General features: G+C 35.3%; 3 protein-coding genes across 17 annotated transcripts; 2 read left to right on the top strand and 1 right to left on the bottom strand.

Moving 5' to 3' along the window:
* Positions 1-20,120: 20,120 nt before the first annotated feature.
* Positions 20,121-140,900, bottom strand: LOC126967536 (protein fem-1 homolog CG6966). Of its 7 annotated transcripts, none has more exons than XM_050812054.1 (11): positions 60,098-60,170; positions 50,737-50,964; positions 39,600-39,759; positions 36,739-36,939; positions 35,382-35,600; positions 34,275-34,467; positions 32,164-32,330; positions 28,630-28,848; positions 27,201-27,466; positions 24,597-24,809; positions 20,121-22,638 (listed from the first exon to the last, which is right to left on the bottom strand). In XM_050812054.1, the coding sequence occupies exons 2-11, from the start codon at positions 50,860-50,862 to the stop codon at positions 22,390-22,392; spliced, it is 2,013 nt and encodes a 670-aa protein (XP_050668011.1). In that variant the 5' UTR covers positions 50,863-50,964; positions 60,098-60,170; the 3' UTR covers positions 20,121-22,389. The 7 variants fall into 7 exon arrangements, with proteins under 7 accessions (XP_050668011.1, XP_050668010.1, XP_050668014.1 ...); XM_050812053.1 differs by having other exon boundaries at positions 59,983-60,161; XM_050812057.1 differs by lacking the exon at positions 60,098-60,170 and adding an exon at positions 60,043-60,060.
* Positions 140,901-145,503: 4,603 nt separating this feature from the next.
* LOC126967533 (protein groucho-like) lies at positions 145,504-181,889 on the top strand. 9 transcript variants are annotated; one of them, XM_050812049.1, is made up of 18 exons: positions 145,504-145,882; positions 145,999-146,096; positions 146,973-147,036; positions 147,112-147,156; positions 147,453-147,557; positions 148,445-148,477; positions 152,920-153,036; positions 157,154-157,279; positions 159,898-160,014; positions 163,614-163,667; positions 165,814-165,942; positions 168,738-168,892; positions 170,554-170,815; positions 173,796-173,975; positions 175,116-175,194; positions 177,870-178,034; positions 179,018-179,217; positions 180,547-181,889. In XM_050812049.1, exons 1-18 carry the CDS (start codon positions 145,841-145,843, stop codon positions 180,652-180,654), a joined length of 2,079 nt encoding a protein of 692 aa, XP_050668006.1. In that variant the 5' UTR covers positions 145,504-145,840; the 3' UTR covers positions 180,655-181,889. The 9 variants fall into 9 exon arrangements, with proteins under 9 accessions (XP_050668006.1, XP_050668004.1, XP_050668001.1 ...); XM_050812047.1 differs by having other exon boundaries at positions 152,914-153,036; XM_050812044.1 differs by having other exon boundaries at positions 147,453-147,590.
* Positions 181,890-194,723: 12,834 nt separating this feature from the next.
* LOC126967535 (mucin-2-like) lies at positions 194,724-224,195 on the top strand. The gene is made up of 2 exons (XM_050812052.1): positions 194,724-195,137; positions 222,030-224,195. The coding sequence occupies exons 1-2, from the start codon at positions 194,802-194,804 to the stop codon at positions 223,716-223,718; spliced, it is 2,025 nt and encodes a 674-aa protein (XP_050668009.1). The 5' UTR covers positions 194,724-194,801; the 3' UTR covers positions 223,719-224,195.
* Positions 224,196-227,127: the final 2,932 nt, after the last annotated feature.

The following is a 227,127-nucleotide window of genomic DNA, read 5'->3' as shown; positions in this document are numbered from 1 at the left end:
TATAATAAATAGAAGTAAATACCTAAATGAATAAATGTAAGGAAATAAAGCTCTAAATAAAATAAATAATAAAATTCAAACTCAAAACAAAAATAGATCATTGCTCCTTTCACTTTTTCTTACTATAGCTAGAATAACCTCTAAATAGCACCCATTACATTGGATAATACTAAAATAAAATTCAAACATATAATATATTTTTATATATATAAGTTCGGATGGATAAAAGGAGACACAAACCGTTCCTTCTGTACAATCTTGTGCCCCAATGTGAAAACATAAATTTACTCAAAACCACTTTACAATATGATGTTATCAATATAAAAACTCTTTGGATATATTGATGATCTTTCTGCCAATAAACTTGGTTCTGCCCCTAAATGTAGCATATTGCAATCATCAGTCGTTAAACCCATCTTTACCACGTTTTTTCATTTGGACCACCGTTTTTGGGATCGAGAATATTATATTATTCTTCATACAACAACAATAGAGTATATGTATGTAATTATACAACTTTATTTTTTAAGCAGAAAACGAATGTTATTCGAAAGATTATTATCAAACAAATTACTTCAGTGTCAAAAGTCAAAAAACATCTTAAAACAATACCTAACAACGAGAACTGGATTGTTCTGGTTGGTATATCATAATCAATTTAAAAGTAGAAAATATAAGAAAAATAATGATCATTAAATATGTCAGCTATGATATAGTATAAGATAGCCATCTCAATAAAGAACACAAGTCTATGAAATCAAAATATCAAAAATGTCATCGCGATAACGAGCTGGTGTTGATGAATGTTCCGACCGTCTGTTAAGGATTTAGCCCTCAATTATAGCATTAAACTATGAAGGGTTGAGCTCCCCTGCATCTACATCTAGTGATGTTGTCTATATCGATGTTATTAATAAATCTCTGACAAATTTAGTGGGTAAAGGCAACAATAATTAGAACAATTCCTTATTTTGATTTAATGCCGTTTAAACAGCTATTGAATAAAATATTAGGCGTTGTGTCTAACGATCTGTCAAAAGTCTGTATGAATTATAATTATAAAAGAATTGAACCTTTGAAATAGTAAGAGGAAATTGTTGGTTAATTATTAATATAGCCACTCAAAATGGGAATTCAAAGAATATAATTGGAATGAAAAGTATCGATACTGTAAGGCCAGCACTTCAAAATGTTTAAAGTGATATTATAGTGTTGTCACGGTGCACGCGCCTTTTCAATGTGTCGATATTGTGCGGTGACCCCTCTTCTCAGTTGATAGAATACTTGTTTACGATAAACGAAGTACTTGTAACATTACTTATATTTACGGTGTATTCACAAATCGTTTTGTGATTTTATAAGATTTCTTTCTTAGTAGTGGGCGCCTGCGACTTCCTTCCTGTAGATTTTCGAGGGCAAAATCGGAGGTATTTGGCAGGTTTATTAATTCAATTAAAGTAACTTTTTAGTTTTGCGATCCAATTCTTCAAGTGAAACAAGAAGATTGCTACAATAATTCAGTGAAAACTATACTTAAATCGGCTTAGCTTTGTCTGAGAATAATACAAAGCAAGCCAATAAAGAGACAATAATTCTAAAATCATGTTTTGACCTTGGTTTTATAAACATTCATACATTTATATCAACACAATGTATATGTGAGTACTTTTTTTTTGGAAGGTCACCTATCGTTTAGTGATCACCACCGGCCTTTTACAGTGTACGCGCTTTTTTTGAATTTGAATTGTATAACTATAAATTCATTTAAATTGTTTACATTTACAACTCTGCGATATTGAATTCAAACATATTTGATAAATATTTATGTCTTTATGTTCCATTTGTATAGCAAAAAATGATATGTGGTAAATTATCTAAATTTATTTGAGCAGAAGCTATATAACCAGAGTTGGGATTGGTTTGATTGGTTCATCCCTAAGGCAGGTATTGCTTTGACAGAACAGCAATTCTTATCTGACGATACAAGCATTAATTATTTTAGTGTATCTTTTATATTTCCACTTCCATAACTACATTAAATAAAGCATAAAAATAAACACGTGGCCCATTTAATCCTCACTTTAAAACCTTTACCACTAATTAATCAAACAGTTTACTTACAACAAAACAGTCCCTATTGCTAACAGAATAAGAGCTCAAATTGGTCATACCGATGTGTATTTTTACAATATTTTCCTTCACAATGAACGCAATTTGTACTTTCATGATCGTTTTTATGAGTAACCAATTATTTGAGGATTGATCCTTCTGCTTACATTTCACTCAATGCACGAATGTTACATTTTAATTGGCCGCGTGATGGGTATCGCATCGCTTTGAATCGTTTGAGCGGATGTTTTTTATATACTATTTAATGGTAGATATTCTATGTAAAGATGGGTGCTTTAATTTGGAATTCGGTCATACGTAAATTCTTTTTTTTTTCAATAGTCTTCAGACTACGACATGTCTAGACATATTAATAGATTTGCCCTTCTTTATGTTTTGAAATATATTTCAAAGTCGCAAGCAAATGTGAAATATTTTAAAATGTGCACGTTTGAAAGAATTAATATTCAACCAAAGATAACTTTTGTTTAGTGACAGTAGAACTCTGTGTTTATCCAGGGCAGTATTCCCAGAATACCTTTTTCTGTACTGCCATCTATCCCTGCCACAAAACAGAAAATGCATTGTATATCGGTTGGAAGATTTTTCGCCCGATTACCTAAAAAATCCCGATTTTAAGGTTATCTGGTAGATGTAACTTAATTCTAGCTATAAATTAATCTGTCTAGCTTATACAAAAATAAATTTCCAAATCTGTCAGATCCAGATATTGGCGTGTTCAAACAAACTAATAAATATAACTCTCCAGCTTAATCTTTGATTAAGGATTGGTCTCCGCTGTGCTCCAACTCAATACCGCACTACCTAAGAACAATAGCTTTTTGCTGCGGTATCTAGTTGGAGCGCAGCGGACACCAATCCTTAATCTGAGAATATTAGTAATAACTTCAATTTATAATAATAATTGTAGTAAAGCTTATCTTTATTTTTTTCATTTAGGTTAGCAATGCTTTTCGGATCACTGTGGAAAAAAAAGTTCTTCCTAAGTCCCCTCACTTCAACCACTTAATCTTATCAACACTTCCTTAGTAATCCTCTGCGTCTTTTCTTGGAATCAGGTGGAACAGCTCTTCGGAACACTCCCCGTGATTGATGCGGTAAGAAACACAATGAAGCGACGTCTCTACGCACCGCAAAGTGATCCAGCCGTACACAGAGCATTCGACCGACGGGGTCCCCGACAATTCGAGATGCTCTGCGTTGCAATTTTGCTTAAATACTGGTTTTGTGGATGTCCATGGGCGGTTGCTAACAACTTCCCATCACGTGAAATCCTTTCCCACCCCATCCTTGTATTCCCCCACTTTTATAAAAAAAATAACGGTTAGGGAATAATTTCGCACGAATTGCTTTATTTCGCAGTATAAAATACTAGCATTTATATAGTTAAAAAAAATATTGATTTATTACGCTATTATCCCAAAAATGACAAGTTTCATAAAAAAATTAACACTTCAGAACTATTACAATTATTTTACATTAAAAAGTATATCTCTTAGAAAAATCAACTTTCATCCATAATTTCAACGACTTTCTTACGAATTTTCGATTAGGTCACGTGTCCTGACGCGAGCATAAGATTTTATACTCAAACAAAAAAATTCGGTAGAACGTGTGAAGACATAGTCGGTCATTAGAACATAGTCAGTGATATCCCCATATCAAATAAGCGATCAACGCGTGTCAAGTAGTGACGTAATTATAATATGATGTGTACTTACTTGAGGGGATTGGCACTTGTTTGAATGATCTACACTAATTGCTACGAAAACTTTCAAACAAAGGCTTCCATTAATTCAATGATTGTTAATGACTGGGTGTTACAGATATTCATGTCTTGGAAGGTTTGTTTCCGAAGCGTTTGTGTCAAATTCATCAAACACAATTAGTGAGGAATCACTTTTGTGAAAATGAATGCCTTTAATATCTTTTCATTTCAAGAAAAAAAAAAAGAAATGTGGCGTTACGTTGCGGAAATCCATTGCTGTTTTAAATGTAGTAAACAATGAATGGTGATCTGTAGTTTTAATTCCGCTTAATTTAACACACTTCGCCTCGTTTTTCCCGTCCAGACGAGGCATGTTCAGGCGCTGTTGACTCGACAATCGATAAACCTCCATATTTTAATGAAACTTAGCATTTTAAGTTATATTATGACATAATTTATTTCGTTGTTGTAAACACAGTTCTGCACACAAGGAAGAATAACGAAATAATTTGTAAATATAAATGTTTGAAACCATACGAATTTCATTATTAACTTGAATTAAGTTATTAAGACGAAAGTATTTTTTTTTAACTATTAAGATCAATTTGTTATTTTGAAGTGGTCTCCTTCACTTCTGGGATTAAATATAGATTTGTACCTATTGTATAATTTAATTGTACCAAAATTTGGGGTCATGTAAATTTCCTAATATGGAATTATCGTGCTTAAGCAGGTTATCAATTGTAATGTAGATCTTGTAGATGGCGCCACAGTACGAGAGTTGAACAAACATACCAAGATTTACGGACTCATGCGTCACTCGGACGGTTGGCTTAGTTAGTAAGAGCGCGGTGGCGTATCTTAAGAGGCATGGATTCATAGATATTTGGATAAATTTGAATACAAATTAAGTTGGTATATTAAGATCTATGAACAAGTTTCTTTATCTGCACTAATAATATAAGAGGCAGAGTAGATCACCTACCACCAAATAACCCCATGACCAACCAATAATGAATGCTGCCATGAAAATCGCACACAAAATAAATTCAGTATTAATTGACACTTAAAAGGTATATTGTGTTCAACAAGGAATACATTTAATGCAAATAAACAACATATTTAGTCTGTGCGCTGTGTCCCGGGGGACGGACAGACAGACATAACTAAAAGTGCAAAGGCTCTACAACGACCGAGCCTCTAGTTAATTGAATATATTACCGCTACTCGGGTTACTCGATGTAATGTCGAGTGAAAAATTATGATAAATAAGATATTTTATCTTTTCATTCTTATATTATATTAGTGGGAAGCTCCTTTGCACAGGATGCCGGCTAGATTTTGGGTACCACAACGGCACCTATTTCTGCCGTGAAGCAGTAATGTGTATACATTTTTGGCTTTCGGTCTGAAGGGCGAAGTAGTGTTTTTCAAGAATCCTGAACGGCATTGCATTGTAATGGGCAGGGTCTTCTCGTCCCTTATTTTCATAAAAAAAATATATTCTCCGTAGCGATGGTAAAATGAGTACAAAATATAAAAGTTTGTAATAATTTTATACTTATTAATTTTTTGGTGGCTACATTGTATTTTTCCTGTTTTGTAACAAAAAATATAAATATATTGAATTTTGACAGAAACAAAAACGAATCGAAAATAGCTGGAAACAACATTTTACTAATATTTTTCCTTTTTGTAAATGTCATATTTTTAATATCGTCAAAACCAGACACAAATAGTTACAGCCAAAGAGATTTTATTACAATTTTACACATACATTTTATGCCTACATGGGTAAGGACTTTCCCCCAACCTATTATTAAAAAGCTTTTTCGTGTTATTACGTTTATTATTTTAAAATATTTAATATTATCTTAATTTCTGTTGACCATACTGCATTTCAGTCCACGTGTTCACTGTTTTTTAAAGAGAAAACTTCTTATATACATTATATCTAATAAACTTCTGAATATTTTATTTGTGAGTATTGAATTAGACAGATATATTCCGCTTGCCTATGCAATGTTCCGTAATAATTAGTATTTCGTATTATTAACCTCGCTTTCATGAAATTGTCATTTCCGTCGTGTCGCAAATTGTTTTTTTGTGTTGAGCTATTTAGTTTTCATGTTCATCAAATCACTACTTCTAGTATGTACCAAATACAAATACTCGTAGATAAGAAATAATAATACTTAATATTTTTTTTACAAAAACATACAATATTAGTGTTGGTCTCCTTTTAAGCATGAGTTGCCTGTAGTAGTAGTTGCATGAGCTCCGCTCTTCCATAGCAAAAAAATATGATCTAATACTAATCAAGTTTACCTTATCATAAATATCATAAGCTTATAGAAATAAAAATACTTACAATAAAAAATTATAAAAGTTGATTTATATGTTTCGTAACTTTGTGTGCAGTCTGTGTATGTGTATATTAGTAAACTTTAAGTTTTACTTAGGTACTATAAGTAGGTTTTCTATATCATCATAATTATAAGACTTTATCCACTCAATTATTACTTTCTTGTATTCACAGTACGTTTTTTTTTTATATATTGTTGAGTTTATTTATTTTATTATATAGTAAAGCCGCACGTTTTTCCTACTGTATACTTGCAAACGTTGTTTTGATGTGAATTACTTGAGCAACAGTGTTGTTTCACTCTCTTATTTATAAATATACAGGTATGTATGCTTCTTAAGTAGCGCGGGTCATAGTAACAATTACATAATAAAGGAAAGTCGAGGTCAATAGTAGTGGTTATAGAACCGGCAACGGCGCGGAAAGTTAAAACGAGAAGCCTTCCACCCCCTCCCCTCCCAACCCGTCCCACCCCCAGACAATACCCGCTGAAAATGTGCCGGAATTAATTAACAAATATACCGCCCCGTTCCCCACTACGAAATCCATTTTAAGTCTACCAATGCAATTTGTATGTTATAATTATATAGGTGTGTTCTAGTTGGTATAGTTTTAGGGTGAAACAATCTGTAACTTTGTGTTTTGTCTAAGTCAACAAAGAATATGAGAGTTGCTTATGATAATATGTGATCACATCATTTCAGCCGGAAGACGTCCACTGCTGGACAAAAGCCTCCCCCAAAGATCGCCATGACGATCGGTCCTGCGCTGCCCTCATCCAACGTATTCCGGCGATCTTGAACAGATCGTCGGTCCATCTTGTGGGGGGGCCTACCAACACTACGCCTTCCGGTACGTGGTCGTATTTAAGTATTATTACGCTGCTTATTGTGGGATACATTTCGCCGTAAATATAAAATAATTTATAAATAATTGATATGAAGTTTAAAACAAAACTATTATTTTTTAAATTATATATGATTTATTACTCAGAAATTCCGAAAGAAGACTTTTTCTCTGCCGGCACTCACGTGGAGAACGCCGGCAAGTGACCACCGCCCCCACTGCATCACCTCTTCCCCCTTGCGGTGCTTATTTGTCATGAACATGTTCTACTTATACATTTTTACGTACATTGCTCTTACCTGTAATCTTAACTTATCTTCAAGGACCTCAAGATGTACTAAACTTGCAGGAAAATAATGTTTACGTAATTATTGCTACGGAGACCGTACACGCTGCAAATACAGAAGAGATCCACAATAGAGCTCCGGTATATTTGGAACCTTATCGACAATAAGCGGCTTAAGAAGTGGGTAATGCCATTAATCGGCTCACCGGATTCCTGAACGACTTGCAAGTAATTACAAGCCCGATTTGGTTTATCTGTTCTGAATATATTTTAAGTATACGATTGATTTTTATTGGGTTCTATTGGTACATACGTGTATTGTTAAACAAATTAACTAAGTGATTTGTAACAATTTATGATTCTGGTATTCTATATTGTCAGAAAACATTCAAGATTATGTAAATGGAGCTTTTCGCTAAGTTTTACGAATTACATTATATTATTATAGAAACTTTAGAATAAGACTTTTTTAATTTTGTCTTAGATTAAGGATTGGTCTCCGCTGCGTTACAACTAGATACCGCAGGCGTAGTCGCAAGAAGGTCAGTCGCTGTCGCGTAGAAATAATACTGGGATGTGATCCCATATCATTAGTAATTATTTTGTATTTTATGAATTTAAATGTTAAATTACACAAAGGGTTTGTTACAAAATTTGAAAGAATGTTCTTAGATAGTGCGGTATCTAGTTAAGTGTTAAGTTATCTTATTTTATACACCCTTGTGAATCATTAAAGCGATCTAAATAGATACATATTGTTGGGATGATTTTAAAAATGAGTTCAAATTCGTTTTCTGCAATACAGGAAACCTCAGTAATAATATCCATCATCAAGTAGCGTTCCAATCGGCGCAGAGGGCAACGCTTGTAACCAAAAGCCCGACTCATTTTGGACCAAAAAATGAGTACGCCTTGTAAGATATAAGATGAAATATACTGGAAAACACAATATTTTCACGTTGTTTTACATCCATCGTTCCGATTAATACTAAATTACTACTTACAGGCTGGTGATAAGTCACCTGTGAGACGACATGTTTAGCGTTGCTATATTTCTTCTTGTTCCTTATTTTATATAGTGGTACATATAGTCATATAGTGGTATATAATATAACGTCATTTTGGTGGTCAAATACTAATAGTACCTGAGATACTACTAGCAATACTTATATTATATACCTAGTCTTAAGCCATAAATACTGAAACAGGGAAAAAATTGCAAATAACATTTATTACTTTAACAGTGTGTTCGTTTAATACATAAATATAAAACAATTTAAAATATAAAAAGCTTACTCGAAGCTTTGACCACCTGTTTCGTACGAACACTACGCGGACGGCCAGAACTTTTTCTGTCACAAACAGAAGAAGTCTCATTGTACCTATTAATAGCCCGCTACACAAATATTTTACTAATACCAAGCGTATGGACAGTTTTAAAAATTGCATTTGGCTCTATACCTACTTTGTGTAATGCAATCACAGCGATTCGGTACTCTTTATCACCCCACTCCACCTAGCAAAATATTGTACAATATAATGGTGCCAAAATGAGAAAACACAATGGACAAATAAATAAAAATGACAGATTCCAAATTCAAATGTCTTTTTTTTTTATTGGAACCGTATTTATGCCCAGACTAAGACTACTCCAGAATTGCACTCAATTTAAAACGTTGTACAACACAATTGAAACCCCAGCCAACCCTACACGTTATTAATAACGGCATATTACAATTCAATTTGTACGAACCTCGGGGCGTTCATAATCCTGAACGTAATCCGCAACAGATAAACTGAACACAATTATAATAAAAGCAGACATGAAACTCGCAAATCCGACCATCGTTGTCAAACTCTTCGTCAGCCCGTTCGCAATATTGAGCCATCTTTCTAGACTTACATTTAGACATTATATACTTACACTTAGATATTATATTTTACGGCTTAGCCTTTTTTTATGGAAAAGGAGGACAAACGAGCGTAAGAGTCACCTGGTGTTAAGTGATCAACACCAGAGGTATCACAGGAGCGTTGCTTGTCGTATCGTCACGGGAACACCGCACAAGGAAGCTCATTTCGCACTGTGGAGGAACGCCATACATCCAGATGGTGGGGATGATATTCTTATTTGTAGCGTCTCGAAAGGTGGAATTCGGTGGCAGGAATCAGGTGATACAGCTCTTCGGGACTCTGCCCGTGATAAATGCGGTAGTAGACACACAATGAAGCGACGTCTACGCATCGCCAGGTCATCGAGCTGTCCACGAGCTCTGGGTCCCCGACAATTCAAGTTTGTACATACTGTAACTATATCAAATGGAAGATGGCTAAAGTACCTACCCGTACTAATTTCAACGAGAATGTATCTTTTTTTAACTGCAATGTAATATTATTTTGAATCATTGAAATTGAATTTAAATAAATATGTAATGATGGTTAGTTTCAATGGTGATGGTGTGTTTGGATATGTTTTTTTTATGCTTGTAAAAGTTATTATTTTTTTGTGAGCAAAAAACCAAAAGTATACGGAAAAAGAAAATTGTCAGTCAGTACTTAAAGAAATACTATAAATGTATCAGATAACACGGTATTCGTACTCAAGATGAATGCTTAGTATATAGATGATGATGAGTTGAGTTTGTGACCAGTGTTGGCTAAAAATCGAAAATCCCAAGCAAATCAGATTATAAATGCATGTTATGCCATGCCGGTTTTGGTTGAGTCGGGCCGTATATAAAGAACAACGGCAAAATAATGGTTTCGAAGGAACGAGAATAATTTCCAAGGTTCCTTCTTAGGATTACTTGTGAAATCCAAGATGGCTGCAGACTCATCATAGTAGAATAAGAATATCATCCCCACCATCTGGATGTATGGCGTTCCTCCACAGTGCGAAATGAGCTTCCTTGTGCGGTGTTCCCGTGACGATACGACAAGCAACGCTCCTGTGATACCTCTGGTGTTGATCACTTAACACCAGGTGACCCTTACGCTCATTTGTCCTCCTTTTCCATAAAAAAAGGCTAAGCCGTAAAATAAAATATCTAAGTGTAAGTATATAATGTCTAAATGTAAGTCTAGAAAGATGGCTCAATATTGCGAACGGGCTGACGAAGAGTTTGACAACGATGGTCGGATTTGCGAGGTTCATGTCTGCTTTTAATATAATTGTGTTCAGTTTATCTGTTGCGGATTACGTTCAGGATTATGAACGCCCCGAGGTTCGTACAAATTGAATTGTAATATGCCGTTATTAATAACGTGTAGGGTTGGCTGGGGTTTCAATTGTGTTGTACAACGTTTTAAATTAAGTGCAATTCTGGAGTATACGTCTTAGTCTGGCCATAAATACGGTTACAATAAAAAAAAATTACATTTGAATTTGGAATCTGTCATTTTTATATAATTGTCCATTGTGTTTTCTCATTTTGGCACCATTATATTGTACAATATTTTGCTAGGTGGAGTGGGGTGATAAAGAGTACCGAATCGCTGTGATTGCATTACACAAAGTAGGTATAGAGCCAAATGCAATTTTTAAAACTGTCCATACGCTTGGTATTAGTAAAATATTTGTGTAGCGGGCTATTAATAGGTACAATGAGACTTCTTCTGTTTGTGACAGAAAAAGTTCTGGCCGTCCGCGTAGTGTTCGTACGAAAAAGGTGGTCAAAGCTTCGAGTAAGCTTTTTATATTTTAAATTGTTTTATATTTATGTATTAAACGAACACACTGTTAAAGTAATAAATGTTATTTGCAATTTTTTCCCTGTTTCAGTATTTATGGCTTAAGACTAGGTATATAATATAAGTATTGCTAGTAGTATCTCAGGTACTATTAGTATTTGACCACCAAAATGACGTTATATTATATACCACTATATAACTATATGTACCACTATATAAAATAAGGAACAAGAAGAAATATAGCAACGCTAAACATGTCGTCTCACAGGTGACTTATCACCAGCCTGTAAGTAGTAATTTAGTATTAATCGGAACGATGGATGTAAAACAACGTGAAAATATTGTGTTTTCCAGTATATTTCATCTTATATCTTACAAGGCGTACTCATTTTTTGGTCCAAAATGAGTCGGGCTTTTGGTTACAAGCGTTGCCCTCTGCGCCGATTGGAACGCTACTTGACAATATGATATTGTCATATAGGTAAAAATGAACCACATTAATGCCGATGTGGTTCAACAGATCGACAGATCGTATCAGTCGTCACGCAGAAGTCACAAGGGCTTTTGGTTACAAGCGTTGCCCTCTGCGCCGATTGGAACGCTACTTGACAATATGATATTGTCATATAGGTAAAAATGAACCACATTAATGCCGATGTGGTTCAACAGATCGACAGATCGTATCAGTCGTCACGCAGAAGTCATCCGCATACTAGCTGTTTTAGACTCAAATGGTATTACCCGCCGCTATGACAAGCGTCCTGATCGAATGACCCTGGTGACTTCGGCACGGGGAGAGCGCTGGTGTGGGATGCAACTTGCGTCGACACTCTGGCTCCTTCTCACGTCCCAGCTTCGTCAGTTGGTGCTTGGGCTGATGCTTCGACTACCGAAGACAGCAAGCGTCGCAAATATATCGGTCTCAGTGAGTCTTACATCTTTGTGCCGTTTGGTGTTGAGACACATGGCTCATGGGACCCAGAGGCGCGGAGAATGTACTAAGTACTATCTTCGCACCTCAATAGGGCTACTGGAAACCCTAGCGCTGGCAGCTATTTCGCTCAACGGATCAGCCTTGCTATCCAACGCGGAAAATAATAGTTTTAATTTAATGTAATCATATTATTTTAAATATAGTTGTAAGATTTGCTTTATTTCAATGAATTTAGAATATATCTTATAATGACTGATATATCTTTCATATTAATTGATTATTATTAATGATTCTTTCAGGTCCATGATTATAATAATTCATTAGTTTATTAGCATTTTATTTCTAGATATATTTTAAATTTATAATCAAATTAAAATTTAAAATTTATAATCTTCATATATCACTATAATTTAAGTAGAAATAGAAATATATTTATTTACGGGAGTGACAGTAACATAACATATTGCAACAACACTTGGTAAAGGTCATGACTACATCAGTTCGTACAGGGGCTTTGACATGGGGAGTAGAACTGATAATAAACTCCCAGTCCATCTTTTAAATCATATAACAACTTAGCCTTCTTAATATAATACTATACAATTATCGTTGAACTGCGCAGAACTAAACAAGAACCATGCATCATTATCCTCTATATATTGGACTAGACTATACCTTTGTAAGTAAGTATACAATAACTACATTGTATAGACATAATATACTTGACGAGCATTTAATAAATTTCTATTTTCTAGATTCTTTCGGCGCCATACATCTATGTTTAACGTACCTATTCGACAAAAATTGGGGAATTATAAATCAACTGCCAATATCACAATGCCAAAATATATTCTGATATTTTACGATAACACCTTATTTATAACCCTGATTTGTTACAAACTATTAAAGCAATTATAACGTATTGTTTAACAATAATATCGTAATCCTGTTAACCCTTACAATTCACAATCCTCGACGGAACCCGCTGAGCCATGGATTTTTTCCGCAAGTTTTAAGTCTCCCCTGAATTCCGCGAATCAGCTATATTTGTACAATAACTGCCCGTTTGGGAGCGCTCCCTACAAAACTCTTTGTTTAACGACGTTTTTCTATTGCTATAGACGCGTGCCGGGTTTCAATGGGGCCGTATTGCCCGCTGATAGCCTGGACGCAGTTTGGACGAATATGGCGTAGCATCCTATTTAGGGTTACCGTGTCTCTTTCATGGTAGATTACTTTCGTTGAAAGGAGTTTGTTTCATTCATTGGTGATTTAAAATGTCGTAAATTTCTCCTGTATGAGCTGTACGTACGTATCTTTGATTGTTTCTAAAAATATTCGTACATTTGAAAGTTGAATAAAATCTCGGATTTGGGAACTCCAAAAGAAATAAAAGAGAGGAACCCTTCTATAAGGTGTCCGCGTATTTTTTGAAGAAACTTTACGTTACTGAGACAATTTATTAGTATGCTAATTCATTATAATATAAACACTAATATTTCTCTGGTCTTCTCCACTGATTTATATGCTTTAGTACGGATTCGTGTATTGCTAAGTTAACACATCTTTTTCATAATAAAGTGTATTTTGTGGAATAGAAGACCAAACCAGTGTTCTGGTCCTCAGATTGTGTATGATCACCACCGTCACTCTCAGGCAGTACTGTAGGAACCACTGAAGCGTTGCCGGTCTTTTAGATAGGTGTACGCACTTCCTTTGAAGGTACCGAATGTCGTATCGTCCTAGAAACACCGGTAAGTAAGTTTTCTACTTAAGGTAAGAAGTAATAATAGAGAATAGCAAAGTGTTGGAGAGCAACATTAACTACGATGTTTACCTATTTTTTTATATTATTGCATTAATTACGTATAGATCTCAATTTTTTATTTATTTAAAAACAACCGATATTATATGAAAATACTGGTGAAAGAGTTATGAAAATCAAGGTCAAGTGAATTTTGAGTTTGATAATAGAAACAAAAATATAAAATTTGATAGTAAAATTTTGATAGGAGTAAAGTAAATTATATATAAGTATCTACATAAAAAGTTTCTTCGAGCTATAAGAATCATTTTAGATGTAACTCAAGCTTTTCGAATTTAGAACTCGTTTAAAGCCTTGCAACGTAGACAGCCCCGGATTCTTGCCGCCATAACAGCCGTCCTGAACATCGCCATCCATCGGGTCTTTGCTACCGTCAATCTGCAGACTATCCCTGTCACTAAAAGATGACAAGAGGCCTAATGGTTATTTGGAGTTGTTGGGGTGTTTCGTGCTGGATACAACTTTTACACAGCGCCCTCTCTCCCCGAAAGTTGAATGCATGTCAGAAGCAAAAGGTAAAGCTGAAAACTTAAGGCAATATGTAATATGTATAGGAAAATGTTGAACTTGATGATGGGTTCATAATTATTGGGTTGGAGACGATGGAACACGAAGCCCCATTATAGTTATCCGGATGACCCGACAACTGATCTGAAGGTGTCCATCTTCTTAGGTATCTTACCTGCAGACTGCGACCTGAATACGGTTTACTATTTATAATATAATACGAATTAAATTTGTGCCAAAATTTATAAGCGATGCTGGACACGAACCCGCGACCTCTCAGGTTCCGTCCGAGCGCTCTTTTCAAATTCCAACTGAACCAACTGTTCGACTACGCATGGATCATAAATTTTGGTATATCTTATTCAACGCTCAGGTTGTGGCTTCATCTGCAGGATCTACTTTACATATTTTGATAACCTGCTCAACCCCAATATTCACATATTAGGGAAATTGACTTGAGATGTCACTGTTCCAAATTTAAACAATATTTTATTTTTTTAAAGTGACAATCTTCACGTCTGGGATTTACAAATTAAATTTGTCACCAAAATTTATGAACGATGCGGGACTCGAGCCCGCGACCTCTCGGGTTCCGTCCGAGCGCATTTTCCAACTTAGCCAACGTAATATTAATAGTAAATTTTGGAATAATATCTTGTTTAACTCTCAGGTAATCTCAGAAGTGAGGGTTATTACGCACACAATATACTCATGCCTTGTTGTTTGATTGTACAGATCGAATTTGATAAAGATTTCGTCTAGTAAAACAAAATATCAATATCAAACAATTAGTTAAACACAAAAGATCAACCAACACAATACATTTATATTACTCAGCAAATCGCCAACAGGTACAAAGCCAGAGTAATTTGTCAAAATTACCGGCGACGCGGAATAACAGGCCGTCGGAATACCAGCTCTTGTTAGCGGACGCCGCCTCATACATTTTTATGAGTTTTTATTTTATCCACCCATGTATTGCGGTACGTTTACAAAACTTGTTATGTTTTGTGTCAGTTAGGATTCTTTATAGAAGGCAAAGGCAATGGTTACCTAATATTGGCATACGATCATCACTCGTATATCTGTAGTATACTTAACTATCTAGGTATGCATGTTTTTGCAAAACCTTCTTTTTATGGGAGCGAGCTGACGGGTTTGTTTTTTATGAAAATACGGAACGAGACGTTCAGCTGATGCAATTGATACGCCCTGCCCATAACAATGCAGTTCCGATCAGGATTCTTGAAAAGCCAAAAAATTCTGACCGGCACTACAATTCTTCAGTCACCTTGAGACGTAAGATGTTAAGTCTCATTTGCCTAGTAATTTCACTAGCTACGGCGCCCTTCAAACTAAAACACAGTAATGTTTACACATTACTGCTTCACGGCAGATATAGGCGCCATTGTGGTAACTACCCATCCGTACGTACGTACTAATTACAGGCAACATTCATATTTTATAAGGACACCTTATTGTTCAACGCTCAGGTTGTGGCTTCATCTGCAGGATCTACTTTACATTTGATAACCTGCTCAACCCCAATAACCACATATTAGGGAAATTTACTTGTGATTTCACTCTTCCAAATTTAAACAATATTTTATTTTTTTAAAGTAACAACCCTCACGTCTGGAATTAACAAATAAAATTTGTCACCAAAATTTATGAACGATGCGGGACTCGAACCCGCGACCTCTCAGGTTTCGTCCGAGCGCTCTTTCCAACTGAGCCAACGTAACATTAATAGTAAATTTTGATATAATATCTTGTTTAACTCTCAGGTAATCTCAGAAGTGAGGGTTATTACGCACATAATATACTCACGCCTTGTAGTTTGATTGTACAGATCGAATTTGATAAGATTTCGTCTAGTAAAACAAAATATCAATATCAAACAATTAGTTAAACACAAAAGATCAACCAACACAAAACATTTAACTATATCACTCAGCAAAGCGCCAACATGTACAAAGCCAGAGTAATTTGTCAAAATTACCGGTTACTATATTATTGTGAATTAATATATTGAATTTTTTATATATTGAAATTGAATTAAAATATTGCAGTACTAATTACAGGCAATATTCATATTTTATAAGGTGTCCACAAGCAATAAATCAGATATCAATAGACTTGCCTGATTTAGATATATTCAATACGTCACCAAACGCGTTAAGAGGTACATTGACGAGGCGTTGGATGAGTGTGTGTTCTCTTGATTGCTGAATGCCTGAATACTATAATATCCATTCAGTTTGTCTTCGTGTATTTATATCTATATACTTTTATTGTATTACTTCTTGATCTTTTTTTTGTATTTTTGTTCATTATTTGTAACACGCTTATAGTCTCTTATATGCGAAAACTGTAAATGGTTAATAGATGTATACTTTTTTTTAACCTATTTATGTCATGTAATACTGTTTGTTTTCCTAATAAAATAAAATAAATAAAATAGTAGATTATACCTATAGAGGATAATGATGATGGTTCTTATCTGGTTCTACTCAGGCCACCTAATATTGTGTAAGTAATAATTAATATTATTTTAAGTAGGCTAAGTTGTTATATGAATTAAAAGATGGGCTTCTTGTCAGATCTTCTCCCCATGTCAAAGCCCCTTTACGAACTGATGTGGCCTTATAACGTTTACTAAATGTTGTTGAAATATGCTATTGTCACTCCCTATGGTAAATAAATATATTTCTGTTTCTAATAAACAGATTGCCCAATGAATTGAATGATTTACCTTTCAAAGTTTTTAAAAGAAGTCTGCATCAGTGGTTAATAAATAAGTGCTTCTATAGTTTAAATGAACTTTTCAATACAAAATGAATTAGTCTATTTGATAATAATATATGTAAATTAATATACTTTTATGACATTGAATTTGTTAGCATTATACATAGGTACTAAATGTATTATTAAATTATTTACGTCTCATATTGTAATATCTTTAAATTTTAATTTTATAAATATTAATGATAGCATTGTGAAATCCGACATGTTTTGGTATAACAGTAGTGTTTAGAAAATTTTGTAACATATTTTGCATGTCGATTGCCGAAACATATTGGATTATCAATAAAATTATGTTAACATCTTAAGTACAATTTTTCCTGCAAATAAAATTTCATTTCTCAAATACTGACTCAACTTTAAATGTTATACAGAGCAGCGATGGAGTGCGATAAAGGAGACCGATCATACCGATTTATTGAATTGCATATCGGTACTCAAATTTAGACTTTTCACGTACACGAAAGAACAAGTTTGATACTTAGTGAAATGTATTATGATATCTATTAGTTGTTTTTTACTTTAATATGCTTACCAGCTGTGCAGTAAGTGCTGTGGTAAACATAATATTATAGCAACTTGTTATGACAAAACTTCTCTCAATTGTCTCAATGACAAAGTCGTATTGTAGTTATTTAGCGGCGGAATAAAGGAGTTTACGTGGGTAAACTGTGGCACAGAGACAAACAGTGGTGTTTGTCTCTGTGACACACTGACCCAAGAAAAAAAAATTCTAATGTTTTATATTATTATGCTGTTAAGATATGTATCTAATAATTAACTGCTTCTATAATATTTATATACTTAACGTATTATTTATGCAAATGCTGTTTGATACGCAACATTATTAGTTTAGTTTTCTAGCGCGTAAATAAATAAAATTGATGGTTTTCCGACTCGGGTGACATACAACTGGCTTGTGAAAAAAAAATAGATTTTATGGATATTGAAATCATTAGAATCGCATGTTCATTCGGATTCAAAGTGTGGTATCAAAACTCCTTGCCTTTGTACTTTTATTCTTTCGTTTATATTTCACAACATTATGATTACAGATCCGATTTATATTAGCACATTATGAGGTGGTAATCTGGGAAACTCAAACGAATTTAAAGTTCAGTTGGATAGTTTAATAACAGAATAAATCCGTAATTTGTATTTCATCAATTCGCCAGCTGTCGAATTATTCTTATTTAGAATATGAAAATTCATTTCGTTTGCATTTATGTTTATTGCAGCCAACATATTCCAATAAATGGACGGCTTCAGATATATAATTGTTAGATGTATAATAGATGACATACCTATATAAACTAACGAATCTTTTTTACCATATCGCTAGATCAGATTTTGTTATCCTCGATTTGTTAATATTAATCTTGTACCTATTTATTATGTAATTAGCCAGTATATTAGTAAATATCTGCGAACACTTTAATAATAATAATAATAAAATAGCCTTTTATGTAAATATTTTCCTAACTATTATTGTATTTAACTGCAAGTTTTCCAATTACCCTTTCCGCATCGGCCGTGCCCGCGGGCACTGGTAATTCAAAAAACAATGAGAGCGGCTGTGCCGCGGGGCACTTTTTTACCTCATCCAGTTTTCACCCTTATTAGGTGTACAAGATGGTTTATTTGCCTACGCAGTTATGAACGAGTGAATTCCCAAACACATTTCGATCCGTTACGATTCAAGGCCACCAATATTCGACGTCATAGCTTTACGGACAAAGCACTTATGTGTCCACTTGTTCCCGGCCGGCGCAGCGAGCGGTCGTTATCAAAACTTTACACGAAGATCGTTCTTTGTGGAGATTTAAGCTTTATTTTATAATTAACATATACTATTCATTACAAAAACATAAAAGGAAATAAATAAAACAAGTAATTAACAATAATAACAATATTTATTTTAAAATATACCTATTTTTACACTTTTTTTCGAATGAAAATATACCTATTTTTACACTTTTTTTCGAATGAAAAGTCTGTGTGAAATAAAAAAGAAAGACAATATGAATAATTTATACATGGTCTTATAGCTTGTTTCAATAGCTTTCAGTGACAGTCACTCAAATCACCCTAGTTATAAGCATTTTATAACTACACGTAAAATAATACACACGGGGAAAATGCCGGAAGCTTACCGATCTACAGTGTACAGCGAGATCCGGAAAGGTTACAATAAAAATAAAATACATTAGGCACTATCTATTCTTTGTTATTAGACATTTTATTCTTTGTTAGTTGATGCCTATAATCACTGACGCTGTCAGTCGAAAATCTGACAATAGAATCATCGCACTACAAAACATACAACGGATTTGGTTGTTTCGTATTTCTATAATCATGAGGTCTAATGCCTTTTTCGTTTCAAAAGAGGTCAGCATTGTCAATCCTCAACTGAATCTACTATATTTTGTAAACATACTAACTTATGCTTGCTTTTAACAATTCAGAACAACGCCCCTTCTTAACATAATTTCTGGCATTGCCAAAATTGCCTATTTCGTCGACTCTGGTGTCCCGGTGAAATAAAATAGCCCTAAGAGATAGCATCGGGCAAAAATATGTAGCTTTCAGGACCCCGGTGTCTCTGGCTGGGCTGTTTATGGATTTTTCACCAGTGGTAGGCTAGATTATGGGTACCACAATGGTGCCTATTTCTGCCGTGAAGCAGTAATGTGTAAACATTGCTGTATTTCGGTCTGAAGGTCGCCGTTAAATTACTGGGCAAATGAAACTTAACATCTTATGTCTCAAGGTGACGAGCGCAATTGTAGTGCTTTCAGAATTTATGGGTTTTTCAAGAATCCTGAGCGGTACTGCATTGTAATGGGCAAGGCGTATCAATTGCCATCAGCTGAACGTCTTGATAGTCTGGTCCCTTATTTTCATTAAAAAAAAATCTCGGCTAGCTTAGATAGAAGCATATTGTGATATACCTGATAGAAGACTGGGATGGAGCTCCGGACTACCACTCTTCAAATTACGACATTGGAAAACAATAAAACCACAAACATTTTAAAGCATTTTATTAATTTCGTTATGAACTAGTACGTACTCACGTAGTTACAATCACTATAACTATACACGATATAATACGGGCGAGTAGTGTGTCGGAACTTCACAATAAATCTATGTCACCGTTCAATTCAGTACTAAATTTTATTTATCACTCTGTAAACTATACAATTTCATCACGACTAAATTCCTAATAATCTACCTACTTACATAGCTAACATTTCGCGTACTACAAATTGAAATAAGAAACATTCTGAATTAATTAAATCGGTTTGGTGTGAAACACGGCGCGGTTCGGATGTTTTTGTTTTAGCAATAAAAAAAAACAACTTTTCTACTAGAAAGGAGAAATAATAGTAGACAAAATCAGCAGATTTATTAAAAAAAAAAAAACTAAACATGCAAAATTGCACCTCATAGGCTTATCATATCGCAGAGGAAATTTAAAAACTGTAAAACGTAAACTGATAATTATTTTAAAGTGATAACCTTCACTTCTGGGATTAATTACACAAACAAAATTAGTAACCAAAATTTATGAACGATGCGGGATTAGAACCCACCACCTCTCGTGTTCCGTCCAAGTGCTCTTCCACTGAGCCAACCTTTCGAGTGACGTATCGTTCATAAATCTTGGCATGTTTGTTCAACTCTCAATGATAATTAGTTAATTATCTAAATGCAATTTTTTTTTCTTAGAAGCACAAAATAATGAATAAATTTGAAGGAGAAGGTAGTAAGAAGAGGAGAAGATAAGCTATGATATTAAAAGCCATATTTAATATGCACAGGAAGAAGAAATAAGTACCCCTACATGCAGTGATAAGACAGAGATGTAAAGTAATGTTGGTAATATCATAATCTACAAGATCCGTAAACTTAAACCCCCTTATTCATAATGGTCTGCTAACTTAAAACAGCCGCTAAGGAGTGTTTTTTCTCATTCTGACTTAGGTCAATAGAAGAAGACAGAGCGAGAATTAGGAATGCTTTAAGTTAGCAGACTATTATGAATAAGGGGGAAAATTTATATGATGATGAGTTTGATAACATCCTACACTAGGAATTGTCTTAAGCATGAGTTGAATCTTACTCAAGAAGATTGTCTATATTTTTCTAAAACGTGACTCAATGATACACAGACCAGTGGACATCAGTTGATTTTTTTTCCTGCCAACTATTGCCATAAACAGTACAGTAATTTTAACTTTAGTGCCTTGTGAGGCGTGACATTGTCAAATATTGATGTAGTAATTTATAAATAAGCTATATCGATTTAACACATTCAAAAGAAGCTTAATATTTCAATAAGTAATTTATTTCACCAATCACACTGGACAGAAAAAATATAACTTTCATATTTTATTTATCATTTATATTCGTCTAGTATCTGTTATATATTATAACAGCTGATTGTATATAAAATATGAAATAAAAATCATGATTATATTGATTGAAATGTTTTGAAAGTTATTGTGAAAGGTGAAATAATAATCTCTGTACAGCGAAACAACATCAAAATGGCATTAGAATTTATTTAACTATTTTTAATACGACAACATTAAAGTTACTTAAGAAAAATGAGGACTAGTAATGCATCGATAAAGTAACTTACCGTCAGGTCATATCAGACATTGCTAAAGCAAAAAGTATCAAATAACAATTATGAGACAAAGAATTGTAGAAAACAAAATCAATCAGAATATACAATAGATTAGATGATTTTACACAAAATAATAAAATATGAAACATTTTTAAAATCAATTTAAATATTTAAGTATCAGGCTATGATCTCTTACTTACAAATCAGATATATTAAAGAAAATTTCAATGTCGGCGGCACGTACAAATTCTTTTATACAAGTGCTTACATTTTAGCATAACCATGGCAACACTGGCACTAGTTAAAATGCAAAAACATACATAGATAAAAATAAAACTACGTCTAAAATAGAAAAAAAAAATAATCATAAGTTTGTGTTTGGTTACGCATGTCCACTTCAAAACACAGACTAAATACTTATTCTATCTCACACATGACGATCGTATATACCTATGGATATACATATCTGTGGAAATGTCAATGTCATCTTATGTCGTGTCAAAATGAGCTTTAGCACACAATCCGTGGCACAGCCTTTAAAAAAATATTGGCAATAATACATAATTTGTTGATCCATGAATGTCTAGACTTTCCACACATAAAATCACAGGATTTGGGCTGTGTTGTGGTTGCGATACAACATATATAAGCCACTATAGACTAATGAGTTATGATCGTAGAGTGTAAGCACTGTGGTACGACGTGTCTGTAGGGCAGGCGGTAGTTCTTCACTGTTCTGGCAGCGAGACATTTGAGCGTTGTGTATTGTAAGGGATTCACTATGGCGGCGAGGTTTTGTTGCGTCGACTTGAGGATCTCTTGCGGCGTTTGGCCCTCGTAGTTAACGGTGTCTATGTGCGCGCCGTGAGATAGGAGCTCCCGTACCACCTCCGCAGGACACGGGTTCAACTGTTTATTAAAAAAAAATTTAAAGAAATCAAATTTACATGAGTCTATCTTTCACTCGTCATCGTAATCGATCTATTTGCTGCAAATGAGCCCACGACTTTATTAAAAACAACTTACAAATGCTAACATAATTTGATTTTTGATTAAACAAGATATTTTTTTATTTAAAAGATGTACTACGTATCATGCAATTCACCTCATCCTAGTCTTAATATTTTATATTAATCTTCACCTTGATATCGTAACGTGATCTAGCAAAAAAACCTTCAAAAACAGCATGAATCGTTTCATATTGAGGGTTCTGTACTCAAGGAGTTGCCTTCACTTCCCCGGGGCATAAAAAGAAAAGCAAAGTCCCAGGCCCAATGGTGTCGTAAGAGGCTAAGGGTATTTACCAGGGGAGACTCCTTTGTACAGGATGCCGGCTACATTATTCAACGTCTCAGGGTGACAGGGTTCTTCAAGAATCCTATGCGGCACTGCATAGTAATAGGCAGGGCGTATCAATTACCACCAGCTGAACGTCCTGCTCGTCTTGTCCCTTTTTGTCATAAAAAGAAACTCAACGGAAACCCTTTTACTGACGGACGGGCGTCCCTTAAACCGCTATGGCTAGGCAACACAATTTGACATCTGGTATGCTGCTATATAAACAAAAATAAATAAAATGATGGCGAATTGCAAAAGCCCTGCAATTAAAAACAAAAAACTAAGTATTTATAAAAATACGTAAGGGTAAACATGTAATAGTTCAAGAAATATGGACTCTAGGGGACATACAATAAGGTGCATTTCAGATAGCATAGCGCTATAAACCTACATTTTTATTCACCTAGAAGTTGCCTATTTTTCTATCGCGTGACTCTTCTGATAGGGTTTTCTTCTTTACCTAAAACTGTACCTACCTAGTATAAGGTCATCTTATAAAAATAACTCACTTTTTTCTATAATATAAATAGGTATGTATCTAATTGTAATTGTAAATCAATATTTTCGTTGTGGAACCTACATTAGTTGCAGATAGTAACGTATGCCTTGGAACACCACGACATAGTCGAAATAGCATTTCAAATAGGTAGATACATAAAAGCTTGAATGGAACAATGACGCGAGCTAGACTTGCACACGTCTTCTTAGGTATTATATTAAAATTAATAAACAACTTTTCTGTGGTCAGCTTTTGGTCTTATTACGAAAAACGAAACACAACCATTGAACCTACTTAGGTAATAAATAGGTCATCATATGCTAGTATCATGAATGCTAATTTCATAATAATAAAACAATCACTTTAAATGAGTTTGTTTCAGTGTCTTTAGGAAGTTTAGGTACTTAAATTTGGATCGCAATGATCTTTAATTTGCCTTGTTTTTTTTTTGTTACTTTCTGTTTCTTATAATTTTTCTGTCAATTTTCAGGACAATCAGTGCGCGAAATTTAAGTGGAAAATGACTTAGGTAAGAAATTATAATTTAGTCAAATCATAATTTTGCACGGTGGCCATCTTGGATTTCAAAAATGATCCCAAATTCTTTCTTTGCACCCTCGAGTACGATATCCATATTGTTGAAATCATAATTTTGCACCGCGGCCATCTTGGATTTCAAAAATTATCCCAATTTCGTTCTCTGCACCCCAGAAAACCTTGGATATAGCTGGGAACGGCGTCTCCATCGTCTCGCTTTTTCGTTTCATAGAGTTTCAAAAAGCAACGATTCTAAAGAACTTCTTAATTTACATTTTAAAAATTGAAATGACTGATTTGGGGAAATGTCTATTCACTTACAACATTATTTGGCTGTTTGTGTGCGTGTTGGCGAGTGTAAGTACGTGACTCTCACGCACACATTAATTATAATGTTACTTTTATATTGACAGTAACTATGAATGAAACTATCGTTCTGAGCGTTATTATTCTATGGATATATATATATATATATATATATATATGTATATACCTTGCACACGAGGTGTAGCGGCGTGTTCCCGTCCGCGTCGCGCGCGTCCACGGCCGCTCCCAGCCGCAGCATGAGCGTCACGAGCGCGGGGCAGCACGCGCCCGCTCCGCTCGCTCCCAGCCACGCGCCGGCGCCCGCGCCCGAGCCGCTCGCGCGCGCGCGGCACACCTCCGACGAGCACGCCACGTGCAGCGCCGAGCGACCTTGACGCACCTGGCACACACATACACATTATAAAACAAACAATTCTGTTGTGTACATTTGAAAAATTATTTCACTGTTGGGAAGTTACACTATCCCCAGGTGACATTGGACCGCGTACTGGCAGTCCTCCGGGGAAAACAAGTTGTCATCGGGGCCGATACCAATACCCACTCGCCGCTCTGGCACAGTCGCCGTGAGCACTTCGAGGGAAGAGGCGCAGAGACAACCAGGAGGAGGATAGCGATGGAGAGCTTTATACTCTCAAGGGGGCTTCTCGTGCACAATAGGTGGGGGAACCGGATACCTTCAAAACGATTAACGGTTCCGCCAACATTGACGTTACACTGTCGACAAGAGGAGTCCCAATACTACAGTGGAAGGTCAGGGAAGAAGAGAGCACAAGCGACCATCAGCTCATAACGTTCTCCATCGCAAAGGACGACCCATCAGCCGCACGGCACCAGGGAGAGCTAGGGCCAGGGAGAGAGCCAACGAGGTACCGGGATCGAAGTGTAGACTGGGATCGGTTTTGTACAACACTCTCGTGGCGTGTAGGTAGGCTGGACTACCGAAAGCCAACACAAGAACTGTGCAAGCAGTTTGTCTCGACGCTCGATCGTACAGCTGGAGAGTGTTTAGGTGTAGATAAGGGGAAAAATCGGGTGCGGGGTCACAAATGGTGGTCAAGAAAACTTGATCATCTTCGTAGGGAGCACAACCGGTTGCGTCGGGAATCGTCTCTCGGCACGCGGGCGGTTTGGCAGAAGAAATCTGCAGAGGCCGCTTCCATCGAGCACGTGCGATATATAGGAAGTCTATGCTGAAAGCGGAGATCAACCACTTCTCGAAATTTGCCTACAGTGGGAATCACGATCCGTGGGGTATGGCGTACCGGGCCGGTACCGGCAGGGTGCGCCCGCCCGCGAACGTCATTAATGGATTGAAGCTTGCGCAAGGCTACGCTGTTGACATCCGCAGCGCTATGGGAGGGATACTGGCAGTGATATGTCCCGACGACGACCGGGCGGCTGATTCCGACTATCATGCACAGGTGCGCCTGGCGGCAGGCTGTGTGCCCAGTGGTAGAACGGTGGGCCCTCCCACAAAGGAACATACTGTAATGTACGGTAAGCATATAGAAGAGGGCGTGTTTCCCGATGTATGGAAGGAAGGCCGTTTGATATTACTGTACTGCCAAAGGGTGATGGGAGGCGACTGACCCAAAGGCGTATAGACCTATCACCCTCTTGTCAGTACTGGGTAAGGTGCTTGAGCAGTTGATTTGCGAATGTACTCTGGGTCTGTACAGTCGCATATCAACGAGACAACATGGTTTTATGAAAGGGAGGTCTACGATAACGGCCCTGAACGCTATTCAAGTAACAGTGAACACCAGCACACACAAGTACGTACACGCGATCACGTTGGACATATCGGGGGCTTTTGACAACGCGTGGTGGCCAATGGTACTGCTTAAGTATAAGCAGGGAGGCTGCCCACCCAACATCTACCGTTGTCAAAAGGGGACGGCACATGTCCATGTGGCGCGACGGACGAGATTCACGACCACGTGCTGTGGGATTGTAGCTTGTACGAGGAAGCTAGAGGCGAAATGCTGGACCATCTAACGAGGACAAAACCAGGACCAGTTTATTACGGTTGGTACCGTGTCAGGAGAGTATGGAGGGGTAAACCAAGACGGTGACGAAGACAGAGAAAGGAAGACCAAGAGAAGAAGAGGAGATTAGGAAGAAGGAGAGCCCGGCGACGAAGAAGCCGTATCTGTGGTCGGCCGCCCCCAGAAAGGGGGAGAGGGCCATCTAGGGACGCATAAAAAAAATGAGAACTTGTAGGGAGTCAAGAAAATGTGCCGGACCTCAAATCCGGTAAATCTACCGCTGTTTCGGTCGGTACCTAGGTCTTGATGACCGAAAGGTCGGTAAGACCATGGGAAGGAGGTGAGTTACTATCCCCAGGTGACATAGGCTATATTATTTAAAAAAAAAAATAAGAATCCTTCCTAAAACTCCAATAATGTAACCCAAGATGTAGAAAAATTACCTAAAATATTATTTACATCGCGTGCACTTCGAAAAGTATTTATGATTGAATATAATAATGTACTACGACTTTGCAGAACACATCATAATTTACAAAAAGTATCGATAGTCAAAGTTCCCGTCCGATTGTAGATAATGTTGAGACCCAGCCATGTGACGTCATAATAACGCGTAAAATTCTAATGCACGTGTCACACATTTAGTAATAAAATATTATTTGAAAATCAACAAAATATATTTTAATTTGTGTAAATACCAAAATCTATTATTTATGTCGTGTTTAAAGAACCTGCGTTGGATTGAGCTACTGTAAAATATTCAAAAAGCTCTGCACCCTTACCTTAATATCTAACTTGACAAGTGAATAGACTGATTTGTGTATGTTCTTAGAAACATCGTCATTGCATTCGGGCTCTTCCAGTAGCTTGGCCATCAGGGCTGCCAGGTGCAAAGCAATAATCAGCACTCGTTGTAGCGTCGTTAGGGTTGCCTCTCTATCCACGTTCACTTTGCAATCCAATATCTGCATGCCCCGTTCCACTTCGGACAGTGCTTTTTTAAACACCGGTTCTATGTCTTCGAAAGTCACGGGAGGTACAATTCGTCCTGTTAATAAGAGTTGGTATTAAATATCAAGAGAAAGAAATGTCGTCGTGTTATTTGATAGACAAGCTTATAAGAAAGTTATTATTAAAATATAGTAAGAACTTTTTTTGTGGGAAAAGTGCTTCTACTGAGAGGAAAAAAAACGAGAATCCATTAAGTTATGTTTAGTAAAATAAGTGTAGTAAGTTTTAATTTATGAAACATAACACAAAATATAATATATAATAATATATTAATACTTTTACTTTTCAATTTTAAATTAAATTAACCCAATTTAAACATGGTGTCACGAAAAAGACACCCACTCAGATAATATTTAGAAACGAGATTAGGGTAACCCGAACACTGATTTTCAGTGGGTAACCAAGGTTATTTACCAACCATATGTTATGTTATTCTACGCCAACTGCGCTTTCATGTTTATTTTGGGTTTCAACTTTTGTTCGTCTTGCTTCAAACGCTGTGCCAAAAGACGCATGCATTCTGTCTTTATGTCCAACCTCGATAAGTCGAGACGGATGCGGAAGTTGGAACTGTCAGTGTGGAACATTTACAAGCTTTTCGATAAAATTCAAAGTACTTTTCAGCCAACTGTACGGATGTTATTAAAAGTGTAATCTCGCAAATTCCAAGTAGTAAGTGTCATTATCAATAGTCGACAGTGACGTCAAGTCCAGCCATAAACTTCATAAAACAATAATGAAAAGTACCCCTAGTATACTGATGTCAGGTAGACGATCGTGTCTCATATCTTTAAACAAGCAATTCTTGGATGAGACGGCTCCAACGATTTAAATGAAATTTAGTATACAGGTAGTTTCGGGGGCTATAAATCGATCTAGCTAGGTTCCAATTTTAAAAAAAATGTAGTTTTATCCGTGTTTAAATGAGAAACAGCTTCAATAACATTAGAATGCAACGGTAAATTTCGCCACTATTTACAAGATTATATATAATAGCTCAGATGGGACATTGCATCATCGAATCCAGATGTCCTATGAGTGTTTTTTTGTTCAAGTTTTGTACATTCTTAAAAATCTGAGCACGGCTCGGTCGTCCAGAGTCCAGACATTGAAATATTAACGTAACAAGTTTCCCTCGCCGTTCCAACGCGCGGTGATAGTACAAGCCGCCATTTTGAATTAGTTTTTGTAATGGCGTACCTCTGAGCGGCGGCCTGGCCCGCTCGGCCAGCATGTAGGAGAACAGCTCCGCGAAGCTGTAGAGGCTGGACTGAGTGAGCGGCGACAGCGGCGGCAGCACGGCGCGCTGCATGTCGAGCGCGTGGTGCCACAGCTGGCGGCAGCGCGGGAAGCGGCCCGCGTCCGCGTACACGGCGCCGCGGTAGCGCACGTAGTACGACGTGTCGGGGTGCGCCGGCCCTGGGACGTGACACTTATTGAAACTCAAAAACTACCACCCATTACAAAAATAATGCCGCAGACCTGAGAAGAACGGGCGCAACAAACTCGGCAGGCTCTTTTTATTTCATCAAAAAATATGTTTACAAATTAATATTGTACAATTAGACTTATAATTTAACAGCCTGAGGGCGGTCATTTTTAACAAATGACATCATGTATAGTTAAAATTAATATCAAGAATGGGTCCCATACAGGTTAAATATAAGAAAATATTTATTTATGCAACTGTTGTGTACCTTTGGATACGTTGATACCTAATTATTAACAATTGTATACAATACTTTATCTACACCCATAACATGAATCCTCTATAAAAGATTCTGAAACAGTTAGATTGCTGCTAACATTAAAAAAGCCAGCCCTAGTAACCATTACATCATCCAAAAGAGTGTTGTAATGTTGTTCTGAATTTCATTACAACACTCGATTAGATGATGTAATGCTTATTAGGACATTGGGTGTTTTAATGTTGGCAATAAGCTAACTGTTTTAGAATCTTTAATAGAGGATTTAAAGAATGGGTGTAGATAAAATTATAGACACAACTTATACATAGTTATCACAATATTGACAAGTATCTGAAAAGAGTACAATATTTTTCTTATATGTATCTTTAATTTACCAATAATTGAAAGATGAAGTGAAATGATTTATTTGTATGAATCGTGGTAACATAGTTGTTAACAATTAATTAGTGTACAGCACAATTCGCCAATATATCGGCATACAAATATTTGATTGTCAATATTGGAATATCATATTTAATTTATACTTATACGTTCTTAATGCACATTACATAGCTTTAATTCAATGATATAATATAAAATAAACATTAGTTTGTAGGTACCTCTCAAAAATTACATTTGAATACTATTATTTTTGGCTAAAGAATTCTTTTAAACTATAAAAGCATTTATCTATTAGCCATAATTTTAATTTTTTATGCATTAATGTTTTAGGCATCTCTCTAATATTCTTTGGAAGGTGGTTAAATACCCTAATACACACAACATTTGCGTTATTTTGATGAAGCGCTGTTCTACAGTATGGCATCAGAAGGCGAGTTGGATCTCTTAATCCTAATATGAAATAATGAACATACAAATTTCTAATATATATAGACCAGTAAGCGTTAACAGACGGTGCTTTTTGAATAATGATCTACACGATTCTAGAGGACTGACATTGCATAAAGCTCTTATACATTTTTTTTGTGCCCGAAAAACATTTGAAATATTAGTGGAGTTTCCCCATAGTATTAACCCGTACCGTAAAACTGACGCAATATAACCGTGGTATGCAGTAAGTGCAGCATTAAAGGATACAGTTTGTCTGAGCCTTCTTAAAGCGAAAACGAACCTACATATTTTGCCTGCCACTGTATCACATTGAGCTTTCCAGTTACAATTGCAATCTAATATAAGGCCTAAAAATTTTATTGTGTTTTCATTAATCGTTTGGTCACTGTGTGTTATATTTAGAGATTTATGTATTGTTTTATAATTAGAAAATTGTATATTTTTAGTTTTTGTCAATATAGTTTCTAAATTTTTATTAATAGTCATATTATAATTATTTATCGCTTTATGCTCGTCAGGAATAATTATGGATATGTCATCTGCAAATAATACACAGTTATAGTCAACCACATCGGGTAAACATATCAACTTCTAAAAGATATAAGTGATATTGTACAAGTTAATAGCTCTTCTAAAATAAGTATTATTTGCATAGTTGGTATGACACATATTATACAATAATGCTGAGCTTGTATCAAAACACATATGCATCTGTTATTCTCATTTTTATATAACCGAATTAAACATTTAATATTAAGTTATCCAAAACGGCAAATATATTATCGTACCACAAAAATACATTAGAAAACAAAATTTTATAAACGATGCGGGCCTGGAACCCACGATCCCTCAAGTTCCGTTTGCTCTTCCAACTGACCCAGCCGTTCGAGTGACGTATCGTCATAAAATCTTGTATGCTTTGTTCAACTTTCAAGTTGTGGCTTCATCTACACTCTACAGGATCTACTTTTGAGGAGGTTATCAACTGTTCTCAGTTATCAACCTGAGTGCGAGTGGCACGGAACGCGAGAGGTCGTGGGTTCGAATCCCGCATCATTTATAAAATTTTGTTTTCAAATTTTATTTGTGTATTTAATCCCAGGTGTGATTGTTATCACTTTAAAAAAACATAACAAATTGTTTATATCGACATTGTTCCAACGACAGCACCGATTCACACAATCGAGCACTTTCAAAAGTACTGCTTTCGCGTGATACGTGCAATCGATACCAACTCAGTGGCAGAAAATTCAAGTGATTTTTCTTTTAGTTGGTATTGATCAAATTTCCTTTTAATTTTCCTGCACTGCTTTAATTGACTTTTTAGTATGAATATTAGGTGGACAATCAGATCTTTTTCTGTCACAAACAAAGGTTTTATAGAACCTATCAAAAGCTCGGAACACAAACATTGGACAAATACGAAACGGATGAAGAACTTCATTATTTACATTTGGCTCCATATATTAAAACTTGCAATATATTTTCTAATAAGTCTTACACTTATAATCAGAAATTCGAGAAAATAAAATATTATGAATATTATTTCCAATAAGGATTTTCCAAAGAGGGTAAGAATGACTATAGCATAAGTCACCTGACTCCAATGGCTACGTTTTCTTTTTTTTTTATGAAAATACGGGACGAGACAAGCAGGATTCAGCTGATGGAAATTGATACGCCCTGCCCAATACAATGCAGTGCCGCTGAGGATTCTTGAAAAACCCCAAAAAATCTGAGCGGAAAATTTATTGAATTAGGCGTTAATTTGCGGAAATCCATAATTATACCAATGATTTAAGTTTTCTTTAGTGTTAATTCCGACAATATTTGTTTTTAAAAAAACTCGTCACGTGTTTCGACTCTTCACGAGGCATTCTCAGGACGTGTTGTCTCGCCAAAATCTGTCTCGTGCCAGATTTTGGCGGAATTAACATTAAAGAAAACTTAAATCATTTGTATAATTCTGAGAGGCACTACAACTGCGCTCGTCGCCTCGAGACATGAGATGTTAAGTCTCATTTGCCCAGTAATTTCACTAGCTACGGCACCCTTCAAACCGAAATGCTTACACATTGCTGCTTCACGGCAGAAATAGGTGCCGTTGTGGTAATCATAATCTAGGCGGAAAAGGAGCCTCCCACTGGTTCTTTTTGCAATTCTGTCACATCACATAAAAACAAATAGAACAAACCTAATATTCTCTCTCTAATGACTAGGGCTTGCATTCTCATTGCGTCAGGGTCTGCCAGCAACTCCTCCAGTTGCTGCAGGTTGCTGGGTTCTACTGCGAAGTCGTAAGCCTCTATTCGTGGCATGTCTTTTGGTTTTGGTATCGGCTCACCGCCATCTGTCGGGAATCTGGAAAAAGTAATACTATAATCAATCCCACGTAGAATGGTATTCATAAAAAAATTATTTGTACCATAATTTATTTTTTTATTTATTAATTTAAAGTAGTTTCTCATACTTTTGCAAAACATGTTGCATGTTTTTATGAATCCATAAACGCGTCACAGTGAAACGTGTCCGTGTTTAAGTAGTTAACAATAAATAATAAACCGATTTGGATGAAATTGACCACACTTTTGGGTTTTGGGGTTGAAAAGCCAAATTAGCCAGGATTCATCTCTGGGAAAACGTGACCCAGGTCTTTTTATTTTATTTGTGTTCACCCGCGCCTTGGCGTGCGTGGAATGCCACTATGGATTAGCATAGCGTTCTATTATATAACAGGTATCTATTATGGAATGGAATAACATAAAATGAGTTATGTTACAAAACCTTTAACATGACATCTCTTTCAGATATAGAAATAGCGAACCGTCACGGCCATAACTGCCTCATAATCGCCTGCTACATTCAAGACAAGAATAGGTTCATATTATAAATGTTAGTGAAACATTCTTAAACTATTTTAGTGAATTATTTATGGATCGCAAAATGGTTTAAAGCGTTGGAGGCCTAATCGCTCATAAATTTTGGTAGTACTGTTTTGCGTTTCTTGATACTTTTGTGTTTGTAAGTGCTCCACTACTTCGATCCGATCCGATAAATCCGATAATAATGAACGGAAAATTAAAACAGTCCGACACAGAATATTAATTATTGTAAGTTATGGAGGAACAAATACTCTCTAAATAACAAAACCTCTTTTTTTACTCAGGATTTTTAGTTGAAGAAGCTGCAATGTCCTAATTGCAGAGACTTTTGTCTCGCGCGCGATATCACGATAGAAATACTACTAATAATAATAACAGCACGCAATTCAATTTTAACCATTTTAGACAACACACGCCGACTAACTGAACCTTAAATCATTTATACGTTTAAATATACATTCCACCTTCGCACGACACGCCACAAATTAGGATATCATCCCCACCATCTGGATGTGTGGCGGTTCTCCACAGTGCGGTTTTCAAGGAGCTTTCTTCCTCGTACTACAAAGCTGTGGAATGAGCTTCCTTGTGCGGTGTTTCCGGGACGATACGACATGGGTACCTTCAAAAAAAGCGCGTACACCTTCCTTAAAGGCTGGCAACGCTCTTGTGATTCCTCTGGTGTTGCAAGAGAATGTGGGCGGCGGTGATCACTTAAGACCAGGTGACCCGTACGCTCGTTTGCCCTCCTATTCCATAAAAAAAAGAAGATAGACTGTGCCAGTTGTGAAAACGTCCATAATAATGACGTCGCGATGGACCGATCAAATTAAGTCTGTTGTAGGGTACCAGGCTATCGGCCAGCAGGGAAAAGTGGCGAATGCTCGTGAGGCGAATCATATCTGCCTTAAGGCGACACTAAACGCCAGCGACCTTGAGCGATATGAGTTCACGGCTGCCGGCCCGCCATCTATGTAACAAAGTCAATATTTTCAAATTCTTGGGTGGAAAACAGTTTATATGCTTACAATCCTCGTTATTCACTACTAATCTGAATAAATGAACCTACACAAAAAAGCACAAGCTATAAGAATAACTTTTCTGCGAGAAGTACCAAAAAAAATGCGTCACGCCATGGCAAAAATCTTGTATAACTTCAAAGAAAAGTGGTAGTTCCAAACTAAGTTACTAAGTTAACTATAAACAATAGCAAGCATAAGCAACCTACAAATAAGACTTAAGGATATGTGTAACAGGATTAAATATTGTTCATAGCTCGAAATGCTATACTTTCACCACAAAACTTGTCTAAAAACACCATGTTTGCGTGTTTTCTGCTTACTCTTCGCCTTAAAAGATGTTACTTCGCGATGACCATTCTGCCAAGAGTGTCACGAAGAAGAAGAATCCATTGACAAATCACCTGTCCTCCATTGCTCGTTTCCACAAGGCCAGTGCTCCGACCATGTCGCGTCGCTTGTCCACGTAGGTTGCGCCGAGCAGCTCCAGAGCGTCAATCCGCTGCTGCCGCGACACCAGTCCGTTCTGCGCGCTGATGAGGTGCTGCACGATGTGAGTGTTGCCCGTCACCGATGCGGCCAGCAGGGGGGTCATACCTGGGACACGACGCACTTGATTGTTAGGCTGACATCTATTGAGAGAACTGTACTCATGTAAAACTTAACTGAGTGTAGCTTAAACTTTGTTAACCTATTTCTGCCGTGAAGCAGTAACTAGTGAAATTACTTAATGAGACTTGACATCTTATGTCACAAGGTGACTGGTGCAGTTGTAGTGCCGCTCAGAATTTTTGGGTATTTCAAGAATCCTGAGGCACTGCATTGTAATGGGCAGGGCGTATCAATTACCATCAGCTGAACGTCCTGCTCGTCTCGACCCTAATTTTCATAAAAAAAAACACCTTTTTGTCTTAGCTTAATCTCAGCATAATTTTAGATGGCAAATGACAATAAAATCGTAATCGAAGATTACGCTAAGCTAATACTCAGCTAACTTTTAGGTAAGTCTGAGCAAAGTCTAAGTACGTTCTAAATATTAGCGTTATATTAGCGTTATCAGCGTTAGAGTGTTGGAGATACTACTGCAACACCTAGCTTCCCGACAAAACTCGGTGTCTGTTGCTTTTCCCGTGGCTATGGAGAATAGCACGAAATGCGTCAAATTACTTCAAACTTTTTGAGCATAATATATTTTTATTTTTGCAATAAACTCGAGCGGGTAATTTTGAAGTTGCGGTAGCTTTTGGTTCCACATTATTAACTTATTGCACATGGCACGAAATCGTAGTCGAGTAGTTCAGTTTAACCCTAAGAAGACACAAGTTAAGAGTTAAATATTAAGTTACCCTTTGTCGTATCCCCTACACTCGCTCGATCCACAACTACCACAGCTTATAAATTATGAAGTAAATTGGAATTCCTAACTTCTTCACAAGTAAAGAAAATTTCGTTAAAAGATTATTTTATAGAGAAATGTTCAGGTCAAGGTAGTATGGCCTTAATAAGCTTACCATAAGAGTCAACATCCATTGTGGCTCCGTGCACCAGTAGCATTTTCAGTATGTGTAGAGAACCGCTTTCAGCACAGTCGTGCAGCGCCGTGTTCCCTTTGACACTCTTTCTGTTCACATCGGCGTTCAGCGATAGTAGATACTTGGCGATTCTGATGTGACCCTTGTAGCAGGCGATCATGAGGCAGGTATGGCCGTGACGGTTCGCTATTTCAATATCTGGAAGAGATCGTCGACTAAATAAAAATTGCTGCACTAAATCATGCTAAAGATTTTGAAACAAAACTCACATTTTGTTATTCCATTCTGTTTGACATACCTTATGTAAATTAAGTATTATACCATGGATCCATAGTGGAGTTCCACGTACGCCAAGGCGCGGGTGAACACAAATAAAATAATAGGACCTAGGTTACTCACCCACCTCTGCTCAGTGTTTAAACTCAGAAAAAAGCGTTTTCCCAGAGATGAAATCTGACTAATTTAGCTTTTCACCCCCAAAACCCCCAAAAAGTGTGGTAAATTTCATTCCAATCGGTTTCCGATTTCAATAGAAGACAGAAATATATAGGTAAGTAGTACATAATATTGATGCAAAAGTTACGTCAAATTGGTGTAAAGGAATCTCTGGACTTATGACTCATACACTAAATTCGATTATGATATAACTTACTGCTAAATAAACAACGTGTTTGCAAGCTTATTCACTCTAGTTTATTGTTTACTACTTAAACACGGGCATGCTTCACTGTGACCATTTATAGATTCATAAAAACATGCAACATGAATACAATGTTTTGCAAAAGTTTGAGAACTATTGGTAAAGATTTTTTGGATGTTTCCTATTTTGGACTGGGCGCAATTTTCTATTCTTTTTTCTTGTAATTTTTTTATGGCAAATTATAGTGCAGACACAACGACCCTAGACAACAGACGTATTGTCACCTGAGAAGCTAATCTAATGACAGTTGTCACTTACGCCGTCTATAACAAAATTGTCACCGAGCAACACAGTTCGCACACAAATTGATACTTCATCAGTGATCAACGACCAAATCGCCTCGCATTAAGTTCTCGGTGTAAGCCACGCATAAATCCTTTTCCTACACACGCCGAGATTAAGTAACACGCACCTTAGCACCAGGAGTTCCTAGAGGTTTAGCGGGGGCCCCCGGCTGCAGACCATCGCACCTTGGAATCTCAGGTACGTCGGCCTATTATTTAGCCATAACTGATTTGCAATTTTAATAATGTTTTCCTACGCACGCGCTAATACAGGAACAAACGAATTAATATCTACTTATTAACTATTTAATACTTGTTAACGCTTAAAAGTGTCAATTTAATTGTAGCTTACCGGCGCCGTTCTCCACAAGGAACTTGACAATGTCGTAGTGGCCATCGAAGCAGGCGGCCCTCAGCGGAGTGCTGTGTGTCCGAGTGGTGGAGTTGACATTGGCACCAGCTCGCACCAGCAGCCTCACCAGCGGCAGGTGCCCCGCGGCGGCCGCGCACCAAAGCGGCGGAGCGCCCTCTATCGTCTCACCGTCGAATGTCACTGAAATTGCATCACAAGACCACATATTACAAATGAAGGATATATATTTTGGTATACAGTATTATTTCTTGGAAACAATACAGACACATCACAAGTTACAATAAAAGTAATCAGTAAGATCAATTACAATATAGATTTTTTTCAAGATACTTTAACAGAAACGACATTACTGGGCTTTATTTATAACAGATCAACATAAGGATGAAGATGACATGAGATGATATATTTTTAGCTGATAGTTAAATGCTGCAGTAAGAAAACAGGAACCTACAGGTACAGCAACCTACAAGGTAAGACCGGTATGACCTAAATTCTGCCACCGAAATTCACCTTCGCACCACACGCCACAAACTTAGAGAGTATTTGCATAATCTGGTCTGGCGCATGCCAGTATCAGCTCAATCCATTTACACCGCGTGCAACGCAAACCTGCTCGAATCGTAGGGGATCTAGTGCTTTTTGACCGGCGTCTCACCTGGCGTTCCGTCGAGATGTCGCATTATGAGTCTTCTACTACCCCATCTATCAAGACGAAGAAATATATAATAATACTAGCTGACCCGACAGACGTTGTTCTGTATATAATAAATAAAATAATGTTTTTATATGAATTTGTCAATAATATATCATAACATCAAAAATTACTTCGTAAAATATGTACCCTGCTGTCGTAATGAAATTGTTTCACAGCAGAACTGTCAAACCATGCGTCAATAAATTCTCTCATAGAAATGATGTATGGACACATCAAAGGAAAAATAAATTTGTTGTTTTTATTTAATTTAGCAGCATTTTCCTATTTATTCACCTTTTAAATCTTCTCTTGACTTCCACAAATAATTCAAGACCAAAATTAGCCAAATCGGTCAAGCCGTTCTCGAGTTTTAGCGAGACTAACGAACAGCAATTCATTTTTATATATATAGATTAACGCAAACTCGAATTCACTGAATAATTGTGTTGGCTTTTAAATGAACAAAAACTACCGAATACCAAAGGAGATGAATTTTAAAGTATTCAAATAGCAAAAAATCTTTATGGACCATAGAACTATTTCCTACAAAGCTCTTCAGTATATCCAAAAGTAGAAAATGAAGCTTATATTTCGGATACAGAACAGATGACACTAAAAAGAAAACAAACCCAGAAAGATTTGCTGAACAACATAGCTACATGGTCCTCGGATAACCATCTTATAATAACATTATTGTCATAACCATTCCAACGGGCTCACGTTTGTTTGGTTTTCAAATTTAGGTACGAAATGGGATTTGGCTCGCACTGGTTGGTTTCTAGGCTGCTTTTTGGCATATGTTTAAAAAGGGCACTTCTCAAGAGTAATTTAGTGCCTTATACATGTAGTTTGACGACTTTGAGGCCCACTTGTTTGTAGATGATACCAGTCGGCAATAGAGTTTTATTTTCAGCACTGGAGTTTTATAAACATTAACGTGGTTTTTTTACTCCACGGCCCGACAGTTAAACGACGGTTCTTTTTCCTATCAGATATATCTAGATGCGAATTAGAGCTAAGAAAGAAGAAATCATTGCCCCACTTTTGTCGATGTAATTAATGTTAATTATAATAACTTTGACAGTTCGCTGATCCGTAAATTGAGATCAAGCAACACTTTGTTGCACGCAACTCGTGTGTGCTGAGAATAGAAACTGACAGTCCGAATAATAATCTAAAGTTGACTGACTGAATACTGGGTTAAATAATAATACTGTTCAATGTAAAATTTCAGTCCCATTCAAAAACCTGTTCTACAACTAATGTTGTATATAACAAAATAATCATTTCTGTTCTGATTTTATTAATTTAGTACTAAAGGTAAGTTACGTAAAAGTATATATAATAAATTAAACTTTCCGTAAAACTGGTTACTAGTACTGTGCCATGTTCATGACGGCGTAACATACTGGGTAGGATTCCTTCGAATCATCGTTTTGACATGGACTTTAAAATAGTAACTAATGTAAAAGCAGTGAATTTAGGGAAACATACCAATAAATGTTTACAAATAACTCCAAGCCAGCAGCCGCTTCGGGATCTCTAGAACACTCTAGACAAATAACACCACATACCTAAGTTTAAGGCGCTTATGAGAGGGCATAACAAAAAACAAGACCCTCCTAAGATATATGAATATATTGTACGTTAAGAAAAAGACATAAACTCCTTGAACCCTTGGGGTTAGAGATCGAGGTCCTATCTGGTTTAGGAGTCATTAGACCCCCAGGAGTTAATAAGTGTTTTCGGTGGAGGTAGCCTTTTGGTAATATCGTAGTAGTTGTATATAATATATAGTTATAACAGATAAAATTGCTGAAATATGTCTCCTTCAAAAAATATTCTAAGCCTAAATTTACCAATAATGACAATTTAATAATGAAAGGATAACGATAAAGATGATAATATTATAAAAGACGGCAATCAAAAAGTTTACGGACTACAATGAATCATGGGATATCCGGCCCCTCGATTCCTCGATTTCAATAGTATGTACAGCAAAGTGGCCCCAGGAAAAGGAGGACAAACGAGCATGCTCTTTTGCTCACCAGAAGAACATTGCCGGCCTTTCAGCGAACACACTTTAGTAAAGGTAACCATGTAATATTGACCTGAACACACTGAAAGCTCTGCTGATAAAATTTACCTGATCCCGGCTGCTCGATGTCCGCCTTGCACCTCTCTATCAGATACTCGGCCACGTCGTAGTGCCCGTTCCTGCACGCGATCACCAGGGGTGTCGCCCCGCTCACTTTGGCCGTCACCACCATATTCAGCTCCTCTGAGCGCCAACTGAGCAGGTACACCTGAAAAAAAACACAACCCTATTAGATATCGATACCAATAAATTGTTTCATTGGACGGGTACACATATTTGGACAGTCGAACGCCGAAACTCAATACGATCAAAACGAGGTTCCACCAGTCAGAGATTAATGGGATCGGGGTTAGAATTTGTAGGCATAGGCGGAAGCTTCCCTAACTAGTTATCTTAATAATAATAACGATTTTAGAGTATAATAATAATAATATTGACACACTTTTGTGCAAATTATCTAAATATCATATTACATATAAACATCTTCTGAGCTATATAAATGCACTATTCGAATAAGTAAATCTGGGTAAACTTCGTTCGATTTTTAAATTTATTACTTTTGAAGTAGCCTACTTTAAGGTTTGCCTTTAAGTAGCACCATGACTTAGAACACGTCATTCAGAGAAAGAAAATTATATTTTCTTCCCACCTCGATGAAAAACGTCTTCGTCCCTGGTACGAGGGACAAAAGTGGCACATCCTCTCCCGGCAAGACGACTTTTGTACCACGTACCAGGGACTAAAAGCGAGCTTTTCATCCAAGTGGGGGAAAAAATCGTATACGCACCACGTGAGATAAGTAGGACATTGCCACCCGCGATGGTCAATATTCCGCGGGTGAGAACGACCTAATAACGCGAAAATGCGATTGTTCACACATAGATTAGAGTCTACATGGCGATCTATGACTATGAGTACTTATAAGTATAAATTGTGATCTTATGTACAAATACTATGAAACGGCATAGATGTCAACTGCGGCATGAAGTGCATCACAAGTGGCGTGTTCCAGTTTGCAGGGCACACCGCAATTACCGGGGCTTTATTTTCCTTGACCCAGTACCGTGATGCACAAGATGCTCACAAGAGTCCTCCTTCCGAGAACGAAAGGAAACACAATGACTAATGGCACTTAGCATCGGACGTCTCAAGGTGAGAAATACTGTTGTATAGATTCTTGTTTTGTTTCGCGAGAAAGATATCAACATTTGGTCGTAAGTGATATAGCGGTACTAAAAATTTAAGTAGTGATTTAGTATTCATCGGAACGGCACACATAAAACAACCATAAACATGGAATATCTTAATATATCTAACTGCGAAAACTTCTAGAACCTTAAACTATATAACTATACAAATAATGAAATACATAGCGATCATTTTCCACACTATTTGCACACCATTGCTATACAAGCATGTCAATATCCGCAGCGTTGCAATCGTACGTAACAATTTTATGTAAGTATGTGTAGGCGACCGTCATCTCGCAAGGAATTAGCGATTTAAAATTCTTTTTTGGATGGATTGGACCTTTTGTTTGGATTTGTGTTTTAGTTATAGTTTTTTCATTTCACTTAGCAACAATGACTTGAAAAACGCTAATCTATACAGACAGGAATTATTAATATTTAAAATACGATGTTGAGATTTGGTCGCTCATACATTAAGAAGTTAATGCAACAAAAACGCATTATGAAAATTAAGTAGCTGACATAAACCATATTGTACTGATCAACTTCCACTTTACAGAGTTTGTTTATATGTTTTTGTTATTTTAACAGTCAAAGAAAAAAAACTTATTACTTACCGTAGTTCATAGTTATTGAACCTATTTTTAATTTAATTGTAATATTAATTTGACCCAATTTAATTGTACAATTACAAATAGTATAATAATTGTTGTTTATTTATTCTTAGACTTTCAGAACTTGTCTTCAAACCTGCTAATAAATAATAAATGTTTCTGAATTTCCTCCAAGATAAGCATAAAATATAAATCAGCTACCAGGCAAACATAACATTAAAACAGCCGCGCCGGTCACAACAACATTATCTAACAGCAGTGCATCGTCCAACACATCGATATCAAAAGAGAAATCAGTGACCCGCAGTGGAGCGGTCGACGGTCGTGTAGCAAGCGATGTGGCAACCGAGTACCGACTGCGTTGCGACACGCCGTTCTACGTTCTCGGTGTTCGCTTGCGCCGGTCGACAGCTGAGCCCTAACAATGTTCGCTGTAATCGGTTTGTGCTCATTACTATTAGACGTACCGTTAGTGAGATTATTATTAACGATAGCTTCCATTACGTGCATTTCTATGGTTAAACTAGTAACATTGTATGTATTTCTAAAGCATTGTTAGAGTTCCGTACCCGAAGGATAGAGAACGGCAACCCTATTACTAATAGCCTTAGCACATGATCGGATTCAGTACGGCCGAACCATCGGACACAGTCTGGTAGCGGACAATATTCGATGGTTTGACGCATTCTCCATCGCACAAAATTATTATTATTATTTTTACCGTCCCGAGTGTATCGAGAGCAACGCCGGACCAATTGGTGCGAGGCGCCCACCGGACCGTCCGATGGTCCAGCCATACCAAATCCGACCATGTATTTCGGCTTCAATGTCCGTCCGTCTATTCATCTGTGTGTCCCTGGGCTGTGTCTATCTCTTAAACTACAATAGTCAGAAAGCTGAAATTTGACAGAGCGTGTTTACCAATTGGTTACTATTGCCGCTAAAACAATGGAAGCCAAAATGACAAATACCAAATTTACGAATTCTTACATATTGCTATAGCATCCTGTTGTTTCTGTTACATTAGTATTTAAAAAAAGTGTGCGTGTACTTATGTATGCACGCAAGAAGTTATACTTCTTTGGCCTAACGAAGCAAAAATCATTAAAATGATTTATTCCTCGGGCTATTCTACGTTTTGGGAACGAACGGCTGTATGGGCTTGAACCCTTTGCCTGTCCCTTTGACGCAAAAGTCAGAAAATTTTAGGAACCAACTTCAACATGTTACTATTGTGTTATAGTGATTCGCGCGCATCTTAAAATTTCACTCTCATAATTTTTTCATACCGCCTAAAGAAGTATAACTTGAAAAGTAAATTTTGTTACATTTTCAACGACGCGCACTTGACCGCTTTCATTTCGATGACACTTACAACAGGAGAAAGGACGAGAAGAGCGTCAGTGACTAAACTGCGTAAACTATTGTTGATCTTAAAGATTTAATAAACATACCGTCTCTGGAGAGTGAGATCGTTCACCTCATACTAAAGTAGAGATCACGATTTAGTGCAAGATATTTTTTTATTTAATCGACAAGACAGCATGCTGTAATTAATCCTCGGCGACCGCAATTTTGCAATAGTGAAGAACACAGAAACGTTTCCAGAATTTCGGCTTAAGGCCGCTATCCCAAGAAGTCGCCAAAATAGCGTACAATTGAAACCATTTGTTGACGGTTTATGTAAAGCTTATATTTTTCCAAAAAAATAATTTTACATCAACAGAATAGCAGAAGAAAATTCATTTTTTTCTTTACATTCCTATTTTTTATAGACAGCGCGAAAAATATCACCAAACTACCCCTAACTAAAATAAATAAATAAATAAATAAATAAACTTTTACAGTTGGAGCCATTCTAATCATTCAATCTTGATAAAAATTGTACGAAAATTTATTAATTGTACACCAATACTATTTTATTTAACATGACATAGTTTTGTTAGTATTGTTAAAAAAATGTATTTTGTTTGTAATAAATTAAAAATGCTTCTAATTCTAAATTAAAACTTCGGCGATGTTGTGCGAGAGAGGTAAATTAGCTCCGGTCATTTCCTCAAGGTCATCGGCTTGGTCCAAAGCCTTAAAGCGGAACTGCAGCCAGAGATACAACGGGTTGCCCGAGCTAGAACGCGCAGGGAGGGCTTCTTCGACTATGGTAGAGTCAATTAGGGGGGAATTTGAATAGTTATCAGGCGGCACCGGGGGAATACTAAAGTTATCTGTTAGAAGTGAAGAAGATACCAAAGTGTGCTATATATTGGCTCAAATACTTGTTAGCGGAACCGATGCATATTTTTTGAATAATAATACAAGGTGACCCAACAAACGTTGTATTGCCTAGAATAGAATAATATTAAAATCGCAATACAAAAATAGGTGATGATCGTAGACGGGTATGTATTTTTAATGCTGAATTATAATAAAATAAAAATAAATGTCAAAAAAATAAATATTTTGGGGTCACCCTTATCAATTATGTACGAAAAATAGATGATGGCCGATTCTCAGGCCTACCCGATATGCATACAAATCGGTTCAGCCGTTCCGGGGTTTGGTAATAAACAACGGGACGCGAGAATTATATATATTAGAAGTTATAGCAGTGATAAGTACAATACACTTATAAAAAGACCGATGGTTATTTTTTTTAATAGTATGAGTTAGTTTCAATGTTAAAAAGTATCATATCAAGCCTAGTATAATCTCTGTTACACTTTCACAGATAGTTAATCTTCAGTGAAAGTGATTTTATAAAAAGCGAACAAAACTCGACCTTGGCAGTGAACATAGAATTCATTTGAATTAGAAATAGTCAGAAAAATTTGTCCCAACAGTCATTTAAAATACTCACGCTTAACAATTGGGTTAGTAAATTGTTGTAATGGTCTCCCTGCCTCTGGTCATGCCGTATATTTTTTTTATGGAAAAGAAAGACTAACGAGCGAACGGGTCTCGTACCTGGTGTAAAGTGATCACCGCCTCTCACATTCTCTTGCAACATCGGAGGAATCACACGAGCGTTGCGGGCCTTTAAGGAAGGTGCCAATGACGTATCGTTTCGGAAAAATAATAATACATATCAGTTACTTACCGATCGTTTTGAAATTTAAACACAACACTGTATTCATATATGCGCATATTTAAAATAATTGAAATATCTATAGATATTATACTTACCTACTTATATATAAAAATAGATATTTGGTTATAGATAGAATAAAATGTTGTCGTTTCTCTCCAAACCCGATCATATTATGATACTTATCTTAATCAATAAACATGTATGAAGATTTTTGTATTATGAGATAAAATAAAATAAAATATTTTCATGGTAAATTCGTTTTCTTTCTCTTGCATTTTGTATGATCTTAAGAGATCGGTCAGTACGGTCTTTGAACCGTCCACCTAGCTTTGCCCGACACCCAAAACCCTTCATCCCAGTAAATTCACATTAAACACAAACGGCTGAGATCTTTAAAGTTGTAAGAAATTCAGCTCTACATAAAATCTTGTATCAATGGTACGGAACTCTTTATGTGCAATTCCTACATGTACTTGACCAGTATTTCTTATAGAAGTACGGAATCCTAAAACGAATGGGAAGAAAAAATCGGATCTAAGGGTCTCCAAATAGACAAGTCACAGTTTTTTTTTACAGCGTCATATATTAACGATCACTTTTTAAGCCGTTCCTTAAAAGTAATCCTGAAATTCATTTACTGTCATCATTGTACGAGTATAGTGAATAATTAGTGTAAAAAACATCTGCCTCTAATTATGCCATTGCCACAAAACTTTCTATAGTAATTTAGTGCCTACTGTAAAGCAATATTTCAAAATTTAACAGTAAAAATGTTACTATAACTCAACATACCGCAAACAGAGAGCCGAATTCCTCCGGAACTGAAACGATACTACTGGAGAAGCAACCAATCGGTAGCCTCATTAAATAACCTCCCTTGTCCGCAGGAGCGTGTACATTTCACAATCAACAATTGTGTCCAGAAATACGCACTGGCATGAGACAATCACATTGTTTCCGAAATAGTGTCAACGGTTCAATGTCGGCCGAAGATTGCATTAAGTAAACACACGGATCGAACAAAGCAATCATTATTAGTCATTCACACAAACAACCCACTAATGCGTGTACCTTACTTGTTAACAATCAACTTAATAGCCATTGATGCGTATATACATACCATGGTTACGACAAACATGACGTTTCATCTAATGTATTCAATATCATTACTTCGAGGTTTGGGTGATGCTTAATGTTCGGTGACGTCAAGAGATTAGGAATTTCCACGAGAAGTATGGGTGGAATTTTATTAATTCCTAGAGTATATGCTTGTTGCTAAATGCGCTGTTTACTAACGAGGTCGAATTATGTAAATGGCCGTCAAGTTGCAGCTATCTAGTCCTCTGCAACCTTCTAGGATTAAGTTCCAATTACTGACTCAAAAATAAATAAATAAAAGGCATTTATTTCAGGTACAATAAGACTCATAGTTACAAAAAAATTTAGACACTAAAGGGGTGCCAAATTAAAAGTAAAATTAAAGTAACTACAACTATATCACATATTTGTGCAGTCATTTTTTGTTCTTGTCTATGTGAAAAGAGATCCAGCGCTTAAACACTGGATTCCTGATGTCGTCGGAGACAGCCACGAGTATTTTGTTGAATAAATAAAATAAGTAGCACTCAATTTATGACTCCTTTCTACAAGAATGTGCTTGAAGTTACATTATTCTTGGGTAATTAGCAATAATCTACTCAAACTGCTAAAACTCATAGCACGATTGGGCGAACTCTACAGATTTTTTTTAACTAAATCTACATAAACTTCTTTACCGGAAAACAAAAAGCTAGTCCAATATAAATATATATAATTGACAGATATAAAATAAAGCGATATATAATAAATTACACACTGGACATACCACAACCCGTTTTAATAGTGATGTATCTTTACACACAACACACAGCAAAATTGCATATAACTTTATTTGTCCTACCAATATTCCACAAAACCTGAATACTCTACGATTTCTTTTATTTATTATTGTTTCTAGACTATATGTATAAATTAAACATGTTTAAGTTGCTATTCTACTATTTCAACAGGGATTTCTAAATATAGGTAAATATTTTGCAAGTGCTTGTGGGCGATTTTATTGGCTTTTAGGATCATTGACAGCCAGATACGGTCAATTGACCTTCTGATATATAAAATAGAAACGAATAGACAAAGAAACATACTAAAAAAGCATGGACCATGACTGCGGATTAATTAAGAAATATTAAGCTAATAAAAAAAATCGACTTCAAAAACTCCAAAGTATAAAATACATTATTAGAGATTTAATTTAATACACCTCTTATGGAAATCTTATACCTTTAATTTGACCTTTAACCTCAAAGTCACGCGTGGCGAGTGTAGGTACCTACCTGCTATTACATTTGGCTTGGCACCGACTTCAAACCTATTAATAGGTAGGACATACAAATAATAGTATTTTATTGTAATAAAGGTACAAGATTTCGGTTTTTTAAGTAGTTATGGGTAGGCCTACGAAAGGTTCCGCGTGCCTTATACGGTATAGATCCCCTATTTCTCGCTTTTATGAGACACTGAAATACCTAAGACCAACTTTTCGGCAAACGGGTTGAAACTAATAATATATAATCAAACTAAATGAAAACTCCATCATCCACGTAAACAAAAATATTCATAAAATGACAACTACTGGGACAAACTATGTCAAATTTTTATGGGACCAAATGGCATACATTCTGCATCAATTTAAAGAAGAATCCCGAAAATCGGATCATAAATCTCTCGTAATCCTCATCCTTTCGAAGTCGGTTAAAAATAAGGTAACTTATTAAAAATGCTATTTTTCAATGTTACGTGAACACCTGGGAGATAACACGACTGACTGCAGTTATGTACATTTATATCATTATTTATATAACATTATCGTAATAATAGACAACAATGAAGAGTCACTCCGAAGATACGGCCATGCAAAACAGGTTTATATCATACAAAGATAAAAAGGATTAAGAAAGGTGTTTGTTTTAGGAGATGTGCAACGAAGCACACATTCATACTAATATATAATACTAAATATTTAATCAAGCAAAATCAATCCTAAAGGTGACCTACGCTTCTCCAATCCACTTGGACCCAATGGTTTTCAAGTGACTCTTCAGGTTGTAGTTTTAGGTTCAGAGATAAAGAATGAGAAAAAACACAAAGTCAAAAAAAGACATAGAGGAAATGTTAGTAACCAAATTAAACAATAATGTATTCAGCTTTGAATGCAATGGTAAGAGATAAACGCTGAATCATTAAAATTTTGTATTTTAAAAGGACACCATTGTTACATTAATCCAGCCGGTAATATACACGATCCATAAAAATACGGTGTACTAAAACATTAATAATCAATAAATTATGAGAAGAATAACTTCAATTAAATCAACGGTAAATAGGTACATTATCAATAAAAACATTTGCAAAAAAAAAAATATTTCTTTTGCTGCGTTCCGCTTGCAATGATAAAAATCTGAGGTTAACTGTGCCAACGAACTATCGTATGCATAACATTTTATGTAATAAAAACGAGGATTAATATCGGATAGTGGGTCATATTTTGCATAACGCGCAAGCCTTATACTTTAAGGTCAAAACCGAAAATAATAATGTCCTTGTCTACATCTTCACTCATTATAATGAATATCGCCAATTAAAAATAGATCAAGACTTATTATTATACGATTTGGTCCTTTTTGAGATACGTCTATTTGAGTAGATTATTCGTACGATTTATTGTTGAACATTATCTGGGAGCTTGTTGTAAAATCATATACAACGCCCCCACAAAAGACTTACTAACTCGACTTAGTCGAAGTAGTAGGCATTATAAGTTTATGTTTGTTTCTGGTGTCAACATTATGGCTCTGACAGTTTCTAGCAAATTCGCTTATGTGCCTATGTACACACATAGCATTATCAAGAATATATTGAGAGGCAACAGTCAAGATGTTTATTTCTTTAAATTTTTCTCTCAATCATTCTTTAGGTCCTAGGTTATAAATAGCGCGAATAACCCTCTTCTGCAGCACAAAGATGGTATTGATATCGGCAGCATTGTCCCATAGCAATATACCAAAAGACATAATACTGTAAACTACTCGAGCCGTATCTAAGTCGCTCGGTTAATCTATATATATAAAAATGAATTGCTGTTCGTTAGTCTCGCTTAAACTCGAGAACGGCTGGACCGATTTGGAAAATTTAGGTCTTGAATTATTTGTGGAAGTCCAGAGAAGGTTTAAAAGGTGAATAAATAGGAAAATGCTCGGAATCAAATAAAAACAACAAATTTGTTTTTCCTTTGATGTGTCCATACATAATTTCTATGAGAGAATTTATTGACGCACGCTTTGACAGTTCTGCTGTGAAACAATTTCATTACGACAGCAGGGTGCATATTTTACGAAGTAATTCTTGATGTTATGATATATTATTACAAATTGATATATATTATTAAAAATTGATGACAAATTCATAAGAAACATTACTTTATTTATTATATACAGAACAACGTCTGTCGGGTCAGCTAGTTGTCTAATATTTTTAACCGCGTATGCTGCAGAACTAAGTCTATTAGCCAATCCTTCAATATTGCCCCATTGTAATTTGGAATCAATTGATTTGATTGAAAATAAACGTTAAAATTGTGCTTTATTATCCTGAAATAATGATAATACTGATTTAATGCGACGAAGTCGCGGACAGAAGCTAGTCATATAGACCTTGAGAAAATCTCCTTATTGGACATGAAATTGTTTCCCGATCCATCGACTAGTTTGGATTTAAACAAAACAAAAACTGACGAAACATCTAACCTTGTCGATTTCGTGAATTCCTGTATTGACAATATATTTAGGGCCACAATCAATGTTATGACGTATTTAATATTATTTTTATGCATTATGCAATGCAATAAAACTGATTAAGCTTATGTTTTATTTGATCGCGTAAACAAATACGACCATATTATTTGCTGTTGATTTTAGAATTCAATGTTCATAATAATTATATGCTGCTTACGTTTTCTAGGATCCTACATTGTAAAAAGGGTAACAGATCAAGAAATAGTCGGATCTGTTACTCTTAATATAGTTACTAGTAATTACCTACCTAATTACATAATAATACAATATATCTAATATATAAAATTCTCGTGTCATGGTGTAAAACTTTGAACTCCTCTGAAACGGCTTGACCGATTCTCATGAAATATTGAGTGCATATTGGGTAGGTCTGAGAATAGGACAAGATCTATTTTTAATCCCCCTTAATGTTAAGGGTGGTCCACATGATTTTTTTTATTAATTTTTTTGACATTATTTTTTTTAATTTTTTGATTATGAGTCAACATTATAAAATACATACAACTTCAAATTTTCACCCATCTACGATCAACAGTTACTTTTGTATCGCGATTTTAATATCGGCAATACAACGTTTGCTGGGTCAGCTAGTATATATATAAAAATCTCCTTTCACAATGTTAGTTGCCATATTTTTCCGAAACGGCTTGATCGATTTTTATTCAATTCTATATGTATATTTGGTAGGTCTGAGACTCGGTCGTAATCTATTTTTCATAGCCTTAAGTGATAAGGGAATCTTAAAATTTTCTCATTAATTTATACAGCAAAACAACGTTTTCGGGGCAGCTTGTTAATCACCTTGCCTCAAACTAGGCATATTCTGTACTGTGGTTGTAATGATACGATATATTATTACAATATACATTTAAATTACATTATTAAATAACATTTAAATTAATTTTAAACTAAAAGTAGGTATTTTACTAGAATTGTATTTTAATTACACAACGCATCACCAGTTGGAAAATTTCTCTAAGAGTCACAAGAGCTGGAAAGACACATTGCGGTTACTCTTTTCAAATGTTCAAACCGTTCAAAATGTAATCGACATAAGAAAAGTTATTTTGATTCTAAGCGTAAAAAATTAGGGATTGATTGAGATTGAGGGCATTTCAAATCGGTTTTTTTGTAATTTTTTTCTAGTACTTGTAGGCTTTAATTTATGAAAAAAAAAAAAGATTAATTTCAAAAAGTATAGGCTCTTGTGAAAAACTCAGAGAACCGGTATAGGCAACCGGCAAAACCAAGCAATTAAGATAGTCTTAAGAATATAACTGGCGAGGTGAACATTTGATACGCGCTCTGTTGCACTCCCACTGGTAGATTCCGTAAAATATCCACTATCAGGTAAGTTGGCCTCCCCCCATTTTTATGAGGGATTAACGAACGTAGATAAGCGGTTACCTTCCTGATCCGTCTCAGCAGTCGTCTCTGGCGCCGCAGCAAGGTTTTTCCGCATCGCCGCAATCGCTCCATCCACTTGTAATTCATCGGCACGAGGTCCATCAGATCCCAAACACACTTTGGCATGTTCACAGCGCAGCGACAGAATGCATAATATCACTCGAGTCCGATAAAGTCTCGTCCACAGTATTCCACTCAAATTATTATAAAATCAAAGTCACCGCAACGCTATCGTCAATTATTAAAGATTAATTTGATTTAAAAGCAAGCAAGTTCAATGCAATTAAAACATAAAAAGGAACGCCCCACTCAAATGCAAAACCAATGCAACTACTACCAATACTGAACTGCGTAGAACCACAACAACATCGACACTATTTGAAAGACCGCTATCGTCAATTAATTAAAGATTAGTTTGATGTATACAGGAAGTTCAATTCAAATAACACAAAAAAGAAACGCCCCACTCAAATGCAAAACCAATGCAACTACTACCAATACTGAACTGCGTAGAACCACAACAACATCGACACTATTTGAAAGACCGCTATCGTCAATTAATTAAAGATTAGTTTGATGTATATAGGAAGTTCAATTCAAATAACACAAAAAAGAAACGCCCCACTCAAATGCAAAACCAATGCAACTACTACCAATACTGAACTGCGTAGAACCACAACAACATCGACACTATTTGAAAGACCGCTATCGTCAATTAATTAAAGATTAGTTTGATGTATATAGGAAGTTCAATTCAAATAACACAAAAAAGAAACGCCCCACTCAAATGCAAAACCAATGCAACTACTACCAATACTGAACTGCGTAGAACCACAACAACATCGACACTATTTGAAAGACCGCTATCGTCAATTAATTAAAGATTAGTTTGATGTATATAGGAAGTTCAATTCAAATAACACAAAAAAGAAACGCCCCACTCAAATGCAAAACCAATGCAACTACTACCAATACTGAACTGCGTAGAACCACAACAACATCGACACTATTTGAAAGACCGCTATCGTCAATTAATTAAAGATTAGTTTGATGTATATAGGAAGTTCAATTCAAATAACACAAAAAAGAAACGCCCCACTCAAATGCAAAACCAATGCAACTACTACCAATACTGAACTGCGTAGAACCACAACAACATCGACACTATTTGAAAGACCGCTATCGTCAATTAATTTAAGATTAGTTTGATGTATACAGGAAGTTCAATTCAAATAACACAAAAAAGAAACGCCCCACTCAAATGTCAAAACCAATGCAACTACTACCAATACTGAACTGCGTAGAACCACAACAACATCGACACTATTTGAAAGACCGCTATCGTCAATTAATTTAAGATTAGTTTGATGTATACAGGAAGTTCAATTCAAATAACACAAAAAAGAAACGCCCCACTCAAATGTCAAAACCAATGCAACTACTACCAATCAACAACATCGACACTATTTGAAAGAGAGAAATATGTTCATTTATGACGTCATAAGTACAGTACAACTAAATATAAAAGACTTAAAAAATTAAACGAAAACAAAATTGAGAAATATTCTTAGATCATTTAGACGTCTACATAGACTATGACAGCTGTGAAAACGTCGAAACAAAATTGACTTTAGAACCAACCTCTAATTAGAGCATTTCACGCACACTAATCCCGAGTGTAAGACGTAGCTTGTCTCGCATCGAATTGTCACTTCAGGTTAATAATTGTCACAGAACATAGACTGGGTTAGATATTAAAAAAAAAACACACGCCTAAACACGAGTGCGCTCTATAAGTACGTTTCTAAGAATGTGTAACATAATAACATCACAATTCGCACCGTATTCTAAACTCTGAGTACTCGGTTCTGAGCGATTGTTTAGTCCCAAACGCAAACAATAGTGTTAAGTACACAACACTTCGCGACAACGCTAATAAAATAAACAAACAGTTAATTATTGCTAGACCTTAGACAGGGCGTACAATTTAAACTGTCATTGTTCGAAGTACCTAAGTGTTAACTGTGAATATACCGTTTGCGGCAACGGGTGCCGAAAGCGAATTGTATTTAGAACGTGATATAATAATATGGCAATGGTCACGTACACTCCAGGGAAATAGATTCCAAAAGAGATAATAAATGTTATGTATTTGAGTTTAACCGTGTTGAATTTGATGTAAAATTCGATCTCTGTGCCTTATCAAATACCTAATCAAATCAAGTTGCTTTATTTAGTCAAAAATGACACATGTGAATTTCAGAAGTTATATATTTTCAAGGTTGAGATTTAATAAGAAGAAAATACTCAAACGTCACGACTTACTGGAATCAGTTACAAAATCAATTTTTTTTTAATCCAGACATCAAGAACCCGGATATTTATAACTACTTGCCACAAAAATACTCATTAAACAACTACTTATTTGCTCAAGTTGCGTGGATATAAACCGAGAATCCAAATAGAATTATGTATATTACAACACAAATATGGCATCAGCACAGTACACTACAGTCGTACAAATATTTTCTGCTGTATTTTGATACACTTGCGTAATCAACGCTTATCTCATATTTTCAAAGTATACGTTCAGGCATAAATGAGTCTGTAGGTAAATGCAGTAGAATATCTGTAATATTTTGCACAACTTTTCATTAGACGTCGTACGGTCTGCGGACGAATTCGTCGTACTTAATAAAAATTGGTAAAAACTGTTTGTTTTTGCACCGATTGCACTAAGGCAAACAGTAAATTATAATACATACTGTTATCACAATCAAATCGCCGTAAAACAACACAAGTGTTGTTCTGTATTGTCAGCTTTTCGTAGACAAAGTCGAAGGGAAATTTGATACGAAATATAAATATCATTGACAACTCAATAATGACCTCCTCTATCGTATCATTGTTTAATTTACTCCGATCTTGAGATAGATAAGTTACTGCCGTTATTTATACAACCATCAAAGACAATGCCACAGTTTTCTTCCTTATTTTATTCTAATTGAGGAAAATAACTAATTACTGAACAAACTACTAAGCCTAACCAGTGATTGGGAAGTATTTCGATACCAGAAGTGCTTTCTTTGAATAGCAATTAAAATGACAGAAACATAATCAAAACTTTCCAAATAAACGACTGTATTTCAACCGTTCAAATCGATCAAAAATGTCAGTCCAGACTTATCAGCACAATTTTCAGGTTAATCACGTTGATAATTGATATAACCATTGTTTATACGAGATTACTTTTTCATGGTGCAATATATTGCATAGTTAATGAATGTATATCATATTTCACTATCTTAAATGACAGCTACAATTCGACCGGCATTTTTGCATGAATTCAAATTCAAAATAGGATTTAAAATTACATATTGAAAAAACTACGAACCACCTATTTGAAACCTCAGTAAATAATAAATCCGAGAAGAATCGAATGGGCGCAAGAAACTCAGCGGTTTTTTTTGCATGAAAATATCGTTAAAGTATATGTAAGTAATATGGTACAAAAAAATACTCCAATCCCAATCTGTATCGTAACATAAGACATGAATTCGGATATCATCTAAACATGGTATTAAGAGAAACCAAGGTCTCTTACGAAATTTGCACAGTTTTATATGAAGTACCTAGGTACTTCATCGAAGGACGAGAAGTTTAGCTTTACTTAATTTTTAATATAGTCATCTACATTCTACAACATCGTCGTTTTGTCGTTGAAACTTTTTTGTTTACGTTTCAATGCAAATGTTAAATTGTTAGATTGTAATGAATTGGCGGTTTCAGAAATTCTTTCACTATCCGAGTCAACTTTACCCTAATACCAATACTCCGTTTGACACCGTCCAACTGTCACTTCACCCGTGTAAAATCAAACGATTTGAATGTTGAATTGTTCTACTGAAAGTCTACATTTTTTTAATCTGAAAAGTAAGTCTGAGTTGACCCTTCTGGCTGTCCACATCACAAAAAGTAGCCCGATAATATGATTAAAATTCTGGTGTAGAATGGCAAGTAGAGTGTGGCCTTAATAGTAACTACTATAATACTATGTGCAACACTCATGTATATTTAACTACTTTTATAATAACAAAAATTAAAATAATTTTATTAACGGCTTTATAAATTAACTGCTATTATATTAATAGCTTTCTATCACTTAAAGTATAAACAAAAGATTGTAACTAAATAATGCTCACTACATTGATAGACCAAATGCACCATCTGATTTATACTCTTTCTTTGTTTTAGGGATCTTTTGCGTATCGTACTCAAATGCCATTCGTATCTGTGTCATCGCATTAGCATCACCGACAGTGGTAGACGGAGTATAAGTGCCAGTGGAGCGCGACGTACTCATTAACTGGCTACTCAGCTAGAGGTCCCGGGTTCGAATCCCAGTAGGTGCAATCATTTATATGATGAATATAGATGTTTGTTTCCCAGTCATAGATGTTTATATGTATTTATGTATGTTTAAGTATGTATATTGTATGAAATATATCGTTGTGTTGAACCCACAGTACAGGCTATGCCTAGTTTGGGGCCAAAAAAAAAATAAGTTTTGTCATTGTTATTTTTTTTTATCAACGATGGAGAAACATACGCAAAAAGAGCAACCTCTTTACTCAGCCGGACTTTTAAGGTGGCAGTATGCTCTATGCTTGGTTAAAAAAAAACTACAATCAGTTAGTAATAATTACATAGTACAATTAATGAGTTGAAGCTATATTATTATTTATTGAAGTAGGCGTTACTTTGCGGAAATCCATAATTATACAAATGATTTGAGTTTTGTTTAGTGTTAATTCCGCCAATATTTGTCTATAAACAATGACACGTGTTTCGCCTCTACACGAGGCATCCTCAGGACGTGTTGTCTCGCCAAAATCTGGCACCGAGTGCGGAATTAACGCTAAACAAAACTCAAATCATTTGTATATTTATTATTTTCCCAATCAATTGTAGAAATAAAACTGGAACTGAAGCGGGGATGTCGTTCGTTCATTGTTCTTTTAATAATAATTGATAAGAGATAAACAGTGCGAAATAAACACATAAGTACATGATGGAAGTTGCATGACTTTATGTATGTAATAAAATAAATAATAGTGTTATTAGCATCGACCTACTAATATGATAAAACATTCGTGTAAACATTATAAAAATACGTACGTCATATTCTACGTGTGCGGTTGTACGGAAAATGTCGAGACGTGGTTTTTCAATTAAATCTGTCTGTGATACTATGTCGTTTGAGGTCACGCGTTTCAATGACTTCAGTTTTCACAAAGTAGATGTAATAATTGATTATCTAAAGCATTTCCTTGTAATTTTATAGTAAAGTGGCATTGTATCTTTGATAAATAAATAAATAAATAAATGTGAAAACTGCCGCTCATGATGTCATAACTAAGTAACGATGCATTTAACGATATTTTTAAGGTTAAAACTTTAGGCGCTCTAAGTACTTTATTTTGTGGTCAATGAATGACACCCTTTTACCAGTGGGAGGCTCCTTTGCACAGGATGCCGGCTAGATTATGGGTACCACAACGGCGCCTATTTCTACCGTGAAGCAGTAATTTGTAAGCATTCAGTAATGCTTAAAAATTGTATCGGTCTGAAAGGCGCCGCAGCTAATGAAATTACTGGGCAAATGAGACTTAACATCATATGTCTCAAGGTGACGAGCGCAATTGTAGTGTCGCTGAGAATTTTTGGGTTTTTCAATAATCCTGAGCGGCACTGCATTGTAATGAGCACGGCGTATCAATTACCATCAGCTGAAGGTCCTGCTCGTCGCGTCCCTAACTGTAAAAAAAAACCCTTGTTACCCGTACGCTCGATTGTCCTCCTCTTTAAGAAATATGCTACAGAAATTCAAGCGAACAAACGGTAAGTGATCAGCCACCCTCGCAACACCAGCGACATCACAAGAGCGTTGCCGGTCTGTAAGATGGGTGTGGACTCTTTATCTGGGTACCCGTGTCGTATCGACCCGGACTGATTCCTTAAAGACCGCTCTGCAGAAGATGCAACACATCCAGATGATATGCTATTTAAGTTCATAGCGTATGGTCTGGCCAGGTCAAATTGTTCAGGAGTCAATCGTTATTATAAATGGGGCATAAGAGTTAATTTTTGACTAATGGTCGAAATAATTGAATTGAAGTTATTTTATCTTCTATATTATAATCTGCTACAGGTGCTATTAAGTAAGCGGTCTTTGTCAAAGAAGCTTTAGTAAATTTCTAAAAATTTGTTGCTCAATGAGTTCTAGTATACTGTCTGGCATTTTACTGTTAAATTTAATACATTTGAATGAGCCTTTAGTCCTATTTAACCGTACAGTTTATTCTTTTTTCTTGAATTAAAATAATTCAAATCACATTTTTTCGTGAATTGACTAATCTTTTTTTTTATTTTTGGGTTAGGATGATCATCAAGTCAATTATTTTGCTGAAGCGACACGCAAGTAAACATTCGTAATACTCTCTCGTATAGTTTCATCCCATCATAACGGACTATCGGTAGATGATAAGGTCACGACAATTGCGGTCACTCACTCCGGAAGTTGACACGATACCTTAACTATCTCTTATAAGCCTTAATGACGTATATTACGGCGGTACATTACAAGACCGCAGCCTATTGATAACTATTGCACAATGCACCTAATAGACACGTCATTAAAAAAAGTGTGTGTGTACTTATGTATGCACGCAGGAAGTTATACTACTTTGGCCTAACAAAGCAGAAATCCATAAAATTATTTCTTTCTCGAGCTATTTATTCTACGTTTGTAGAAAGAATAATATTGTAAAAATCTTGCAACGATGGCTTTGACAATTAATTATTAAATAACGAATAGGTACGGCTGTACGGGCTTGAAACCTTTGCCTATCCTAATAATAAACGAAGAAACCAAAAAAAAAATAACGAATGTCGCAAACGTCAGAAAATTTTAGGAACCAACTTCACCATGTCACTTTTGTGTTACAGTGATGCACGAGCATCTTAAAATTTCACTCTCATCATTTTTTCAAAGCGCACCCTAAAGAAGTATAACTTCAAAAAAGCCGTCTAATAGAAGATCATCTCGCCGATACAGAGAAGAATCTCTGACGGAGATACTGCAAGATAGAGAAGGTAAGTAAATCGATTAATGTTACTCTAACAGATTTTGATTCACAATAGTGAGCCACGTTTTGCATTAGTTTCTTACCCCTTTATTCATAATAGTCTGCTAACTTAAAGCATTGCTAATTCGCACTCTGTCTTCGTCTATTGACCTATGAACAGAATGAGAAAAAACACTCCTTAGCGGCTGTTTAAAGTTAGCGGACCATTATGAATAAGGGGGTTAGTATTTTGAATATTAAACCAATAAGTAGCTAACAACAAGATCTGGTCAAGATTGCCGGAACGTTGGATGTTTGCAGCGCAGGACCGATCGTCGTGAAAATCTTCGGGGGAGGCCTTTGTCCAGCAGTGGACGTCTTCCGACTGATGATGAGGATGATGATGCAGTAGCTAACTAACTAACTAACTCACACGTGGAAAATTCAAAAAATTGGTCACGAATTATCGGCGAGTCCGTTCTGTGCGCCAATATATTCAAGGTTGCTCTAATTGCCCGTCGAAGAGCTTTTTTATATTGTGAACATATTTATTGAAATCACGGGTTATAAATATCAGTTTAAGCTTACCTGTTCCACATAACTAACAGCACAATAAATACGATGTTTTCCTTATTTATTGCGAGTCTACCTTCCAAATATGCCGTTTCTTTTTCTCTATCTCTAATAATAGTTGCCAATCAACAGGTCTCGTTTTATGATATATCCTTACTGACTATTTTATTCAAAATACTGCTGCCCGCAAGGTCGTGCATGTGGAGGCTATAAAACAGTAAAAACACTGTGCCTGCATCTATGTATCTATGACTTTATAAATTTTTTGGCTTTGTTATTGTGCGTAGAACACGGAGCAAGTATTATTAAGAAAATGTTCATTGTGCAATTTTTATTTAGACTTTACCGCAAAAAGTTTTTAGCGTTTAATTAGTAAACAATGCAATGATTAATGTTGAAGTTTTTACGCTATTGTTTTAAATAAGGTATCCCAAGTATAGAATGCTGTCGGAAATAACTTTATTACTTACTTCCCGCACTTTTAACTGGTAGTGGCATAGAAACTATTAATCAAGTGTTGTTATGGATATCCATATCCGTGACCGAAACTATCGGATATCCGAAATAAAAAATAATCCGTAACCGTAACCGAATCCGAAATAAAAGTTTTGGATAGTTTCGGATAGGGCGGTGTCTAACTACACTGTATATACTACACTCGTACGAATTAACTGTGCACTCCGCTGGAATTCGACACCTCTCCCGTTACAGTTCCTTAAAAAATTAATATCCGTAACCGAAACTATCGGATAATCCGAAATAATTTAATATCCATAACCGTAACCGAAACCGATATTATATTTTACCAATATCCATATCCATATCCGGATCCGAAATTATATATCCATAACAACACTGCTATTAATCACATTATAAAAGTACAGATTTCTAGTAATATAAGTCTAAGAGAAAACCAGAGCACAGACACAGTGAAACCGTATTGATAACATATTTATCAAGGAGTATAAAAAAAGCACTTGAGATACGTGTTATTAGAAATTATATGTCATATGTTAGGAATATTTACACGATACAGAATTTTTAAACAGTCACATTATAATTTTTAACGAAGTCCCGAAACTGACAAATCAAGCATAACTAAATCATTTTAGGTGATATCGTGAAACACAGAAATATAATAACATTAAAAAATCCAATATAACTTTATAACAATATGATAGCGAAGAAAGCTTAATTCACTACGACACTTATCTGTCCATAATCATTAGGATGTAGATGCTCCATGCTTGTGAAAGATGCCAGAAAGTCCCCATACTATAATACCTAACCCACTGGGCATGGTTTTATATTCCTTTCCAACATACAAAGCTAAACTGTTTCCAAGTACATATTTCCAAGTACAGATTTCATTACATAAAAAGTTACAGGCTACAGCGAATAGAAATAAAAATATATGGAGTGAAAATAACATAACATTGCAAAAACACTTGGTAAACGTCATGAAAGTACATTAGATCCTCACGGGGCTTTGACATGGGTATAAGAACTGACAAGAAACTCCAATACAAGACAAATAATCCCATACTAATATAAACTCGAATCATTCAGACGGCATCGCACATCAGAACAGCATCCAAACATTTACAGCGCACGATAATTCACCACACTCCCCGATACGATTGTACGGCGCACGACATTACCGGTGGTAACTTGTGGCATCCGTTCACTAACCACGAGCGTACCGACTGCAGAACTGCACAGCACTGGAGAGTGGAGGCTCTTTCACCGCGGAGTGCAGAGCGCTGTTGCCGGTTACACAAGGTGCCCGCTGAGGCGTTACGTAACAACTTCTGCCTTTCCATTGCGTGCTTGTAATTGTGGATGTTAATACTGCGCCGGCGACACGATGTGACATTATCATATAGTACATGGAAATATGAATTTTCAGAACAGAAACAGGCAATTCATAATTCCAGCGGACGGATTGGACGCAAATGGTACAAGAGACTCCCGTTAATGAATCTATGACAAATATGTTATCATGCTTTTATTTGCCGTTGCGGATGATCGGGTGGTAAGAAAAATAATACGCGCTAGAGATGTTGTGAAGCAACATCGAAAAAATTTATAAAAAATAGTGTGTGAGTACTTATGTATGCACGCAAGAAGTTATACTTCTTTGTCCTAATAACGAAGCTAAAATCATTAAAATTATTTATTCATCGTGCTATTCTACGGTTGCTTAAAAATCTTTCAAAGATGGCTTTGACAATTAATTATTAAATAATGAATACGGCTGTATGGGCTTGAACTCTTTGCCTGTCCTAATAATGGACGAAAAAACCGAAAAAAAAATAACGAATGACGCAAACGTCAGAAAATTTTAGGAAACAACTTCAACCTGTTACTTTTTTGTTATAGTGATGCGCGCGCATCTTATTATTTCACACTCATCATTTTTCCATAACGCGCCTAAAGAAGTATAACATCAAAGAAATCAGTCTCTCAATAATAATTGCCTCAAAATGAATCCTAGCCTACCTTGTCACATTGCTCGTTGACCAACAGGTAACAATCATGGGCAAGGTCCATGTTAAAAGACTCCGTAGGCGGATACCCACACCCTGGTTTCAATACGTTAGACTCATTGGCTTTAAAGTAAGAACCACCTTTAGAGACGCCAAAACTGATAAAGGACATTAGTACAGTGTTTAATTACAATTGAGTCCTGAGATAAAAATAATAGTTAAAAAAAACTTAAAAGCACGCTTTATATAAAATTCAACTAAAAAATAGAAAATAAATTTAAATTGAAAATAGTGTAAAAAAAAATATTTTATTGTAAAAAAAAGCGTGGGGTGTAGAAGAATTATTATTTTATAATATCTTTTTACACTATTTTCAATTTAAATTTATTTTCTATATTTTAGTTGAATTTTATATAAGCGTGCTTTTTAGTTTTTTTAACTATTATTTATTTTTCATTTTTTAGTCAAATTAGTGTAATGTCATCGGTCCTCGATAAATCTACAAAGTTTGAACGAAATACAAGTTACAAACATATATACAAATATACAGGTGAAGCTAATATAAAGCGTATAAAAAAGTAATAATTCAGAGTAGACAGCCTTGGCTATCAGTCTACCGAACGAAACCTATCTATCTAAAGCTGTGTGAAAACAGTAACAATTCTACAAATCCTTTAGGTTTAGGTTTAGTTTAGGTTGTGTAAAGAAACTGTCTCGGCACTTGTTCCCTTTAAATCTACCCGTCCGTTACAACTTTCTAAGAAACAACAGGACATATATAAGCATGACATTAACCTTACGGCAAGTGATCACAATTGTTCATGCTTCTTAGAGAGGAGTCCATCATAAGACGGCCGCTCAAGGCTGACACAAAAAAAAACAACTCAGACATGAAGGTGTTCAAAAAAAGCTTCCTACGGGCATTATTGCTTAATGTATTTTAGGGACTACAGAAAAGCAATGACGAGGTTTCTATTCATATAGGTTAAATATTAATATAACAAGGTTTCGTTATAAGGATATAGTTTTTAAAGGTTACACAAACATTAATTGACTAAAAGTAAAGCGCACCTAAGACCAGAAATTTAACATTGAAGATTAGAATCATTGAAATCCGACCAATGATAAGCATACCAATGCTATGTTATACATAAGTAAGTAATATATATGTACATATTTATGTTATAATATACTCTTTGCGTGACGTACTTTAAAGAATCAGTGTTATTATTTTATGCGGATAGTATAAACAGGAAAGTTTTTTTTTTACACGCTTTATATTAGCGTCACTTGTATGTTTGTATATTTGTATGTTTGTAACCGACTTCTTTGGGCGCGATTTTGAAATTATTCAATTTTTCAATTGTAAAATATGATTTTTGTTAATTTATATCATTTTTAAATAAATAAATCACTAATAAGCGCCATCTAGTAATTTATTGTAAACTACAAAGGAAACGCGCGACATGTCAAGACAGTTCCACAAAATTAAAGTATCTAATTCGTTTAGGAGCGAATAGATATCGGTGAATTTATATTTCCATTATAAATTATTAATGCGTGATTTAACTGAGCTAATTATTATAAGAGCTAGTTCGGGGATCTCGGGCTAGCTGAATTAAGTGATCATTTAATTTAACTAAAATATTTTTATTCGCAAATATTAAAATCCCTTCATTCAATCTAAAAAAATTAACTAAAAAATGAAAAATAAATAATAGCTTAAAAAAACTAAAGAACACGCTGTATATAAAATTCAACTAAAAAATAGAAAATAAATTTAAATTGAGAATAGTGTAAAAAAATATTATATATTTCATCATAAAAAAAGCGTGGGGTGCTTTTTAGATATTATTAAAATAATAATTCTTCTACATCTTTTTAAAAAATTTTTACACTATTTTCAATTAAAAATTATTTTCTATTTTTTAGTTGAATTTTATATAAAGCGTGTTCTTTAGTTTTTTTTAAACTATTATTTTAGTAAGTAATTTTAATAAGACGATTAGTCACAGAATATAGTGATGAAAGGGTAAAGTATTCTTAGAAGTGTGATTTTAACTTATTTCTAGGACCGCTAGCACGTTGGCTATGGTTTAACAATTTACTAAACAGATTTAAGGTCAAGTGATTGGGAACAAAATGGCGCCTCTAACATGATAGCCAGCAGTCCGAAACCAACAGACTTTTGTGATTTAAAAAAACTTATAAAAAAGTATAATAATTAATCAAACCAAGTTAAAAACAAAGAAACTTCTTGGCAGATGGCCATTTTCACTTACTTGCTATATCGGTATTCCCCCCTCACCAATGAGTAACGAAGTAGGTGATTCACTAGCGGCACTCGTTGTTCACGGCGTGAAGAAACAAGAGCATAACAATTAGCAGACGCAGCGAAAGCTTAAAAGGTCATAGTTCCTCCTTTCAGACATCGCCAAATTATTAATACGCCCGTTACGATATCCGATCCGAATTGGAAAAACGAATAGGTCCGTACGTTTGTGGCGGTCCCAAATACAAAATGTATAATTACATCGCGTTCGCAGAGTTCGATTGGTTCTTTACGAACGGAAAATCCATCCACGTACTTAGGATATTGTGTATTAAATTTAGGAATTCGGATTATAAATCGTAAAAATAGATCGGAAATCGAATCTGTCAAGCCGACCTAAATATGATATGTGTTATCAATGCAGCACACTTTGATTTCCCATGTTAGTCCAAAACGGTAGAACATAATATTTGAAACATTTGATGCAGTGGACCATCTGTTGACGCCGATCCATTTTAAGAGTAAGTCAGTCGGTAATAAGTTGTTTGTTGTTGTTTGTGTTGATTAGTTGTTTTTGGAAGGTGTACGTGCTAATTTGAAGGAAGGTACTCATTTCGTATCGTCCTGAAAACATCGCGCAAGGAGACTACTCACAACTCTTTGAGATTTTCTGGTAACTTATTTACTTTTGTTCAAACTTAGGTAGAGTCGAATGTAAGAACTGTATTTCTGTAAGCAACACATATTGGAGGGTATATTGAAATTCTAAAATGGTAAAGCTACAAATGTTAATACAAATGAGTTTCTTATATTTCTTGCCACAAACGTTGAATAAGTCGTTTGATCTACAAATCTACATGATTAAATTATTTTTGTATCTTACTCAAAAACAGTTCCTCCATCGTTAGATGTTCTAAAACACGAATAAAGGAAACTGCAACTGCAATAGAAATTGCCACAGATAAATGTGCACTTTCCAAATGTTACGTAAGTAGGAAGAGGAAGGTGCGAGGTATATGGGTTAATAGTGTTTCGTTTGGTTGCATTGCGAAATTGTCTGGCTTATATCATTCAAATTTATTATTATTGGGGCCTTGTTTATTTAAATAATAAAGTTCAAATAACGTATGTTTTGTACGGGTATTGTAATCAATAACCAGAAAATTTATTGAAGTAGGCGTTACTTTGCGGAAATCCATAATTATATAAATGATTTGAGTTTGCTTTAGTGTTAATTCCGGGCCAGATTTTGGCGAGACAACACGTCCTGTGGATGCCTCGTGTAGAGGCGAAACACGTGTCGAATTGTTTAAAGACAAATATTGGCGGAATTAACACTAAAGAAAACTCAAATCATTTATATAATCAATAACCAACCAATCAACTCACGTGATCTGATTTTAGTGACGACCCGATCGTCACTCACGTCTCTCATGTCCATGTATGCAAGCCTGAACGAACAAACCTCATTTTCAATTTAACTCTATAGGAAATGTTTGAACCGGAGTAGCTTTTGATCCCGACCACTCAACGATTTTAAGGTTTTCTCATCAAGACCTCTCCAACGATATATTATTAGAAGTGTATGTTGGTATGTATTGTCGTTGCTGAGGAATAAATTTCCAACGACATGTTTATGCTTCAGATTAAGGTAATATTTTACTTCGATGTACCTGGATAATATATCTGATACATAAAGAGGTAGATGTTCCCACGATCGAAACGCGTTTGAGTGTCCCTCTTTATGTCAGAAATAGACTACTTTCTATTCGTAAGAGTTCAAGAGAATTCCAATGTCCCTTTCTAAGTCCTGTTTGCCATTTTCCCACTATGTATATATATAATATATAGCATTGTAAACCATAATATTATATTTTTTGACAATGCGGCTAGGACTCTGTACATCTGAGCGTTGTAAAGTAAAAACGATTTTAAATGGCAACTTAGTAGTACTTACTACAGCAGTACAGTTAGAAAAAAAATTAATTAGTACTAGCTGTCGCCTCCGGATCTTATAACTAATGATGGTAGGTAACTAATGATTATGCGTTATTAATTAAGTACTGATTGCTGCACGTAGTACCGGTACGTGTAAAGATTAGATAGGTGTGGGATATAATGAAAAGCGACATAATTCTTGATTTTTTGAATTTCAATATAATAAAGAAACCAAGATTACACGCAAATTAACAAACCGTTTTGAAACATGTAAGATAGAGCAGATAGACTGCAAAACTACACATAAACAGACACACCTTAGGCAGAACATAGATTTACGTAAAGCTAGCTCAGACTTAAATAAAACGTAGCTAAGTGTAAGCTTGGCATAATCTTTGATTTCGTATTAATCATCATTTGACAGCTGATATAACGTTGAGCTTAAGCTAAGATTGCCCAATGCACATTTCAAGTTCGCGTTTTATCTGAGTGTGAACTCAGCTAGTTTTATGTAAGTAAAGTCTGAGCAGTCTAAGTATAGATCTCAGCCTAAGTCATCCCGCTAAAAATATTCAACGATTCTAAGTATATGGTTCATGCTTGTTAGTGAATTAATGTCTAATATATTGTGTATACCTAGTTGTTTTAATTTCTAAATAACGTGTGAAAAGTCTATTGGGTACTTTTTTTGTATGAAAAAGGAGGACAAACGAGCGTACGGGGTTTAAGTGTTCACCGCCGCCCACATTTTTTCTTGCAACACCAGAGGAATCTCAGGAGCCTGTCCGGCCTTTAAGGAAGGTGTACGCGATTTCTTTGAAGGTACCCATGTCGTATAGGAAACACCGCACAAGGAAGCTCATTCTACAGCTTTGTAGTACGTGGAAAAAAGCTCATTGAAAACCGCACTGTGGAGGATCGCCACACATCCAGATTTTGGGGATGATATCCTAATTTGGGGCGTGTCGTGCGAAGGTGGAATTCGGCGGCAGGAATCAGGTGAAACAGGTGGTCCTCGGAACACTCCCCGTGATAAATGCGGTAGAAGACAGACAATGAAGCGACATCTCTACGCAACGCTAAGTAATCCAGCCGTTCACTGAGCACTGGGTCCCCAACAATTCGAGCTGCTCTGCGTTGCAGTCAAATGGATCGAGCTGATACTGGGGTGCGCCAGACCAGGGGTGACAGCAATACTCCATATGTGGCCAGACCTGCGCTTTGTAGAGTGCTAAAATGAGGGCCGGCTTGAAGTATTGCCGTGCTCAATTTATGACGCCCTCCAGATGACCGAGGAATATAAATCATACAGAAATCAACAATGAAAAGCAATCTTTCAAGACCCAGTATTTCGATTATTAACCCCTTACACTATATATATATAATATGCTGTAGAAATTCATTGCTAGCGATATTTTAGTAGGAACAAAAGAGTATAAACTATCAATTAAAGCACCATTTAAGCAACTCGCGAAGTTTGCATGAAACGTACAATATAAAAATCATTTACAGATGTTTCTAAAACCACTTGGAAGATATAACGATTGAGAGTGAAAATATCAAAACCCCACCGTCTTTGAAGACGCAGATTCCACCCCGCCTACGCAAGGGCAGAGAGAGTGTCTAGAGGTCGAATATAATAATTTGATATTTTACTAGGGTTGTTGCCTCATCATTAAATTTGTGCTTTAACATCTTCTACAACTGCTTTGTGCCTTATTTTCTTATAGACATTTATCTCGAGATCAAATTATGAGTTTGTATTATCCAAGTACTCGACGCGACGTAAAGATTTTTTTATACTCTACGATAAACAAACTGCAAACTTGCAAACTGTCTAACTGTCTGACTCGATACGACTTTAACCCTCTCGCTTTGGCTTATTTAAATGAAAATAATTTATTGACAAATTTAACAAAAAAAGATAAATTCCAAGAATATTTTGCTACCGTTTCCATCTTCATATTTAGCTGAATGTGGATTTAGTGCTGTAAATGATTTACTGATAAAAAAATCGACTTGATATAACACAACGCGGAGACTTGAGATTAAAGCTAAGTAAAATGGAACCTAATATAAAATCTCTGTGCAGCAAGCATACAGCACAAGGATCGCACTAAAAATAATATAGTAAAATCAATATTAAAATTATTTTGAATTTCAGAATCTTCCTTATATGTTTTGCAATTTTACTTACGATGTTTTGATAATAATTTTATAGTGATTACTTCCTAAATCTTATCATTTATATTTCTTAAAGGAACAAAACAATTCAAAGGTTAAATCACATAAAAAATTTAAGACTGTTAAGGTTAAAAAAGGTTGGGAAACACTGGCCTACTAGGATTTACAAAAATATTTTCATATTATTTCTCTAAGACCGATGCAGATGTCAGCACCCTATTATAACACTAGAAATAAGGGATTGCTTGTAACTAATTCTAGTAGGCTTCATAAGATACATAATAGCTTTAAGGGTAAATGTATACACTTCTATAATAAAGTCCCAGCCACTGTTCAGGCATTATCTATAAATAAATTTAAATGTTTTATAAAAAAAAATGGATCTGTCGTAAATCCTATTACTCCACTGCTGAATATCTAAATGATCGGACAGCCTGGGACTAGATTGTGATTATTTTATAGCGACAGAAATGACTGTACAATATTGTATATTTTTATTGAAAAGAGCGCAAAAAAAGAATGCTGGGAGAGTTTCTTGCGCCGCTTCTTCTCTCTCAGAGCGCCATTTGATTCCGAAGCGGTAGTAGTATCTAGTAGTATAAGAAATGACATCAAAAAGAATTCTGAAGGAATCAATTTTGAGAAAATAAATTAATGCCTTTTATGCCTTTTTATGCCTCACTTTGGTAGAGTAGATGGTCAAAGGATGGAAGGTATCTACACTAAGCTATAACTCTAATAATGTTATCAATCAAATGTTCTATACACATAATTTTGAAAACTAATGATTCCTTCGCATTTTTTTCGAAGGTGACTGACTAGCTTCGGCAGCCCTATAAACTTTTCTACAAGATAAATTAATAAATCTATATAGCTAGGAAGTTTTCACTAGAAATTTCAAGGTTGTTTCAGGATAATTTGGTCTACAAAATACATTCTCTATATTATTAAATGAAGCGCCTTTATCCCTATCAAAGAAGACAGACTTCAGTAACTTTGAAACATTTGCCTATCCATAAGTCCGTTTTTAAATTGGAACATTATGTAGTAATACCCAACCTCTATTTGCTAACTTTAGAAAAAATGACATAACGTTTTGATATTCTTGATAGATCAGAATGAGAGAGGTCATGACGCTCTAATCCATTCATTAGACTGGTAAGTATATACTCCTAGTATGTATGTTGAAACGGTTAGTACGGTTTCACTCACGATTCAAATTTCTCAGAGCCAATTGACTTCCTTGGCTCTACTAGTCATTGCAACTGAATATTCAAGACGGAAAATTCCATAAATAATAGTACGTTAGCTAGAGGCTAAGTGAGTGTGTAGGTCACTTCTTTATGGGTTTAATAAGTGACAGTGAACAGGTGATCCAACTGATAATAAATGACTATTTTTGTTTTTGACGTTAAGCAATCCGCACTCTTCTTGTCCAGAGGAATCACACCAGCAGCCGTATTACGAAAATCCAAAATTCGAAGTTCACGGATCGTACTTTTTCTTATTACGAAAGTGTTTCGGATCCGAAGATCGCAACGAAGTTCGCGATTAGACATTTTGTCTTTCGTTTACCTTATTCCAAAATTCACTTGTGTCTATGGTTCCGAAACGAAATCTGTCCGCACTATTCGGATCCGAAGTACTTTCGTAATAGGATTTAATTCGAAGTTCGTCGTTCTTTGGCTTTCGATTTTGGTAATAGACCTGCAGTAGCGGGGTAGCTCCTTCCGCAGTTTGGTTGTACAAAGAAAGTTTCTTGAAAACGCACTGAAAAGAACCTTCATATATTTGGGGTGTATGGTTATAAAGGTGGTTTTCGGCGGCAGTCAAACAGAATCAAGTGAAACATCCCTTCGGAACACTTCCCTTTGATAAATGCTAGAAGACACACAATGAAGCGAAGTCTCATCGCAACGCATCACATCTAATCGTTCACAGAGCACTAGAACCCTCAAACGGATGCAGTGTCCATTACTCTGAAACATGAACTTGCAACGTCATGTGAGAGCCGCTGACTCATCAGGGTAGCAGCTTCCCTAACACAATATATGTTTCGGCTTTCAACTGCTTTAACAGCCTCGGTGTCTGTTGATGATTATGATTTGGATCAAACCAGATCAGTCCATTGCACTCGGTGCCTGTTTTCGGTCCCCCACCCTCACAAATGCTTAGTCTGGCGACTAGTTGCTATGAGGAGTCGATACCTCAATAAGGCCCTTTATCCACCAAACCGGACAGGAGAGTCGATGTATTTTGATAACCAATCAGATTACGTTTTTTTCACATCTCCTTTCCGATTGGCTTCGGTGGAAATGAATCAAGCGGAGAGGAGAGGAGATGTCTCATTTGTCTATAGAATTTGGAGCTGCGTGGATCGATCAAACGGCGCGACGAGGCGGAGATGCGTGTGGGCGGGCGGCCGGGAGGCCTTTCTTTCGGAAGTCTTCCCGTTGCTATAAACACAGCTCACATCTCCTCTCCGTTCTGGCGGAAATAACCTGACAGCTTCTCGGCAAATCTCCTCTCGTCTCCTCTCCGCATTTGTGGATACGAGTTGGGTTCAATGAAATTAGATTATTGCGCAGCATCAAGCTTACACAATAAAAATTATTGTTCATTGCCTGAAAGGAGGCTTAATATACTTGGACCCATCCTCTTGTGATATATGAATGTAAATATAAAGCATATGTAAATATAAGCTGTGTGAGTATGTGACAAACAACACTCTCAGTATTCCGTTAGTTCCTTTCGCTAAAGAACTGCAAAAATAAAAGTTACATTCATAGCTTTTAATATATATTCATTTGGCCCAGATAACTAGCCTTTATAAAGCCTTATACAAACTATACGCAAAGTTTTCAAATATACTGAAATAAAACATTGCTCAGTATAATTTCAAAGGCGTTTATTTATACCAAACAAAAGCATTTATTAACTTCCAGCCTAGTTTGAACGTGGTACGGTGGGTTTGCAAGTGTAGGTTTTCTTAAAGCCCAGTTAAACTAGAGTACCGAGTAATTATTTTACTAAAACCGGGAGTGTTCTCGTTTGTGTTATCAAGGTGGAAGACGATATCGCAGTGTGGCAACCTTGAGATGATAAGCTTTGTGCATTGCAAGAAACTGTTTTGAATACGGTTGTATAATGAAAATATTATGTTAACAATCCAAATCTAAGATAATCAATTTACCACATTTGTTGAAATGGAAGAAGGAAGCTTTCTATAAAAGGGAAGAATTGAATATGTGCATATATATATACGTACTTGCCAAGCTTTTTTCAAGAGAGAAGACTTTCAGTTCTCTCTTCTACCTGGACATTTTCAGCACATTCCCGATTCGATCGTGGAATGAACTCAAAGGTCAAGTTTAAATCTATTGTCTCTACAAGACAACACCACAACATCAATGCACCCTGCCTAAAAGATCCCTAATGCTCCCGTGGAAGAGAAAGGGCCTCCTCACCGCTAAAAACAACAGACCTGCAGTAGCGGGGTAGCTCCTTCCGCAGTTTGGTTGTACAAAGAAAGTTTCTTGAAAACGCACTGAAAAGAACCTTCATATATTTGGGGTGTATGGTTATAAAGGTGGTTTTCGGCGGCAGTCAAACAGAATCAAGTGAAACATCCCTTCGGAACACTTCCCTTTGATAAATGCTAGAAGACACACAATGAAGCGAAGTCTCATCGCAACGCATCACATCTAATCGTTCACAGAGCACTAGAACCCTCAAACGGATGCAGTGTCCATTACTCTGAAACATGAACTTGCAACGTCATGTGAGAGCCGCTGACTCATCAGGGTAGCAGCTTCCCTAACACAATATATGTTTCGGCTTTCAACTGCTTTAACAGCCTCGGTGTCTGTTGATGATTATGATTTGGATCAAACCAGATCAGTCCATTGCACTCGGTGCCTGTTTTCGGTCCCCCACCCTCACAAATGCTTAGTCTGGCGACTAGTTGCTATGAGGAGTCGATACCTCAATAAGGCCCTTTATCCACCAAACCGGACAGGAGAGTCGATGTATTTTGATAACCAATCAGATTACGTTTTTTTCACATCTCCTTTCCGATTGGCTTCGGTGGAAATGAATCAAGCGGAGAGGAGAGGAGATGTCTCATTTGTCTATAGAATTTGGAGCTGCGTGGATCGATCAAACGGCGCGACGAGGCGGAGATGCGTGTGGGCGGGCGGCCGGGAGGCCTTTCTTTCGGAAGTCTTCCCGTTGCTATAAACACAGCTCACATCTCCTCTCCGTTCTGGCGGAAATAACCTGACAGCTTCTCGGCAAATCTCCTCTCGTCTCCTCTCCGCATTTGTGGATACGAGTTGGGTTCAATGAAATTAGATTATTGCGCAGCATCAAGCTTACACAATAAAAATTATTGTTCATTGCCTGAAAGGAGGCTTAATATACTTGGACCCATCCTCTTGTGATATATGAATGTAAATATAAAGCATATGTAAATATAAGCTGTGTGAGTATGTGACAAACAACACTCTCAGTATTCCGTTAGTTCCTTTCGCTAAAGAACTGCAAAAATAAAAGTTACATTCATAGCTTTTAATATATATTCATTTGGCCCAGATAACTAGCCTTTATAAAGCCTTATACAAACTATACGCAAAGTTTTCAAATATACTGAAATAAAACATTGCTCAGTATAATTTCAAAGGCGTTTATTTATACCAAACAAAAGCATTTATTAACTTCCAGCCTAGTTTGAACGTGGTACGGTGGGTTTGCAAGTGTAGGTTTTCTTAAAGCCCAGTTAAACTAGAGTACCGAGTAATTATTTTACTAAAACCGGGAGTGTTCTCGTTTGTGTTATCAAGGTGGAAGACGATATCGCAGTGTGGCAACCTTGAGATGATAAGCTTTGTGCATTGCAAGAAACTGTTTTGAATACGGTTGTATAATGAAAATATTATGTTAACAATCCAAATCTAAGATAATCAATTTACCACATTTGTTGAAATGGAAGAAGGAAGCTTTCTATAAAAGGGAAGAATTGAATATGTGCATATATATATACGTACTTGCCAAGCTTTTTTCAAGAGAGAAGACTTTCAGTTCTCTCTTCTACCTGGACATTTTCAGCACATTCCCGATTCGATCGTGGAATGAACTCAAAGGTCAAGTTTAAATCTATTGTCTCTACAAGACAACACCACAACATCAATGCACCCTGCCTAAAAGATCCCTAATGCTCCCGTGGAAGAGAAAGGGCCTCCTCACCGCTAAAAACAAAACCGCAGAGTGGTGTTGCAATTGTAACGACGCCGTCATTACTAATTGGTACATCAAATCAATGTGAACGGTTTCACAATGATTCACGAGCGAAAGTGCTAATTATTGTTGTCGAACAATACCGCGTTTTGAGATCGATTGCGCGTTGTGCCGTTACCCGCCCACGCGACGTAGAGGATCTGTGTTACCTACTTTTGTGTATCGAACATCTTTGTGAGTAATCGAATGTTGTAAAGCACTTTGATCTAGTGATATATATTGAAACTTCTGATGGAGAGCACAAACCATATGCTCATGAACATCAGCGATACTATAGGGGTCAAGATATGCGTTGCCGACCTTTGAGCTAAGGCTATATGAGCGTAAATGTGCCTGAGTCAAAATATGATATATCTTCCGAACGAGTACCTACTGGATTGTGGGCTCGATACCCACAAGGAACATCACGTATTTTCGACAGCGCAACGAACATTTAAGCCTTTTTCTGTGAGTAGATACTTGAAGTTAAACTGATATCTCATTTTTTTACGAGGGAGGAGGACAAACAAGCGTATACCTGATGTAAAATGATCACCGCCGCCCACATTCTCTTGCAACACCAGATAAATAAGGTAGGCGATGATTACCTTACCAACAGGAGAGCTCTGTGTTCATCCGCTGATAAAAAACTCGCATTAATAGCAAGTTGCACTAAGAAGTAAACAAAGAAATATAGTGTCCATATTTTTTTAGGCGCGCTAAGCAACTATAAAGGATAAAACTTGGCGAGCTCGTTGCCGTTTGTTCACAGAACAAGACTACCTGGTCCCTTGATCCGATGATATCAAAATTGACTTTCATAAGAGTACAAATTGTACCTACATGAATAATGAAATTTCATTTTATTTCATTATACCTATTAGGTAAAAGTATATTGAATTTGACTGAGGTGTCACACTCGTTCGGGTATAAAAGTCGACTTTAAGCGACACGCCCGGTGAGGTTCATTTATTTCGGACTATTAATAACGTTGCCTTGATTAAGTTCTAGCATGTAGTCTTAATCACACACGCCTTTTTCACAGTGGAAGTGAGATTGATAGAAGAATCTAGCTATGGCGCCCGTCAGACCGAAACACAGTTAAGTGCCGTTGTGGTACCCATAATCGAGCCTCCCACTGGTAAATTTTGATGGTGATGATGGTGGTACATTAGATATTGGATATGTGTGCAAGCAGTGGAACGCAGCTATTTTGAACGAAATGAAAATCTGATGAGATCGAATTCAGCATGTGATACAGAAGAGCGGACATGACGTGAGAGAATAACTCATACGCCGAGGGTTCCGTTCCGATGCAACAACAAGAAAAAATACTACATACAACAATGTACCTTATTTAAAAAGTAATAAAACAGCACAATGTATACTTTGCTGTTAATATTATTCTAGGCGTTATGAAAGTTTGGTTTCATACGACATTTTCGATCGCTATTTTCGGATTTATAGGAACTTTTGCTGTGACATTACTTGACAAATCCTCAACAGCGCCCAGAAACAAGTTAGTTCAATTATGGAGCCTTATTTCAAGGAGAAAAGAGATTTAAGTACACAGAGCGGTCATTACCAAATTTTTATTAGGCTATAACATGTATTGAAACAACTAGAACTTATTTCCAAAGGTATGAGTGTAACGTATTTCCAATAAGAGGCAGGACTGCCTGAGTAAAAATTGAAATTTAGTTTAGTTTGAAACGTGCAGTCATTTGACATAAGTTTGAAATACTAGTGATTACAGTATTGCGATTGTCCACGAAGTATAATCCGGCTAAGTTTAAAAGTGAACAGTTGCTTTATACGTAGTGGATTTCAGCTATTTCCATTTTTTACAAGATTATCAGCCATCTGTGAATCTGTCAATGACTGCACATTTCAAACAATCGGGTGAATCGCTTTTTTCTCAGAGAGTTTCGAACGACATAGACCGCGCTATTTTGCACCACTGTATATTTCCAAAATTGTAATCAAAAAATATAGCGAAGCTGAGTTTAAAGCCACCGATCAAAAAATGTTCTAGAACAATCTAATATAAATATGTATTTCATTCATCTAGATAGTCTCTTACTGTGAGACCATTCCCATCTCTCACCTTCCAACCTATGTTGGAACTTTATGTTGTAGGTTGGATAGTGGGAATACATTATCGTAAATAACATCTTACAATTTAATAACTAATTAAAATCGAGCAGTTATTAACATTTTGATGATTGCTGGGATACAATTATGGTGGTCTAGTTTGAAAAGCTAGGTTGGAACATGAGAATAAGTCGAAAACGGACCAGGTTTATAACTATGGTGTGCGTGACAAGCTACTATATATAAGCGTCTTGCACTCGCGATTTGTCACATTCTGTTAGTATTCGTGCATTGTTCAAAATAGAGGTAAACTGTCAACCTCAACGTTTCGACGTTTTCACAGCTGTCAGTCTATCAAGACGTATAAATGATCTAAGTTGGTCGCATTGTCCATTCTATGCCATATTATCTTTAAGGGAACCGTAGACATTAGTCAAGAAAGACACAGATGTGTCTGATGATGATTTTAACTTGATTCCTCGACACGTTCCAGAAACTTCTGTATTGGTTTTGACATAGGAACATGGACAGACTCGCTCGGGTATGTCACCTTGGGATTTAGTATATAGTTATGATTAAAATGAATCCTGTTATTATTATTAAAATTAAAACGGAGTTTCTAAGTACCTACTCCCCTTATATTTAACAAATTTAAAACAGACAAGTGTTAACCCAATATTTCTCTACGGTTTCCTACTTGGAGAAAAAAATATTAATAGTGTAGCAACATTGAAATATTAATAAGTATTTACATAATAATTAATCACGTTCGTTGCGTTACAAATGACATTGGCCACCATAATGACGTCATCAGTCATAGCGACTTTAATTAAACAGCTGTCTCGATGTATTTTTTGCTTTTCGTGTATAATTATAGTATTAATAAACAATAAGTCCTATTAATAATATCAGTATTGCCTACAATTTCCTCGATTCTTCTTCGAGATCTCCAAGTATATAGATTACGAATACTTTTAAGTATTTTTTAAATATCAATTTTAAATAACCTATATCTAGCCCAGATGGTTGCGAAACTGAAGTGGCAGTGAGCAAGGCATATAGCTCGACGGACAGATGGGTATACATCCATCAACATACATACATCGACGTTGGGGCAGTAAAGTCTTCGAATGGCGACCACGTAACGGAAGACGTAGTGTTGGTAGGCCCACCGCCGTAAGATCGCCGGAGTAGGTTGAATGAAGGCAGCGCAGGACCGTTTATAATGGCGATCTTTGGATGAGGCCTTTGTCCAGCAGTGGACGTCTTCCGACTGAAATGATGATGATGAGAATCCTGCCACACCATCACACAAAATGTAAAAGTTTACGACTTAATAAGTTCAGATAATAAATTAAATTTATTCTTATACAATGAAACAAACATACCAAAGGTCTACACAGTGAAGGCAAACAAGTACTAAGACTTTAGAAGAAATGATAACGTACTTAACTTGTAACCGTGGCTGTAGGTGCGAGAAGTTCCCAGCCAAATCTCTAAAACCCACTAAAGAAGGGGGGTTGGGCTAGTAGAAGTCTTTCTGCTGCACTAACAGGTTTTGACGAAATTTGGCTAGGGAAGGCGATCAGTGAAGTAACATCTTACACACTTACATCGTAAGGCTGCGAAGGTATACAACAGAGAATAGATACTATTGGTTGGTAACAAACACTATAAACTCCAAACCACACAACAGGTTAAATCTACACACAAGTTCACAAGTCTCGAGCACTCTCCGGAGTTGCTCGCTCGGTCGCCCGATGAATATGTCCCAGACACGCCAAGACTTAGAACAAACTAACCACTTCGTAATAAGGCTTTAAATTCAATAGCCTCTGTTCCTATCCCACTTTATAGCTGAATGCTCTGTTGAAGGAAAAATTCAAATTTGGATTATATTTAAATATTTTGGATAGGAATAAAGGTACGTGAAAGACTTCGGGTAATCTATATTATCAACTGGAACAAAACGCGTTAACGATAGAGATTGAACCGTATTATTTCCTCTTGTTATTCGTGTAGCAATTATTTCAAAACAAACACGCCTACTCTTAAATAAGAAAACACACATTACTCATATATTATACTAGGTCAATACAAAAAGGTTTGGACGGAGCCCCCCACTCAAAATTTTGTTTAGTTATATTTTTATATAAATTTATAAAATGTCTTGATGATAGATGTGATATCGAATTATTTTATTACAGCGCAATCAGAAACGTGGAACGGTCTCAATACACAGATAAGTATAAATGATTTAGTTTTTGAGTGTAAAATATTCTCTGTAAGAGAATTTACTGTATATTCTTTTTTTCAAGTTATAAATTTATTGTATAGTCTTACGTAAGTATTTCTAGATTTCACAGGAAGCAAATCGTTTTCCGCAAATAGCATGTCCTTCTTGCTCTAAATATTAAACTATTTCTCCTTCGACTAATTTACTATCACTAGAGTTATCTGAGTAAATTTTCAATTGTAATTAGTCGTTGTTTCAAAAATTAATAAAAAATAAACTTATTTTCTTATCATACAATTATATTATATTATATTATAAAATAAACATTTGGTTGGTAGGTTACCGGGAGGTAAAGTGATATAGTCGGATGCGCATTAGTGTTCGTCTAGCCGGGAGAGAATCGGCCACTTTTGTCCCTCGTACCAGGGACTAAAAGCGAGCTTTTTATCAAGGTGGGAAAAAATATATTTAAGTGTACATAATACTGAGCTTACAGAGTCATCTTTCTCACATATAGAACTCACTCTCTCTCTTTCTATAGTAGAATATGAGTTACATTAGTTAATAATGTTTGTGGTTATATGAGATGTCAGTAAATGGCATTTATTTTATCAAAATTGATTCCTTTAGAGTTCTTTTTGATGTAACTTCAAACAATAGCATAGCTTCGGAAACAAATGTCGCTCTAAGAGATAAGAAACGGCGCAAGAAACTTTTGAGGAGGCTCTTTTTTATACAATACTAGCTGACCCAGCAAACGTTGTATTGCCGATATTAAAATCACGATAAAAAGTAAGTGTAAGTGTCGCAGATGGGTGAAAATTTTAAGTTGTATGTATTTTTTAATGCTGACTCACAATCAAACAAATTTAAAAAAAAATAAAGAAAAAATTTCGTGTGGACCACCCTTAACATTTAGGGGGATGAAAAATAGATGTTGTCCGATTCTCAGACCTACCCAATATGCACTCAAAATTTCATGAGAATCGGTCAAGCCGTTTCGGAGGAGTTCAATGTTTAACACCATGACACGAGAATTTTATATATTAGATACAAAATTTAGGTATTCATTATATTCTTTTGACACATCTCTACACTGATCGTCAATGTTTACACGCGTAGGCCAACCATCCACATATCAAACCACTATTTTAATATTTTGTGTAGTAAATCTACTTTTACGCATTCTCATAACATCACTGTTCCTATGCCACAATACATATTATTATAAAGTTAGATTACGCCTCATATAACTCATTATAATTTACGATCTTCTTCACACTTTGTCGGAAAGCGTGCCCTAAAATAAAATTGTCACTCAAATCCGCGTGATTCAGCGCCGCTGACTCAAGTGGACAAAGGATTGAGTACGAAGAAAGGGCTTGGTTTTAGGTTAGTGGGTACTTATATATTATCTTTGTTTATAGACATTTAATAACACATTGAAACAAAATACACTTGAGACACAGGATAATAATTAGTACTTTAAAATAATATGGCGAATCCGTTCAATCTATACTAATATTATAAAGCTGCAGTGTTTGTTTGTTTGTTTGAACGCGCTAATCTCTGGTACTACTGGTCCGATTTGAATGATTCTTTCAGTGTTGGGTAGTCCATTTATCGAGGAAGGCTATAGGCTATGTTTTTTTTTTCAAAATTAGGGATCCGTAATAAAATTGCTATTTTGTAACACAAGGTGTAAAATCGAAAACCTATTTTTGCGTGCGCTGCAAAAACTATTAACAATAGAACAAAATGATGTACAGGCTATAATATAGGCAATATTTTATTACTTATAAAACTATCGCGTGAATTATACTTTATATGGCAAAACAACGTTTGCCGGGTCAGCTAGTAACATAATAAAGTTCATTGAGATTTTTTTAAATTCTAATAAACAAGTCATACCTTTCAATAAAAAGTGAGAATGAGTATGTTGCCGGTAACTTTTATCAATAATTTTTTTTTTCAAAATAGCCGCTTTAAGCAAAATATACTTGGCATACCTTCTTCATTATAATCTCGACCATAAAATTCCTACATTGCAGCGACTACGGATTTCAAATCATCCTTCAACCTTGAAAACAGATAAAAATTAAAAATAATTGGCTTGGTGAGGTGAATATGGAGAATGCTCAAGTATTTCGAATTCAGCATTCTCGAATTATAAATTTACCAGTTTTCCTCACAGTTTCATACGAATTCCGTTACTTTTATTAGTGCAGCACTTAAAAAGCCAGTATCAGCCGCTCCATTGTCCAAATATTGCATCCGGACCACCCCTTTCTCTCCCAAAAAAGCTCATGATCTTTGGGGCGAAGGACAAGTCTTAAGTTCTAGTTAGCCAAATGCCGGTTAACCCCTCTTACATAGAGAAATGCAACCAACACAAAGAAATAAAGACAAAAGATTAGAAAATAATACGTAACGCCCTAACGTAATAATACTACCAGCTGGTAGTATTCGCGAGCTAATTAGAAGCATACTCTCACTTCAAAGGACAAAAACACACTGGTATTACAGACGTCTAGGTATACGGCATACACTTCCGATAAAGTGAGCCACTTGTCCCTCTAGTATATATTGTGCATAAGATACGTGGTGAAAACTCCCTTTCTTGTCATCCTAAAATGCAAAAGAAAAAACAGAAGGAGTTTGCTTATAGAAACCTGAGTATTTCACAATATTACAATACAAAACCAACACACAAATGTCCACATTGGAGTCATACCACCTTAATTATTCTCGTGCTTCACCTATCGCCGTTAACGACCGTACAGAAAGTAAACCGTTGTTGAAGAGTTATGCATGCGGGTCACCTGGTGGATGATCATCGCAGCCCATACTCTCTCGTAACACCAGAGAAATCACAAGGGCAATGCCATGACACGTAGCAAGCGAGAATCGAACCGAGGGTTCCGTGGTGAGAGTTCAACCTGTTGCGCCATCAACACTTTTAAATGATATCTCGTACAGGCTAAACGAGTTCTAAGCACTGTTATAGAAATTAATTATAATTAGCAAACAATCGAATGTCTTATTAATATATTTCAAGGATGGCTTAGATGAATAAACTCATTACAATATCAATTGCAGTGCGCTTCTTAGTCGGTTAATAGAGAACGTGAATTGAACGTGGAACTGCCATAAAATTACATTTTGGAAAATATTGAGTTTTTAAAAAAAACTAAGTACGTCGTAAATCCTATTACTCCACTGCTGAATATCTAAATGATCGGACAGCCTGGGACTAGATTGTGATTATTTTATAGCGATAGAAATGACTGTACAATATTGTATATTTTTATTGAAAAGAGCGCAAAAAAAAGAATGCTGGGAGAGTTTCTTGCGCCCATTCTTCTCTCTCAGGGCGCCATTTGATTCCGAAGCGGTAGTAGTATCTAGTAGTATAAGAAATGACATCAAAAAGAATTCTGAAGGAATCAATTTTGTGAAAATAAATGCCTTTTATGCCTTTTATTAATAAAATAATGTGCTACCCATTGATAGATTTTAAGGCGGTACATAAAAAAATACCAATCGAATTGAGAACCTCCTCCTTTTTGAAGTCGGTTAGCAATCTCGAGCAATATTCTTAATAGACGTTTGAAAATCATCTTATACTAAAAATAATCAATTCCTATATTAGTTACAGGATTTAAGTGAAAATGAATTCACTCTCACTTAAATCAAAAAATGTTCCCAATTCATATATGAACGTTTGTCCAATATACGCTTTCGAAGGTAAGCAAAGCTCTCTTGTGATTCGTCTGGTGCTAACAATAGATAATGGGGCCGCAGTGATCTTATATTAAAAGGTATCCGTAAATATGTTCGTTTTTCCTCCTCATCCATAAAAAAACGCACTGTGCATCATAATAAATGTCGAGATACAAAAAGTACATCCACTCCGATGGTAAGTTATACATACTGCCTTCCAATTACAATGCGGTGCCCCCAGTCAAGATTCTTGAAAACACAAATTACTGGTTGAGGCGATGTAAATGTTAGAACTCAGTACAGCAATAACCCTACTAGCTTCGGCACCTGTCAACCGAAACACAAAAAGTGCTTATTGCGCTGTCAAACGCTGTTTGACGGCGATCGAATTTGGTGGCCAAAATAGACACCCGCATGATAAACAATCAAAAATGCCACATCCATATTATCGTTGAATTTAATATTGAAGTTTATGGCTGTGTTGTAGAATGCTGGAATTTAGCAGTAAGAATCAGATCAAATATATGTTAGGAGCCCCGTTATAGATGTTGTAGAATCGACCCTTGTACGCAACGCTAAGAGGTTCAAAGAGTACCAAATGCATACCAGACTACTGAGCATTTCAATGATTTCGCAACATCTAAGACGGAATTATTTTGTCGTGTGTTCAATGCCTAATTATTATAGTCGTTAAGTGTACAATGCGGAAAATAATAGGACCACGAGCCTCGTGACCCGTTCGCGATTTTTTTGCGTCCAGAGCCTCGCAATTTATATTTACTATGGCCGATATTATTTACGCAAGCAAAAAATCTAACGACGTGGACGGCCGATATAATTAAGAGCGGCCTTGTAATTGATACATTCAGACATAAGTACACGGGGCTCACTGGAGAATCGGCACGTGAAATATTGAAACGTGATCAAAACATACATGAGGATTACACAATTTCTCAGAGTCGTCTTGAACGGAAGGCGTCACTATCGTCACTATATGGCAAGTGTGTGTGGGCAAGTCGGACGCGGGAGACCTCGTAGAACATTCGTCGACCAAATTGGGGACGTTATGAGAAAAGGAGAGGTCCGAAGCACCCGCAACCGGCGAGCATGTATGAAAAGAGTAATGAATGTAGAGGAAGCGCGGGAGATTTGTAAGTATAGAAGAAAATGGCATTCTATTGTCTCTGCCTACCCCGACGGGAACAAGGCGTGAGTGTGTGTGTGTGTGTGTGTGTGTCTCTTGAACGGAAGTTCAAAGCTAAATTGTCATGAATGTGTATCCTTGATTGTGCTCCTAAATATGTCCTATCCACACTAATATTTTCACAAATATAACACAAGCTCTTTTACGCAACCCTCGGTGCACTAGAACTGACACAAACAAACACTGATCTCAAATACTTGTGTTCAAATTACTTTAACTTCTCGCTTTTAAATTTTTTATTAAATATTGGAGGAGGCAAAATTGGGAAAACAGGAGAAAGGGAAAAAAATATTAGATATCTATTCAACATGTATGCGACTATATTATGTTTAACCATAAAACTCATAAAACTTTAATACGACTTTCAATCTCGGTTTATAACTAAACCATGATTAATTTAACTTAATAACTTAAGTCAATCTTTTTTCATCCATCCTCATCTTGACAAGAACAAGACCATCTGAAAAGGTCACGAAACGACGGGCTAGCTAAAATAATAATAAAAAAAACTTTACGCCTAAAACTAATGTAAGAACACGGTTACAATTACACGCATTTTAATCCCTTAAAAAGTATTTTATTTAGAAGATAAATCAAAATTATTTTCTTAATACACGTCACACAACTTAAATTTCAAATTGCTCTTTTTTTGATATTAGACTTGGTACTCTAACATTGACATTCTTACAGATTGGGAATGGAGCGACCGCCCTCAGGCTATTAAATAATAAGTTTAATTGTACAATGTTACTTTGTTAATGTTACTTTAATTGTAAAACATATTTTTGATGAAAAAAAAGCCCGCTGAGTTTGTTGCGCCCATTCTTCTCAGGCCTGAGGTATTCATTTTGGAATGGGTGGTAGTTTTTTGACTTTCAATAAGTGATTTCACATCCTATTTTGAATAAAAATATTTGAATTTGAATTTGCATAGGGGCCAGTAACTCACTATCAGGGAAAGTGTAGGACAGACATTCCCATGGACAACTGTAATACCAAAGGACAAGGGATGCGTCTGAAGTTTGAGTACCTATTTTCTAAGCAAGGCTTGGAACCGGTTTTAAATGGAACTGTTATTACCCTATAAAATAGATTTGTTTTATTATTTCCTTCAAAGTGTGAACGTCACGAGAGTTGTTTTATATAACCCTTAAGCAGTGAATCCTGCTACGAGACAACCGTACCTAGCAATGACCATATACATGACAATAGACCATACACTCATTTAGCACGTGTTGTTAAACAAATATTAGGTAATTATTACTACAATTGAAATTGTGCTCTAACAAGTGACTCGTCGTTAAAAAAAACACTTCTCTTGAACAAAACCTTTATACTGAACTTACAAAAACTGTTAGTTCGGTTAAAGGCAAAAACACAGGGTAAAACAAACAATCCTTGCCTCTATGTTTGTACGTCCCAAGGCTTGATTAAGTGTATAAAGAGAACGTCACAGGTCTTGTAATGTCTTCTACATCTTGACCTGCTCAGAACGTACTGTATACTCTGTACCAGCTACCAGAGCCTCGCAACAGTTGATATTTCAGACTATTTTAAAGTCCGGAACTGTATATGAGGGCGGCACTGATAATTTCGGGAATCAAGGAAGTGACACAACATTACTATTTAAAAATGTATTTATTGCTTTTCGAAGTATTCTCCGCGAAATTTACACATTTTTCCATACGATGGAACCAATCATTGAAGCAACCATTCCATTCGGAAGTTGGTGTCTCCAAAATGGCCGTTTTGTAGGCGTCCACAGCTTCTTCAGGTGATGAAAATCTCTGACCACGGAATTTATTCTTTATTTTAGGGAAAGTATAGAAATCGGATGGAAAGCGGATGGTCTAATAATTCTATGTTTTCTTGCTCTAAAAACTCTTTTGTTCTGTGCGCGGTGTGAGAACTCGCATTGTCGTGATGGAGGATGATGCGGCGGTTGCAGTTCTCTTTACGGAGTTCAGAAACGACCTGTGGCAAACAAATGCTAGCATACCATTCTGCATTAACCGTTCTTTGACCCTCAAGAGGAATAATCGCAACATGGCCGGTTTCGGAGACAAAAGTGGCCACAATTTTTTTGCAACACTCGTGAACGAACAATTTTTGTTGGCTTTAACTCATTTTCGATCACACAAACTCGTGACTGGTTTTTTGTTTCGGGTTCGTACGCGTATATCCAGGCTTCGTCACCTGATACGATGTTGTATACAGCATTTGAGGATCCTGCGTGGAATCTTTCAAGATTTCTGACGCACCAAGTAACGCGAGCCGCGTTTTGCACTTCACAGAGCAAATGCGGTATCCATCGGGAAAACAACTTTTTTACACCTAATTGATCATGCAAGATTATTTGTATTTGACCCATGCTAATGTCTAAAGTTGCCTTAAATTCACATGTCGATCTTCCTCAATCAGCTTCCGCACAGCATCAACGTTTTCTTTGGTGACTGCAGTTTTTGGACGACCTTGACGGGGATCATCACTGAGCTTGACACGTCCACGTTGAAATTCAGCAAACCAGCGATAAATTGTGGTTTTGGATGGGGCTTCATCACCAAATGCAGAAATCATCCGGTCAACACACTGTTTTTATGTTAAACCACTTCGAAAGTCATAATAAATCATCGCTCTAGAATTTTCTCGAGTCAATTCCATTTTCTCAACGACTAAACAAGTTTGACAATACCTTGTAACAAGACCGAGAATCTTTTTTTAAATAAATAAATGGTATTCGATTTTTAAAACCAAGGAGTTTTCAATTAAAAAGATTTTAATATGACAGGAACAGTGGAAATATTCCATTCCCGATACTTTTAGTGCAGCCTATGTATATAAGATCTGAGGAATGGTCTACTGGTAGTACTAAACAAAATATGATCATTTTAAGGACATGGCCTTGTCGAGACGACACGCCGAAACCTTTAGAATAAATGACAAACTTTCCTATTGAAACAATGCGTAAATAAATAGATTCATAGCCAACTAGATTAAAGACCGGTATTATAGCCCCAACTATTTCAAAATGAATTATCATTATTATTGCCAACACTAAAATAATAATTATGTACCTCAAAATAATTTAAGCTGTATTTCATTTTGCATTATTACGTAAAAAAATGAGAGTAGGTATATTTATTTCATGCTACATATAACGGCTGAAACGGCTACGTAAAAATAAATTTACCTATTTCTAGAGTATTCACAGTTCACACAGAGGCATTTCGCCAGTATTGATTAAAGCTTAACAGTCCTTGACAAACACTCGTTGTTGACGTAGCACGTGTTGTTGGATAACTAACTGTTTGTCTAACAACACTACTACATAATATTATTATTATAGAAAACATTACAAAAGATAGTTTTTGAGCATTAGTATTTGTAATTCCTTCAAAGTTATATAATCGCTCGAATCTACAATATCTATGAATTTACTGTGGTTTTCTTATTACCGGTATTACACATCGTCTTAGCCTGTCTCTCTGTACGGGGATTATTTTTTATAAAAATAAGGGACGAGACGAGCAGAACCTTCAGCAGATGGTAATTGATACGCCCTGCCCATTACAATGCAGTCCGGCTCAGGATTCTTGAAAAGATTATTCACCTTGAAACATAAGATGTTAGGTCTTATTTGCCCAGTAATTTCCCTTCAGACCGAAACACAGTAATGCTTAAACATACTGCTTCACGACAGAAATAGGCGCCGTTGTGGTACCCATAATCTAGCCGGCATCCGGTGCAAAGGAGCCTCCAACTGGTGAGTCCTAAGGATTGAGCATATTGTGAGAAATTAGAAGAACAGCACTAGTAAATATCGACAAGCATAAAGAGACGGTTAATTTTCAAGTAGCGAAAAACCGTGACATGACCTAGCATTCTGACTAGGGTGTGAAAATAACTGATTGAAGCGAAAATGGTGATATAAGATCAAGTTCAATTAAAGTCTGTATGGTAAAATACTAAATAAAGGTTCTCGTAAACAGTTAAACAATATTCTGAATGCATAAGCAATCACTTGACAGTTAAATCCTAAATAGGTAAGGATTTAATTATGGCTGATCCATTATCCGACTGCAGTTTGCAAATGTAAATGAAGGAAGGAAAAACGGAAGTCCGTATTGTCATAAAAGCGTGCAACGGCTCGCTGTAAGACGTCTGCCACACAATACAGTTCATTACCATGTGGATACAATGCAAAGTCTCACAAAAGTCGTATCTGTGTTAGTATCAGGGTCACAGGGTCAAATGAGAGAACGCTTAGGACAAAAGCGTACTCGTACTATTAGACTATGATTGGTCCTATTTTTATATATAACTAGCTGACCCGACAGACGTTCATTGTCGTACTCGTTGTTGTTGTGTTTGATGTGCACGAACTGGTTGCATTTTAAGTCTATCTACTTCATTGTCGCTCACTAATGAACGCAATTTTTAACCGACTTCAAAAGGAGGAGGTTATCAATGCGATCGGTATTATTTTTATGTATGTACACCGATTACTCTGAGATTTATGATCCGATTTAGGTAATTCTTTGTTTTTTTGATGCGAAATAGATGCCATTTGGTCCCATATCAATTTTACATAGTTTGGCCCAGTAGTTTTTATTTTATGAACAAAACGCAAATTTTCGTTTACTTGGATGACATAATTGGTTTCTGTGTACGGCGTTTTTTTGGAGTTTTCATTCAGGTTTTATTATATATTATTATTAACTGAAACTAAAACGTTAAAAATAAAAATAAAACTGCGTTTAAAAAAACCGCCTTCGAAAACTGAAAAGTATCAAATAACTAAAAATTTAATTTAATACACCTCTTATGCAAACCTTTACCTTTAATATTAATAAAATACTATTATTTGTAATGTGCTACATATTGATAGGTTTGAAGGCGGTGCCAAGCCAAATGTCATAAAGGTTCGTCTAGAACAAAACAACCCCAGCGGACAGATACGCGTGGCCAGACAAACTTAATCATTACAGTAAGTAAGCTGTTTACATTATTAAGTTTTATTTTGTTTAGGGCTTGGCACTGACTTAAAACCTATCACCTTTACCTAAATATTAAAGGTAAAGGTTTGCATAAGAGGTGTATTAAATTAAATTTTTAGTTATTTGATACTTTTCAGTTTTTTTAAACACAGTTTTATTTTTATGACATAGCAATACGACCATTTTCTTGATCTGTCTCTCTCTAGTCATCATTGCGGTTGGCCCGCTTGAAGTAGCTCTTCGCACGTTTGATTGACTGCGACGACGTGTGATTAAGTGAGGTCGTCTTCCCCTCGACATCATTAATTGTGATTAATGTGTTAAAGTGAAAACTATTCTTTTAATTTTATTTCTGTATGACGTGGGACACATCAAAGGAAAAACAAAATTGTTGCTTGTATTTAATTCCGAGCATTTTCATATTTATTCACCTTTCGAACCTTCTCTGTTAGCCAAATTGCTCCAGCCGTTCCCGAGTTTTAGCGAGACTAACGAACAGCAATTCATTTTTATATAATTATATATGAGAATTAGAAAATCGTCCTTCGCACCTCCCTTATAAAAGGGAGCTTACCGTCTGCGCCACCGACTCTCTGAATGAGGTTGTTAGTTTGACAAGATGTTTATGGTTGTAACACGTTCGATATCTATATTATTGCGGCTTAGGATGACGTCATGACATTCGCCAGTACATATAAAGGGTGACGTACTTCCTTCTAGTAATAGTTTATAGGTGTTTGTTATTGTTTAGTTAATACTTCACGGGGCGCCTTCCCACGGTCTGATGACTTACCTACTGGCGGCTGAGTACAATAACATTTCATTTATACCTACTTGTGTCCATTATAAGATGCCCACGCGACCAGATCATATTTTTGCCTGTCTCACTTACTATTTTTTTTTAGGACGGTTAGTGTTTTTATCTGTTTTTATTTCCATGCTTTATATAAACACACCTATCATAAATAAAAGCCATGCACAGGCACAAAATATTAAATTAATCCAAGGTATTTCCTTGACTTTGACAACTCAGTAAACGAACGCAGTAAGCCCTACATGGGACTGTATAAATAATATTCAATAATTGAACAAGTAAGTACGATGTAATTTAATAAAATACAATTTATCGTGTTTACATTCATTTCGATAGTATTTACATGCATTTAAGCAAAAAAGTAAAATACTTAGCACTTACACGGTAAGGGAATCTCCTCCAAGAGCGGTTTTTGAAGTTATACTTCTTGAGGCGCGTTATGAAAAAATTATGAGAGTGAAATTTTAAGATGCGCGCGCATCACTGTAACACAAAAGTAACATGGTGAAGTTGGTCCTAAAATTTTCTGACGTTTGCGAAATTTGTTATTTTTTTTTATACTCTTCGTCCATTATTAGGATATGCAAAAGGTTCAAGCCCGTACAGCCGTATTCGTTATTTAATAATTAACTGTCAAAGCCATCGTTGTAAGATTTTTACAATATTGTTCTTTCTACAAACGCAGAATGGCACGAGGAATAAATAATTTGAAAGGACAAAGAAGTATAACTTATTTCGTGCATACATTAGTAAACACACACTTTTTTTTTCATAATTTAAAAATAAATAAAAACCATGTGTGTTCAATTTGCCAGTATGCTCGGAACAGTATACCAGTGGGAGGCTCCTTTGCACAGGATGCCGGCTAGATTATGGGTACCACAACGGCGCCTATTTCTGCCGTGAAGCAGTAATGTGTAAGCATTACTGTGTTTCGGTCTGAAGGGCGCCGTAGCTAGTGAAATTACTGGGCAAATGAGACTTAATATCTTGTCTCAAGGTGACAGGCGCAGTTGTAGTGCCGCTCAGAATTGTTGGGGGTTTCAAGAATCCTAAGCGGCACTGCATTGTAATGGGCAGGGCGTATCAATTACCATCAGCTGAACGTCCTGCTCGTCTTGTCCCTTATTTTTATAATATAAAAAAAAAACAGTTCCTATGATAGTTTTAAGTAATTTAGTGTACCTAATCATAGTATTTTAAATATAATTATGAGATTGGTTTTGTTTGAAAAAATGTTTTAATGTGTTATTAAATGTTACTTATTTTGTCATCTGTTACTAATATTATTAAGATGAAAATAAGTGTTGACTATACAATTTATTTGTTGTTTTTTAAAACTTCTACCAACCCTTACTTATATCCAAAAGGGTTCTATTTAGACTAGACCGAAAATATAATATTCCACAAGAGATAACATTTTAAATTTATTATTTTATTAAAAACTCGGACTGAACGCGTACGAAGCGGGCATTGTTAACTAGTTATGGAACAATATCAATGCATGGTGTATTTCCCATAGCATATCAGTGCCACAAGGTGATTTATATCAATCTTATTCTTACGTCTGTGCCGATGTAAAAATCGCAGGCCTTACAATATATTACGTAATTTCCATCATTAATTATCTTTAGTTCAATAAATTTTTACTGACGCATAACATGTTAAAACATTCGTAAACAAAACTGCCTGACAACAATGTGAAAAATAACGCACTTATTTTCGACGACTATCCATCTCCGTATGGAAAGGGTATGAAAAATTACTTCATTTCTCAGCGTTAAACGTTACGCTTTACATCAAAATGTGTTCAATATACAGGACATAATGATGAATTTGCTTTGAGCCATTTCTTGGTCTGAGTTTAACTCCACGCTTTTTACATCCCGTGCGAATGAGGCCTTATTTACGACTCCACGAATATACACGTATCGGGAGAGTTTGGGTCTCGATTGGTAAAGCGCTTTCATATAATTAAAATATAATGCAAAGCATAAGAAGATATTATGCTCATTCTAAAGTAAGAAAAGCTCATTATATACTAGAAAATAATCGTCTAATCTTCATGTTTTCGACAAAAATCATCAGCGCTTAAGCGAAAAAACAGATATGTTTAAGCAAAAAGCAATCATATATCTTGAACTATAATGTCAAATAATGTCAAGAAAAAAAAATGAAACAACGCGCAGTATGTAGGTAATTCATGTTACAGTTTACAGCATTTCGGATTTAAATCGCGCCTATTCGCATTTTCCCAACGTTTAGTTTCTACGATTCTAAATTTAAAAATATATAAATAAGCCAAATCTATACAGATTATTTTACAAATTAAGAATAGATTTAACTACTAACATAATCTAGTTATTGTTAATTATTACGGGCACTCACGATATATATTTTAATTATTTGAAGCTGATATTTCGATTCAATTGCATGAATTGTAGTCACAGTCTTACTAAGGAGGCGGCGAGAAGCTCTTGACAAATTAACTCTCTTGTAATATTATGACCAAATACCATGATGTCCCTAGAGTGAAATAAGTTAAATTTATTCGAGTAAAAAACATATTACAGCCTATATATTATGGTACATTTCAACAGCTATACATACAAATTAAAAGCTTGCTGACACATAAAATAAAAATAGGCCGGGATTCATCATTCGAAAGATCTGAACAGATTGCTTATTGTACGCAAAAAAAAATTAGTTCAATCAATCTCGGGGTAGCGAGTCGTCCAACTGAAATCGCAAAAAAATCAATTGTACTTACCTCGTGTATAAAATTGTTTATGAATGAATGGAAATATTCCATCCACAAGGAGCGAAAGGTAACCAACAATTTAAAAGCCGTCACATTTATTAAATATCTTATGGTTCAGACACACATTCGAAAGAAACGTTTAGAATAATAATGCTTTTATAGTTTGAAAATTTCATTTTTTTTAAGGTAAGGTATACATAGTACGCAAATGGTAACTATAAGGAACTTTACTAAGACCACGCTTGTTCTCCGTCTGTCTGTCAGGTGGTTGTATCTCACGAACCGCAGTAGTGAGAAAGCCGAAATTTACCAACGCAGAGTATATATTAGGTATAACAATAAATAAATATTGGGCATAACAATAAATGATTAAAAGCGTGATAGCAAAGGCGGAAATGAACTATTGAAAACGTTACAAAATACCTACCTAAAGTTATACAGACCCTGTTAGATACCGAACCATTCGTGCGCAAGTCCGACTCGCAATCCTTAGTTTGATTTTTTATACCCAGGTTAAAAAAAAATCGTAATTTTTTTACATTGACCATTGGCAGTAATGGTAATCACTGTCGCTATTACTATATATTAATAAAATACCGCTGAGAATACTGAGAAGATATAAATAGTTAAACCATGCAAAAACCGTACATGACGAGCATTTAATTTGTGAACAAGTAAGCTTGTGCGCTGTGATAAATTTCAGATCTGTGTTTATTACCTCTACCTGAAATAGAGCCGTGCCGTGAAAGCCGTTACAGAATCAAATTGACAGTACACTATCTTATTAATTAACGCAATGTAAAGTTACTCCAAGTTTGAAATTACTTCCCCCTGTCGCATAGTTCTGTAGTGATAAAGATAAAGTTAGAGAGAGTTTAAAATTTCTAATAAATTTAATTCGCTTTTAATGATTTAACAAAGTAAATGTGCAACAAAACGGCCGAGGCGGCTACATCCGGCTGTGTGGCAACACACTAAGAGCTGAAATAAACAATGCTAATGTATTCCACTGTGATAAATTGATCGGGAAATCAAGTTCTGCACTCGTGTGACATTATTGCATCATTCCTTAACAATAAGGAAATTTGTTGTTACTACAAGTTCATGCGATACATAAACGTGTAATGAGGGCATTTTTAAATTAATAATGATTAAAGTTACCAGCGGGAGGCTCCTGTGCACAGGAAGCCGGCTAGATTATGGGTACCACAACGGCGGCTATTTCTGCCGTGAAGCAATAATGTGTAAACATTACTGTTTCGGTCTCAAGTGCGCCGATGAGACTTAACATAATATGTCTAAAGGTGACGAGCGCAAATGTAGTGCCGTTCAGAATTTATAAGAAACATGAGCGGCACTGCATTGTAATGTGTAGGCATATCAATGACCATCAGATGAAAGTCCTGCTCGTCTCGTCCCTTATTTTCATAAAAAAAAACAAAGTCGGATACAAATAAAAATCTGCCAAAATAAGTATAAACAGTTAATCTACTACAGTATCATAATATTGAAGATTAAATTACTATCTGCTGAAAACAGAACTATCTACTATGAGAGCTATTTATAAACAGTTTTACTCTGTATTTGTATAATTAAAATATTAAGTATGTCTTTGACTACTAATCTCGATCAATGGTGCATTGCGGAAAAAAAGAGGAGGAGCGATTACAAGGACAGAAACATCGCAAAAGCCACAAAGGCTAGATTCATGCGAACGCTACCAGTGGGAGGCTCCTTTGCACAGGATTCCGGCTAGATTATGGGTTCCACAACGGCGCGGCGCTGTCATTATCGTGTTTCGGTCTGAAGGGCGCCGTAGCTAGTGAAATTACTGGGCAAATGAGACTTAGCATATTATGTCTCAAGGTGACGAGCGCAATTCTAGTGCCACTCAGAATTTTTGGGTATTTCAAGAATCCTGAGCGGCACCGCGTTGTAATAGACAGGGCGTATCAATTACCATCAGCTGAACGTCCTGCTCGTCTCGTTCTTATTTTCCTAAAAAAAAACGCTCATCTTACCTTTATTTTTGTATGATGCCCTGCCGTATGAAACGTGGATATTTCGAGATATTGAAAAGAAGAATATAAGACCTCTGGAAATGTGGTGCTGGAGATGGGTGTATCGTGGACCGAATTTCAAACAAACTGTCAAACAGCGTGTATCTGCAGTGCAGTACCGCATACCTACTCGCCTTTCTTGATACGCATCGAGGTGAAGCAGGCAGTCCATAGTAGTCGCCTTACCATCAAGGGTAAACTGAAAGACGTTAGACTGACGTACCGACCAAATGAAAGCTGCCGTGGGCGTGCATGAGTGTACTCAAATGACCTCTAACAGAGAAACATGGGGAAACATTGTGAGGCGGACAGATGCTTGACAGATTTTTTATGGAAATAAAGGACGAGACGCGTAGGATGTTCAGTTCATAATAATTGATACGCCCTGCCAATGCAACGCCGCTCAGGATTCTTTAAAAAACCCCAAAAATTCTGAGTGCCACTACAATAGCGCTCGTCACCTTGAGACATAAGAAGTTAAGTCTCATTGGCCAAGTAATTTCACTAGCTACCGCGCCCTTCAGACCGAAACAAAGTCATGCTTACACATTACTGCTTCACGGCAGAAATAGGCGCCTTTGTGATACCCATAGTCTAGCCGGCATCCTGCCCCCACTGGTAAGATACGACCACCCTGGTCAAGAGCATATCGACAGAGATGAATAATTAAAATATATTTAACTTTTAATACTACAATTATAATTTGGTCCCAGGCTTTACAATTTATTCGCTCGGACTTAACATAAAAGTATATTTTATACTCTCACCCTTAAAACTTTAAGCTTTAAACTTATAGTTCATTTAAAATAACAATTCATAAAAATTCAATAGTTAAGGGAATTTTACCCTTAAAAAGCAAAAGTAGCGTTAATTAACAAAGAAAAGATATAAATTACGCACGAGTTAGTTGAATAATAAATAATACTTTTATATTCTCGATAAAATAGTCTCTCGGGTATTGCTGTGATAAAAATAATATCAAATACTAGCTGACCCGGCAAACGTTGTTTTGCCATATAAAGTATAATTCACGCGATAGTTTTATAAGTAATAAAATATTGCCTATATTATAGCCTGTACATCATTTTGTTCTATTGTTAATAGTTTTTGCAGCGCACGCAAAAATAGGTTTTCGATTTTACACCTTGTGTTACAAAATAGCAATTTTATTACGGATCCCTAATTTTGAAAAAAAAACATAAAGCCTATAGCCTTCCTCGATAAATGGACTACCCAACACTGAAAGAATCATTCAAATCGGACCAGTAGTACCAGAGATTAGCGCGTTCAAACAAACAAACACTGCAGCTTTATAATATTAGTATAGACTAGATGCCCACGGGGGGCTATATAAAGTGCTGTGTGTGCGTTCTGCAGCACGAGTATTTTTCAAATGAAAATTAACGTTTGTAGGTTAACATGGTACATTTACCAGAAAACAAACTTTTAAAGCAAAAAAAGCAAACCAAGCTTCTTACAATGCTGGTCGAGAATGACCTTCTGCCATTGACAAATATTTTTGTGTCTTGATAAATGTTAGCATAAAATTAAGCTTGATGATTCTATTTTCATTCTTATTAATAACTAATTATCTTGCCCCAACTTAGGCATAGCCTGTAATATGGGTACAAGACAACGATATATTTAATACAATATACTTACTTAAACATACATAAATACATATAAACATCCATGACTCGGAAACAAACATCCACATTCATCATATAAATGATTGCACCTACCGGGATTCGAACCCGGGACCGCTAGCTTAGTAGCCAGGGTCGCTAACCATTCGGCTGTATGGGTCGTCTTAATGAATCTTAGGTTAGGTTAGTAAGAAGGTAGCGCTCGTTTGCATTATATTTATGCCTATGGTGGATACTTACCTATAGAGTTATTCGAAACCAACCAATCATTATTTAAAGAATGGTTAAAATCCCCCGTATACCTTTTAATAGGTTACGCATAATAATGCAGTTACAATACTTCGTACTACGTAGTTAATTCATTATGACATACGCCAAAAACATAATTAGTATCTCGAGGAATCGACAAAAAAACCATAAAGCAATGACATGGGACTGAAATAAAATTCAAATATCCTCGCCGTTTCACAAACATAGCAAATACAATACAAACAAACTCTCAAAAACACTCCTGTTTGTTTGGACCCTATAGGGAACTTACAGACATCTGCTCATCGATTTTATATTTATAGATTAATAAAGGTGCACATTATAAACAGACTCACATATTCTTGCCAACAAAAGGCCTTGACCTTTTATGGACACAATATATGCGATCGCCATCGACCTAGAAGTTTGTTGATATTTTTATTGGGGCCCGAAACATGTTTGCGTTTTTGTGACACTACGAAGACTGCTGCGCATGTCAACCATCACCAGTCCCATTTTGTCAGCTATCATGATGGCTGGAGTTCGCCAGATTATAGGATCCTCAGTATTAAAGGGAAGACTTCTGCCACTGCCCTTCAGGCAAATGCGCTCATGGATACGCTCTCTCACCAACGACCTACACAACACCCGATGGATGAATGTCTCAAGCTGTAGACAGTCGAAGGTGGCGATACCTGCACTATCGCCCAAACTAACACGTAGACTTATCAGCCTCAACAGACATGACATCCGTATAATGGTGGGCACCCTAACGGGTCACACATCACTAATTAAACACCTTTTCACAATCGGCGTAACGGATAGTCCTAAGTGCAGAGGTTGTCTGACCGAAGACGAAACGGTCGCTCACGTAATCCTGGAATGTGCGGGGGTGGCCAACCAACGGGCAAAAACCTTAACCAATACGAGGTCGCTCCAAGAAGTCTGTGAACACCCCAGGAATATTCTGAACTTCTGGAAGGAGCTGGGCAGGTTGGAGTAACTGGCCATTACTGCACGCAAAATGGACCCATGCTAGTGGTTTAATTGCGGAAACAGGAGTCCCTATACCATACCATACCATTAAAGGGAAGTCAAGTTATATCATCTGGCAGTTTCATTTATGCACATAATAATGGCATTAAATATACGACACAAGCGACGAAGCGGAAAAATCATTTGGTTGAGCACGTCACATGGCATTCATTGCGTATTGCTATTACCGACAAGGCTTCGAGGCGCATCGAGAATTAATATACTGCGACAAACGACCAAACGCATGCATTAATTTGTTCAAATAGACAGTGAAGAAGATAACGGATCAAAAGCCAGAGGAAATCCAAGGAAGAATAGTATGAAAGATCGACAAACAATTAGGTAGAACAGATAGGGGAATGCATCACTACCACTTAGTGATTTTGAGCGCGTCGTCGAAATACGTCGTGGGTTCGTATCTTGTTGCTGAGAGATAAACTTATGGAGATAGTTTTCTTTTCTATTTAAATCCATGTCTGATGTTTATTTTTTTTTATATATGTATATATATATAGAAAATACTCCCTACGCAACCAGTGTGTAGAACTATCGGTAATGAGTTAGAAGACATATTACATTATAATAAGCCATAAATTCAACATTTAGAAAAACAATAATAAAAACAAGCAAAACAAATAAAAAATTTAAGTTACAATTTCACCGCAGATGTAAGCCCAGGAACGCCATCTCTAACTATGATCCATACACGTACAGGCCACACAGCTAAATTACTAATTATCTATATAATATAATAATTAATTTTTTAGTATCAACAATAATAAATTTTAAAAAAGAAACCATTTAGAAAATGCAGTAAAAAAAAACAGAATAAACAAATGCAATCTAAATTATAAACTAGCAACTAGAGTAAAAAATTCCTCAGAAAAAAACATTTATTCATCAAGTCTACTATTTACATGACAAATTTAATAATGTTAATGACTAACAAAAATAGCTCAATGTATTTTCTCGCAACACGTTCAATGCGCTATTTTTAATCACATAGAGAAAAAGAAATATTCGTAATCAATGTGATTCATCTGTTCTCGTTCTGTTATTTTTCGTAAATTTTACATTTCCTGTAGGTACTACTACTACTAAAATTGAAAACGCAACTCACGTATATTATACATTAGGATAGCACTTAAAGAAAAATTCAATTAAGCTTAATTCATAAATATCTAAAATTAACAACATAAACCGCTAGGAGATTTAGAATTATAGTATTTACTTGAGTACAAATAGTTTTGTTGGTAATTAAAATACAGATATCTACCGCTTAGTCGTTGTTTAAAAAATTATAAAATTTCGATTACCTTATGAATATAATATTGAATAAAATAAGTAACCGTTAAATAGAATTATTCATGTTCCAAAATAAGATGGAAAGCACTGTTCGGTTATACTGACGGCTTAACGAGAGCTTACAAATGTGCCGTTATATTTAAACCATAATATGTAATAATATCAGGCATTTTCTTTAAGCTATTGCTCAATATGAAGCCAATTTATAAAACAGCCCGCAAACGATGGTTATTTCAAAAGACTATATCTGGATAAAATGAAATGGAATTTGTTGCTGCATTCAAGGCTTACAACTCTGCCGGATGAACCACCTTTCTTTTTAATATTAAACTTTTTTGTCTATAAGGCGTTGAGAGCTTATATTGCATAGTAAATGCTCAAGGTTGACGCCAGAGAATCCACATTCCACACGAATGCATAAACAAACAGAAACGCGGCGTTCGCCAAGGTGCCATTTTTTACCACAAGTGTTTGTTTGTGAGTTAGATTAGTGTACTTGGAATAAGAAAATTAATGTGCATTGGTCTACCAGAAATGAACTTTAATGAACCATAGTTTTAATTTAATGCTTAGCAAGAAATCACACGCTATTGGCAGAAAAGTGTTTAACTCGGCGAAAATAAGATGAAAGAATTAGCTGAACGTTACCCGGCGTTGCAAATCTATTTAAAATTGAGTGACCGATAAAACAACATTCGCACCTACACCCTGATTGCGATGATTATTCACATCACTGTTGTACCTTGGAAAACGGTTGGGAAAAAATGCTTCTATTCAAAGATAATTATGTCGAGAGAAAAGTGTACGATCTTTGGACCGCTACGAGAAATTGAAAAATGTAGCGTATAAGGACGAAATATCAATTCGCATCACTGATAAAATATGAAGTGCCGATTGTGAGTTAAGTGAGGCATTAGTTTTTTGCTATTAGGTTCTAATATGGTAGATAACATTCAAATTAATATACGAATGTTAATTAATTTAATCGTGTTTAATAAACGTATAATATAAAAAGTTAATATTTGCTTATACATAATTGAAGTTTCCTTAGCATTAAATGCGATTTTTTCAACAATTTTATTTATCCTACCTTACTTTATATTATGTATATCTTGTTAACTCAACAATACGGCTCCCTTTAATATGCAACCATTGGTTGACAAATGCACTTAAACATAACATATATATTTTAAATATAATAACAATATAATAAATTATATATTTAAAATAACATCATTCAACACTCCCTTTTTAAGAGCTGTAACTAAATTCTTTTAATCTCAAATTCAATCAACTCTCATCTCTAACAGAAAAATAAGTTCAGAACAATGTTTTTATACCAGTTATAAGTGAAAACAAGTCCACAATAGGGTTTTCTCTTCATTAATTATATGTAAGTCACGTAGTTTGTCGTTTCGCTCCAAGATTTGATGTTACGACTCTCAAGGCTGCCTGATACAAAGCAATATAAGACAATTGAGTACGGAAGGAAGTTCATCAAACTATACACCAGAATACTAAGGCGCGCAAACCTCATTTCCGTGTATTCACTTTTTCATAGTTACTAGCCGCTGCACAGCGACTTAAATACGACGATTATTGTGTTTAAATACGTTACCGTCACCATCATTGCAATAACTTTTTTCCGTATTTTTAAGACAACATTAACAAACAAAAAACAACTGTACTCGCAATCACGCTCAAAACTTGACCGAAGTAAAACGCATACGCGTCTATTAGGCAGATTTTCAGTTCAGTTTTGTTTCAACCGCGCTTTGTATACAACGCCACGCAATGATAAAGTTTTCCGTTGAAAAACTGTCCAAACAACAGCATATTCAAACTTAAAAAGTATGGAGTGTCGTATTTCAGGTTCTTGGCTCATGTTCGCGACTGTCTCACGCATGTTAGTACTTCTAAAGAGTTTAAATTACTGGGACGAAAAAATGTGTTAATTTGTATGAATGTTTTAATGTTATCTGTATAAATTCATGTACAAAACGCCGCTCGGACATTTTTTGACGATCCTTTAACAGGCGATTCTAGAGTTTATTTTACGTCAACGGGGTACAAAGATAGGTTAAAAAATTTGCTTAATTTTTTAAGACAGATCATCTCAATGTTAACAATATTCTTATTTTATTCAACTAGTTCAAATATAACATACTCAAGAGAAGACTAGCATATGCAACGTACACTGGATATAAAATAAAAGACTATTACCGCTGAATACGGAATATATAAAGCTTCCGGTTGCCTATGTAGTTTTAGCACTTAATTATGATTTTGTCGAGGCTATAGAATATAAGACTTAATATTTCATGCCATTCGTCATCATTGCCACACGGAAGATACAATCAGTCACTCTGATCCCGTGGAAATACTAAGATAAACAGATGCCTCTGGATATTAACCTACTGTATGGCAACGGCATGAGACCACCGTTTAGTACTCTGTAATTTGTTTAGCACACAAGACATTAAATGTAGAAGACGGATAATGTTATCCGTAAGCAGAACAAAAGAATATACGAAACATTACCATGAGCGGCGAAAAATTTTTCAACTTGGAACTAAGGAGTAAACACCAAATAATTTTCCAAAACAAAATTCATGTCGAGGTACATAAAAATGAAGCAGATATTAAAGAAAATAATGTATAAAAAATAATTAATGGAGAAGGAAATAATTTGCCAATTTTAAGGCCTTGAAAGCGCAGATCGTAAGCAAGTTACACTTTGATAATTATAAAGTTTACCAGAATATAATTTAAAACGTTTATCATCGTGGATCTTACGACATATCTTATAGTTATGGGGTACTCGCGATTGTACTGATATTTTACCAGTTATTGGATCGAAATATTCTAAGCGACCGTTACAGTAAGGGCTATATTTCACCGGGACACCGCGGTGGCGCAGCCAGTCGCCGCTACCTACAAAATATCTACAGCTTGGATGCGCCGCAATTATTATTTTATTGTTATTTGGTTATGGCCAATTTATTTAACGCCTGTAGACAGAGAAATACCATAGACAACCGATGCTTTTTCATCTGTGAAGTTAATATGATGACAGTTGTCTATTTCGCCGCCTAATAATATAACCAAAAATGTCACTGAGCAATATAGTTCTCACGCAAATCGTCACATACGCATAAATTTCGCTCAATCTAATTACGCAAGTTCTTTCGAAGACTTATCAGTGGCATAGTCGCAAGAAGTTCTCGGTGTAACGCATCGCAAAACCCTTTTTCTACTCTAAGGAAGTCGCACGCACCTAACCACCAAGAGTTCCTAAAGGCAAGCGGGGGCCCCCAGCTGAAGATCGCGTCCAGGAATACCAGGTACGTCGGCATATTATTTTAGCCATAACTGATTTTGCAATAATATTCATATCTTCACCACGCACATACACAGCTCTATAGGGCTAACTCACCTGGTGTCCGTTTGGTTGCGCAACCAATTTGGTGGCGCGACCAGCTCGGACGCGTTACGGCTGTGGTGTCTGTATGGTGTCTAGTTTGGGATCTTTGGAATCTCACCGTGATGTTCCGGTGAAATCTTATATATAAAATTCTCAGTCAGTTACGGTACATCCCACCCCAATTTGTTTTTTAAATATTTTTGACAATTTTATTTATTTTTATTTTATTATGATTCAGTATTGAAAAATACATACAATTTTAATTTTTCGCCCTTCTACGATCTACAACAATTTTTTATCACGATTTTTATATTATTCTGTTCCGTCCAACCAAACCGATATAGGGTTGCAAGATAGCAATCGAATACAATAATTGTAGTACGATATATTTGGTAGGTCTGAGAATCGGTTGCATCAAAATTTTTATAATTGATTTTTTTTTTCATATGTTATATGGCAATACGACGTTTGCTGGGTCAGCTAGTATAAGCACTAAAAATGTTTACCAGAATGTCACTTAAGTATTTAAATTGTAATTGGTTCGTTATGAGTAAATTTCAATCTTTTACGAGATGTTGCATGGAAATTTAAAATAAACGGCTGTGAGAGTTGACCTCAGTTCTTCACCTCAGCTAAAACCATTACGCTGTCTCTTAACCTTATATCCTATGCAATTATTATCGACTTATCTCAGCCATTTGTCACTAATATGTCCGTTGGGGACAGTTAGCCTAGAATTCACGTCACAAGATAATAATAGTAATCAACTACTTAAATAGCTATAGAATTAATATTTAATAATATAATATTAAAATATTAAAATATACGTAATTTATAAACCGAAACGAGATTCTCAATTCGTCGGCTTTAGTTTTTTATGTATGTGACGATAATCATGATTGTTTTTATATTTATTGTAAGAGTTTGATTAGTTTATAACGGCTGTTTTCAATAACCTATCTATCCTTAGTTTAACTTACTAGAGGTAGACAAATCTATTCTTTTACGCTTACTTACATTTCAATAACCTATCGACATAAAGCATTGGACTATAACTATGAATAGATAAGATTTTGTCATTAAACAGTGATAGCAATGTATCTGTAACTAGAGATAGCTTATTGAAAACGGCCCTAAGTGGATTATGCCAGTCTGTTAGGCAGGATCATCTCTATATTGCCTGCATGTGCTAAGGATCAAGATTACTTAAACTTCTAACACTTGGGAGATTCACAAACCGATGACGAAAGGTAGAGTCATTTTCCGGCCACAGCATATACGAATGGTTTCCCTATTTATTTATTGAGTATGAAAACGCAAGTTCTTTATTATCAAATTAGTACTTTTTATATGCTTACCAACTTTGCTGTAAATGGCTGTGGCTTATAGAATGTTTTTATGCGAACCCTCGCATATTTTTAGATACTAGACGTCGAGACAGCGTTGCACGTATTTATTGGCATAACAAAGATTAAATAGTGGTCAACTATTTGTATTTATAACGTAACGTTATATATATAAAATAATATAAAATATTCACAGCGAACACGAATGGTGTACTAAATAGGACTAACGGCCAATTTAAACATACGATCGTTAATGATTATTTTTAACGTAACGCTCGTAACAGACATGGATACAAATCAAATCAAAATCACTTTATTCATGTAGGTTAAGGAAACACGTATGAATGCCAGAAGTTTTGTTCTCTTTTTACATTAACTTCGAAAAAGTATTGAGCTTTAATGGAAAGAAGTAGCAAAAAACACATTTTAATCCACATTACAATATTTACTTATGTAAAACTAAATGTAAATTCAAAAGTAAAAACACCAGAGTTATTGAGTACCTACAGTACATACATCAATCCACACACCGTAATTAAATAAAGGTATTATGCGAGTATTTTACCAGCGATTATAAAAATATAATTACTTTAATATTAAAGACATAAATCAGTTTCTGGTAACAGGGTTATCCTGCTACCACAAGGAACGCCACTTTCCACGTTCACGAGCATGACGCATAGACCAGCCATCGCCTACTACCTCGACCTTCGTAGGGAAGGGACCCGCCCCATGTCGCTACCACTGCTACGCATTTAAGCGAAATACCAATTCGTTTTAATCTCCTAAATCCCTTATAATTTGAACTATCCGAACAAAGTCTCGATGAAACCGAATCGATAAAATACAAAATTTACAAATATCCTTGCAGTTGCAGCTTCCAAAACAAATGAATTTTGTTTTGGAACATTTGAAATAATCTACGTTATCGGTTTCATTCAGTATCAGGTTATTTCCTTATTACCTTATCGCTACGTTACATCGAATAATCCAAAACATCAGGGCCGAATAGATTGCTCATGCGTTCGAAACGATAACCAATTTCGCTTTACACATTAATTATGCTTGAGTCATCAATGTACTTAATACGACATCTAGCGTCGTTCATCAGGTGTTTCGTTGACTTCAAAATGTATATCCAATCATTTTATTGCTTATTCTCAAGTGTTTGGACACGGCTATCCAAGTACATTGTATGTAATGGCGGCTGTACACTCTCGCCGAGGTCTCGCTTCGTCTTGCCTCGCCTCGTGTGCATTCCGCTCCGAGTCGGTTTTTTGTGAGCGAGTCAAAGGACCTCATTAACCCTCGCAAGGCGACATGTGCATTTCTGTACATTCTCGCGCGAGTTAGTTTATAGTCCATTGAAATGTTACATTTTTTTACTAACCTTGCGTTTTTAGAGGACCCAATTTTATTTTTTTGATGTGTTGGGGGGTCAGTGTAAAGCTAAAACCAAGTTTGTGGGGTCGCCACCCTTGTCCCACGGCCGTCATCTTGAAAATAGGGGTTGAAATGGTTTTGACGATATATCTCTTAAACTATCTATCTAGTACTATTTTTCAGTAACCCCTCTACACATCAAAAAAAAATAAAATAGCGTCCTCTAAAAAACGCAACCCCAAATGTAACTTTTCAATGGACTATTATTGCAATTTTCTATCCTTGTTCTTGTAGAGCAACGAAGCGATTTTTTTATAAATATTTCTTTTTTTTTTTGTATATATACATTTGCCAATTATTTCGTAAATCGAGCCGTTTTGATGATTATTTATTAAAGGCGCCACGTCAGGACAGGCAGCTAACATTCGTCACAAACCCCTAGCCACGACCTAATTCGCGCTCTACGTCTACACGTTCGCCAAGGCGCTCGCCGAATATGAATGCGGGCTCTTAGATTACGGCAATAGTAATGTAGGTATGTGTGTAAGAACAAGTTACTGTATATGGACGAGGCGCGAACGGTCAGATTTATCCGCGTACTAAAAAGGTCATGGCATGTGTTCAGTGTTGTGACGCTTCCGCGCCTCCTGACCTTGGTACCTCGATTATTGATCTCTGCTTTTATGTTTATGTTATTATTGGAAGCGTAAGTTAGCGACTGACGCAGTTAAACTAGCGGTACGTTACGATGGCTTTTGCAGACTTCCGCTCATATAGTGTCGTTATAAAATGACAACCGATAGCTAACTGTAAAAAAATAACTACTATTAATAGTAAAGCGGGAATAGACATTAAAGGGCACTGGTTGGTTTGATTGTAATCAATATTATAGTCTTAATAACCTGATGCAGGCTCATACAGACTGTAGCATCATATTTGCTGTTATAGTAAACGTTTAAGGCAAATTTAAAGTTAACAGTAACGCTGACTTTAACATAGACTGCCGAATGTGTTGCACCATCCTATTAACCTAACATGAGTTAATAGCTGTATAAATTTGAATTCGGAATTCTTAACCAACTAGGAAATATTTGAGATGTAATGTATTTTTATATGCAAGGACCTAACACTTATGGTGTGGTTTTATACATAATTTATATGGTAACCTATCGAGTATTATATTATATTCTAGACCAAACTACGTAGTCAATAAAAGAATATTCTAAAAAGAGAAAAGTCTAAACTTTTCCCATGTACGCATCCTGGAAATTGGCACGTGTCATACAAATGTACTTATCATCATAATTATGTTTGAAAACTGGCTCTTACCCAAAAGCAATATCATAATATCATGTAGAGTGCGTGTAAGTACCTACTAATCCATTTTCTGAAGCTCAGCTAATCTAAGATTTCCAACTTACCTGAAACAATAAATAGAAAGTATAAAAATTAATTTTTATTCCGAATAATAATGCTATTTAATATATTAATTCAGCAATAGTTTCATTCTGCTGTCTTACAGTTCGAGAAGAAAGAAAACAATTGTTTGAAATGAAATAAAGATCAACCAAAATTTACCAATAGGACGCTTCTTAGCACAGGATTTCAGTTAGGAAGGCACTACAGCGGCGATTTTTCCAACTGTAAAAGAGTAATCTGCAAGCACTATTGTGTTTCCGATTGAAGGGTACCGTAGCTAGTGAAAATTATGGATTTATTTTATGAAAATAAGGGACGAGACGAGTAGGACGAAAAGCTGATGGTAATTGATACGCCTTCCCAATACAATGTAGTGCCACTCAGGATTCTTGAAACACTCCATAAATTCTGAGCGGCTCTACAACTGCGCTCGCCACCTTGTGACATAAAATGTTAAGTCTCATTTGCACAGTAATTTCACTAGCTACGGCGCCCTTCAGACTGAAACACAGTTATGCTTACACATTACTGCTTCACGGCAGAAATAGGCGCCGTTGTGGTACCCATACTCTGGCCGGCATCCTGTGCAAAGGAACCTCCCACTGGTAAACTGGATAATCCAGAAAGCATCACCATACGTTACCTACGTCAATCTATAATCAAGTACATTGTTGCCATTCTCACTAGATCATGGATTATTCATTGTAAAGCCTTCTGTAAAACAGCTTAAGCACTCGGTGGTTAATTCCCATCGCGTTACTATACGTTCGACAATGAAATGGAAAGGGCCGATAGGGATTAGAAGAGATGGAAGACCGTGTAAAAAGGTGGGCTGATGATATAAGGGAATACGCTGGAAAAGACTGGCTAATATAGGGTAAGGGTCGTATAGTATGGAAGAAAATGGAGGAGGCCTTCACCAAAGAGGAGCCCATACTAATAATTAAAACATTAATTAATTAACTATTAAAAAATAGACAAACACTTACTAACAAGATCGCTTTATCTCTTTTTTTATTCTTCTAATATTAAGCTTAAGTTAAGTGTACTAACAATAATAGTTTATAAGTTTTTAATTTTTAAATTTAGTTTTAAATGTAATTTAGGAGTTAAATAAATAGTGTAAACATTTTTTAACGATACATTCAATGAGTTTTGTACCTTCATGCCGAGCAATCATTTGAGCTGACTTATTAATTTTGGCTGGTGACGAAACATGTGTTGACTATTTTAAACTGAAAAGGCGAATCCGCAATATGGCTTTCCATATCAAAATTTCCTAAAGAAAATGAAAAATAAATATACGAAGCAAATGGTAAGAAATTGATTGTTAAAAGAACAATGGTCGATGACTATAGGATGGTAGGTGAAGATGATTTGCTGTACTAAAGTCAAACACTCGTTCATCATCAGTGCAGTAGACGCACGCCTTTTTTGATTCTGATGAATTAATTTCATGTGGGTGACATGACGAGGGTTTCTGATATTTCTGGCTTTGTTGCTGAGCCCACCCATGGGTAATTTTATCATACTCCGATTCAACAAAGCGTACTTCATACCTCAATCTGTATGTATCGTACCACACATTAGATTAAGTTACAAAGCAATGTTAACAACCTCTATTGTGGGTAAATAATACTATGACCCAAGCGCGCTTCACATAATTATTAAAGAGCTCAAGTTTAATTGGGCAACAAACACGCTCATTAAGAGAACATTTTGCGCGGATTTAAATTTCAAATATCACACGATTATTTCGTAACGTTGCTCAATATTTGACCTTGATATATGTAGCTATATTAGCGACTGGGAGTTATTAATTAAAAGTAAAGTAAAGACAGTCAAAGTCGCGTTTTTTAAAGGGAAGGTGAAAATTATAATATGGAACATGTTTGACGAGAATTCGGCAATTTCAGGGAGTTAATTATTGCTCTTATATCTTAAATTATGTACAACTGTTTAGGGTCTACCACGTCGTATCACGTAGGATGCTCAGTTCAAACCTACCACAGTGTCACTGTTTGTGGAAGATCACAAAAAATATTTGGCCCACCAAACTTATTATAATCTCATAAGTATTACGTCCTTTTTTATTTATATGTGAGGATGGGAGCATGTTTCTCAAGCAGTTAGCTAGTAACCAAAATACATGGATCACTCGTGCAGTCATAATCAACAGCTTAGCTTACATTGATAGCTGCTGCAGCAACCGGTTCCAACTGCTACATAAGTTATAATTTAACAGTAGCTCACTATAATAGCTGTAGTGTTTGCAGCACTAGTGAAAATGTGTTCGAGAGCTATAAATAAAAAGTCAATGTATATCATATTGTCAATAGCAACTGCTTGTTCTATGTGTACCTGTGCAAAACGCAAATAAAGGACTGCAGTTCACTATGCATTCGCAATCTACCCTGACAGCTTTAAGTGTACGTGCCGTTTAATAAGTAAGCTAGAGGTAAAGGCTCCTTCATAGGTATTCGTATTCAATTTTGCAATAAAATACCAGACAGCATACTGGGACTCACTGAGAATAAATTCAAGAAAAATATTAAATCTTCTTTGATTTGTCAAAGCAAGCGTACTATGGTAGATTATATAGAGGATAATGATGCATGGTTCTTGTCTGGTTAAGCGCAGGCCACCTAAAATTGTATTATATTGAATAAAGTAGGCCAAGTTGCTATATGATTTAAAAGACGGGCTGATACTTTCTTATCAATTCTTCTCCCCATCTCAGAGCCCCTTTACGAATAGATGTAGCTTCATGAAGTTTATCAAGTATTGTTGCAATATGTTAATATAATTCTATAAGCTGCCCGTGTACCCGGTGTAAGTAACGGAACGAATACATTTTAACCATTGGAAGGTTTCTTGGCACATGATGCCGACTAGGAAGGTAGCGTACCAGCGCCGTTTTCAGTCTTAAAGCAATAATATGAAAGAATTATTGTTTCCATTTGAAAGTCAGTAGCTTGTGAAATTACTGAAAAGATTAACCTACATAAGACTTAACATCTTGTGTCAAAAAGACGAGCGTAATTGCGAGGCCGATCAGAATTATGGGTATTTCAACAATCGACACTGCAGTTTAGTGAGTTAACTTACTTACTTATCACTTATCATCAGCTAGCTCCTATCGTCACGTTTATCATAAAAAAAATAATGAACTAAGTAATCTGATGTTAACTGGCATCATTTTCCAATTAATTGATGTGAGTCGTAACGCAAAATAAACCTAGGGCGTGGCGTAATAAAAGTACGCACCACAGCCTTCACCGTGAAAAATTGAATGCACACTGCTCAACCAATGCAAATGTATACGGCAGGAGCAGGTACAATGAATTTTTCGTAAAATAATACGATATCAATATGATGTATTATATGATATTAATATACCATCCGCGTATAATTCCAGAGTGCTCTGGTGACAAACACGAGTGTATCAAACTGGTTGGTCAACTCGTTTTCCGGTAACTCCTTAGTCAACAGGGCCATTAAATAAATGCCACGATTGCGAACGACTTGAGACGATCTGTAGGTCAAGATTAAGGTTCTCAAAAAACATGTACTCACATTGTGTTATTATTTGTAAGTGATTTTACTCAGTATTCGGATTAATGTACGAATATAAATTGCACTTAAATGGCCGAAGTGGCTTTGATGTTGTAATTTGGGGTTTTGCCATAATCGACACCAAACGCAAAAAGGTAGGGCAGTAAAGTTCTCGAATGGCGACCACGTCCCGGAAGATCTGGTCAAGATCTCCGGGAAAGGTTGGATGAGGGCAGCGCAGGAACGATCGTCGTGGAAATCTTTGTCCAGCAGTTGACGGCTTCCAGCTGAACTGGCACCAAACCGTAAAGAGGATGACGCTCTCGGGAAGCTTTCATACAAATCACCCATACGTACATACAATCAATATTTTATATTTAGTAATAATATGGATAAGAAAATGCAATTAAATAATTACTCAATGGGGGGCCTGGAGACTTGGTTCTACCCTACTAGTTTGAGCTCATGTTAACTGTAGTTTAACATTTTCAAAAATAATTATTGCTGTACTATTTTACTTAGACTAACTACAAACCTCCCCTCGATTTGGTCTGGCTGACCAGTAGCTAAAATCATTCCGAGTATCATAATATTATATGAAAACAAAGTATGAGATTAAAAGTGACATTATTTTTTCTGGAGCTACGAGTCTGTTAAGAGTAAACGGCGACGGAAAGTGTCTGGTTGTAAAGATTATTAATTTCTTACAATATTCTCTAAAATATATGTAAATCAGCACTGAGACTATAATAAATGTGTGTACCGCTTTACCTACCTTTAGCACCTGGTACTGTATGGGAGCAGTGAACGTATAAAACATGGAAGCAGTCTTGTCATACAATTTACCGCAGATTATTCGCGCCATAAATTCACACAAATAACTTTAGGCCGTTCCCAATAGATTATTCAGTCTATCTCCGGTTGTGGCCTACTTGAGATAAAAATCGTAACTATCGTTGACATTTCTATCCCAATAAAGTTATCGACGGTAACTCACCTTATCCGTACACGCTCTCTGTCAATGGGATGACGTATAGCTTACTAGCGATAGAAGTTTGTATGGAAATAACAGCAATTCACGCGTCCCAACATAACGCGATTAGAATGACATATCGGGTATATTGCGACAGCCTCAGATTATTGAGAGCTAATTACTGACAGTAGAAGCTAGTAGTTTGTCTCTATCTGTAGAAAGTATATTGGGAACGGCCGTAAGTCAGAATACAGAAGACTATCACTGCATAATAAAAAGAGTGTTATTGGTATTGAATGTAGACCGATATTAGGATGTGCTTGGTCAGTTTTTTTTTTCTTGGTCAGTTACTTTCATGTGATTTACGTGTTTTTTTTTTAATCTCGTCTGACAGTGATTCAATCGTACTCACTCGCCTTACCAAAGTAAGTTCCACCGTTTGTAAGCCCTGCCCACTAACGGTATAGATTTAGTTGCGCTATTTTAAAGCGTCAGAAATGCTTCCATGTTTAATATGCGTTCACTGTATGGGAGTGTTTAGTATCAAAATTTTGGATTTAAAAAGTTGTTGATATCATTTTACTAATAAGGTAGCATACTTTCGGTATCAGTTTAAAGTTTTTTTGAAATCTGTAATAGTTACGGAATAATCATCTGGACACACTTAACGATTACAGCCTGTATATACCTACCTATACATAACATTTGTGAGAAAATAAGTAACGTCTAGGGGCTCTGGGGTCTCGGAATATATAATGTATATTATTTATTTATAAGACGTATTAAACCTTATCCGTCTATATCTCATGGAAAATATTAGGAAAAATTGTATGTTCAAGTTTACTGAGGATGCAAATTGAAGCCAAGTCCGGCCCAATTCTTACTAGTCCCTAACTTCGCAATAAAACGATAAATTAAATTAATATACTATATTATGATACAACCATCACATATAAACTATATTATGATGGTTGTATTAAAATTTAATTTTTTATAACAAAGATATATGATAATATCGACGACATTAAAAAAAGTAGCAGGGGCAAATTATAGAATTTACTCAAAAGACAGAAAAATATAAATTTTAGTTTATGTTCAAGTTTTACGTATAACGATTGGTAATAAAGGCCTTTATTATATAATTACTAAGACAACGTAAGCAATAAACATTTTGTCGTAATTAATAAAATTTTAGGATTTGACGTCTCTGAAGTTTTTTGAGATATCATTGTTATTAAATATATATAATAACAATTAAATTTTATTACAACCGTCATAATATACGTCACTTTAATTTGTCGTTTTATTGAGAAGTTTTCAAAGGCGGGGGAACTGTTGAGAATTATTTCTTTATTTCTCAGTAGACTAAAAAAACATTGAGAAAATTAAATTAAACACGTTTATATAAAATTATAAACTAGTTTTGAATGATAATTAATATTCATTAGGACCTCAGACGGTGATAGTAACCAACTACCTCCAAGACAATTACTGACGATGCAAAACATGCGAAACGTTGCGAAAATGTAATTTGAGTACACAATAAAATAATTTATTATTTTCCGCAACAATAAATTATACAGTGCATTCGCAATTACACGCGCCTTAATCTTTTTAAAAATAGATAGGATACCTCTATTATGAATATTATTGCAGTTTGTTAACTGACATTTAAAAATAATTTAATGACAGTCTGTAACGTGCGTCCTTCATTTGGTATTGAATATCTTATATCTTTAAACGAGTAATTCTTGTATATATATATATATAATTTGAATCTCGGAAACGGCTCCAACGATTTTAATGAAATTTAGTATACCGGGAGTTTCGGGGGCGAGAAATCGATCTAGCAAGGTTTCAATTTAAAAAAAAAATGTTTTATCCGTGTTTTAATGAGAAACTGCTACAATAATATTAGAATACAATGGTAAATTTCGCCACTATATACCAGACTATAATAGCTGGGCGAACCGGAAAGTAGAACACCCCGGTTCGAGAATCAAGATCAAGTTTGTTTTTTGTTAAAATTTTGTACTTTCTTAAAAAGCCGAGCAAAGCTCGGTCGTCCAGGTACTGTTATTGATATGTGAACAATCAATTTATTAATGAATTAATAACCTTAGCTCTCTACGTTTGTGTTACATTTGTAAAAAAAATTAGATGGCATTCTTAGCAATGGAGCCTAAAAAAATTTGTTGTAGTCATTAGTTTTATTTTTTTTTAAACTTAAAAACACGTTTTAAAAGAAAACAAGTAAAATCAGTTTATATTAGGAATAATGTGATTGAAAAATATATTTTATCGTTAAAAATGTTCAAGGGGTGCTTGATGTCATTTTTTTTTTCACATATTTTGACAGATATTGATAAAGAATAATCATTTGAAAATATCCTAAAATACATACTCCGCTTTTTTTTTACAAAATACTACCTTACAAATAAACGTAGTGAAGTTACAACCAAGTGTAAAATTATTTAAAACTAGCCGACCCGGCAGACTTCGTACTGTCTCAATCGATAAATAAAAGACTAACTTTTTATAAAATAATCAAAAGGAATCCTTTTTTTATTAAAACAAATAAAAAAAAATGTTCGGTATGAATGAAATTTTATTATTATTTTCGAATAATTACACATGCTGTTGCTCACTTACAAGAGTTTTTCTGAAATACTGGCTATTTTCAATTTGATATTGACAGGCACACACAGTTATAATATTGTCTGTTAATTAATTTAAAGCTTTTTGATAAACTCTTTTGTGGTGCGGTTAGGTTCAGAAATTTTATTTTTTTACAAAACTTAAGATTTATCAATCTACAAACATGTTTGTTGTCAAATGTCTAATAATATTGTTTGCAAGCCTATTTTTCAAAAAATAAATCTATGGAGATTTTTATTCGTAATCGTGTTTTGGAAACTGCAATAATTTAGATAAAAAAATGACGATAAACATGTCAAAAAATTGGAACCGTCGTATTTGTAGAAGTATTTTAAGTAGATTTTCAAAAATGTTACTTTCTAGGACTATAGCGCCTTAAGATTGAAATTAGCCAAATCGGTCCAGCCGTTCTCGAGTTTTAGCGAGACTAACGAACAGTAATTCGTTTATATATAGATTATTTCTCCCCGTCATGTAATTCTGTAGTGACAAAGGTAAGATAAAGACAAAAAGTTTTACATTTGGAATAACTTTACTTCGCGTTTATAAGTAAACACAGATTTTGTTTCGTTAATAACACTATTCCTGGTTTAAACTTAATTAAAAATAATTTTCTAATTCTTACATATGATCGACTTTTAGTGCGCGCATGTATTAACAAGCATCTTGGCCTTTGGTACCAAGAAACTACCGGGCATTGGACACAAAAAATAATCGCTAACTATAAAGACTCTGGTAAGAAAGATAAGGTAGACAGAGAATATAAAAAAGCGAATGACACACTACGCAGATATCTGTATCTAAGCATATATCTTTCAATATCGCTCTCTGTATAATTGGCATGAAATTGACACACACAGCGCAGATAATTTATATTTTATCGTAAAGTATCTGTGGGCACCGACATATACAGAAAGATGGTGAGATTATTATCTGCGTATACAAAAATATGTGCAGATAACATCTGCCGATACAAATTTTGACTGCATGTAAATACAGGATGTATCCGCAGGGTCTGCGGTGAGACTGCGGTAAAATGAGCGAATTCATTGTAGCACCCTGTATAAACAAACCTTACCGAAAAACAAGTTACTCATTCTGACGGAATTCCAGTGAATGTAACAACTCGTATATTATAGTATCTGCTTAGTATGTGATGCTTTCAGATAATTAAGTTTTTATATCCAGATAAAATATTACCGTATCGGCGTAGTACGATTCGCTTTATTGAATTGTCATCGGTCCTTAATAAGTGTACAAAGTTTCAAATCGGTCCTACATTTAGAAGGGGTCGAAGATGACATGCAAAGATTCCGTTACATACAAGCAAACATACCACATCGGTGGTGCTGGATAAGTCTGCAAAGCTTCACTTCAATGTGACGTTTTAAAGTGGGTGAAACTCACTTTTGAAAGATTCCGTAACGTCCCGCTGAGTTTCTTGTTTTCGTTCTTCTCAGGTCTGTCACATATTTTATCTTTTTTATGGAAAAGGAGGAAAAACGAACGTACGGGTGACCTGGTGGTAAGTGATCACCGCCGCCCACATTCTCTTGCAAGACCAGTGAATCACAGGAGCGTTGCCGGTCTTTAAGGAAAATGTACGCGCTGTTTCGAACGGGTGGTAGATGTTGACATTCAATAAAATCTTATTTTCAATAATTAAAATACATGATTATAAATAGTTCCACCTTTATCCATGAATAGCTTTTGGGCGTGATTTCATCCGCGTAAAATTCGTATCGCCCTCGGGTTCTCATTTAAGTTTCAAGATAAATTAATGTATACTATATTATTTTGCATACATAACTTGTTTTCCACGGTCTAAGGCGTGAAAGCCTAACAAACAAAATAAATTTATTTCGATGACACGCAAAATGTAGAGACACTACTGCGCCTCACTCAAATAACAATAGTGGTGACAGTAACATGATTGTCGGTAGTGACTTTGTATAGAAAGTGGTTAGAAACCAGCATACCACAACCAGGCTACCACAGCTATTTGTTTCGGTGCGGCATAGAGGTGAAATAACCGGGCTACTGAAACTAAGCATCTAATGTCTCAATGTCGCTCAGAAATTTGCGATTTCAAGAATCCTGATCGGCACTGTATTGTAATGGGCAGAGCGTATCACTTATGGGCCCGAAACGCTATGCTCCTCAGGCACGGCGATTTTGCCCTATGTGTCCACACACTGCTCTACTCACACAACTAATCGCGACTAAATATTGGCGGTCCTTTGACTCGCGCTCACTAAACCGACAAAATGCTGTGGACACGACGAGGAGCATAATGTCCAGGCCACACTACGTCTCTGCCTAAAGTATGTGGCAGGCCCATTACATGTGCTTGAGTATATCAGAATACATTATAATCGCGGAAACTATACCACGACGTGAAATTATACCAATCGAACATTACATTAATCTTTTTTTTAGCTAAACTGCTGTTTTTCATTTAAATACAACATATGGCGATCAATTTCACTATGATATTTTTAATTTATTCGTTCTGCCGTCATTTTGCACGCCATTGCTGTTCAATCACAAGTCACGTAGTGCACGTAGAAATGTAATGTATTACTTAATCATTACTCGTTGGAGGTTTTGCATGTAAGCTTTTTTTTTCTGCCGTTAAGAATTAGTGTACAAGCATTCCACCTTCGCACGACACGCCACAAGTTAGGATATCATCCCCACCATCTGGATGTGTGGCGGTCCTCCACAGTGCGGTTTTAAAGGAGCTTTCCCCCTCGTACTACAAAGCTGTGGAATGAGCTTTCTTGTGCGGTCTTTCCGGGACGACACGACATGGGTACCTTCAAAAAAAGCGCGTACACCTTCCTTAAAGGCCGGCAACGCTCTTGTGATTCCTCTGGTGTTGCAAGAGAATGTGGGCGGCGGTGATCACTAAACACCAGGTGACCCGTACGCTCGATTGTCCTCCTATTGCATAAAAAAAAACATTATTGTTTTTTTTTTCAAGGAAGAGGAATACAAACGAGCGTACGGTTCATCTGATGTTAAGTGATCGCCGCCGCCCACATTCCGTTGCAACACCAGAGAAATCAAAGAAGCGTTCAGAAAGGTGCACGTACTATTTTTGAAGGTACCCATGTCGCATCGTCCCGGAAACACCGCACAAGGAAGCTCTTTCCTCAGCTTGGTTATACGTGGCAGAAAGTTCCTTAAAAACCGCACTGTGGAGGAACACCACACATACAGAGATGGTGGGGATGATATCGTATTTGGTGCGTGTCGTGCGAAGGCGGAATCCGGCGGCAGGAATCAGGTCAAACATCTCATCATAATATAATAACATTTCAACTACCTTCTTGTTTAGATTTGAACTGGTACCTTTTGTTCTTATATTCTTCGTATTCCAGAACATGCAGTCACAAAATTACAGACTTTCCACATTTAAACATAACGTTAATGGGCTTAGCGCATACAAAGTGAGCTGGATTGACCGGTCATATTTTTCATTGTTTTTTATGAAAATAACGAACGAGACGAGCAGGACGTTGATGGTAATTGATACGCACTGCACAATACTATACAAAGCAGTACCGCTCAGAATTATGGAAAAGCCCAAAAAGTCTGAGCAGAACTACAATTGCGCTCGTCACCTTGACACATAAGATGTTAAGTCTCATTTGAACAGTAATTTCACTAGCTACAGCGCCCTTCAGACCTAACCTAAGTAATCTAGCCGGCATCCTGTGCAAAGGAGCCTCCCACTGGTTAATTACACTTATTCCACTTTATCTGTTTCAGTTAAAGGACAATTGGTATAATTAGCGCGATCGTGCGGTTCGCAATTAGATTGTGATGTTCTTATATAGAGCAAACAATAAATAACATCTAAACTTTCCTCCTGTCTCTATTACTGACCGGAAATCATCAAGGCCCGACAACTATTAAAACATTTCCCTTTGTGTCTGCGTGTGACATTAAATTATTAATTTGTGCATTTTTCGAGCGGAACCTTGTCTATAAACAGCGAACGGAAGCCTGCGATTATCTCCCTACTCTTCCACAGGTCTCATATCACACACTCTTTTTCGTTTCTTAACCTTGTTTGTACGCCGTTAGTTATATCTGGATGCGGCCTGGTAGTAATGTTCAGAATAAAATAGCCGTGATGGGCGTAAGATTAGATTTAGTTGGTGGGTTCGTATATGTTCTGAAATATATCTGCCGTAGGTATATTATTATTGGTTTTTCGAGCAGTATCCTCAGTATATTTCGAGAGCTAAAAAGCGTATTAATAAAACCCAATATATGCCACAGGGTACATTTAGCCCAGTGACACCGCTGACCTACAGGCAGAGAGACGCTCCCGTTTGTTACAGTGTGATGTTTACAATGTTGCCTATATCTTGTACCGTATCTGGTAATATCTAGGTGAGTTATTTCGACTGTACATCTATTCATATATATTTAAATAAAATCAGCGCCTTATTTATACAAACTCTTTTCCACAACACAATTTAAACAGATTGTAGTCACGAAAGTCAAACGCGAATGGCTCGGTCACTCGGATATCTCAATCAGTTAAAACGAACTCTATATTTTATTGTACAATTTTACTACTACTATAACTAAGTATATAATTATGTAAAAAAAATATGAGAGACCCGATCTAGTTAACTTATTCGCACTCATCAATGACAAATAACGGTTGGCTGACCTCGGTAGTGGCGCGGTCCGATAAAGCCTGCTCCTCTTGTACCCAACATTTATGATCGTTGAATAGATTAGCTACATAGATACTATACAATTATTAGTAGTACAATTACACCGTAGCTAGTGAAATTACTGGGCAAATCAGATTTAACATCTTATGTCCCAGCCACTGTTCAGGAATTATCTATAAATAAATTTAAATGTTTTATAATTTATAAAAAAATGGCTCTGTCGTAAATCCTATTACTCCACTGCTGAAAATCTAAATGATCGGACAGCCTGGGACTAGATTGTGATTATTTTATAGCGATACAAATGACTGTACAATATTGTATATTTTTATTGAAAAGAGCGCAAAAAAAAAGAATACTGGAAGTTTCTTCCGCCGCTTCTTCTCTCTCAGAGCGCCATTTGTTTCCGGAGCGGTAGTAGTATCTAGTAGTATAAGAAATGAAATCAAAAAGAATTCTAAAGGAATCAATTTTGAGAAAATAAATGCCTTTTATGTCTCAAGGTGACCAGCGCAATTGTAGTGCCGCACAGAATTTTTGGGTTTCTCATAAAATCCTGAGCCGCAGTGTAATGGGCAGGGCATATCAATTACCATCAATCATATTGACTGTTACTTACAAAATATCCATGATAATCTAAGTACTACATACTATACTACAAAACTGAATCATAAAGCATCACCCTTCAAAGTTTGACTCAACCGCTTCCGCCCATCTATAGGTTGAGATATACAAGAAAAGAACCAGCCGAGCGACCCTGACGGAAACCGTGATGACAATAGCTTATCATCTGGTGCTCCTCAAGGTATCCGAAGAGCTGGCGGTTGTTAATCGATTCCATAACTTTGGAGTAACGGAGGTAATTGGTATGGGGTGGTAGTTGGACGTATCGGAGCGTACGCCTTCTTAGGGAGTGCCTGCACTAAAGTCTTCTTCCAACTATCTGGGACTATTGAATAAGTTAATAATAGCTGCAAAAGATTGGCAAGAACCGGCCATGGGTGCTTTAAATAAATTCGCATACTGCCTAAATGTCTGATAGAAACGAGTAATTAACTGATGCTCTAGTTCCACAAAGCAATAATTACAATTAATGTAAATTATGGTTAAAACCAAACCAAAGTAACCGACATAGTCCAAACGATTGCGAAACTGAAGTGGCAGTGGGCAGGGCACATAGTTCGACGGACAGATGGTCGTTGGGACAGTAAAATCCTCGAATGGCGACCACATACCGGAAGACGCAGTGTTGGCAGGCCCCCCACAAGATGGACCGACGATCTGGTCAAGATCGCCGGAATATGTTGGATGAGGGCAGCGCAGGACCGATCGTCGTGGAAATTTTTGGGGAAGGCCTTTGTCCAGCAGTGGACTTTTTCCGGCTGATGATGATGGTTAAAAAATTCAATACAAATACATTGAAAATAATATTCAATAAGATGTATAAGTAAAGATATTCAAAATTTCAAGAATATGAAGGAGGCTCAATAGACAGGTAGATGCAATCTTAGCAAAAAAAAAATTCGGAAATAATGTATATTACAATACACACACAGCCACCAGAATGTATTAAATAGACTGTTCTCATAAATAATTTCGAGAAACTACGCTGCAATATTCATTACACCGAGCGATTATTGTTCAATGATAACACGTTATCACAAACCAAACATTAATATTATTATTATGTAAGCTTGTATCTTACTACAAACAAAAACATTGTATTTAAATCTATAGTAATAAATTGCTTCTAATCGCCTAGTTCGTAGCTACAAGCGTTCTATCACATTCTAGAGCTCTACAAAGTGCTGGTCTCATCCTGGTCTGGTGCACCCTATGACCCTAGTATCAGCTCGAACCATTTGACTGCCTGCAACCTAGAGCTGCTCAAATTGTTGATAACCTAGTGACCTATGAACAATTAGATCACTTTTTTTATGACAATAACGGACGAGACGAGCAGGACGTTCAACTGATTGTAATTGATACGCCCTGCCCATTACAATGCAGTGCCGCTCAGGATTCTTGAAAAACCCAAAAACTCTGAGCGGCACTACAATTGCGCTCGTCACCTTGAGACTTAGGATGTTCAGTCTCATTTGCTCAGTGATCAAACACAGTAATGTGTACACATTACTGCTTTACGGCAGAAATAGGCGCCGTTGTGGTACCCATAATCAAGCCGGCATCCTGCGCAAAGGAGCCTCCCACTGGTAAAATTGAAAACGAAAGAGCGCACCTACGGGTCCCTTGATGTTTAGTGACCGCAGCTGCCAACAGTCTCTTGCTAACACCAGAGAAATCACAACGAAGTTGCGGTGTTTTAGAAAGGTACGCGCTTTTTTGAAGGTAACCGTGCCAACCGCCCAAGTTCCTTGAAGACCGCCCTGTGGAGGAACGTCACGTAGCCAGATGGTCAGGACTAGATTAAACAGGTCTTAGGAACTGTCATAAATGCGGTAGAAGATATATCTACTTGATATAAAGGTGGCCTATTAAATTTAGCATATGTTCATCATCAGACCATTTCCATTGGAAAACCGTTTGGATAGTTTAGCCGTGAGACAGAGAAATATTTAGACAAGCAGACAGAGGCAGGCAATTATTTTATATTATCATGGATGCATAACAAAATGCGCATATTTTAAACAAACCTAAATATTAATTATTAAATTAAAATGCACCAGATTCAATAATTTTATTATTGAGGGAACTTTTTTAATTACTAAATTGAGCTGCTGTGTCGTTTCATTTCTTTTTCGTGAGGTCTTTTTTTGGTCGCCAAGAGGAATTAATTGAACTTGCGGGTCATTTGTTCTGTCTTTAAATGCTTGAAAAATGCTTAATACCTGTCGAAGCTTGTTGTATGACGTCACGTTCGCACCGAGGTGGCGAGACGTCGAGGCGCGTGACGACAACGACCGCTCTGCCAAAAGCGTATCGATCACAGAGAAATAAGAGGTGTAAGATAAATAATATTTTGCTAACGTACATTGAGAGGTAACGTACGTCAAATCGAGGAATACGGCATTAGCAAAATATTTTGTAGACCTAAGAACATGGCTCAACTAAGATAGATACATCGAAAACGATCGCTTTGCTAAGATCTCAGTATTTATCTAAGATAATGTAGCAACCAATTCATTTTCGAATATTAATTAATTAGTTGTTATTGGCCGCAAAGCTTACAAATAAAATATTAAAAGAAGACTTAGCTGACGCGATGAGAGAATTCAATTCAAGAGATAGATTAAGTTAGGGCGAGCGGCCGGCATTGTTCTAACATTATAATAATAATAGTTATAATTAATAAGTAAAATAATTTAACTAGTATAATATTAATGAAAAAATCATTATTCATAAATGTACATTAAATTTATCAGAGATTCTAAGTTTATTGAAAAGTACAGAACACGTTACAGTACTAGAAGCTGTAGTTATTCTTAATCATTCAATTTGAATGCGAGCAATCGAAACTCAATAATCGTGCTCCTGATATTGTCCTACCATTTCACAATAACTATCAACAATAAAGTTAATTTAATTATTTACTAAATAAACAAATCACTCTTGCATAATGAGTTAACGACATAACTTTTCGGTTCTCCTATTAGCGTATGTTTCAACAAGAACTTTGTTTTTCAATATGGTTACACCGGAATCTTTTTTCCGGAATTTGACAGTATTGACACTTGTCCGATATATCTGTAGAAGAACCTTGGACAATTATAACAATAAATTCAATTACACTCCAAAAAAGCAATATGAATAAAAATCACAATGAATTAGATAAAAATTACATTTCGTAAAATACTTTCGGTCAACATCTGAGACCGCAATTTCAGAATTTGGTGAATAAATTTGAGTCGAAAGGTTCGGTACTTAAAGTGCCAACACCAAAGACGGGTTCGACGGAGTCGCTCAAGCGAAAACATCGCAGTCGTGAGACACAGTGTTGAAGACCTGAATTCATCAATTCCTCGACGTCCACAACAAATGAGGTTACCCACAACAACCACATGGCGAAACCTTAACCAATACGAGGTCGCTACAGGAAGTCTGCGAACACCCCAGAAATGTTCTGAAATTCTGCAAGGAGCTGGGCTGGTTTGAGTAACTGGCCATTACTGCACCCAAAATGGACCCATGCTAGTGGTCTAATTGCGGAAACAGGAGCCCCTATACCATACCATACCATACCACATGGCGAATTCTACGTAAGGATTTGACATTAAAGCCTTACTGAAACTGGTGAAATAATTGAAGCCACCAGACGTATCACATCGGCGTACATTCGCTGAATTCATTCAAGAAAAATACGTTGGTCGTTCTGAAAAAAATCATTTTGTTTATCTAAACGTAATTTTGCTTGATGACGTAACTATGTCAAGCAAAATTGCCGCATTTGAGCTTCTGAAAATCCAAGAAACCTTTACATGCTGAAGGTACGCGGTATGTGGTCTGGCGGCTCGATTGGGATATTTTTAACTATGCTGGCAATGCGAATGCGGTTTTTTTATGACAATAATGGACTCAATAATGAAGAAATAAGATAAAATAAGGAAGAAATGTTCAGCTGATGGTAATTGAAAAGTCCTGCCCATTAGAATGTGGTGCCGCTCAGGATTCTTGAAAATCCCAAATATTCTGATCGGCAGTACAATTATTGACGTCACCGTGAGACATAAGATGGTCAGTCTCATTTGCCCAGTAATTTCACTAGAAATATGATAATGCTTATGCATATATACTGCTTCACGGCAGAAATAGGCGCAGTTGTGTTACCCATAATCCAGCCACGACCCTGTGCAAAGGAGCTTCCCACGGTTAATGGATTCAGCTATCGAGAAATATTAACAACTTAATTTTGGCCTATTAATGATGATATTACGGATGTTAGCTAGATAGTGCCACAAGTAACACAGCCAGTTGAACAATTAATTTATTGCAAACAAAATTTCAATATCGCATCATTTGATACCGGTGTTAAGTGGCCGGCTCGGTCATGTCATTTAACACCACTTGAATATTTTTTGTGGGGTATGTTAAAGACGGAATCTATACGGAGCCAATCGAATCGATTGCAGCGTTAAAAACCTCAAAATTCGTGACGTGAATCACAGATTGATGACAGAATAGATAGCTGTATCATTTTGCATTCATGATTGCCAAACCTTACACAATTGTCACCTTAATTATTTGTTTTATTGCAATTCAAAAAAGCAAAGTTCTTGATAAATGACCCATTTTTACAAGGAATACCCATTACATTGAAGGAGCAACGATGAAGTGTGGTATGTAGGACAGAAGGAGAGTACAAATCAGCATTAAAAATTAAATGGCTTTTAATACAAGCATGTAACTTGTTAGTAACTAGTTAGCAACTACAACTTATACAACTTGTTTTTGTACGGTTACAACGTTGGGTCAATAATTATGTATTTGGTTGAATAACCTCAATATCAAAATTGGATTACGTTTACCGTTTATAAGAAGAAATGAAGTGGGTTTATAAATTAGAACATTCACGTTCGAGGCATCATTGTTAAAACACTACCTTAGAGCAAAATTGAAGAAATTTATAAACTGTTGTTTCACTGTATATTAATGAAAATTTTATATTTTATATACACGTAAATTGTCACCTTTTTTGCCACTGTAGTGCTTTTCTCAACCAAAAAAGATTAACAAAGAATTGCGGGTAATTACTAAGGTTTCAAAGGCAGAGAGACACTTCTATAATTAAGTCTCAGGCCCCCAGGTATGTTGATACGTAATCTTTAAATCCCCAAAATTTAATTTTTCTTTTTTATAAAAACAATGCTTTAACTGCAGATTATCTTCACGATGGGACAGGATGGTACAAGATTATAGTTTTCTTATTTTCTTTAGAAATTGTGTTTGAATGGTATTGTCATGAAGAGACCGAAAAAAATGGCGGGAAACTTTCTCGCGCCGGTGCTTCTATCTCAGTGCACGATTCATTTGCGAAGCAGTGATCAAAAACAATTCATGGAAGCAATATTGAAAAATAAAATGACTATTATGACTAATGGTCATCACAGAAATTACAATAACATTACTATCATGTAGTGCTATCATCCAATGCACAGCGATGCATGTTGGAGCCGTCCTACATATCTTTCCAAATATTTTAAATGCGATAATTTGTATAAATGGATGTTTGTTTATCTTTCACGCAAAAACTACGGAATGGATTTTAATTAAACTTTACTATAATACAGCTTATACATCAGAATAACATCTAGGCTACAATTTATAAAAATATTGTGTGACTTGAACAATAAGTGTCAAGTCAGTCGGGAAAAATTCTGCCATCTGCGAGATATTGTGGCGTATCCTGCAAAAACCGTTAGAGTTACACGTAACTAGGTATATAATATTAAAATATATATATTTTTAATAGTCCTACAAAAAATCCCGCGACAGATTATGTATAAATACTTTATGTGTAAGCCATTATCGCCATAATAGTGAGCCATAAATACAATAAAAATTGATAATTTATTTCATTTAATGCACAATTGGTAGCAATAAATTGATACTTATATCAAATAAATAATGCGTGCGTTATAATAAAAAAAAGCGTGGGCATAAAATTATTAATTATAATAATTTTATGCCCACGCTAATTAATAATTATTTAAATATAAAAAGCATTTAAGATATTATTAAAATAATAATTCTTCTACACCCCATGCTTTGTTTTACAATAAAATATATTTTTTACACCATTTTCAATTTAAATTTATTTTCTATGTTTTAGTTGAATTTTATATAAAGCGTGCTTTTTAGTATTTTTTAACTATTATTTATTTTTAATTTTTTAGTTAAATTGTCTATAAAAGCGTATTTTTAAAACTATTAAGTACTTTAACATCAATTCCTGCCTTATCGACTATAGATAAAAATTATATAAATTAACAAAAATCATATTTGCAAATTGAAAAATTGAATAATTTTATCAAATTAGTGTGTAATGTCATCGGTCCTCGATAAATCTACAAAGTTTGAACGAAATCTAGCCGTTTAAAGTGGGTCAAAATCGCGCCCAAAGAAGTCGGTTACAAACATACAGGTGAAGCTAATATAAAGCGTATAAAAATAAACACTTTTATCACTTTTAGTATTTAAAGGAAATAAAATTTTCTTACACATTTGGACACAACTCATATTTTAACAGCTGTTATGACTGTGACCAACCGAATGCGCGATACTATGGTGCGGTCCGGCGGCGAGGGAACAACTGAATAGATTTAATTCAAATTTTGCTATTTTACAAGAGGTCGAGTCAGCAAATCGGCAACATATTGTCATGCTACATTCAGGCATATATTTGCTTCTTTGCGTCCACGCAGAAGACATCGCAGGCAACATCTAGTCATTAATATGCACAAGAAACAGCATAGGAGATAACACAGCATTGTGGGAACTCCAGCGTTCACGGTTCGAACAATATCCATCGACAACGGCCAGTATGCTACACGCAGTGAAGGAGCTGGTGGTCCACTTGCAAAAAATCTCGAGAAGCCCGAATGTTGGAAGTTTCAAGAGGAGCATCTTGTGCCTTACGCTATCGAAGGCTATACTGATATAAAATTCGTCTCCACGAGTGGGAAAATGTTAATGTCTGTTCAATCAAAAATTTCGCTCACTCTGAATACACAGTCTTAGATCAAAATAAAGTTTGTCTCTGGCATGCAGTGTTGAACGTGGGTATTATCTTCAGATTTTCTAAGGGTTCTTTTATTTAAAGATATAAGCAAGAGATTATGCCAGCTGTACATGTTTAAATAATATGTAACTTCATACATCGCTGAGTGCACAATACTAGAATAACTACACACTATCTTATAGTGAGCTTTGTTCAATACCCATAACGATAAATGATATCATCGAGGTAATTCAGATTTTTTGCAGGTTTTGGATTCGGCCCGTTTTTTATTTACATTACATCCGCTTGATTCTTAAATGAATGGTGTTGGTTTTTTTGGCGTGTGGGCTGAATCAATGTAAATTAGAGAGTTACAATGAGATTTTTATGATGAATATGGATGTTTTTTTCCGTGTCATGGATGTTTATATGTATTTATGTATATTTAAGTAAGTATATTGCATTAAATATATCGTTATCTTGCAACCCATAGCACAGGCTATGCCCAATATGGGGCAAGATAATTTGTGTAAAAGTGTGTCAATATTATTATTATAATTGGAAATAATAAGATTATGCTAGCTATGACTTAGATATAATATAGGTTCTAGTTCTTTATTACCTTTGAAAAGAAAACAGAATTGCCTTGCACAAGGTGGGTAAAGAGCCGTCGGTCATTTTCAAGACATTTCAAAAGCTATAAGTACCACTCGAATGTTCGTACCAACACATCCTCTGTCGATCTCGGTTTTAACTTAAAAAGGCTGTTAAAGCCAGAATTCGCCGAAATCCTATAAGGACACAAAATCATCGCGAGAAATGAAGACTCCAGTAGAATTTACGTTTTATATTTTAAATACGAAATTTTATTTATTTTCCGAAAAAGTAGTTAATTTCTATCATAAGTTGAACTTGTACAAATCTACACCTGAAAAGACATATTTTTGATTGTCCGCTATTACTCATAAAACAAAACAGCTTATTCGCCCATTTTTGAGATAAATTTTCACTTTAAGATCTCGCGTAATACTACTGCTGTTTAATCCCGAATTATCGGAAGAAATGAAGACCCTGTTGAATTAACGTTTTATATTTTGTTTACATATGAAATTGTATTTATTTTACGAAAATATAGTGACAATAGTAAGTTGAAATTTTAAATGCCTACATCTAAAAAGATATATTTTTTGCCTATCCGCTATTACTTTGCAAAACAGCGCCATCGCATATTTTTAAACGCTTTTTATTAGCTTCACCTGTATGTATGTTCGTTTGTTACCGACTCATTTGGGCGCGATTTAGACCCACTTTAAACGGCCAAAAAAAACGGACAAAATTTTTAAATTTTCAAAATAAGATTTTAAAATGAAATTAAGATTTTAAATTTCTTCTCCATCTTTTAGTTCGGTTTTCTATAAAAAGTGTCTTTTTTTTAGTTATTTATAACTACTATTTTTGAGACAACGTTCCACTATGAGAGCTCGCGTCATACTGACAACGCCGAATTGCTTACTGACGCTATTAGGCTCAATACTTGGCTAGAGAGGTAAACGGGATCATGACCCCTGTTTCGTGTCCAGTGGTTAATTCATCAAAGCAGGAGTTCGAACAACATAGAAATAGACAAAAGAGTCATCCTATGATAAACTGTAACACTCTGTTGAAACACCAATGAAAGAATAAGAGCATTGCCAATTAGCGAAACGAGAATGCACCTATTTGCAAGGTTTCCATTTCGTATCGACCTAGAAAGCAAAACAAGTAAAATTTCTTTAGAGTAGTAATATTATAAAGTTAATTGTAACCCAGTTCTTGTCTTTGCATAAATTTGCGATAACGTAAGGTCTTTAGCACATTACATACTAGACGAGGATTTAAATCAACATTAATATTGGTATTGTAAGTCCAAACTCACAGATGTGGCAATACCCTTTAATTTCTGGTTGCTAGGGGTGTGCTTCCAAAATGTCAGGGTAGCACATACACATTTCATTCAACCAAGTTAGGTACGCCGATCTTGCTCATACATTTTCTATAAGATGAGGCAGCCTAGGAATAGATTATTTGCCTTTAGCAATGAATTATGTATGACATGGTCATTATTTTTAAAAGAGCATAAAATATACAGACTCATGAGCCGTTCCTCCTCTCTCAGAGCGCTTATTGCTTCCGTAGCGGTAGGAATATGTGAGAAAATTATACAATATCCCGACAATATACGTCAGGCTATTATTTTTCAGCCAAAAGACTTAGATTGATACAATAATGCTTAATTATACGACCGCTCGGACTGTTATATTAAACTGCAAATGAAATGAAAGAAAAATTGTGTCTTTCAATAAGATTTACAAAAACCTACAAGACATTTTGCGACCGAAACTCCATAAGAAACGGAAACCAAGTGGACCCGTTATAACCTCACCTACATCTTGCGTTGGTGAGTTGCATCGAACCCCGCCCAAATTTGATAGTTCCAAGAATGATGTTGGACTATTATTTTTAACTCCCACTTTTGCTGTGGAAAAATTTAAATATCCTTCTAAAATTAAAATAAAGGATATTCCTTATTTAGGACACTGGTCCATATTATTGTTTAAATCATTGAATTTAATGTGTAGGGACACCTAGGAGCCAATATCGTAAATAGCCCAAAGCAACTCCCAAAAATCACTTGGAATAACATTATATTTTTATGGAAGAAGAGGAAAAACATGCGTACGGATCACCTGATATTAAGTTATCACTGATGATAATTCATTCAACAAAAGTAAAAAAAATTGATGATTTAAAGTACCAAGGCTTAAGAAAAACAAACATATTCTTTGTAGTATAATATAGCTGAATTGAAATTGGAATTTGGAACAAATCAGTGGTCTCCAAGAAGTTCCACTAACCGACACACCAAGCAATTAAATTACTATTTCGGCAATCTGACAAAAAATAAACGCCAAATTATTCCATCAAGCCGCCTAACAATGTCTTTAATAAACTACCATTCGATTGTTAAATTTAAACCTAGTATTTCTATTTAGTAACGGTTTAAACTAAATAGTCTACAAAAAGCTTGTTTCGGTTCAGTGACAACAAAAACACGTTTCGGTTATACCCTACTTTTCCAACAAAAAATGCACTCGGAAATTGATATCTTTGTGACGAGTTTTGGAGTTAAATAACTTTTATCTTAGTCTTTAAATTGATATTATCCCTTTTCTTTAGAAACCAGTTATTGCGAGGACCACGAATAGAATATGTCAGTTGACTTTCTTCGGGAAACAATGTTAGGTTTTACCAATAGGTACTTAATTGTAGAATCTTAAGGATTTCTAGCTAAATACCATTATCGTAAAGTATGAATTTAATAAATATCAAGAATTAAAATAAATTGCTCAGTTAAAAAAAATGGTTGTCGATACCATGTCTAAAATTTCATACATAATTTTGTTAATTTTCCTCGTGTTATCTGTTAGGGACATAAATAATAATAGAAACATTCTGTCAGGGTGTCATAAGAGAGTGTAATTTGTAGGCAGGAAGTGGAGCCCCCACGGTTTTAACAATACACCCGAGTAGGGACATAGCGAAAGATACATTAAAAACACCTACGAGGAAAAAAATCGTAAATATTGACTTTACATTCTCAACTACCGCAGTGAGCAGTATGAAGCTTTTGGCAACATATTAAAAAGTTTTTTACTGTCACATAGTATCTGGTCAGTTTTGTTTTCCTTAAAAATATTCAACAGCTAAGCAAAATAACAATTGAAAAACAAAAAACATCTTATCTGTCCGCAAATTTGTTAATTTAATGACGTAGTGTTGGCCCAGCTGGCACAAAACGAAGGCACTCTCCGAGGTGTATCATAAAGATAATAATATAAACATAAAGAAAAATTTACCCAAAAGTTTGCTGAGTTTTAATGATTAATATTTAAACGAGTTTGACTTGCCAAAGAGCCATGGAGAGGAGTATTTTGAATATTAATTAAACACAAAGTTCCAAACATAGATATATAAGAGTGAAGATAAAAATAACTTATGTCACTTATGCTACACGAAAACTTAAATGGCGCTGGACGAGACACACCCTTCGAGGAGCAAATGAAGCAAATACATCACAGACAGGTATACCAGAAACATAAAAAGGAAACGGGGAGGACAATACAGGAGATGGTCAGACGAACTGAGGACGATAGCAGTCTAGACATGGTCTAGGATAGCTAAAGATAGAGAAGAGTAACAGAAGTTGGAAGAGGCCTTTGTCATTAGACAAACAAATAAATCAAATCAAATTAAATCAAAATCAGTTTATTCAAGTAGGTCACGAAAATGACACTTATGAATGTCAAAAAAAAAATATTTTTCTTATTGAATCTACCGCTACTTCGTAAAGGGTTGAGCTAATGAGAAGAAGTAGCAAGAAACTCATCGCCACTCTTTTATATCAAGATTTACAGATCATTTCAATTACAATATAATATGTAAAATGATGCAACAAATAGTGATAGATATTCAGTTAAGGTATGTAAATATATATATACTAGCTGACCCAGCAACCGTTTGTATTGCCATATAAAGTAATTAAAAAAATCAATAAAATTATTGGGGGATAAAAAATAGATGGAACCGATTCTCACCTACCAAATACACCGTACTACAGTAATTATTGTATTCGATTGCCATCTCTGCAATCCTATAGCGGAAATGTGAATGGAACAGAATAATATAAAAATCGCGATACAAAAATAGTTGTAGATCGTAGCAGGGCGAAAATTTAAAGTTGTATGTATTTTTAAATGCTGAATCATAATAAAATAAAAAATAAATTGTCATGATGATAATTCTATATATAATATTTATAATGAAAATGGTATTTGAGGCTCTTTCTCGCCTAAACCACTGATCGTATCGACATGAAACTACCACCATTCGATGCGATATTTATCCTAAATGGTTACTTATTTTTCGAATTAATTTATTGCCTGTTTAAATTCTCCCAGCGAAGCGGGCGGGAACATTATATATATATATATATATTATAATGTAAATGGTTTTTGTTTGAGGCTCAATCACGCCTAAACCACTGATCGTATAGGTATATGAGTTTTGGTAATGACTCACAACTTCAGTGTGACGATCGAAGCGTGCAACGATGCCGCTACGCATGTGTGGCATTGCGCTGTGTGAGTTGCGCGACCGACTGAATGGTGAGCACTGTTTAGTTTCATTGAACTTTTCATATCACCGATATAATATTACAATAATCATTCCAGAGGAAATGTACTATCTCACATATTATAATATATACATTACAGTATCATATGTGGGAATAGGTAAATGGCTCACCTAACGTAAACCAGTTTTTCTGCTCACAACATTATCAATACAACGTTACAAAACGACCTATAATAACAAGATGAAAAGATTTGTTCGTCAATATCTCACTGGCCACGTGCAAATTGGACTACACATATAAGAAGGTATCCGTACAATCGTACAAACAATATGTAAAAATTATACATATATAACAACTATATGTATACCTTTTGAAAGAGCTATTTTTATTTGCATGGGCATGGCTATTTTGAAATGCGTTATATAATATTTTAATATCGCCTATCTTATAGGTACAAATGATTCGAGTTTTCTTTAGTGTTAATTCATTTCATGAATCCAAAATCTGGATTATTGGAGAGATTTTGGCGAGACAACACGTCCTGAGGATGCCTCGTGTAGAGGCGGAACACGTGTCGAATTGTTTAAAGACAAATATTGGCGGAATTAACACTAAAGAAAACTCAAATCATTTCTATAATTATGGATTTCCGCAAAGTAACGCCCACTTCAATATTTTTTTTTATCGCCTATGTTATTTTATACGTCTAGATATACTGCGACAGCTACGAGCATGTCAAAAAAATTGCGGCAAACCGTTAAACACTATTTTCAGCAAACGCACGCATGTTAAAATAAAGTGACTAATTCAGTATTCTTCCAATCGGCCCTCGGTGAACCCTACATCGTCTCTTTTTCGTGCATTGCTTTCTGTCACCATCTTTCGTTACATGTACACCCGGCACTAGAAGACGCACACTTAAAATAGTTAAAAAATAACTAAAAAGCACGCTTTGTATAAAATTCAACTAAAAAAAATAGAAAATAAATTTAAATTGAAAATAGTGTAAAAAAATATATTTTATTGTAAAAAAAAGCGCTTTTTATTTTTCATTTTTTAGTCAAATTAGTGTAATGTCATCGGTCCTCGATAAATCTACAAAGTTTGAATGAAATCTAGCCGTTTAAAGTGGGTGAAAATCGCGCCCAAAGAAGTCGGTTACAAACATACATACAAACATACAGGTGAAGCTAATATAAAGCGTATAAAAAAACAAATCAGCAGTTTACAGAGCACTGTATTCTTGGAAATTCTCCCGTCTCCACCATTCGCTAGTCGCTTTAGGTGAAACGTACACACACAGACACCCTCTTCCGCCATCGGTCGTTATGTGTGGGCCCGGTAGTAAAAGACGGACAATGAAGTGACGTCAAAGTTAACAATTTATTGAAGTAGGCGTTACTTTGCGGAAATCCATAACTATACAAAAAAAAACTCAAAAAAAACGAAAACTCAAATCATTTGTATAGTTATGAATAATCTTATATATAAAATTCTCGTGTCACAATGTTCGTTCCCGTAAAGGCATAAAAGGCATTTATTTTCTCAAAATTGATTCCTTTAGAATTCTTTTTGATGTCATTTCTAATACTACTAATAGTATCTAAATACTACTACCGCTTCGGAAACAAATGGCGCTCTGAGAGAAAAGAAGCGGCGCAAGAAACTCTCCCAGCAACTCCTACTCCTCCGAAACGGCTTGACCGATTCTCATGAAATTTTGTGAGCATATGGAGTAGGTCTGAGAATCGGCCAACATCTATTTTTCATACCCCTAAGTAATAAGGGTTGTTCACCCTTAAATTATTTTATTTAATTTTTGGACGAAATTTTTTGTTTTTATTTTTTTATAATGTGGCATTAAAAAATACATACAACTTCAACTTTTCACCCATCTACGATCAACAGTTACTTTTGTATTTTTAATATCGGCAATACAACGTTTGCCGGGTCAGCTAGTTAACAATAAAATACCTGTAAACGTTTATGTTGCGACTGACTGAGAGTTGGCAACCATATTTTTTTCAATTCTTTACATTAGTTCCATTAAAATGACGTACAATTTATTAAAAAAACATGGGTGCAATTGACGTCAGAAAATTTATTATACATTAATTAATTACAGGTAGGTACTTGCGGCTAAATTTTTATAGGCAAATTATGGCTAATAAACACCCTAAACGTTCTTTTAAAATTTAGAATCGAGCGGTGGGCTCTTAGGCTATTACTAGGGACCCACCACGGCTTTGCACGGTTATAATAATTCAGGAAAGCATACCGACGATGAAGCGAGGTGAGTGTTAGCTGGTTAATAAATTATTTATTAGCCTTTGCTGTCCGCCTGTAAGCGGAAATAGGTAAAAATGACCGCTGGCGTGATGCTATATAGAATTATTGTCCTCCACCTAGAAGTCATTAAAACTGTATAAATATTACTCTAATAATTATATAAAGAGACTAGCTGACCCAGCAAACGTTGTATTGCCGATATTAAAATCGCGATACAAAAGTAACTGTTGATCGTAGATCGGTGAAAATTTTAAGTTGTATGTATTTTTAACGCTGACTCATAATCAAACAAATAAAAAAAAATCGGGTAGAGCACCCTTATCATTTAGGGGGATGAAAAATAGATGTCCGATTCTCAGACCTACCCAATATGCACTCAAAATTTCATGAGAATCCGTCAAGCCGTTTCGAAGGAGTTCAATGTTTAACACCATGACACGAGAATTTTATATATTAGATAAAATATTTTTGCTTTATTGTAAGTCAGGAACCAAGCCAAGACTTAGTAGTTCAATGAATAAAAAGGTGAATAACTTGCAGTATTTTTATTTTTGTAATACTTACACACAACTTATTACCTACTTATGTAGCTACTGAGAATATTGTGCCTGCTACTGACGAAATAAATTAGCCGCTTTAAGTACATAGCACTAGACTCACAGTCACCCTCGAAAATTTTCGTTCAGATGTGTTTTCACCGCGCTTTGAATACAACGCCACGCAATGACAGTGTTTAGTGAAAAATTTCAATTGCTAAGATAAGATACATCGCCGAAGTAATGCGAAATTCCGTCTCTTAGTCCGTCGCAGCTAATCAATGAGCATCTTATGAGCGTATACAATAGACTTAAACATTACTGGCACGAAATAAAATGTTAATTCGGATGAATGTTTTAATGTTATCTGTATTAGTTAATGTACATACTTTATACAACACCGCTCGGACTTTTTTGACGACCTTTTAATAGGCGAATGGATGTCTAGTTACTTATAGTACGACAATGTTTAGGTATTATTACATACTTAGTATTTAAAAAAAAGTCATTGTCTCCGCAATACCTAATCTACGCAACAGATTCTAAACATGCAGTTCTTAACAACTATTTTGCAAATTCCGTAAAACTAATGTTGGGCTCACGGAGGTTAAGCCTTAAGGGGTACATACAAAATACATAAAAAATTAACCTAAAGAAAACCCTTTTATCTCTTAAACTTCTATTAAAATTTTCGTTCTTTTAACTCTATTTACTCTTTACAATTATTCATTTCAAAATGGTATCCCTCACTTCTAGGATTAATCATACAAATTAAATTTGAGTCCCGCATCGTTCATAAATTTGGGTTACAATATAATTTTATATTTTTCTATTTACTCTAGCTCGTTATTAATTCTCATCCAAATATGATAATATTCGTGGACATTAAATGTAGAGCATAATTTTAACAGGTTAATCCTACTTATATTATAAATTTGAAAGTTTGTATGTCTGGATGTATGTTTGAACTTCTTTAATGCAAAATCTACTGAATAGATCTTGATGAAACTTCACAATAATATAGCTTACACACCAGAATAACAAATAGGCTATAATTTATAAAACTATAGTGTGAATTATACAAAATATAAAAGAAGTGTGATTGTTACTAATGAATACAACTAGCGCCATCTCTTATCAACTAGCAAGAAAAAGATCAATACAATTTATACAGCAAAACAACGTTTGCCGGGTCAGCTAGTAAACAATAATACTCTTATTAATACTTGAGTTTATATGTACCTACCTAGATATTATTATAGGTGAGAAAAGCTATTTGTAGCTTTTGGCGATTGATGTTAAGATATATCTTAGATAATTTATTTAATTTAGATAGGAGCCCTTTGCTGTTAGGCAACGCATGACAACAGGCCATTACTTAATTGTGCATGACAACACGTCTTACACTCGCAATATGTATGTAACTTTTTTTTAGTGTGCGTACGTTGCTGAAAATAAAGGTTAACAGATCGCCGCATTTTTTTCGATGTGTTCACAGCTGTTACAGTCTATCTAGACACATAAATTATCTATGGTTTATATCATAGACTTCAGTATACTAGGGTATAGTAGTACTGTAGAGAAGAACATCTCTAACGGAAATACAGCGAGATGGAAAAGGAAAAAGGATATGTTGTCAGTGTAACCAATTTTGATTGACAAGTCAACAACAATTAGCTCCTTAGTATTTTGAATAATTATATAGATATCCATATACCGAGGCAAGCCCTAGTCCGACTCAAAGCAAACCTGGCGGCGGAATGTCATTGACGAAGCGAAAGACATGGGAAAGACCTGGAATGAAATTCGGAGAGATGCTCAGGGCTGATCCCGATGGAGATGCACTGTAAATGCCCTCGTCTGCCCCAGTAAGTATCTAGATAGCTAACACACACATAGACAAATCAAAATTGGTCACACATTATCGAGCTGTCAGGTCGCCTACGGTATCTATAGCTTATATAATGAAATTCTGTCATCAAACGCAGTAATTTCACATTTTTCAGCTAATTTAATTCTTAATTACAGCTCACTTTTCTCAATTACAATGTTATCTAAGCCGGGGCGGGTAGCTATTATAATATCAGACGATTGGACAATGCAAAACGATTATAGATTTCTAGGTCAAGTAGTGTAATTATTAGATAGAGTTCGCCGGGTTGCCGGGTGGAGATATGAATGCTGCCGATAAAAAAAATACCAATCAACAATTTGACTTGGCTTATTCAGATTATAAATACTTAGGACATGAGCAAGAAGAAGCAAGTTTAGTTCGTATAGTTTTATCGTTAGACTAAAGCGAGTGTACGAATGCGACGTGCGATCACTCGTACTCAATAAGATCAATCGGAAAATGAACGCTGAGAGTCGCTCAACGAGTAGTTGTAGTCTTTGATAGCTTTTATTGTGAAACTAGTGGGAGTCCTCGCCGGCAATGAAAGCAGTCAAGGAACAACTATTTGTTCCGCGTATTTACATGGTAGCAGACAGAAGCGAGGGTAGTTGCGATATTCTGTATCTGGAGTGCAGCGAGAGTACAAGCGATTACTCGCACTGCTGTAGGAAATTAACGCTGGGATTCGCTCGGCGAGTATTTCTGACCGCCAAGCGAGCATCTCTCAACGAGTAGTTGTGTAGTCTTTGATAGCTTTTGTTGTGAAACGAGTGGAGAGTCCCCGCCGGCAATGTAAACAGACAATGATCAACTATTGATATGTGTGTCGCGTATTTACATGGGAGCAGCTAGAAGCGAGAGTAGTTGCGATATTCTGTCGTTGGGGTACATCGAGAGTAAAAGCGATTACTCGCACTGTTGTAGGAAATTAACGCTGGGATTCGCTCGGCGAGTATTTCTTACCGCCAAGCGAGCATCGCTCAGCGAGTAGTTGTGTAGTCTTTGATAGACTTTGTTGTGAAACTAGTGGAGAGTCCTCGGCGGCAATGTAAACAGTCGACGATCAACTATTGATATGTGTGTCGCGTATTTACATGGGAGTAGCTAATAATAACAAATCCTGAAGAATAGCAACCTTCTTCAGGATTTGTCTTCTGAATGGGTGTCAGATTCTGATTTTCGTGATTAACGGCCTTACAAATAAAATTGACATAAAGTTATAACTAAGCATATACCAAGAATATTACGAATGGTTTTTTCGGACGTATAAAATTTCCCGTGTTTATTTGCAAGGCAGCTTGTCATTCGGAAAACTTCAGAATTATCATTGTATTGACAGTGTTGTCAAGGATATTGTAAACATTTTCCATTTTCTTTGTTTATCATCGGTTATAACTTTATACCAAGTTTATTTGTAAGGCCGTACGAGTTTATAAAAATAGATGAATTTAAATGACCTTAGATAATTTATATGTCAAATAGAATCTCTTGATGTTAGATAACCGATAAAACCGGCCAGGAATATTAGTTTAGTGTGCGTGGCAAGCTACGTCTTACACTCGCGATTTGTATGACACTTTGTGTTAGTGTTCGTGAATTGCTCAAAATAGAGGTAAGTTCTAATCTTTTTTTTTTGTAATTTTCACAGCTGTCATAGTCTATCTAGACGTATAAATGATCTTAGTAAATGACATTGAATATTTGGGGCATTTATGACACGATTCAATACGGTATCTTTAAATAACTGTGTCACAGATATAAAAAAAAAACATTCTCATCACGCTTAGCGCGCAGCGAATTGCTACAGAGAACGCATAACTGTAAAATCTAAAATGTTTTTGTCTCTATAAGTACGGCATACCATATCTAGCACAAAGAGAAAATCATGAAATGTGTTTGAAAAAATTATTAAGATTTTCTGGTTTTTTTCATTCAGTTTAAGAAATTTTTATTCTAAATAAATTGAACATTTTGTTTTGATTTGTTTACAAGAATTAACATAACATTTTTTTTCATTTAGGATGGCCGAGTGTAACGGTTATTCGACATTCCAATTAGTACCAACATTCAGTTATGGTAATATTAATAGAATCATTTGTAACCTGTTAATATTATATTGTTTTAGTAATTATATTAAGTATATTTTTAGTAATTTTAATATTATATAATCACATGCAAAATCTTAGTGATTTCACTTTATTATGATGTTGGTAGTTTAGTATTATTAAGGTTGGTAGTTGGGTAACTGTTCCGAATTGCTCTCGGCTATGGAGTATGGGTCACTTCTTGTTGGGGCGGTCGAAGGTATCGGACGTGCTGGCTTCTGGTCGCCCGACTGCCCAATTGTTTTGAATCATATATGTTTCTTGTATATAGTTGTGATTATAGTAAAATAATTGAATATATATATTCTATTCAAGTGGTTCGTAAAATTGTTATTATTATACGATATCGTATATGTAGAATTCTATCAACGTTTGCGGGCAAAAAGGTTTTGGCAGATAGACGTGCTGATAAAAAGCGCGTACACTCTCCTTAAATGCCGCCAACGCCAATTCCTCTGGTGTTGCAATAGAATGTGGGCGGCAGTGATCACTTAACACCAGGTGATCCGGACGCGCGTTTGACCTCCTGTTCCAACAAAAAAAAAGATAATGAACATTTTCTTTGCTTTTGAAACAGAAAATCCCGAAAAACTATAAATTTCAATGATTATACAACGTTTTTGCAACATAAAATGTATTACTTAGTATATTTTTAAATTATGGAAAAGGTTTAAACACCTTCTTAGGGAATATAGTACAGAAATATACAGGTTTTAGAATCTCTAGAGTCTAGAACCAACAAAGGGCCTAATAGGAACCGCAATTCTATTAAGCGACGTCATATTCCACATTGAAACGTAAAAATAGATCACTCGACGCAGTAAATCCACTCATTGCGAAGCATTTCATAAATAACACGACACTCGTGTGCGATCGTGGTAAAAATTAGGTTGCCGATATTACGCTTTCGTGCCAGATAACGTAACCATATTGCCAAAATCTACATCGCGGCATTACGCCACCAGCATTACAAATAACATTCACAATTGCACTCTATAGATACTGTGTATAAAATTAGAAGTAAAAGGTATCATTCGACAGCAGTATAGCATTCAAATTATTTTTATCAAGATTTCACACTTAGTATCATTCAACAGAAGAAAAATCACGTACTGTATATATATATAAAAATGAATTGCTGTTCGTTAGTCTCGCTAAAACTCGAATTTGGCTAATTTTGGTCTTAAATTATTTGTGGAAGTCCAGAGAAGGTTTAAAAGGTGAATAAATAGGAAAATGCTGCTAAATTAAATAAAAACAACAAATTTGTTTTTCCTTTGATGTTTCCATACATAATTTCTATGAGAGAATTAATTGACACACGGTTTGACAGTTCTGCTGTTAAACAATTTCATTACGACAGCAGGGTGCATATTTTACGATGTAATTTTTGATGTTATGATATATTATTGACAAATTCATATAAAAACATTATTTTATTTATTATTTACAGAATGTCTGTCGGGTCAGCTAGTACTGTATAAAAATCTATTCTATGATATGTAATTGTCAATAATTAATGTGAATACTAGCTTCTGCCCGCGACTCCATTCCCGTTTTTTTGTTTTTGGTTTTGATTATATTATACAAATAAGATTGGTAAACAAAAGCTATAAGATTATGCATCTCAATTCTCTTTCACTCATTAAAGATACTCATACTCTTATATTCAATTGCTTTGTTTCATTCATTGTATGAGCACCCTTCAACCTAAACATCCCTACAAAAACATTAAAAATGAAAGATAAAGCAAATCCTATAAACCTTTTCTGTACCCTTAATATTGTATATGGTGCCAAATTGCAAAATGATGAACAGTTGAGTAGTTAAAGCTTGAAAGCATAATAAACAAACACACATTCACATTTATAATATTTGTGAAGGCAGTACGGGCTTAGAATTTTAGTACCTATATAGTATGTACTAGAATTTAAACGACCTGGCAATTCGATAATGTGTCAATGTGTGTGTTAGCAACTTAGTGGTATATCATTCAAAATACTAAGGAGCTAATGCCGAGTGTGGCTGACTGTTTATAACTTGTAAATCCAAACCAGTAACATTTAGATTAACATTCCCTTTCTATCTTACTCTATCTCCATAAGAGATGCTCTTCTCTCTTGCACACACTTTGTTTATCTATACTTATTGTAAGTCAATGGTTGTGACCGTCTAAGTCTATGAAAAATACACATAGGTAATGTATTTGTGCTTTGTTTTTTATGTGCAAATGCAGATGGAATTGTTGGACAAAGGCATACATTAATGACCACTGAGCACATAAGATTGAGGAAATGAGCATTGTACTGAAAATGGGCTAAATTCAAGAGTGTACAAAAAGCTTTTATCAAAGGTTCAAATGTGTGTCTTGAGTGTTTTGTGCACAAATATTTATTCAAAATCATTTTGAAATACTTAAGTAATTTTGATTATTGAGAAATATAATATTTGATAGTATTTTTAATATTAATTGTGTGTGGGTATTTATTTTAATTCTTTGGGATAGCAAACAGTTCACACAATACATTTTACACTGTACTTAGTACTAAGTAACTATAATTTAAGATTTCTTTTCATATCTACAATCCAGCTGGAGAGTAAGATTTGGACTCCTTTGTGTATCCAAATAAGTATTATGTTCTATATATATTTATACATCCACATGAGTATTATATTCTATATATATATATATGGGGATACACAGATACTGACATATTTTCTTCTTTGAAATTGTTAAAATTTTAGGAGCATTCAAAGATATAACAGTTCATATAATTAATGTCATTAAGTGAAAATAATTCAAGTGGATTTAATGTTGGAACCAATAACAATACAAATACTTCAATATGAAGTCTATACTTTGGGATGAAATGCCAATGCTTATAAGTTGGAGCAAAAACTAATGTGTTGATGGTGATGATCAATGAGGAACTTTTCAATAATGGGCCCAACCAGCAATACATCACTATGAAACACTGACCTGCTCTCAATCACTTTGACGTATCAGAGTAATACTTGTATAATACAATAAAGTACATTGTGAATGACAAATTAAAATGCAATAATATATTATAATCAATACCAATATTCATTTATTTGAACTACTAATTAGTCAACAACTTGTTATTGATTTGTGAACAAAGGATACATTGAATATTTTATTAGTACTTATAAAACCATAAGAGCAACTGAACTGAAGTACTAACTGGTACATCAATATATATTATTTTTTGAATAGAAGTGTACAGTAAAATACTAGAAACACTAGAAGCTTGCTACTAAACCAAATTAAGAAATTTATCAAATTCTGTCTAATTGAGAAGGTAGTGTACTATTACAGTATAGATGACTTCTGTGATGATAATTCCTGGCAGATAAGCTGGTTCTTCTCAGTTCACAGACATACTACAACTATTAATCCTGTATATACATCATGTTCATCAATTTTATTGTGTTACTTTTGTGAATCATGAATAAATGAATGTCAATGTAAATAATTAATGAGTTATAAAGTTATTCTGAGACAATTTTATTTAAGTACTTTTTACTGAGAAAATAAGTTATTAATAACATTACAAGACCTTAGATTGTTTTTTAGCAACTTAAGACTAAACTTGAGGCAACCAATGCTGTTTCGCAACCAAATAACTTACTCGTAGCAACACCTCCAAATTCAAAAAATAAAATAATTAAGAATCATAATTGAATAAGTAAATCCTACTACTGACAATATAGGCTGATCATACTACAACCAACATCAACATTTATATGTATGTCTCTCACGACAAAACATGTAGTCATATGACCCAGTAACATCTTTACCTAAGACGAAATAGAAAAATATAATACAATGGAGTGATCACCATGAGCTGTATATGAGATTGGCATTGGCAATTTGCGTCTTGAATTTAGGGTTGATAAGAATTGTTTTTGTATAGGTTTTAAACAACACCCCATTATCTAGGGGAGAAATAATATAATTTTCCAATATAACATCATTATGCATTTACATGTGCATTTTTAATTTAAATCATACAATAAGTTTATAGCCCCCCAATTATCAATGGTTTCTTCTTTACCTACGGCTAGTGAACTGGACCCAATTCAGTTCTCGCAACTACCTGACCTAAGTTTTTATGATATTAAGCAAATCGAATGCAATAGTCCATCAAAATCTAGTGGTAGGTTAGGTTTGGTTAAACCATGTATGCAAAGGTAAATGATAATAATATTTAAAACAATAAAACCTCAAATCAATTAGAGGTAATATACCTACCTTATGAAATTAATAATCTAAGAAAGAAATCAAATCATTTTAAAATGGGGCTACCCTGGATTAGGTACATCCTTTTAAATTCCACAGTGGATGATAAGCAACAACAGAAAATTTAATAAATATTAACTGATTATTACCTAATTATTACAACACAAAACTTTCTTTGTTAAAAATATGATGGATTACATAGAGCATGAATTTGAAATACACAATACAACAAATATTGAAGATTTATAATTTCTGACTGATAAAAAATCAACTAGTTATCACATGGCAAGGATTGGGTAAATTAATTACATTACTAGTTTAAAGATAATGTTCGATTGAAGATATTTTTGATCCGGAATTTTATAGCAATCCTAGTTATTTATGTACTTATGTGTGGATTCGTGAACGCAGAATTTTTTACAAACCAGAGCGAAGATACCCAAAAAAGTATTGTCTTAATATGATAAGCAACGCATTAAGCCTGTGTAATATTATTTAGATTTATACAACATAAGGTAGGTAGGTACTCACTTTTAAACGAGATAGATTTCCGTCCCTCGCAGCATTAAAAACATTGTCAACGGCTGTTTTGAAATCCATGATGGTTCTCTTCTATACTTATTTTCACGTAAAAAAAATCGTAGCACCTTATGAACAGCACTTTCTTCTAAATATAATCATTTGAAAAAAACACTATTCCACGATTTAATGAATATGTTCCTAGTGATAGAAGCAACTGCTTTTTTATTTCAAAACACTCCGAAGCCCATCACTCAACCAAAGTGAAGGAAAGGCAAACACAGACTAATTCGATATTTTATTTATTTTTATCAAAGCCTGATGACAATGTTGCCATTTGCGACAGATGGATATAATGTGTTTTAATCACCCGAAAAATTACCTTATATAACTTATTTCGGTTACAAGTGACGAAAACGAAAAAAAATAACGAAAATACAGCCAAGTGGGTTATTGTTTCACGAATTGCAATTTGCGACTAACAAAAAAGTAAACGAGACCTGTGGTTTTCCTGTCTGTTATATGATAAACATAATAATAAAAATTCTACTCGTATGAGTTTAATTTTTAATAATATGGATTTATGCCTATATATAATAATTAAATTCTGAAAGATAATTACAAATATCCACCCATAAAATATATTTGTCATACTTAAACAATAAAATTGGAAATTTTTTTTTTCGAAAATCCCACCGCACCAAGTCAACATCTGTTTTTTCTATAACCGTAAGTTTTGTAAGAATATTATGCCTCGCACAGTCGCAACATCAATAAATGTTTTCCTGAACCAATATGACTTAGAGGCCTTCAAGTTTCGAGCATAACGAGTAACTGCACTGCTACGCTTGTCATCTACAATGCTAGTTGACGTTTTCTAAAAAATTTCACTGCACTGCTACTATACGAATGATTAACACAATATTGTTTTATTGATATCAATTGAACCAAATAAATTTCAATCAACATATTTATACTAGACTAGCTGACCCAGCAAACGTTGTATTGCCGATATTAGAATCGCGATACAAAAGTAACTGTTGATCGTAGATGGGTGAAAATTTGAAGTTGTATGTATTTTTAATGCTGACTCATAATCAAACAAATTTAAAAAAAAATGTCAATAAATTAAAAAAAAAAATTCGTGTGGACCACCCTTAACATTTAGGGGTATGAATAATAGATGTTGGCCGATTCTCAGACCTACTCAATATGCTCACAGAATTTCATGAGAATCGGTCAAGCCGTTTCGGAGGAGTACGAGAACGAACATTGTGACACGAGAATTTTATATTTAAGATAAACCTATAAATATTATTAAAAATCTGGCATTGCCAATAATAATAATTGGATAAAAAAAACTATGTTAAAAAAAAAACCGACTTGAAAAAATAAAAATTATAAAATAACTTTATAAAAATCCAATTTAATACACATCTTATGCAAGACTTTACCTTTAATATTAATAAAATACTATTATTTTTATATGCTATATATTGATAGGTTTTACGATTCACCACTTCCCCGTTTGCCTTCTTTTACATAAAAATTAAAAATTAGGGAGATGTTATACTATAGCCTTGGAAACATGATTATTGAGCGATGCGAAACGAAGCTGAGCGGAGCTCCCACCGGGTGGCTCAAATTGATTTCTGTGTTAAATTGTTTCTCGGCCGATTTTAAACATTTTTGGACTTAGAAAGCTTTCGAAATTTTCTAGATTATTGTCGAGAGAGAATTTTGAATTTTGACTTGATTCAATTATTATAATTATTAAAAACAAACGTGATTTACAGATTATTCTAAATTAGCACGCGCTATTTATATATTGTCATAACTCTATAGTTATCAAGTCAGAACAATTTCTGCCAATTAATATAAATTGCAAAAGATTTTTTTTATTGTTCTTGTTCTTCTTGTTGAAACTTCTTTAGAATCGTTGTGAATTTTCCATTTCTTTCAATGGGCGGCAATTCCTGTGTATCCCAGGAGGTTCAAATTTTCCATCAAAATGCTGTATTCTCTGATTTTCCTAAAAAAAATGTAACTGAATATAAACAATTACTTATTGACATGAAATTAATTCAAATTCAAAAGTAGTTAACAATTAGTAGAGAACCAGAATAGACTGATTGTTCCATCATTAAGAATCAGAACTTTTGGTCGTACTTTAATATGACTTACAAATACAATGTCAATCTAACATAAAAATGTGCAATGTAATGTAAACAATGCCTTTTTTGATCTCCAAATCATCAGGAAATTTGTAACTTCAGCAGAATAAAAACAAACAATAACAAGATTATATACCCGTCATTGATGCTGTTCACCTGTAAACATCATCCAAATCCCACAAAATACATCCAGCTTCGTGCTCCGTGAAACATAGCTGGAAAACTTTGAAAATCACTTTCCGCGTGCATCCGACTTACTTTACTAATTTTTTAAACCCTTTTGCGTAGTTTGGTCTGAATTTGGAGCAGTTTTATCAATGCAATAAAAAATACAAGGAAGTGTTTATTCATCGGATGTTTTTTTTTAAATCATACGATATGATCGTATAATAACGTAATAATAATAAATATTATTTATTTGTTCGACAATTTTTAAAATTAATAATTATACTTTATTTACGTATTTTAACCGTTTAGAGTTTTTCTTGAAAACTCTGCATTACCTTGTAATAAGATTAGTAGCACATAATCGTGGACCAAAGCTCTATCAACTATAATTTTTAAAATTGATTAGGTTAGGTTATGTTAGAACAGTTAAAACAATGCACGAGCCGAGCGTAGCGGGCCGGGGCAGCGACCGGCGAGTGCCAGAAATGAATTCTAGGCGTTTCTCTTTCTTTCGTCCCCATAAAAATGTCCCAACCCTTAAAAATTGAATAAGTGGAGGTTAGGTTATAATGCTTTTTTCTCTGCAACGGTGCATTACCTTGTAATTAGAGTGGTAGCATTGTGATCGTGGACTAAAGCTCCATAAACATATCGTAAAAAATAAGTAACTGGCCGCATCTTCACATTTTTCAAATGCTTTCTAAATTACATTTAGTGGATTGTAAACTATGAGACAAAAAATTTATGTTAAGACGGCCAATATTCCTACATTGTACTAATATTCAAACTATACACTAAAAACCCGATGAACCCTTTCAGCTATTGAGAAGGAGCCTTGGAACGTAACTATTGCTGTATCCTGTTCAATTATTTATTTTTTATACGACAATCGAAGGACTAGCAACAGCGAAAATACTAAAAGAAATCTGTTCCACAACTCAAACTCCATGACATCATCAAACAAAGATAATTTAACCACTAACAGCCTGGCGCAACTCTCTATTAGACTTGAAAATATATGAATCCCATACTAAAAAAAGGCGGCAAACGCAGTCTCGCGATAATATATATTTGACTACCCTTTGCCTGTCCTAATATTGGACGAAAAAAATCAAAAAAATATATATTTGACTCTTTTGTTTGTTTTGGTTTAGCTTTTGACCCCTTTGCCTGTCCAGATGGACGAACAGAACCAAAAAAAAATTGTTTTGGTTTGAGAGCTAAGTGACATGTCATTGATTCAAAATAAAAGTGACTGTTTATTTTTGGTACGAATTGTCGTTTTCTTTTACTTTATTTGTGTATTATTCAGGGGAATTTGCTTAATTATTTGTAGACTAAATACGTGAGACATTTCTAAGCTATACAATGTAATAAAAAACGTGTTATATATGTGGTTTAAAATCTGGCCAGTCAGATGGGTGTAAGAGAATTTTCATGGCTAAATTCTCCTTTGATAAAGAAAGGTAAGCACTAAAGAACAAATAATAAGCTAATTAATAATGCTTAAGGTGATTAAAAGTGATAGAGTATTGATTTAATTCATCTTGAGTAAAAATTATAATATTTTAATGTATCGGTAGTGCTTGACACTTTTTTATCGATTGTCGATACTTATATTATTTTTAATTATTATTTAAGAAAAAAATTATGATATCTATTTTGTTTAATAAGTTTTTTGAACTTAAAATAGTTTACAACGTCTTTATTAACCTTTACGTCCTTTTTTTATAACATATTGTACATGATGTGCAAAAAAATATTTAAAGCATAAAAAATTGGGTTAATTAATTTTTGTTAATTTGTATTCTGTTCTTATTTCAGATTCAATTAAAAAAAATATTACTTATGTAAATTGTTTTTTTCTTGGAGATAACTAAAACGTATCCCTAGTTTAAACTAGTTAAACTTGGCATAGGTTAGGTTCATTAAGAATGGGAACCTTAAAATTTGATCGCATTTATTTTAATGTAACTGCCGACATAAGAATATACTTATTTGTCTAGTACAGTTAATAATCGATAAAAATTATGGAATGATTACAACCCTTATATTGGTTTACTATATTGACAGCTCTGCTATTACGTTATTAGGTGATTATGTTATGGTACGCATTTCATACAAGCGATATTTCTCATCATTTTCTATAGCACTCCCGTCTCTTGAACGTAGTGTTCACATTCTCTTTGACCACTACATTCAACAGCACCAACAGCTGATGTTCTTATGTTTGGTGTTGTTAGACACATGATTAATATTAGATCCACAAACATTCATGTCACGGCTTTATTGACAAACTGTACATGTACTTCGTTTTAAAAAAATAGTTACATTATAATTTATTCATTTATTTCACGAAAACCCATAAACTGCCTAGATTACCCGACATAGGCTAAATTATCATAAATATTGATGATCAGCCATAATATCAATTCAGTCGATTGACATTGACGATTTGTCAGTTTGACATATGACATTTGACATATCTTGGGTTAGTGGCGTGGATTTTGTGTAAAAAAATAATTAACAGTTTGAGACTCGAGTTTATTTAAACTTTACGTTGATTTTAATTTTGAAGCGACAGTTTTTATACCATCATTATACTGTTGCTAAATAAAATGAGTGCCCTAAAATTGTTCTGTTAATGGTCATAGTATCTACCATTCATGCTTAACCTGTATATTGAAATAATGAATGTTTCGAAAGTTCCTCATCAAAGTTTGTGCATATCATTCTGTCTATTGTGTTGTGGCGGCGACGTGTGTATAAGTAGATCAGAGCCTTATTGCTGGAAATGGTTCTGACGACGTCAGTCTCGTTCACATTATAAGATAACTGTTAGTTTGCATACATTTAGTTCCGGGAATAATGTATCCTTCTCCGGCGCGGCACCCGGCTGCCGCGGTAAGGGTTTGTGTTATTTCTTCTAATTACCGCTTGTTTAGTTAAAAATACTAAGTGAAGCTAATTATGAAGTAGATTGTTTTATTATACGTATATTTTCTAGTTTAATAAACTCTTTGCAGGGTTCCCAACCGGCAGCAGGACCTATAAAGTTTACTATATCAGACACCTTAGAACGAATAAAAGAAGAATTTAATTTTTTACAAGCACAATATCATTCGTAAGTTTAAAAAAAGACTCCTTTTATTACATGATTATTGATTTCATATTTAGTTACAATAATAAATACAGTATTGGCCAATTATATTTACATTTTATGTGTTAGGGTTTTCTATGTTGTTTAGTCTAGCCAATTTTTTAATGGTTTTATATTGATTACATATTATATAAAATTATTTCAAGAATAAACACTGAAACTGATTGTATTAAGAAGTCTTTGTATGAAGATGCAAGGTTTAGGAGGTGAGGTTTTAGGGTGCTTTTGTAAGCATGGGTCATTAAACACCACTCAACTTTATTTTTACCATATCTACTAATAATTTATACTTAAGGTTTTAATGGGAAAATATTAGGTCTTTGAGTGTTTTGTTGATTTAAAAGTTCCTGATTTGATTATAATTGTTTTCATAAAATATGTGATGCTGATTTATACACTTTTTGACAAAATGGTTTACAAAATTTTGCTATCATAGATGAGTCTCTTTATTATTAAGGGAATAATTTATTTATGTATTTCATTCAGATACAAGAGATTACTCATTTCTTTGTCTATAGTAAATTTTGTTAAATGGATTATGATATTTTTTAAATCTGGAACTAGTAGCTGTTAAATAATTGTGTTATCTATTTTGCCCCTTTCTCTTAGGGATTCCCAGCCAGTATGATATAGGCTTGTTTAAGATTGTGCCATGTAGCACCTGGTGTTGCACTGTGTAACTTTGTCACAATTGTAAAAAATATGCACATAATTATAAAAAAAAATTATATGACAAAAAAGTTTTATGTATCATATATGGATTTTTTTTATCTCTTCGTTTCATGTTTGATGCATATGTATACAAATTACTAAAATTGGTGTTTTTTTTTAATTCCTCAGGTTGAAATTAGAATGTGAAAAGCTAGCTAGTGAGAAAACAGAAATGCAAAGACATTATGTAATGGTATGGACTTAGTTATTAACATTGATATGATTTTTGGAATTTATAAGATATTAATCCAAAATGTTTCAATTTCAGTACTACGAAATGTCTTACGGATTGAATGTTGAGATGCACAAACAAGTATGTACCTCTGTTCTAAACTAATAACTTAAGTTTACAGTTAATTTTCTAACACAATGTGATCTTTTATAACTTGAACCACATTACTGTAGGTATTTTGTAGGTTTTCCATTTTGTTTATTAAATAACATTAATAATTTCCTTCCTTGCTGTTAAATACTTGCCAAGCAAAGATAGTTGAGGGTCTTTTCTTTGAATTCTTTTTATGTTATAACAATTATATATACATAATAAGTGTTTTGAATGACTACAGAGAAATCCCCAGTGTCAAACAATAATAATATATTTGTTTTCAGACAGAAATAGCCAAAAGATTGAGCGGCATAATCGGGCAGGTGCTACCATTCCTTGCACAGGAGCATCAGCAACAAGTCGCTTCAGCTGTGGAAAGAGCAAAGCAGGTCACTATGTCTGAACTTAATGCTATCATAGGGGTAAGTTTGCTTATAGTAAAATATGTATGTGTCATACATTCATATGCTATCAATGGAGTTACCCCGATTAGCTTGGTTTTATTCTTAATCACTCATCATAGTTGAAAAGGTATTTTTACAATTAACATTTTTCAGCAAATTATGTAAATAATGAATTAAATTATTTTGAAACAAATTACTCAATTAAAAGCTGAATTATCTATATTGTGATAATAAATTATAGAACAAATTATGCTGTAAAGTGTGGATAATTATATGATTTACATTTTTTACTTTCTCAGAGTTTGTAACAATTTATTTTTTTGTTGGTAATTAGGACTGCCACTATATGAAAAGTATTATTGAAGTTAAATTTGTAACCAAAATTTATGAATAATGTGAGACTCGAACCCGCAACCTCTCGGGTTCCGTCCGAGCACTCTTCCACTGAGCAAACCGTTCGAGTGACACATGATTCGTACATCTTGGTATGTCTTGTTCAACTCTCAGGTTGTGGCTATCATCTGTAATCCTACAGGATTCACTTTACAGTTGATAACCTGCTCAACCCCAATAATTGCATTGAGATGGAAAGGAAATTGACTTGAGATGTTGCTCTTTCAAATCTAAAGAGTTACTAGTTAGTAGTTATTATTAAAGTGATATCCTCACTTCTGTGGTTAATTAAATTAAATTTGTATACAAAATTTATAAATGATTCGGAACTCAAAACCGCAACCTCTTGGGTTCCGTCCGTTGAATTATTTATATTTGTTTAAATTTAATTTTAAATTATTCTGTTTGCTTACAAATATTTGAAAGGAATGTTAGTATTGTAATAATTAAAATAAGTATTTGCTTGATGTTGTTCGCAGCAACAGCAACAACATGGACTCCAACAGCTCCTCGTAAGTCTTATTGGAATGTTTAATTTTTATGTTTGTGATTAACAAATTGTGTTGAAACTATCCTAATTTTTATCATACATGTATGTAATCAAATTTAATATTTTAATTGTTATGGCTCTTAAATCTTTCGTCTATATGTACAGTTAGTATGATAAGATAAATATTTCAAACAAGGCTCTTGTGGTTTGCGTAGAGATTTATTAAATTAATGCAGTCAACAAATACACTTATGTATGTAGTTAATATCTTAGATATGATTTGAAGACTTTTAGTCTGAATAAGTAATACCATAACTAGTATTATTTACTCTGTATATTAGATATTTTATTTTTACAAAGTTATTGGATTTACTTTTTATTTGTCTTTGACAAAATATTGCACTGAGCCCATAATTTCAAATATTTCTATTTTAAATGATATGCTCGAAATAGTCACATTTTAATTTTATTAATAAATGTTGATCTGAATGAGTAGAAATTGTGAGATAGTAACATATCCTTTTTTGTTCGGGCAAATATTTATATTAAGTATGTCAAAAGTACTGCGACATACTCGGTAATCGACCGTTAAACAGGCTAGATTGCATACATTATTGTTTTTAATTGGTCGTTTGAATATCAATATTTTTTTAAATTATTCTTCTAACAACATGACAATAATATTCTCAATAATTCTCTGGTGAAATTATCAGTAAATTGAACCAATTATTTTTATATCAATGCATAAAATAAAGTTTCATCTATCTGTTTATTGATTTCAATGCTTCTGCATATTATAATCACGAAGTGTACAAAATTAAGAAGCAAACATTTTTACTTTTTGTATTATACTTGGTTTTTGCGTCAATTTTAGCACATTCACATCGTAAAAGGTTGAAAAACCTATGATTGTCCTAAGATTTTGATTTTTAAAAACAAACTTGAATTTCATAATAAATGTTTCATTCATTATTAATAACTAGCTGACTCGGCGAACTTCGAATTTGGCTTAGTAGGTCTTACTCTCAGTTAGATCCATACTGGCTAGGTTCAGCCATATGAGTTCGTGTAACCCCTAGCAGGAGCCGAGCACATCCTCTGTGCATCTTCATCGCGATCGGTCCTGAGCATCTCTCTTGTTTTCAGTCCAGGTCTTTCCGATATCTTTCGCTTCGTCAATGACAGTTCGCGGCACGTTTGCATTTTCCTTGAGGGTTCCAGTGTACAGCTTGCTTCGGTATATGGTTGGAATCCCTTCCGATTGTGTGGCCTATTTGCGGCGTTTAATCTGTTGGTCGATTCTTCATGACAGTGTTGCCAAAGATGATCCTTAGAAATTTTGTCGGGCCAGTAAATACCGAGGATATTGCGAAGGCATCGGTTAACGTAATATTGAAGCTGATGAGAGATCGACTTGGTGACTCACCACGTTTCACACCCATACAGCAATACGGTCTTCACGTTGAACTGGACTACCTTGAGCTTAACTTTCTGTGTTAGTTTCCGTGATTTCCATACAGATCGAACCGTACAAAGGTTGCTCGTGTTTTGGCGATCCGTGAAGTGATATCCAGTTCAGTCCCTCCAGTCTCTACACGAGTACACGCAGCTCTCGATATTAAAAAAATTGTTGACGCGTCCCACTACCTCTTTGCCAATGAAAAACGGGCCACACTTAATTTCTTGAGTCTTGCGAATATAAATTTTAAGTCCCTCCTTCGCTGTTTAGGGCTTTGGTGATATTTATAATTTATTTCGGGGACGCCAATTTCTCGTAGGCGAGACCGCCTAAACGTATCAAAAGCTTTTTCAAAATCTATGAATGCAAGGTACATTTCTCTCTGCTATTTTTATGCCTGTTATATTATGTCATCATCATTCACCTGATCACGCAAAAGTTCTTCTTACATATCATCCATGTTATTGTTTTGCAGTTCATATTGAGTACCTTTCCCATAAACAGCATGTCTAAAAAACGCGGCTATACGTTGGAGATGTACCTACAAATAATAACTAAATCGATTGTTAGATATATTGTTTTCATGCAATCAATTTGCTTTATATACAGTACAAAATATAAGCAACTAGGTACCGCAAGTTGCATTTATCCCTCTTCGGATGAACCGTAAATTCGACAAACAGCTGATGCCTTAAAACGCACATGGTCATGAATCGCATCAACTTACTTCCAACGTTGAAATTTTTTGCTGGCTTTTATAATTTTTTTTCATGTTATTATTTTTAATGGAAAAGGAGGACAAACTAGCCTGGAGTTAAGTGATCATCGCAGCTCACATACTATTGCAACACCAGAGGAATTGGAACCTTGAAACAAGAGTTGCCGCCCTTTCAGGAACGTGTACGCGCTGTTTTTTGAAGGTACCCATGTCGTATCGTCCCGAAAACACCGCACAAGGAAGCTCATTCCACAGCTTTGTTATGCGTGAAACAAAGTTCCTTGTTAAAGTTAACTAGGGTTCGATCTTCGGCAAAATTTTAGTGCACCGCATGACTACATGCAAATACAACGTATCTTCATGTTAGCTAGGCGTCATAGATCCCACTTGGCGAAACACGGCTGGTACAAAATCGTATATGTGTAAACAACATTCTACATGTAAAATTCGCTTTTATGTGTTGTATTGTATGCTAATTTTCTTTTTTGTTGTATTGCTTCATTAGCTACACAATATTAATAATAATGAACAAAAACCAAAGAAATTATGAAGAAGATGATTTTAGTTATAGAACGTACGTGTGCATAGAATGTTTTACACCTGTTTGTTGTATGGAACGGAACGTGCCTAATAAAGTTTGCTTTTAATTCAAGGACTCAAATTTTAATAAGTACCTACATACTTTTAAGCTATTGCATAGCTTCTATCGCAGGCCTTGAGCGTGGAGACCGAATCCAGAAATTCCGTAACGAAAATAATCTAACACTTACTTACTAGATGTATATAGATATTTCGCCACGGTCATTTCAGTTGCCGTGGAACAGCGGTTATCACGTATGCTTTTTGTGCAGAAGGTCCCAGGTTCGAGCCTGGGGTACGTCTTGATTTTTATTTAATTTTTTTATTTTTTATTATTATGACAAGCATTTTTATTTAGTTTCACCTTTCCCGTTGTCTGTCTGTAATCAAATCTTGCAAGTTAAATTTTACTCACATCCCGTTTGTTTTTTTTTAATTAATTTTATAAAAAAATACTGCATAAATAAAATAAATAAAAGTCTTTTTTTTATGATTTAATAAAAAAATAACTTATATAGGTACATATAACGTGACATTAATAAGAAAACAAAAAATTATTACAATTTTATTAGATTCATGTGTATTAAGGCTCTATAAAAAAGAAGTCTTTATAATTTGTATTTAATGAAAAAAGGTCCTATGAATTTCCTTACTAGGTACATTCTATTTTATTTTATGTATGGGTCTTGAAATATGTTAATACTATATTAATAACGACAATATTAATACGAAGTTATATTAGGTATATATTCTTTGGGTTTTTGTATTAGTTTTTTTATAAATTGTTCTAGACTTTTATTTAGAATTTTGTAACTTAATGTTTCGGATATATACTGTATTAAGTGTATTATGAGAAGTCCTTTCTCTAGATTTTATATAAAGTAAATATTTAATAGGTATATTAATCTATACGGACATATTTAGATTGTCAACTTGTTCTTATTATCGTGTGATTCATATTTAAATTTTTTGTATTGAGCACGCATTTGAGCCATCCAGAAATCGCGTCATATTTTATGGGTCAACCAAGTAATATATTATGTATGTGACGAGAGGCAAAAGGTCTAAAGCATTTTGAAGTCACAAGGTCGTAATCTAAAGTTAACATTAAATATTTACTGTGAACGATAAACATAAAAATATCTAAGCCATAAAATGACGTTGTATGTCGTCACATGTAGGGACGCGTTTCCTTATATTATTATGTGATCTGTAAAAAAAATTACATACTAAAAATTTCATGATTCTGTAACCTACTTCAGGTAATACCAACCTAAATTATGACAGATGAAGAAATTGTGCCCCAGAGTGTACAATTAAAAAAAAGTTACGTTAGTTTGTCGAATTTTTTTTAAATAGTAATAGTATTATCTGATCAAAATGCCGGGTTAAAATATGTACCTATTTATATTATACAAAATATGTCCTAATATCGATTAATCTATACATATAGGACTATAACAGCAATTTTGCCGTAGTTACACAACTTTAAACCTCAATAACTTTTCTCCACCGCTGCTGAGCAATGTGCACCTTTATTACTTTGGTTCTAGAAGATGGCTACTTTTAAATGACATAGATTTTACATATGTACATTTTGGGGCACAGGCCCATACATTTGTTATCAATCTTCTTTGTTTGACGTTATCCATGGATGGTCTCTCGTAATATTCGCAGAATCTTAATTGTACATGTTTGGCAGCAACAGATCCACGCCTCTGGGTTGCCACACGGAGTAGGTGCGGGTGCGCTACTGGGCGCGGGAGGACTCCTGTTCCCTGGCGCGGGTCCTCCAGCTCCACACTTGCCTCCTCCGGCACATAAGGTAATTTCTGAAGTTTTTTCTTTAGGCACATTGGGCAATTTTGGTTACGGAGAATGCATTCTCTTTCAATGAAAATAAGGGACGAGACGAGCAGGACGTTCAGTTCATAGTGATTGTTATACCTAATGCAGTGTCGTTCAGGATTCTTGAAATATCCAAAAATTCTGGGCGGCATTACAATTGCGCTCATCACCTTGAGACATTAGATGTTAAGTCTCATTTGCTCAGTAATTTTACTAGCTACGGCGCCCTTCAGATCTGAACACAATAATGTTAACACATTACTGCTTCAAGACATAAATAGGCGCCGCTGTGGTACCCATAATCTAGCCGGCGTCCTGTCCAAAGCAGACTCCCACAGGTAAAACCGCGTGACCGTCACGCTAAGTAATGTTGATAATACTATTATTATAGAGAATTAGAATTAGTATTAATATAGATAATAAAAAATATTACTTTATTAAATATTTAATAAAATAACTTATAATAAAACATGAAAGAAATAATACTTACCAGTTTGTGAATCTAAGAAGTTAGCATTTCTAGCGTGCAGTCCTGCAACTGTCAGTTATTTTTTTTTAGAGTAAGTGACAAAACGCTTAGATGATCCACTTCATGTTCTACCGTTATTTTTTTTAATGAAAATAATGCAGTGCCGCTCAGGATTCTGGAAAAACCCAAAAATTCTAAGCGGCACTACAAATGCGCTCGTCACCTTGAGACTTAAGATGTAAAGTCGCATTTGCCCAGTAATTTCACTAGCTACGGCGCCCTTCAGACCGAAACACAGTAATGTTTACACATTCCTGCTACACGGCAGAAATAGGCGCCGGTCTATATCTAGTCGGCTTCCTGTGCAAGAGAGCCTCCCACTAGTCATGCCATGCAACCCCAAAGCGCAGGAAGCCCATCACCTGGCTGACTAAGATGGGAATGAATTGAACTATTAGAATTTGAAATAGGAAAAAACTCGTAGTGAAATAGCCGCCTAATAAGCGTACGCCTCTCTGAAAAGCCGACAACTCTGCTGTAATGCATCTGTGAGTAGGCAGCGGTGATCACTATAATTAAAAATTCAAATATTTTTATTAAAATTAGGATGTGACATCCCTTATTGATAGTCAAAAAACTACCACCCATTGCAAAACGAATGCCTCAGACCTGAGAAGAATGAGCGCACAAGTACATTTGTAGAAAGTAATATTGCACAATTAAATTTATTATTTAGTAGCCTAGGGGCGCTCGCTCCATTCCCAAACTGTGGTATCATCAAAAAAATCACTAATTTCATAGTAAACTTTACCACACAAATGTTTTAAAACAATTCTTTTGAATAACGTGATACTTTTGATTTGAACATTTTCTGGGATCTTGTTGTAAAAGCATTTGCATCGCCCCACAAAAGACTTACTAGCTCGACTTAGCCGAGTAGGCATTTTAAGTTTATATCTGTTATACCCAATAAGACCACTATACCTAAGCTAGCATTTTATTCTATCAGGGGCGTGTATTGGCTTCTTCTAGCAAGATAGGCACTGTAGATCTAACTCTGTGAACGGCTGGATCACTTGGCGTTGCGTAGAGACGTCGCTTCATTGTGTGTCTTCTACCGCATTTATCACGGGGAGTTCAGAAGAGCTGTTTAACCTGATTCCTGCCGCCGAATTCCACCTTCGCACGACACGCCACAAGTTAGGATATCATCCCCACCATCCGGATGTGTGGCGGTCCTCCACAGTGCGGTTTTCAAGGAGCTTTCTTCCACGTACTATAAAGCTGTGGAATGAGCTTCCTTGTGCGGTGTTTCCGGGACGATACGACATGGGTACCTTTAAAAAAAGCGCGTACGCCTTCCTTAAAAGCCGGCAACGCTCTTGTTATTCCTCTGGTGTTGCAAGAGAATGTGGCCGGCGGTGATCACTTAACACCAGGTGACCCGTACGCTCGTTTGTTCAATAAAATTCAATAAAAAAAATCTAGTCTTAGTAGAGCTTTGGAATATGCAATCCGGAGATTGCTTTCCGTAGGTATTTAGTTACTAGCGTAAGGGAAATTTTTTATGAGTGGGTGTACCATAGAAGTTTGGTTTTAAAATTACCAATTAAACTAAATAACTTTAACACTATATTTATTTATGTTCATAACGACGTAGGCACTGCCTAATTGCCTATGTGATATGCACGCCCCTGTATTCTATTATATTAGAAAGCCTAGAAAGGATTTGCTTCCTGTAAACATCCAACTACAGGGGTTATCAGAGGACGTGTTGCAGGCATAATTTTTATGAACGATGCGGGACTCGAAACCACAACCCCTCGCGTTCCGTGCCCGTGTTTATGAATTTAGTACCTATACATTTTTAATAGACGACCCATATAGCCGAATGGTTAGTGACCCTGACTACTAATCTAGGGGTCCCGGGTTCGAATCCTGGTAGGTGCAATCATTTATATGATGAATATGAAACATCAAAAAAGTCTAAGCAACATGTACTAATTAAAATTTTAGGATGGTTTTTCACATTATAATGTTATATTTTATTTTTAAAATAATTTTTTTAGGGTCCTATGATGTAGAAATAACAGCTGTTGTCATAAGTTGTATTAATAATAGAAATTAACAATATTAGAATATACTTCAGAAACTATGACTAAAGAGAATTAATTTATTGTGAAAGAATAAGATAATTTAATACAAAGTATGGCCTCCTCTGCTATTCAGAACTTGTCGGCAACGATTATTCATTGAATTAATGAGGCTGTTTATGTCATCTTGCGGTATTCGCTCCCAATGGAATTATAGCAAATCCTTCAGCTGTTGGGTTGTTGTCACTCCGTCCAAGTCCTTCAAAACACGTCTCTGGAGCATGTCCCATGCGTTTGAGGTCCATGGGGTTGGGGTCCGTTGCCAAGTATTGACTGGTTCGCCGATCTGTATGTGAACGCGCATTGTCATGCAGTAACGTAAAATCGGAGCCAAAGGTTTATGCAAATAGATGGACGTAAGGTCTGAGAATATCCTCTACGTAATTTTTAGCGTTCATGTTTCCATTTACAAAAACGAGCTCAGTTCGCCTGTTCTTCATATTACCCGCTCATACCATAACTGTTGAGCCGCTGTATGGATGAACTTCCTGAATGCACCTGAGCCTTTCAATATTTCCGGTTGGACGGTACACTCGCACCCTTCTTGTATCAGGCCTAAACCCGAATCGGAAATCATAATTTTATCCCATTGTTCCTGGGTCCATGTTCTGCGTTCTCTATACCATTCATTTCGACGAGCGCGATTCCAGTGACGTATGGGTGGGCACCTAATTGGGCGTCGAGCTCGTAGGCCGTACTCATGCAGTCGAATTCGCACAGTTTGGGGACTTACATCAACATCACTTGAATTTTTTAGCCTCAAACTTATCTCTCGAGCGGTTAACATCGGCTGGCGTCTTGCAGTCAGTTGTATGTTCCGGTCTTGTCGAGTGGTTGTACTCCTTTTACGGCCTGAATGAGGTTCAGCGGGTTCCCTTGTATTATTGTAGCGCTGCCAAAGCCGACAAATAACACTTCTATGAATGCCAAAATGCCGAGATACCTGAGATTGATAACTTCCCGCTTGCAACATCCCTACAGTTCTTTGCATTTCATTTGCCGTCAAATGTCATCGCTCCATGACGTAAAGAATATCTAACAATTCAATTTTGTCGCTAACTTTATTTAAATGCTTGGTAAAATTATAAAATCCAGACTAAACGTAGCAATAAAAACGCACTTAAATTCAAACAAATTCTCTTTCATTTAATTTTATGAAAAAACAAAACATAATCGAAATACTTTTTTCAACCAGCCAGTATGTCATCAATAACAAAAAAGTTTACATACCTATACACTTTGAGTGAATAAAGACTTAGAAATTAATTAATATAAATGGTAAATTTGTAATATCATGCATGTTGCTAAGACTTTTTTGATGTGTGTATTTAGTTATGTTTAAGTAAGTTTATTGTATTAAATATATACTTTTTTTTTGTACTCATATTACAGGCTACGCCTAGTTTGGGGCAATATGATTTGTTACACAAAGTGTGTCAATATTATATTATATTAATTTTTTTTTTTCATAGGTTGAGTTGCCACCCCCCGCGGACATCAAGCCAATGTTATCGAGTGCCCCCCCATCGCTACATCCGGGACAGCCACCCCCCCGGGATGATGACCGCCATTCTTCCCGACCATCCATGAGCCAACAGGTGATACTCGTACAGTTACAAAACCCAAACAACAGCAATAACCCGGCAAATAAAGTTTCTCGAAGTAGTTCTGTGGAGTCCTTTAAGGCATAAAAGGCAAATTTCTCAAAATTGATTCCATTAATTCTAATGTAAAAGTAAAGAATTCTCTTTATGATGTCATTTCTAATATACTAGATACTACTACTGCTTCGGAAACAAATAGCCCTCTGAGAGATAAGAAGCGGCGCAAGAAACTCTCTCAGCATTCTTTTTTTTTGCGCTCTTTTTACATATGAAACTGGCGTTTTGTAATACAGGCTGCTGATATCAAATATTTGGTATTTTATTCTTCTTCAGGTTCCTCTCCTCAACTGACGGTTCACGGACATCACTCCATCATTCGCGCGTGTTCGTGACCATGTCTTGTTCTGAGCCCATAATACAAGTTATTATAGACAGTCGTATCTCTCATGATGCAAGACCACGACCTTTGTTTGACCTATGCAGTACCTTGACATTCTAAATGTCTTTTACTGAACCTGTGGTCTGATACCAGTGAGAAACCCCTTTGCACAGAATGCCGGCTAAATTATGGGTGCCACAACGGCACCTATTTCTGCCGTGAAACAATAATGTGTAAACATTATTGTGTTTTGGTCTGAAGGGTGCCGTAGCTAGTGAAATTACTGGGCAAATGAGACTTAACATCTAATGTCTCAAAAGTGCAATTGTAGTGCCGCTCCGAATTTTTGAGGTTTTTCAAGAATCCTTAGAGACAGTGCATTGTAATTGTCAGGGCGTATCAACTACCATCAGCTAAACGTCCTTCTCGTCTCCCTTATTTTTATAAAATCAAAAAAGAATAAGCCATTAACTTGCGCTAATCCATAACTATCCAAGTTTTTCTTAAGTGTAAGTGTAAATTCCGCTAAGATTAGTCTTCAATCAATTCGACACGTGCTTCGCCTCTGCAGAAGGCATCCTCAGGAGTTGTTGACTCGCTTAATGCTGGCATGATGATTCAGTCTCGTATATTTTAAATAAAATAATAAATAGGCTAAGAATGTAATTTATATTATTACATAGAAGCAAGCGATCAATGTATTCAACTATGTTTACTCAAGTGCTCATTGTCCATCAGGGCTTTATATGCTCATTTCTTTGCTATGATTATAGTTGTATTTTATAATAGTATTTTTAGTACTTTTATTTTATTAGTATATTGAATGGAAATAAGGGGACACTTTCGTGGACACAAATCACAAATCATGATCACTAATTTTGAAGGGTGATTATCAAATTTGGGTCAATTGGTAGACGTTCTCCCTAATAGTTTGCAATAATGCTACTCCATTACACATACTATAAAAATAATTACCTATAGGTACTGACGTACCATATCTATACTATCTATACTAATATATAAAGCTGCAGTGTTTGTTTGTTAGTTTGAACGCGCTAATCTCTGGTACTACTGGTCCGATTTGAATGATTCTTTCAGTGTTGGGTAGTCCATTTATCGAGGAAGGCTATAGGCTATGTTTTTTTTCTTTCAAAATTAGGGATCCGTAATGAAATTGCTATTTTGAAACACAAGGTGTGAAATCGAAAACCTATTTTTGCGTGCGCTGCAAAAACTATTGACAATAGAACAAAATGATGTACAGGCTATAATATAGGCAATATTTTATTACTTATAAAACTATCGCGTGAATTATACTTTATATGGCAAAACAACGTTTGCCGGGTCAGCTAGTATTACCATATTTAGCCACCATGGTAACCATTTTATTAAAATTTTTAATAAATGTTACATTACCTTAGATTATTATCGTCTAGATAGACTATGATAACGTCGAAAAGTGTTGAATTTAGAGTTAGCCTCTATTTTGAGCAATGCGTGTATAGTGTGCGTCACTAACACTAAGTGTCATACAAATAGCGAGTGTAAGACGTAGCTTGTCACGCACACTAAAGTGTTAAACCTGGCCTGTTTCTATCAGTTGTTTTACAGCAAGATATTCTATCTAGACGTATAAATTATCTACGCTGTAGCATCAACTGTATTTTTATTAAAACTGTTATACAAATGATTTGAGTTTTCTTTAGTGTTAATTCCGCCAATATTTGTCTTTAAACAATTCGACACGTGTGAGACATCAAATGGTCTCGTGCCAGATTTTGGCGAGACAACACGTCCTGTGGATGCCCCGTGTAGAGGCGAAACACGTGTCGAATTGTTTAAAGACAAATATTGGCGGAATTAACAACGACCTGTATAGCCGAGTGGTTAGCGATCCTACCTACTAAGCTAGAGGTCCCGGGTTCGAATCCCGGTAGGTGCAATCATTTATATGATGAATATGGATGTTTGTTTCCGAGTCATGGATGTTTATATGTATTTATGTATGTTTAAGTAAGTATATTGTATTAAATATATCATTGTCTTGTAACCCATAACACAGGCTATATATATGCTTAATTTGGGGCAAGATAATTTGTGTAAAAAGTGTGTCTATGTAAATAAATAAATAAACACTAAATAAAACTCAAATCATTTGTTTTTCCGCAAAGTAACGCCTACTTCAATAAATTTCCTAAAACTGTTATGCTGACGGTACATTAATACATTCCAGCAAAGACGCTCGGTATCTCCGCACGAGCGTGAGCAGAAGTACCGGCCGCGCTCGCCGGAGCAAAGCGAAGCGAAGCGGCGCAAAGAGGACAAGGTACAACATGTCTCTGTGTCTAGTGTATGTGGTACAACTTACTTTGTCGCTTCTCGTTTGTTGTTTTGATTGCCTACGCTACGACTTAACATACCTCACAATATAAAATCTTAAAATACAATACTGGAACTACTTATTGGAACGAAGTTCCTTACGGCAGGCTTGGAGGGGATAAGGATTTTGCTGCGCGACCGAACTGAAAAAAATGTGATAGTAAAACCGTAAGAAAAAATCCGTGGAAAAAAGTGGGTGGAATAAAACCGTTAAATGAGACGTGCGCAGGCGCGACGGTCGCATACACAAGCGAGTAGTGTATATGATCAATATTATTATATTAATATATGATAACGATTATAGCAATATTAGAACGATTTTTTTTGCAATTTGTGTCGATTCTACATTAGCCGAAGGAACTTCGTTCCTACCTGGTGTCCCACGACACCACATCATTTTTTATAATATTGCCGCGTTACAGTAATAACTTGAAGGTCTGGAATAAAATGTGTATAAAGTTTCTATAAAAGAACTAAGTTGATGTTATGCTAACTGTATTTTCGATTAGAAATGCTTACATTGGTTTGAATTTGTTTTGCATGCCTTAAGCGCGAAGCGTGTAGGTTTGTCTACAAGGGCGTAAAATCAAAATATTATAATTCAATATTAACGTTTTGTCACATAAAATCGTATACAACGATCATATTGTGCATAAACATGATATAAAAAGCACATGGTGAGAAAGATTGTTGAATTTATTTGTTACTTACCACCACACTTATAATAAACAGACACATAATATCACAAAAAAAAATCAATAAGTGTAATCAAATAGTGAAAATGTTAATCATATTAACGCTAATGCCATTTTTGAGTGATATCATATAGTTGTCTTTTTTTAAATGAAAATAAGGGACAAGACGAGCAGGACGTTCAGCGGATGGTAATTGATACGCCCTGCCCATTACAATTCTGTGCCGCTCAGGATTCTTGAAACCCCCAAAAATTCTGAGCGGCACTACAACTGCGCTCGTCACCTTGAGACAAGATGTTAAGTCTCATTTGCCCAGTAATTTCACTAGCTACGGCGACCTTCAGAACGAAACACAGTAATGCTTACACATTACTGCTTCACGGTAGAAATTGGCGCCGTTGTGGTACCCTAGCCGGCAACCTGTGCAAAGGAGCCTCCCACGGGTAACTCATACAGACCGTGCAAATAACTAAATCCGCGTCGCCAACCAAAAATTTGGAAAAAACAGAATATATTTTTCCTAAGAATAGTATGTGAAGCCAATGTGATTCAAAACCTCTAAATTTCAATAGAAAAGATGTTCTAAAAATATCCCCGATGCTTTCCGGGTGCGTGAAGACAATTCCCAGGCCCAAGAGTGTCGTAAGAGACGGCTAAAGGCTTTTAGAGTCAGGAGACTGACGTTACTGTCCTATGGCGATAGCACGAACGGGCCAGACTTGACCTGATAGTATAAAACTCCCAGAGAATTGGCGCGAAGTAATATAGGTTATTGTAAGGAACCGAAGCTCATCTCTCCCAAACCTAGACTACAAAATGTCAGGGGTTACTACCCAGGAAGGTATCGGTTACACATCTTCCAAAGGAACAAAAAACAGCCCGCTGAGCTTTTTGTGCCCGTTCTTCTCATCTGAGAAGATCTCTGAGGCATATATTTTCGAATGAGTGGTAGAATTTCGTCGTTCAATAAGTAATTTAAAATCAAACTGAATAAAATTGTTTGAATTCGAAATCTCAAGCGATTGCCAATTTGGTGGTCATCCGGAAGACATCGAAGAGACTGGAGGTCAGAAATAAAGCACGGTAATACTTCAAGCCGGCCCACGTTTTAGCGCTCTAGAAAGAGTAGGTCCAGCCACATGTAGAGAATTGCTCTCATATTTGGTGTGGTGCTGCCCAATCCCAAAAGAAGCGCGTACAATTTCCGCATAATGATGCTCCAGTTCCTTAGGTGTTGCAGTAAAATGTAGTGATCGACGAAACATCAGAAATACACTCGTTTTTTTTTTTTTTCCGAGAGGAGTAAAATTCATTTACGTATTGAAGACCCCGAAACGGGGCTCATATGTCGGGATCGGGTGTAAACACCCCCTACCGACTAAAAACCTCCTCTGTGCTGATAGCCCTGAAGGCTTTTACAGCGAAGCCGGGCGGGGGCCTTGGAGGCCGAAAATGTAGCTCACAGGCGCGGGGCGTCTCGGAAGGAGACTCGAACCTCGGACAGCCTGCTCACTAGGCTGGATGGAGCTACACTCGTATGTCCTTCTGCTCTATAAAAAAAACCATCTACACCTAAAGAAAACCTCCTCCAAGGCAATATATGGCTCTAAACTTAACAATAGTAATTTTTTTCAACATGATCCCCCATGAAAATGTTTACCTTTAAAGGCAATTAAATTTGTGTCAAGAGTTTCTCGCCGCCTCTGCAGTTCCGCTGCGATCACGATTCATGCAATCGGATCAAAATATGGGCATAAAATTAAAAAAATGTATATATCGTGAGTACCCTTCATAATAATTACAATGTTAAAGTACCGCGACGATAAAAGTTTAAAAACATAAATTAACATATTTTTTTTAAATCTTTGGGTGTGATATAAATGGTTGCAATAAACACGACTGCAAAGAAACTTATTGCCTCATGTGGCATATTATTTTCAAAGTCAAAGTCAAAAAATCTTTATTCACTGTAAAACTTTATAAGTTATTTAGTGCAAGTCAGGATGAAGTACAAAAGTTACAATAGCATTCAAATGAGTATAACAATGTTCATTAACAAAATTTAGAATATTAATTCCAACTATCTTTATCATTCAATTAATCTTTCACATTATAATAGGCCTTAGATGTTAATTTATTTTTCACGATACATTAAATTTTTTAAAAGGTAACATTTTAATTTCATTTGGGAGTTTATTATAAAATATAACACAATCCACTTTAAAAGATTTAGAAATTTTACGGAGCCTAGTAGATGGAATTGCGAGTTTATGTTTGTTTCGAGTATTGACACTGTACATCACTATTGTTTTTAAATTGGCTAATATTTTTATGGGCGTATAGGAGGTTCTCTATATGTACTGGCAGTGTATTTAGTAGGGATACCTAGCCAGTCATTTTCATATTGATCATTAGACGATTTTACGGACTAACCGTAAAATCGTCGACGTAACCCAAGCACGTGACTTAAACGAGATTTATTCAACTGACAAATAAACTAAAACAATACTATTCAAACCAGGATAAATTCAAAGTTTAAATCCAATACTTCCAACATCTTATTAAAATCGGAAAATACGATTGGTTTATGTCACAATGTTGAAGTTTCTCTTCATCATCGTCGAATCGAAATATTTGATAACAGAAAAATAAATCGATTTCATATATTTATTGCACATCGCATCAAATACCTTCTGTGTCGAAAAGATAAGCTCAAAATTGCAACAATACAATTGTAAATCAAAGCTAGTGAGGCAATCAAAACAATGCTTCTGAAAGCTTGTATAGTTTTGCTTCGACCTTATTGCTGGTAGTTGTGTTGCTATTATTATTAATCTATTTGTTTTCAGTTATAATAATGGCATTCTGGTTTTAGGACAGCGATGCTGAAAAGAGCGACCAGGATTTAGTTGTAGATGTTGCCAATGAGGTGAGCCTTAACTCAATTACGTATAAAATATAATGCTCGTAGTAAAGTTATAGGACTTGTTCATCTACGCGCTGATAGCCCATCATTATATGCAATACAATAGAACTACCTAAATTTGTTTCTATAGACATTGCTTATATTTAAACAAGAGCTGAAGCTTGTCTAAGGTGTGTTTAACGGATGGATCATATTCATATTATGTAAGATATAGACTTTATGATGACAGATAGATGACAGCTGTCAAATATTGCGTTCCGTTCCTTTAATTGTTCTTGTATACTTCAGTTTATGTAGTGCTTATTAACGTTGTAGTTAAACACAAGCTAAACACTGTCCTGCAATAGAAAAGATAAACTCCATTTAAGACGTCTAACAAAACACGTAAAACACGACCTTACAAATTGTAACGGCCTTACAAATAAACTTGATATAAAGTTATACGTGAGAACAAACTAAAAATATGCAATTTTTTGACTATATCGCTGACAAGACTGTTAATATAATGATAATTCTGATGTTTTCCAAATGTCAATCAGCCTTATAAATAAACGCGGGAAACGTGATACGTGCAAATAAATCAACCATAGGCAAAATGTCTATTTGTAAACATTTTACATGTTCTTGGTTTATGCTCAGATATAATTTTATGGCAATTTTATTTGTAAGGCCGTGTGTGTTTTAGTAATTGCGAGCGTTTTTTGGTATAAAGTTAGCATATTATAAAATCTCATTCTCGCTAAACAAAGGTTAACAACACACAGTTAGGAATTTTATTATTTAGCCTATTGGATTTTTTTTTATGCTGTGTATAAGGTTATGTGATTATATTATCCCATATGGGATTAATACTGATGCCATATATAAAATGCTTTCTTATCTTCTATTTACTATTACTCAACTGCACATTTATTAAATGATCAAACTGCTTGGTGCTACATTGTGATTATTATAATAGCTAATCCATCACACGACACGCTACAAATTTAAATATATCATCCTCACCATTATTACACCATACCATTGCGTGTTGTTTTGACGATGATACGATATGGTTTATCCCTCGCAAAACATCATGTCCACTCCGAAGTTGATGCGAATAGTTGTGACGTAACAAAGAATAGGATCTCGAAGGGGCGAATGCGGAATGTAGCCGCGCAAACACCGCGCACACAACTGACGTCAAATTTGTTAAGCTATAGGCGTAACATGTATTTATTCTCTGAAATTGATTCGTTTAGAATTCTTTTTGAAGTCAATTATAACAGCGAGAAAAGACAGCTCAAGAATATAACGCAGAATTCTTATTTGCGTTATTTTAAAAATATATTTTGAAAATATAATCATAATCTATCTATATGTCCGATCGCTTTTTTTATAACAGTAAGGGACGAGACGAGCAGGACGTTCAATTGATGGTAACGCCCTGACTGTTACAATGCAGTGCCGTTCAGGATTCTTGAAAAACCCAAAAATTCTGAGCGACACTACAATTGCGCTCGTCGCCTTGTGACATAATATGCTCTCTCATTTGCTCAGTAATTTCACTAGCTACGGCGTCTAACAGACCGAAATACAGTAATACTCTTTATTCTTTATTTGGCTACTATGGCCCACTTAAATGTACTAATAATACAGTCAGATATAATTATAATTAATACATAAATAACATAAAATAAGTACATAAATCATTGAATTTTAAAAAAAGCCCCATATTCCTCAGTCCCTGTGTGCAACGTGCAGTTTACAACAGCGGTTTATATAACCACAGTCGAGCCGATCCGCCAGTGCAACCAGCATGCTGTTGATGCCCCCTCGGACTCGGCACACCAGTGACGTGCATCTCTTTCGCATTATTGTATAGAAAAAGTCAACACGGGCTTCGTCAAGCATCGCTGCAATAGCGAGGGAGCCTCAACAGCATCCTAAATGCATTGTTGTACTGGACCCGAAGGGCGCTGTACGATCTTTGCGTATAGTCAGTCCACAGGCTGCAGGTATAGAAACCTACGGATCACCATACATCACATACAGTAATGTTTACACATTACTGCTTTACGGCAGAAATAGGCGCCGTTGTGGTACCCATAATCTAGCCGGCATCCGGTGCAAAGGAGCGTTTCGTGACTTGATATATGATACCGATTAGTTGTGTACGCAGGAGGAACGCGGTTCGCCGAACGTTCGAGGGGAAACCGAGAGAGCGGAGAACGCACCCCGCCCCGCCTCACGCTGCGAGTCATCCTCCAGCCGGTCAACGCCCAAAAGCACCAAGGATGTATGTGAGATATCGAGCGACTTAATTTTTTATTTATTAGGGTTAGTGTACACTGTACCCAATGCACAATGTACCAACAGCAATGCACGTCAGAACATTGATAATATAATACTTTAACTTAATTTTAAATATGCCTGCTTAACGTGAGTATGCTCATATAAAGACAAATTACATTTATTTTACATTTCTATGAGATCTTGAACTTAGGTAAGTATTTAAATTTATGCTTTTTATATAAATAATAAATGATTGTGATACTGAAGTGGCAGTGGGCAGGGGACATAGTTCGACGGATAGATGACCGTTGGGGCAGTAAACTCCTCGAATGGCGACCATGTACCGGAAGAGGCAGTGTTTGTAGGCGCCCCACAAGATGGATCGACGATCTGGCCATGATGAGGGCAGCGCAGGACCGATCGTCGTTGTAATCTTTGGGGGAGGCCTTTGTCCAACTGTGGACGTCTTTTGGCTGATGATGTTGATGATAAGAAAAATACAAATCAAAGTATTAAATATTTACACAATAAATTCTAGGAGTAAAAAATTATTAGTTCTTGTTAGACAAAATGGTCAATAAGCTTTTATGTAAGCATTTGACTGAAACCAAATATATGTAAGATATAGTTTACGGTCTTATATATTACTTACAATATTATAGTGACACTAGCTGACCCAACAGACTTTGTTCTGTTCATAATAAAAAAAAACTTGCGAGTGGAATTTCGTAAAATCCGAAAAAAAAAAATTCTTAGCTGACCTCTACTCGGTGAAAAGAATATTCCTACCAAATTTCAAGTCTTTAGCTCTAATGGTTCCAGAGATATCGTGATGAGTGACTATATACGTGGAAATCTCTTATATTATAGTGATATAAATGACTTTTTGATTATTCCTGAATCGAAACAACGTCAATATCTTTATTCATATAGGCTTATTGAAACATTGTCGGTTCCTCTATAAGTCTTATAACATAATTGGATCCTTAGGCCTTTTGTACGTGAAGCTGAAGATACGAACATGAATCATGCCCAGCATCTTGACCGCACCACAACCTTGTACACACTACATTAATGCAGAGCTAAATAGTAAAGTAATAGTCATAGACTACTGCAAAAAGCATTGCCAATAACACTAAAAACTTATGTGTGTTTTACCTTTTAATTTTGATTTCCTTATGATCTTAGTATTCACACAAAAAAAAACAAATCTTTACTTACTTATAACTCATAATCTTTCTAAATTTTTCTAATAAAAACCAAATGGCGGTGAGGCCTTATTAGCGACTGCGTGTAATAAAAGAGGATGTGATTTTCACTCGTAATGATTTACAATGTGCGTAAGTTTAAAATTCTAATGCTACAGATGTTGGATTTACTTACATCTTTTGAAGAAATAGCTACTTTAGGTGCTCGTTAGTAAGATTCATTTTCAGATGTACTCGGTTCGCAGCTCAGCGCAGCGTGAGTTCACACAATTAATCGAAAAATTTGCTTACGCACCCTACGATGTCATCGTACTTACTTATTCAGAGCTAATGCTAGCAAATAAGACAGCAGGCGCCATTTTTGCAAGATCTGTGCCCAATGAGACTGAGCCAAAAGCCAAAGATACCTTACAATTTTCGTGCCTAAAACGGCGGAGTGACATACTACCGACAAAATTATCTAATGTTATATCTTCTACGATGGTGCTATCCTTACTTGTACCTACATGACTTGTTGTTTTTGAATTAAATAGAATAGAAATATATTTATTTACCATAGGAAGTGAACAACACTTGGTAAACGTCTTGAAGTCACATCAGTGTGTAAACGGACTATGACATGGGGAGAAGAACTGGCAAGAAACTCACAGTCCATCTTATAATTATTCATATAACAAGTTAGCCTATTTAATCTAATATTATACAATTCTAAGTGGCCATGCGTCATTATCCTCAATATAATCTACTATACTAAAGTAAGCCTTCATCGTCAAAGAAGTTTAAATATGTTTCTTGAATTTGTGCTCAGTGAGTCCTAGTATAATCTCTGGTATCTTAATTCATAATGAATAGTTTTTAACCGACTTCAAAAAAGAAGAAGTTCTAAATCCGATCGGTACTTTTATGCATCTACACCGATAACGCTAAGATTTATGATCCGATTTACAAAAGTTTTCTTTAGTTCGATGCAGAATAGGTGCAATTTGGTCCCAATAATTTTACATAGTTTGACCCAGTAGTTTTCATTTTAAGAACATTTTTTATGAGATTTTATTTTTTTATTTTTATGGAATAGGAGGACAAACGAGCGTACGGGTCACCTGGTGTTAAGTGATCACCGCCGCCCACATTCTCTTGCAACACCAGAGGAATCACAAGAGCGTTGTCGGCCTTTAAGGAAGGTGTACGCGCTTTTATTGAAGGTACCCATGTCGTATCATCCCGGAAACACCTCACAAGGAAGCTCATTCCACAGCTTTGTAGTACGTGGAAGAAAGCTCCTTGAACACCGCACTGTGGAGGACCGCCACACATCCAGATGGTGGGGATGATATCGTAACTTGTGGCGTGTCGTGTGGTCAGGTTGAACAGCTCTTCGGGACACTCCCCGTGATAAATGCGGTAGAAGGCACACAATGAAGCGACGTTTCTACGCAACGCCAAGTGATCCAGCCGTTCACAGAACACTGGGTCCCCGACAATTAGAGCTGCTCTGCGAGTTTGCATAAGATGTGTGTTAAATAAAATTTTTACTTTTCAGTTTTTGAAGTTGGTTTTTTAAACGTATTCTTTTTTGCTGATATCGGTTCAGGAGAAGCCCGGAACCCCGGTGGGTAGTAAGAATCGCGCTCCAACACCCACCACGACCGATCGATCGAATCCGTCGGGCCGGTACTTCCCCCCGTACGGCTCGTACCGACCCGCGCTGCCCTATGAGCACCGAAGCAACGGCATGCCGCCGAAACCGTGAGTGAACCTTTAACTATTGTGACCTTTGCGTGCCCATTCATTAAATTTCCTTCACGGTCAGGTAAAATTAATTTATTGCAATTATTATGACGGGTTCTCACGATATATATTTTATTGATCTGATATTTCGATCCAATTGCATGAATCGTGGTCACGACGGGACTGCGGAGGCGGCGAGAAACACTTGACACTAATAGTACATCAATCTGTCCACTTGGCGCCTAGTTCGTTTTGCTCTTTGATTCCCTAATTCAGTACACGTACAGTAATTGAGTACTCGTCATAATAATTGCAATGCTAATGTTCCGCGATGATAAAAGTTCACAAAACAAGAGTGCACAAAGCGAACCATTTTTATCCGAGGCTGATAGTAATGTCGAGGATAAAATGGTTTTGTGGACGAGCTATAAACTCTGCTTTTCATTTCGATTGCGAGGATATAAAATAGTAGTATAAGATGGACATTTTTAACATTTTTAGCAAATTTGAAGAAATTAATAAACGCACGAAAAAAGAAGACCTGCTTTCCGCCGTTTTTTTGATTGATATTGGCTTGGGCTCCAGACCTATACAGCCTACTATTAAATTAATTTTGTTTTATATATTTCTTTTTAATTAAATAATATTTTAATTTAATTTTAATATCTTTTACGTCTTAAAAACACACGAGGCAAATAAATTAAAGTAAATATTATAAAATAACAAATTCTATATCTGAACTTTTTATTGTGTTTGGCTGTATGGCTCATCATCTTTGCCTTAATAGTGCACAAAAATCGATTTTGTGCAGCCTAAATCGTGCACAAATCAGTAATTTCAGAGCATGAGAAGTGGAAATTAATTTAATTCGACAATATTAATAATAGAAAGTAATTAATGTGAACATTTTAGTATACACGCGATTAAGTACATTAGTATTTTTTTAAATATAACACTTCCCTGGGCCTAAAAATTTTAGAAGGTAATCTAAAGTCTTTCAAAGTTTGTTTCATTGTGTGCATATAGATCATAAAGATGGTGCAAATTTATATGTAGCGGAGGATTGGTATTTGGTCCAGTGGAATTGATATAACATGAATTATTTTAAAATATTAATTTCTACGAATTTGATTTTATAGGCGGATTTAAATGTCGTTATGAGTTAATAATGCCTGGAACTGAATAAAGGGTACATAGCCTTAAATTGACTATCTAATTTATCGTTAGCGCATTACAGGGATAACTATTTGGTGATATGTATCGACAAACAAGGCAGGTCTTAAGTTACCTAATGATACCACAACAAACAATTTACTATTTTATTGTAGTTAAATGGGTGAGATGCCTTGAAGATTTTTTTTTTATGGAATAGGAGGACAAACGAGCGTACGGGTCACCTGGTTTTAAGTGATCACCGTCGCCCATATTCTCTTGCAACACCATAGGAATCACAAGAGCGTTGCCGGCCTTTAAGGAAGGTGTACGCGCTTTTTTTGAAGGTACCCATGTCGTATTGTACCGGAAACACCTCACAAGGAAGCTCATTCCATAGCTTTGTAGTACGAGGGAGAAAGCTCCTTGAAAACCGCCACACATCCAGATGGTAGGGATGAAATCCTAACTTGTGGCATGTCGTGCGAAGGTGGAATTCAAGATTTTGCAGTATTCAATGATTTCAGAGCATATTCATACCACACTTGCGGCGGGCCTCTCCAGCCAGTTCCGTTCCCCGCGGACGCACTCGTGGGGCCCGGCATTCCGCGCGGGGCCCGTCAAGCAGCAGTGTTGCCCCACGGCGAGGTAGTTTGTGCCGTCGCTTTATCGCTGAATAATGGAACGAGGCACGCGTACACCGGGGGCAAAGGTTGTGTTAAGTTGTGGGACATTAGCAACCCGGGCTCACCCAATACGCTAGAGCCGCTGTCGCAATTGGATTGTTTGGTGAGTTTTTTATATTCTTATTAACCAGTGGGAGGCTACTTTGCACAGGAAGCCGGCTAGATTATGGGTACCACAACGGCGCTTTTTTCTGCCGTGAAGCAGTAATGTGTGAACATTACTGTGTTTCGATCTGAAGGGCGCCGTAGCTAGTGAAATTACTGGGCAAATGAGGCTTAACTTCTTATGCCTCAAGGTGACGAGCGCAGTCGTAATGCCGCTCAGAATGTTTGGGTTTTTCAAGAATCCTGAACGGCAGTACATTGTAATGGGCAGGGTGTTACCATCAATTACCATCAGCTGAACGTCCTGCTCGTCCCGTCCCTTATTGACATAATAAAAAAAAACATTTGACATGTTTTAGATGTTGCGTTGTTTTGGTAATAAAAAGTTGAACTTTATACAATTCATTAAAAAATTCACATATTGTTTCAATGTCCACGTCTTAATTAATAAATCTTATATAAAAACATGCTGTGAAATTTTGTTTTTTTTTTTTTTTTTAATATTCATTTAACCTTGCAGAGAATCTGTAAAATGTATTAATCTCTTATAATTATAATAGCTGACCCGGCAAACGTTGTTTTGCCATGTAAATTGCTTTTAGTGTTCGATCGTTTTTTTCTCAGTCTTTTTTTTAAACCGCGACCAAGAAAAAGTCTTTTGATTTTTCGGGTACAATATAGCATAAGACACTCACAGGAAATGGCTTTCTATTGGTAAGATTTTTTTAAAATAGTTTCAGTAGTTCCAGAAATTATCATTATTAGAAAGTATATTTTTCGTCAAAATTTCAACGTTTTTTTTTATTATTTTGCTATTTGGAACGGAGACTCATCCAACAAATTAAAAATCATAAAATCAGTCCATCCGTTCTCCAGATATAAGTGTTCGAACAACTGTGTAATGTATGTAAATTTGAACTCCACGCCTTTTCCGTAGACGCTACGCATCACGCCAGGCTTAGCAGCAAATGCAGTTTCCACTTTATAGCGCTCCGAGCCTGTGGCACACCGTTGTATGCATTCATAATGAAAATAAAAAAAATCAATAAAAATTATTTCATAAAATGCAATTAAAACGTAAACACTTTGTAGTTAACCATCGTGTCATTTTCTGTTATCTTCGCTTTCGTCGAACCTGACCAAATATCCCATCCCTCTCTAGTAAATGTAAGGGTCTCACCAACTATGTCACCGATACACAGGTTCATAGCCAAGGGACATTCGCCAGTGGTCTTCCATCGCTTGAGCCTGGCTGTATCATGCGAATACTATGCAATGCATCATATGACATCACACGCTGTTTTGCACTACGCATTGCAGCACACTCGTTCCTGTATGTTACCAAAATTCATTACAAAGTACAACTGTAAACATCATAACTAAAGCTTCTCTCATACTCAGCATCATGGGACTTATTACTCGTCACTTTCGGAATACTCACAGGCTATGGACATGTCTTAAGGCAATAGCATTAGCTTAACGCATTAGTAAATTTACTACTATGATTTACAGAAAATAAAATCACAAAATAGCAACTCCCATTAATTAATAACGCAAAAGCTAAGTCTTAAATATTGACGGTAACGTGATCTTATTTTCATAAAAATGAATTTCATATAAATTCAAACACTTAATTCAATTTGTAAGTATTGAGGGTGGCGAAAAATACTTTTTCAGTAGATATGAAACTTTTTTTTGTTTTTAAACTACCTTCACAAAAAAACATCGAATAATCGGTAAATTCAAGTCTTACCAAATTAAGTTAACTTGAATCCTATATCCCTCTTCGATGACGAAGAAAGAGCCTCCGTATTGTTTTTTAAGCTGTGACGTCACAATTGTCAACTTGCTGGTGATCACTCACTGGATCATCGAAAGAAAACTGCAAGAGTGTCAACAACCTTCGTATAGAAGGAAAAGATATGACGTTTTGCAGGATTATATTTTAAGATAAACATTTTCATTAAACATTATAATAATATGTATATTTATAAATCCTGTGACTTTTGCGGAGCAAGCATGAATAGCTTGCAGATTTCTTTTCTACTTACTTCACACTGCTTTTATATCTTGGATAATTCACACAATATTTTTATAAATTACAGACTATGTGTTATTCTGGTGTGTGAGCTATATTATTGTAATGTTTCATCAAAATTTATTTAGTAGTTTCTGCGTTAAATAAGTACAAACATACATCCAGACATACAAACTTTCACATATATAATATTAGTAGGATTCTGTGAACTTTTGGCTTTCTCTAATTGTACCTATTGCGTCACCTTGTGGAGAAATCGTAAAATGCTGAAACAGGGGTTCGCTAACTCCTACTAGCTTCTCTAAGACATCACTCTGTAGTCAAATTGTATCTCAATCTGTCTTTCAAACTAACTCCACTCATACAACATAGAATTTGTGTTTATACATTGTTATATAGGCAAGTATAAGTTCAATGTTATTGTTATGTCATAGGCACATAAGTGAATTTGCCAGAAACTGTCATAACCATAATGATGACTGTCATAAACATAAACTGATGATGCCTAATACTCGGCTAAGTCGAGTAAGTAAGTGTTTTGTGCAGCGATGTGTATGCTTTTACAACAAGATCCCAGAAAATGTGCAAAACAAAAGTATTACGTTATTCAAAAGAATTGTTAAAAAACGTTTGTGTGGTAAAGGTTACTATAACATAAATGACTTTCTTAATGATACCACAGATTGGGAATGGAGTGACCGCCCTCAGGCTATTTAATTGTACAATATTACTTTGTAAACATATTTATTCGATGAGAAAGAAAAAAACCCGCTGAGTTTGTTGCGCCCATTCTTCTCAGGTCTGAGGCATTCATTTTGGAATGGCTGGTAGTTTTTTGACTTTCAATAAGTGATGTCACATCCTATTTTGAACAAAAATATTTGAATTTTTGAATTTTGTTATAACTATAAATGCTGTATTGTGTTTTTGACATTTGCAGCAACGAGATAGCTATATCAGATCGGTTAAGTTGCTGCCCGACGGTCGCACTCTGCTGGTTGGAGGGGAGGCTAGCAATCTCTCCATTTGGGACCTCACAGCGCCCGCTCCTCGGATGAGGGCAGAGTTGACCTCCTCTGCGCCGGCCTGCTATGCGCTGGCGATCAGCCCTGACTCCAAGGTAAGCATATCATCTTCTTGTTTTTTTATATACTTATATGGCTCGGCTTAATTTTTTAAAGTTTAAGTAATTTGTAAGTTTATGAAATCAAAGATTAATTAATCTCGTATTGATACGATTACTATATTAAAGAATATTTACTGGAATCGAAGCATTCATTATACATATTATATTACCGTGATAAATGTGTGTAATCCGTAGTAGTGTAGTTTTTGTCTAACCAACAATAATGTAAGGGCTAAGTGCGTAACAAACGTAATGCGCTGATTATTGAAAAAAGCGCGAAGGGATATGTAAAGTAATCAGGGAAAATGAAAACAGAATTCCAACACAAACCACTGTATTATGTACAGATTTTACAATTACATCTAATTACTTAATTTAATCTTCTTCTCCTCGCTCCTTCACTACTCGCCTCACACTTCACACTGCTACACTAGCGCCACCTCTCCGACACTCGCTCATCACTTCACCCTTTCTTTAGCCTAGCCACTGCAGACTATTCTACCATTTTAAAATAAGCTACACACGCATGTTAGTTACTCTAATAAATTTTGTTGAAATGTACAATGTCTTGTATAAAATATTTATTTTATTTAGTAACTTAAAGTACTCGTTAATACAAACTTTATACAATATTTCCATGTAAAATATATTTTAACCGCAGCATTTTAGTGCAGTAGCAGCTAAAATTAATATTTTTATACATTGTATAGTTTTAATAATAATAAAGAAAATTAAATATTAAAACAACTGACTTCAAAAAAGTGTTCAAAATCAATAGATATATTAAGCACTAAAAAGTAAGAAAATAATTGAGTTTTTTTATACAATCTAATTAATATATAATCTTATTCTAGTTACAATTATGTCCTCCCGCCGGCCCCACTTCCGCCTCTCGATTCTTCACGTCGCACGTGCTATACAAGCACATCTCCCTTATGTATGCAGTTCCAAACATACCTTGGCTGACACCGGTTCCAAAACCTCCTCCTTTTTTGAAGTCGGTTAAAAAGATTAGATAAAGTTAAATTATATTATTCATATAGGTACTTTTAAATATTTTGTTCAGTAAAGAGTTATAAGGTAACTGTTGATATTATCATCACATTTAAAAAACTTCGTGTGTTCTTTTTTTAGGTGTGCTTCAGTTGTTGTTCAGACGGCGATATCGCTGTTTGGGATCTCCATAATCAAACATTAGTTAGACAATTCCAAGGTAAGCAACTGATCAATTTACATTACTAACGATGAAACGAAACGATTCAATTGAGTATCAGGACTTTTATCTGTTAAATGTTACTGTTCCCGTTGCTAAACTTTATAATTTCTCCATTATTGCATCTACTAAATGTGAAATTCGTAACCTTATACATCCGTTGTCATTCATACGAATTTAAAGTCATATGAAATTTTTACTGGTTAAAAATGCATGAAGAAATTAAATCTCAGAATAACACAAGACTTTGGATTTTTTTTGGAACTGGTAATAAAATGACACTTAATCTGAATAAATGTATCCAAATCAAGATCACTAGAAATAGAAATGAGACTACAACATCTTACGTGTTTAATAATGTTGCCTCGGAGCGGATATCATTATTTTGTGATCTTGGCATACTTATTGACAAAACCCAATGGTTTGTTTATCACATTCATAAAATCACCTTAAAAATTGTTTGCAAAAAGTGAGGTTTTATTAAAGGTACTTGCAGAGATTTAAGTAATTCATTTGCAATGCTTTAGTGCAGTTGAATGTGTTTATACGGTTAATATTATAAACTAGCTGACCCCGCAAACGTTGTTTTGCCATATAAATTGGTTTGATCTTTTGCTTGCTAGTTGATAAGAGATGGCGCTAGTTGTATTCATTAGTAACAATCACACTTCTTTTATATTTTGTATAATTCACACTATAGTTTTATAAATTATAGCCTATATGTTATTCTGGTGTGTAAGCTATATTATTGTAAAGTTTCATCATAATCTATTCAGTAGATTTTGCGTTAAAGAAGTTCAAACATACATCCAGACATACAAACTTTCACGTTTATAATATTAGTAGGATTCATATTGAAAGTTTAGAGCATATTCAACTTAATTTCACACGCTTTCAAGTGTTTAATGATCAAGACTGACCCTGACTTGTTCTACAACTGATGTCAAGAATGATATAAAAAAACTAAAAATATGTTTTTTTCCAGTTTACAAATAAAAAGTTCTCAGCTTGGCATTGCTTAGAGTCGCTTCGTTGCGTGTATTATACTCCATTTATAATAGTTACTGCTTAGAGTAGCTGTTTGAACTGATTCCTTTCGTCGAATTCAACCTTCACATCATATTCAATATTTCTTTACCTTTACATAATATCTTCACGAGCTTGATTGATCCCGTTTCTACACAGTGCGTTTTTACAAAATTTCCGGCTTGTACAACCAAAACGTCGAATGAGCTTCCTTGCGCATTGAATTGAGGATGATGCCACATATATACCCCAAAATATTTCGAACAAGCTGGTTATAATTCTGCGCCCACTTGGAAGGGAAAGCGTTCTATACACAGCAGGTCCGGGCACATACGGAGTATTGCTGTCATCTCTGGTCTGGTGCACACCAGTATCAGCTCGAACCATTTGACCGCGTACAACGCACACAGCTGCTCAAATAGTTGGGGACTCAGTGCTCTGTGAACGGCTAGATAACTTAGCGTTGCGTGGGACGTCGCTTCATTGTGTGTCTTCTACCGCATAAATCATGGGTTCCGAAAAGCTGTTTTACCTGAACCTGTTGCCGAATTCCACCTTCGCAGGACACGCCACAAGTTAGGATATCACCCCCACCATCTGGATGTTTGGCGTTCCTCCACAGTGCGCTTCTCAAGGAACTTTCTTTCACGTACGACCAAGCTGTGAGCTTCATTGTGCGGTGTTTCCAGGACGATACGACATGGGTACATATAAGAATGCGCGTACAGCTTCCTTAAAGGCCGTAAAGCGTATACACTGTCTTAAAGGTCCGGCAACGCTCTTGTGGGCAGCGATGATCACTTAACATCTCTTCCATAAAAAAAAATCATTTAATATCAGGTGACCCGTGTGCTCGTTAGTCCTCCTCTTCCATTAATAGTTATTTATGCAACTGTTGTGTAATAAGGGGTATTAAAATACGAATGTGGATTTGATGGATGTGATAATAGTATCACATGAGTGTTTTAATACCTAATTATCAACAGTTGCATACAAGACTATCTACACCCAGAATATAAATCCTCTAAAAGATACTGGAACAGTTAGCTTACCTACTGCTAACATTAAAACACCAGTCCTAGTAGTAACCTAATATCATTCATAACTGATTATATACAAATAAACTATTAAGTATTAATGAAACAATTATTTATTTTAGTAGTAATTTATATTTTGTATTGTGCAATAATTAAAATTTCCTCGAATATAATGTTCTTTTGCAGCGTTTAAAATGAAACACTCATTTTTTGTAAACAAAACAATAAAAATATCGAAGAAAAATGGCGGGGATTCGAATAACATAGGTACTTTTTTTTACGGCGCGCGACGATCTGGGAGTGTGGAGCGCGCGTAAACGAAAATGTTCTTTTTTTGTAATTCATACAGATACCACGCATCGAGTAATAAGAATGTGGCTGTCTGTTGAAACTCTTTGCGCATGAATGGATAAAAAAAACATAGGAGTGTTGTTATGAAATTCAGTACAACATTACAACACTCTTTTGGATGATGTAATGGTTATTAGAACATTGGGTGTTTTAATGTTGGCAATAATGGCTGTTTCAGAATCTTTAATAGAGGATTTAAAGCATGGGTGTAGATAAAAAGCTTAACAGTTTGTGGTTAACAATTATAAATTGAATCAACAGGTCACACAGACGGCGCGTCTTGTATAGACATAAGTCCCGACGGTAACCGGTTATGGACAGGGGGGCTCGACAACACTGTGCGCTCGTGGGACCTCAGGGAGGGCCGGCAGCTACACCAACACGACTTCTCCTCACAGATATTCTCACTGGGATATTGTCCTACAGGTAGGCTTTTATCCATTGCATCCATTCAATTGTTAAAAAACCGACTGCGTGTCTGTGTAATTTGTAAATGAAAAAAAGGTAATTGAAATAACTAATAAACCCGATTGCGTCTCTTTGTAGCAGTCGGGACCAATTTGATACAAAAAGTCAGCCGTCGAGTCAGTAAATTGGAGTAATATGTTGTGTCTATCTCCGTTTCTAGAATTGGACTGCTACAAAGTTAACTTAGTTACTAAGTTAAGTTGTTTTAAGGTTTTTTCATTTTCAAATTACAAATAGGGTTTTTTTGTTTCTTAAATTACCGTTTTTTATTTTATTTTTAAATAGAGCGTACCATATAGTCTCGAAAAATATATCCCTCCTTCTGGCGTAGCAGGGCTAAGGTTTTTTCCATTTTGAAACTAAAAAACTTCCACACACAGTTAATCGGAATAAAAACTATCATACCTCTTAGGTTGGATTGATAACAGTGTGAAAATTTATGTTTTTTTTTCAAAGACCTAAAACACCCTATAATATACAATTACAATAATTGATAAAATTTTCAGAGATAATGTAATAAAAATAATCACAAAAAATTATATTTTTAACAATATATAATAAAAATAAGAATTTATAATAATATGGTGACACCGGAGGTGGAAGGCTCTTTAGCACAAGATGACGGCTTGATTATGGGTACCACAACGGTGCCTAGTTCTGCCGTGAAGCAGTAATGTGCAAGCACTGTTGTGTTTCAGTCTGAAGGGCGCCGTAGCTAGTGAAATTACTTGGCAAATGAGATTTAACATCTTATTTCGTCTCAAGGTGACGAGCGCAATAATTGTAGTGCCGCTCAGAATTTTTGGGTTTTTCAAGAATCCTGAGGGGGCATTGAAATGGACAGGGCGTATCAAATACCACCACTTGAACGTACTGCTCGTCTCGTCCCTTACTGTCATGAAAAAAAAACACGATTATATATTAAGATTATGGTGACGCAGGCTCATGGCTAGCTGTTGGTATGGAGAACTCCCACGTGGAGGTGCTGCACGCCGGCAAGTCGGAGCGCTACCAGCTGGTGCTGCACGAGTCATGCGTGCTGGCGCTGAGGTTCGCACACTCCGGCAAGTGGTTTCTGTCCACCGGGAAGGACAACCTGCTGTGTGCCTGGCGCACGCCCTACGGTGCTAGTGTGTTTCAGGTACGTTGACTGACCATTCATCCATTTCAGCTGGAAGACGTCCACTGCTGGACTAAGGCCTCCCCCAAATATCGCCATGACGATCGGTCCTGCTCTGCCCTCATAATGCCCGATAAAAACATGCCGGGTTTAAACGGGCACTAAAGTAGTGTGCGTGGCAAGCTACGTCTTACACTCGTGATTGTATGACAAGAGTGTCATTCAACACAGAGGTGTTAGTGTACGTGCATTGCTCAAAATTTGAGACTTTCGGGGGGGCAGTAGAAGACCCAGAGAAATTATGGGGCATTGACATGGCGCAGATGGGGCGTGGGTAGATTAAAAAATATAGTCTAAAAAGGCAAAAAAATACACGAAAATACTCTAGAAAAAAAACATATTCTCAAAGTGGGCGGTGAGCAAAATAAGGTTGAGAAACTATGATCTAGACGTATAAATAATCTAAGCTTACTTTTAAGGTTTGTTGCGAGTTGAAGAAGACAGGGAAGTACGACAGGATATGGCAGATGGTGATCTATACTCTCTGCCTGGGACACATCTATCATTATTTGAGTTGGAAAATAATGTTTGCTTAGAACCGATGCAAAACCAAAATCCTCAACAGTTTGTTATTTTTTAAATGATATCCCTCACATCTGGGATTAATAAATATAGAAATTTAATTTGTACAAGAATATGTTTGGTCTGTAAAGTAGATCCTGTATATGGAGCCACAACCCAAGAGTTGAATGAGACATATAAAATTTCGGTCGATGCGTCACTTGGACCGTTGGCTCAGTTGTTAACAGCGGACGGAACCCGAGAGGTGCGGGTTCGAGTTCCAGAAATTTCTGCGCGTGTTTGTTAACACAAAAACATGTTTTATAAGCAGATTAGGGGCGTGGCTTAACACTTTTGTTAAATAAAATATCTTAACATGTTTACCGCGAGAAATGGATAAAATCACCCGAGTTCGCCTGTGGGGAGGATAATTAACGCATAATTTGTTAGTGTTCACTGAATGAACACTTACCTATCATTCGTAGCTAGCGATAATTCTATTTGGTTTGTTTTTTATACAACTGATAACAGAAAGACCAGTTCTTTACGATGGTAATAATAACATTGCTAAAAATAAAAATAAATACAAAAAGCTGTATGTACTTCGTCGGATTTTTTTTTGAAATTAATCAAAAACAGGTGCAGCGGACAGACTGTTTTGTTAACATGTTTTTTTTAAATGGGGCAGAATACCCGGCTTTAGAATTATAATTCTTAACATTAACTATTCTATGTATTAAGAATGAATAATATTTAACTAATAAGATATTTTTTAATGTTTACTTTCAGTCAAAGGAATCATCGTCGGTGCTCAGTTGTGATATATCGGCAGACGATAAGTACTTAGTGACGGGTTCTGGTGATAAAAAGGCGACTTTGTATGAAGTGTTGTACTGAAGTGAAATGTGATAGACTGGAGTTGTGTTATTAAGTGTTATTTTTTGTACATTTTTCGTACAAGAGGACATTATTGTTGGGTAATTGTATTGACTTAAATCAATTTGGTGTTAGACTTTCAGTAGTTTCATATCTGGATCAATATTGGATAACTATAAATATTACTTTAAAACCTGATAATTATTGATGTAGGGTAAAACTCAATTTTGCAACATTGTCAGCCTAAATAACTTTTGAGCTGAATTATTATCGAATTGGGTAACACTCAAGATTGAATAAAGGTTAGCTCGGGTAACTCAAGTATCACTTAGAACGAAAAACCTGAGTTGTACTCAAAATTGAATTATTGTTAGCCTGGATTGCTATTGAACTGGCTAACACTCAATCATAAATAATGATTAGCCTAGATATTTTAGAGTGGTACAGATAGTGCAATCCACGAAGACGCGCCCCACTATTCCTCTTAACCGTTTGGAGCATAGGTTCTCAAGGTGGGCGATAACGCCCCCTTGTGGGCGTTTGAGACTTTCGGGGGGGCCAGTAGAAGACCCAGAGAAAATAAGGGGGCATTGAGATGGCGCAGATGGAGCGTGGGTAGATTAAAAAATACAGTCTAAAAAGGCAAAAAATACACGAAAATACTCTAGAAAAAAACGTATTCTCAAAGTGGGCGGTGAGCAAAATAAGGTTGAGAAACTATGGTTTAGAGTATATGTGTGCAAGCTTCTGTCAAGTGTTATCGGTACACACGCACACTACAATGATTAGACTACTCAGGAGAGAGTGTCATGGTCAAAGTGAAAGATGATGCTTCAATTTTATATTTTTTAACCGACTACAAGGAAAGGGTTATGTTTTTAATTTTTAGGTGTGGATATTTTATGAAATACGTGAAAAAGTTTCTCGACATTTAAAAAAAATAAAAAGTAGAGCAACTTTCGTGACGACTCTGGACTCAACCAAAAATTGGTGGGACGCGTCTTCGTGAATTGCACTATCTATAACTAAAACGATGTATCTTTTTAATTATCAATCAACTTACACAAAATTCTAGCTTGTATGTTGGTAGTTTGATATAACTATAGTATGGCCAACAAGACCAGATAAAGAATGTAAACAAAGTTTCAGGGGTTCAATACATTTTCATCGATATCGATATACATCGGTACTGACCGCTTTCCTTCCGTCGACCAACTGTCGCCATTACTGCGAACTGATAGGGACAGAGATAATAATCCATCTCTATCCCAATGTAACTCAGTGACGGTCCGTTTAATTCTTTATCTCATCTCGCTGGCAGCTCGCTCTAGTATAAGTTCCAAAACTCAAAATAAAAGCATAAATTTTTGTATATTCCAATTCATAACATATTCAAAGCCTGTGATAATAGTTTGTGTATAATACGTGATAATATATTTGATCATATTAATACTTTAATTAGTATCTAGTACATTGAAGTATTATTATCTGTCCTTCTGACCACATTTTAGTTGAATTCTGTCAGTTCAATATTTTATCTTAGTACATTATTTTGAAAACTTTAGATTCTTTTTTAGGAATGTCGCATGGAATTAGGTTGTGCAAATTTTCGTATACTAGAAGTTTATACTGATAAGAAGTACAGTAACGTCGAAAGGAACTAAAACGTATTCAATTTAATAAATTTAATACTTCAGTCATTGTTTACGTTCTTTTAATAATGTCAAACAAGATTAGATTGAAGATAAAATAGCAGATTCGCTGCTCATGTTGAATAAAATAAACTCATTAACTTAATAGCTTAATTTGTTAATAAATTATACTCTTATAACGAACCATGGGCGACCTGTAGTATTAGTCCGGTCAATTTAGACATCCAAGGTTACAAAAATTCCCACTTGGCTGAATTTTGGTAGGATTGTTCAATTATTATATATTATAAAGGAAATGTGAAAAGTCCTCATCGATCCGGAACGTGCAAAAAAAATTACTCGGGGTCAAAGGTCACAAAAACGGGTTTTTCGCGATTTTCAGCAAAATGGTAAGTTTTATCATAAAATTAACTCAGACAAAAATCGTAGATCAGATAATTATATATAAAAAATGTCTTCATACTTTTTTTCCTAAGAGCCACCGTTTTTGAGATATAACGATTCAAAAAGTTGAAAGAGTTGTAATCGCCATAATATGCACACGTTTCCACGCCTCCTTTGAGGTAGTGTACTTAGCGTGTTTTTTTTATGTGGTTTCCCCGATAGGCCTATTCCACTGATCTTTTATGATACGTGTCAGTGACTCCGGAATTTCATTGTTTAAACTTTAAATCTTCAAACATGCGACCTGGTGGAGGGTAGTTAGAATTATCTAATAATGCTGCAGCAGCTTCTAGAATTCTCAATCGTTCTTCTTTTTTATTTGTTTTTTTTTTCTTACCAAGCTTGATTTGAAATATTATGATGATTATGTCTATTAAGCATACAAACGTTGATGTTCCTGATTTTTCAGTGATAATAATTTTATCACCATACCTCAATTTTAATCAAACCTTTATCGTCCTGTTATCTACGGTTGTAGTTTTACAAACATTTTTCAATTCGTTTAAAGTGAATTGACAGTCATCACTATTTTCGATGTAAGTGAATATTTCCTCCATTGCCAGATTCGTAGATTCATCTTGGGGTCGACCGACTTTAACACCAGTTTTCGGTCTTAAGAAGGAATTGAAGCAGTCATAATGATACTTAGCCTCAGCAGCAACTAAATCGTATTCGTATTCTACTCGAGAAAGAACAGTTTCAGCCCTATGGCTATCCATTGAATGTATTGGGCATAGTAAAATAAAGCAGGTATACGACCCTAGCCACGCAGACAATTGAATGGGAGACAGATGTTGCTGAAGGTTACACTGGCGTAGAAAATAAGGGACTGGGTTTTTTTTTTTTACCCGAAATTTTCATATTTTATATGTGTAAGTCACACTGACCGATAGAACGATACGTGGTGTACTTATACATATTATGACGATTACAACTCTTTCGACTTTTTGAATCGTTATATCTCAAAAACGGTGGCTCTTAGGAAAAAAAGTATTTTGACATATAATTATCTGATCTACAATTTTTGTCGGAGCTAATTTTATGTTAAAACTTACCATTTTGCTGAAAATCGCGAAAAACCCGTTTTTGTGACCTTTGACCCCGAGTATTTTTTTTTGCACTTTGCACGCATCGATGAGGACTTTTCACATTTCCTTTATAATAGTGTATTGAACAATCCTACCAATATTCAGCCAAGTGGGAATTTTTGTAACCTCACCCCTATTTTTTAGTCTTATTTGATCGGACTATATTATTATTTATTATATAGTATTGGAATATAAAACGGAACGCATCCTAGTACTTACTTCACTGAGGGCGCTTCTGCTTCCATAGTGCTTCGCTTTTGTGGTCAATGGAAGGGACTAATTTCTTTTCCTTGAGACTCTAGTGAGCTCCATGGTCCAGGTGGATGCAATGTGCTAGGTCTCTAGCTTCATCAGCTAGCCCTTCAAATCGAAACAATAATGCTTGCAAAGTACTTCTTCACGGCAGAATAAGACGCCGCTGTGGTAGCCACTTAGCCGGCTTCCTGTGAAAAAGAAACGTCCCACAACTGCTTCCTGTTGTAGGTATTGCTTAACAACCTTAAATATAATCATAACCTACGCAACAAATAGAAATCAACGTGGCAACTTTAATGGTGATCGTTTTTGCCATAGTCAGAGATATCATCTTTGGAATAAATTGTTCCGCATAAGGGGTCTGAAGTATCACCTGGTTGTTAGCGCACATTCATTTATGAACCTCGGTCAATATCCTAATTGCAAGCAGACCTGCCTGTTTGGAAGTCGGCACCATTAGTTAATTCATTCATCATCACATTAATCATTATCCTTAATTTGCCTATATAGCAAATTGCTAATCTATAGTTGTCACCTGGTAACTCCAGAACTGCTCTACTCTTTGTCCATCACTGTCAATGCACCAATACACCGCATTGACAGCGTTGACTGTTAACTATTATTAACAATAATTTATCTAACTAAACAAGCTAATACTACTTTCTGTACCTCATTTTTGTAAGTTAGAGTTAATTGATAATATTAATGATGCGCTTGATTCAGGGTGAAAGTATTTTATGTAAGTAGCTCAGGTAGTCACAGAAATCCGTGTCCAGTTTTTACATAATGTCGTCATTCATAATATAAGAAAATAATATTTGTTGGATAGCAACTCCAAATAGGAGCCAGACTTTTGTTTGTAAACTCCCTATTAAGGCTGCATTTAGTGCTCGACCGATGGTCAGTGCTGACGTCGGTCCAGTGTAGGGCGTACCCGTACGTATAATTGCAGTATGTTATCGCCATAGCACGTCAGCAGACCGCCAGCGCCATAGCTCGACCGATGATTCCCGTCAGCGGGACTTAGGTGTACGCGCGTAGCGGACTGTAAGCTTTCATATGTTTTCCATTATCGTGCGCAAAGATCGATTTTGCGCATGCATTTGCGTTTGCAAAGTACCACTTCCCCACATATTGACAAGAGCGTGCGGGAATGTGGTGAGCGTGCGCGAATGTTTGAAAATAATTATAGTGGTCGACCTTTGCGCAACTTAATATGAAAAATAGTAAACGATACTCGTGCGCACGTAGGTCATCCTGCACTCGCTTCGCTGGTGCGGAAACGACATACTTTGCGCACTTGTATCGTAGTGTACTATTTCGTTGTTATAGCTACGGTTGACCAACGTCAGCATGAACCGTTGGTCAAGCGTTAAATGCAGCGTATGGGTAAAAAAAATTAAGAAATTGAGTCAAAATCTTTGTCGTAACCGTTACAACAGAATAATATACACGCAATGTACTGTATCCATTCTTTATTTTACTCACGGCCAATTATAATAAACTTGCTGTTATCAATTTATTTTTGCATCAATTGTAGTTTTATTGTTGTATATCGATAACTTTATATGAAATAGATTAGGTTCGCTTATAAAAAGTAATGTTATAATGTGCATAAATATTGAATGTCAAAAATATGTTTGGCGAAATGAGTTTTTATTAATCGACTTCTGAGAATTAACATATCTGAATATTTGTTTATATTAATAATTATAATCAGTAAATGTTAATAATAAAAAAATATAAGTATAGAAATTATTACTTAATGTTAGATTACACAAAAGGTTAATTCAGGGTTAAATGTTATTGCCAATACTTTTAAGGAGGGAGTCTTAGTTTATTTTTTTTCAGACGCCAATATAGATAGGGCATTTATCTAATTTGACTTCTCAAATATCTGTCCTTTCATACGTGTCGCAAGGCGTATTTTGTAATTGTGACCAAAGGTCAGTGACCGATATTGCTACACTTCGCGACCAATATTTCAAGATGCTCACAAAAGTATTTTGGAAGCATTGAAGACTTAATTCTTTAAATAGAATATCTGAACTATAAGACTTAGAATGTACTAGCTAATCACTTAACTTTCTTTTTTCTATCTTGCTGTATTTCTATTGCAGATGTTTTGTATATAGTCTACTCTATTGTCAGTCTATGGTCGGAACGGTAACATCGTGACGTAAGATTACATGGTTACATCAAATGTTTTACAAATTAAATGCAATTTGTTCTACATTATAGATTATAGTGCATATATATCGGTATTAGGTGTATTATATGTGGCTAGGAGTTTAATTACATGACCCGATTTGAATTTTACTTTGAGTTTTAATTAAAGAGTAAGTAATTACCACCCCCATTCATAAAAATTTTGCCTTTTGAAGTTCTTAAGGATTATCTTTTACAGATAATAATTATCTTGTGAAAATGTCAAGCCTATTTCTAGTATGTATTATTAGGTTATGCACAGTTAAATGTATTTTATAAGAGTTATACATATTATGTCATTCTGTAAATTATAAATATTGTTATTTTTATAAGTTACTATAGTTTTGTATTTCAGTGATCCATATATTTTCTTATATGTAAGTACTTATTGTTTATGCTCAAGAATATTATTGTGCAATTTCAATAACAAACTCAGTATCTCTAAACCTCGTTAAAATATATATTTTTCAATGTCTGGTCAGGCCTGGTTTTTCGATATATCATATTATTCAATATTGTAAGAAATGAAACACGAATAGATTAAATTTTCTATTAATGTTTTAGCGTAACGGTTTATGTGAAGTTAATATTTAATTTGGTAGAATTACGTACGTAAAAAGCACTTCTTGGCGAAACACACAAAACACAAAGTCTTTTGCTTGGTATTTAAGGTATTAACGGGTTTAACAGAATTGAAAATATTTTAAGTTTGCTTTAGTTTTATTGTGGTTAGTGCATAATACTTACATACAATAGAAAACTCAGCTGTAGCCTAAGCGAATATCGCGTGATGCGTTAATAAAAATAGGATCTAATTGGTGGAGGGTGCGGGGGAGAGGAGCGCACAGAGCGTATAGTCACTACACACCGTACTCATGTACGGTGAGACAATAAGTAATGTGTTCGCCGTATATGTTAAAAAGAATGGGGCAGATAATGAATCCTTGACGCACTCCCATCTCGAATTTGATCACCGATGACGTTGAGTATTTCTTAACCGATCTGCAGCCAGAAATAGTATTCGTATGAGCTTTATAAAGTAAACACCCTTTTTGTCCATGCATTTCCCAACTCACAAAGACGAAATCTTTCTCTGTCAACGGAACACATGACCGCTGTCAAAAAGTGTCAGATATACCGTGATTTTTTCTTTGACAAATCTGGCTTGCTGTTAGCCTGCTATTCACTACCGATTAACAAATTCCTTCTGACGATATAATATTCTTGTTTACGAATATTAGAACCATTTAATTATAATTTTGTATGTAAATGAAGACCTGTCATTTTATATCTGATTAAATTTAAAAATAAATATTTATGCAGGTATTATTTTTCTAAAACAATTTCCTGGGTCAACATATCTCCCAGCTAAGGTCCGATGTAATAAGGCTGCCATTTACCAGTCGTAGTTCAGCGATATTTTATTTATAATCGTTTATCAGCTGTTTTCTGCAAGGCGTTATTAACAGCTTTACATCGCTACGTTAAATTAAGATTGTGTTATTTTTTATATAACATAGAGACTGAATTACATTTATAGTATAATTGTATTGAGATGCAATCGTAAAAGATCTATGTACATTAAAAGATTAAATAAATTTTTTTCAATAAATGTTATTTTATAAATTGTGTCCGACGATTATTTTGTTATCCTAAATTTCACATGTCCAGCATGCACTATTTATAAGCAGAAAAGTTATAAAAACGTAGGTAAGCTTGATGAAAGGTCGAGGCTAAACATTTTTTTTCATCATTATAATGGCCATCTGTTACTTTAGTTTCGCAACCAACTGTGCTATGTCGATGACTTTGGTTCATATCAACATCAATTTATTAAAATTACAAAAAAAACCTTATTTATTTAAGTATTTATAACACAATTATCTGCGACTTACAGACACAAACTGCGACCAAACGCTCGAATCGAATAGACTATTTATTTATTTTTATTTAGACTATTAAGAACGAAATATACAGAAAAGTTTTTGTTGCCCGTTTTTTTTTAAATGGGTTTATTTCGAATAGTTAGGGGTAGTTTATGAATTACTTAAGACTTATTGCATAAGTGATTTAAAATCCTATTTTGAATAAAAATATTTGAATTTGGGTTGTTGGTTTGAGTTGTAACAACACCAATCTCGCAATGATCTTCGATTAAGATAAAATTTTGAGTACGACAATGAAATTAGCAATAGCAGAAACTCTACAATAAGTGGTCCCAAATTGTATAATTGTCGCCCTGTTTTTGAGGCTAACACTTCTTGGTAACAGCACTGTTCATGTGCTTGTCTCATCTAACAAAACACTAGCGTGCCATCGTCAAAACCAGGATGCCGTTTGATTACATTTTCCAAAATATCAAAAAATCTTTTGCTGTGCTTATTAATAAGTAGACCTGGATTGCAAGCCTCCGGTTTTTTTAGTGTTAAATCTGTATGACGTGCCCCAAAGACATATAGCCAATCAAATACAGCAATTTTTGTGCCAGCTATACGGTATTGTTAAGTTTTAAAAATGTAATAATTTTTCACTGTACCGCTATGAAAAAGAGCGCGGAAATTTGAAAAACTCAAGCTTGTTTCATTGTGCCCTGTGTTTATAGATCCCCACTTGTCCATACCTACTACATATAAAAAAAATGTTTATCGTGTGAAATCAGAGACCGTGCTGCAAAATTTTTATTGTTTTTCCCTCAATCCAGTAATTTTGAAGCTGAAGCTAGTATCAAAAATATACTAGCTTCATGTTTACCTACTGCAACTCCTATGTTGCATGCTTTTAATAATTGATTGTTATCTAATCTGTCACAACCGTGTTACGTAGCTATCTTACGGATAAGGATTAATTCAGAATTGTTTTAATGATGGATTATTGAGGATAATTATTTCTTTGAATAAAGCGCGTCATTTATTTGTGTTCACGTACTAACAATAAAGGAAAAGCAACCACTATAAATAATTTTCTAATGTTAAAAGTTACCTGATGGGTAACTTAAGTATATACTTGCACATGCATACAGGCATATAGGTAAGTGTATAACAAGAATCCCAGAAAATGTTCAAAACAAAATGCATTACGGTGGTACAAAAGTGGTAAAGGTTATTATAACATATACGACGTTCTTAATGAAAGGTACCAGAGATTGGGATTGGAGCGATCGCCTTCAGGCTATTAAATAATAATTTGAGCTTATGAAGAAATAAGAAGCACGCTTTTAGGCTTGTTTCAAAGGGACGAGCGACGTGTTCTAAATTTTGGGTTAAATCAAGAATCCTGGTCGGTACTGCATTGTAATAGGCAGGGCGTATCATTTACTACCAGGCGAACTTCTTGCACTTCTCTTCAATTTTATCATAAAAAAAACCTAAAGTTAAGTTTTACCTATACGTAAACTATTCGTCAATTAAATTATCCTGATATTATTTTACATTTAAACTAAGGTATGTAACGGAATCATCGCCTTGATTGTACATCCACTTCAAATCCCGAATATTTACCAGAAATTGGGTGTTATTGCCTCGTCTAGCAGAATGTCATTCTATTCCCCCGAGACAGACGGGACTGCTATTCCGACTTCATATTACGAATGGAATGCATGGAACATGCGAAGTGCCGCCATTTTATCGATCGCTAAATATCCTATCAACTTTAAAAACATTCTTGAAACAAATCACAGCAATTTATCAAGTGATAAACCTACAGTAGGTACCTACCCATTGGATTAATAATCTGATTAACAGATAAGTAATTCACAGTGCATTAATTTCTATACAAAAAACATTCAAAGTATTTGATTAGGTACCTACAGCTGAGTAGGTATAAATTGAAAATATCGAGCAGTCGTGTGAGCTGATGGCCGATAGTGTCGAAGTTCTTCCGACTTTAATCAACATTTTCATTGCCTTTTACCATTAGCTAGTATTTTTCAATATTACTTAACAAAATGTGCAACATACGTAGTTCAAGCGATGTGGTATGTACGACCATGTAGTGGATTGGAATACCCCGGTATTAACGTAAAAGTATGGTACGAAAACGATTTTATTGCGTTCACATCACATCACTATTCAACTTGTAAGCAAATATTATCTCGAATGGCGGTTAGGTTATTAACGAAGTGACTTGTATAGTCTTTCGCTCGCTTACTAACAATCAAAATAAAAGGACTAATTGTGAGGGCATATTTTAAGTAGACCGATGAGCACTAGCACCACGTAAGTAAATTATTTAAAAATAATATATATAAATAAAAAATGTCTATTAACTCAAATGCTAGGACACAATAATTATTGCTTCCATTACATATTTTTCCCAAAACATACTACCTAAGTAGGTATTGCTATCAAAACAAAAATTTTAACTAGGTCTGTCCATAAAGTTTTTACAAGTTTTAATGAAGCGCAAATTTTTATATTAGGTAGCTACAAGATACGTAAGTATCCATCCCTACTCTGTGGTACTAGGTAGTAAGTACCTATAAAAAGTTCTCATGCATCTTTTATTTTACCTAATGTGAGATGTGATAACCAAGTCAAATATGACTTGGTTATCACATCTTACAGACTTATTAGTCTACCTAATTTTCCAATTCTGGAGTTTGCTCAAAGAATTAATGGATGCCCAATAAAATTTAATATCGTAATAAATTCAGGCCGAGAATGGCCGTTTGCTCTGTACTAAATTTGAATAAAGTTTCTATTTTTGAATTTTAAACTTCTTTATAATTTGTCCATGTTATATTTTTTTGACAGCTCGACGACTGACAAGTTGTAGTGATATCCTGTAGGACGTAATAATCGATATCGCTTATTTTTTTTGTAAAAAATAATAGTATAATCGTAAAAATTATATTATATAGGTACGTCAACTGGCAAAATGAACCAACCCTCAATTCGGCCGCCATTTTGCCGTAGTCTGTCACTCGCAACCAACGCCCGTGCTATCACACGAGTGTTCTTCCGCATTTGTTATAGGGTAGGGAGGGGGAATGGAAAACATGATGTATTTTTTAAATTAATTATTAATCAAAATTAAGTAAAGTAACAAAATCTTTAATTACGGCGTAATCAACAATTTAACAACAAAAGCATATATCTTTAACTTACTAGAAGTTGGAAAACATTATTTAAAACAAACATGTTTGAGCGGCATTGCCCCTGACGTTGGTTTGTTTTGAACAATAATTTAAATTTCACCAGTAAAAGACAATCTAATAATATTAATACGAAAGCCGATACTATCTACCATATTCTAGAATCAACATGCTTAAGTAAATTTAAAACTCAATAACATATTAACAAATGACAAACAATATATGGCAGTAAAAATATTTAAACAGGTTACGTACCCCAGCCGATATTAAAAAACGAAGCCTCTTAGTAACACCTCATTGGAAAAAGTTATATAATTTAAAAGATTTACGTTTTAATATATTTGAGAAAGTTTGAAAGATTGCTTTCATCATCATCATTTCAGTCAGAAGACGTCTGCGACGACACTGCTGGATGGAGGTTTCTCCCAAAGATCCACGACGATCGGTCCTGTGCTGCCTGCGATCTGACCGCCGGAATAAGTTTGATGAGGAGATTAGTGAAGTTACAAATAAATACCTACTCCTCATAATATTCTGATAAGTACCAAAGTTTTAATACACTAACTTATTTCATAGTGATTCGAAAAATTGCTGCGACCTACGCCTCTTTTTCCGGCAACTTTTTCTATCATGATGAGTTGTAGGAGTTCCTACCTTTCGTGTCTAAGCACGTGCCCCAAATATGCGACTTTCCTCATCTTGATGGTTTGCATGAGTTCGCGTTTTTGATTGACGCAGCGCAGAACTTCCACCAGTGTGCAATGAAATCTTAAGACCGCGGTTGCAAAGTACTTTTTTCATTTTACTAATGGTGCTTCGAGCCACTGCAATTTTGGTTTTAATTTGTTGGTCGCTATTCCAGTTATCATTTAACCACGTACCTAAATATAAGTATTTGCGTACTCTTTCTAGTTTTTGGCCTGCTACTGTATTGTCAAAGTCGTCAATATTTTTCTTAGATATGACCATGAGAGCCATTCGCCTTTGAGATGTTCATCCTAAGACCAGCTCTTTCGCTGTATATCTTTGCCATCCAACCCGATATTTTGTAAAATTGCAATTAGGCGGTCAGGCAAAACTCTATCGAAAGCTTTTTCGGAATCAATGAAGTGAAGAAAAACATCCTGCTATCTAAGCATTTTGGTACCAAAACCTACTCGTGATCTACAGCCGAACTGGTTATCCGCGAGTTGTTCATAACATATTATGCGTTTGTGAATGATATTTAGAAAAAGTTTCTATACTTGACTCGCATCTTTTCGCATTGGCTTTCTTAGGGAGCGTAATGAAGGATTATATTAACCAGTCTTTGGGTAAGTGGCCAGAGTCATAAACGGCGTTCAAAAAATTTACGAGGACATCAATAATTTCTTCCTTAATACGTTTAAGTACCTCTATGTGAACATCATCTGGGCCAGGTTATTTTCCAGTTTTAGCTTTTCTAAAGCCTTTGTAACTTCGTCTTTCACTCGAATCACAGGTTACAGCTAAACTTCGTGAATCATCAGAGAACATTAACGAGATGTATTGTTCCCACAGGTGTTTTTTCTTTGTTATATACATAGTTGGGATATTGTAGTCATCTATTAGTTGGTTTGTAGTCTTTTTATAGCTAATAATTTGTTTCCTGTGTGTAGATGCATAGAGATCCTCCGCAATCTCGCACTTCCCGTGATACCATCGCGCGCATAGCGGACTTCACACTGAATTCTTTTATCGATCTCCGTGTACTTGGTTTCATCAGAGTTTTTGTAGAGTCTCCTTTACTCCATAAGGTAGTTTATTTTCTCTGTCATCCAACTCTGTTTATGAGCCCAGTCTTTAAAAAAAATATTTTGTTTATGTATAATAATTTTTTTTAAGTCTGCTCCATGTCTTTTCTATCATAGACGATGTCCCGGATTTCGTATTCACCTTCTCTTATATTTGTGGTTATTAAGAAGAAATTTATGATGTTACGTAATTATTAAAAGCGCTCTCAAAATATTTGTTATGCCTGAAAAGGGCGGCTAAGTATTGTGTTGATAATTTTTTACAAAATAATGTGAGAGGCCCGAATGATAGAAGGTGTATTACTGTAAATATGTTTGAGCAGCGGTTGTCTTACTCATACACTATTAAGTAGACAGTGACAACAATACACTACAATGCGGGTCAGGTCTTATACTCCTCGAAATTTATACCTACGACTGTGCGGAGCGCTGGGGTTTGTTTTTGTTTGGGGGGCACAAAAAATTGACGACGCGGAATGCGACAGCGATCAGTCTCGGCGGCGTACGGCGTGTCACTCCGTGACTAAATACTCAGTAGTTTTGTCTCCCCATTATTGCTTAGGGTATATAATAGCGTGTGAATAGTGTGTATGTGTGCGTGCGTCGATTCGGGCGCTCTAGAATGAAGTTACGAACTGGTAGGAAGGTAGAAGTACTTCTTATGTTCCTTGCACGTAGAAAAATGCAATCTTGTTAAGCTGGGATCATATATAATTATAACGAATGACGGGGAAAGAAAGCTATGGAACGAAAGAGAAAAATTATGTGTAACGAGGCGAATAAGAAACAGGGGAGATCTTTATTTGACTTAAATCGTTCGTTGTTGTTATTTGTTGTGGAAACGCTAGAGACACATTGACTGAAAGTAGATACCTACATACAATTATTCCTTTGGTGTTTCTAATGTTATCTGAGCATACTCAGAGTACCTCTCAAATAAATTCCGATGTATGACTCTTCTTTCCCAATGTAAGTATTATAGGATTCTACTAGTATTATAGGACGGATCTCTTCACTTATCGCCTATTCAGTCCAATATCTTCCTTCTCCAACATATTCTGGAGAAATAAACAGTTCTTGTAAAAAGCAAAACATCCAATTTATATGCCTATTCATTGTTGTTCAATACCAAAATTTCCCAACAATAGATTACTTTTATAGTTCCATCAGTAGATTAAATTAATAGTTCGATATCTTTATTAGTCCATTAAATTCCTGTAGCTAGGACGCAAATGTGATAAGCTGATTAAAATAATATTAAATCATTATAAAACCTTGTTAAACACAACAGGTACAATGTAACAAAATACTACATTATGTAGAGATTCTATCAGTTAATGGAAAGCATTGATTAGACTGTGTTTAAATAAAGAATTAGTGCTGTTATTTAGTTTATCAATATTTTTCAGAATCAGAAAATCGATATCTTATCCGTGATAGTATTCTATGTGGCTGTCTCATATTATTATATGCATTGGACAGTGAAGAAAGATTAAGAGAAGTGTCTGAGCTTAGGTTGGTTGACTGCAATATTATGTATAGACTAACGGTGATACTGACTTGCGTTGTGTTGTGTGAATCGTGTGTGACGTTCAACTTTGAATCTGGCTACCGCGAGAATTTCACGACCGAACTCGGCTTATGCCAGTCTTCTCAGATGTGGAACGAAGGGTACTACGAAGATATTGGCATTGAAAGTCCCCATGTCATGAGTACGAAGTTTATCTGGCCCTCGAATACTGTAAATTGTGTTGCGTCATTCATATTTATGATGACGGCCCGTGGAACTGTCGAGATTAATATGTATGTGGAGCCAGCGCCGAATGTGAATCAGGGAGATCAAGTATCGATAGCTGCTAATGAAATAAGAGATGGCGAAAGTGATGCAACGGTTGGCCAATATATGTTAGTCCCGGGTCAAGATCCAAATTTTGTCCCTGGCTGGCGCGTTCTAAGTTTCACTTTAACTGGTTCAGGATCTTTCAGGGGATATGTAAGTATGGATCTTATTATTTAACTTTTTTCGGAATTCTCGAACGTTTTCGCGTTCAGTTTGCATTTGTTTGATTGCTGTAATATGTTGAAATCAAGTATTTACATTTGACCCGTTGAATGAATTCAGATGACAATCGCAAAATTGAATATCATAATAATATCTTCGGTTCACGTTTCACAAGGTCCTGGGTGAAATGGCATGAATACCTTCAAAGCGTGTCAGTGTTGAACCAAGGAGGATTCAAATATGAATAAAAGATTTCTGTGTTTGCTTTTAACTTAGATGACGCGTCGAGAAAAAGAGTTGATAGACCATAAATTGAGCTATACAAACGCGGAACTAATGTAATTTAATATGTTATAATATAATGAGAAGCCATGTTCATAATTTGGGGAGTTTTACCATAATCTCCACATTTGCCAGGCGGGTTGGCGATCGCAGTTGACGGTGGTGCTCTCTTGGAATGATACTGCCCATTCTCCGTTCCTTGTATCCCTTAGTCGCCTCTTGCGACATCCACGGGAGGAGATGAGATGGTGCTATTCTAGTGCGACATGAATTATGAGAAATCTCATGGTCGCTCAGAGGGCAATGGAGAGGGCTATTCTTGGAGTTTTCCTTCGAGATCGAATCAGAAATGAAGATCCGTAGGAGAACCAAAGCCACTTACATAGCCCAGATGGTTGCGAAACTGAAGTGGCAATGAGCAGGGACAGACAAGATGGTCATTACGGCCGTAAATTCCTCGAGTGGCGACCACGTACCGAAAGACGTACTGTTGGTAGGCACCCCACAAGATGGACCGACGATCTGGTCAACTGGTCACTGATCGCCGGAATAGATTAGATGAGGGCAGCGCAGGACCGATCGTCATGGCGATTTTTGGGGTAGGCCATTTGTCAGAAGTCGGACGTCTTCCGGCTGAGATGATGATGATGATGATAATTAGAAGAAATTGCGATCAGAAAGCATAGTCAAGAGCAACCTGGAAATTGTTGGTGGAAGCTTATACCCCCCAGAGGCCTTAACTATGTGAATATATTTATAAATGTATATTTTTATTTATATGTGATGTAAGTTAAACAAATTGTTATTATAAAGTGATATCCCTGACTCCCAGTGATTAATTATTCAAATTAAATATGTAACCAAAATTTATGAACGATGCGGGACTCAAACCCGCGCCTCTCGGGTTCCGTCTTACTACTTTACAGTTGACCTTCTCAACTCCAATAATTGCATATATTTATTTGCATTATCATATTTCTTAATATAAACCCATAGCTTTCGAACTGAAATACAGCAGAACAAAGTAGTTAAAAATTATTTAGTAAAGGGCATATAAAGTACTTAAAAATTTGATAAAATAAAATTTTTTGATGTTGCAAAGAAAAACGCAAAAGTAAACTCTTCCAGTAAGTATCTTTTTTGCGCTTTAGAAAAAAAACACAACTCATTCATTATTCTATCTACTGCATGTTTTAGCTCCTATGAATTTCCCGGCCTAAACAACTTGTTCGGTGCTACATCTTTAAATGTATTTGGTATCACCACCAGCAACCGAAGGAATTCCATAAGCATCAGTTTACACTAAAGGCAAATGAGAGATTCCATCTTCTTGGGTTCTTCAAGACTCACTGTGACGCCCGCCTCAGATCCTATCGGCACTGTTATGGGGCCGTTGATCATCAGATCAGATGCTTATTGGCAACTTTTAAGATGAATATTATGATGATCGGAAATGTTGTGGTTTGAGCCTTATGACTCATATAGGTACTTAGATAGAATTATTTATTAGTGAAGGTATTAATCTATATTTTCTTATCAATCAAGCAAATGAAAAACGGAAACAAATTAACTAGTAAACTGAAGTACCCGCAATAAACTTTCATATATCTGATAAAACTAATCCTAGCAAAACCCATTAAAATAAAATTACAAAGTCTATGGAGTTTACATTAACATCTAATTCCGCAATGATAAATGTTCAAATTTAATCATATTAAAAGTATTTTATTGAAACGTGTTAATTAAAGTTGCTTAATGTTAAACTTATAAAAAATAAGCATCTATTACTACTGTGCTACTACATACACGTACATACAAGTATAAAATGCGTCTATTCTTATAAATTCATGTGATCCCAATAAAACGTATCATATGTAAATAAATAAAATATTTTCTGGTATCGGCTATAAATTAAAAATAAAATAGTAGGTAAAAAAATAAAAAAACACGCTTTTTATAGAAAACCGCACTAAAATATTGAAATTTAAAATTAACATCAATTCCTTGCCTTTAAAACGATAAATGAAAATATAAAAATTAACAAAAATCATATTTGTTTTTGCAAATTGAAAAATGGAATAATTTTATCATATAAATGTATTGTCATCGGTCCTCGATAAATCTACGAAGTTTGAACGAAATATGGAAGTTTAAAGTAGATCATAATCGCGCCCAAATGAGTCGGTTACAAACAAAATATACATACAGGTCAAGCTAATAAAAATAGTGTGTAATAAAGAATGACGTTGATACAGATACAGGCCCGAATATTTGATTTACACACTGCTTTCTTAGGAGAGTTTGTACCTTTGTTTAGAGATTTCTGGAGACTCTATATCGGTGAGTCATAGTACAGAACAGGCCAATAATACATACTTTTTACAGTCCTCACAGTCAATATGAATCGGTTGCCCCTTTAAAAGTCAACCAAACGTCGGCATCAACAATGTTACCGAATAATGTTAATATCCAAGTATACTTGAGCTGTCCTGTATCTTTTTGAATTCTCATTACTAATGCCATATAATGTGTGTAATATGTTAATAATTTTATAAATTATATTCCTGCACTATTTAAACTTGCATTTGCAATTGGAACCATTTAATACATTTAACGCCTCTTCTGGGTTTGTGAATCCTCTTAGCTTATCTTTGATTTATGAAAGTAAAGAAAACAAGAAGGTGAAAGGTTGTATGGTGAATGCGTCGTCAGTTCTATTTTTGAGATCCTCAAAAACTCTTTCATTACTTAAGCAGATCTGAATACGTAAAAAAACACGACTGCTTTGAGGCGATTGCTAAAAATAATCACACAAACCTAAATATAACCTACTCTCATAGTGTTCCATAATATTAAAATGCGGTGATTGTTTTTTAAATAATTGTATTAGAAATAGCCAGTCTACAAACTTTCAGCATAGTTTATATTAATAATATAGATAATATAAAACAATTCAAACGAAAAAGCCTATTTTGCAAAAAATAAATCTATCGAGATTATTTTTCGTAATCATGTTTTCAAAACTGCCATAGTTTAGATAAAGAAATGAAGATAAACATGTAAAAAAATTGGAACCGTAGTATTTGTAGAAGTATTTTATGTAGATTTTCAAAAATGTTAGTTTTTAGGACTATAGCGCCTTAAGTCTAAAACAAGGTCAACCCCGTATTTATTAATTCTCTTAAAAATATGACCTCATTCGGTTCAGTATGAGTTCTATAAAAGGCAGATAGATACCAAGGATTTATAAGCACATAAAAAATTGCAATTTTTAGTAGCAACATTTTTGGAAATAACTTAAGAACTTTAAAATTATTTGAAAGATGAGGAAATTTCTAATGTAGACTATGAACTTAAACATATTTTTTTTTTAGTAAGTACTAGTTTTTATAAATATACATAAATTATTATTTAAACATTAATATTTAATCAAAATAAAATCTAACTATCGTATCAAAATAAAAAAGTGACAGTATAAAGTTACGAATACAATAAATGGTATTTGAAATTATTTGGTTTTCGAAAATCAACCTAAACTTGGAGAAATAATTTTCTCCACGACGTATTACTTCTTCAAGTGTCCACATTATACTGTATACAATAACTTATGTTATTAAATAAATATTTGACACTATGTAAAATTTAGTAAATCAATCATTGTAGCATTCACAAAAAAAAACTCTAAATGCTCAGGCTCCCTTTGATTTTCAATAAAAGCTCCATCTTCTACCAGAAAGGTGGTACTTGTGAATTAAACTTGATCTTGTTGGACAGTTGGATAGCCTTCAACATCGTAGACCTGATAATGATAACAGGCTATTTCCTCCTCGCCCACTGAAGTGGGCGAGGAGGCTGAAGCTTTTTTTTTCATTTCTGAAATAATTGCTTGATCTAGCACTATTCTCTGTCAACTCTATCAGTCTCTCAATCAGAATGTAGCCGACATTAAAGTAAGCGTGACGTCAGCTTGTAATCTTACAATCAGCATCTAGTAATTTAGGATATTTTAAACAGTTTATTAACAATAATAAAGTTGTCTGGAGTTTCAAATTAAAATGTCAAGAATATAGATGCGAGTGTTTTGTTTAACGGAGTGTTGGTAAAACCGGTGTACGTGTAATGTGCTATGTTTCTTGGTATAACTCTTGATTCCAAATTAGAATCCCCTATTGAAGGATTGGTTAGAATATATTTAGTTTTGCAGAATACGCGGTTAAAAAGATAAGACAGATAACTGAAATAAATACGGTGCGACTAGTCTCATCATTTCAGTCGGAAGATGTCCACTGCTGGACAAAGGTCTTCTCCAAAGGGGGGTTTTGCCATAATAGCCACGCGGTAGGTGGGTTGGGGATCACAGTTGATGGTGCTGTCCTCTGGGAAGGATCCTCATTGTATCCTTTAGTCGCCCCTTACGACACCCACGGGAGAAGATGGGGTGGTGCTATTCTTGGTTTTTAACGTTCAATAAATGATTTTAAATTCTATTTGGAGTAAAAATTTTGAATTTGAATTGATGTAATACTTACTTAATTGTCGGTCCATCTTGTCTACCACCAGGAGCCCCACAAGGTGGACCGATGATCTAGTCAAGAATACGATAAGATCGCCGAAATACGTTGGGTGTGGGCATAGCAGATCCGTCCGGAGATCTTTGGTGGAGGCCTTTGTCCAGCAGTGGGCGTCTTCCGGCTGATATGATGATACTTAATTTTGTCAGTCCAGATACTGATATACTTAGTCTTGCCATTAATACTGAAACAAAGAAAAAAAAATTTCTATTGCAAATAACATTTATTAATTTATCTACACCCATGCTTTAAATTCTCTATTAAAGATTCCGAAACAGTTAGCTTATTGCCAGCATTAAAACACCCAATGTTCTAATAACCATTACATCATCCAAAAGAGCGTTGTAATGTTGTACTGAATTTCATAACAACACTCCTATTTTTTTTTCATTCCCTTCATGCTCAAAGAATTTCAACAGACAGCCACATTTTTATTGCTCGATGCGTGGCATCTGTATGAATTAAAAAAAAAAAAACATTTTGGTTTACGCGCGTTCCACATCACCAGAACGTCGCGCGCCGTAAAAAAAGTAGGTTATTCGAATCCCCGCCATTTTTCTTCGATATTTTTATTGTTTTGTTTACAAACAATGAGCGATTAATTTCCAAAAGAAACATAATATTCAAGTGATTTTTAATTATTGCACTATACAAAATGTAAATTACTACTAAAATAAATAATTCTCTCATTAATACTTAGTTTATTTGTATATAATCAGTAATGGATGATATTATGTTATTACTAGGACTGGCTGTTTTAATGTTAGCAGTAAGCTAACTGTTTCAGAATCTTTTAGAGGATTCATATTTTGGGTGTAGATAAAGTCTTGTATGCAACTGTTGATAATTAGGTATTAAAACACTCATGTGATACTATTAGAGATAGAGATAAATCCACATTCGTGTTTTAATACCCCTTATTACAGAACTGTTGCATAAATAACTATTACGGTGTACTAGCTTAATACATAAATATAAAACAATTCAAAATATAAAAACCTTATTCGAAGTGGTATCCATTGGCTGCAATACAGTCCTTTAAACGTTGAGGCCAGTTATCAATAGAAGCACGCACTCCTTCCATGGGAAAATTCTTCACTGCCCATCGTACGGATTGTTTTAGCGACTCCAAATAATCATGGCTTGCCCAACGCAAGCCGTAAAGCCTCTATAAAACTGACCATAAATCATAATCCAGCGGACTGAGATAGGGACTAGACGACGGCCAGTCTTCAGCTCTGATTAAGTCCGAAACGTTCGTTTCCAAGCAATGCAGTCGCGTAGAACGAGCTTTATGACCCGGCGCAGAGTCTTGCTGGAAGGACCATTCTTAGTTATTGAACATGGTGTTATAAGGGGCTTCACTACCTTTTCAACAATGGTATCTTGATACACTTGTGCCGATGTTTTGATAACATTCTCACAAAAGTATGGCTCAGTCACTCCTTCATAGCTAATACCACACCAAACCATCACTGAAGTCGGATAGTGCCCACGTTGCACTCTGTCGACTAATTGGGAAGCTTCCTCAGAGCTTTGAGCATAAATTCGGTCATTTTGTTTCTTAAAATTTTGCTCAATTGTAAAAAAATCTCATCCGGAAACAAAGATTTTCTGTGCCCTCTCTTTACGTACTACTGCAGTAGTTGTTTCGATTCTACCACCCTATTCTTTTTTAAATTATCAGTTAAGAAATGTCCAGTACGTCTCTTATAGGCTGCAATTCCTAAGTCAACTTTTGAAATACGCGACATGGTTCTAGTTGCTATCTAGTCATCTCCCGAGATAAAATATTTTGCTTTCAGATAGGATTTCTCGAATTATAACCAAAGCAGGTTATAATTCGAGAAATCCTATCTGAAAGCAAAATTTTCGTACGAGCACTACGTGGACAGCCAGGTCTTTTTCTGTCCCAAACAGAGGAGGTCTCATTTTACCTATTAATAGCCTGGTACAAAAATAAAAAAAGTCAAAGTCACGGAAATGACACTTATGAATGTCAAAAAAATATTTTTCTTATAGAATCTACCGCTACTTCGTAAAGGGTTGAGCTAATGAGAAGAAGTAGCAAGAAACTCATTGCCACTCTTTTATACCAAGATTTACATTTCCATCGATTTACAAATCATTTCAATAACAATATAATATGTAAAATGATGCAACAAACATACTCAAACGTCAAATAGTCAATGCCTTTTAAAAAAGTTAATGTAAATTAATACAAAAGTTATTGAGTTCAGTAGCTGCATCATCCACATACACCATAAATAAATAAAGGTATTCTGTGAGCATTTTATAAGCGATTAGAAATATATATATAATAACTTTTGAGAATCTGAAACCGAGTCTCCGGCAACAGGATCATCCTGCCACCACAAGCAGCGCCCGTTCATCAGCATGACGTATGAGCCAGCCATCGCCTCCCTCAACCATATTTTAGGGGAGGGGACAACCCGTCCCATGTCGCCGCCACAAGCAGTGACATTTAAGCGAGCATGACGAAACCTGTTACGAGAACTCAAGCAAACAACAATAAAAGAATCCTAATCTACATATCATGCAATACTCACCAAATACCTCTACTTACAATTTGACAATTCTGCTTAAACTTGTAATTAATATTTTATATTAATATTATATTTTTACTAGCAGTAATCAAAAGTTCAATCCTTTAGGGTAATCAAATCAAAATCACTTTATTCATGCAGGTCAAGAAAATGACTTTTCTTTTTATATCCACCGCCTTTGAGGGTTGAGCTTTAATAAGAAGAAGTGGCAAGAAACTCATTGTGACAATCTCTCACTTACAAATCGTTTCAGTTACAATATATCCAAAGTGATGCAGCAATAATACTCAAACTACAAATATTCAAAAAAAAAAATGTAAATTAATACGTAAAAACAAGAGTTATTGAGTAGTCATGGCCGACTACCACTGTATCAACAATAAAAGTAGGCCATGGTACAGTAGATGCATCAAGCCACACACAACGTAAATAAATAAAGGTATTTAGCGACCATTTTATCTTTGCAATCCTGCCACCGCAAGTAGCACAAACATTAAACTAATACCCATTATATAATATGAGTATAGAGAGTTTTCAAAATTGTATTTGGCTCCATACCTACTTTGTGTAATGAAATCACAGCGATTCGGTTCTTTTGATCACCCCACTCTATTTTAATATCGCAAAATATTGTACAATGCATTGGCGCCAAAATGAAAAAACTCAATGAACAATCATATAAAAATCACAAATTCCAAATTCAAAATTTGGTTTATTTTTAATTGTATCAGTATTTATGGCCGGACGAAGTATGTTACGATAAAAAACAATATGCATTTGAATTTGGAACCTGTCATATCCAATCTGTTTTAAGAGAACGGAATTGCTGTGATAGTATTTACTAAGTAGATACGGTGAAAATTTATGCAATCGAACAGAACAAAACAAATTGAACTAGAACAAGCTCTTAGGTTAAATATTAAAATCTGTACGTTTACTTCCAGGCTTTAAAATTGTAACAGATACATTTGGAAAACCCGGGAATTTGAAAGACGCTGAGAAGTAATGTCCGAATTGGCAGAACCTGAGATCCTAAGATACAGGCTCTGGCTTAGTTTAGGCTCCAGTTTCTCGCAATTACTTGTTTTTCATTATGACTAATACTTGCGTTGTGACGTGACATTTTTGAATATTGTGTTGACAATAAAATCTTTTTATTAATAATAATAAATGACAACATTTCTATCCCACATGGTTCAATTAAAAAGTTCAGGTCAGGCCAACAATAGCTAAATTCACTTTCACCAAATGATACTTTTGTATTCAAATGGTTCATTATAGTTGAAAACACCAAAAGATCTAAAAGTAAAAACTTTGAGTAGCTCTTTCTTCTTTCTTGATGTATTTTTTTTACAATGGGACTAATCTGGGTAAAAAATTAAACCAGTTAAAAATATATATATACGGTAACATACCTACATTTAAAAAACAACGTACAGTCAAACTGCAAACCTCCTTCTTTTGTTGTCGATTAAAAAAACAGCCTATGTGATTGTGTGGTAATATACCATTCTATTGATGAAATATTTTAAAATTCGGAAAGATAGACTTTCCAGTTTGATTATTTTAACGAAAAATAGTCAGATGAACAAGTGGCCCCTCCAAAACGCGCAATCTGGTTCAAGTGAGGCTTAAGACCCGTTGGTACCTGATAGTGGTAGTGTCCACCTTCAAACCTTCAGTTTCTAGTTTTAGAAATTAAGTCTAGCTGATAGCAATTTTTCCAAAGTGCTGATAACGTTTCCCCTGAGTTGACTCCAATGCTAGCGGGCATAAGAGCGTTAGTTCGAGGACTGTAGTAGTATGAGTCCTGAATTAACCCTACACTAAAAATGTAATATTCGGGTGATCAAAGGGGTCTTAAAATGACAACGGCAGAATTACGGCGCAATAAGAGTTTATTAAAAAGTTACTCACAACTCTTACACTTACTTGCAGTTACTTATTGAAGGAACTTCAGCTACTAGAGCGTATCGAGCGCTACTCGAGGAACCATGAAGATCTATGAAGAACTATGAGGAACTGCCTATTCGGCCGGGCGGAGGACCTTATAACTCAATATAAAGTAAACATCATTTGGCTACTATAACAATCTAAACAAACAATAACATGGATTTCGTTTCCTTTAGTGGTTAATGATGATTTCTAATAGTCGTTATCATAATGATCCTTCAAAAGTACAATTGCTTACAAAAGTGAATAGATTTTATCTAACTGAAGTCAGAATCTGTACTTGTGCTTCAGTTTAGTTTTTACTTAGTCAGAACTTTATGTAGCCGGTCATTTTATAATTATAGTAAGTTTAGGTACGTAGCTGGTCAGTTTATAATCATTATATTTATTATGTGCCAATTTGAAGTCAATCAATAGCTTACTAATTAATATTTTCTCGACGGTTAAAATACGGCTATCAACATAAATGACTCATAGATATAAACTTTTTATCAATCGATCTTATCAAATTTCAACTCCTTGATATGTTTTGCACCTTTATATCTAATCTGAAACATTGCTACTTGTTTTTGTCTAATAATAATGTTGGCTTGCCTCGTATTTGTGGTAAACATTTAGCAGGCGTTATATATACCTACTTCGTGTTCATGTTTGTAAATTTTATTTATCTCAAAATGTATGGAGGATACTTGATTCGAAACTGCCATATTACAGATCATCAGATAACTCCTGCGCCATTTCATTGCCATCGTGTGGGGCATTCAAGTGTTTTTCAATGTGTATGGCGCCTTTAATAGTAAAATGTCATTAGGACGAATGAAATCTTTATAATTTTTTGTTGTATACCCATGCTCCGATATGCACTGCGAGCACTTCACAGTGCTATCACTGTAGAAAAATTCGTTCCGTTATGGACTGCCAGTATACTGCCGCAGAACCCTAGGGAAATATATGACGTCATAAATCGCCGCCATATTCTACTGTGAGCACTGGCGTTTTCGAGGTAAGGTACTCGAAGTACTTTGATCACTTGATCAGTCAAAACCACTCGAGTGCCTATCATTTTATAAACAAAAACCTACAGTTTAATCCCAAATATTTTTAATTTGATGGTACTCCAACAACAGCTATTTTTTAACCAACTAGTAAACTTTAATACACTCATTTGAATGTTGCTTCAAAAAATGCGACTGACAGTATACGGGTTTTCGTTCCGTTTTAAATAGTAACCAGTATAGCTGGCTATAAAGGAACGGCTTCACAGTATACTAAATTGACGACACACTGTACAATGGTCGCAGTGCATATCGGATCATACCCAATGTTTACTGCTTGTTATGTCTAAGAATTATTTTAATTAAAATCAAAGTCTCTAAAATCTTGCTAGTAGAAAGATCTTAATGTGATTTTTAATCAACAAAAACAAATTTGTTTTGTTGTTGACATCATATCAACAACATATAATATAATTGTCGGCTATTGGAACTGTAAGGATTGAGGGATTTTCCTATCACACACAGTAGCTTATAATTACTGGAATTGATAATGAACAGCCTTGCAGGTATATAAATTGATTAAATATTTGAATGTATTAATGAAACTAAAACTATATTGATTACTCACAGCAGGATGTTGTAAGGGCATGATAGTGTCATTACTTATAAAATGTTTATCAGTCAAAGTCACAGCGATAAGTGATATTTGGGGCGACAAAGCTTATTATCGTCACAAATAGTTTTCAATACATGAGTGTTTCATATTTATTCGTACTAACTTTGATTTATTTTTGAAATATTTGATATTAAGTTATTATTATAACTTAAATACAGGCATAAGAAATAAAACTAAAGTAACCGATGTAATTATTCGCATTGAACATTAGGAATATAAATGGATTGAACATATGTTTCGTAGCACAGCAGACAAAAATCTCTGCTCTATTGAACAAGAGAATGTATCTAAGACATGGAACCAGAATATGGCAGGCACGACCAAACATGAGTGGAACGACTAAATAGGTCTGACTTAAGGTCATATTGGATAAGGGATGCGAATCACAGAACTGAAAAGCAATGAGAGAGAGGAGCCCTATACCAAACAGTACCCAGGGTTATTTGATAAAATTTGAAGAAATCTTATTGCAATTATTTTTCCGTTCGTTTATTTTTTAATTATACTGTTATTTTAGATTAGTTGCCTAGACCCCTTGTTCTTTATTGAAATGGACAACAAAATCAAAAATTAAATTTCATTTATTACCTATATATTTTTTACCTACATATTATTTAGTATTGAAATATCAACAATGATAGTAATTTTCATATTGTGCTGAGCAACGTGGCTGTGCATATAAAATATGAAATGATCAACAGAGTCAAACGCTCCGTCAAGATCGAATGAATAGCAATAACACCTTATGGAAACTCCAAAAATCTTATTTATATCTATCAAAGTAATCTTAAGATAAGATATGATAATTATTATTGGAAAATATAGATTACAGGAATGACGCATACCTATTTAGACATTTTTGAGCTACTAGAAGGATCCTAGGAGATTAAAGTTTTTAATACACATAATTATATACGATTGGGAGGCTCCTTTGCACAGGATGCCGGCTAGATTATGGGTACCACAACGGCGCCTGTTTCAACCGTGAAGCAGAAATGTGTAAGCATTACTGTGTTTCGGTCTGAAGGGCGCCGTAGCTAGTGAAATTACTGGGCTAATGAGACTTAAGATCTTATGTCTCAGGGTGACGAGTGCAATTCTAGTGCCGCTCAGAGTTTTTGGGTTTTTCAAGAATCCTGAGCGGCACTGCATTGTAATCTGCAGGGTGTATAAATTACCATCAGTTGAACGTCCTGCTCGTCTAGTCCTGTATGGCATAAAAAAACATAAATAACATATAACCGAATATACCGTTGCATACATATATTTGTTACAGTTTATAAAAAAAGACCTCCGCTATTAGTTTAGAAGCTAGCCCGTGTGGAATGGTACTGTGACATGATCAATAAACTTGAAGCAGGCTTGTCTCACTGCGTTTACGATATTGTGTCAGGTGACAAATCCTGCATTTATCAATATGATCCCGAAACAAAGCATCAGTCGACAGTTTGGCTGTTTCAAAAAAGCCTACTAAAGTGAAGCGGTCCAGAAGGTAAAATTTTGATTGCTAGTTTCTTCATTGTGTAGTTAGTGTAGATTCCATTACGAAATCAAAACCACGACGAATGGTATACTGCAAAATGTCTGCCAGAAGTTTCCAATGCCGTGAGCGGCAGGCGACCGAATACCGTGCGCGCTATCGTGCTCTTAACAAGGGACTTGGACACCACACCGGTCAAAGTCACCCTGAGCACCGCGTGACTTCTTTTTATACCTTTAAATAAAAAATCAACTGAAAGCGATTCAGTTTACGCCGCTGGAAGATGCGCTAACAGCGTTCGAGAAGGCAGTAGAAGAGGTGTCTGCGGCAGACTGGAAAAAGTGTTTCGAAAACTGGTTTAGACACACTAGAGTTTCTATAGAGGCTGGTGAAGAGTACTTTGAAAAGATTTAATAAAATTAATCTATCCATATAAAGTGATTTTTTACTTTCTCAAAACATTATGAGTGCCCCTCGCATATACATGATACTACCTCAATGGTTTTCCTTTAATTACATTAAAAATAACTTTATATGTAAATTATGAATAGATGTTTATATTTTGATTCTATTTCTTTGTTTCCGCACAGCAACGGCCTATTTCATGTCAAGATTGTAAAATTTAATCATCATTACAGAACGACGATAATTTTAATTGTTGTCGGTATTTTCTCGAAACAATCACAATTCGTTATTTTTAAAGGTATTATAATAGGTATAATATGTTTTTATCAAATTATACCCGCTATTAAATTTACTACCTTTTTTATTACGAGCACGTAATCTATTGTCACACTTCTAGATGTTAAATGACAATGATTATTCACTTGACCGGTTATGTTTTCAAATCAAATCATCTTTATTTGAGGATAATGTAATTTTATAGTTGTTGGTTTATAATTTATAGGATCTCTTGTCCTAACCCATAAAGCATGCGAATTTATATTACTGGAATACAATCTTAAAGTTTCGTTTTAGTTTCCCTTAAAGTCGAATAAAATAATTCTATCGTAATGGTATCGGGTATTCTCGAGTGATGAGTGCCGAAGGTGATAACGGCTCAATGCCGGAAATTTTACCCCCGTCGTGTAGGAGTCGTACGACGTAATAAGCGGTGGTGCAGACTCAGTTGGTCATAAAGAGTCGAGTCGGATGCCAAAACATAGGCCAGGAAATTGGCTTTCTCTTGGACCAGCGAGTCATCGTCTATTCAGGCGGGCTAAAAATGCAGCATACAGTCATTCCAGTCTGCCGAACTTTAATGTGACTCGCGGCGGCAACCTAGAAACGGAACCAGATAGCAAACTGGATGTGAAGTCAACAGTGAGGGTCATACGGTGAAGAACGGAAAGACGTCTGGGATTCGCATCAACCCAATAACTAGTTGGTTAACCAGCAATGACCATTAGCTAAAGCAAATTTGTGAACAGATGTTCATGTATCATCTTTGGTACCTACGAGAGTCAAGAATCACCATCTCTGCGGTGGGAATCTACTTCAACATGGATGTGATTTGGATGTGCTCAAGCATCGAGAACAGACATCACCCCTAACGTAAGGAATATTCCAGTTTATACCCCCGCTAGCATCAATCTGTATATACTAGACAAGACTGTGAGTTGCTCCTTTCAGAGTACATGGGGCAGAATGGACAATTAATATGGACGGATTCTCCAAGGGTGTTTAATCTGGTGTCTTCATGAAGTATTCGTAAGTGGTGACGTAGTATTTTTTGAAAGCAGTGTCGTAATTTGCCTCTTTTAGGCCTCCGGAAAGCCCACACATTGAACGAAACACCATTTAACGTCGGTTTTAAGTGCCAGTATGGTACGACTTCGACTCCGAAGTGCTTCCTCCTGAATTTTGCAATGTGGCCCCATCGTGTGCAGTTATTTTTTAAGAATAAAATAATTGCGCTTCTCTTTATCTCCATATACACGTTTTACAATCTGATCTTTTTAGCTGTAAATTAGCCAAGAATTTTAATCAATTGTAAGCAAGTGTTATTCTTACGGTATCCCTCTTTTGTCTCTTCGGCGTAGAGCCGTGGCCTACCCTGGAAGGCTATTTTTATATTTGAGTGTTTTTGGTTGTTTGTGAATTTCTATTTTCCAGTAGGATAGTGAGAGAAGCGTTCGTCACCATTGAATTGAGAGTGTACTCCGAGCTTCTCTAAATGCCGTTATTACTCGGATCGCATTGTTCCTGTCATGAGCAAAATGACCCATATCATCAAGCGGATTTCCATTAAGTCACTTGAAATAAGGATAAATAGAATCGTAGCTGCAATTTGCAAAAATTATTCATTATTGGGTTTGTGACAAAAGTCGCACTCTATGCCTATATTTTTCGCAAGATTTTAGTGTAAGTGTCACATAAATTCGGTTCATTTTTCCCACTTTTATTAGAAGACGGGAGTATTATTCCTACATTGAGGTCCCTTAGGCGCTTCTTACCAAACACATGGTTGAAACATGGGATGAAACCGTAGATACATGATTATTTCCTATTTTACTATCTAGTTATCTAATTGTATAAGATTTATTTCTTGTTAGAACCATATTGATATATATATAGTGAAGTACGTAAAATTAAGTTTGAATCACATTTGATTTAATACTAACAGAATAAGCCTTAACGATAAAACTATCGCTACAGTCTGACAATACAAATATATACGTACATTTTTTAAAATTGGAGAAAATTCATCAAAGCAATATGTACATTATTGTATGTACAGTTGAGGTCAGTGTCCCATGCTTTGATATTAGCAATGATTTTCTCGCGGGAAATCGACAGAAGTAAGATAAATATATAAGGCGTGGAGTCCTATCTGATTGATCGCTATCTGGCAGGTAATTGTTCTTTGATGTGTGTATCTATAGCTCCCAATAAAGTCTTTATCGATCGCTTGAATCGATGGTTTTGATATAATCATTTGTTTACGTAATTTAATAGAGATATATTTGATTTCTGGAAACTGAATCTTATCTAATATATATCGCTAAACTTCTTAAGATGGAAATGGAAGAAATTTGGAGATATATAAATATAAGCAGTAAGTGTCAGTAATAAGGGTAAAGTCTAGATAAAACAAAATTTCAAGCAAACTATTCAGTTGGTTTTAAAATAAAACAGAAGATTGATATCATTAAATAAATACGCCAATAAATATCTGGCAGTTTAGTCTTCACAATGGTGTACCACAATTCTAAAATTGAATTTAAATTTTCATTCAATAAATATATGTAGAGGTTATCTTCAATATTTGTTTCGTGGGAATTTCTACGTTTTATCACACTTTTTGAATGAAATATCCTTTTTGAAATCCCTATCTAACTGCTGTCAATATAGCGTTATTCGGGAGGCTGGTTTGTTTACGCACCCTCTATGATCTGGTAGATATTGAGAATTCTTCTTTATGTCGCGTTAAATCTTAACGTCCGATATTATTCGAGTTAAGTTTGAGGTATTAGGATTAAGACAGTGAGTGATTCTACTATGAGAAAGCTTGGCGGAGCATGGCCTGAGACCAAATGAGTCAGTCATAGGCCAAAATTGTAGGTAGACCACAAATGGGAGCGCCATAATTTTGGTTAAGTCTTCAGATTCGGATGAGAGTAAGATCATGCTGTATGGGCTTGTAGAGCTTGGACTTATACCGCAGCAGGCATAAATGAATACGTGAGCAAAGTCAGTATTACGATTATGAGAACACCATAGAACAATGGTTCTAATGCATTAAGTATTAAGCAAGCCAATGGGCTTGCTTAATGCATTAGAGTAAATACAAGAAGAGTAGGATAACATCCCATAACTCAGGATTGTGACTCTCAACCTTTTAACAGAAAAGCAGTCCTAACATTAAACTTCCAAGACAAATGATTAGGGAATTCGTTTAGAATAAATGTATATAGTACGTCTAACGGTAGTATAGTCTATAAGTACACATATTATTGTACTATATATGAGTAAACTAATGATAAAACTGTTAAAAAGGAGGAGTCAAATAAAATAAAAAAATGTGCTGATATTTTAACCTACCCGTACACTAAACTTATTAATCAATCATTCTGTGAAGGATTATTTCCGGACGATCTAAAGATATCCATAATAAAACCGGTATATAAGAAAGGAAACACATCTGATGTAAATAATTACCGACCTATTGCCCTTCTACCTACATCAGCGAAGATATTTGAAACTGCAATGGCTATACGCCTAAGTAGTTTTCTGGAAAAATATAATATCCTAAATGAAAGCCAACATGGTTTCAGGAAAAACCATTCCACAACTTTAGCGATATACAAATACATACAAAAAATATTTGATTCAATTAATAATAAAAAATATTCAGTTGGCCTACTGCTTGACATGAGCAAAGCATACGATAGAGTCTCTTATGATATCTTACTAGAAAAATTATTTTTCTCAGGAATTCGAGGAATTGCCCACAAATGGTTCAAATCTTACCTTAATTTGTTTTCAATATGTGGAAATAGAAAATACTAACTTCGAGACTGGAAAGATAGACCACATAAGATCTAATAAAGCTCACTTATCAGGATCGATTCCACAGGGCAGTGTGTTGGGTTGTTTATTGTTTCTCATATACATAAATGATCTTTCTAACTTAATAGACGATGATTGTACTCTTTTTGCTGATGACAGTTCTATTTTGATCCCATGCTCTAATTTAAAACAACTAGAAGAAAAATTAAATATTACAATGGACAAAATCTTTTATTGGCTAAATAATAATAATCTTGAACTTAATATTAATAAAAATAAAATTATACCTTTTAAACCTTATCAAAAATCCCCCTTAAATATATCTTATTCTTACAAAAATTCACAACTTGAAACAGTTGACACAGCTACACTACTGGGAATTGATTTCGACTCACACTTGACATGGAAGCCATATCTACAGAAATTAAAAAGCAAAATCTCATCTTTTACTTATGCTCTTTACCAACTAAAACGCGTAACAGATTTCAAATCTGCCCTTGCTGCTTATTATGCATATGCACATTCTAGATTATCATATGGAATATTAATATGGGGAAACTGTAGTGAAATAAAAGATATATTTATTCAACAGAAAAATGTATCAGAATTTTAGAAAATATTCAGCAGATGGATTCATGTAGACCATATTTTATTAAACACAAAATTTTAATTCTTATTTCAATTTACACCCTAGAAGCATGTAAATTTGTTAAAAAACATTCGGACTTATACTCAACACTACCAAATAACAAGCGAAATAATAGAAATTTAAACAAATTAAAAATTCCCCAAACAAGTATGTCATTAGTGTCATCGAGCCCTCACCACATGGCAATAAAAATTTATAATCACATCCCAAACGAAATTAAAAAAAGAGAAGCCTTCTCCATTTAAAAGACATCTTAAAAATTTTTAGTTTCAAATTGCTTCTACGATTTACCCGAATTTTTTAATTACAAGTGTGAGAATTAGTTACAATATAGTATAAGAATGTAAAAAATTTAAAAGACTTATTTATTTTATGTATAACGTTGCTGTGCCCTTGCAGGGCGTCACATATTGTCTACCCAATAATATACCAACCATCCTACTGTAAAATGTGTCTTGCAATAAAATATTTTGATTTGATTTGATTTGAGTCTATCAAGTCCTGTGTAGATTTTCTTTCTTAACTTTCCAACTCAGCCCACAACAAACATGTTGTGGGTTGAGTTGGAATTTGTATTTATTTACCTTGTGTACAGCGTCCATTAAACGTAAATATGAATTTGAAAACTGACAACACATTTTGTAGAATGAAATAATAATTTTGATTCAAATTCAAATAAGGATTTAAAATCACTTACTGAACGTCAACAACAACCGCCCATTTGAAAATGTATGCCTCAGACCTGAGAAGAACGGGTGCAAAGAAACTCAGCGGACTTCTTATTTCTTCAAAATAATATTTCCACAGGTACAAAAAATGCAGCTAATACAGTCGTAGTTTTTACAAAGATTGTATTCGCTGCATTTTTTTAAAATTCATTCGGCATCCTATGTTCCAAAAAGGGCTTAGAGCTCTTTGTAGTTTCTGGAGCTCCCCATTATTTTAATACCCATGGATATGTCAGGACTGGCACAGCTGGCGATACATCATGCTCTGAATCATTTTATCATTTTGGAGAGCAGAAATTTCTGTTATCAGCATCAGATAGGCATAGGATAGGGGACAGCCGGGCCTACACCATTCAGACAAGACTGAAAAAATAAACCTAGCAGTTTACGTTTGGAGCACCTACCTCTGAGCTCTTGTAAGAAATGCTATCCAGTCAGCAGTTGTTGACGATGAAATACTCAACAGAGTGCGATAGCATTCTCTTCTCCCGAAGCCTATGTTTGGCCTTATATATGGGCGGGAGCGATGGCTTGTAGAAGTCACCAAAAGTAACGTTTGAATGCACCCAGGACTTGCGTGCTCCGGACGAATAACTGATTAATCTGATGAATTGGTATATTCGTTTCATTGTAAATGATCGCCTAGTTCTTATCTTTTATAATTTTTTTTATAGAAAAAACTGTTCTTAAAGTGATCCCTGCCCCCAACATTCTTCTGTAACAGAAGGGGAATTTCAAGGTAACCTTGTCGGTGAGGATGATATTCAAGTAAGTGGCTTGTCGTATGAGGGTAGAATTCATCTGAATACTCCCAGCGATAAATGCATATAATAAAACGTCCTCTCTACGCAACGCCAAGTCATGTAAAATCCTGATCCCTGACAATTCGAATAGAAGTTGCATGTGGTCAAATGGCTTGAGCTGATACTGAGGTGAAGCGGACCAGATGAGAGTAATACCTACTCATATGTGGCCGGACCTGCACTTTCTAGAGCGCTAGAATGTACGCCGGCTTGAAGTTTCTTCAAAGCATAATTCATTTTGCCTTCCATGTAACCGCGAAAATGGCATTTGTTCAAGATTTGAAGACCCAGTATTCGATACAAGGCGAAGAGCGATGACGTGAGAAATTGTTTTTTTTAAGTGTCGCAAACTAAAGTCTTCTGGGAGTTAAATTGGATAACTATTATTTTACCTTATGTCGCATAGAAGATATTAGTAAGCTTGTACCGCCACAGGTCCACGGTTTCCCGAGATAGCCCTGCTTGGCCGGTGTGTACTGCATCTTCAGTAACGTCAGCTACATACCAATACATTTACTTGGGCAGGGATTCTCCGACTTTGTAGACCTAGTACTTTCCTGGGGTTCAATCTCTTTGAGGATCACTGTCATATTGTATTGGAGTGATAAGGGGTGGAGTAAGGGGACCGATAGGCGCGGGCAGGAAGGTATTTTACACACAATGCGCTGCGTAGAAATGTCACTGAATACTTATTTTGGTTTATTCTGCACTCTGAGTTTAACTATTGTACTATCATTAAATTTGAAATCGTGCGATGTAAATTGTTTGGTCTGAAAATTTTAATTTTGAACAACAATTACAATTAAATTGTTGAAAACAATATCTGATGGATAACCATTCTATAATATCATTCATGCGTATTATATTGATAATCTCTGCCTATAATTATCGTGTAATTAGAAGAAACCACAGACACAAAAAATGTGAGCTCGCATTGATATGGTCTTAACATAAAATATAATTATGTGCATGTATTTAGTATATGGATATCTTCATACAGAAAAGTTCGTTAAAAAGAAAATATAACAAATTAAAATGCTCTGGCGAAGTGTGATTGTGATTATTAAAGACAAGACAATGTTAGAATTGATGAATATTAAAAATTACGATATCGGATCCAATTTTCGTTTAATATTCTAATTATCAGTGCCAATGAACGAGCGCGTACGTTGTGGAATTGTGATAACCGAAGAAAAACGGCATTTGGCTGAGAGATGACAAAACGAATGTTGTGCCTCATACTACTGCTCCTCAGCCATAGTGTTTTATGTGAAGATTGTGTAACTTACACATTTGAAAGTGATTTTGAAACGGATTTTCATAATAATGATAACTTTTGCACTGGTAGAGAGATGTGGCAAATTGGCAAATATGATTCATTACCCATAGACAGTCCTGATCCTAAAAGTACTCAGTTCGTATATCCAGGTCCGGTCCTGAGTTGTTCATCATCTTTTGTGTTTAAGATGTCTGGTGGTGGAATATTTGAAGCGAGTGTGTTTTTAAAATCTCAATCTGGAGATCAAATAACGATATTAGTGAATGAGATAGGGCCATCAGGCCAGAACTCAGTTGGAACAATGTGGTTTGTTGGTGATGGATGGCTTACGAGTAGTGTTACGTTAACTGGCTTCGGTCAATATGATGGATATGTAAGTTCTTTATATCTTTTTCATAAAAAATGTGCATTTGTGTGGGCCTGCAGAATTTATAAAAATGTCAGCTCTTTAGGACGTAAGATCTATTATTTTCGTACCAGACGCATAGATAGATAAATGGTTGCTAATACCAATTGATATAATCCATCCAACCAAACCGTAATATGTAAATACAATAATCCTGAAAGTTCACAATTTTCTTAAAAACTATCTGATGCTCAAATAATATTCTTTAATGATTTTTTATTATTATCTTTATGTCTCAGTTGTATTAGACGGAATTAATCTAATTTTAAGACGGATTTACAAAGCTGCGTGAAATGACTCTTATATAATAACTATTAAGATTCTGTTATGGAAATTTCGACAATGTCATAATAAATTTAATCCAAAGTTGATTTATTTATTTTAATTTTGACGCCAGAAATGCGGTCAACTTTCAATATGACGAACAGTCCTAAAATAAAGAAGAAACAATTTAACAAACACAAAGTCAAAAATATTGTCGTTGATTTGAATAAATACTAAGCTAATCTGTTCAACGAATGAGCAACGATTACAGTAATCTTTATCAACTCATTACAAATTATTTCTTGGGAAAGGATTATGGACTTGTTAATCGGATAAGCTATAAAGCAAAATATTTTAAATCTTACTTATTTTTATTCGTTTATTGTAGCAAGCAATCAATCATTCATAAAAATTAAATTAATAATAGTTATATAATATTGTAGATCCCATTACCTAAATATTGCATCTTTATGATATTATTATAATATGGGGTTACAAGTGGATTACCAATGTTACAATTTGTAACTATCGTCAGTTGTTTTGTTGTACATTACCATAACTTAAGCTTAAGCTTTAATTAAGCAGATTCAATAATCTGATGATTCACAGCAACACTATCGTATTAAGAATGGATATAAATTTACATTTTTGGATTAATTTAGAAATTCTTAGAACTAACGAATGCCGCATATATTTTGCAGTGTACTTACACTTACATTATTTGATTTGATTTTATTCACTTTTGAAATCAGGAGTCCTCATATCGTATATCGTGGCCAAAGTTCAGTTGGTCAGTAACCTTTCTTGAGTTTTGTCACGCATAGCTTGGTAGAACGCATCTTAGGCCTTTGTACTAGAATGGGTCTTATTAAGAATCCTTGTTCAAGAATATTTTATTTCTTTTATGCACAGTCCTAATGACAGTGACAAAATACGCTTGATCAAAGATTACGTATTCAGGTCTATTGGAATACGGAACTTATTCTGTTTTCTTAGAAATTCATAGAAGCTGGTAGCATTTTGTGACCATCGATCATTTGTGACCATTGCTTTATCAACCTGAGTTTCTGTAGATCATATAAACAATCTCTTTCAACGTAAGTTTTCCGAGTGATGAATCTTAAATGTAGAAGCACTAAATTTCGTGAAGAAAAATATAGGATTGGTTTTTCACAATTGACAATTTTGATTTATTTACTTAAATAACAAAATACAAATGAAATTTCACCACCAACAAACAATGATAATTTATTATTCAAACAAAACAAATCTTTTAACTATATTTACATTACTATGACTACATAAAATCAAAACTATCATTACGTGGAAGCATACCAAGAATACTGGCAGCATTTCCGCGTTGGATAGCTAGGCTGATCCGTTGACAGAAATAGCTGCAGCTAGGGTTTCCAGTAACCTTATTGAGGCGCGAAGATAGTATTTTGAACATTCTCCGTGCCTCTGGGCCACACGAGCCAAGTGACGCGACACCAAACGGCACAAATATGTATGACCCACTGAGACCAATATATCTGCAACGCTTGCTATCTTCGGCAGTCGAAGCAGCAGCCTCAGTACCAACTGATGTAACTTGGACATGAGAAGGAGCCAGAGTGTTGACGCAAGTCGCGTCCCACATCAGCGCCCTTCCCCGTGCCCAAGTCACCAGCGTCATTCCATCAGGACACTTGCCATCGCGGCGTGTACTTAATACCATTTGGCTCTAAAACAGCTGGTATATTAAGAGCGGCAAATGCCCTGCGAATGACTTCATTAATGCTAGTGTGACGACTGAAATTAAATTAATTTATAATTTTGAGACTGAATCTAAAATTTTATTATTATGTACCTACAGTTTATAATATTATTTTCCTTAATATGATTTCGTACTTTATTTATTGACGCTTTTGCGCAATTGTTTTTGTGATTGACAGACGACAGTAGACTATAGATGGACTTTTCCATTAATATGGAACTATGTATTAATATTATTGTTCTTTGTTTTAAAAGAGAGCAAAGTATTGTTTCTTGTGTCTTTGATGTACAATAACTCGCTACTCAATTATAGAATCCTGAGCCATGCAAAGGATTCAAAGACAAAATACTTTGCTCTCGTGTGAAATATACAACTTTTTACCTAATTAGCGAATATATACAACATTGTAGAATATTAACAAATCTAGGCGATATAGAATATACTGCACTTAGCCACAATATTATAAAAGCTTTGGAAAAGAGTTTCTTCCATTGGGAAGTGTTAAAAATGTTATGTGAAAACTATATTATAAACTATATTATTTTTCAAAAAATATTTACATATGTGCCATTTTAGGAGTTTCTAAGGGACTTCTGAACAAAAATTAGCTACAAGAGTACTTACTCTTTTTCTGTAAGCCTGTCACTTCCTAAAGAATTCTGAAGAGACCGAAACCGGTGAAAATCTGACGGTGGTAGGTCAGGGCTATAGAGCCGATCCTTAACTTTACCTCTCAGTCAAATTATCTAAATTTTTGTGAGTAGATAAACATGTGTATGTTCTAGCGTTATTAGACGAAAGATCAATTCCAAATGCTTTCACACCATTTCTTGATTTAATCTCATCAGTAGAGATCCGAATCGTTGGTTCTGCCAGTCGTTAAAACCTTATAATAAACAATGTTCTTCAAATCCTACCCTACACACAGCATCACTGTTGCGAGTTTACCCGAAATTTTGCCCCAATGTATGAAGTCCGTGATCCACTTTTCATAAGTCTTCAAACAATGTCTTCAAAATCTTTTCAGTTTCATTACGCCTCAATATAGAATCTCAAATGAGTACACGGTTAATGAACCGAGTACCAAACATAATGAGGATTCTGTGAGAGGGCTCGTGTTGCATCAAAATATTGATCTTTTTCAAAAAGATCAAAACTGTTTTACTGTTCCCAGTTCTTCAGCTAATTGGTTAACTACTGATTGTTACTATTGACTGTTAATCCACTTTTCCGAAAATGATATCGAATATATCAGTAGCAAGGCGATGAGAGCAAGGTTTATCATTGGTTAGAGAATTACCGGATTAAAAATCACTCAAATCAACTTTGTCCTACTCTTACTGACACTGCATTAGTTCTTTACACTTCACCGTTCTTTATTCACGGTTTGCGTTGCAATTGTTTCCTTTTTATAATGCATATATAAAATGTCACACCACAAATTAGGATATCATCCCCACCATCTGTATGTGTGGCAGTTTTCCACAGTGCTGTTCTCAAGTAACTTTCTTCCACTTACTACAAACCTGTGGAATGAGCTGTTACAAAAGACTGTGGGCGGCGGCGGTGCATCACACTAGGTGACCCGTAAGCGCGTTTGTCCTTCTTTTCCATAAAAAAATGTATCGAATTTCTTCATGAGATTGACTCATTTTGACAGAAATAAAAAAATAAGAAGTAGTTGTAAGAAACACTTTACAAATTTTGTTTGAAAAGTAATAGATACAAATAGTACAGCCAAACAGATTTTATAAAAATTACCTGCTAAACCATTTTTTTTTTGGCTTTTATTGGCTTACTATTATTTGGCTTACTAGGCTTAGGATTCTAACTTAATATAAGTTTTGCTTTTTTATTTTTAACTGTTATTTATTAACTTTCGTTCATGTACGAAGTAAGTTAACGGTAATTTTTTCTCGCTACAAATTTTTCTAGGCTACTATTACAGAGCCAAAATATGTTAAATGGGTGGTAGTGCCATATTGTTGCATTCTAAGGGACACAACAGAATTGTGCCGACACGCCCGGAGAAATAACACTCTGCCACTTAAAACGAACATGAAAAAGCGGCCTTGCCGCTGTGTTTCGTTTAGTCAGTGGGCTATCCGGAGGCCTAGGCTGCTGCCATCTTGGGACAAATGGCAGCACAGAATAAAAAATACTGTGGACTTCTGCAAAATCAGAGTATTTGGTTCTAATTAAAATGCCATCCACTGCTCTTTTTGATAGAGATATACTATCTTTTCTGGCCGATACATCTTACCTCTCCTATGACCAGAACTACTATCTTTCAAGGACAAAACCTATCCGTACTCTGGCTGCACGTAGAATGCGATGACCGAATTTACGCATGCCTGGATACGTCCCAAAGCGGTTCGTAGAAACTGACCGTGAGAAGGTGATTCTTGGCGATTTTAACGCTAACCACGCTGAACGGCTAGGCTCACGTAACACGTATGCGGGGAGATCTGCTCACGACTTTACTTAAGCATATCGTCTGACACAACTGGTTATTGCGCCGATGCGAATTCCAGACGTGAAAGATCATACACCTTTACTGTCGGACCTTCTGTAGACCATTTACCAACCTCTGCAGTCGTTGGACCATTGCCTGATCTGGAGCACAGAGCCTATCACGCATCGAACCCGGTCCTGATTTTAAGGTTGTTAACTACGTGTGGTCAGCAGACTAGGAGGAGATGCAGTATTTTTGCATACTCTCCGTGGAGGCAAACCTGTTTTTCACTGGATGCCGCTGCTAACGCTGTTGCTGATATGGTACTGCAAGTTATGGAACTCTTGATTCCATCCTCCTTGACGCCTAACGTTGGCAGGTGCAAACCTTTTGGTTTGACAAAATGGCTTCTCGCCGAAAGCATTAGTAGTTTCAGGCTTGGGTCAATACGTGGTATCTACCTAGGGATGACAAACCAGCGAACTTAAAATACACTACAATGATGCCTCCAGGTCCCTTAAAAGAATAACTGTTGAGGCGAAGTTGATGTACATTGGCAGAACTGGCGAGAGACTTGCACGCCTTCCCTCGGGAGGTCGTGCGGTTATAATATTATTCCACCCGTATCATGTTTTGTGAGGAATTTCTTTCCTTGGTTACACTGTAGTTTTCCTGTACCGATACGACTTAGGGACCTTCAATCATAGAGCATACCCGCAACATAAAGGCTGGCAATGCATCTCTTGACCGCTGGTGTTGTGGATATCCATGGGCGGGAACTTCACCACGTTCCTTCATGTGAGCCTCTTGCCCGTTTGCTCCCTCTTATTTAAAAAAATACACCAAATTTTCCATAACGCAGATTGGGAATGGAGCGTACTCTCACAGTTTATTAAATAATAAATTTAATTGTACGATATTACATTGTAACAATATTTTTGTGAAAAAAAGAACATTGCTTCATTTAAAAAATATATACTTTCAAAATTATGTATAATTCTTTAATCTATGAGTATTATTATTCTCTCCTAAAATTTTAAAGGCAAACATAATACAGCCATCATGGAAATAATTATTTGTACTTTTTTCATACATAAGAATAATTGTTTTAGTTCTTATAATAAAGTAATTGGCTGAAGAGACTTCCCTATGATAAGTATTTCAAGATAAGCGATAAGATAGCTAAGCAACCAAACAAAAAGGCAAAATGGTACTATCAACATGGCGTTGTAGCCGGGTTCAGAACTCCATAGTAAAATATTCCAGATACGATAGATATGTTATTACAAAAAAAGAATTAAATAAATGCCTAGTCTAGTTATTTACCTTGGACCTACGGCTATCAATTTTATGGTTAAGGGCTTACAAAGAGTAATTTAATTAATAAATAAAAATCTATTTAAAATATGCCACTAATAATATTTTAAGTAAACTATAAGCTAGGATTAGTCCGGGTGGAATTGTGTATTTCATTATATTGGAAATAAATGTTTTTGTGTTGTTACAGATAACAATGCTTGGTGTGTCCAATCCAGATTCAATAGTACTTATTGACTCGTTTCGATATATTCCACCGGGTTACGATGGTGAGTGTAATATTTACGAAGAGCCAGTACAAGAAACGACTATCACATTAGAAGACACTACTACAACAACGGAAATGACTACAACTATATTGGACGATAAAACCACAACAACAAATACGTTTGAAGATACAACAACAACATTGGAAATGAGTACAACAACAATAGAAGATATAACAACCACTCCCATAGTTACAACTACAATAGAAGAGGATATAACAATGACAACTGAAATAACTACTTTAGAAGATACAACGCCAACAACGGAAATTACTACACCTACATTGGAAGATACAACCACAACAACGCAATATACTATAACAACAATTGAAGATACAACCGAAACTCCTACAGCAACAAATACGTTTGAAGAAACAACAACAACATTGGAGATGAGTACAACAACAATAGAAGATATAACAACCACTCCCATAGTTACAACTACAATAGAAGAGGATATAACAATGACACCTGAAATAACTACTTTAGAAGATACAACGCCAACAACGGAAATTACTACACCTACATTGGAAGATACAACCACAACAACGCAATATACTATAACATCAATTGAAGATACAACTGAAACTCCTACAGCAACAAATACGTTTGAAGAAACAACAACAACCTTGGAAATGAGTACAACAACAATAGAAGATATAACAACCACTCCCATAGTTATAACTACAATAGAAGAGGATATAACAACGACAACTGAAATAACTACTTTAGAAGATACAGAGCCAACAACGGAAATTACTACACCTACATTGGAAGATACAACCACAACAATGATATCGATTGCAACGACAATTGAAGATACTACCCCCATAATAACAACTACATTAGAAGAAATAAGCACACCATCAGAAATATCAACTACGACAATAGAAGATACTATGACAACTCCAATGATTACAGCTACAACATTCGAAGACACAACTACAGAAATAGTACCAACTACCACCGAAGATACAAATACAACAGAAACACCTTTAACAACAATAGAGAATATAATGACTACTCCTATGATACCAATTACTACATTAGAAGACACAGCCACAACATCAGAAACATCAACTATGACTTTAGAAGATACAAATACAACACCGATAACAACAACTGCAATGGAAGATACACCCTATACTCCAGCAATTACTACATTAGAAGATTCATCTACAACAACGGGAATAACAACAACATTAGAAGATCCAACCTCCAATCCTGTAACAATGACTTCCTCTTCAGATTACCCTACGTCTACAAACACTGCTACTACGATACTAGAAGATTCCATTACAGAAACTACAATTACAGCGATAACGGAAGACTCCACTTCTCATGAAGTAACTACAACAGTTCCAAATCCTACTTCCATTCCAATAATAATTCCAGATTGGTATAGTTTTTGGAACGCATTTACAATTACTATGGTTGTTTTACTAAGTATTATTGTATTAATGATAGTGGCAGTAATAAGTTATTATTTAGGAGCGAAGAGACGCCGAAGTAAAAGTCCGTTGATGTTGACTGAGGAAGATCTTCCTAGACCAATAATTATACCGCGTGTCACACAAGTCTGGCACAATTCTATATCAAATTACTTTTATTAAGTCTCGTAGCTAAAGATCTTGTTAATTTATAAACGTTTAACTTTAATTTTTTTAATTCATTTCAAATATTGTCACAGTGTTCACATGATACCTATATTTATTTGCAGTTTGTATCGGCTGATGAACTCTACATAATGCTAAAGGCGTAAATAATTAAATACTAAACAATTTATAATGTTAATCTTCTTTGGTGCTTTATAGGTGGTTATATCTATTAAGTTACGTATCTCAACTTCAATACGTATCATTTAATCTGTACCCCCTTATTCATAATGGTCCGCTAACTTTAAACAGCCGCTTAGGAGTGTTTTTCCTCATTCTGACCTAGATCAATAGAAGACGACAGAGTGAGAATTAGCAATGCTTTAAGTTAGCAGACTATTATGAATAAGGGGGTTATTGTTTATCTCGTTCTGTAGTTATGATTTATCTGTTTGTTAAATAACATTTCGTGCGTCTTGTAAACTATGCTTTTGCCATTTTAACGTTACTCTTATTAAGATATAATGAGAATATTGTAAGTTATATTTTAATATTTACTTTTGATTAAAGTTTTTTTTTTTACTTTTTACTTAGAAGGTATCCTATGTACGTAATTACTTAGTAAGATAGTATTTTTTATTATTTAAGCTATCTTTTAAAATTGTTAGATATAACTTGGAACCGTTATTGGTTTTGTTAAAAGGCTTTAATTGCAAATATATTTTTCTTGATATTTAAAAAGCTTTTACTGTCAATGAAAAGATGTTTACTTAAAAATAATTTGATGCTTTAAGCCAGCTTTAGCTTTGCTTTTCTATATAAATTATGTAATATATAGATATTATAGTGTAATTGTGCCTACTCTAGACTAGCACGGCTGGCAACCCTAAACTATACTTTATGGTGAATACTATATTATATAAAATAATATGCGTGTGTTTCATAAAATCTGATATACAAACAGGACCTCCGCTTATAATCTCACTTTGTTGCTGTATTTACCACAGACAACTTATACAGAAGTTTGCAGTACAAAAATTTGTATTATATATTCAGAACTCCTGTTGCCTGTTTGTACTTCGTTTCGCGATATTGTACCGTGCTCAAGGAATCGAAAATAGAAGTGGAAGTAATGCAATTAGTACCATAATTAACCACTGGACTGGCGGCTGTCAAAGTGCTTTTGTGCCTGTATGATATTCGCCATTTTGGCGCTGTTGGCCATGTAGCGAGAGTCTAGCGGTACTAAAACTAGTGATGGCAACCGCAGCTACACAAACATCGAAAGGAAAACTATTTACAAAAAAAATTGTGTTCATTATTACGTTGATTCCTGAAGTATAAATAACACAATACGGAGAACGACCGAAATTAATTCAAAATGCAAAAACACTTCAGAGTATTGTACGTTCGCAGCCATTTGCATTATACGTCGAAATTATTTCTCTGGACGCTCGCAAGTGGCGCTTCAGACAGGCACAAAAGTTTAGTGTCAAACACATGGAACAGCCTGTCCAGGGGTATTTATACAGGTCAGTAAATTATGCAGGGATCTTATCGCGAACTCACAATAAGACTGTGAAAGAATCATGTCACGTCTCGAACGCAACGAAAAATATTACGCAATAAAAAACATGTCTTTTTTGTTTTTATGCAATTTTTACAAGTTAAAAAAGCAGACCAAATAATGTATCTCAAGGGTGTTTGTTTCTCCACCGCTCATTAAACTAATAAATGATTAAAAAAAATTAATCATTGACGAAGCCACTATGTTTTTTCTATTCGCATTCGTATTAGCATCAAATCAGTTTTTTATAAAGTTTCTCGCCGTTTACTACAAATTTCAAATTGTTTATATGCAAGAATACTTATATATATGTAATATAAGTACCTACACATATACTTGGTGAATACAATGTGAAGGTACTTATCTATACTAATATTATAAAGCTGCAGTGTTTGTTTGTTTGTTTGTTTGTTTGAACGCGCTTATCTCTGGTACTACTGGTCCGATTTGAATGATTCTTTCAGTGTTGGGTAGTCCATTTATCGAGGAAGGCTATAGGCTGTGTTTTTTTTTTCAAAATTAGTAATTAGTAATTTTGTAACACAAGGTGTAAAATCGAAAACCTATTTTTGCGTGCGCTGCAAAAACTATTGACAATAGAACAAAATGATGTACAGGCTATAATATAGGCAATATTTTATTACTTATAAAACTATCGCGTGAATTTTACTTAATATGGCAAAACAACGTTTGGCGGGTCCGCTAGTATTATATAAATTTAAACGTAACTTCTTTTATATGGTTGTTATTAAATGGTTGTCGTTGAGAAATAAAGATATATTATTATTAATGAGAATAGAAGTAATTTGTATATAATGTGTTATGTTAATATTAAAGGAATCCATCGTATTTGATGATATTACTCGCGAAACATTATGTTGCGAGTATATAGTAATAAACATTAATTAATGTGCTGCTTAATTTCAAAAAACGTATTGTATATAAATATAGGTTTACACTTATGTATAAGTTTATTATAGTTATCGAAGCAACTAGCCTGATTTGAACACGGGTCTGTAAGATAGGCTGTAGTAGATATTATACAATTAATATAATGTAGGTCTTGGCAGCTTCAATACCATACTGCGTGAAATATAGATCAGGGTCGATAATTTTTGAATCCAAAAAAATTATATGGGGATGAAACCCGGAAATCAATATTTACCCTTAAATCCCCCCTCCCTTCTACTTCCCGAACTCAGATCACCCGTAAATTATTTTTCCTTTAATTTTTGTTATATTCTTTTCCTTTTCCAATGGCTTTTATCCGACTATTATATTTTTCCCTTTTTACCATTTTCAAAGGCTTCAGCCTTGGTGTAATATATTTGACTCTTACAGAGTCAATAGCTATTATACTTTGGCATAATTCTGTTAATTTTTTTGCCGCTGCCCGCTGTTTTGTCACCTTAGACTTAGAATATACTGTCGTATAGACGAACTGACAGCCCGATAATGCGCGTGCGTAAGCTTATTAGTAATTTAATACTCAAAATTCTATAATTAGCTTTATAGAATTTTGAGTCCAAGCGTTGATGACTGTTTACGAATTTTTTAATCAAAATCGATTACAGTAACAATTGATACGCTTTCCTTTTCTATTTTTCCGATTTAAGAGATGTTATTTATTTGTTGCAGTCTATGTCTGTCTAGTATATTGTAAGTCTATTGTATAGACTATAGACTATATCCATACAAAATTTTATAAAAATCGGTTTGATATTATAAACGTGAATGAGTATCTAACAGACAGACTATTTGAACCGCATTGATAGTATAAATAAATATGAATGTGGAACTCTACTAAAATAATCACCGACCGCAGTAATTGCTTCACGATAACTAGTCCCGAAATGATAC

The sequence above is a fragment of the Leptidea sinapis genome, chromosome 13 (assembly GCF_905404315.1).
Source record: "Leptidea sinapis chromosome 13, ilLepSina1.1, whole genome shotgun sequence".
NCBI classification, from domain to species: domain Eukaryota; kingdom Metazoa; phylum Arthropoda; class Insecta; order Lepidoptera; family Pieridae; genus Leptidea; species Leptidea sinapis.
The sequence above is the reverse complement of the archived record's forward strand: the minus strand, read 5'-3'. Positions and strand labels throughout refer to the sequence as shown.

What these genes read in the sequence shown, in the direction of transcription:
- LOC126967536 (XM_050812054.1), bottom strand. Translation starts at nt 50,862, where the DNA reads ATGCCAAAGTGTGTTTGGGATCTGATGGACCTCGTGCCGATGAATTAC. An exon ending in CCTTGTGGAGAACGGCGCCG is followed by an intron (nt 35,601 to 36,738) that starts GTAAGCTACAAT and finishes GATCTCTTCCAG; the next exon opens with ATATTGAAATAGCGAACCGT. An exon ending in TTGTCAAGTTAGATATTAAG is followed by an intron (nt 24,810 to 27,200) that starts GTAAGGGTGCAG and finishes TGTGTGTGCCAG; the next exon opens with GTGCGTCAAGGTCGCTCGGC.
- LOC126967533 (XM_050812043.1), top strand. Translation starts at nt 145,841, where the DNA reads ATGTATCCTTCTCCGGCGCGGCACCCGGCTGCCGCGGTAAGG. An exon ending in GACCATCCATGAGCCAACAG is followed by an intron (nt 157,280 to 159,897) that starts GTGATACTCGTA and finishes AATACATTCCAG; the next exon opens with CAAAGACGCTCGGTATCTCC. An exon ending in CGATCAGCCCTGACTCCAAG is followed by an intron (nt 173,976 to 175,115) that starts GTAAGCATATCA and finishes TTCTTTTTTTAG; the next exon opens with GTGTGCTTCAGTTGTTGTTC.
- LOC126967535 (XM_050812052.1), top strand. Translation starts at nt 194,802, where the DNA reads ATGTGGAACGAAGGGTACTACGAAGATATTGGCATTGAAAGTCCCCAT. An exon ending in CAGGATCTTTCAGGGGATAT is followed by an intron (nt 195,138 to 222,029) that starts GTAAGTATGGAT and finishes GTGTTGTTACAG; the next exon opens with ATAACAATGCTTGGTGTGTC.